The sequence below is a fragment of the Oncorhynchus clarkii genome, chromosome 27 (assembly GCF_045791955.1).
Source record: "Oncorhynchus clarkii lewisi isolate Uvic-CL-2024 chromosome 27, UVic_Ocla_1.0, whole genome shotgun sequence".
Taxonomy (NCBI): domain Eukaryota; kingdom Metazoa; phylum Chordata; class Actinopteri; order Salmoniformes; family Salmonidae; genus Oncorhynchus; species Oncorhynchus clarkii.
This window is the reverse complement of record NC_092173.1, coordinates 19,274,610-19,562,967: the sequence shown is the minus strand read 5'-3', so window position 1 is coordinate 19,562,967 and position 288,358 is coordinate 19,274,610. Positions and strand designations below refer to the sequence as shown.

Below are 288,358 nucleotides of genomic sequence, written 5' to 3'. Positions count from 1 at the left end.
GAACTTTTTGGCAACAATGCAAAACGTTATGTTTGGCGTAAAAGCAACACAGCTGAACACACCATCCCCACTGTCAAACATGGTGGTGGCAGCATCATGGTTTGGGCCTGCTTTTCTTCAGCAGGGACAGGAAAGATGGTTAAAATTGATGGGAAGATGGATGGAGCCAAATACAGGACCATTCTGGAAGAAAACCTGATGGAGTCTGCAAAAGACCTGAGACTGGGACGGAGATTTGTCTTCCAACAAGACAATGATCCAAAACATAAAGCAAAATCTACAATGGAATAGTTCAAAAATAAACATATCCAGGTGTTAGAATGGCCAAGTCAAAGTCCAGACCTGAATCCAATCGAGAATCTGTGGAAAGAACTGAAAACTGCTGTTCACAAATGCTCTCCATCCAACCTCACTGAGCTCGAGCTGTTTTGCAAGGAGGAATGGGAAAAAATGTCAGTCTCTCGATGTGCAAAACTGATAGAGACATACCCCAAGCGACTTACAGCTGTAATCGCAGCAAAAGGTGGCGCTACAAAGTATTAACTTAAGGGGGCTGAATAATTTTGCACGCCCAATTTTTCAGTTTTTGATTTGTTCAAAAAGTTTGAAATATCCAATAAATGTTGTTCCACTTCATGATTGTGTCCCACTTGTTGTTGATTCTTCACAAAAAAATACAGTTTTATATCTTCTTGGAGGCAGGCCACTCGAATTCTTCTCTGCGTTATATTGGCATTGAACAAGTCACCGTCCCTAGGAGAGGGGGTGACCTTGATAATTTATTGTTAAAACGAGAGGCTGCCGGGATCTTTAACTTAAAGACCCTTGTGCCCTTCGGTCTCAATGTAGACTTTGATCTGAAGCCATTCTTGTGATTATTGTAACTTTGCCATTGGAATTGTTTGTAAGCTTGTGTAGTCGAAATTTCATTTATGATCGTATGCTATCCATTTGTTGTTTGTATGCTGTTCTTTGTATGACATTTTCATATTTGATAATTAACCAATGATATTAGGCCACTCTTGGCCATGATTACAGACACCTGTGTCTTTTGGCACTACATAAACAAGTCATCCCGCAGTGTTTGTGATTATACCCTGATGAAGACAGCTTGGTTGTCAAAACGTTGGTAATTACATTTTTGCATCTGAGCTCCTAGAGGTTGCGGCTCTCTTTTATTTTCAAGTTTTCTATTCCGCCAGCCAGCACCTCGTCTTAATAGGTGTGCATTCCTTTTTCTTCTAAAAGGTGGGAATGGACCTGTTTGAGTGGAACAAGAAAATGTACCTGCAGATTGTTGACTACTTTTCCAAATACATTGAGGTAGCTGAAATGAGAGTGACTTCGGCGGAGGCCACCATCAGAGCTGTAAAAGATGCCTTTGCCCGCAACGGAGTCGCGGAGGCGGTAGTTTGAGACAATGGACCGCAGTTCTTAGCAGAGATCTTCCAAGTGTCAAATCAAATCAAATTTTATTGGTCACATACGTGTTTAGCAGATGTTATTGCTGGTGTAGCAAAATGCTTGTGGTTCTAGCTCAGACAGTGCAGTAATATCTAACAAGTCATATCTAACAGTTTCACAACATATACCCAAAATACACATACATCTAAGTAAGGAATAGATTGAGAATATATATATGTCAGAGCGGCATTAGACAAAGATAGTGGCATAGTATAGAGTACAGAATATAAATATGAGATGTGTGATGCAATATTTACACCCAATTAAAGTGACTAAGGTTGTGGGAGTGCTTTGCTGCAGGGGGGACTGGTGCACTTCACAAAATAGATGGCAACATGAGGGAAGAAAATGATGTGGATATATTGAAGCAACATCTCAAGACATCAGTCAGGAAGTTAAAGCTTGGTCGCAAATGGGTCTCCAAATGGACAATGGCAAATGACAATGCCATCACAAAGCTCTGACCTCAATCCCATAGACAATTTGTGGCCAGACCTGAAAAAGTGTGTACGAGCAAGGAGGCCTACAAACCTGACTCAATTACACCAGTTCTGTCAGGAGGAATGGGCCAAAATTCACCCAACTTATTGTTGGAAGCTTGTGGAAGGCTACCCGAAATGTTTGACCCAAGTTAAACAATTTAAAGGCAATGCTACCAAATACTAATTGAGTGTATGTAAACGTCTGACCCACTGAGAACTTGATGAAAGGAATAAAAGCTGAAATAAATAATTCTCTCTGCTATTATTCTGACATTTCACATTCTTAAAATAAAGTGGTGATCCTAACTGACCTAAGACAGAGAATTTTTACTAGGATTAAATATCAGAAATTGTTAAAAACTGAGTTTAAATGTATTTGGCAAAGGTGTATGTAAACTTCCGACTTCAACTGTACATTAAGAGATGCTTTTAGTGATAATCTGTGAGAATGCACATCCGTAAGTGACTGAGGTATATTAGTCTAATTGTGTTCTCTCACGTCCCCTAAGGTCAAGTTAAGCCGCAGAGAGAGTTCATTATAGGGGAGGCCCCACTCAAGCTGTAAACAGGATTGTGTCACGTCAGCACTGGGATGACCTCCATCCTCCCCAGGCTGCTCTTAGATGGCCAAACCTTGGCAGGAGAAGGGACAACGTGGGGCTGGCTCTCTAGCAGTCTCTAGTGTGACTGACTGGGGAGGAATGTCAAGTTTAACAAAGGCTGTTTTCACAGACTGTAAAACCAAATGCCCCAGACAACAGCCTGTGGATGTGCACCTACTGGTCACAGGGGGAGGTGGTGCCAATACAGCCCTGTCTGCCAGGGAGGAATTGTAATAACACAATCAGACTAAATGTTTAGAGGGTTCTAAAGGTCTCTCAGTGAGTCACCACTGTTACCAAGGTCACACACCATAAAGGCTCAATAAACCTTTGATTCTAACACAGGAATTCCTTATTATTATGGTAAGTACTATGGTCCCATATTCTGACCAGATCTGTGCTAAACCACTACCAGATCCTATAGCCTTAGTATAAAATGAAACAGAAATAAATTATTTGATTAATAATCCCATTAACAAGCTTATTTTTTAAGTATTTCCATTGCACTGAGAAACATTAACACAAGATGCAATTCATTTCTGAAGTGGTCTGGCGAGGTGATTGATTAGGGTAAATGGCACCACTTTCACCTGGGGATGTATCACTCTTTGAAGATATAAATAACACAGCCAAGGGTGCATAGAGGGGAGAGACACAGACTTCGTCCCACACAAGCTGCGTCCCCTACATAGTGCATTACTTTTGACCAGGGCCTATAGGGCTCTGGTCAAAAGTAGTGCACTGTATCGGGAATAGGTTGCCATTCAAGACACAGACACAGTGTGGGTCAGGCTTTAATCACAGCTTGGATGGGTTGTGGTGGCACTATGGTGGAGAGATGCTGTGGGACTGGGTTAAATATTGCAGTAGATGAGGGGAACCTGCAGGGTTAGAGTCTGTCTCCCTGAGGGAATTAACGAGGACGTTCCTCCACACTGAAATAGAAAGGTAAATAAGAAAGGAATGAAGTCACCTATTTCATGACACACATATTGGAAAGTTCTGTGTTTTCTGTTTGTTTATCTGTTTAAATATCATATCTTAAGAGAAAATCTAAGAGAACATATATTTTTCAGTTACAGCTGTCTGGGTGTATGTCGGTCTGAAATAATTATGTAATTGTTTATAACTGTAGCCCACAGCTAAGAAGCAATGACTTGCTGATGTTGTTCTCTCAATATAAGTATCCAAACTATTTTTCTTATATGACTAGGAATCATTAGGGTTTGCTTGTTCTTTATTAGCCAAACAACTGGTGTTTACTGACAAACATTTGGATTTGCCACTTTCTAGGTATTGGTCTTTTAACAACACAGGAATGCACACAGGAAAACAGACAAGGAAATGCCACAGAAATGTTGTTTGCAGCAACACCTCCTGAAATATGGAGGTAGTAAAGGTGGGTGGTAGCTCAACATGAATTTTCAGGACAAGTGGGGTATATGTCCTATAACCATCATTCTCATTGATTTGAAGATCATCAGACCCCATTCAAATGGAGACTTTTGTGTTAATGTTGTGGTAACCTGGCAGAGGTGCTATGTTATTTGGTTGGAGGGAACGTTAAGTCCAAACCTGCTGTTTATTCTTCAAAGGGGCTGTAAACCATCCCAACACCGGTGTTTAGACTTAATTAACACTTTTTAAAGGATATTGACTCAGGTCTTGACCTCTATTCATGTCTGTCAGACAAGGAATCATTCTCAAAGTGATCACTGACATAGGATCGACTCCATTACACAACTGATAGAAATTAAATGCCCTAGGAATGTATCACCACAGAAATATGCCTAATTGTGAAATAATATTAGGGATATTCCTGAATGGAAAACTGATAGAACATAATTTGCAGTGCACCATTTCAATTTAATGTACTCATTAGTCGATAATAGGGGGTTTAAGTCTAATAAGGCCCTATAAAGTCTTGACACATTAACTACTTAGCTATACACTGTACAATTAATGCATGTATTTACAAGTTGCATAAAAAAAGGAATTCGTTTACTGATAAAGGTGTGTGAGAGCCCCTGTCAGTCCCAAAAGTGGTACAGCTCATCTGCCCGGGCATTCGCTATAGAGAGGAGTTGCTAGAGAAGCAAGCAAGCAATCTGCGGTAGAACAGACGTAGAAGCGGAGCGAGGCGGAGAGAAAGTACACGGGGAGATCATGGCGAAAAGATTGCTACTAGATTATCACAAGAGTCTGCCGCTCAATGGACTGCAAGCTTCTACAGTTTTGCTTCTCATTTATGGGTTTACCTGTAAGTTATCAGTTTCATTTAATTTATCTATTTACGAATGTATTTTAGAATTCTGGATATTGAAGTTGTACTGTAGCTACTGTACGTGGTAAAGTAGCTGGCTATGCTAACGGGAATGCTAATTCTATGGTCCATAGAATGGGAGCGACCTGAGTGCGGTGCTGTGCTGTGCTGTGCATACTCGCGAGTTAGCGGTTTTGTTGGGACGAATAGGTTTTTGGCCTTAATTGTCTCTGGTAAGTTAGCTAATATTCCCTCAGTTAGAGTATGAAACTAAGGCTAGTTAACGTTCTAGTATTCTCTCCATTAGGTACATTATTTCTAACAAATGCAATGAAGTTCACTTTTTCCCCGGCATCTTTCGAATCGAGATGTGCCATTGAAACTACATAAATGTTGCTTGAGATCTATTATGTGGCTTTGACCGTAACTAACGTTTCTTAGCTTGCTACAACAAAGGGAAACTATCTTATATAGTGTGCTAAAAACTTACTAGGTGTCAGACCATTTATTTTGTTGTGGGCTTTAATGGGTTTTGATGTTTCTATTCTTTCATGAGTGGAATGACAGACCAAGCAGTGATTTGAATAGCAACAAAGTTTTAAGAAAAATGTCAGAGAGAGAGAGAGGGATATTTCCCACTGAAGATTTAGCCACGGTATCATGTTTCATTGATATCGAGGTTGACAGTGATTTAGCAAATTATTGGAATCATTAAACTTTTATCGATTTAACCTCACATTCATCTCCTAATAATACAGACTTTCATTTCTTAAGTCCCATGCCACATGTCAGTGCATATGCAGCTGCTTGAGGAAAATGAGGTAGTTCCACTACAAAGGTTGCAAAGTTTGAAAAATGTGTAAATAAATGGAATAGAACAGAACATGTAAGGCAGAGGAGAGGCAAGCAGGGGAGAGAAGAGGAGCCCCTTAAGGCTGGGTTTGTGTAGTGTCAGGAGAAATGAAGACATTTCAGTGACTGAGAGAGGAACAAGGAAAAGCACTGCAGCCGCAGAGTCTGGAAGTATTGACCTGCAGTTGGGCTCCATTCCAGAGCACCTTCCAGTCTCGCTGTCACAAACAGAGCAGCTGGGGAGGGAGGCATACTATACCCCACTCTATGGATATGTCCCAGATTGCATACTATTCCATTTATAGTGCACTTCTTTGATCAGCGCCCATAGAGCTCTGATCAAAGATAATGCACAATATAGGGAATAGGGTGTAATTTGGGACAGAACCTATACTATACCCCATGCTCATAGCAGGACACAACACATTCTGTACTATTTTATTATAGTAAAAGATGAACCAGGGCAGATCATTAACCAGAGCAAATAACAGTAAATCACTGATCTGTATTATTGTTGTTGTAGTCTGAAGAAATCTGATATGACCCCATTATAGCCGAGATTGGAAATAACCCCCCCCCCACACACACACACACACACACACACACACCTGCATGTATGCCATCTTTCTCACTCTCTTTACGACCACATTATTTATGGGGTTCATAAATCTTGCTGGTCAGACAGTCGATGCTTAGGAGCTATATTTTTGTTGTAAAACATGATATAGTGTGTAGACTAGTGTTGGACAGTGTGCTAGGGATTCTTCTATGGACTGTGGGGGATTTTAAGAAGGGCAGATTTGATTGAGATGGAGGGTAGGCGAAATTCCCTGAATGTGTCATTTTCAGTGCACCCAGTGTAGAAAGACTGATGTCGACTGAGGAGGGGAGGGGACAGTCACAGGCGTGGTTCCACCAAACTGTGAGGTCTGTAATTGAAGACCATAGTTTGGTGATTTCTTTTTTTCAGGGCTGTGTGGTTCCTTCACAATATAAATAAATAATGTAGTAATGGAGCCACCTAAATTACAGGCTCAAGATGAAAATAGATTTGAAAAAAAGAACAGGTCTAATGTACCATACTACAGCATCAGTTTGGCTTTTAGCTTGTTGTGACTTTGAAGTTGGAGGACATCACACTATCGAGCTCGCCAGTTTGTAGTCCTAAAAAACAGAAATGAGTTAGCATTTTCTAGCTCTGGTTCGTTGGCCATTAATGGGGAAAGAATGAGGTTCTGGGATAAATTAAAATAAGGTCTGAGGTTAACACAGGCTTAGGAGATCTTATACGTTTTTGTTCTATGTGATAATATCAGTCAGGTAACATGACCTTTATGAATTATGAAGCCTTTATGTGATTTATGTGCTTGTTTTGATTACGTAAATGCTTCAAAATTCACAGTGATGTTAGCTGATGAAGATTATTTCATAGAACAACAAGTAGTGTATAAGATATCCTAAGCCTGTGTTACCGAATACCTTATTTTAATTTTTTAACCAAAAACCCCACAACAACCCCATTAATTTCCCCATAGGCTTTGGCCAACGAGCCATGGCAGAGTTAGCCTCCGTTAGTGCCTACAAAAAGGCACCATTACTGATCTTCTGTATTAGTCTCTATGTTACTAATAAATGACCATTATTTTTCTTCCTCTTATTGGACAAAGTCTTCAGAGCCACCCAAACTATTTTGAAACTATTTCAATAAGTCTGCACACGACACATCAACTCTGGCCATGCTATATTTTGGAAAAGCAAGACATTATAATTGCTATTGGTAAGCTTAGCTATACAATGCTTCAAAAGAAGGTGTGTTTGGGATGCACATCTATGATGAGCAGCTGTTGTATCCCATCTGATCCTCTCTTAATCTCACTTGTGAGGCAGTAGCAAATTCGGTCTGAAATCACCCAGTCACATTAAAAGGCTCTTTTGAAGTAAGGCCCATCAGCAGATGACTGTTGTGCTTTATTGTGGGAAGTGGCGGCTGACGGCTTGCTGTTTGGAGAGCAGGCTGGCTGTGTGGAGTAGGCTGGCTGTGTGTGGAGTAGGCTGGCTGTGTGTGGAGTAGGCTGGCTGTGTGGGGAGCAGGCTGGCTGTGGGTGGAGCAGGCTGGCTGTGTGTGGAGCAGGCTGACTGTGTGGGGAGCAGGCTGGCTGTGTGGGGAGCAGGCTGGCTGTGTGGGGAGCAGGCTGGCTGTGTGGGGAGCAGACTGGCTGTGGCCACTGAGGCTACTGAGCTCCCACCCTCCACCCCTGACAGACTGTCAGAACAGAGGTAGCCATACTTCCCAAATGGCACCCTATTCCCTATAGTGCACTACTTTAGACCAGCCCTATGGGCACCATTTGGGACACAGTCGTAGCCATGCAGGCTGTACAGCAGCACCCTGGCACGTACTAGAGTAGTAGTCCATTAGCGAATGTAACAGAGTGACCTCCAGCCCTGGCATCATGGGACGTCCGCTCGTGAACATGGCTCTACCGGTAAGCAATGCTGCTGCCTGTTAGGCTGTGACACAGCACTTCTTCCAGAGCTCTATTTTCCTTTTAGAAAGGAATCGGTATCCGTTTCAGTGACATGATGTTTGTTTAATTTATTTCATAACATGCTGCTGTTTAATATAGTTTTAGGAAGTAGGCTATACTGTTCTGATTCAAAACACTGTTGTTCTGGAATGATCGAAATCAATCTGAATGCTTCAATCACTATAAAGTTGTAAAGATTCCATTAAACTAGTTGACCTACATCTTCATTTTGTGGTGTGCATTAGGCTATTTACATGTAACTACACAGTAACGAGGCTAAGTTTTTAACTTACAATTCAACCATTAGGCTATTTCATGTAGGTCTTATTTACCTGTAGTTTCATGCAAAGTAACTAGGCAACATGATGGCACACGGGCAACCTACGTGTTGCCATTTCTTCTTTGAGTCTTCCATAGCTATAAGTGGGTGGCATAAATGGCTTCCAGATATTCGTCACAGTTAATGACCATGCTGTGAATGAAGAGAGGCAACCTTTAAAAACTATTTTGCCTACCGCTGTCAGGAATTTAGTTTTTCCACCTGGAGAGCAGATCACAGCACGCACCTGATGCAAATGGGGCATTGTGGTATAACAGTGAGGTATTAAAGAGTGGAGCAGGGTAGGCAGGATGTGCACAGTCAGCAGAGTCGTCCCTCTAGGAAAGGAGCTCATGTGTTATGGGAAACTAGTGCGGCTCCTTTTTCACCACTCACTCTACCTTTCACTCACTCAACTGCCAGTTGTAATGAACCCACACACATGCAGTTAACTCTGTCACGTATACCTTGGTACCTCCTGCAGACATGATCTGTTGATGTATGTGATTTAAGGAGATAGTGCTTTTTTTGATTTCCACATGCTAATAACCCTCATACTTATGACAAAGGCTAGCCTAAATGCCAAAAGTAAAAATACTTTTATTCTGGGATAAAAAGCTACACTTTTCAAACATCATAAGCACATCAGCTGGGAGACCATCAAAGTTCAATCAACAAAAAGTAAGCTAGCTTCTTCCTGATTTTCACTGCTCCTAGAGTGACAGTTAAGCGAATAAATGACAATTTGAATCATACTCTTATCTCCCCTATAGTCCTAGCTAAAACAAATCAAATCAAATTTTATTTGTCACATGCAACAAATACAACAACCTTACTGTGAATTGCATAACTACAAGCCCTTTACCAACAATGCAGAATTGAAAAAACAAAGTGAGAAAATATTTTCTAAAATATTAATGAAATTAACTAAAATAAGAAAAATCTAAATAAGTAACACAATAAAATAACAATAACGGGGCTATATACAGGAGGCACTGGTACCGAGTCAATCTGCAGGCATAAAGGTTAGTCGAGGTAAATTTAGGTAATATGTAGATGTAGGTAGGGGTAAAGTGTCTATGTATAGATAATAAACAGTGAATAACAGCATCGTAAAAAAGGGGGTCAATGCAAATAGTCTGGGTACCCATTAGATGAACTGTTTAGCAGTCTAATGGCTTGGGGTTAGAAGCTGTTAAGGAGCCTTTTGGATCTAGACTTGGTGCTCTGGTACCACTTGCCGTGCGGTAGCAAAGAGAACAGTTTATGACTAGGATGGCTGGAGTCTTTGACAATTTTTAGGGCCTTCCACTGACATCGCCTGGTATAGAGGTCCTGGATGGCAGGAAGCTTGGCCCCAGTGATGTACTGGGCCATACGCACAACCCTTTGTAGAACCTTGCGGTCGGATGCAGAGTAGTTGCCATACCAAGCGTTGATGCAACCAGTCAGGATGCTTTCAGTGGTGCAGCTGTATAACTTTATGAGGATCTGAAGGCCCATAACAAATAATTTCAGTCTCCTGAGGGGGAATAGGTATTGTCGTGCCCTCTTCATGACTGTCTTGGTGTGTTTGAACCATGATATTTGTTAGTGATGTGGACTGCCAAGGAACTTAAAGCTCTCGACCCACTCCACTACAGCCCTGTCGATGTGGATGGGGGTGTGTTCGGACCCCTCTTTCCTGTAGTCCACGATCAGCTCTTTTGAGGGAGAGGTTGTTGTCCTGGCAGTGTCTCTTGCCTCCTCATGTAGGCTGTCTCATCATTGTCGGTGATCAGGCCTACCACTGTTGTGTCGTTGGCAAACCTAATGATGTTATAGGAGTCGTGCATGGCCACACAGTCGTGGGTGAACAGGGAGTACAGAAGGGGACTAAGCACGTACCCCTGAGGGCCCCCATGTTGAGAATCAACGTGTGACAGATGTGTTGTTGCCTACCCTTACCACCTGTGGGTGGCCCACCAGGAAGTCCAGGATCCAGTTGCAGAGGGAGGTGTTTAGTCTCAGGGTCCTTAGCTTAGCAATGATCTTTGTGGGCACTATGGTGTTGATTTCTGAGCTGCAGTCAATAAACAGCATTCTCACGTAGGTGTTCCTTTTGTCCAGATGGGAAATGGTAGTATGGAGTGCAATGGAGATTGCGTCATCTGTGGTTCTGTTGGGGTGGTATGCAAATTGTAGTGGGTCTAGGGTTTCTGTAAAAGTAATGGGTCAGACTAAGCTCACAAGTAGTCCTAGGATAAAGCACTTAGTAACAGTGCCTCCATGATCAGCCTCAGTCCATGACCAGCCTTTTAAAGCACTTCATGGCTACAGACTTGGGTGCTAGAGGGCGATAATCATTTAGGCAGGTTACCTTGGTGTTCTTGGGCACAGAGACTATGGTGGTCTGCTTGAAACATGTAAGTATTACAGACTCGGTCAGGGAGAGGTTGAAAATGTCTGAAGCCACTTGGACTTGCCAGTTGGAGTACGCACCCTGGTAATCCGTCTGGCCCTGCGGCCTTGTGAATGTTGACCTGTTTATAGGTCTTACTCACATCGGCTACGGAGAACGTGATCACATAGTCGTCAGAGCCAGTGCAGTAGGATTCAATCGTAGCCCCGTATTGACACTTCGCCTGTTTAAGGGTTCGTCGGAGGGCATAGTGGGATTTCTTATAAGCATCCAGATTAGTGTCCTGCTCCTTGAAAGCGGCAGCTCTAGTCTTTAGCTCAGTGCAGATGTTGCATGTAATCATTGGCTTCTGGTTGGGATATGTACATATGGTCACTATGGAGACAAAGTCATCGATACACTTATTGATGAAGCCGGTGACTATGTGCTATACTCCTCAATGCCATTGGATGAATCCCAAAACATATTCCAGTCTGTGCTAGCAAAACAGATCTGTAGCTTAGCATCCGCGTCATCAGACCACTTCCATATTGAGCGAGTCACTGGTACTTCCTGTTTTTGCTTGTAAGCAGGAATCAGGAGGATAGAATTATGGTCAGATTTGCCAAATGGAGGGTGAAGGAAAGCTTTGTGTGGCGTGAAGGTGGTCAAACATGTTTTTGCTTTGGTTGCAAGAGTGACATGCTGATAGAAATGAGGTACAACGGATTTAAGTTTTCCTGCATTAAAATCTCCGGCCACTAGGAGTGCCGCTTCTTGGTGAGTATTCTCTTGTTTGCTTTTGGCCGATACAGCTCTTTGAGTGCCTGTATCGGTTTGTGGTGGTAAATAGACAGCTACTAAAAATATAGATGAAAACTCTCTTGGTAATGGTGTGGTCTACAGCTTATCACGAGGTACTCTGGTGAGCAAAACCTTAAAACTTCCTTAACCTGTAGTGACACCCAGCCCGTGAACGGGACCGGTATCATCATCTGACACTAATTAGCATAACGCAACGGACATAAATCTTCCTAGAAAATATTTCTATTCATGAAAATCACAAGTGAAATATATTGGAACACAGCTTAGCCTTTTGTTAATCACCCTGTCATCTCAGATTTTCAAAATATGCTTTACAGCCAACGCTAGATAAGCATTTGTGTAAGTTTATCATAGCCTAGCATAGCATTATGCCTTGCTAGCAGCAGGCAAACTTGTCACGGAAATCAGAAAAGCAATCAAATTAAATTGTTTACCTTTGATGAACTTCGGATGTTTTCACTAACGAGACTCCCAGGTAGACAGCCAAAGTTCATTTTTTCCCAAAAGATTATTTTTGTAGGCGAAATAGCGCCGTTTGTTCTTCACGTTTGGCAGAGAAATCGCCCGGAAATTGCGGTCACCACAACGCCGAAAAATATTCCAAATTAGCTCCATAATAATCGACAGAAACATGGAAAACGTTGTTTAGAATCCATCCTCAAGGTGGTTTTCTAATATCTATTCGATAATATATCAGCCGGGACAATTCGTTTTTCACTCTGACCGATTGGAGTAATGGCTACTTCTGTATTTTACGCGAGAATCTTTCTCGGAGCCACCATGTGACCACTTACGAAAGGAGCCTGCCTACGGCTATTCTTCAGAAAGAAATGTGTAAAACTACGTCACAATGCTGTAGACACCTTGGGGAATACGTAAAAAGCGTAAGCTCGTTGATGGTACATTCACAGCTGAATAAGGAGTCATTGGAACGCAGCGCTTTCAAAACCTGGGGCACTTCTGGATAGGATTTGTCTCAGGTTTTCGCCTGCAACATCAGTTCTGTTATACTCACAGACAATATCTTTACAGTTTTGGAAACATTAGAGTGTTTTCTATCCAAAGGCTGTCAATTATATGCATATTCTAGCATCTTTTCCTGACAAAACGTTTTTTTTCCAAAAATGGAACACCAAGAGGTTAATATTATAGATTGCGCACCAGCTGTTGTTGACAAATAGACACAGACCACCACCCCTCGTCTTACCGGAGGTTGCTGTTCTGTCTTGCCGATGCACGAAACCCCCAGCCACCTGCATATTATCCATGTCCTCGTTCAGCCATGACTTGGTGAAACATAAGATATTACAGTTTTGAATGTCCCGTTGGTAGGATAGTCTCGAACGGAGCTCATCCAGTTTATTCTCCAGTGATTGCTTGATCGCCAGTAGGATGGATGGTATAGGCGGATTATCCACTCACCAATGAATTCTCATCAAGCACCCAAATCTGTGCACCCTGTGTCGGTGTCTCTTCTTCATGCTTATGACGGGGATTTGAGCCTGGTGCGGGAGGAGCTGTAAATATTTCACCTCCGATTCATTAAAGAAAAAATATTTGTCCAGTCCAAGGTGAGTAATCGCTGTTCTGATGCCTAGAAGCTATTTTCGGTCATAGGAGATGGAGGCAGAAACATTATGTACAAAAAAAGTTACAAACAACGCAAAAAAAACACACAGAGTAGCAGGAGTCCGTACAATGGCAGCCATCCCTTTTGGCGCCATCTTATAGCTCACAGGTAGGTACTGGAGCCTCGGGGGGCTATGTGAATCAAACAAGGAGCTACTGTGTCCTCGTCCCTGTCACCAAGGACATTACACAAAAAGCTTGTTTGTTTGCAGCGTTCCTCTCTCTCTTTGTAGTTACACTGGAATGTTTTAACAAGGGACTGCCACGTGGAGGGAGCTATCTGGGGAGCAGAGCTGTCGGAGTAGCAGGGTACAGAGTACAATTTAATTCTCCCCCAAATGGCACCCTATTCCTATCTTATTGGCACCAGAGGAGAGCATCGGCCATATCCCCAGTGAGTGCGCACTGCGCATATTCACTCTTTATCATTGTTGGGTCAGTGCCACTTAAAAAGTTTGTTTTTGGACAATCATTTCCTCCTCCAGTTTAGATCGATGTCATTCTATTTGTCTCCCCTTAACGTAGGCCTATTATATGGACAATGTCGTTTTTATTGATCAGGGTCGGCAGAGTAGGCTTCCCTGTAATTTAGCCTAAATTATGACTATCCAATCTACTCATCACATTACGAATAGTAAGTCTGCAAATGTGATGATGCATGGAATGCTTATTATAAAGGTGCATTTTTATGGTTAAAATGTACTTCCCCAAACTTAAAACTGAAGCGCCGCTTATGCATAGGCTAGTGATTTTGCTGTTCTTTACTCGTCTTGTTAGCTGAAGAAAAGTAAATGTGGACAGTTATTCTAACATCTTCAAAATGTGCGGTAAGGTCACACGTCATTGCATCCTCGACTTGCGTGTTCTGTTAAGATGAATTACCATAATCTAAATGTGATTACTGTCATTCTGAGCACCATGGGTGGATGCCCTAATCAGGTTACACACCCAATGCATTGTTACAGGTTTTGGTTTTTCCATATATGTTTTGAGGTTGGACCTTAGCACGTATAGCTTGTTAGCACGTAGGGCGCACATATTTTTGTCAACTCGTTAGTCAGTATGTACCACCTGTGCTGGTTGCCATCTCGTTAGTGGGAAGGTGTTTCACCTGTTGCTGGCCCAGGAGCTATTTAAGAGTAGCGCTCCCTATTTGATTTCTAGAAAAACATTCCTTTTTCTAATTTCCCTAATTTCATTTTGCTCCATCCTTTTGGTTTGCTTCCTATCTTTTTTGGTGTGGGTTTTTCTTTTTTGACTCTTGGGCAAATTTAGTGGACACTCATTGTGGGCATATTTTAGGTTCCTGTTGTTGATGCTAGTCAACTTTCAGTGGATGCCAAGTGTCTTTCAGAACCCCTCCTAAAATCCATCTGTTTCGTTTTGGTTGTTGTCCAGTGACTTTTTGTTAGTTCTCAATTGTTTTTGATCAACATTTTTGTTTTTCTTGCTGGGGAATGTAACAGCATATGGGTCCGGTAAATAAAAAATGCTGCCGGTCAAATGTCCGGCGCCACATTTTCATAACGGAAACCCTGGTGCAGACTGAGTTGCATGGTCATGTTCACTGTTGCTGCACTATCATGGTGAAAAGTATATTGGACTGAGGCTGATCATGGAGGCACTGTTACTAAGTGCTTTATCCTAGGACTACTTGTGAGGTTAGTCTGACCCATTACTTTTACAATCCATCCTTGAGGCTAGGCCTACATGGTGAATGAGGCCTGTCAGAATGTCTTACTTAGGAAATACCTATTCACATGCTATTTACTATTGCCCTTCTCTGACATTCTGAGCTTGGATCACAATTACAAGGAAATCTGGCCTTGTGTGAAACTTTGGATTCTAGTGTACATTTGGTTGTAATTAGTGCAAAATTAGCCAGATGGTCAAGCTATGCTGTGCATGTGATGGACATTCGCTCTTCAAGTCCTGTCACCACTGCTGAATTTGACAAAAAGCATTTTCGCCACCCATCACTACCACTGAGGAATTTCTCAGCTGAATACCTTTCAAGTAGCCTGACTTATAGGACTACTTTCTGCCTGGTCGTTGACCACCAGTGATGAAAAGCGAGGTAGATCATAAGAATGGCACAAGGGTTAAATCCTCCCTCCCGTGCCCCAGATCACAAGCCAGAAGCCTACGTGTCTCAAATTATGTCAGACACCCAAACCCAGGCACTGTGAGGCAGCCAAAAGACCTTGTCCACTAACATGGAGTAATTGATTTGGCTTTCGGAGCGACCCAGCCGCTTGTTTAAGATATACAGCAGCTATGTCTCTAATGGGATTTCAGACCACCATGTCCCAACTGTGGCTCTGCCAACTTTTACTTTCCTAGTTTACTTCTCCAAGCTAGGCAATCCTAGCTAGGCAATCCCAGCTAGGCTATCCCAGCTAGGCTAGCTGTCTATTCACATCCCTCTTTGGCTCTGTAGGTACTTTCAACTCACCACTCACCAGACATCTCTAGACTGCATTGCATCCCAAATGGCACCCTATTCCCTATAAAAGTGCACTACTTTTGACCAGCGCAAACCTGCTCCTTTTCTGTGTTCATTCCCAGCTCACAGTGAGGCTTATGTGATGAAAAAGCTGGATGGATCTTTGTGCTGCTTTGAGTTTGAATATAATCTGACAGGCTTTGATGGTGACATGGGGTGCAGACTGAGGCTTCTGTGACGTGTGTTGTGTTGATGAAATTGGTCCACATGTCAACAACCCAACTAGGCTACTCTTTACAAACAGTTGGGGAGATGGATGATAGATGATTGCTCTGCTTTCTTACGACATGATTGTTAGCTGTGATTTTTATTGTGACTTTACTTTGAATTGTGAAAGCAAGGGAACAAAACAACTGGCCAGTTCTATTTAAAGTTTAAAAAGGAATGCTGTTATATTTCTAATTAGGCTTATCCACGAATCACCCTAAACAAAGTCAAGGAGACAAGGAGAACTAAAGGGAAGATAGGACAATAGTACCATCTGTGAATGGGAGGAGTAGTAAGCATTTGGCTGGGAAGGATTAGGACAATAAATAGACACTTGTCATTCTGGGCGTGTTTTAGTCCAGACAGTTTTGATTGTTTAATATGTGTCCCGAGCGATGGTGGTTACACATCTATCCTTAAAAAAAAAATAGCAGAATAAGCAAATCATAGCAATCCTAACTGTTCTAAGTGGGTGGTTCAGTGTATCAAGACAGATTACTGCACTAATCTGGAGGAGGAAAAGGGTGAGACGAAGAGAGCATGAGGGAGAGAGTTGGAGTGGCTAGCAAGTACACGCCTTCTGGTAGGATGCCACGCTGACCAAGCCAGTGCTTTTACGGGGCACTGGAGCACACACAGTTCACTGGATTTGTTTTTGTTGTGTTTGGTTTCCCTTCCTCCTCAATTGTTTCTGCTGATTGCTGACATGGGCAGTGATGTAGACTGTTTGAGAACAGCCAGAGCACCAGGAATGATTGACGCAGAACAAAAAGTAAATCTGTATACTGGTGTAATGCTCCCAACGTGTTTAATTGGACAATGTTTCAACCCCAAACTGGGTCTTCGTCAAATTATTGGCACAGTACTGTGCAGTGCAATGGAGCTGGGACGATAAACCGAAAGTTGACACCGACCATATCAATCACTTATTGCAGGCATTCAGCTGATATTGTTCATTACGATGAGTAGCTTATACTATAGAAATGTGAAGTTTGAAATGAAATAGGTTTGCTAATAAGAGTGATTGTTAATGGGACAATTGATGGCTACAACCATCAAACTAGTAGTAGTTTAAAGGATATTTAAATTATATTTGCACATTGTTATAAACGTGTTATTCTATTTATCATTATCGCATCAATTCAGGCAATTTATCACAGTATCGAATCGCTCCGCCACTTCCTGGTTGCTAAAATTCGAATAGTTAATCTAATTTCAGTTTGTGACAAAACAAGCAATGTATAGTGTAGAGCCCTTAAACTCAACTCTGGACCTCAAAGCCAGTTCCAATGCATATTTTTCATTTGCCCTTCTAATCAAGGACTGATTTAGACCTGGGACACCAGGTGGGTGCAATTAATTCAGGTACAACAGAAAACCAGTAGGCTCCAGACCTGTAGGGTAGGAGTTGAATACCCAATGGTTTACAGAATCATTGTACCATCTAAACCGCTGTGAAATGTCTTCTCAATAACCAAACATATTATATTTTCAGCTGTTTGGAGCTGGTGTACAAAACTGAAAGTAAAAGACGCAAAAACAAAATTTAACTTGAAGCATAGAAATAGCGCACATTGAACAGATCTACCTCTTCTTAGACTTGCTTTCAATGACAGCTATAACTCATATTTTTATGTGAATTTGGTCAGGTCGCCCAAAAAGTTACATATTGCAGATTTACAGTGCCTTGCGAAAGTATTCGGTCCCCTTGAACTTTGCAACCTTTTGCCACATTTCAGGCTTCAAACATAAAGATATAAAACTGTATTTTTTTGTGAAGAATCAACAACAAGTGGTACACAATCATGAAGTGGAACGACATTTATTGGATATTTAAAACATTTTTAACAAATCAAAAACTGAAAAATTGGGCGTGCCACCTTTTGCTGCGATTACAGCTGTAAGTCGCTTGGGGTATGTCTCTATCAGTTTTGCACATCGAGAGACTGACATTTTTTTCCCATTACTCCTTGCAAAACAGCTCGAGCTCAGTGAGGTTGGATGGAGAGCATTTGTGAACAGCAGTTTTCAGTTCTTTCCACAGATTCTCGATTGGATTCAGGTCTGAACTTTGACTTGGCCATTCTAACACCTGGATATGTTTATTTTTGAACCATTCCATTGTAGATTTTGCTTTATGTTTTGGATCGTTGTCTTGTTGGAAGACAAATCTCCGTCCCAGTCTCAGGTCTTTTGCAGACTCCATCAGGTTTTCTTCCAGAATGGTCCTGTATTTGGCTCCATCCATCTTCCCATCAATTTTAACCATCTTTCCTGTCCCTGCTGAAGAAAAGCAGGCCCAAACCATGATGCTGCCACCACCATGTTTGACAGTGGGGATGGTGTGTTCAGCTGTGTTGCTTTTACGCCAAACATAACGTTTTGCATTGTTGCCAAAAAGTTCAATTTTGGTTTCATCTGACCAGAGCACCTTCTTCCACATGTTTGGTGTGTCTCCCAGGTGGTTTGTGGCAAACTTTAAACAACACTTTTTATGGATATCTTTAAGAAATGGCTTTCTTCTTGCCACTCTTCCATAAAGGCCAGATTTGTGCAATATACGACTGATTGTTGTCCTATGGACAGAGTCTCCCACCTCAGCTGTAGACCTCTGCAGTTCATCCAGAGTGATCATGGGCCTCTTGGCTGCATCTCTGATCAGTCTTCTCCTTGTATGAGCTGAAAGTTTAGAGGGACGGCCAGGTCTTGGTAGATTTGCAGTGGTCTGATACTCCTTCCATTTCAATATTATCGCTTGCACAGTGCTCCTTGGGATGTTTAAAGCTTGGGAAATCTTTTTGTATCCAAATCCGGCTTTAAACTACTTCACAACAGTATCTCGGACCTGCCTGGTGTGTTCCTTGTTCTTCATGATGCTCTCTGCGTTTTTAACGGACCTCTGAGACTATCACAGTGCAGGTGCATTTATACTGAGACTTGATTACACACAGGTGGATTGTATTTATCATCATTAGTCATTTAGGTCAACATTGGATCATTCAGAGATCCTCACTGAACTTCTGGAGAGACTTTGCTGCACTGAAAGTAAAGGGTCTGAATAATTTTGCACGCCCAATTTTTCAGTTTTTGATTTGTTAAAAAAGTTTGAAAATATCCAATAAATGTCGTTCCATGATTGTTTCCCACTTGTTGTTGATTCTTCACAAAAAAATACAGTTTTATATCTTTATGTTTGAAGCCTGAAATGTGGCAAAAGGTCGCAAAGTTCAAGGGGGCCGAATACTTTCGCAAGGCACTGTAGGCACTAAAAATACATTATATACAGTGCCTTCAGGATGTATTCAGACCCCTTGACTTTTTCTGCATTTTGTTAGGTTACAGCCTGTCACGTTCTGACCTTTATTTCCTTTGTTTTGTCTTTATTTAGTATGGTCAGAGCGTGAGTTGGGGTGGGTAGTCTGTTTGTTTTTCTATGTTGGTTTTTGTGTTCAGCCAAGTATGGTTCTCAATCAGAGGCAGGTGTCGTTAGTTGTCTCTGGTTGAGAATCATACTTAGGTAGCCTGGGTTTCACTGTTGGTGGGTGGGTGTTTGTTTCCGTGTGAGTGTTTGTCGCCACACGGTACTGTTTCGGTTTTCGTTTTCATCACATCGTTTATTGTTTTGTATTTCAGTGTTCAGTTCGTTTTTAATAAATCGTCATGAACACTTACCACGCTGCATCTTAGTCCGATCCTTATTCCTCTTCAGACGAAGAGGAGATCTGCCGTTACACAGCCTTATTCTAAAATTGATTGAATCGGTTTTTTCCTCATTAATCTACACACAATACCCAATAATGACAAAGCAAAAACAGGTTATTACAAATAAAACTGATATCACATTTTCATAAGTACTCAGCACTTTGTTGAAGCACCTTTGGCAGCAATTGCAACCTTGAGTCTTATTGGGTATGCCGCTACAAGCTTGGCGCACCTATATTTGGGGAGTTTCTCCCATTCTTTTCTGCAGATCCTCTCAAGCTATGTCAGGTTGAATGGGAAGCGTTGTTGCACAGCTATTTTCAGGTCTCTCCAAAGATGTTCGATAAGGTTCTATCGGGGCTCTGGCTGGGCCACTGAAGGGCATTCAGAGACTTTTCACCGAAGCCACTCCTGCATTGTCTTGGCTGTGTGCTTAGGGTCATTATCCTGTTGGAAGGTGAACCTTGCCCCCAGTCTGAGGTCCTCTGTACTTTGCTCTGCTCATCTTTGCTTTGATCCTGACTAGTCTCCCAGTCCCCGCCGCTGAAAAACATTCCCACAGCATGATGCTGCCACCACCATGCTTCACTGTAGGGATGGTGCCAGGTTTCCTCCAGGCATGATGCTTGGTATTCAGGCCAAAGAGTTCAGTCTTGGTTTCATCAGACCAGAGAATCTTGTTTCTCATCGTCTGAGAGTCTTTAGGTGCCTTTTGGCAAACTCCAAGCGGGCTGTCATGTGCCTTTTACTGAGGAGTGGCTTCTGTCTGGTCACTCTACCATAAAGGCCTGCTTGGTGGAGTGCTGCAAAGATGGTTGTCCTTCTGGAAGGTTCTCCCATCTCCCATCACCTCCCTGACCAAGGCCCTTCTCCCCTGATTGCTCAGTTTGGCCTGACGGCCAGCACTAGAAAGAGTCTTGGTGGTTCCAGCCTTCTTCCATTTAAGAATGATGGAGGCCACTGTGTTCTTGGGGACTTTCAACACTGCAGACATGTTTTAGTAGCCTTCCCCAGATCTGTGCCTTGACCATTGCTTCGACCTCATGACTTTGTTTTTGCTCTAACATGCACTGTCAACTGTGGGACCTTATATAGACACGTGTACCTTCCAAATCATGTCTAATCAATTGAATTTACCACAGGTGGTCTCCAATCAAATTTTAGAAACATCGCAAGGATGATCAATGGAAACAGGATGTACCTGAGCTCAATTTCAAGTCTCATAGCAAAGGGTCTGAATACTTATGTCGATAAGGTATTTCAGTTTTTTTTTTAAATAGATTTACAAAGAATTCTTAAGATCAGTTTCCGCTTTGTCATTATGGGGCATTGTGTGTAGATTGCTGATGATTTTTTATTTATTTTATCCATTTTAGAAAAAGTATGTAACGTAACAAAATGGGATAAACGTCAAGGGGCCTGAATACTTCCCGAAGGCACTGTAAATCATATAGTTTAAGTGGCTGAATATGGTCTGGTTATTCGACAAATTGGATGGTGAAACATCTTATCATCCTATCATCGTTACTGGTGATTGCATGGAGATTTACAAGTGATTATTGAAAGGAAGAATAGACAGCCTTGCTCAGCAGTTTTGGTCCAGTTCACTTGGCTAGCTAGGAACTTATGCTTAAGTAAAATTATGATCTATATCAACCATTTACTTTCTAAGTTTAAACAAGTTCATAGCCTCACTAGAAGCATCCCCTTATTAATAATAATTTCTCTAAAGCAATGGCCTGCATGCAGCCCATCAAGCCTGGTATTATATCCTATATTTCTAGCCTAAATTATCAAGTCATTCTCAAGGAAATATACAGATGAACTATTTTCTTTGACTGTTAGGAAACAATATATTTTGTGGTCTGTGTCTCAGTTAGAGGATGCTTGTCAACTACAATGAGGGAAAAGACTGCTCCCTGCCTCCCTTCACACAAGAGGAATGCTCCTGTTGCCCCTTATGATAGAGTTGTCAAAATAATGGATTTACTGTAGGACCTGAAGAGAAATAAAGTAGCTTATTACCTGATATAATAGGCTACTTTAGGCTCTACACAAGCGTGGACATGGTTTAATTACATCCTTTTTGATATTGAACTAGTAAATTTAAACAGATTGTATTTTGGTTATAGACACAAATCAGATGATGGACTTGTTTTCCTGCTCTTCCTCAAGCTGACTGACCAAAAGAAGACTGGGGCATGGGAACGATTGCAACATTGTGCTCGCTCACTAATCCCTCCCCATTGCCAAGATTCTTAAAGACCATTTTCTAATTATAGCCAGGCACTGCAAAGGCAGACATCGTTAATAGGCCTGTGAATTTAAATGATAATTTAAAAAAAATGTAGCCTATAGCTTGTCACAAATACAGATCCAATCTCTCTGCACCCATTCCTCTGCTGAAATCACCATGCTGAAAGGCTTCAATTAGGAAAGAGCAAAAGCAAATCTTTCTAGCTCCAAACCCTGTATTCTGTTTTTGAATAATTTGGTAATTTCTTGTATAACAAAGTAACCCGTTTGAGGTATAAGCATATCCTATATAAATGCAATACATCCTGTATCTAGCCTACGTACCATTGATTCAAGTAATTGGTGAGGCACTTGTGTAGCCTTGATGTTTGTATTACTTTGAGATGGATAAAACGACTAGAATCTGTCCTTTGTGTTTTTTTTAATATAGATGTTACACAGAGACAGATGACACAGCTCTCAGAGTTCAGTTTAGCATAAAGTTGCTGGGAGAAGGAAGGCACATAATGTAGTAAAGATAGATGGTCCCCCCCCCAAATGACACCCTGTTCCCTACCGTGCACTACTTTTGACCAGAACCCTCTGGAGGGAGTATAGGGAATGGACTGTATGTTGCCACTTGGAACACACCCATGGAGATGGAGATGAGAAGGAAGGTGGGATCTGAGTATGTACGTAGCATAATGAACATGGGTATCCATTGTCACATGGGTATCCCTCATCCAAATAAAGGAAACCCCCTGGCTCATAAGTATTTTAAACAAAATCATTATTCACAGCATCACAGGAATTGTCTCTCTCAAATACAAAGGCCACGCTCAGTATCCAAAGTGTTTGCATCCCCATAAGATTAAAACATAATGCTTTCATTCTATTTGAGATCTCTTTCCCTTCTGTGTCCCCATCACATGTCTTCCGTTTCTACGAATCTCCCACGTTGTTAAGGTTTTCTTCCGGTGAAGGAGAGGAGGACCAAACTGCAGCGTGGTTATTTCGATACATCTTTAATAAAGATAATAACAAACAATACAAATACTGTACCGTGAAAAACCAAAACTGCCCTATCTGGTGCAAACATACACAGAGGCAGGAACAATCACCCACGAAACACTCAAAGAATATGGCTGCCTAAATATGGTTCCCAATCAGAGACAACGATAAACACCTGCCTCTGATTGAGAACCACTCCAGGCAACCATAGACTTTCCTAGACTACTATACTACACCACAATCCCAAAACCTACAAAAAACCCCAAGACAAAACACACCACATAAATAACCCATGTCACACCCTGGCCTGACCAAAATAATAAAGAAAACACAAAATACTAAGACCACACGTGCTTCCGTTCTGATGTTGTCTGAAATATGACTGACTCCATCATCATCATGTAGCAGTTTAGACTGAAGTAATGTCAGGACTGCTAGATCACTGATTTTTGAAGGAGTTTGTTAGCTACTGCTAACTAAAAATACAGGCAAACAGTTTAAGAAGTCTGAAAAGGGCAAGAAAAATCCCTGGGAATCATTTTAAAGCCAGAAGAAAAACAATCCCATTTGCTCCAGGGTCTATGTGGCATGTAGGAAACTGTGAGAAATTAATGAAACTACAGTAACAGTATTTAGTTGAGGATTTGGATGAGTTTTTGTTTTTTCACATTAACTAATTACTATCTGCTGGGATTTGTATAGGCCTCAGTCTCCCAGACAGTGAGACCCCACCTATCCCCCTAAGACTCTGGCTTGATGTATTTCAGTCTATTTCTGTCTGTGTGTAATTGTTAGTGGAGTTGAGGTTGTGATTTTAAACATAGTTTGTGAACCAGAGAAAGTACCTAGTCCTTCAAAAGAGAATCTTGTGTGTTGTGAGTTTTGGAAGGAAGTCCAGTGCCCAGCCCTGGTTAGCTCAGATAGTATACTGTCGCCTGGAGTGTCATCCGTCTGTATCTGTGTGTGTTTCTAGGCACGGCTCACTGCTGGATTTACACTTGAGCATTGTCAGAGAGACTGTATCCAAAACAGTTCACTAACCCTATAGTGCACTACTTTCGACCAGGACCATGTGGCTCTGGTCAAAAGTAGTGCACTATATAGGAAAAATATTTGCGATGCATCCAGAGCGACTGCTGGAATGAACAGCATACGACTCGGCTCTACTCCTTCACCCAACTGTTGACACAGCGCATAGTGGGGTGGGAGATGCTTGTTTGGTATAGTGTTCAGTCTGTGGTATGGAAGCCTACATGATTGGCTGGATTGTAATGAGTTTGACAACATATGTGAATTACAGCCCAAAAACAGCTCAGTTTACCACACCTTTGTCTTGTCATGACTCTGTAAGTGATGTTTGGGAATGATTCAGTAATAGATTCAGTTAAATGTATCAAAAACAAATCATAAACCACTTGTCTCCAAAGACTGATTGAATAGACGCAATTACATTTTCTGGTTGTCGCATATGTCGTTACAATGTATTAGCCCAAGAATTTCATGGTTGTCTGACTGAGTCTGGGTGGAGAGAGAATGTTTTCAGGCCTTAGTAATGTCAGCTCCTGAGTTTCTGATTCTGAAAAGGAAAACACAACTTCCACAAATAGTCAGTCTGTGTGTCAGCTAAGCTTGGCATATTAGGCTTACAACTCATGCCTTGTGTTGAAACTAGTTGTGCATTTACTGGAAGATGTAGGCCTACCACCAATGTACGAAAGGCCTGTAACGGGGACAGCTCAACACCCTTTGGAGTGATAACATAGCCTGACCCTTTGACACTGCAGCTACCAAATTAGCCCATATTATTCACACAACAGGTTGATAAACACCGGAGTGTGAACCCCTAGACCATGAGTCGTCCTTCTTCAGTTCTTCCCTTCCTTTCTCCCCCCAACTGCCATCCCTCTAGTCCTAATTTGGAGCTGCCAAGATGCTAAGTGTTTCTTTACTATATATATTATATTTTGTGTTGTGCTAGAGTTTTCTTTGAGGAATTGAATTAGGCTAATACTCATATCCCTGTGACTGCATATTTTCATCAACATGTCCCACATTCTCCCTGCAACCAACACACGGCCCAGACTGCTGAGTACTGCAGGGATGTATTGGTTTGCTTAAGGACACTGGCAGACATTGTGCTTCACAGATCCTAGAGAGTATAGTTATTGTCCACTGTGTCGAGAGGTTGCAACCCATCCTGACACTATGTACTAACGCTAACACTATTGATTTCAGGTTTTCTGTTTAAGAGCTGATCTTTAATTAAATGTGACAGTCTGAGAGGGGTTGCAGTCAGGCGGGGTGCTCTGGGGGAGCAAGGAGAAAAGGACAGTGTCTTAAAATGGCACCCTATTCCCTATAGAGCACTACTTCTGACCAGCACCCTACGGCCCTGGTCAATAGTAGTGAAGGGAATAGGGTGACATTTGGGACCCATCCAAGGATCCTGTAGAGGACCAACTGGGAATGTGGTTCTAAAAGAGTCAGCCTGCCCCTCTGAAAGGCTTGCCTGCCAGAGTGTGATATTTCTGCCATGAATGAACCTTTCTGGCGTAGGCATTCCGCTAGCGACCCACCTCGACAACATCCGGTGAAATTGCAGAGTGCCAAATTCAAAATACAGAAATAGTCATAATAAACATTCATAAAAAATACAAGTGTTATACATCGGCTTGAAGATTACCTTCTTGTTAATCCAGCCGCTTTGTCAGATTTCAAAAAGGCTTTGCGGAGAAAGCATACCATGCGATTATCTGAGGACAGCGCCTCGCTTACAAAAGCATACAAATATTTTACTACCAAGTAAAGGAATTACAAAAGTCAGAAATAGCGATAAAATTAATCACTTACCTTTGAAGATCTTCATATGGTTGCAGTCACAAAGAGTCCCAGCTACACAATAAATGTTTGTTTTGTTCGATAAAGTCCCTCTTTATATCCCAAAAACTCTGTTGTGTTGGCGCGTTTTTTTCAGTAATCCACTGGCTCAAAGGCGGTCAAAACATGCAGACGAATACATCCTAATAGTACCGGTAAAGTTCGTTGAAACATGTCAAACGATGTTTATAATTAATCCTTGGGTTGTCAATTGTCTAAATAATCTATAATATTTCAACCGGACAATAGCGTATTCAATAGAAAGGAAAAACAACGAAGGGTGCGCAAACGGTCACGCGCGCAAACCAGCACTGCATGATTCCACAGTCCACTGACAGAGAGGTCTCATTCTTCTTAATTTTTCAGAAAACAAGCCTGAAACAATGTCTAAAGACTGTTGGCATCTAGTGGAGCCATAGGAACTGCAATCTGAGTCCTAACCCATTAGATACTCTATAGGCATTTAATTGAAAATACCCACATCAAAAAAATCCCACTTCCTGGATGGATATTTCTTAGATTTTCGCCTGCCATATCAGTTCTGTTATACTCACATACATTATTTTAACAATTTTGGAAACTTTAGAGTGTTTTCTATCCAAATCTACCAATTATGCATATCCTAGCTTCTGGGCCTGAGTAACAGGTGGTTTACTTTGGGCACGCTTCTCATCCAGGTGTCGAAATACTGCCCCCAAGCCATAAGAAGTTAACTGGCTGAAAAACACCCTCTCCAAGTTACAATGCAAGGAAGGAAGCATGCAGATTACAGTTAGTGTTGGGCCGAATGTCTTTTTCACACTGCACAAATATGACCTTGGATAAAGACATTGCCATAAAAGCAGCAATACAACTGTCGTGACTTTACTTTCATTAATGTGATGACTGTTATTTATTTAATCCACTAACTATGTTTAATTGTTACCCAATTTAAATTAATCATGTAACAATTAACTCATTATGAGGAATTTGGGGCACCACGGGAGAGGTTGTTTATTAAACTTCTTAGGGCTGCAATCCCGTTAATGGGATCGATATGACAACAGCCAGTGAAAGTGCAGGGCGCCAAATTCAAAACAACAGAAATCTAATAATAAAAATTCCTCAAACATATATGTATTTTAAACCGTTGTAAAGGTAATCTTGTTGTTAATCCCACCACAGTGTCCGATTTCAAATAGGCTTTACAGCGAAAGCACCACAAACGATTATGTTAGGTCACCACCAAGCCAAAGAAAATCTCTGCCATTTTTCCAGCCAAAGAGAGGAGTCACAAAAAGCACAAATAGAGATAAAATTAATCAATAACCTTTGATCTTCATCAGATGACACTCAGAGGACTTCATGTTACACAATACATGTATGTTTTGTTTGATAAAGTTCATATTTATATCATAAAATCTGAGTTTACATCGGCGCGTTACGTTCACTAGTTCCAAAAACATCCAGTGATATTGCAGAGAGCCACATCATTTTACAGAAATACTCATCATACATGTCGATGAAAATTCAAGTGTTGGACATGGAAATATAGATATACCTCTCCGTAATGCAACCGCTGTGTCAGATTTAAAAAAAACTTTACGGAAAAAGCTAACCATGCAATAATCTGAGACGGCGCTAAGAAAACAAATAAAATTCCCAGGACCTGACTCATTCCCCTCTCATTCAGCCCCACAACACAGTAGAAGCCTCATTCAAGTTCAGAGTAGAAGCCTTCAAGTAGAAGCCTTCAAGTTCACAGTAGAAGCCTCATTCAAGTTCTAAATACGGTTGACATCTAGTGGAAGCCCTAGGAAGTGCAACTTCATCCATATCCCACTGTGAATTCAATACTGCCTGGGTTGAAAATCGACCAACCTCAGATTTCTCACTTCCTGTTTAGATTTCTTCTCAGGTTTTTGCCTGCCATGTGAGTTCTGTTATACTCACAGACATCATTCAAACAGTTTTAGAAACGTCAGAGTGTTTTCTATCCAATACTAATAATAATATGCATATATTAGCAACTGGGAATGAGGAGCAGGCCATTTACTCTGGGCACCTCTGGGCACCTTTCATCCAAGCTACTCAATACGGCCCCTGCAGCCATAAGAAGTTAAAGAGTTACCATCTCCCGAATTAAACTCTAAAGATCTTTACCTATCACATCCATAAAACAGTCAATGTATTAATCATGACCTCTTATCATATAATCATTCTGAACAGTCGTAACCTGCAAAAACCCCAGCCTTACTCAGTGTAGGAGAAAGCCTTATTTGTGTAGGAGAAATCGCTCCGTTTTGTTCATCACGTTTGGCTAAGAAAAACCCCCGAAAATTCAGTCATTACAACGCCAAACCTTTTTCCAAATTAACTCCATAATATCGACAGAAACATGGCAAACGTTGTTTAGAATCAATCAGCATGGTGTTTTCACATATCTATTCGATGATAAATCATTTGTGGCAGTTGGGTTTCTCCTCGGAAGCAAATGGAAAAATACACGCAGCTGGAGATTACGCAATAATTGCGACGGAGGACACCAAGCGAGCACCTGGTAGATGTAGTGTAAAATGGTCAATCTTCCAATGATATGCCTACAAATACGTCACAATGCTGCAGACACCTTGGGGAAACGACAGAAAGTGTAAGCTCATTCCTGGCGCATTCACAGCTATATAAGGAGACATTGGAACACAGCGCCTTCAAAATCTGGGGCATTTCCTGTTTGAAATTTCATCTTGGTTTCGCCTGTAGCATCAGTTCTGTGGCACTCACAAATAATATCTTTGCAGTTTTGGAAACGTCAGCGTGTTTTCTTTCCAACGCTGTCAATTATATGCATAGTCGAGCATCTTTTCGTGACAAAATATCTTGTTTAAAACGGGAACGTTTTTTTATCCGAAAATTAAAAGAGCGCCCCCTATATCGAAGAAGTTAAGTAATTATTTGAACAATTGTGTACAGACAGATTATTTAACTTATAATTCACTGTATCACAATTCCAGTGGGTCAGAAGTTTACATACACTAAGTTGACTGTGCCTTTAAACAGCTTGGAAAATTCCAGAAAATGATGTCATGGCTTTAGAAGCTTCTGATAGGCTAATTGACATTAGAGTCAATTGGAGGTGTACCTGTGGATGTATTTCAAGGCCTACCTTCAAACTCAGTGCCTCTTTGCTTGACATCATGGGAAAATCAAAAGAAATCAGCCAAGACCTCAGACAAAAAATGGTAGACCTCCACAAGTCATCCTTGGGAGCAATTTCCAAATGCCTGAAGGTACCACGTTCATCTGTACAAACAATAGTACGCAAGTATAAACATCATGGGACCACGCAGCCGTCATACCGCTCAGGAAGGAGACGCGTTCTGTCTCCTAGAGATTAACATACTGTGGTGCAAAAAGTGCAAATCAATCCCAGAACAACAGCAAAGGACCTTGTGAAGATGTTGGAGAAAACAGGTACTAAAGTGTCTATATCCACAGTATAACGAGTCCTATATCGACATAACCTGAAAGGCCGCTCAGCAAGGAAGAAGCCACAGCTCCAAAACCAACATAAAAAAGCCAGACTACGGTTTGCAACTGCACATGGGGACAAAGATCGTAATTTTTGGAGAAATGTCCTTTGGTCTGATGAAACAAAAATAGAACTGTTTGGCCATAATGACCATCATTATGTTTGGAGGAAAAAGGGGATGCTTGCAAGCTGAAGAACACCATCCCAACCTTGATGCACGGGGGTGGCAACATCATGTTGTGTGGGTGCTTTCCTACAGGAGGGACTGGTGCACTTCACAAACTAGATGGCATCATGAGGGAGGAAAATGATGTGATTATTGAAGCAACATCTCAAGACATCAGTCAGGAAGTTAAAGCTTGGTTCCAAATGGGTCTTCCAAATGGACAATGACCCCAAGCATTCTTCCAAAGTTGTGGCAAAATGGCTTCAGGACAACAAAGTTAATGTATTGGAGTGGCCATCACAAAGCCCTGACCTCAATCCCATAGAACATGTGTGGGCAGAACTGAAAGAAGCATGTGTGAACAAGGAGGTCTACAAACCTGACTCGGTTACACCAGCTCTGTCAGGAGGAATGGGCCAAAATTCACCCAAATTATTGTGGGAAGCTTGTGAAAGGCTACCCGAAACGTTTGACCCAAGTTAAACAATTTAAAAGCAATACTACCAAATAGTAATTCAGTGTATGTAAACTTCTGACCCACTGGGAATGTGATGAAAGAAATAACATCTGAAATAAATCATTCTCTACTATTATTCTGACTTTTCACATTCTTAAAATAAAGTGGTGATCCTAACTGACCTAAGGCAGGGAATTTTTACTAGGATTAAATGTCAGGAATTGTGAAAAACTGAGTTTAAATGTATTTGGCTAAGGTGTATGTAAACTTCCAACTTCAACTGTAACTTCATCACCTCATGTGCACCGCACACCAGAGACGCCGATAGATATAGAACGCTATGGACTCACCAGATCCCTTCATCTCCCGTTCTGCTATTTACAAAAAAACACGTGACTGGCTCAATGTGACAGCTGAAATTGAGAGCACAATCTGCTTTATCTCCTCTAACGTATTGCAGAAGTTGACTGAAGGTTATAACTCAAAACTCTACAAATATTCAAATTTAATTGAAAAACTTCAAATTAATAGTTTTGACGGAATTGAAAACCATTGTGTTTTTATTTTCAAATACCCAGGGATACAGGATATACAGTATACCGACCAAGCCTACTCAATAGCCATTTAGTCTCCTGAGTGTGCAATATTTTAACAGGCGCGGATTAGAAAGAAAGCCGATGGCAGTAAATCACCCTTAGAGATAAGTGATTATCTCCCACTTTTCTACCTCTCATTCCATGGAGAGACTTGAGGGTGGTGGAATCTGGAAACTTCAGGTAAAGGTTTTCCCAAAAGCATGTCAGCCATTTAGGCAGATTCTAAGTGTAAACATCTTTCCACCTCTTGAGTCGTGTAGATGAGCAGTGGGAACAGTTTGCTTCACACTCATGCCCTGACAGTTGTCATGACGTTGGCCTGGGGGTAGGTTTATGACAGTCATAAATACCTCTTCCCCCCTTTTTCCTCTCTCTACCCTACTGATATTACATTTGCAAACCCCTTGGTTAACATAGAGATTCTGGGAACATCAGAAGGTGGGGGGAAATGTACTATATTCTGGTAATCCGACCAATTGAACATATGCAGTGGTAATGTCAGTTCGATTGTCATCTGAGACATTCTCATCAATGATAAGATGACATAAACTCTACAGTGGAAAGTCTACACATCAGAGTTATCGGATTCACATGGAATTGTTGTTCAATTTAAATGTTTGAATATGAAATTATTCGTGATGGGATGAAATGTGATTTTAGCTTCTAAAATGTGAGAATTGGGTTTTCACGAGTGAATTAGGCCCGACTCAGTGGCCCGCCCACGTGAAGAGACAGGTTGTAAACTATGTAACACACCTCGTTTCTCCCTTCCTATATAAAGCATGTGAGGACGACGGTCCGATGTCAGAATGGTTCAGATAATAACTACAGAACGAAGCCAACATCAGCGTGAGCTTTGGTTGTGAATGGTATGAACTTTGAACTCTTATTCACTACAGAAGTGATACCTCCTAGCCGTTGAGTTAGCAACAGCAGCTGCAAACTAGGGTTAGAAAGGAACTAACAGAGTATCCCGTCTATCACACAACAACGTTACTACAACGTATCCAATTGACCACCAGAGACTTTCTTCAAAGGACAAAGGACTCGGTTTGGCAACACGGCCTTCCATCTACCACCAACCTACCGAAGCGCAGCTCAGAGTAAATATTTATTGCATTTTCCTTTTCCAAATGGGCGGTAATTTAGAATGCATAAAATACTGTATTTACGATAGCACAGCTTCGCCCTTTGTTCCTCAGTCTTCCCGCTCTTTCACTCAAACCCAGCCCCTTTTCTTTTGTGTAACAAGCTGTCATATCTGTTCCGCCCGCTAGGGACGTTTTCCTTTATGACGTCATTTGTAATCAAGTTATGATTAATTATGTGTATGTGTAATTCTGTGTGATTAGTTAGGTATTTAGTAAATAAATAATTAAACCCAATTTTGTATTGCTGATTCAACTTGTTAGCCAGGGTTCGTGAAGATAACCAAGAATTTACAACTTTCAGATGAGACTGAATTAAGGTGACGATTAAGATGAACTGCTATTTATGTAAAATATTACTAGGTCTTTAAGAGTTTATTCGGAAGATAACAGCTCTATAAATATTATTTTGTGGTGCCCCGACTCTCTAGTTAATTACATTTACATAACTTATTTTATAGAATAGAATGTCATATCACTTAATCTGGCATAGCCAAAGACAGTGCATTGATGTCACCATTTTAGAACGTGCATCGTTCTACCTTATCTTTTCAACAGTAAGCAAATTGTTTGTTTTAAACAAATGTTGTCCTGTATTGTCCCATTTACTGCCTTTCCCATGTTTGTGGTAGCACATTTTTTACCTTCACAACAATAAATAATCGTGACTGTTTTTGACCACCTGGTGTTCCAGCACTAGGCCTAGTGTAGGGCCTATGTCCGAGGGACATGGAAAATTATAGAATGACGGAAACAAGATAAAGGGTGAATTGGATGATGTTTGAAAAAGCTGTGGTAAATGTTAGACAACTGTCTGCCAATTCTGTACTCTAAGAATTGAGTGAATATACTGGAAAGCTTCTCAAAGCTAGTGATTAATCGTGAAAGCTCTGTGCCTTGGTTAATAACTCACTGCCAGACAGAGGGTATCCGGTTGTGGAAGTTATTTATTTGCCAGTAGAACATTCTCAGTTCTCACATTCGTTGTCTGAATTCATTAATTAATCTGTCTCTCTGTCATTTGAGCTAACCTTGTAACGGTTTTCGTCTGGTGAAGGAGAAGAGGACCAAGGTGCAGCGTGTTAAGTGTTCATTTTAATAAACAAAATAAACTGAACACTGAAATGACAAAAATAATAAAGAGCGAGAACGAAAACGAAACAGTTCTGTAAGGAATACGCACAAAACAGAAAGCAATCACCCACAACCAAAATGGGGAAAACAGGCTACCTAAGAATGATTCTCAATCAGAGACAACGATTGACAGCTGCCTCTGATTGAGAACCATACCAGGCCAAACACAGAAATACAACATAGAAAAAAGAACATAGACTACCCACCCCAACTCACGCCCTGACCAAACTAACACAAAGACATAAAAAAGGAACTAATGTGACAAACCTATTGGAAAAAAAACAACTTTTTTTTGTTACTACTGGGCCTTCACTAAACTGTCTTGCGTTTCATCATAAGTGAGGGAGGGAGCACCCAACTTGAGTACTCCCCTACCCTGCTCTCCTTTTCATTCTCTAGTCATCTCTCAGTGTGTGTGTGTGTGTGTGTGTGTGTGTGTGTGTGTGTGTGTGTGTGTTATTGGGAGGACAAATTCAATCAGGACCGTAGAGCAGCTCAGCTCAATGGCTGCTAATTGTTGTTCTTAAATCTATTCAATTGATTTAAGAACTTAAATTGTCAGTCTCTATTTTCATGGGTTATTCATCAGTAATGTGAGGACACCTCTCACAATGTGGGGGTAGGCATAGAATTAGGAATTAGAATACTAGAATGGACATGAACCTTCTTATGATCGGATAAATGTCAGCCATTTTGGTCATGGAGTTGGCATGTCTTTGTCCCAGCAGAACTGGCCTACCTTTGTCCCGGCTTGCATGATGGCAACCAGGTTACACTTAAAAGGAGAATCAGGCAGATCACTACCTTCCAAGGGCTCAACTTGTGTTTGTTTACTCCTCCACTCTCTCCATTCTCTTGTAGAGCTTGTACCACCAGCTTGAATAAAACCTGTTAACGCATCATAAAATGTATGCAGGCCTACAGCATGTTCTAACATCAAACTGTTAACATCTTCCTGTACTGCTGTACGCATCATCACAATGTGTTCTAAATGCAAATCCTATTGGATGATTTAACGACATGAGTTGTAATTCTGACATTGCCATTTAGCCTTGTGTGTGTGTGTGTGTGTGTGTGTGTGTGTGTGTGTGTGTGTGTGTGTGTGTGTGCGTGTGCGTGTGCGTGTGTGTGTGTGTGTGTGTGCGTGTGTCTGAGTGGTTTTATTTGGGGTGACTGTATTTGACCCCAGCTCTAATGCTGACTCAATGATGTGTTGGGCCAAGCCCTCATTGTCATTGTCTACACTACCTGTTACTCCATGCACAGCCATGACCTTGTTCTCCTCTCCTCCACTCTGACTCACTGCCTGACTGCAGCCATGACCTTGTTCTCCTCTCCTCCACTCTGACTCACTGCCTGACTGCAGCCATGACCTTGTTCTCCTCTCCTCCACTCTGACTCACTGCCTGACTGCAGCCATGACCTTGTTCTCCTCTCCTCCACTCTACCTCACTGCCTGAATGCAGCCATGACCTTGTTCTCCTCTCCTCCACTCTACCTCACTGCCTACCTGACTGCAGCCCTGACCTTGTTCTCCTCTTCTCCACTCTACCTCACTACCTGACTGCAGCCATGACCTTGTTCTCCTCTTCTCCACTCTACCTCACTACCTGACTGCAGCCATGACCTTGTTCTCCTCCACTCTACCTCACTACCTGACTGCAGCCATGACCTTGTTCTCCTCTCCACTACTCTGACTCACTGCCTGACAACGTCTCTGTTGCCTCTTTTCTTCTCATAATTTCTTCCATAATTTCCTTTGTATAGCCTTTCTTTCTTTTGTTCTGTCTCCTCACATTACACATTAGTTCTGTTTAGTTTTTGTACTAACAACACTCTCTTCTGCACAGATCTCATTTGTCTGCATTCCTCAACCGTAAGGTCTTTAGATCTAGTTTTGTCCTGCGTGAGTGTTAATTGACATGCTAATTGATTCATGGAGTTTGCCCACATCTACGTGGTGTGTTTATCCCATTGCTCATGTTTGTACTGTAGCTTTGTGTCTCTATCTCTGTAGTCTCTTGCTTCCTCCAGACCAGACTGTGGAGAGGAGAGGACTACAACCCAGGGAATATGCAGGTTCTTTGGGGAAGATCGAGGCCATGTCAACTCTGGGTGGATGGGTGGGGGATTTTGGCTCATCAAGTGGCCAGTGTGCAATGTTTGAGTTGATTGCCAAGCAAACTGGAAGGTTTTGATTTACCATTACAGCGTCTTCGTTCAGAGCAGCTTGTCACAATTAATGGCGTCAGGAGGGAGAGAAACAAACAGAAAGCGTGCTTCAAAGGGCCAGCATAGCATATCCTTTTCATGAGTTCATTGCTGCCCTGCCTGATGGGTTCTCAGGGTTTCCATCCATATAGGGACTTAATATCAATTTTAGTTCTGCTTCCTCTGTCTTTGTAATCTCCTGTCTTTAGTAGGCTTAGGCTATTCTCTGAGAGAGTCCTCATAATATGTTAGTTGTCATAACAATCATCAATTGATTGTTTGGGCCTCTTTCCCTTAGTCATCTTGTTCATTTGATTCCAGGACTACTACCATGCATGAAGGCTTCAGTGTTTCCCCTAGTCTTTTTCCTTGGTCGGGCAAATTCAGGGCTGTAAACTCCAAAACATTCCATTCAAACCAATAGAAACCACATAATTTAGGAGGGCGGCAACAGAGCTAGGTTTAGTCTCTTCCTACGTTAAGGAACAGAGGATAATCAAAAACTAGAAAAAAATTGGTGAGGTGCAGAATGCAGTAAAATATCAACTGTAAGTAAGGCATAACAACATAGGCCTAGGAATGAAGAGCATGGCTTTGTTTTGAGTGAGATTTGAAATATAAAGTAGCTTACTTCTCCTAGAATAGAACAGTGAACAGATTGTGTCTTTATAGAGAGGCAGTGGATTGAACTGAGACAATGGATGCGTCCGCAAATCCCTATATAGTGCCCCTATGGGTCCTGGTCAAAAGTAGTGCACTACATAGGGCAGAGGGTGCCATTTGGGACATAGTGAGCAGCTTGTCAGTGGCTCCAGTCCGGTCCAGAGGGCTGCCTCATTGTTTTTAAAGGTTCTCTCCCTCCCTGGTGGAACAGCATGTCTTGTTTTGTTTTAACGCCCTGTTCCCATTTTCTTACCTCCAGTTTTTTCAGATTCCATTTCATAGTTGTATTATTTGTTTTGATTGCGGGCCTTCATCTACAGTGCGTTCTGAGCCAGGGACTCCAAGTTGCCTGCCACACTCCCGTTGTGTCCCAAATGTCACCCTATTTCTTATATAGTGCAGGGCCCATAGGGCTCTTGTCAATGAAAGTAGTGCACTATAAATGGGAGACAACCTAGCCGGCCACACTCTCCTGGCTGTAGTATAGGTGTCCCAGGCAGAAGCCATCTGTCTCACTCCTCTCCTGTGGGGGTGGAGTAGGGTGGTGGGCACAGCACTAAATGCTAAATGCTGTTCTGTAAAACAAACATGGATGGAGTCTAGTGTCCCCGTGTGCTTTGACAGGCCTAGACCCAGAGGCTGAAAACAACAGACACACTGCCTTGATGTTTGCTTGGACTAGGGGGATGTCCCAAATGTCACCATTTCCCTATATAGGGCTCTGGTCAAAAGTAGTGCACTATATAGGGAATTGAATTGGGTCCTATTTCAGAGGCAGTCCCAGAGGCACACTGACTGTCTTGCTGATTGCTTGTTGTAGTTGCCTAGCTATGTATGTAGGAATGGTGGCACTGTGTGGCAGGTACAGTATGTGGGGCATGCTGCTAGCCTAGCGGAGTGTAGTGGCCCAGTCTCAGTCAGTCTGAGACGTGTGTCATGCCTGTGCCTGGATCAACATGCTTGTCACACATGCCAAGCATGTCAGTGTATTCACTCTCCTACTACTGCTGCACAGAAAAAGCTGTATTTTTGGATGAGTTTCTTTTTATTATTACCCTCCTGTCCTCCTGTCTGTGTTGACTGATGTATTCCCATGTTACAGTAGCTTGTGTTTGCATGGCTATGTATAGCTCCTGCTCGTGTGTGTCGTGTGTGTGTGTGTGTGTGTGTGTGTGTGTGTGTGTGTGTGTGTGTGTGTGTGTGTGCGTGCGTGCGCGCAACGTTGTTATGTTAGGTAGGCCAGTAGAAGCACATGGTGTTCCGGGTGAGTTGGTCCCAGGGATAGTCAGAGTGCAGGAGCAGCTGTTGTCCCGGCTCAGTGTTCTGAGTGGAGTGGAGACTGGCTGCATAGCATACACTGACCCTGACACTCAACCACACCAATACACACAGAGGATACTGTGACAGCACGGCACGCTGACGCTAAACAAACAAAGCACAACACAACTCAATGCGGTGCAATACACACACAACTATTCGGCCATGGAAACCCCTCACCAGCTAGGCTTCCTATATGATTCACATATCTTCTACCTAAACAAAATCCCTGAATCATACACACATTCTCAGATTGCTCACACACTCACCCCCAGTTTTTATAGTGGAAAGAGTGTGTGTGCGTGCGTGTACGTGTACTAGGGCTGACACCATTTAGTCGACTGGTTGATTGTTTGGTCAATAGGCTGTTGGTCGACTGAGATTTCTTTCGTCAAGCAGTAGCAAAAAATAAATAAATCACGGTGAATCGCGGCTACTTTGAAGAATCTCAAATATATTTTGAATTAAAACTTTTTGGGTTAGTACATGATTACAGATGTGTTATTTTATAGTTTTGATGTCTTCACTATTATTCTATAATGTAGAAAATAGTAAAAATAAAGAAAAACCATTGAATGAGTAGGTGTGTCCAAACCTTTGACTGGTACAGTATATCTACAGAAACAAGACAGATCCTGCTTCTGTTGCCTGTTTGAGTGTTTGTTTAATAGCCTACTGATTCCGTGAGCACCAAGCCTCACGCAACCACATGTCGGATAAACGATTTCACAAATTCGGCTGTTTTTAATCTTTGCTATGCTGTAATAAAGACTTCACACTTTTTTTCCGTTAGATGAGCCTCTGGTATTATTTATAATTAATTTAGTGTTTACACTGTTCCAAATTGTCAGAAATTATATTTATAATAATAATAACCCTCCTTTTTCCTTGATCTCCTTCTGGTTATTGTTATTATTATGATCATCATTATAATAATTTTTAATGTCATTATCATTAGTAGCCTTAGTATAGCAGTCTTGCATTACCACCATCAATCTCTAGGCCTAAGACCGCATCTTTTTTAGTCTTAATACGTAACTTACTTAGGCCTATATTTCAATACCTACAGTTGGAAGTCAGAAGTTTACATACACCTTAGCCAAATACATTTAAACTCAGTTTTTAACAGTTCCTGACATTTAATCCTAGTAAAAATTCCCTGTCTTAGGTCAGTTAGGATCACCACTTTATTTTAAGAATGTGAAATGTCAATAATAAGTAGAGAGAATGATTTATTTCAGCTTTTATTCCTTTCATCACATTCCCAGTGGGTCAGACGTTTACATACACTCAATAAGTATTTGGTAGCATTGCCTTTAAATTGTTTAACTTGGGTCAAACGTTTCGGGTAGCCTTCCACAAGCTTCCCACAATAAGTTGGGTGAATTTTGGCCCATTCCTCCTGACAGAACTGGTGTAACTGAGTCAGGTTTGTAGGCCTCCTTGCTCGAACATGCTTTTTCAGTTCTGCCCACAAATTTTCTATAGGATTGAGGTAGGGCTTTGTGATGGCCACTCCAATACCTTGACTTTGTTGTCCTGAAGCCATTTTGCCACAACTTTGGAAGTATGCTTGGGGTCATTGTCCATTTGCGACCAAGCTTTAACTTCCTGACTGATATCTTGAGATGTTGCTTCAATATATTTACATGAATTTACTTCCTCATGATGCCATCTAGTTTGTGAAGTGCACCAGTCCCTCCTGCAGCAAAGCACCCCCTCAATATGATGCTGCCACCCCCGTTCTTCACGGTTGGGATGGTGTTCTTCGGCTTGCAAGCCTCCCCCCTTTTCCTCCAAACATAACGATGATTATTATGGCCAAACAGTTCTATTTTTGTTTCATCAGACCAGAGGACATTGCTACAAAAAGTACTATCTTTGTCCGCATGTGCAGTGGCAAACCGTATTCTGGCTTTTTTATGGTGGTTTTGGAGCAGTGGCTTCTTCCTTGCTGAGCGGCCTTTCAGGTTATGTCGATATAGGACTCGTTTTACTGTAGATACTTTTGTACCTGTTTCCTCCAGCATCTTCACGGGGTCCTTTGCTGTTGTTCTGGGATTGATTTGCACTTTTTGCACCACAGTATGTTCGTCTCTAGGAGACAGAACGCGTCTCCTTCCTGAGCGGTATGACGGCTGCTTGGTCCCATGGTGTTTATACTTGCATACTATTGTTTGTACAGATGAATGTGGTACCTTCAGGTGTTTGGACATTTCTGGAGTCCTACAATTTTTTTTCTGAGATCTTGGCTGATTTCTTTTGATTTTCCCATGATGTCAAGCAAAGAGGCAAGTGTTTGATGGTAGGCCTTGAAAGACATCCACAGGTACACCTCCAATTGACTCAAATTATGTCATTTAGCCTATCAGAAGCTTCAGAAGCCAGGTCGCAATTGTAAATGAGAACTTGTTCTCAACTTGCCTACCTGGTTAAATAAAGGTGAAATAATTTTTTTTATAAAGCCATGACATCATTTTCTGGAATTTTCCAAGCTGTTTAAGGGCACAGTCAACTTAGTGTATGTAAAGTTCTGACTGGAATTGTGATACAGTGAATTATAAGTGAAATAATCTGTCTGTAAACAATTGTTGGAAAAATGACTTGTGTCATGCACAAAGTAGATGTCCTAACTGTCTTGCCAAAACTATAGTTTGTTAACAAGACATTTGTGGAGTGGTTGAAAAACACATTTTAATGACTTCAACTATATATAGGCCACTGTATCAATCAATAATTTATTTGTTCAACGTCATCACATAACATAAGAGTCATTCATGATTTGAAATGCAATCAAGCATTTTAGCTTTAAAATAAAATAACAAGGAGACCATTGAAATATTAGCGTAAACAGGAAATAGGCCTAAAACGTTCATATTCAGAAATGTTAATCACAATTGGATGTGACTGTTTTTAGTCTTTTCTGTAATAAAGGCTGTACAACAAAAAAACGTATTTAGTGTTGTTTTATAATTTATTTAGTGTTGTTTACATTGTTCCAAACAGTCAGAAAAATTATATTGTTATCTGTACAGTGCCTATTTGGCACACATAATATGCAGGCAGAGCTTGCTCCTTGCCTTCTTTTTGTTGATCTCTTAGTATTTTCCATAACTAGTCACATTTTTCCCACACATTTGACTTCCCCTTTACCTCCTGAGCAACCAGTAAACATTCCCCCATTTCAAGTTTATTTGTCACGTCATCTGCATCCATTTTGTTCTCACGTGTTACGGTGTTCAGAGTTTGTTATAACCAATATATTGATTTGATTATGATATGCTATACAGTGCATTCGGGAAAGTATTCAGATCCCTTGACTTTTTACATATTTTGTTACATTGAAGCCTTATACTAAAATGGATCCTACAATTACATATTTTTTCATCAATCTATACACAATACCCCATAATGACCAAGCAAAAAAAGTTTTTAGAAATGTTGGCAGATTTATAAAGAAACAAAACAGAAACAACTTATTTACATAAGAATTCAGACCCTTGGCCCTCCCGAGTGGCGCAGCGGTCTAAGGCACTGCGTCACAGTGCTAGAGGCCTCCCTACAGATCAGGGTTCAATCCCGTTCTGTGTCGCAGCCGGCAGCGACCAGGAGACCCATGAGGCGGCTCACAATTGGCCCAGCGTCATCCGGGTTAGGGGAGGGTTTGGCCGGCTGGGATGTCCTTGTCCCATTGCGCTCTAGCGACTCCTTGTGGCCAGCTGTACAGTGTTTCCTCCGACACATTGGTGCTGCTGGTTTCTGGATTAAGCAAGCAGTGTGTCAAGAAGCAGTGCAGCGGGGTCCTGTTTCTGAGGATGCATGGCTCTCGACCTGAGTCCGTACGGGCGTTGCAGTGATGGGACAAGACTGTAACTGGATATCACAAAATGTGGTAAAAAAAAAGTGTAACTTTTGTTTTTAAATGGTAAAAAAGTATTCAGACCCTTTGTTGTGAAACTCAACAATTGAGCTCAGGTGTATACTGTTTCCATTCATCAACCTTGAGGTGTTTGACAGTGCATTTCAGGGCAAAAACCAAGCCATGAGATCGAAGGAATTGTCCATATGGCTCCGAGACAGATCTGGGGAAGGGTATCAAAAAATGTCTGCAGCATTGAAGGTCTCCAAGAAGACTGTGGCCTCCATCATTCTTAAATGGAAGCGTTTTGAACCACAAAGACTTTTCCTAGAGCTGGTTGCCTGGCCAAACTGAGCAATCGGGGGAGAAGGGCCTTGGTCAGGGAGGTGACCAAGAACCCGATGGTCGCTCTGACATATCTTCAGAGTTCCTCTGTGGAGTTGGGAGAACCTCTGTGGAGATGGACAACCATCTCTGCAGCACTCCACCAACCAGTCCTTTGTGGTAGAGTGGCCAGACGGAAGCCACTCCTCAGTAAAAAGCACATGACATGACGCTTAGAGTTTGCCAAAAGGCACCTAAAGGACTATCAGAATATTTGAAACAAAATTATCTGGTCTGATGAAACCAAGATTGAACTCTGTAGCCTGAATGCCATGCCTCACGTCTGGAGGAAACCTGAAGCATGGTGGTGGCAGCATCATGCTGTGGGAATGTTTTTCAGCAGCAGGGACTGGGAGACTAGGCAGGATTTGAGGTAAATATGAACGGAGCAAAGTACAGAGAGATCCGTGATGAAAACCTGCTCCAGAGTGCTCAGGACCTCAGTCTAGGGCAAGAGTTCACCTTCCAACAGGACAACGACCCTAAGCACACAGCCAATATAACACGAGTGACTTAGGGACAGGTCTCTGAATGTCCTTGAGTGGCCCAGCCAGAGCCCGGACTTGAACCTGATCGAACATCTCTGGAGAGACCTGAAAATAGCTGTGCAGCGATGCTCCCTGTCCAACCTGACAGAGTTTGAGAGGATCTGCAGAGAAGAATGGGAGAAACTCCCCAAATACAGGTGTACCAAAGAAGACTTGATGCTGCAATCGTTGCAAAGGATGCTTCAACAAAGTACTGAGTAAAGGGTCTGAATACTTATGTAAGTGTGATATTTCAGTTTGTAAATTGTGTCTAGATTTATGAGAAAAAGAATGTGTGAGATCCATTTTAGAATAAGGTTGTAACCTAACAAAGTGTGGAAAAGAGAAGGGGTCTGATATTTTCTGAATGCACTGTATGTTGCAGCTTCAGCAACACAGTTGGATATCACACAATACACACTGTTGGTGTTCTGTGGTGGTCATTGCAGAAGGGTTTAGAGAGAGCCAAAGGGTTCTAGTCACAGTCACTCGCTGTATTGTTTTTTTTAACACAGCGCAGGTAGGTCTGAGTCGGGCCCGGCACATTCAAATCAATTGCGTTCTGAGTCCCTCTAGTCATTTGTGTGTTTATTATTTCATCAAACAGTTTGCTTAAAGCATCAGACAATCTCAGTGCATTTCATTGATTTGATTAAAACACATAGGATGTGTCTATACATGGAAAAATAAACATTTTAAAATTAGACCAATTGATTGGTCGAAAGAACAGACGACTCTTGGTTGACCAAGATTTGTTTTTGTCTGGGACAGCCCTAGTATGGGGGTGTGTGTGTGTGCGCGCACGTATACATGTGATCCCTGAAATTACAGGGGAGGCAAGGGAGCAGGGAGAGCCTATATTCCCTCTTAGCCAGGATAGCGTAGCTGTGGTTTCCCTCTCATATTCAAGCACCAGCCAGTAGGCCGCTTTTATTAGCTTACTCCACACACATTGGTAGGTGGAAATATAGATCTCCCAAATATAACTTTAAATTGCGTTAAGAAAACTCAGACCTTACACTGAATGTTTTGAATGGCATTCATGAAGGCTAGTGCAAGATTTACAACGAGGTGTGCCCCCAACAATTCAATATAGACGACAGGGTTGTAAAAGTTCATTTGAACTTAATGTTTAAATGTATACAGTATGTGGGTATCAATTACTCATTTGTGTTATTATGTTTAGAGACATTTGACTCTGGTCTTTCTTGGTTGGAATATATTTTGCTCATGATTCTAGGGATTGGACTAACCTGTAATTTAAGATGTATTTCAAGTTCAAATTAATTTCTCTCAAGTTGTAGGCTAGTGATTCATTCAGAGTTTGCTGCCTGTGGTGCTTCTAAATGTTACAGTAGGCATGTATTGCTCAATTTCTTAAATGGTTAGATTAGCTAGTTATTGCAAACATCCAGCACGAGGTGTTAGGCCTATCTAGTAGGAAGTAGGCCTACTGTATAAGCCTTGTCCGAGCCAGAATAGTCCATAGGGCAGGAGGCGCCTACCGGTATCTCCTGTTTCTGTAGCGGGGTGCAGCTTGATGTATAAGTACAACCCCTAGACAGACTAGCTTCCTATCTACTATAAATCAAATTAGCTTACTAGGCTTGTATCATGCAGCTTCTACTTTCCAAGCAAAGGAAAACAAAAAGTAGAGGAACACAATACTGCTGAATCATGTTAGGCTTCATTGCCTCTTTTCCGTCCATTGAAGCAGCTGATTCCCACTGTTTTAAAAAATAAATATGTATTTAACCTTTATTTAACTAGGCAAGTCAGTTCAGAACAAATTCTTATTAACAATGACGACCTACACCGGCCAAACCCGGACGACGCTGGGCCAATTGTGCACCACTCTATGGGACTCCCAATCTCGGCCAGTTGTGATACAGCCTGCCATAATAATGTGCTCACTGCTCATCCTCTCTCCCCATTGGCTTTCTGCGCCTTTACTCAATCACAGCATCTGAACTAGCCAGCCCCCATGAAAAACCCACATTTTACATGTTACAGCAAGCTGAAAATAACTCCCAACATGCATAGACATGAAAGGGCCTTTTAAAAACAGTAAAAAAAAAAAACATCAAATTGCTTTTTATTTCATCTCCTTCCAGAAAGTTTTTTTCCTTTATAACGCTTTGACTTTATATGGCAAGGTGCTCTAACAATTAGCAGCAGTGACAGTGAGGACGTCCTGTGGTGAAAAGGGAGGCTGAATGTCTGTTGCTGTGTGTTGCGGAGTGTGTTGCTCATTAGGAGTGAACACACATTGAGGGGTTCCAGACTCAGACACATTTCCCTGATAAACCCCATCATAAAGCTAAAAGCCCATCCGTTGTTACACTGTTGAAATACCACCTTAATATCACAAACACACGACATGACTAGTTGTTCCAGAAAGAAGTCCGGTCAGCCCATTCCCATGGGAAGAGTAACATGAGAGGGAAGTGACGTGATATAGTAGGTTTCATAATGTAGGCCTACCTCGTCAAGGCAGTTTGGTTTCTATGGTTTGGAAGGGGCTGTTGTTTCTGAATAAAAGCATGAAAGAGGAATAAAAAAAAAAGTTGAATAAAAGTTGAAAAGAAGCCCTTGTTGTTCTCCTTTTTGACTGAGGTTCAGTCCTGATTACAGTTTATCTTTTTATGACTGTTCTCAGCATGGATCTCTCCTGTAACTATGTCTATATCTAAGTAACTGTGTCTCTCCCCTTCCCCCTGTCTATAGGTGTGTGCAGTAACGAGGTGCTGGTCCCAGAGAGGGTGAGTGCTGTGCTGGGGAAGAACATTACTCTGGGCTGCAGGGTGGAGGTGGGCACCAACCTCAGCCTCACCCAGAGCTCCTGGGAGCGTCGCCTGCCCTCAGGCACTATCACCCTGGCCGTCTTCAACCCCCAGTTTGGCATCTCCATCTCCCCAGACTACACCAGACGCCTGTCCTTCCTGAACCCTTCCGTGCACGATGCCACAATCGTCCTGGAAGGCGTGGGATTTCAGGACATCGGGTCTTACACGTGTAAAGTGGCGACGTTCCCACTGGGCAACACGCAGGCATCCACCACCGTCAATATACTAGGTATGTGGAACTCTTAGACCGCTTCAGACCTGGTCAATTGACCTTATTCCCTTTATAGTGCACTACTATTGACCAGGACCTGCATTGGGCTCTAGTCAAAAGTAGTGCACTATAGATGAAATAGGGTGCCATTTTGGATGCTACACCAATGGGCCCAGGTCAAAAGCAGTGCTCTAAATGGGGAATAGGCTGTCATTTGGGATACAGACACTCGGCGTCCGCCATAAAGAAACAGTTACTTTTTGTACTGTAGAAGCATATAGCACCAGCTCCATTTTACCTGGATTTCCTTTCTCAGAAAATGTTCTCATTGTCCCCATGAATTATAGGAGGTCAGTTCAGACTTGATAAATATTCATACAGCTAGCCTTATTACTGTAGGAGCCAAATGCCACATAGATTTACTGACTTAATATAAACAAATCCACACGTAAAGGTTCCAACTCGTATGGACACATTATAAAGTAGCACCTTACTGAGAGTGAACTTTAAGGATTGTTGTGCGGTCAGCATGTGTTTCCACCCCTATAATGGTTGATTGGATTGTGGACGGTGATGAAAGCTGCAGCCAGCCAGGCTTCATGTGTATCTCTCCTGAGGCTGAGTCCCAAATAGCACCTTATGCCCTATGTAGTGCACTACTTTTGACTGGTGAAAGTAGTGCACAATATAGGGAATAGGGTGCCATTTGACACTCGGCCTCAGGCAGGCTCTGATGACTAATGAGGGCTACATTAAGTGCTGCTGTGACAGGATGCTGCCTGCCTCGACTCAGTGTCTGGGCCTCCACAGCCTTCCATTAGCCCACATTTACCTTTAGTCTTTCTGTCTCCCAAATGGCATGGTCTTCTCTAGTGCACTGCTTTTGACCAGGGGCCATGGGGAATAGTGTAATTTGGGACGTAACCTTGGCTTCCACCTGCCTTCCTTTACTCTGTGTTGTTTATTGGGGGTGTTTTATTTCTTACCACTGTGAGTGGATACACTCCTCTTCTGAGAATAATCACTGATATAAAAACAAAAAGCTCATAGCTTCCCTTTCAACAACGGTTGTAAGAATGTAATAGTCTGTGACAGATTTGAATCTTATAAGAGGAGTGCAGTGTACATTCAGGTAATGAAACCCCCCCACCCCCCATTCTCTATTTCTCGTTCTGTCTCTCTCTCCCACCCCCTTCCTCCTAACCTTACAAAAGGCAAAGGGTTACATTTTAATGGTAGGAGGAGCTTTGCTACTTTAGCCTCAAGCCCCCACCTGTAAACAATGGCAAAGGAATAATACACCAGCACCGAAACTCTGAGAATTAGAATGACCTTTTGTTTGGGATTGTTATTGCTGACAAGGAAGTGAGAAACATTATGCAGTTTTCTAAGAGACTGAGTTTCTGCTAAGACTTAAAAGAGAAAACAAGACAACACTTAAAAAAGCTGCATTAATGAAGATGTCAAGTGATGATACTAGACCTGACATTGCGGCAAACTCCACAGTCTGGCCCAGTCCCACTTTAACTTTCTGAGTTATTGTATCATCAAACCATAAGCGGTCTTCTGCTCAGGCACAGATCTCTCTGTATGACTCACTGATAGCCATGTTTTACTGTCCATGACATGCATTTGATGTGGAGCAATAACATCTTCTCTTTTCAGCTGAGTCATAAAAACTAAAAAGAACATAACCTCGCAGCAGTGCAGTGACATGGCAAGACTTATTCAATTGTTGAGGGTCAAATTAAATTTTTATGTTTTATTGTTAGAAGTTGTTTCATTAGATAATCAAAATATCCATTCTCTATGATTTACTTGATCATCCAATGAGCCCCATAAATGCAGAGATTGGTGATAATTGTAATTATTTTTAAGTGTACTGATTGATATGTCAAAACTGTGGAGATACTGCATGGTTTGACCACTGGCCTTACAGTTGAACTGTAGTCCTGGTTGGCTGGCTTTGTCAGCCTTTACTATTCAGTTCAACCAAAAATAATTTGCAGCATTTTCATTTAATTTCTGCATTTCCTGCACTAATTTGACATAATTTCCACACTTCCATGTAGGGCTCCACGATATGGGCAAACAATCTAGTCCTTAATTTTCAGTGAACTGTTGAAATCATGAAAATAGAATGATTATTCTAATTCTATAGTTATAATATAGTAGTGGGCACTTTGAATAGTGTTGTTTGACATGATAATGAACATTTATTAGCTAGCTAAACAACTAACAAGCGATTAACATTAGTGGCTAACAGGATTTCGGCCCAACTTGCGTAGAAAATACAATCTAGCTGTTTGCATATGTAAGAAACACAAACGAATAGTGTAATTATATAATGCTAGTGGATTTATATTAAGAAGCAAAGTGAAAACTGCATCGTTTTCTTCAACTTTGTTGCATGTGCTGCATTGACCATTCAGACTGAATGCAAGTATCTGTCTCGTGTTCCAGGAACAACAAATGCGCTCCTTGAGTGACGGGGCGGCAGTGTGGAAAGTGAGTGTGGAAAGCGGCATGGAGAGAGAGTGGAGAGAGATGACTCAAGAAGCGAAGTAAACTATAAAAATCTATGTTATACACTGTATCACATTTAACAAAGCAAAACATTCAAATACCGTTATAGAAGGTAAAGTAAAAACCCAAAATGGATCATGAATCAATACCAGTTGTCAGGCTGGTAGGTGTAACTGGTGTAGAAAGTCAGGCGCAGGAGAGCAGAGATGAGTGAAACAACGCACTTTACTCGACAGCACAAAGTAAACCATTTACAAAGTGCTAAAAGAACGGTTACCACAAAAACATGGGTGATAAACAGCACCCGGTACAAACCAGCCGGAACATACCGACCGGAACAAAATAACAATCACACACAAAGACATGGGGGAAACAGAGGGTTAAATACATGACCAGTAATTGGGAAATGAAAACCAGGTGTGTGGAAAAACGAGACAAAACAAATGGAAAAATGACAAATGGATCGGCGATGGCTAGAAGACCGGTGACGTCGACCGCCGAACACCACCCGAACGAGGAGAGGCATCAACTTCGGCCGAAGTCGTGACACCAGTATATCGTAAAATAAGGTATACCGCCCAGCCCTACGCGTTCATGGGAGCATAGCGGAACTGGGTAGTGCGTGGGTGAGACAGGGCCAACACGGCTCCTAATGCCCACTCTCTGCCTGTCTGAAGGAAAATCATTACCCTCTGCACTCAACAAGATAGATCTGAACCACCCCCTCCTGACAGCCTCTCCAAATTAGCACGTACCCCTGATTTGGTTACACTGGCGGGAAGGGGATAAGGGGGTGGGCTATGGGCTATGGGGTGCCATGATGCCCCCTTAACACAACAGAGCTACTGTGCTCGGTCAGTCAGTGGGATGGGGAGGGGGAGTGTTAATTAGATGAGGGTGTGGGGCACAATGTGAGCAGGTTGATTGAGATGGCTGCATGATGCCTGGGCATAGGAAACAGGTATATTTTTAGAAGAGGGAGTCTCTGGGGTGTCGTTCCACTGTGAGGAGGGGTACGGCAGATGTCTGGGGGCGATGGCCTTGTCTGGAGGATCTGTATGTGTGCCCCACATGCCACACTGTCACTGTGAAATGAAGTCCAGCAGCTGTTAGTGCCGTGCCCTCTGCAAGGAGAGAAGGAGACCATGAACAGAGAGAAAGAGAGGGGGAAGGAGAAATGGACATGGCAAAGCGAGAGAGCAGGGTAGGGGAGATTCAGTAGCCTGACAACTGACACTAAATGTTTCTGCTGCTCTGTCATTCGCTACAAACTTTAGTCTGAGACTACCGTCATTGAAGTTGTTTGTGTTGACAAGGGGCAGGAGGGGCGTTGTACAAAATAAAGTTGTCTCTAACCAATCGGAGTATCAAAGCCAATGCCAAATTTTCAAACCACTGCTTTACCCACGTGTGTTCTGGCTCTGGCCCAACCCATTGGTTTCTGGACCAATCAGACTGTCCCAAACGTGTTTGCGTTCGGTGAAAGGTCGGGGAGGTACTCAGATCCAGACTCCTTGCAGAGAACAAACTAACATCATTGGGTGTGGCGTAGCGGTTGGCCGGAGCAAGGAATCTGGGTAGCCAGGCAAGAGATTCAGATGAGTAATGATGGAAAAGAAAGGCAGCCTGACAGCTCCTTGAATCATAGATCTTAACACTAGAGCCAATTTGTGAAGTGGAGTAGTGCTTTCTAGCCTCTCTCCCTCTCCTGAACCTGTGGAATTGTGCTAATGAAATTCCACAAAATACACAACATGCACAGCATCAGATTAGCAAAAAAATGGAACTGCACATTATCCAAACAGGTTGACTCATGAAAGCCTTTAGCCTAGCGTATTTACTTCACACAAAGTTGCCATAAATTCAAAGCACACGCATAATTGGCATTGCAGGACTGCAGACGCGAACGCAGTTAATAAACCCTATAGGAAACGCCTACAGTATATCCTATAAAATAATTTGTGTCTCTTTGAGCAGTCATTGTGACTCTTCAGACAGTCACAAATTTAGTAGGCCTAGGCACAATTCACTACATAGGCATCTCTGTCACAGACATGTAGCCTGTTAACAATTCAGAGGCACGAGGGAAATTTCTATCTTCTCCTGTCCTAGAGCCTAGGCTATTTTCCTATCCAGTCCCAATCCTACGGAGAAATCCGGACTCCTGTCTCGCATGAAAATTCATAACTTTATTCTGTAGGTTGCATTATCAAAGCACTTCTTTCTCCTATGCATGTCAAAATACCGCTATAATGTTTCCCCCTCTTCTCTGCGCAGTCTCGTACTTGCTAGCCAAGTGAGCGCTTCGGTAGAGAATGTGTTATCAACAAACGATATGAGAGTAGATATCGATATTTTAGAACAAGAGTTGGTCCCTGTTAAGATATGTACCTTGATATTGAAAATATTTCCACTCTTCATCTCCTCGTTATTCATGAGCTGATCTGCTATCTGTATAATCATCAACTAGATTTTGCCAAATATAGGAGATATTCCGTCATTCGTTAAAAGGAGGTTATCTAGCAGGTTTAGCAACTTTGGTCATTTAACTTTTTTTGACTACTGTCACAAAGTTTGTATGATTCAACAACGCTATACTCTGGGTGTGCTCTGTGAAATGCGCTGAATTAATTGAGGAACATGATAAGGCTCTGAATTTATGGACGGCCTGTTTTGCAATTCACAACAATGTCATTGCTGATCAAAGATAGTTACTAAATATCAGTTTCATTTGCTCTTATTTGAGGAGAACCTTGGCATAGTGACCATATCTTGGTTTTAAACCCTTTAAATGGGCACTTCTGATTTTTGCGGTATTTCTTTGCGGTATTTCCTTGGACTCTCGGGATAAATATGACTTATTTTTATCTTTAGTATTATGTCTGTCGGTGCACTAGAACAGTGAGAGTAGTGGTCTGTGAAACAGGTAGAGTGTTATGTTACAGCGGTCACTGTCCGTTCACATGGATCTGTTTATGCTTCTCTATTGAGAGAAATCTGTGTCACGACTGATGTCTCAACCCACAGTAACTCAGCATCCTCACAGGAAGCCGGTGTAACATAACCCTAGCTCTAAAGCACTGAATAGCAGCACACATTAACAGCAACCCAACCCACACAATGAAACACAGACACACACAACAGCACGGAGTATTATGTCTGACATTGCTCTGTGTTAAACTGTTTTTCTAAGTCATTATGAACCGTATTAGCAAGCCATGAGTAGTAGGAGCAGTTTGAAAGTACAGCATTTACAACACAAAATCCATTGTTTTGGTTTAGGAGGAAGGGAATATAATTCAAACAGCTTCATGGAGATGCTCCAAAAGTCACTCTAATATAAATGTCTTGGTCGATGCTGCACAGTAATTTTCCTTTCATATACACAGAAACATGTCTCACAGACGTCTCCATCTCCAGCAAAATAACAATAAAAAGAGTTGAGTTCCCTTCAAAGTGCTCCTATAGTATCAGATTGCTTGGCTCATCAATTTTTAATAGATATCTGTGAAATGCAGGAAATCAATCTACTGTGTCTGGCAGCAGAGTGTATGAGTGTCCCATGGCCACTTCCTCCTCTCTGTCCATATCCCCGTCCATGTTTTATGATGCACATTATTTATTCATCTTCCATATACAAAATATCAATACTCATTTTGTAATCTATTCTATTTTGTCATCTCTCCGAGAGACCCTTTTCCTCTTTCTCCCACTCCATCTCTCTCTCTTTCTCTCTCTCTCAATGTTTTTGTCTGTATGTACAGTATATTTTCTATGCCGCTAAGTGAATTGCCTCATTGGGAACATTATAGTTTTATAATCTTATCTCTCTCTCCCCTAGTGGAGCCCAAGGTCTACGTCTCCGCCGGATCTACGGCCCTGGTGGATGGTGGTAATGAATCAGTGGCGGCCACCTGCATAGCAGAGCGCGGCCGGCCTGCAGCCGAGGTGTCCTGGGAGACTGAGCTGTTTGGCCGCTCTGAGGTCCAGACGCAGGATGAGCCCAACGGCACCTCCACCACGCAGGTACAAACAGAACAGAGCTACTGCTTTGACATTACACCACAGTACCGTGTTTCAAACGGCAACTTATTCCCTACATAGTGCACTACTTTTGACGAAGGCCAGTTTTTGTCAGTTTTGCCCTGGTCAAAAGTAGTGCAAAATATAAAGGGAATAGGGTGCCATTTGGGACACAGGCATGGTCTCACACACAATCAACCTCCTCATGGGGTGTATGTACAGTACCAGTCAAAGGTTTGGACAAACCTACTCTTTCCAGAGTTGTTGCTACATTGTAGAATAATAGTGAAGACATCATAACTATGAAATAACACTTATGGAATCACTTAGTAATCAAAAAAGTGTTAAGATTATTCAAAGTAGCAACCCTTTGCCTTGATGACAGCTTTGCACACTCTTGACATTCTCTCAACCAGATTCACAAGGTAGTCATCTGGAATACATTTCAATTAACAGGTGTGCCTTGTGAAAAGTTACTTAATGCGTTTGAGCCAATCAGTTGTGTTGTGACTAGGGCTGTGACGGTCGCGAAATTCTCAGTCGGTGATTGTTAAGCAAATAACTGTCGGCCTCACGGTAATTGAGCGTTAATTAACATAAACACATTTAGCTTCTCCTGGCTTCCACGCCTACAAGCCATTTTTAAGTCTAATAAATCCATGTAGTATAGCATACACCTTCACAATAAATCCATTATTTATGTTAGACAGGTCTAAAGAAGCATGATATGAAGAAAATGTAGTCTATTTCAGAAGAAAAGAATAGCATACTCTGAGTTGTCCTTATGTTAGGTCCTGATGTGGCTATGCCAAATGGCTGTGGGCTACACTAGTTCATTTAGCAGACAAGATTTGCTTATAATTCCGTGGCATTATTTTATAGTATGAAGAATACAATTGTGATTTGAGGGAGTGTGCTCTATTCTGTGTTAAGCCGTTAACAAAGGTACTCCTATATGCTTAATTTAGAGTTATTCATGTAACTTTAGTTATTCTACGAAGGTTGGGCTATATGTGTAGATTTTTTATACATTGTAAAGCTGCATGATGAGACCAATGGTGATTTGAAAAACGTTGCTTGAAAGGCATGAGCTCTACTTTGTTTTTTTGAGCAGGCTGTACACACTCCAATAGTTTCTCATTCATAATTTGACAAACACTTGATAATGCCTCGAATTTCACGGCAGCATCCCCTTTGTTGCCGTAATGCACCCTAAAATAATTCATGCCTTTTGCGGCCCGGAGTGCTGCGTTGTGCCTTTCTCCCTGAGTGTTCTGCGCATTCCAAAGCGTCTATCACTCACACAGCTCTCCGTCACTTGATCGGGTCTTTCTCACAGGCTACAAGTGAAGACAGACACATCAAATCAAATGTATTTATATAGCCCTTCGTACATCAGCTGATATCTCAAAGTGCTGTACAGAAACCCAGCCTAAAACCCCAAACAGCAAGCAATGCAGGTGTAGAAGCACGGTGGCTAGGAAAAACTCCCTAGAAAGGCCAAAACCTAGGAAGAAACCTAGGGAGGAACCAGGCTATGTGGGGTGGCCAGTACTCTTCTGGCTGTGCCGGGTGGAGATTATAACAGAACATGGCCAAGATGTTCAAATGTTCATAAATGACCAGCATTGTCAAATAATAATAATCACAGGCAGAACAGTTGAAACTGGAGCAGCAGCATGGCCAGGTGGACTGGGGACAGCAAGGAGTCATCATGTCGGGTAGTCCTGAGGCATGGTCCTAGGGCTCAGGTCCCCCGAGAGAGAGAAAGAAAGAGAGAATTAGAGAGAGCATACTTAAATTCACACAGGACACCGGATAGGACAGGAGAAGTACTCCAGATATAACAAACTGACCCTAGCCCCCCGACACAAACTACTGCAGCATAAATACTGGAGGCTGAGACAGGAGGGGTCAGGAGACACTGTGGCCCCATCCGAGGACACCCCCGGACAGGGCCAAACAGGAAGGATATAACCCCACCCACTTTGCCAAAGCACAGCCCCCACACCACTAGAGGGATATCTTCAACCACCAACTTACCATCCTGAGACAAGGCCGAATATAGCCCACAAAGATCTCTGCCACGGCACAACCCAAGGGGGGGCGCCAACCCAGACAGGAAGATCACATCAGTGACTCAACCCACTCAAGTGACGCACCCCTCCTAGGGACGGCATGAAAGAGCACCAGTAAGCCAGTGACTCAGCCCCTGTAATAGGGTTAGAGGCAGAGAATCCCAGTGGAAAGAGGGGAACCGGCCAGGCAGAGACAGCAAGGGCGGTTCGTTGCTCCAGAGCCTTTCCGTTCACCTTCACACTCCTGGGCCAGACTACACTCAATCATATGACCCACAGAAGAGATGAGTCTTCAGTAAATACTTAAAGGTTGAGACCGAGTTTGCGTCTCTCACATGGGTAGGATGCATCTGCTTGCTTCCTTATCCAATTCCGAGGTGCATATTGAAGATATTGGAAGAAGTGTCCACAAGATGAGTAGGTAACGAACAGCTAAAGCACTAGCCTATGTCAGTCTACTCTCCCCCATAATACAAAAGTTGACCTATTCTATTCTGTGCGAGAAATAAATATTCCATACATAGTCTGGGACAGTGGGATGTGATAGATCCCAAATGAATAGCATCCCCAAAACTTTTTTATGCAGTGTGGCTGACGCAACAGATCAGAATGTTTAGCTTAAAATGTTGATAAACTATTAGGCTATTTCTTCACATTATAAGCTCAGCAATGCGCACATTATAGAAGGCTATAAGCGCAAATGTTTCATTATCGGAAAACACTGTTATCAAAAGTGACCGCAAATGCAATTATGCATTATGCAATCTTTATTGTGAAAATTATCTTACCCAAATTTGAAACTCACGCGCTGGATATATGCCAGTTGTAAAGCGGATTAATGTGCTTAATTTTAAGAAGTTATTTGGCCACTTTAGTTGTGATACAAACCTTATTAAAACGTATAGGCCTATGGGCTAGGCTACATGAGGTGTGCGACTACCATTCGAACAAGTCGCAAAAAAAGGCATTGTTTCTTATGCTGGGCATCATTCACAAGTGATAATATATCATTCACAAGTGATAGGCTAATATTAATATCAGACTATTCTTGATTTATTATTGTCTTTACATATACTAAATAATAGATGTGTGACATTTGTTTTGATTTAGAATGGACCATTATTATGCACCTGTACCAAAACAGGGGCACCCAGGAAAAAATAAATGTCATTTATGCACTAAATAGCGAATGGAGGACGCTTTTCCCCTTGGTTTATTTTCATGCCAGACAGGTAGTCTATACTCCTGTTGTAAATATAAGCAATGTGCTTAATATTAGGAAAGTTGAGAAGTAAATATAGTAGGCCTAGCCTATAGAAAGCTGAGGGAATCCTCCTCTTTTTAATAGCGGCCATCTCCCGCAATTGCATAGCCTAAAGAAATGTTAAGCAACATGAGTTCATGTGCTCTCATGAAAGGGTTTGATTAGATTTTCAAATACATTTGATGTCAGAGTAATTTGAGGGACAAAAGAGTGCTGAGTACCAGGCAGTTAGTAAGTTTGGTAGACTACTAAAGACCAGCAGCAGCATCAGAGCTTGGAGAAGCCTAATTACCATGACTAAACGATGTGGCGGTAATACGGTCACCGCAGCAGCCCTACTTTTGACAAGGTAGGAGTGGTATACAAGAAGACTTGGTAAAAGACCAAGTCCATATTATGGCAAGAACTGCTCAAATAAGCAAAGCAAAACAACAGTCTATCATTACTTTAACATTGTATAGTCTTAACATTCTGTATACTCCCCTACAACCAAAGAAAAACTGCTTAATTGAATTTTAAACCCCAAATCTATTTTGCATGAAGAAACAACCTGTCATTCATCACAAACTTTGTGAATATCTGGGTTTTCCCTCTTCACAATGCAGAAAGATTGCATTTAATCAGTGGACACCACTCGTTTTTTTACAACACACCTGTCATAATTGTTTTCTTTACTAAAGTAGAGGTTTATTATTATTATTGCTAAAGGTACTGCGTAGGTGTAAACACACTTTTTTTTAGCAAGAGATAGCACTTGTATAGCCTAAGAAAGTAGCAGAAATGTGCAGAAAGTAGTTTTGAATGCATTTTATTGAAGGGAAATAATAACAGTCTTGAACTTTTTTTGTCAACATAGTGATATATTCTTATATACTGTACAATGAGGAATTCAACTACAAAATACTAGTCTTCTCCCATTCTTTGAACCATACCCCCACCCACAAGGTGTATAAACAACAACAATAAATAAGAATAAAATAAGATAATAGATACAAAACAAAAACGTGAAGAACATAAATCAATAAACTCTAATTAGCACATGTAGGACAGTATGCAAGTGTGTGTGCATGGACTTTGCAGGTGTATTTCTCACATGTGCAGCACAGAGTATTTGTTTTACAGTTGTCGTGTCTTTGGCATCATTAAACTGAAGATGAATCTTTATCAAATGACTCTGATTAAACTGATTAATCATGTAACTGTAATTGACTAGGAAGTTGGGGCACCAAGGAAAATATTCAGATTACAAAGTTATAATTTTCCTAATATAACTTTGCAGATATTTTCATATCTGATCAATAGTCTTCTGATTAATTCATTCTTCTTTACCTCATATTAGTCTCATTCCAAACGTTGTAAATTGTTGGTTATCTGCACGAACCCAGTCTTCACTATGAGTCATCCATACATCAATTGTCTTAAATCATTTATTTGTTAACTAACTAAACAATCACAGAAGTGCACACACAAACAAACAAAGTAAATATGGTTACAAGAAATGATGTTTAAAAGTTTGTTTCTGTTGGAGAGTTTGTCCGCCCTCTCTGTCGTGGTTAGAATGGATAGTTCAGAGTGACAGTCATTCATGTCGTTATGGATAGATGTTTCGGTGGTTGTTGGTCTTCGCGTTCAATGATACCGAATTCCTAGCTGCAGACTAGTAATTAATATCAAAGACTTGATCTTATTCTGTCGGTATCGATAGTCTAAGAGTTTAACCACGTGGTATGGTTAAAAGATTCAGCCATCTACTCAAACATTGGCCCTCTCGTTATCGAGGTAAGTTGGTCTGCAACCTTTGTCCTCTCGTAATTGAGGGAAACATGGTCTGTTGAGAAATTCTCAAAGTCGGGGATTTATTCGGGAGAGCAGAAAAGGGCTGTCTCATGACGCCAGGTCCGAACTGGGCTCATGGGCGGTGATTTAGTTAAACTCAAAAGGGAATTGGAGTTTCCTTCATTTAACAGTCCAAAATCACATTACACAATTTTACAAACAGTATCATCTTCACTCATTCATCTTATACAACAATTAGATGTAAACCTCATATCTGAGGCTATTATATAAACAGCGTTATGGTAATGTGGCCGTATTGTCTCCCATGAGTGTCACAAAATTGTACCAAACGGACCAGTTCGTAGCTGGATTCTTCACCGATCTTTTATACCTTCTCCAGAACACAAATGTTGTTCGGACCTCAAGTTCTGTGACGTGGAAGAAATTCCTTTGTTCTCTTTGAAAATTCACTCTGTCTCTATACTGTGGCCATGAGGAGATATCATCTCCTCCAGGAATTTACGACCTCTCTCTGACCACAGCAGCCTGGGTGTAGGAGACAGGGAGAGGGGGATGGGGTGTGCTGTACCCAAAGAGGGCAATGTCATGACACAGTCATTCTTTGGGGGGGAAGAATTGGCATCTCCTCCTCGTGCCTGCCCCAGCTGCAGCCTCAGGTGGATCAGGACAAGAGTCAGCCCCCTGAACAGCTTTCACAAGTGCTGCAGAGGCTGCTGTGCGGGGGAGGCGCTCCCTTTGAATGTATGGGGTTTCAAGTGACTTTCCCAGCTGCTCCAGGAACACCCTCCTCTTGTTCCGCTTATCAGGCATCCAGGTAGGGTTAATCTTGTTCAATATCACGAAGGTATTTACACATCAATGATGTTATGGAAGATGACCAGGGGCCAGCGGGCAGTCATCCTCCTGCAGCTGTAAGTTCCAATCACCTTGTCCAGGTTGTCCACGCCTCCTTTGTTGTGGTTGTGGTCCAGGATGATGGCTGGCTTCCTGTCCTCACGATCACTGATCTCAGCCGTTTTGTGCAGTGTGCTCAGGAGGACCACATTGGGAGGTAAGAAACTAGAGTGGTGGTGGGGTTGAAGGCAATCTTTGATGAGAAGGCCTCTCTCCCCCTTGTTGCGAGGAGTGCAGGGGGAGCTCAGGATTGTTCTTTCTAACTGTGCCAACCATGGTGATCTTCCCCTTCAGGAGCTGCTGGCTGAGCTCATAAGAGGTGAAGAAATTGTTACACGTGACATTGTGCCCCCTCAGTTCATCTGTCACATCAAGCACAACCCGCATCCCCTGGTTCTTCTCCGGGCCTCCACTGGTCAGCTTCCCTGTGTAGACTTGCATCTTCCAAGGGTAGCTGGATTGTGCATCACATGCCACCCATATCTTGATGCCATACTTTGCTGGCTTTCTGGGCATATACTGCCGGAAAAGACAGCGACCTTTTGACAAAAGAGATTACTATCAGTAATTAGTGTCAGTGTCACAGAAAACAATCACATAAATAAATTATATTACAGCAATACATAATACAATTAACAGTGAAAATCACTTACATAGCAGATCTGAAAAAAATGTTTTACCTCTGAATAGAACCAGTTGCTCATCCACTGTTACTTCAGGCCCAGGGTTGTAGAGGTATGGCAGATGCTCCACCCACTTCTCCCAGACCTCTCTTATGGCCACCAGTTTGTCTCTCACATGTCTTGCAGGTCTTGACTCACGGGTATCAAATCATAGCATTCTTGAGAAAGTGTGGTAGACTTTCAGTGGCATCGTGGAATGGAAAATTGCCCTTCCACTCTCTGCATCCCAGAGACTACATGTAGCCTCGGGACCTATGCACACCCGCCAAGATTAGCAGCCCTATGTAGGCACACAGGTCAATCTCATCCATCCTTTTCCAGTTGTCTCCAGGATGAATTTTTCAATGGCTGGTGTGATGAACATGTAGAATGTTGAGGCGATGTCCTGGGCATGGGCAACTGCATGTTTTGTGGGCCTTGGGGTCATTCTTATGACATGTTGTGCCGCCATCCTGCCCTGGTTGTAATATGGTGACAAGGACCATGTTATTTTGCTGTTCTTTGACAAAAATGTCTCTCTTTCAGCTTGGGGGATTTTTCTTCTTCTGAAGATGATGCATCGTGCTCTGGGTTGTATTCTTCCCCATCTTCTTCTTTAGATACCTCCTCCTCTTCTAAATCATTGTTCTCTTGTTCCACCTGGACAAAAAAATGAACTCTAGGAAACATCATCAACTTTTAAGTTGAAAAATGATCATTTAAGGGGTTTTCTCTTAAGACCCTTAAGACAACACAAGGGTTAAGACATGAAGGTCAGTCAATGCGGAACATTTTAAGAACTTTAAAAGTTTCAAGTGCCGTCGCAAAAACCATCAAGCTCTATGATGAAATTGGCTCTCATGAGAACCGCCACAGGAAAGGAAGACCCAGAGTTACCTCTGCTGCAGAGGATAAGTTCATGAGTTACCAGCCTCAGAAATTGCAGTCAAAATAAATGCTTCACAGAGTTCAAGTAAAATACACATCTCAACATCAACTGTTCAGAGGAGACTGCATAAGTCAGGCCTTCATGGTCAAATTGCTACAAAGAAACCACTAATAAAGGACACCAATATGAAGAGGAGACTTGCTTGGGCCAAGAAACACAAACAATGGACATTAGACCAGTGGAAATCTGTCCATTGGTCTGAGGAGTCCAAATTTTAGATTTTTGGTCCCAATCGCCATGTCTTTCTGAGACGCAGAGTAGGTGAACGGATGATCTCCCCTTGTGTGATTCCCACCATGGAACATGGAGGAGGAGGTGTGATGGTGCTTCCCTGGTGACAGGGTGGCTACTTTGAAGAATCTAAAATATATTTTGATTTGTTTAACACTTTTTTGGTTACTACATGATTCCATATGTATTATTTCATAGTTTTGACGTCTTCACTATTATTCTACAATGTAGAAAATATTGAAAATAAAGAAAAACCCTTGAATGAGTAAGTGTGTCCAAACTTTTGACTGGTACTGTGTATAGATCATGAAGCAGGCATGCAAAGCTCACACAAACACTCTTTAAACAAGCTTAAATATTTACACGTCTAACAACATGTCGCCTCCACCACCCAGGTGCGCTACGTGTTGGAGCCACGGAGACACTCCCAGGGCCACACGCTCACCTGCGTGGTGCGCCACCCGGCCCTGCAGACTGAGTTCAGGATTCCCTACGTGCTCAATGTGCAGTGTGAGTGTTTTACATTTCTTTCATTTAACCTTTATTTAACTAGGAAACTCAGTTGAGAACAAATTTGTATTTACAATGACGGTGTTTGGGGGGACCAGGCGGACAGGGCAGCAGAGCAGTAGGGTCATTGAAATGGAACAATTAGATCATCTTTTACATGATGAGTACAGTGCATTCGGAAAGTATTCAGACCCCTTGCCTTTTTCCACATTTTGTTACCATTACAGCCTTATTCTAAAATTGATTAAAAATTGCTCCTCACCAATCTACACACAATACCCCATAATGACAAAGTGAAAACATGTTTTTAGAAATTTTAGCAAATGTATTAAAAATCAAAAACAGAACTACCTTATTTACATACAGTGCCTTCCGAAAGTATTCGGCCCCCTTGAACTTTGCGACCTTTTGCCACATTTCAGGCTTCAAACATAAAGATATAAAACTGTATTTTTTTGTGAAGAATCACCAACAAGTGGGACACAATCATGAAGTGGAACGACATTTATTGGATATTTCAAACTTTTTTAACAAATCACAAACTGAAAAATTGGGCGTGCAAAATTATTCAGCCCCCTTAAGTTAATACTTTGTAGCGCCACCTTTTGCTGCGATTACAGCTGTAAGTCGCTTGGGGTATGTCTCTATCAGTTTTGCACATCGAGAGACTGAATTTTTTTCCCATTCCTCCTTGCAAAACAGCTCGAGCTCAGTGAGGTTGGATGGAGAGCATTTGTGAACAGCAGTTTTCAGTTCTTTCCACAGATTCTCGATTGGATTCAGGTCTGGACTTTGACTTGACTTTGACTTTGACACCTGGATATGTTTATTATTGAACCATTCCATTGTAGATTTTGCTTTATGTTTTGGATCATTGTCTTGTTGGAAGACAAATCTCCGTCCCAGTCTCAGGTCTTTTGCAGACTCCATCAGGTTTTCTTCCAGAATGGTCCTGTATTTGGCTCCATCCATCTTCCCATCAATTTTAACCATCTTCCCTGTCCCTGCTGAAGAAAAGCAGGCCCAAACCATGATGCTGCCACCACCATGTTTGACAGTGGGATGGTGTGAGCTGTGTTGCTTTCACGCCAAACATAACGTTTTGCATTGTTGCCAAAAAGTTCAATTTTGGTTTCATCTGACCAGAGCACCTTCTTCCACATGTTTGGTGTGTCTCCCAGGTGGCTTGTGGCAAACTTTAAACGACACTTTTTATGGATATCTTTAAGAAATGGCTTTCTTCTTGCCACTCTTCCATAAAGGCCAGATTTGTGCAATATACGACTGATTGTTGTCCTATGGACAGAGTCTCCCACCTCAGCTGTAGATCTCTGCAGTTCATCCAGCGTGATCATGGGCCTCTTGGCTGCATCTCTGATCAGTCTTCTCCTTGTATGAGCTGAAAGTTTAGAGGGACGGCCAGGTCTTGGTAGATTTGCAGTGGTCTGATACTCCTTCCATTTCAATATTATCGCTTGCACAGTGCTCCTTGGGATGTTTAAAGCTTGGGAAATCTTTTTGTATCCAAATCCGACTTTAAACTTCTTCACAACAGTATCTCGGACCTGCCTGGTGTGTTCCTTGTTCTTCATGATGCTCTCTGCGCTTTTAACGGACCTCTGAGACTATCACAGTGCAGGTGCATTTATACGGAGACTTGATTACACACAGGTGGATTGTATTTATCATCATTAGTCATTTAGGTCAACATTGGATCATTCAGAGATCCTCACTGAACTTCTGGAGAGAGTTTGCTGCACTGAAAGTAAAGGGGCTGAATAATTTTGCACGCCCAATTTTTCAGTTTTTGATTTGTTAAAAAAGTTTGAAATATCCAATAAATGTCGTTCCACTTCATGATTGTGTCCCACTTGTTGTTGATTCTCCACAAAAAAATACAGTTTTATATCTTTATGTTTGAAGCCTGAAATGTGGCAAAAGGTCGCAAAGTTCAAGGGGGCCGAATACTTTCGCAAGGCACTGTAAGTATTATCAGACCCTTTGCAATGAGACTCGAAAGTGAGCTCAGGTGCATCTTGTTTCCGTTGATCATCCTTGATATGTTTCTACAACTTAATTGGAGTTCACCTGTGGTAAGTTCAATTGACTGGACATGATTTGGAAAGGCACACACCTGTCTATATAAGGTCCCACAGTTCATAGTGCATTTCAGAGCAAAAATCAAGCCATGAGGTCGAAGGAATTGTCTGTAGATCCGAGACAAGATTGTGTCGAGGCACAGATCTGGGGTAGTATACCAAAACATTTCTGCAGCGTTGAAGGTCCCAAAGAAGACAGTGGCCTCCATCATTCTTAAATGGATGAAGTTTGGAACCACCAAGACTCTTCCTAGAGCTGGCTGCCCGGCCAAACTGAGCAATCGGGGGGAGAAGGGCCTTGGTTAGGGATGTGACCAAGAACCCGATGGTCACTCTGACAGATCGCCAGAGTTCCTCTGTGGAGGCACATGACAGCCAGCTTGCAGTTTGCCAAAAGGCGCCTAAAGGACTCAGACCATGAGAAACAAGATTCTCTGGTCTGTTGAAACCAGGATTGAACTCTTTGGCCTGAATACCAAGCGTCATGTCTGGAGGAAACCTGGCACCATCCCTAATGTGAAGGATGGTGGTGGCAGCATCATGCTGTAGGGATGTTTTACATTGGCAGGGACTGGGAGATTGTTCAGGATTGAGGAAAAGATTAACAGAGTAAAGTACAGAGAGATCTTTGATGAAAACCTGCTCCAGGACCTCAGACTGTGGCGAAGGTTCACCTTCCAACAGGACAGCAAACCTAAGCACACAGCCAAGACAATGCAGGAGTGGCTTCGGGAAAAGCCTCTGAATGTCCTTGAGTGGCCCAGCCAGAGCCCGGACTTGAACCCGATCTCACATCTCTGGAGAGACCTGAAAATAACTGTGCAGCGACACTCTTGAGAGGATCTGCAGAGAAGAATGGGAGAAACTCCCCAAATACAGGTGTGCCAAGCTTGTAGCGTCATACCCAAGAAGACTCGAGTCTGTAATTGCCGCCAAAGGTGCTTAAGTAAATGTGTTATTTCATTATTTATTTTTTATATACATTTACAAAAATGTCTGAACGTGTTTTTCCCTTGTCATTATGGGGTATTGTGTGTCGATGAGGGTTTAAAAAAAAAACATTTTTAGAACAAGGCTGTAACGTATCAAAATGTGGAAAAAGTCAAGGGGTCTGAATTCTTTCTGAATGCACTGTATATAGAGCTGTGTGCCACTATGACAAGGAGAGGGGTAGCTCACTATCTTTGTGTTCTGTTTGAGAGGGGTTGCTGTGCTGATAGGTGGGCTTTATGGTAGATGGTTTGTCTTGTCTCAGATACAGCTGCTGCTCATATTTCAGCATGCGCTCTCTGACTACATAAAGATTTAGACAACTGCCACATGTGTCAGTGAAGGGCTGCTGTCTGTATCTGATCTATAATCTGTCATGTCGATAGCCTGTTTTACAGTGCAGTATGCTCAGAGACCAGACCGACTCCCCATCTTCCCTCGTTTCCTCATAAAAGGGCCATTAAAGAGTAATCTTCATTTTATAATCATTGATGCATGCTTCCTTGGCAACCTGAACTGATGAATAGTGTATAGTATCTGTTTGGACTATGTGAGTGCAGGTTAATGAAGGTGTTTTATGAAATATTGATCAAGCCTCAGCAGCAGCAGCAGGGGGAAGAGAGGTGGGGGGAGGTGGGTGCAGAAGGAGGGAGATGCAGAAAGGCGAGGTTAATACAGGAAGAGAAAGGCTTTGGAACTCAATAAATCATGTCAAATGCAGAGGCAGGGGATTTTAAGTGCAAAAGAAGCACAATTTCTCCACAAACAAAGTGCAAAGGTCAACATGACGCATTCATAACGTCTTGTTCCCTGCCCGGCTTTGTACTGTAATACATTCTGCCTGCTCACTCTTCAAAAGTAAAATGGGGGAAATTGGATACCAGAGTCATTGTTTACTACACGTATTACAGTACAGTCAGTGGCATCTGTAATACCTCTGGTAGGCTTCTCTCTGTTCTGTTTGTTTCTGGTGGTGAGCTGCTGGAGAGAGTGGATTGATTATTACCCCTACATCTCCTCACTCTGACCTGTCTGATGTAGCCCTACATCTCCTCTCTCTTTTTCTCTCTCTCTCTCTCTCAACCCCTGTGCTGTAGAATCCTTTGCCTCTGCTTTTTCATTTTGATTATCAGTTTTTATTGTTCTTATATTGCTTGCTTTTCCCCCCTGGGGCGAAAGCTAATTTGTCATCGCTGTACTACAAGGGAGCACATTGGCCATTGTGTACAATGCTTTATTATTATTTTTTATTTTTTATGAATCTCTTGTTTTGTGTAGAACAAATATTATTGGTCAGTTGTGTTATTAAAGGATCCTGATCATAGTGGATCTTATACAATAGGCCTACATGGTATGTACCCTAGTCTACTTTATTACAAAGTAGCTAAGTAACAAATAATAATTATAATAAGATTGTGCTTCTTTTCCAGTTGCTCCTGAGGTGACGGTGGTAGGATATGACCAGAACTGGTTTGTTGGTCAGGACAATGTGAAGCTGGACTGTGGAGCCAAAGCCAACCCACCTGCCCACCACTTCTCCTGGACCAGGTCAGGGTCCTCTAGCTAGCAGCTTACCCACCCACTACACCCCACAACATGCCATACACTGCCCGCGTCACAAATAGCACCCCATTCCCTATGTAGTTTGCTACTTTTGACCAGGGCACATAGTAGTGCACTATAATGAGAATAGGGTGTCATTTCGGAGGTACCACTACTGTGATCATTGCTGGCTAGTAATATCCAGCAATGTTTGTGTATCCCTGTGTTTATATATGATCTCCTTTCTTAACAGGTTGGATGGGCCGATGCCTGACGGTGTGGATATAGTGAACAACACTTTTACTTTCACTCGTCCTCTGGAGAGAAATGACTCTGGACTGTACAGGTGTGAGGTGTCCAATGACATCGGTCCACGCGGTCAGGACGTTCATGTCTGGATACAAGGTGAGAAAGTACGGCCTTGGTTAAACCCTTCAGGCCCACCATGAGATAAAACAGGGCCTGTCTCCATTTGCAACCATTCCAGACACCAGAGGAAAAAAGAGTAACATTGGCACCACAGTATTGGCACCAAAGGTTAAAATTGTTGTGGTTTTGGCAACATTAGATATCTGTGATATCATTAGAGAGTGAGTGTTTCACCCTGTTTGTTTTTAGGAACACAGTGTGCACTAATATGCAACGATATGCCTACTTGTCAATGGGAGCACAGTGTGCAGCAATTTGCCCTTTTTTGTTTCTCTTATTTGTTGTCAAAGGTAATTTTTCAGGGTTGGACACGATGAATAACACACAGATACAGTAACAGACGCTCCCCGTAAAAGGGGATGTGTGCTCCATGCTCTGCTGTAAGAGCTGCATGTTGTTTCCGTTCACTCATCAAGAGATGACTAATGATATTTACTTTAATTGAATACACATTAATGAATGACTGACTTGCAAAACAGACAGAGGACACCCCCCCCCCCCCCCCCCCCCCCCCAAAAAAAAGCTCTATAAACATTGTTTTTCTAAATTTGTCCTCACAACAATACCAGGCTGTCCTGATGCAAGCGAGCACTGCTTGTAGAACACACAGCCAGCAGCTTCCCCATCCCCATCTCCGCTCCCTCTCCTCTCGTCTCCCTCCTCCACCTCTCAGCACATATGAAAGCTGCAGGCTAAGGTTAAATCTAGACTTGGTTTCCTCTATCGTAATCGCTCCTCTTTCACCCCAGCTGCCAAACTAACCCTGATTCAGATGACCATCCTACCCATGCTAGATTACAGAGACATAATTTATAGATTGGCAGGTAAGGGTGCACTCGAGCGGCTAGATGTTCTTCACCATTCGGCCATCAGATTTGCCACCAATGATCCTTATAGGACACATCACTGCACTCTATACTCCTCTGTAAACTGGTCATCTCTGTATACCTGTCGCAAGACCCACTGGTTGATGCTTATTTATAAAACCTTCTTAGGCCTCACTTCCCCCTATCTGAGATATCTACTGCAGCCCACATCCTCCACATATAACACCTGCTCTGCCAGTCACATTCTGTTATAGATCCCCAAAGCACACACATCCATGGGTCGCTCCTCTTTTCAGTTCGCTGCAGCTAGCGACTGGAACGAGCTGCAACAAACACTCAAACTGTAGGGCCCTATGATTTCCTAGATTAGGATAATGCGAACGAAATCACGGAATTTGGTAATAAAAATGCAATCAACTGTAAAACTTGGTATATTGCAGAATTTTCCATAATTTGGCTGATTATTGTAGTAATTTAAATGATTTCATAATTGTAAAATTACAGACGAGTAGGCCTAGAGAAATAATTCCGTTTTCGATTGGGGTGTTTTGGGGGGGAGGGGGTTGGTCGATCATGCGTAGGAACCTTACGTCACCTCACAACTTGGCTGTCACTTTGAGAAACATGTCGAAGAGGCGCCAATTCGTAAAAAAAACTAATTGATCAGTGCAGAGCAATACCCAATGGACTATTATGAGTCAGGCGATAAGCTGTTTTGCACCAAGCTGTTTTAAAGTCTGAAGCCCATGTGAAGAACAGGGAAAAGCACCGTGTTACACGGAACCAAACCAGCTACGCGCGTGCGCCATTGTGCATATATTTATTTTGACAACCCACACCAAAAGTGATCACAACACGCAGGTTAAATTATCAAAACAAACTCTGAACCAATTATATTCATCTGAGGACAGGTCGAAAAGCATTGAACATTTATGGCAATTTTAGCTAGCTAGCTTGCTGTGGCTAGCTAATTTTTCCTGGGATATAAACATTGAGTTGGTTATTTTACCTGAAATGCACAAGGTCCTTTACTCCACCAATTAATCCACACATAAAACAGCCAACCGAATCATTTCTAGTCATCTCTCCTCCTTCCAGGCCTTTTCTTCTCTTGACTTTATATTGCGATTGGCAACTTTCATAAATTAGGTGCATTACCGCCACTGACCTCATTTGTCTTTCAGTCACCCACGTGGGTATAACCAATGAGGAGATGGCACCTGCTTCTATAAACCAATGAGGAGATGGGAGAGGCAGGACTTGCAGTGCGATCTGCGTCAGAAATAGAACTGACTTGGCAACGCAGACGCTCGTTGGCGCGCAGGAGTAGTGTGGGTGCAATAATTGAATAATATATAATATATATATTCTACATTTATTTTGCAACTCTGTAACACTGTTGTTTTGAAAGAGCATATGAATTAAATAAGAATTAAATTAATTAAATAAGTAAAGTGTCTGGACAAATAGCAAAGGCTCTGTAAAGGAGTGAGATGCTCTGGTAGAAAGTCAAGAGAAAAAGGAGATTTAAGAGGGTCAGACCAGTGTGTGTGTGTGTGCGTGTATATGTGTGTATGTGTGTGTGTGAGATGAGTTATTCCCCCCCTCTCTCTGGGAAGTAATGTGAGAAGATGAAACGTGCGAGCAGTGTGGGTGCAATAATTGAATAACATAGATTTCTAAATTTATTTTGCAACGCATGCGACGCAAGCGGTGTGGTTAGCCTGTTAGCCAGAGCATGCCTTTTCAAACGACAATTACTAGTGCAAGCGCATCAGCAGATTCAATGCGATAATTTATTCAGGCCGAGTCTGACATCCCCTTAGAAAAGCTAAGAAAGCTATGGCCGTTTCTAGTGAAGCATTGCAAACAGGGAGGGGAGTTACCAGAAAATGAGAGCAGCCTCCGTCAAACTCACCTGCCCCGTGTGTTCGACCAACATATGACTGCAGTTCTACTGAAGATCCGTGGGAAGAGGTTTACGGTGGTTGTTGACGAAACAACAGATGCAAGGGATTGCAGCGTTCTAACATTGTCATTGGTGAGTTAACTTAACTTGACAGTCTATTAATATACCGTTGCAATAGACTACATTTACATTCTGCAATGTTAATTGTCCACATGCAAATTGTGATATTCCAAACCACAAGCTATCGTGGTGAAATATAGCGATGCATAATGTCAGCAGCCGTCTGCCTCTCCATCTAGCTAACTATCGCAGTATCTATATTGTGCTTACACTTAATTTAAATAACACTTATTTTGTCACAATATTATTTTAGGTTAAAACATCATTAAAGTTTAAATGTTTCCCCTTAAACCACTCGAGTGTTGCTATAGCAGTATGCTTAGGGTTGTCCTGCTGGAAGGTGAACCTCCGTCCCAGTCTCATATCTCTGGAAGACTGAAACAGGTTTCTCCCAAGAATTTCCCTGTATTTAGCGCCATCCATCATTCCTTCAATTGTGACCAGTTTACCAGTCCCTGCCGATGAAAAACATCCCCACAGCATGATGCTGCCACAACCATGTTTCACAGTGGCGATGGTGTTTTTGGAGGTGATGAGAGGTGTTGGGTTTGCGCCCGACATAGCATTTTCCTTGATGGCCAAAAAGCTCAATTTTAGTTTCATCTGACCAGAGGACCTTCTTCCATATGTTTGGGGAGTCTCCCACATGCCTTTTGGCGAACACCAAATGTTTGCTTATTTTTTTATTTTAGCAATGGCTTTTTTCTGGACACTCTTCCGTAAAACCCAGCTCTGTGGAGTGTATGGCTTAAAGTGGTTCTATGGACAGATAATCCAATCTCTGCTGTGGAGCTTTGTAGCTCCTTCAGGGTTATCTTTGGTCTCTTTGTTGCCTCTCTGATTAATGCCCTCATTGCCTGGACCAGGCCCTCTCTTGGCAGGTTTATTGTATTCTTTCCATGTTTTAATAATGGATTTAACGGTACTCCGTGGGATGTTCAAGGTTTCAGATATTTTTTATAACCCAACCCTGATCTGTACTTCTCCACAACTTTGTCCCTGACCTGTTTGGAGAGCTCCTTGGTCTTCATGGTGCCGCTTGCTTGGTGGTGCCTCTTGCTTAGTGGTGTTGCAGACTCTGGGGCCTTTCAGAACAGGTGTATATATATATACTGAGATCATGTGGCAGATCATGTGACACTTAGATTGCACACAGGTGGACTTTATTTAACTAATTATGTGACTTCTGAAGGTAATTGGTTGCACCAGATCTTATTTAGTGGGTGAATACACACCACTTTTCCATTTTGAATTTTTTTAAACAAGTTATTTTTTTAATTTCACTTCACCACTTCACTTTTTGTGTATGTCCATTACATGAAATCCAAATAAAATCAATTTAAATTAAAGGTTGTAATGCAACAAAATAGGAAAACCGCCAAGGGGGATGAATACTTTTGCAAGGCACTAACCTCCCTCCACAGCAACAATCTGATCCTGAATGATGCCTGGGCAGTGGTCACAAATAATGCCTCCTACTGCCTGAAGGCATACAAGGAGGTTCTGAAAGGAGTGTTGCCCAACAGTGTCCATGTAACCTGTCTCTGCCATGTTATCAATCTGGTGGGTGAGACCTGGCAGCGCTACAAATATTTCTCTGAAGTTGCATCACTTGTGACATGGATGAGATCTGTCTTCTTCAAGAAGCCTGTCAGAAAATAGGTGAGCTTCCTCATTGTGAAGGAGTTTGTGCAGGTCAAGGCTCCTTCTGAAGCAGTGAGCTCCAGATGGAATAGCTGGTTTGAGGCAGTGAAGTACCATGCAGAGCATGTTCATCTGTACAGAGTTTTTGTTGGCAGAAAAGTCATCATCCCAGGCAGTCACAAACATCCTCAGCCAGCTGGAAATGGAGGAGAAGGTTGCTGCATTGTTGCCTAGATTATTGCATTACTCTTTTCATTCATAATGAAACACTAAATTGAATTATTTTCCTTGATAAAAAAATATTGCAATTTTGTGTTGCATCATTAAAAATGTACTGTTATATCTTATTAAATTGTTGACGTTTTATTCATTCACATTATTATTAGATAGATTATTATCTGATGATAAAATTAGCGTAAATCGTAAAACACAGAATTCAGAAAAATGTAAATGGAAAAAACGGAATTTGGGATAAATAAAACAGAATTTGGAGGGGGAAAAAATGATTTCATATGGCCCTAAAACGGAACAGTTTTATCTCAATCTCTTCATTCAAAGACTCAGTCATGGACACTCTTACTGACAGTTGTGGCTGCTTTGTGTGATGTATTGTTGTCTCTACCTTCTTGCCCTTTGTGCTGTTGTCTGTGCCCAATAATGTTTGTACCATGTTTTGTGCTACTACCATGTTGTGTTGCTACCATGTTGTTATGTTGTGTTGCTACCATGCTGTGTTATCATGTGTTGCTGCCTTGCTGTGTTGTCTTAGGTCTCTCTTTATGTAGTGTTGTGTTGTCTCGTCATGATGTGTGTTTTGTCCTATATTTATATTTTATTTATTGTAAATGTTTAATCCCAGCCCCCATGTCACGCCCTGACCTTAGAGATCCTTTTTATTCTCTATTTTGGTTAGGTCAAGGTGTGACTAGGATGGGTACTCTAGTTTTTGCATTTCTATGTTGGCCTGGTATGGTTCCCAATTAGAGGCAGCTGTCTATCGTTCTCTGATTGGGGATAATATTTAGGCAGCCTTTTTCCACCTGTTTTGTGTGGGATCTTGTTTTTGTATTGTTGCTGTTGATCCCTACAAGGCTGTACGTTTCGTTGGTTTTCTCTTTCTTGTTTTGTTGCTGCTTATCATTAATAAATATGATTAACCTACCCCACGCTGCATCTTGGTCCAACTATTCTTACAACGACGAGCGTGACACCCCATCCCCGCAGGATGCCTTCTGCCTTTTGGTAGGCTGTCATTGTAAATAAGAATGTGTTCTAAACTGACTTGCCTAGTTAAATAAAGGTTAAAAAAAAAAAAAAAATAATCCTCCTCTCATCTCCCTCCTCATCTCCCTCCTTTCTTTTCATGTTTGGCTTCTCTATTATTCTTTATGTATGGAGCATGACAACTGTGCTCTTCTTGTATTTTAATTTCCCCTTTCCTTCTAATCTATATCCAAACATAAGGACTCCTACTCTTGGACACATTCTCCCCTGGCACACAATCTCTCTGATTTCTCACTGAGAGGGAGAACAGACTGGAGGAGCCTCAAACTAAAGCAGGTGGTCAGTCTTCATCTGTGAGTAGGCCGGGTTTAGACGGGTCTCACTCGTTCGAAAACTATGTGTGCGCCCCAAATTATACCCGGTTCCCTATATAGTGCACTACTTTTGACCAAGGCGTACACAGGGGCGCACACGTAGTTTTCCAGCAAGCAGGACTCCAGGGAATAGGGTGCCATGGACAAAGTCTAAAGCTTGGTTGACACCCTGTCCAGGAAGGACTTGCATTGAGCAATTTGGCCTCTTCAAGCCAACAACATGGAGGAGTCCGGCATATGCCGCTTCTCTCACTGAGCCCATGTGGACATGGATGCATCCAGACCTAAGCCACAGTAGCAGGCAGGCAGAGCATGTTTCATCCCCGCCCTTCTCCTTCGTGGCTGTCTCAGATACACAGTGGTGTTTCCACAGTGTACTACATGGTGGGCTGCAGGATATGTGTCCTAAATGGCATCCTATCCCCTATACAGTGCATTACCTTCGACCATGGAGGGTGTATATTGTGCCTATATTGTCCCCTGGTGCTCAGTGCTCCCCATCATACACCATGTCCCTCTCTAGCTACCAGGATGAGATGGCTTAGCCATTTTTTGTACATAATATTTCCTCCATCATTTCCTATAACTTGGTACCCCTGCACATTGACTCTGTACTCGTTACTCATTGTGTATTTATTCCTTGTGTTTCTATTTTTTTATTTGGATTGTTGGGAAGAACCCGTAAGTAGGCATTTCCCAGTTAGTCTACAGCTGTTGTTTATGAAGCATGTGACAAATAAAATGTGATTTTATATGAGGAGATCTAGCTGGGGAGCTTGGAGGTGGTTGTCTTAAGACTAAGGAGGAGATGTTATAGATCAGCTCACTGACCTTGAGCTGCCTCTCCCCTCCCCCTTCTCCCCCTTTACATTATCACTGGTCTCTTAGTCACTGCTTTACAATTGCAGGTTAGTTAGATTCTTGCTAAGTCAGGTAAATTGCAGCCAATATGTAATTAGCTGAAGGCTATGCTTGCTGCCATCCTGGTTGCATTTGATCAGTTGTAGCTTAGACTCTAGTGTTAGGTGGAGATACAAAGCAGTCCTAGTGCAGCTTAGACTCCAGTTTATTTATTTTTTATTTCACCTTTATTTAACCAGGTAGGCTAGTTGAGAACAGGTTCTCATTTGCAACTGCGACCTGGCCAAGATAAAGCAAAGCAGTTCGACACATACAACAACACAGAGTTACACATGGAATAAACAAACATACAATCAATAATACAGTAGAAATATCTATATACAGCATTTGCAAATGAGGTAGGATAAGAGAGGTAAGGCAATAAATAGGCCATGGTGGCAAAGTAATTACAATATAGCAATTAAACACTGGAATGGTAGGATGTGCAGAAGATGAATGTGCAAGTTGAGATCCTAGGGTGCAAGGAGCAAGATAAGTAAATAAATACAGTATGGGGATGAGGTAGATTGGATGGGCTATTTACAGATGAGCTATGTACAGGTGCAGTGATCTGTGAGCTGCTCTGACAGCTGGTGCTTAAAGCTAGTGAGGGAAGTAAGAGTCTCCAGCTTCAGAGATTTTTGCAGTTCGTTTCAGTCATTGGCAGCAGAGAACTGGAAGGAGTGTGTAAGTATTAAGTGGAGATACAAAGCAGTCCTAGTGCAGCTTAGACTCCAGTTTTAAGTGGATTTACAAAGCAGTCCTAGTGCGGCCTTTATTGCTTCTTTGTAGTCAGGCTCTTGATGTTTCTAGAGAAACAGGGTCAGGCTGCTTTTTGTCCTGAAGAGAGGTCAATATTCAGACATAGTAATCCCCTCTCTCTCTCTCTCTGTCTCTCATTTCGATTCAAGGGGGTTTATTGGCATGGGAAACATATGTTTACATTGCCAAAGCAAGTGAAATAGATAATAAACAAAAATGAAATAAACAATGACAAATTAATAGTAAACATTACACTCACAAAAGTTACAAAACAATAAAGGCATTTCAAATGTCATTATGTCTATATACAGTGTTGTAATGATGTCTCTGTCTCTGTCCTTGTTTCTCTCTCTCTGTCTCTGCCTGTCTCGTCTAGCTCTGGGTGTCATCACAGTAACTAACCACTGAAGGACAAATCAGAGGCCGAACCTCACATCGATCACACTGTTTCATCTTCTCACATGACTTCCCAGAGAGAGGGGAATAACTAATCGCACACATACACACACGCACACGCACACACGCACACGCACACACACACACACACACACACACACAACCATGGTCTGACCCTCTTAAATCTCCTTTTTCCTCTTGACTTTCTACCAGAGCCTCTCACTCCTTTACAGAGCCTTTGGTATTTGTCCAGACACTACTTATTTAATTCATATGCTCTTTCAAAACAACAGTGTTACAGAGTTGCAAAATAAATGTAGAAATCTATATTATTCAATTATTGCACCCACACTGCTCACGCGCGCCAATGAAAGTTGCCAATCGCAATATAAATTCAAGAGAAGAAAAGGCCTGGAAGGAGGAGAGATGACTAGAAACGACTCGGTTTACCGTTTTATGTGTGAATTAATTTGTGGTGTAAAGGACCTTGTGCATTTCAGGTAAACTAACATTTATATTCCTGGACAAATGAGCTAGCAACAGCAAGCTAGCTAAATTGCCATAAATGTTTAATGCTTTTCGACCTGTCCCCAAATTAATATAATTGGTTCAGCGTTTGTTTTGATATTTTAACCTGCGTGTTGTGATCGCGTTTGGTGTGGGGGACAAAATACATTTATGCGTGATGGCGCACGATGGTGCACGCGCGCAGCCGGTTTGGGTTCCGTGTTACAATTTCAATTAAGACTAAAGCTTTTTTGTGAACTGTAATTTTCTAAATGTTATTTTCACAGGATATACACATTTGTGTATTCTACTTGTTCTGTATTCAATGATTATACTGTGTCACCAGTCAGATTCATACTAAAGACATTATTAACTGACAATTGTTTTTTTCTTCTCTGTCATGCCATTCCCTCCCTCCATAAACCCTCATCTATGCCCCCCCCCTCACACACCCATCCTCTATCCATCCATCAGATCCTCCCCCCACCACAGCACCAGTCCCCACAACCTCTACTCCCCTCTTCCTGGACACTATTGGCACCAGCACGGCCCCCAACAAGCGTCGAGGAGCGAGCGGCCACTCCACCTCACCCACTCTGGCCTCCCTGTCAGACAGCAGCCTGGGTACCATAGTGGGCGGGGCTGTGGGTGGGGTTCTGTTCCTGGTGCTGCTGCTGATCCTGGGCGGAGCCTGCTTCATGCGCCAGCGGAGGACCTTCAGGGGGGACTACTACACCAAGCAGTACCTGGGCCCCTCCGACATGCAGAAGGAGTCCCAGCTGGACGTGCTCCAGCCCCATGAGCTGCAGGAGGTCTACGGGGACGGGCCGAACTCTACCTACAAGGGCAGCCAGGAGCTGAAACCCAAGCCGGGACTGGGAGGGGACATAATTTACCCCAACGACATCCAGGACAGGGATGATTGGGGCGACGGCCACAGGGGCCTCCGGGAGGGCAGCTACTTCCCTGCTGAGAACCAAAACACCATCCACCACCCCAGAGGGCTGCCCGTTCACACCCCCACAGTGACCAACGGCTCTCCCTACCTGCCGGAGGACTGCTTTGACAACGGCACAGACAGCGAGTATGTGTCCCACATGGATGGGTCTGTGATCTCACGCAGGGAGTGGTATGTCTGAGAGCTCCAGGGGAGCTGGAAAATACCTTTTGGCTCAAAATGACTCGGTGAGACAATAATTTAACAAGCGTTGAAATAGATATATTATAGAGAATTTATATCAGTTCAATAAACAGACTCTTCTTGACAAGAATGAACATTCCCGGCTCATTTGTGTGCTCTGACCCCAAGGACTTCCATATGACTTCCATATGGAGTGTGTTATAACGTCGTGGCATCTCAACAGATGATCGCAGGCTGGGAATGGCAGTAATCTGCTGTCATTATCGGCTTAACTTTAGAACTAGGGTTCATTTGGCAAGGGTTTCTCTGTACTAGGTTGTTTCAACAGATGTGAGCGGTTCACATTGTGTCTTTCTGCTTTTATGTATGTAAACATGACTCATGAGTGTGGCATTTTAGCCCTCATTAGTGAAATATTTATGTTCCTTTTAAACATTCTGAACTATGTTGCATCAATTCAAACCCCTCATATTCAATGACATTTCCCCCAAAATGTACACTTTATTGCTTGCCTGTAATCATATGACTTTTTCAAAAGGTACTATTCTGGTTGCTTCTTTCTGTTGAGAACACCTAAATCATATTGTTATATTTGAGTGCTGAAACTGTTATGTGAAAGGGAAAAAAGGATTCAACAATATGACAATTTGACAAGTTTATGGTTCTAGATGACGATAGAACATATCCACATGTTGATGTGAGCAGGATTGTACAGTGATGTTGTCAGGACTATGAGTTGTGATAGGACTCCATGAGGCACATCGGAGGAACAAATCTCAAGCTTAGCATCTATTTAGGACAGTTTAATGGACATGTTCTTTAGCATTTGTGTACCAACTGGTACCCTATTCCCTATACACTCAGTGGCCAGTTTATTAGGTACACTCATCTAGTCTTGACTCCGCTATCAGCATGGCGCAATAGGAACCTGGGATTCATCGGCCCAGGCAATGTTTTTCTACTCCTCAATTGTCCAGATGTTGGTGACCACTTGTTTTTAGCTGATAGGACTGGAACCTGGTACAGTATGTGTCAGTGTGATCTGTGATGTAGTTTTTCCAGTACACAACCAGGCACCATGACATGGTCTGTGTCCCACATGGCACCCTATTCCTTACGTAGTGCAGTACTTTTGAACAGAGCCCTATGAGCTCTGGTCATAAGTAGTGCACTATATAGGGAATATAGTGCTATTTGGGAAACTGACCAGGATGTTAATGCTACTAAAGGGTTGACATCACCAGTGGTCTCATCTCCATTAGCTTGTATTGACCTAGCATTTCCTGTTCCTTCTTCCCGGCTGCTTCATTCTACCTGAGAAACTAAAGGATCAAAGTGGCCTCTCTAAAGCCTTGCCATTAAAGGAAAGCGATCTCTTCAGTCAACGGGTCGGGGGGGAGGGGAGCATGACTGTTGGAGGAGGGGGTTAAAGAGGTGGTAATCTCCCTGTGGTATTTCCAGATGGGGCTTGGTGGGGCTTGGTTTTTGCCTGAGGCTGCTTTGTTTCTCCTTGTGGGAGTTTGCAGATTGAGGACACACTCTTTTTAATTTGATCCTTATTATTTTTTTGCTCCCAACCCTTTGGTGGTTTATAAAACACTTGGCTATCACACACACACACACACTCCACATGCTGCCTACTGCCTAGAACACTCCAACCCTGCCATGTTCAAAGCCCAGCCCTCACCTCAAAGTTTTAGCTTTTTAATTAACTTCTCTTGCCTGGATGGACATCGCAAATGTTTGACCTCAGTGATGTGTAGAGCATCTGTGTATGCAAGCACACTCATGTTTTTTTATCTGTTTGATTCAAGGCTTCCAGCGTGTGCCTGACTAAAATGGACAGAGCCCCTCTGAAAACTTTTCTTAGCTTAGCTACTGCTCAGACATCCACCCAGGGGTTGTGGGCACGTAGGCTAAATACAATGCAGGGATACATTCTCATGTCTTTTACTGTCTGTCTGTACACACAATATGAGGTTAGCTTGGTCTTACTCCCTGTTTTGAACATTTGTTCAAATACAGGCTGGTCTTTGACATGTCATTTCATTTGTAGTAGAAGAAAGTGATTGAATGTTTACTGAAATTCTTTTTTCCCTTTTTTTTCCTTTGGCAAAGCTTTTGTTTTCAAGTTGACCATGTTTGGAATGAAAAGAGATTAAGTTATTGCTGTGCCTATACTGCCTTCCTTTCGTTTGAATCATTTATTGTTTATTCTTCTGCTTATGTACATACGTGTGTATATATGTTCATGGTTTTTATGTGTGATGATATCAGGCTGATTGTTGGGAAGACATTTGATTCATGTGTTGATTGTAAGTACTGAATGCCTTGGGAGAGAAAGGTTGGTGCCTTATGTCTTTCTTTGTAATATTTATCATTTTGTTGCTTGTTTTTAAACCAGCGTAGTTGACTTAAGGTGAATTGTTTAGCCTTATACACACAGACTCTTGGAGCAGCTCTTGGAGCAGCTCAAGTTGCAATGTACCTAAAAAATTGTATTTCACTGGAAAATTACGTGGGTAGTACTTTGTTAGTACTAAGCAGGCCAGAATCATAGTCAATATTATTGTTTTGTAAATATGCTGGCTGTTTTTTTAATTCTTTATTTTTTTTAAATGTATTTTTTGTCTGAAATTGTCACAGAGCATTTTGATTATTTGAAGGTCATTTAAAATACGAACACTAGTCTGTTAGTACTGGGGAGTTTTCCTCTTTCACTTCATTTTACAAGATATTAGTTCTCAGAGGTTTGACTCATTATTTTGTTGCCATTGTGCTATTAATTGGTTTGTCAAAAATCACATTGGAAACAAGGGATAGATAATTGTTCTCTGTTTGTAATAAAAGAGCATCTTATCTGAATCATACTGAACTGTGTTGTCCCATAGGTTTATATTCATAAATCTTTTGCAGTGATAGTCTGCAATATCTCCTTTAACCTCCAATCACATATCAGGAACAAATAAGCTTTATGGGTATAAGAACAGGTGTTTTGTTTTCCTACTAATCTTTTTGTTTCTTGGCCCATAACGTGTCATCTGATTGCATTGGAAGAGGCTGAATTTTGTGTCCCAAATGGCACCCTAATCCCTATATAGTCCACTATTTTTGACCAGTGCCCTATGGGACAGAAGAGAAGGGTGGAGGGCCCAATGGGCTCGGGTCAAAAGTAATGCACTATATAGGGAATAGGGTGCCATTTGGGGGACACAGTTCAGCCTCTTCCAATGCAATCAGATGACACTTTATGGGCCAAGAAAAAAACTAGGGACAAAGGTGTTCCCCTCACTCAGACCTTAACCCATCTATCTCTGTCACCCTCAGCAGCCTCCACACCTGTGGTGATCAGTTACTGACCCATCACCTCTCTCCTGTCCCAGTCAGCACCCTCTCCATCACTGACATAGAGAATAGACCCACCCGCTGCCTTTGTGATGGACAAATGGATCACACCTGTACTGGGATAGGTGGTTGAGTTTGTTTGCTGACCACCCACAGTCCTAGCAGGTTTTCCTCTTGTTTCTATTGACATTAACCTGTCTCCAAGCCCATTTGTCACCAATGAGGTCTTGAGTGATTGCTGCAAGACGAGTCGCATTCTTTTGTTGGCCTTGATTTGGTGTAAAAATAAAGTCTTATTGCATGATGTTTCAGGGCGGGCTTTTCCTCTGCACCAATAGGAAATTGTATAATGTGTTTATATCCCACTTTTATTTACCATATTAAATGACTGGTTAGACTTGAGTTGAAAAAAGAAATGTATCCTATCAAACTGCGTGATGTTCACAAAAGGGCCCCTTTGTTACTTAATCGCCCATAAGTTTCTATACTCCCCAGTTTGGCCTCTTCTTCCTCTAAGTGTTGGTATCTAATCCTCAGTGTTAACCTGATTCTGGAGGTGGCATGAAGAGTATCATTGTCTGTTATTCAACTAAGCCAGAGTGACACTCACTCCCCTCCAGCCCAGATAAAGAGAGAGAAAGGAGAGAAACCAGATCCCTAATCTTCTCTGGCATGTCAGGCTGAAATCTTCCCTCTTACAGTCTTGGTGTGTCCCCCAAATGGCACCCTATTCCCTATATAGTACACTGCTTTTTACCAGGGGCCACTACATACGGAATAAGGAGCCATTTGGTCCACAGCCTTTCTCTGCTTTCATCACTTGACTGGCAACAGTGGCCCAAACACACCCGGTACCGCTCTCTATTACCGTCACATTGCCTAACTGGGATAACCTCGGCCTAATTCATCACTGTTACTATCTGCGTGTTTGTGCAGGCTGCAGGAGTAAATAGCTCTGTTGGTGGGCTTCAGTTGCTCTTTGTCTCTCTCTCGCATCTCCGCAGCTGTCTTGGTTTGTGTTTTTTTTTTTTACACTTAATGAATCTGTCGGCAAATGTGTTTTGCTTTTGTTACCTTGTAAAACAGCAGTCAACACTTTCAACATTCTTGGTAGACCCCACCCAATGTTTGAGTCTTGCCATGCGGTAGTATCTAATAGTCCATTGCAACTATGCTGGTAGAAAAAAGGGCTGTTTGTTTGCTTAGATGTGCTGTGTGTTATTTTGTCATGCTGCAGGATATCTTGAAATTTACCAGTAGCCAATAATGAAAGCAGATCAAAGGCCAGGTTTCCAGGTTTTTTTGACTGGATTTGGCTCCCAATCATTTAGATAACAGTAGAGGGAAGGCCACTTCCAGTCTCTGCGTCTATCCCTCCCCTGCCTTCAAATAAACAACCCAACAATTATTAGCTAATGAACACGACCATAGCACAAAGGAGAGAACATCAAAGGCCAAAGCTGACAAATAACGAAATTCTGCAGACGGTGGGAGAGTGCGGAGCAGTTACAACAAACATTTTGTCACGTGGCCATTGCCAGCCGGGCCAGCTCTAATTGGTGTGCTGTAATGAGAACTGCGGACTGCAGAACACCAACAGCAGAGATGCTATGTCATGGCAGAATAAGAAACAACTCTGCTGTCTGTCAGATGGGTGTCGTGATCTGATCATTCTGCCCAGTTTGGAAAGAGGAGCCTCACAGTCCCAGATTAACACACTCCACCTCTGAGAGAAGCGGGGCAACAGACGGGGTTCTCCTTACATCAGCAGTGGAGTGCTGTCTCCACGGCGACTCGGTTCAGTGCATTCCATAAAGCAGGCCAGGCCATGAAGATGGTTAAGGGTATACTTCTGAAGCCTTTGTTTTTCACCATTTTCCTCTCCTCTATAAAACTGACATCTCTCCTTTACGTGTTTGGCAGACATTATGTAAACCTGGAAACATGCAGTCTACTGTATGACTCCTTGCCCATAAGTTTCTATCCTCCCTTAGTTCCTTTTTACCTTTTGAAATCAGACGTGGCTAGATGTGGAGTACATTAAGTCATTTGCATGAGTGAACTCATTGCGTGAACTCATTGCGTTCATTTGACAATTACCGCGGAATGAACAGGGTAATTTAGGAAAGAAGGAAGTAGCCTTTTTTGTTTTAATGAATTGGTGGATATGAATTGTTTCTGGATAAAGGCTTGTATTTTGGAAAAGACTGAGTAAGGACAGCAAAACAAAAGCCCCTTTGTACTGAGCACCTTCTCTGAGACTGGGAGCAAGGACAATGAAGGTTTCATTGATGAACTACATTGTTCCTTGAGATCAGTTCAGACTGAGGGCCTTTTACAGATTATACGCTACCATAGCTGTGGAGTTCCCAGCCTGCTCTCGCTCTCTGCTGGATCAGAAGATAGCTGTGTTTGTCTCTTTCCCACTGAGTCACAAAGTTGTAAAAAGGCGGTGGGGAGTGATTGGAGCTTACAGTATCTCTCAGAGAACAGTACTACAATAATCTACCTCAGGCATATTGTGTCTACTCTATTCTCAGAGTCCAGAGGACGTGCAGTATGGTCAGAACTGTCCTTGGAAACCATAAGTCTGTAGTTCAGGGTCTTATGACAGCCATGGGCCAAATGCCCCTTTGATAAAATCCACCACTATGCATCTCTACATCCCATGCCTGCAATAGCTAGCCTGAGTACCAGTTTGTTTGTGCTATCATGCCAACTCATTGTCATGCCAATGACAACAATGGAGTTGGCAAGAGAACAAAATATCTGGGACCAGGCTATGAAAAAGCTACTTCAACACAAAAACGTTGACATGCTACAATGAAGGCAGGCAGGGGCAGAGAGCTGCATGCTTTCACATAGGAGGGATTAAGCAACTTCTAATTGGGCTCATGGCATGCAAGGTGCTGTGATCAGAATGGGTGGGCAGCCATCGCACTGGGACGTGACAACAAGACCCCCACATCCCCCGGCTTCCCCCTCAATGGATTTTAATGCTTCAGGACAATGCAATGGTCCCTGGGAAATATTCATGGAGTAGCCTACAAAAAAACAACAGAATGAGGGAAAGCACGTGGAGATGGAGGCTTAGGTACTACTATGGTAGTAGGACTTGCCTGGAGTAAGTTGATTATAGTTATACCATCTAATGTCCATACATGACTTGGTATTGTGTTGGACAAAAAAGGAACATAATGCATTCGGATATCATAAGACATAATTGTCCTGACTGACGTAACAAACTAGCCAAAATAGTCAGAGATAGAGTCTGCATCCCATACGACACCCTACTTTTGACCAGGACCCATCTCTGGTCAAAATGAGTGCGCTACATAGGTAATAGGGTGTCAGAGAGCACCACCTGTCCAGGGATTTCCCCTGGCTGCCTGAAAGGTTGTCTGTCGGCCATGTTGTTGTTCTTTAAAGATCTGCTGCTGTTATCCATAGCATTATAGCGGTGTTTATTCCACCTGTCCTCTGGCTGTCCGTCGTTCAAGGACAGGCCCTCCTCCTGACACAGACAGCTGAGGAGCAACAGTGACCACAGTAGTAGACACCACACCACCCACTTCATGTCTCATCCCTCCGACTCTCAAACGTTGTGCTCTGCTGTCTGTTTGCTCACAGACTGACAGTATTGTCTTCTTATAGAACACTTGTCATATTGTCTATGATTGTCTCCTTGCTATTCTCTAGTACCAGCTGTGCCTTTGTACATGTGACACCACACATCCTATGACTCCTGCTTTGATGATGAAGCTCACAGCCAAGAGAGTTGTAGGTTTTGTTTGAGCATCACTTGAGATTGCTGTCTCAGATATTAGTTCAAAGCCCTAATGCACTAACAGTGCTATATGCCTGCTTTCACTACTCAAGGACTTGCTCTCCAGAACTACTTTTAGATTTTCTGATAGTTTGCCTTACAGATGAGTTAAGTCCATTGTAATAGTTTTAAGGTCTGTCCGTTGTAAGAAAGACAGGCACTTTTTCAAATCAAATCAAATGTATTTATATAGCCCTTCGTACATCAGCTGATATCTCAAAGTGCTGTACAGAAACCCAGCCTAAAACCCCAAACAGCAAGCAATGCAGGTGTAGAAGCACTTTTTGACTTATTTAAACACAACCAGTACCGTATACAGCATGGTAGATGGTAGACACAAAGGGAGCAAAGAAATACCATTGTTCCGCAACTAAACACAAACGTGTTTTACAGCGGAGGGGAAGATGAGGTGAAAACAACTGATGTCAAAGCTAATAAAATGCATGAAATATAAAGGAAGGGGATGTGAGAGGCCCCATCTAGAGGCCTTTAAAGGCGAGCAGCGTGAAGTCCTAATTACAGGGACTTAACACTGGCCTGTGCTGCACTCACGCTGCGCTGGTCTGGAGTTTAGACCTGCTGCTCCCGCTGCTAGGAGGAAGGAGAGGAGACTGACTATTTTTCTGCAGGCAGTGGATGTTTCCCCAATGGAACCCTATTCCCTATATAGTGCACTACTGAGCGCTATGGGCACTGGTCAAAAGTAGTGCACTATAAAGGAAATTCGGTGTCATTTGGGATGCAGATAGACGGAGCCTCTCAGGTCGGAGACTTGGGGCATAACAAGACGTTTCCACTTTCTTCTGCCAATGGAGGGGAAAAATATAGTTCCATTGTCTGGAAGGTTAGGTATAATCAGGTTTGGCAATATTCTACCTTGACTGGACTAGTCTGAAGGAAAGAGGAGGGGAGGACTGGAGAGGAATATTCCATCATCAAATCAGGCACTTTCACAACATTACTCCTGTCAGGTTGAACCTTCATGCTCACTGAGTTTACCTGCAATAATGATCACAATTGACTCCCCGCTGTCCAATCACATGGGACCACCTGCTGATCACAATGAGTGAAGACAATTTACTTGGAAAAGGACCAGAGATTGAGAGAAAGGAGCTGGTCAAGACTTACTGTGGCTGTGTCCCAAATAGCAGGCACCCCATTCCCTATATAGTGCACAACTTTTGACCAGGGCCCATAGGGAGCCATTTGGGGCATAGCCTTGCAATACATAACACAGTACCTTATAGAGATTCTGGGTTCAAGTGAACGTGGGATGTTTTTTATTTTTGCCCTTTTTCATGCTATCTAATTGGTAGTTACAGTCTTGTCTCATCGATGCAACTCCATACATACTAGGGAGAGGCAAAGGTCAAGAGCCGTGCGTCCTCCGAAACACAACCCAACCAAGCCGCACTGCCCACTTAACCCGTAAGCCAGCAGCACCAATGTGCCGGAGGAAACACCATACATCTGGCGACTGTGTCAGCGTGCACTGTGCCCGGCCTGCCACAGGAGTTGCTAGTGTACGATGGAACAAGATCAACATCCCTGCCGGCCAAACCCTCCACTAACTCGGACGACGCTGGGCCAATTGTGCACTGCTCCATGGGTCTCCCGGTCGCAGCCGGCTGCAACAGAGCCTGGACTCGAACCCAGAATCTCTAATGGCACAGCTACCACTGTGATGCAGTGTCTTAGACCACTGCGCCACTCAGGAGGCCTGAGGGTGGGATGTTTACCATGTGAATCAGATTTCACATTGTTAACCTTGGCCCCTGGCCGCCTTTCCTGTGCTGTCAGGGTTGAAACCCTCTTTTAGACCAGTTAGTGTTTGTTTTTATCACACAGCTTCAAAAGGCAATTGTGGAGAATATTCACATGATCCAAGAAGATCAAAGAAGACAGATTCATATGGTGTAATAATGCCTATTGAGAGATTACTTAGGTGACTGTTACCGTTAGTTACTGTGCATAGAGTAAAAAACAACAAATCCTTTTTGGTTATGCCTCAACTTAAACTGACTCGCAGACTCAGACAGTTTTGGATGCCTTCAAGGGTGACAAACATCATAAAGTTATTGAGCTCTTTCAATTAGCTCAATCTCCAAGTGACTCTCGTTGTGACGTCAGAACAAATGCTATGTGGCAGCTCCATGCTGCCGTTTGGACCCATGGCTCTGTTATTCAATTCACCCATGGCTGTGCTACCTGGAGAGGAGGGGTCATTAATTTGTGTCACTCCGGCAATGAGGAAAAGAGGACTGGTAACTAGCTGGTAACCGTGACGATACACTTTCATTTTTCAGCCTGGCTTGTATATCCCAGAATGCAATAAAACCGTCTGGCTGCCATGTCTGGCTCCAGACCTTTTTTATTGACTGAAAATGTTGAGCCCCTAAGATTTTTATATGTGGCTAAAATGTGACTTTTTAGTGCCAATTTTTTTCTCTTTTTACTTGAGATGTTGGACGTCATTAAGCAGACATTGGACAGGAGTGAGTCACTAATTATAGAGGAGAGAAAGTCCTATGTGTGTCCCAAATGGCACCCTATTCCCTAAAAAGTGCATTACTTTTGAACAGAGCCTTATGGGCCCTGGTCAGTAGTGTACTACGTAAGGAAATAGGGAGCCATTTCGGATGCAGACTATGTGTTTTAATGAGTTTCTGCATGTCTACTGTACCAAACCAAGACTCCAGTAACTATGTTGCTAGGGACACAGGTCATCCCAGTCTTTCTTTATATTTATGTTGGCCAATAGAGGAGGGTTTCCAAAACTTGGTCCTTTGCCCTAGCACTACACAGCTGATTCAAATAACCAGCTCATCATCAAGCTATGATTATTTGAATCAGCTGTGTAGTGCTAGGGAAGAAAAATAAAGTGCACCCAGGGGGGCCCCAGGACCAAGTTTGGAAAACACTGCAATAGAGAACAGGCTTTGTGCATATGGGTGTCTGAGTGCAGTCTTATTGTTACCTCTTAAAAGTTTGTGGAGTCATTTTGTATGTGTTGTTAGGGGGAGAGAGAGGTGTGTGGAAGTGTGGACACAGCGGTCAAGTAAAGCCAGATTAGCCAGAGGAGGTTGGGGTGCCAGGCCAGGCAGGGCCACCCAACTGTGAGAAGGTCTGCTGTTTGTTCAGAGCTGGGGGATGGGTGGGGATTCCTCCTCAACATGATTATTTTGAGTGCCTTGTCATTTACCTCCATATGAATAAAGATTTGATATCACAAGGACTTCAGTCTTTAGTTATAACCAAATTAAAGCTCGAATCCTTGATTTAAACAAAAACAAAGGGCCTCTAAACCTCTGTTTTGGTAAAAAGCTGAGGGACGGGCCTGGAGAAACTTAACCACTCTCAAATTCATAGATAGAGATATGGAGGCATGGACTAACCCTCCATGATCCATTTGAGTTTAAATAATGTTTAGTACAGTGTTGGTTTACATTTAATATGTTTACAAACATTGGAGTAAAACCATTTTTTGGGGTTCTTTATGGGGTAAGCCAGTTGAACTAAGCTCAGGAGGCATTTATAAATGATATTCTTCAAGAATCAATGGGTATATATTAATTTAGTCCAACAATGGATGTAGCAACTAAGGGTTCTAGCTTTAAAGCCCGCCATCACTTTTTGTCCCTATTTTATAGCTATGAACGTAGCTGTTTTTTGTTTCTAGTGAATTATCCATTTACACCAGTCTTTTACAGTAATTCGTGGTTCGAAATTGTTATGGGAATAATTCAAAGCCTTTAGTTAATAGTCAGCACTAGCACAACAACGTCTTCTGTTGATGTTTTCTTTTATGAGTTTCTCAAGTACAATAAAACATATCTCTTTTTTTATTGGTATCCATTTGTTTATAAAAAAAAATGGATTAAGTACAATTTCCTGTTTCACATTTAAATGGTTTTCAAGTTGTTGGAGAGGATTTAGTTGCAATCCAATGCCACTGGACTGAATCTCATGAACTGTATCATAAAGATCATCTCTCAGTTTATAAAACTGCGGCAGGCATTTCACTATCCAATCTACTGTATACTAAAGAAACCCAAACCGTAAAATTCACTGAAGGTTATTATTTCAGTTTAAACGTTTTTGCCAGGCACTGAGTCACTGAAACATTATTAACCTAATTTCCTACACTGACTTAGCGTGTCTCAAGGACAACATGAGCCCCAAACATTTCTCTCTCATGCAGGAACCTAAATCTAATTAACAGTGACAACAGATGTTCTTTGTAAGAAGAAACTATTGTGACCTTTCTAGGGCTGTTAAGGTTGTTTTGAATGCATTGTTTTGACTTATCTTTGGTGTGGTGGGCCTGGGGAATAACAGAGTTTATGTGTGGATTAAGAGGAGTGTGGCGTGGGTGTGCTCTGCCTACACAGACCTGCCTCTGAAGTAGCGCCAAAGCTCACAGTCTGTGACATTTTGCCTGACATTCAGGTGAGAGACCATCCACAGGGTCCAGGGAAGGGCTGACTGACTGACTGCTCTTTTCATTACATGTATATAAAGGGACTTCCCTTGTTGTCCTGTCTCATGCTGAATATGAGAAATCATATCATACATTAGCACTTTATAATATATAAACAAAACATACAGTATTACCATAGTTTGGCAACATCTTTCTGTCACGGTTTTCTGTACGTAAAAGAGAGTCAGACCAAAATGCGGCGTGGCTATTGCAATCCATGTTTAATAAAACAAGGTAAACAAAAATCAAATACAATGAACTCAACACGAAAACCGAAACAGCCTAATACTGGTGCAAAGTAACACAGAGACAGGAACAAGGACAATCACCCACAAAACCCAACACCAAACAGGCTACCTAAATATGGTTCCCAATCAGAGACAATGACGAACACCTGCCTCTGATTGAGAACCATATCAGGCCAAACATAGAACTAGACAAACTAGACATGTAACATAGAATGCCCACTCAGCTCACACCCTGACCAACCAAAACATAGAAACATACAAAGCAAAACATGGTCAGGGTGTGACACTTTCATATTTTACATACCATAGTTATTATTTATTATGTTAGATTTTATGTTAATATGCGTGTGTGCATATATTATATGAAGTATCAGAATATATTTCAATAGGATCAGAGCCTTGGGCATAGATAAGAGTTGACTATAGGTTACTCCCTACAATATACAATAAGTGCAGGACATGACTAATTGCTTTTAATTAACTTCGGCCCGTTAAGAGGATCAATGGCTCCATCAACAATGATCCAGGGTGGATGAGGCTTGTAGGCTCAGGCCTGGAGAGAGGAGGATGGGGAGTGGAGAGGTAGGGCTGGGGTTTGAACTATTGCCTCTCAAACCTTTAGTGGGCTATCATCAGCAATCAGCACCATAGATCACACTCGTAGATAGACATCAGGACTGTGTGAACATCAGTGTGAACGCTAACTCAGCACAGGTGAAGTTCAATAAGGCAAAGAAAATAGGGAAAAAAATATTCAACAAGAGATATCTCTCCATTTGGATGCCTATGTGAAAGGCATTGTGTGAATGGTTATATATTGATCAGGCCAGATCAGGCCAGGCATGACAGCGGTGCGAGTCTAAAGGTTAATTGGACAGAGAGAGTCTGTCTCTACAGATCTAGTTGTGATTATGGCGATTCCTGTATCAACACAGCTAGGCCTCCAACCTACAGTAGAGTGTGTAACAGGAATGCGTTGGTCCGACGGTCAGTGAATACATATAGAGGCGCCATGAGTGATTCTGGGGAGCTCTGCTCTCGTCATCCATGCATTTAAAAACAACTTTTTTAACCAGGCAAGTCAGTTAAGAACAAATTCTTATTTTCAATGACAGCCTAGGAACAGTGGGTTAAGGGGTAGAACGACAGATTTGTACCTTGTCAGCTCGGGGATTTGAACTTGCAACCTTTCGGTTACTAGTCCAACACTCTAACCACTAGGCTACCCTGCCAACCCATGTGTATTTTTTGCCCAGACCTTCAGATCCTCCCTGGTCACCCTGTCTGGACCAACACTCTGCATCCATGTATACATTTTATGTGTGGGTGGTCCCAGGAATCAAACCCACTACCCTGGTGTTACAAGCACCATGCTCTACCAACTGAGCTACAAATGGGCCCCTTAGGGCTCTGGTCAGAAGTAGTGAACTACGTATATGGGGAATAGGGTGTCATTGTCTTAAGCAAGAGCTTTGAAATATGTATCCTCCATTGCATGCTGGCCTGATTTGAAGGGGCAATAAGCAGTTGCTACATACAATTAATGATACAATAGATATACAAAAGAATGTGAACACCCCTTCAAATGAGTGGATTCAGCTATTTCAGCCACACCCATTGCTGACAGGTGTATACAATTAAGCACATAGCTAGCTATGCAATCTCTGTAGACAAACATAGGAAGTAGAATGGCCTTATTAAAGAGCTCAGGGACTTTCAACGTGGCACTGTCATAGGATGCTACCTTTCCAACAAGTCAGTTTTTCAAACTTCTACCCTGCTAGAGCTGCCCAGGTCAACTGTAAGTGCTGTTATTGTGAAGTGGAAACGTCTAGGAGCAACAATGGCTCAGCCGCCAAGTGGTAGGCCACACATAATCACAGAACAGGACTGCTGAGTGCTGAAACGCGTAGCGCGTAAAACTTGGTTGCAACACTCACTACCGAGTTACAAACTCCCTCTGGAAGCAATGTCAGCACAACAATTATTCATTGGGAGCTTCATGAAATGGGTTTCCATGGCCGAGCAGCCGCACACAAGTCTAAGATCAGAATGCTCAATGTCAGTGGTGCAATGTCAGTGGCTGGAGTGGTGTAAAGCTCGCTGCCATTGGACTGGAACAGTGGAAACGCGTTCTCTGGAGTGGTGAATCATGCTTCACCATCTGGGTTTGGTGGATGCCAGGAGAATGCTACCTGACCTAATGCAAAGTGCCAACATAAAGTTTGGTGGAGGGGAATAATGGTCTGGGGCTGTTTTTCATTGTTAAGGTCCCTTAGTTCCAGTGAATGGAAATGTTAATGCTACAGCATACAATGACATTCTAGACGATTCTGTGCTTCCAACTGTCACGTGTGCTCCCTCTCTGGCCTCTAGGTCACCAGGCTGCTCGTTATGGCGCACACCTGTCACCATCGTTACGCACACCTGCTCGTCTTCAGACTCACCTGGACTCCATCACCTCCCTGATTACCTTCCCTATACATGTCACTCCCTTTGGTTCCTTCCCTAGGCGTTATTGTTTCTGTATCTGTGTCATGTCTGTGCGTTGTTTGTGTTTGCTTGTTTTGTATTACGTTATGTTTATTTATTAAACCACTCACTCCCTGAACTTGCTTCCCGACTCTCAGCGCACACGTTACACCAACGATTCTGTGCCTACAAGAGTTTGGGGAAGGCCCTTTCTTGTTTCAGCGTGACAATGTCCCCGTGCATAAAGCGAGGTCCATAAAGAAATGTTTTTTTGAGATCGGTGTGGAAGAACTTGACTGGCCTGCACAGAGCCCTGACCTCAACCCTATCGAACACCTTTAGGATGAATTGGAACGCTGACTGCGAGCCAGGCCTAATCACCCAACATCAATGCCCGACCTCACTAATGCTTGTGGCTGAATTGAAGCAAGTCCCCCCAGCAATGTTCCAACATCTAGTGGAAGGCTGTTATAGCAGCAAAGGGGGGACCAACTCCATTTTAATGGCCATGATTTTGGAATGATATGTTTGACTAGCAGGTGTCCACATACTTTTGGTCATGCAGTGTATGTACCCATTGATTCTTGAAGAATAACTTAGAAATGCCTTACAAGCTTATTTCAACTGTCTTACCCCATCAGAACCCAAAATATAAGCTTATTTCATTCCAATGTTTGGAAACAAAGTAAATGTAATCAAACACTATAAAGCATCAAAACATGATTAAAACTATAATTTTGATATCATGGATGGTCAGCCCTTGCATTCTAGCTCTGTCTATGAATTTGAGAGTGGTTAAATTTATCCAGACCCATTCATTTTTTGTCATTTAGCAGACACTCTTATCCAGAGCAATTTACAGGAGAAATGTGGGTTAATTAAATGAATAGCCTTGCTCAGGTTTTACTTAATGTCCTTTTAAAGATGAATATTGAGTGTGTGTGGGTGCATGGCAGGTTTTGAAACAGACAGTGTTGAGGAAGGCTAATGGAAAGGAAAACTAACCGTCCTAGGTTATGTCCCATTGGGCCATAGGGCCCTAGTCTATAGTACAGCACTATAAAGGGAATAGAGTGCCATTTGCTCTGGTCAAAAGAAGGGCACTATATAGGGGATAGTGTGCCATCGGGGACAGAGCCTTAATGTTCTCCATTACCCCACCAGCCAGCCTGCATGTGGGACCCTCCCCATACCTCCTCTCAGTCCTCCCCTGGAGAGACTAGATCAAACATGACTGAAAATAGCCCTGCTAAGAGGGAACATTTATGTATGATTCAGGCCTATAAAGCCATATTGATTTGCTGCTTCCTTCACTCCACTCCACAGCCCCCATCCTGGCCAGTGTCGGGATAATTTGTCCCCCAGGTCTAAGGTTGCATGTGAATTTTCTGTTGTGTCAGCTGAGCTGGGTGCAGCCAGCAGCACATGCAGTAGTGCTGCTTGTTCGCTTCAGAGGAGGTGGAACTCTAATTACACTGCTTTTAATTAAGAGCTCATTGCCTAGGAAAGCAACATCTTTAACTCGTTTATTGCCCATAGTTACCGGACATCTCCAAACTGTAATGGGCACATTTATCAAGATCAGCAAAGAAGTATGCGTGCCCCTCGGTTTTTCACGATAACACTCTTAAGATAATTTACTCAAGCAGAGAGTAGAGATTTTGTGGCTGAGGGTACAGTAGGAGAATGGGGGCCACAGGATGTACAGCATGCAGCTCTCTTGTGCTATTCAATGGTTTGTTCATGATGTTTTGTTGTTGACTGTCAACATAAATTACCTTTTCACCCTGAGAGTAACTGTTTAAGGTGTGGCCCTCCTGCTTTGCTGCTTAAAGCGTTGTGGTTCAAAAATGCATTTCCTCTGTACTGTGAGCATTCTAGCTACTGGTAGTGTACCTACAGAAACAACGATCACAGACATTTTTTGTCTATGAAAGACTATAAACCACAAACTGCCTAGGGTCTTGGTTGTGAATAAAGTTCATGTCCATGTATGCCTCCAAAATGGCATTATGCTCTCTTCATTGGGCTCTGCTTTTGACCAGGGCCCATGACATCAGCTCTTGGATGATGGGCTGATATTATGAGTCACCTCCCCCATGCTTGGGACCTGTAGGGTTGGTTGGCACTGGAAGGTACTCTCTGCCTATACTCTAGAAAGATCCATGCAGCAGGGGATACCAGGAGTGGTGCCAGGCATGGTGGGCTCCACCTTGGATTTCACTGGCCTAGCCAGGACCAGCCAGAACCAACCAGGCGCATACAGTACAGCCGGTACCCAAACCAGAACCATCTGCTGTCCATTTTCACTACTGTGCTCTCTTGATACTCTCCCTGCCAACAGCCCTCATCCCCCACCCACACACCACAGCAGCCACCTGAATCTACTCTGAGTGTCCAGTCCCTATTCCATCAACTGGCAATGCAACACAGCCCGTTCCCTATGGTAAGATCTCTGCTTTTATATATGGGGGTTGTAAAGTTTTCTGTCAGATAGAATTATGTGATACAAATTGATACTGTGAGTTATTTTTGAAATGCAGACTGCACTTCACTGCACTGTGTTTCAAAATGACACCTGGGTATAGTGCTCCCAGTGAAATGCAGCCTAGCCACCACCAACTGTATTAAATGACTTGATACTGCAGGAGTAGCTCACATACAGTATGCAGGTGGCCATTTACCATAAACAGCCATCCCTATTAGCGCTACCACTACTTAGTCAACACAATCTGCTGCTGTGCACTCCAGTCTAGGAGACATTTCCCTCCACTCAACAGCCATCAAGCACTCAGCCTTTCAGCATGCTTTAAGCATAAGTAAAAAGTAATGTTCAGAGGAGGAGAATTCAATACAATGCATGAATGGTCTGTGCCTTGCTCAGTAAAGAGTGAAATGTTTCTTTCATAAAACATAAAGGAAATAATTTATAACATCACAATCACTTCCTTCCCCCAGCTTTTGTTTTGTAGGCATGGACTCTGAACAGGTGGCTTGAAAATGTCACGCCCTGACCATAGAGAGGCTTTGTATTCTCTATTTTGGTTAGGCCAGGGTGTGACTAGGGTGGGCATTCTAGTTTCTTTATTTCTCTGTTTTGGCCGGGTATGGTTCTCAATCAGGGACAGCTGTCTATCATTGTCTCTGATTGGAAATCATACTTAGGCAGCCTTTTTCCCACCTGTGTTTTGTGGGTAGTTGTTTTCTGTATAGTTTATGCACCTTACAGAACTGTTTTGGTTTGCCCTCTTGTTTATTTTGTTCGAGTGTTTTGTGATCAAATAAAATCATGAACACTACCCACCTGCGCCTTGGTCCACTCCTTCCGACGACAGGCGTGACAGAACTACCCACCACCAAACGACCAAGCAGCGTGGCCAGGAGGAGCAGGGATCCTTAGCCCGGGAGAAGAGGGAGTGGAGGACCTCATGGACATGAGAGGAGGTTATGGCAGGGGACAAGACCCTGCCATGGAAACAGGCGGAAACAGCAAGAGAGGAATGGCAGCGATACCAGGAGTCAATGAGACAAGCACAAGAGGCAGCTCCCAAATTTTGTGGGGGGTTGGGGCACACGGGGAGTGTGGCAGAGTCAGGGTTCAGACCTGAGCCAACTCCTCGTGCTTACCGTAGGGAGTGTGGTACTGGTCAGGCACCGTGTTATGCGGTGGAGCGCACAGTGTCTAAAGTGCGTTTTCACAGCCCGGTGCTCTACATTCCAGCTCCCCGCATTGGACGGGCTAGAGTGGGCATCCAGCCAGGACGGATGGCCTCCAGTGATGATTCATGGCACGAAGCCTCCAGTGATGATCCATGGCATGAAGCCTCCAGTGATGATCCATGGCACAAAGCCTCCATTGATGATTCATGGCACGAAGCCTCCAGTGATGATCCATGGCCCGGAGCCTGCAGTGAAGATCCATGGCATGAAGCCTCCAGCATTGATCCGCGGTCCGGAGCCTCCAGTGACGGTCCCCGGTCCGGAGCCTGTGTCTCCGGTGCGTCTGCACAGCCCATCCCAGTGTTGTCATTTTGTGAGGTGTCTTAGGACATGCACTATGTGCCCAGGTCAAAAGTAGTGCACTATAAAGGGAATAAAGTTCCATGTGGGACACAGACGTCTTTCCCCTCTCAGTTTTATGGGCTCCCGAGTGGTGGAGGCGGTCTAAGGCACTGCATCTCAGTGCTAGAGGCGTCACTACAGACCCTGGTTCGATTCCAGGCTGTATCTCAACCGGCTGTGATTGGGAGTCCCATAGGGCGGCGCACAATTGGCCCAGCATCCTCCGTGTTAGGGTTTGGCCGTCATTGTGAAAATGAATTTGTTCTTAAGTGACTTGCCTAATTAAATAAAATAATAAAGTTTGGCCTGCTACACAGAAATCTCATATGCCTTAACTCTTCCACATATCTCAGATTGCTTACTGGGCAATAGTATATCAATCAAGTCTGGAGTCAATGTGCAATCTATCATAGAACCATGTCTGGGAAGGGAACGTAGGTTGGGAGGGAGGGTTCATATTAAGAACAGGAGAGTGCAGAAGAATAGAGAAGAATTGTCAAATATTTTTTTCCACTTTTGGAAAGAATTATGATTTTCTTTTTTTCCATCAGGTTAAGTGGCTCATCACAGCCCTAAAGAGACCCATCTCAATGATCTGTCCCATAAACATCATTACTGGCCTGATCATCAGCCACCTTTTCCACTCTCTTTTCCAAAGACACAGTGTGCGTTTGAGTGTGCTTGCTTACGTGTATGTCTGAGAGAGAAGGGTGTAACTACACTTATTGCGATAGATGGATGCCAACAGTACATCTGTGAAGTTCATAAATATCACAAATAATACATGTTTTATCGCTAGTGAATTACAGAAGGTTTCAGACAGTACGCAGACCGTAGGTTGTACATGGCAATGAGGAGACGTAAAAATTCCTGATTGTTCCCACTGCTAAACACCTCTCTCCAGATTTCAGGAATACCATTGAAGGTATTTTCATTAGGTAGAAAAACAGCTTGCAGGCGTTATGCTCATGTGATTATTCACATTAAGTCAGGGAAGAGAGAGACGAGCTAACTCCATGTTAAGTGTTTGCTATTAAAAACTAATGCCCCATGTAATTCAATTACGTTTTTGAAATTGGTATCTCATGATGTCGAATATGATTTACTATTGGGTCATAAAGTCATCAGTGTTTTATCCTCTGCCTGTAAATCATGGCTGCAGCAGTGACAGTAAATGATAGAATCATCAGATATGGATGTATTACTAGATACAGAGCAGTTATATACAAGTCATAGTATTGATTAAACTGATTTACTGTAGTGTAGAAACATATCATATCAAAATATGCACAATATGGATTATAGTATATTTTCATCATGCCCTGCTGCTGTTGCTAGTCTCTGTCACCCTGATGAACAGGAAACACAGTAAGGTTATTGCTTGACATGAAGTCTTCCTGTTTACTGCAGAATCTGCCAGTGTGTGTGTGTGTGCGCGTGTGTGTGTGTATTTGAATGATTGAGTGAGAGAGAGCGAGAGAATACTTATCTGACATAATGCAAAGTGCAATGTATTTTCTGATGTCTTCCAGATGAAGTTATAGTCCATTGACACAACCAGAGGATGCTTCTGCTACAACCTTACAGTCAGTACCAGCTGTGTGGGGTGAAACTGTTTTCTATCTCTCTGAATGAGTCAAAATGTCGTTACAAACAAACCACACAAACTATCTGATGACTCAACAGATTTTTTACTCAAGTCATTTAATTTAGTGTCATTGCAAATAGATTACTATGATATACTCCAACACTAGCACAGAGAGTGAGTAAAAGTTCAGCAGCTTTGACAGGAAACACATTTACTAAGATGCTGATTGTGTAGTCCACAATGCAAAAAGGAAACATACTACTAAAGACGTGATGGAATGCTAGTGAAATAAACAAAGCCTACAATACTCATCGATCTGTAGCAGCATCTAAGATGTGTCTACTGTATTAGCTTACATTACATAGTTCCCAACAGTTGACCACATGTTTACAATTTCAAAGTAGTCAAGTCTTTGTATATTTTGCTTTTCTGGGCTCATCAAATCTCAGAATGATTCTGGAAAATTGGTGTAACATTAAAGTTAGCAAAAGGAGACACTGAGGAAGGAAGAAGGCTGTTGAATCTGAGGAGGATTCCCAGTTGGCCTATTGTGTAAAGAGGGTCTTACTTCATTCACGTTCTGCTGCATGATTCACATACTTTGGAAGACACTTGTTCCTGAGGTACAGCAGCACAGCTTTTGTAAAACATTCTGTAGCCAGCTGGAGAACTGTCTTTTTATGTGCATAGTATTCCTCCATATTTGTTTCCAATTGTGATTTTCCCTGCAGAACATTTCTAATGACAAACTATGTTTAGTCAATTCCTAAGTCTGACTAAAAGGAAAACACAACCATGAAGTGAATTAGTGGGAAATATTGTGTTGTAAAACAATGCCTTTGTGAGGGATTTCCAGAGCAGCAGGTGAGAAACAGTGAGTTGACTTCAGTGTAGATATGCTGTGTCTGTCTCTGAGGACTCCTGCAGAGATGAGCTGGGCTGAATGATGCATGGCATCGTCGCGAGCAACGGGGAAACTTTGTTATATGAGGTGACCGAGGAGATGAACAGACACATCCTGCAGTATGACATTCAGCTTCTACTACTAAGAAGTCAAAACGCTGGTTTTCAACTAAGTGAGAAGTGAAATAACTACTACTCCATAGAAGAAGCAGTCCTGTTCAAACAGATGTGTGCGCATAATAACATATAGGGCACTAGGAGAGTAAAGTGGTTCTAAACAACATAGTCCTACACTGTGTATGTGTGGTGTGTGTTTGTTAAAAAAACAGCTCTGCTCAGAGGTTTGGAGCACACACCCTCTACAGCTGATTCTGACAGCTTCTCTTGCGCTCACTCACACACACACAACCACACACACAACACACACATTTAAATACCCTCATAGGAAGACTTGCTGTAGTCAAATTGAGTCCTCACTCTCAATGATACCACCATGGGATGCTCAGGGCTGTTGATTTTGGGCTTTGTCCTAAGTGTGTCTCACTGCTTGGACATGTTGGGTAAGTCTGAGGAGTTATGATCCATCTGTGAGTGTGCCGTTCTGTTTATGGGTTGAGTTTACTAGCCCTTAAAGACTTGTTTATTAACCTGTGGAATTCTACACTGAACAGAGGTGCAATAGTTTTCCTGCCTGATTAGTCTAATTATAAAGGCTTACAAGCAATAAACCCAAGAGCAAAATCCATTTGAAATATTCTGAATGCATCTTGACTATAGCTTTATTTCTGACATATGTTTGTACTACAATATTGTCTGTTAGTCTGCTATTATTGTCCAATGGTGTCAGCTATTAAAACCCTTTTGGTTGCTTTAATGACCTTTTAAATGCAATTTATGACCTTTAATGATACCATTAATAGTATTGCAATGGCTCCACTGAGTGTGTGTGGGGAAATCCCTATGTGTTGTTAGTCGACAATATTTTCTGTTAGTCAGAAAGACATCACAGTTTGATCTGAACTTAGGAACTTCAGTGTGTATTTTCAATTGGTAGATGAATGAGCGTCTCGGAGGAATAAATAGGTCTGTAGGTTAGAACCACTGCACCAACAGTATGACTTTCCATCCCCAGATCTCTTCACTAGCACATCATCATACAATGCATTAGTTACATCACCACACTGATCTATTTGTTGAATCAAAAGCAGTTCTTTGTCAATATAAGTGACACATTTTCAGTTGTCTTGCTACCCTCTGAACATTGAATCATCTGCAAGCATCCCATGTACGTGAACGCCTGCTGTTGGGTAGAAGCCCAGATGAAACCGCAGCAGTTTCATATGACTATGCTACGATATACTGGCCCTATATGGTACATGGGTAGCCTAAACTACATAAAGCACCCCAACCCTTAAACAGAGACCGTTGTCAGTGCCTTAGGGCCACAGAAAAAGTGCTAATGGACATTATTTTGTATTTTAGGCTGATGCTATGTGATTATTTGCAGTGCATCCTTTAAGTGTGCCTCAGATATGCAATCTTTGTAATGCCTTTTCCATTTTTATGAACCATAAACCCACAAGACAATATATATTTGTGTGGAGCTGTCCCTCTCTTTCTCTCGCTCACGCTCTCTCTCTCCATCTCTCTCTCTTTCCCTTTTCCTCTCTCTCACAAACACATGCACGCAATCCTTACATGACTTAATAAAGTTTATTTGACAAATGAATAAGTGCCATTTTGGGATATTGCCAACTTTTTGTTTGTTTACATATGTTGTTATGTACAACCCACCACCACTTGCTGTTCTCTGAATTGATTTGGTCGAAGATGGGGGCCAGAGTATTTATAGTTGGAGTCATAAGTGTTGTCCTCATCAAAGTGTCCTAACAGGACAATATTTTACAGGATTGTTGATGTGAGGTATTAGACTGGGTATCCATTGAGTGTTCCCCATTACCCAATGTACTCATCTGTCATCATTCGGCACTTAGGCGGCTTAGGAGTCATACAAGTTCAATTTGCCTCCTGTTTCCACTGGCTAATAGATAAAAACGTTGTCCTTAAGTATTCCATAATAGAGAGACCAGCGAGAGGAGTGAGTTGGTATGCATTGGACTCTGCATGCTGTTATCAACACTCAAACCTGTCAGGCTGCTTTATTAAATGTCCCCTTCACTGAAACATCCCCTAATCGTGACTGATGTCTTAGAGACAGACTGTAGCCACGTCCTAAATGGCACCCTATTCCTTACAGTGCACTACTTTTGACCAGGGCCCAAAGGTAATATGGTGCCATTTGGTACACAAGTAGCTGCTTGGGATGGACACTCAGAGACAGGGAACCCTTTTTATAGAAGTCACACCAATAGACATCCATAATTTCACTGCCCCTCCTTCTCAACAGAAATCACATTTACTGTTGTTTGTTTTTAGCAACATCTATGGAATTTCTCATCAATTAACCAAAGTGCATCCCACTGAGATATGAGTGGCTAAGGATGCATCCCAAATGGAACCCTATGCCCTATATGGTGCACTACTTTTGAACAGGGCCCATATGGCTTCGGTCAAAAGTAGTGCACTGTATAGAGAATAGGGTGCCCCTTTGGGACGCAAAATAACTGAATTACTAGTAATTTATGCCGATCATAATGTTTTTTTCTCACAGATATGGAGGAGGACATGGAGATTGACCGTAACGTCACTGGGATCCTTGGAGAGGATGTCTTCCTCCGCTGTCAGTACCTGGGACCGAATGACATCACAGACGCCTCATGGAAACGCCCAGACTCTAGAATGAAGCGATCAATGAAGAAATTAACAGGCTACAAGAACAACAAGGCTTTCAGCAAAGACCCAGACTTCTCCGCCCCAGCCTCTCCCACCAATCTGACTGTGAAGATGAGGGTGTCTACTCTGGAGGCCCAGGGGGAGTACACATGTGTGTTCGCCACCGATGAAGAGGAGATCACTAACAGCATGTTTCTCACTGTTCTGGGTAAGCCTGACTGAAGAACATGGCCCAATTCGAATACTCTTAAAATGCATCCTTCCTTATTCCCTTCTTGAGATTACAAGATTGGTGTAAGCAAGCTTTCCATTGCATTGCTCTGACCAATTATGTCATGTCAGATCATTGATTAATTCAAGGAAGTGAGGAAGGAAGGATGCATTTTAAGAGTATTCGAAGGGGGGCTCTAATGGATGATGGAAAAGTACCTAACACCTAGATGGTAGAGAGGAGAAACAAAATAATACATGACCTCATGATGCCATTAGGGGGGTTGGATAAAATATGTGACATTATCGTTGCCTGTTGTATCCTTACCTTACTGTACCTGCAATGTCATCACAGAGACAGAATCATACAAACATCCATTGCATAAATGTTTCTCGTACCAGCATCATCCTTTTCATGTCTTTTAATGTTTTTGTTTTGAAGCTCGACCTGATATCCACACAGTGGTGACAGAGGACACAGACAACGCTACCCACTACCAGTCAGTCACATGCTCAGCTACCAATGGTAAACCTGTGGCTCTGATTCGCTGGGAGATCAACGGCAGCCCTCCTACTGACGACTCCTCTGTGGAGATGAGGAACACCAGTTATACCAATGGCACTGCCACTATGACCAGCTTACTCCGCTTCCCCACCCACCTACAGGACCAGGACAGGGTGACCTGTGTGGTCCAGCACCCAACCCTGCCTGACCCCACCACACATGTCACAGTGAGGGTGGAGACCTTCGGTAAGCCTGCCAGCTCACGTACACTGCATCCTAAATGGTACCCTATTCCCTTTAGAGTGCACCACTTTTGACCAGGAAAGGTGACAAGATTTGGGACACATAGTTGATGTGTATGTTTGTTTGTACAGTACTTGGCATTCTCACTTTTGTGGGCAAGGATTTGACATGTGATGCTAAGAATCAAGGTCTGAGAATGATCGGGAGATATTGCATCATGCTGGGACTGGCACCACCTTGAGCTCATTGCTTACTGGCACAGATGTTTCCTTTACTTTCTCCCAGCCTGTTGTTCCACGTGTTCACCTCCCCACTCCCCACCATGTTCCAGGTGTTGTGTCTCATGTACCAGGTACACCATGTACCAGGTGTTGTGTCCCACCACATTAGGAGACACATTTTTGATATACAGCCTGCATCCATATGTCAAAGATTATCATATGACAGAAATGTCCTCCCTTATCCATATGTGGTAGTATCAAAGTGTCTTTGACAATCGGCATTAGAGTGATGTTTTTCTATATGCGCAGTCAGTCTGTACTGAGATGCGTGATATAGGGTGCTGCTACGTCCCAAATGGCACCCTATTCCCTATATAGTGCACTACTTTTAACCAGAGCCCAAATGGCACCCTACAGGGTACCATTTGGGATGCAAACATACAGTAGTCCTCTCAGAGTTAGCACTCTCCTCCTAAAACATAATGGCAGCCTTGTGTTTATCTTTCATAAATCTATCCTTTCACTTCAGCCTTCTCAAAAATATAAACCACAGCCCTAGAGGCCCAGACATTTGATTTAGGACTGTTGTTGTACTGATGGATCATTCCCACCTGCTCATGTAAAAGTATAATTTCTCTCTGCCTGCAGTGGCTCCCAATGTGACCATTGAGACATACCTGGTTCTAGAGGAAGGGGAGAAGTTCTGGGTGGTCACCTGTGGTGCGGCCGGAGGGCGACCCCGAGCTGACATCACCCTGGTGCTGCCCAATCAGGAGGTCAGTTCCATGCTACAGAAGGAGGTTGTCATGGATGCAGCAGACACATGGGTCAGGTCATACCGCTTCCCAGCTGAGCTTCATGAAGGGGAAAACATCACCTGCCTGTTTGACCACCCCAAGTTCCCACACAGAGAGCTTCGGACCGTCACTTTGCCGGCATTCTGTGAGTACTTCACAAGTTATAATTGAGGACTTGGAGCCAAAAGTATGGTTTTAGGAGAATGCTTTTCATTTACTCTACAACAGACTCTGTGTTGGATCTTGTGTTTTAACTTCCTATTGTGTAGCTCTGTCTGCTGTTCGGCTGCAGAACCCAGGGTTGGCAGACAGCAGCAACAAGAGCCAGGCTGTAGAGTCAGTGGTTCTGGAGGAAGGACAGAGCAAAACCACCATCGGGCTAGAGGTCATTGGGGATGTACCACGTTACAGTATAGTATGCACCAAGTAAGAATACCTGTATTACTATCATAATACAGACAAGATGTCTGTTGATCTCTCTTGATTGTAACTTCTGTTCATCTCAAATAAAGGATAACATTACCATGAAGGAACTGCTGTGATAATCTTATTGGTCAGGGTACAGTTACAAAAAACAAAGTTTGCTATTAGGTTTTGCTTTCTAGCAATTTCATTAATTTATGCTATTCTTACTATACTAGTGTTTGCATCACTAACACAGGGGTGAACATTGTATCTGGCAGCTGTGGTGAGAGGTTCGGTTGAAAACCACAGGTGATAGACAGGCACTAGACACATCCTGCACATTTGTTTAGAAGCATCCAGCTGCAGATTGTGCGGGTTGACACCGCTAGTTGTGCGAACCTCAAAGCGCATGCGTCTCAAATGTTATGCGCAAGTGCAACCAGTAACTAGACGTTCGCCATCGTTCGACGTTCGCCATCGCCATCTTGGCGGGCGGTCCAAATGATTAGCCATGCAAGGGAAGTTTGCAACGTAAGCCCCTCAGCCCTTGTTTTTAGTCGAGTTTGCGAGTGTACAATTATGTTCACTTCGGGACCTTAAACTCCCCATAATTTAATTCGCCAAGATTGTACATCCGCTAAGAAGTCTGCCAAAAATTAAAGCCTCCACGACAATATGGAGTCAATATACAAGTGTAAAAACAAATGTAAACAAGTTAAACAATTGTGCTACTAATGCACATGATGGCACAAACACGTCTCGTAAAAGTAATGTTTTTGTTTGGTTAGCTTTTGGAAATTGTAGCTAGTTAAGCAGGCTAACGTTATTTGGCTAATTTATTTAGTTGCTATCATACAGTAGGCGTATATTAATAATGATATATTTAATGTAAGTAGACATGCAATAATAATTGACTGTAGCTCATATAAAGCACCCACAAGCTAGCCACCGGTGGCTGAAAACGCAATCATCGAGGGATGAACAAGTGTTACATTTCCGGGCAAGGGCGGTCCATTTAAAAGTCCTTCCTCATCAGAAGTGTCCACTTAATTTGAGGGGATAGGGTCCTGGTCTTTATGTTGACCACTGTTGCTTATGTAGCTAGCTAGCTAGCACACGTTAGTTAGGTAGTACCTATCTTCTAATTCTAAATGTAATTTCACCACCCGTGATGTTGGTGTAGGTAACGCACCATCCTCTCTGACACCATTTGACATCCTGTCTGAGCTTGTATCTCACAGCGTTTGTGGCGTGAGAAGATACTGTATCTGCTGAAGCCAGACGCTTTAAAAAATCAACTTTGAATAGCAACAATCACCATGTTGGTGACATTATCCCCGGATCTAACTATCTGAGAACCAAAGCTCTTCGAGCTGCTGCTCTTCTGCCTTTGGAGAGTGGCTAACAGTGTATTGTCTTGTGTTTTCTCCTAGAGAAGAGCAGTCTCTCCCTGAGGGTGTGGCAGTATTTGGCAGTGCTCTAACCCTGCAGGGTCCTGTCGAGCTCTACCATGCAGGGCTGTATGAGTGTGAGGCCTCCTACTACAGCCACAGGGCATCTGTACTGCTGGACATTACCGTTAACCCACATGTCAAGCAGCCTGGTACGAGCAGAGCCTTGTCTACATATCATAGGTTACGTCCCAAATGGCACCCTGTTCCTGATATAGTGCCTATGGGCCCTGGTAAAATGTTTGGGATGTAGACTACATATAATTTGGGATGCAGCCTAAATATCATCTTCATCATTTGATAACTGGTAGCCATATCTGTCAGTCTACAATTCGTAGCGAGCCAGCATATGTTAATACAAGTGACTTCTATCATAAATATTGTTAGTTTAAATCAGTTTTTCTTTTCCTGCAAACTGTAAAGTTAAGTGATTAGCATGTTTACAGCCCTTTCTCCTCTCTGTGTGCTAGTGACTGTTCCTCCCAGCATAAGGATTGATGTCCAGGACAGACTGGGTGACAGATTCATTGAGTGCCTGGCTGCAGACTCCGTCCCTGTTGCCAATGTGTCCTGGGTTCTACCTGAGGGTGTGTCTGGGCCCTCCTGGTCCAGTCTCACATCCCATAATGGAACCTATTCTGTCAGCAGTGTGTTAGTGCTGCCTGCCTGCTCAGCCCAGGAGCTCAATATGGAGTGTGTGATAGATCATACTGTGTTTGTGTTGCCAGAGAGAAGACAGATAACACTCCCTGTGTGTGGTATGTTCAACAAATCATCAAACACCATCAATTAAAGCGCTAGTGTTAAAATAAAATATTTACAATGAGAACATGTATCCTATATCTGTTATTTTATTTACATTGAGAACATGTATCCTATATTGCTGTTATTTTATTTACATTGAGAACATGTATCCTATATCGCTGTTCTATCTACATGCAGCTCCTCCTAACATCACCATCCAATCCAGCTCTGAGTGGGAGGAAGATGTAGCATACACACTGGTGCAGTGCACTGTGGACAATGTTGGACCTGCTGCCACCATCTCCTGGAGTCTTGGAGACTGGGACAGTGACAATAGTACCAGTCAGATCATGGAGGTGCAGGAGCAGGTAAAGGGAGAAAACAAATGAAAGGGTGCTTGGAACCGTGAAATAGATACAGCAAAAAATGTACAATTCCGGCACTCATTTGGATATTATTTGCACGCTCTGTCATATGTTTCGCTAGCAGGTTCACAGGCAGCCTGAGCTCCATGCCAATGGCTCTGTGACGGTCCGTAGTGTGTTGAGGTTCCCCACTTCCATGTTCTCTGGTCAGAATGTCACCTGTGTGGTGGATCACCTGGGTCTTGAGAAGCCAGAGAGAACAGCGATACTGCTGCGTGGACTGGGTAATTTACTTTATGACTTGTAGCTACCATGTATCTCCACCAGTAGAGGCTGCTGAGGGGATGATGGCACATAATAATGTCTGGAATGGTATCAAACACATCAAGCATGTGGTTGATAACATTCCAGACATTATTATGAGCCGTCATCGCCTCCACTGATCTACACAATAAGTTATGCGTCCCCAATGACACCCTATTCCCCCTCTAGGCCCTGGTCAAAGTAATGCACTATAATAGGGTGCCATTTAGGGACGCATCCATTGTATCCAACCTCCATACACTGTCACTCTCTCTCCGTCCCTCCCTCAGAGTCCCCTGTGATGCGTGTTTTTGTTGGGAGGCAGAGGGGATCTCCTCTGTGGCTGGCTGTATGTGAGTACAGAGGGGACAGGCTCGGAGCACACCTCTCTTGGGTTCTACCTGACAACGCCACAGGCCACATCTCCTTCCGCTCTGGGTATGAAGGAGTGAGAGTGCTAACCAACCTCACCTATGAGTTTTCACTGGCCCTCCACGAGGGACAGGACCTGATCTGTCTCATTCAAAATCACCATGGACTAAAGGAGAGGAGGACAGTCCATGTCCCCAAATACTGTAAGTGTAATAGGGAATAGATAGACAGAGATGAGATATATAAAGCTCCCAACACCACAAATGATATACTTGTCATACTACACATACATTCTGTATACTCTTAGAGAAAAGAGTTCCAAAAGGGTTCTTCAGCTGTCCCCATAGGAGAAGCCTTTATTTTATTTTATTCCAGGTAGAACTCTTTTTGGTTTCTCTGGAAAGGTTTGTTCATGGAACCCAAAGTTTATTTTTACCTGGAACCAAAAGGGTTCTTCAAAGGGTTCTCCTATGGGGACAGTAAATAAATATTTTAAGTTCTAGATGGCACCTTGTTTCTACGAGTATACAATTCTGTCATGACATTCTTTGAGGTACAGTACTTACCAGGCATGCCAAGCTCCAACCTCCTGTTCAACATTTAACTGCAACTACCTGTCTATTGACTGTATGTATCTAGGGAGTGATTTGTTTTTTGCCCCCTGTTGACCACTTCTCCTTCCCCTTCTTAGACATCTCATCTGTCAGAGTACTCAATCAAACCACTCCCCTGTACAAACCTTATGGAGACGAGTCCGTTATACATCGAATGTCCCTAAAGGAGAATTTCCACAACCAGAGGATCCTGCTCAAAGTCTATGGCAGTGTGCCAACTTATAGCCTTACCTGTCAGAGGTAGTAGACTCTTTGCTAGACTCTCTTTTACTACTATGTTCCATTCCTACAACTTCTAAACTGTGGAGGTTGAGTGAGAGAGCTACAGAAGGATGGAAGACAGAGTAGGGGAGGGCCCTGTCTGTGATAATATTACCACTACACAGGGGCGGTCATTTGTACGAACATTGTTCTCGTCCAGATGGAAGTTCTCATTTGTATTGTTTTATGAGAGCTTTTAACTAGATAGTCAAATACGTGCAGTGTCGTAAAGCTGCTATTATGTCTTATTAAGATACTATCAGGACTTCTGTGCTGTGGGGCCCGGGGAAGGTTGTCCTTACTGGCAGGCCATGCGGTAGGTTCCACTAAAGAACCCTTTTATCAGGGACAATGAGTGACTTATGAAGCAGTATATCTTCAGAGGTCCTGACACTCTCCTGCCCCCCCATGCTCAGACTCGTATAAATTGTGTTAGGAGTTATTCTGTCAAGCTATTCTGGGCAAAGCTGTGTTCATTTCTGCTAAGGTGGATGATAGTTACTTAGGTATACACCTAAGTATATATACGAAATACAATGTCTCATTAGATTTTTATCACTCAATGTAGCAGTTTTTTTTTAATGACTAAAAAGTGTTGTGGTAGCAATTTTCCACCTTCCACGCTTATCTTATTCTCTCTTCATGACTGTCGTCTTTGCCACTTAGATGATAAACAGATCAGACAAACGTGTGTACTATGTAATGACTTTCTGTGTCCTGCTGCGTGTTGAAGAAATGACGGCACATTGGTCCAGATGGATGGTCGGGCTCTGTTGTTCCATTCAGAGGTCACGGAGCGGGAGGCGGGCCTCTACACCTGCCAAGCCTCTTTCTACCACCATCAGGCCTCGGTCCTCATTCAAGTGGAGGTCACCAGTGAAGATAAACAGCTCAGTGAGTGTACACTCACCTTATCATGCATCAGTGAAACAACAATATGTAAGATATTTCAATGCTTACTGGTGAACATCCAAAAATGATTGGCATACTGTAATTTTGCCATTATTTGAATTTACTTCCATTTACAACAGGTGTTCCATTCCATTTACTTCCATTTTGTGTTACCTGATGTCTTTCTCCTGTGTGTTTGTGCAGTGATTGTCTTCATCGTCTGTTTCTCCTCGGCTGCAGCCATCACGATCCTCCTCATCGTCACTCTGTGTGTTTTCTGGTGAGTCGATCAGTACGAAGGCCTCCTGCAGGTGACAGACAGACAAACAGCAACTCAGCAGGTGACATGTTTACAGGTAGCACTCCGGCAACCATCATGTTGGCAGATGACAAACAGGAAACCAGGTCTGTGCGTCTGATGGTTACTACAGCTTAGCATGACCAAAGTAGCACAGAGCTATTCACAAACAGGATGCTCTGTGGCTGGAGTAGACGGGTACATCTGCCACCACAGCTCTGCCACACAACTCACACAGTCTGATTCTTTCTGTCTCTGTGGTTAAGACAACAGATTTATTTTTGGTTTAACGTTATCATAGGGCTTAACTCTGAGTGACTACTCTGGAAGTAAGAAAAGCTATTCAAAAACTTCACAGCTGGAGAATTTATATTGTAATTCAACTCCAGTCACAATGCTTGGAATGAGAACTGCATAAAGCTGTCATCTCTTGTTTCTGTCATTGGATTGGATCGGATCAGATAATTAGACAGGTGTGTCAATACCACAGTGTTTGGATACACTTTGGGATCCCAAATGTCTCTAAAATCATCTGATAACTCTCCCACAGGGCTCTGGTCAAAAGTAGTGCATTGTGTAGGGATTAGGGTACCATTTGGGATGCAGACTAAGTTCCCTTTTGTCTGGACTCGTGTGAAAAGGGATGGTAAATATATAGACACAGACACACAGACTCCACTTCCGTGTTAGTTCAGAGGCTGATTCATTGTGTCTTTGGTCAGTACATTTGGTCAAGGTGCCATTGGTGCGATGAGCATCACTGTCCCATTATCCATGGTTCCTATGGGAAGGTCCCGTCAGGCTAATTTGGGAAGGTCAGTCAGTCGACAGACGTACACAGAGAACCTGACTCCCCAGGAGAATAGCTATTCCGGGATTTGCATCTTCCCGGTCGCAAACACTAGGAACACTTTTTGAAAGGAGCAGGTTTTCATTGGCCTGGTTGGTGTCATAGGGATCATGATGGATGAGGAGAGCTACTGCTTCTAACATCAGAGAGATCAATGATGAGGTCACCATCATTCTGCTTATATATTCCTGTCACATAATGCATTCACAGTTCACACACTCAGTGGCTCAGTGGAAGTCTGTTCACTCATACAAGGGGTGCCGTTTGGCCATACAGGTAAGTTTGGCTGTACAACTTTCTTAGTGAGAATGATACCCAGCTATATAAAAACATCAAAATAATTTGACAATTTTAAATGCTGTCTGTCTGCCACTGCAACACAACTGAAAATGTATTGTTAATTTGTTTTGCAGCAAAAGAAATGGAGGAGACCGCCTAGCATCTAAGGTTAGTATCAATCTTTCTTGCAATTTTTATCGAGCTCTCAAAAAAGCATTATGCATTCTTTGAATTATTGAGAATGGTCCTCTTCCCTTCATTCATCTATTCTTGTAGCTTCTATCCATAGGTCTTTATTCAACATTTGAATGTGCTTTGTACCCCTGTCTACTATCTTCTCTGGTCACTGAACTCCTGTAAGAAGCGGGAGTCGCTGGCACCCTTGACCTCTCTGACCCAGGAACTGTGCTCTCCAGAGCTGAAGAAGGGAAAGACAGCAGTGACAGTACCAGGAGGACGAGGCCAGGAGTACAACCAGCTGCTCAGCTACTCTATTGTCATTGATGCCAGATCCACTGTGTAAATGACAGGGTGTGTCCCTACTGGCACACTATTACCTATATAGAGCACTACTTGTGCATGGTATATGGGATAGGGTGCCATTTGAGACTGAATTATTTTATTTGCCAGTAAAAAAAACACATACTCACAGTACATGCATTTAAAAAACTTGACCGGGATATCAGAGACTTTTGGTCCCTAAATTCCATGGTGCAAAAACATTACAACATTACATAGATACAGATACATTACATAGATGGACTCATGACATGGATCAACTTTTTTTCTTTTTTCAATTTCTCGATCATTAGCCAGATTTTGACTTTAGACACAACCACAGGCTTCTACTATATGTTAGAGTCCACTCTACAGTATCCTGCATCGCTCTTACGTGGTGCATGATGCAGCTTCTCCTAATGCCAAGTCATTAAAATGCATTATTTTGTGAATTTTTCATCATTTTTAGTTTTGTTTATTGGTGTATTTCATGCATTGGTGTTTTAAATAATTGTAATGTGTTGTAAAACTCATAGAAATTATGTTGAGGGTAGCTTCTATTTGTTTTACTGTTTTGTATTATGTATCATTTTGGTTATCTAATGTTGTAAAATCTGGAGCATTATCAATACAAGTAGTGTAAATGTGTATCTTGTTGTTAAACCTGCTTTGTTTTACAGGTTTAAGACTAAATTAATTGACACAAGTGTGTGCACGTACATACACACACATTCTTGTATAACTAAACTTGTGTGGTCACACAATTCAGTCCCACTCAAAGTCCTATTTTCCAGAACCCCTAAACTTGAACCTTTACCCCAAAACCTAATCTAGCTCCTGAACGAACCTAACTCTAACCGTAACCCTAAAACCCCTAGAAATAGCATTTGACCATATGGGGACTAACAAAATGTCCCCTAGTTGGTACATTTTTGGTTGTTTACAAGTATAGTTAAACACGTCCAGACACACACACAGTTAGAATGAATTTCTTCGCACTAACCCTGATTGTGTCGTGGAAATAAGACACTACTAATAGAGCTCACCTCATCACTTGCAGAAGAGCAGTAAAATGTATTCTCACCCGAGAGAAAAAAGTAAATCAGGTTGGATCAGGTTTTGCAACATTTTAATACAGACCTTGCTGTAATGAATTTAATATAAATGTGTGATGTGGCAATTTTAGTGTATTTTTCTTAACCAAAACTGTGGCAATTAACTCAATTGCCCTAGGGTTATACTACTCTGTTAGTGAATAATGCATTTTAAATTCTGGTACAGGGTTAGTCCATGTTAAATTGTGTAAATTGAAGTTAATTAAAATGCGTACATCCTTATTATAGTGACTGCCAGGTTATGTATGATATAAAAACCAGTGGGCCCTTTTTGTCCTGTGAGTTCAACATTAGTTATCAAAATCTGCACAAACTTGGATTATGAAAGCATCACAAATATTTCTGACTCTCTCTCTCCAATTCATTTTGCTTTAATGGCATGATGTAACAATGTACACTACCGTTCAAATGTTTTGGGTCACTTAGAGCCTGTAATCGAACCCACAAATGCTGATGCTCCAGATACTCAACATGTCTGTTGGCCAGTTTTATTGCTTCTTTAATCAGAAATAGAGTTTTCTGCTATGCAAAAGGGTTTTCTAATGATCAATTAGCCTTTTAAAATGATAAACTTGGATTAGCTAACACAACGTGCCGTTGGAACACAGGAGTGATGGTTGCTGATAATGGGCCTCTGTACGACTATGTAGATATTCCATAGAAATATTCCATCAGGATTTCCAGCTACAATAGTCATTTACAACACTAACACTGTCTACACTGTATTTCTGATCAATTTTACGTTATTTTTATGGACAAAAAAATGTGCTTTTCTTTCAAAAACAAGGACCCCAAACTTTTGAAAGGTGGTGTACATATTGCCAAAGCTTACTTTGGAGATTTACAATATTAACATAATTAAAATAATAATCAATATTGTCAATGGGACAACCATATATTGACCAATAACAATAAGTATAGAGGACATGTGCAGGTTGGTTGGTCTGTCAGACACTGTCCCTCATGTTATTGCAGGCAGCAATGTAGTGCGCTGCCAACCCACAGCTCTCTGCATCCTCCCCCAACAGGATGGGTAGCATATTCTCATCAGAGAAGAAATAACACTCTCTAATTGCTTTTTGTATGTTTTTTCTCATGAAATGCAGCTCTGTCTCAGGTTCTGCTGTTGTGCAGTGGTTACACAGCCTTTCATCTACAGGGATCCAGGTTTTCCTGTGTCTATTATGAGCATTTATTAATGTATGGACAAAAACAAAATGTCACACTCCTGGCAGTTTCTCCAATAACTAATGTTGCATCTTCTAGCGCTCCCTTGTGGAACATACGAGATCCCACAATATGGGCCATAAACGTTGACGTTGCGTCCCATGTAACTATGGGAACGAGACCTGCTGATATTTTGCAGTGGATCAATTTCACGATACAGGTGAGAACGTTTGAAAAGTTAGATAGGAAAAGGGCTAACTAGCTTTATTAACTATCTAAATGTACACGTATATATACATGCAAGGTATCTTAGATTGCTAGCTACCTTCCAACTTTTTCCCCCATAAAATCAACTTTTACACGCATTGATTTTTTTGCATTCGAGTCGATCATTGCTAACGGTAACGCTTGCTAACTAACAGGTAGCAATGCTGTCGAGGTATTTCCTGTTTTTGTATCTTCTCTAATATCTTATCGTGCCCCCCAAAAAGTTCAGCTGTCAAAGATAATGGAAGCCACGGCTAAGTTTCTAGCCTTAACTATATTTTATCTGCACAATCTGGCATCCCTTTAAATGAGAGGTTGTGCTCTTTTCCTAATTTATGGCAGGAATTCTTGGGAGTTTGTTTTTCCAGAGTTGGGCTCAACAGAGGAATATGAAGATGATCTTAGCAAATAGTCGCTAAAGCTTGTAGTTTTGTGGCAGAACTAATGATACAAAACAACCTACAATTATGCCTGCTCCAAAAAGAGATAGTCAACACAGGACCCGTGCTAGAGGCATAGCAAGGCCAAGGGATGGTTCCCTGGGTCACAGAGGGAGGAAAAATGACTCTATCCCAGCAGCAAATGTGGCCTCTGTTCTCTCACTACCACCACTGGAGTCTCAGGAGCACCATGCCTCCTCACCAGCCTTCATGTATGAGCCCCAGCCAGGTCGAGCCCTTAGCACTGGAAACCTCTCCCCTGCTCCCACTCCTCTGTCCATGGTGGAGCTCCCTCACCTCGTGGCAGAGGTGGGTCCTGAGCTGGCCATGAGGGAGTCACTGTGGATGGAGGGACCTTGTCTGATCGCTTCAGCGCTGGGGACTGATATCCCTGTCAAAGCTACTCAGGTGTCATTTGAGGAATCTGCTCTGGACAGGTAGGTTAAGCAGTGAGCATGTGTGTTTGCTGCTTCATTTCACTCGTGTTCAAATGTGACATTGATCTTTAAAAAAAATAAAAAGCACATTCAGATAGCACATTTAGTAGTGTGTCCATTGTTGATTCAGCTTTACAGATCATGGAGACGTGTCCCAGGTAAAGATGGCTGATCAAGACAAGGAGACAGAAGACAGAAAAGATGCCAAGCACAGAGAGCCTCTGACTGGCACAGAGGTGGTGGAAATCTTTGCAAAGAAAAGACATCTGGGAAAGCTTCAGTTTTTCCACTTGCAAGCTGTGAACAATGGCCCATTCAGGTAGTGAACACCATAGCCAAGGTCATAGTGTAATAACAGTGGCTTTGCCAGTCTTCTGTAGCATTCACACTATTTTGCAGATACAATTTGTTCATTGGATGTGTTTTCTTTTTTTTTGTAGACCGTATGACCTTCGTGTGGTCCCCCCCAATAGAGCAGGCACTGAGCACTTCATCTTCTCCCCCTCCTCTGTGCTGCATGTGCAGGATGGATGCAGTGCTGGGCTCCTTTCTCTGGCAGAGTGGCATCGGGAGGCCATGCTGTGGAGAGCCTTGCAGGATATCCCATTTTTCAGGGACTATTTACTTCGTAAGGCATTCATCAGGTAGGCTACGATTGCATTCCATATGGCACCCTATTCCCTCCCTTCAGTGCACTACATTTGGCCAGGGCTCATAGGGGACAGACTTTGGAACACATCTTAACTGTCCACATGTATTGTATCATGTCACTTTTTTGGCGAGTTGCAATTCTCTCTCTTCATTAAAACTATTTTCTTTGTCAACTTTATGTTGCTGTTGCGTGTCACAGGTGGCATAGAAGCGTGTGTAAGATCACTCTGCAGAGGAAGGGTGAAGTACTGCAGGGCCTGCTACTCATGGCTGTACCCCAGTTCAGAGACGCTCTCTTTCAATTCTCCAGGTATTCTGCATCACATTATTGTTGCATCCCGAATGACATCCTATTCCCTATTTCGTGCACTACTTTTGACCAGTGCCCATGGCAGAGCCCATGGCTCTGGTCAAAATAAATGCACTATATAGAAATAGGGTGCCATTTGGGATGCAGACAATAGTGTTGTACATCAACATTACAGTCACATGCACATGGGACCTTATTGTTCATTTTGGTCCATGATTAACATTGAAATTGTTTTTTTATTTATGTTGAAATGCACACAGTGTTAAATACTTTTTTGTTGCTGTTTTCAGACTGATTGAAGAACTGAAAGGGGTTCATTGGTTGCCACAGGATGAATGCAAGACCTACACCCTTCTGGACTTCCAGAATGCCCTCATGAAAAATAACCAGGAGTGCCGCAGGCTTCTTGAGATATTCTTGCAGTATCGTGCTCTCATCCTCAACATGGTTTGTAACTACTATTCTTATCCTTAGACAGAGGAACGCAAATTGACTGCTAGGCCTGACACAGCCAAGAGCTTGGCCTGTTGGCCTCCATCCCTCTCTCTAAAGTGTGTTTGTGTGTGGATATCGGAGAGGTTTGGTACAGCAGAAGACACATTTCCATCTCATATAGATTAATAAAAGACGTTCTTCCAGGTCCAGGAGGACAGCTATGGGGCTCACCAGGAGCTGCAGTTGCGTGTTGAACGCTCCCAGCTTAGCCAGCGCAGCCAGCCCCTGTACCTCCAGCTGGGTCATCTGAGGGACCTGAGGAAGGAGCTGGGCCGAGCAGAGTACGTCCTGCAGCAGCTGGGAAATATGGCCGCCCTGGCCGATCATATGATTGTGCAGGGTATCGTCACAATCGCCCATCGAGAGGTCACTTCTTTCCTCAACAACGTCATGAAGGTGAAGAGAAAGAAGAGCATGAAATAACACAATGGTTGCATCCCAAATGGCACCGTTTTCCATATATAGTGCACTACTTTTGACTAGGGCCCATGATACAAGTAGTGGATCATGTAGGGAATATGGTGACATTTGGGACTCGCATCATCATGTTAATGAAAGGTTTGCTGGTAATGGTATTGATATTTTTGATTCCATGTTTCTCGATAGAGAGTGCAGCCACAGCAGGGGAGTCTGTTCCAAGCAGAGCTGATATTCGGAGCAGACGGTCAGCCAACTCTGTTCCCACCCATGCACTTGTTCCAGGAGGTGCTGCGAGGGGCACTGCTGTCAGTCGCAAACTCTGCCCTTCAGGTGAGATCATTCAATTAACCACACACTGGGATGGGTTCTGGTCAAAAGTGGTGCACTATATAGGGAATAGGGTGCCATTTGGGATGCAGACATTCAATTAGGTCAAGGTTGTGATTAACTCGGCACAGAATTCCCAGTTATGTGTCCCAGCGAGTCTTACATACTAATGTGGTTTTGCTCTTGTAGGTATTTGACACTTGTAGTTACTGTCTTGATGCCAAGGAGAGTGTGTCTGCCAGCACCTCCCTCACCAGTGCTGCTCAGGAGCTAAGCCCTGACCTGAGCCTGGCCTGTACCAGTGGAACTAATTGTATCACAGGTAATGCTGAACAGGACGGGAGATTATTTTATCTTCCCAGTTGTACCACAGTCCATTATTTGATAAAAGATGTTGTTCATCCCATAACAGGGCTCACCCAGGAAAAATGTCTAATTCATGGTAAACACAAGTTGAAGCACAAAAAACAGGCAGAGATATATATTTTCTTACGCTCATCGCCTGTGTTTGTATGTGCATGGTTCTCAGCTTTTGGGGAGAAGGACAGTGAGCCGACTGGTGTCAGCAGCTTCTCCTCCAAGCGGGAGCCTCATTGTGTTCTATCAGCTCCCAGGCTGGTGCTGCCCAAGCTGACCCCTCTGATGGTCCAGGGCCAGAGGCTGAGAGGGCAGTACTACCCCCTGTCCAGTAAACAGCTGGAATGGCAGCTCAGCCTCAATGCTGGGGCTAAGGAGGTCCAGAGAGAGCAAGCCAGGATCACACAGGTCATTCACACTTTTTGCCATCCATCTGAATGGATCCCTGAAAAGCTCTACAACGACGCACTCACTATCCTTTCATCATGTTTGGTTTCTGAATAATGGATTGTTTGTTGATTCTCCCTTGACCCACAGGAGGCTGGGCTTGAGATCCAGCAGCTGTGTGAGGGACTCTCCTGGTTGGTTGACATTCATCTGTTTACCAGCCAATGGAGTCCAGCTTCTCTGGAGACCATGAGGGGCATGCCTGCCTTACGCTACGAGGAGCACATTCAGAAGGTGCGCTTCTGGACTGACAGGGTGCGCACAGTGCCCCCCTCTCTCACTACCTCCAACAAGCTGCTCATCGTCACCTGCTCCCACATCCAGGAGAAGATAGGTGTGTGGGTGTGGTTGTTTGTGGGTGTACTGGTGTTTTTTGGTTGCATGTGCTATGTGACTTTAGGCCAACTTAGTTACTGCATGTGTGTGACGTGCGTACGAGTGTGTGACAGTGTTTTACTGGTATGACTGGGGACCTTTTGTTATGATTGTGCGGCCCTGCACATCGGCCCTAGTCAAAGTAGGGCCCTGAATAGGGTGCCATTTGGGAAGAATCCTGAATGTGTGGTTTTGTTTCTCCACGCAGGGCCTCTGTTGAACTCCATAGAGGAGGATGTGTTGACTCTGTTGAATGAGGAGCTGAAGCTGCGCTCAGAGAACTTGATATTAGAACTGAAGAGAGCTGTGGAAGGTCTTAGGGTCGAACCCACAGATTTCAACGACTTCACCCACTATGCCAGCATGGTATTGCCTACACATGCACCTTTCTGTAGTTATTGCTGTGCATAGTCATCTAATAATTATTTTCTTCCTTTAATCAATAGTGTATATTTTATCGACCCCATTGGATTTCTTCCCTCAGGTGAAACGCTGTGCGAAAATGTCTGATGACATGCAACATCAACTAGAGTACCTACACTCTCTCCAGGAAACCGTTCGAACCAACTACAGACAAATGACACCAGATGAGCTGTTATTGGAGGAACAGGTTTTAAACACATAGCTTTTGATATGTCTGAATCATTTCCTTGTACCTATTTTGAGTCATCACAAGAAGAGCTACCTACAGCTATTGTTATTTTTATTGCTTTATTCACATGGAAATGCACTGCGATATCTAAATGTTGTGTGTTTATCCACCCCTCCCCCTGTATTTAGATGCTGGACCTGTGGGACATTTTTGTTCCTCTCTTGAAGCAGGGAGCAGATACAGTGTGCCAGCGTCTTCCCTCCATGGCTGACACCCTGGACAACACCTTCTCCTCCCTGGCCCACGACCTGGACGAGATGGTGACCAAAGCCACCTCTGGACCATATCTGGACCCCACTCAGAATGCTGCTCAGATGCTCAACAAGCTCAAGATCATGTGCAGACAGGTGTATGCTGTCTCTGCTCGCCTGACAGAGCTCAGCAGGACAAGTAAAAGTCTCAGAGGTGAGATGAGAGCGGGACTGAAGGATGGTGCCTGCCTTGTGTTTACATCGCTCCTTCCTCACTCTCTTATCTGTGTTCCCTCTGTAGGAAACCCTCTGGATTTGACTTTTGTAACCACAGCCAAGCAGAAGATGGAAGCTCGCAAAGGACTGTGGGAGCTGATGACTGTATCCACCTCCCAGATCCAAGAGTGGAGGCTGCTGCTCTTCAGCAAGGTGTCTGTCTGGTTGCTCTATTCTAATAGCCTCTAGGTTGATTAACAACATACTAATACTAATAATAAGTGATAGCAGGAACCTAGTATGCTTATTGAAATAGAAAATGGCGCCGATATAGGGCAGCCGTGCTTCTAGACCCTAGGCAACTTTGCAGTATTGTTTTTTTGTTATTTGTTATTACATACAGCCGGGAATAGCTTTTGCATATCAGAGTGGCGGTAACTCACCAGTATTACGACCAGGAATACAACTCTCCCGAATCGGATCCTTTGTTTGTACCCCCGAGGGCATTTGAACTGATCCCAGAGGCTGATCCAAACACAGCTGGCGGAGAAGAGGTATTCGGAGAGGACTTATAGTCTGACTCAGGAGGCGCGCACACCACCCACTGCTTCTGAGTATATTACTCGCTAATGTTCAGTCCCTGGATAATAAAGTTGACGAGCTCACAAAGATTTCCTTCCAGAGAGACATCAGGGATTGTAACATACTGTTTCACGGAAACATAGCTCTCTCGGGATATACTGTCTATGAGTCCGTCCAACCAGTTGGGTTCTCAGTTCATCGCGCAGACAGGAATAAATATCTCTCCGGGAAGAAGAAGGGCAGAGGTGTATGTTTCATGATTAACTACTCATGGTGTGATTGTGATAACATACATGAACTCAAGTCTTTTTGTTCACCCAACCTAGAATAGCTCACAATCAAATGCCAACCATATTACCTCCCAAGAAAATTATCTTCGGTTATAGTCACAGTCGTGTATATTCCTCCTCAAGCCATTACCATAACGGCCCTCAAATAATTTCACTGGACTTTATGCAAACTGGAAACCACATATCCTCGGGCCTCATTTAATTGTAACATAGAACTTTGGTAGCATTTTCCTCAAATTTGCTATCAACACTGACTGTAGTACTCTCGCTACTAAAACACTCGACTACTGCTACTCCAACTTCCGGGATGCCTACAAGGCCCTCCCCCGCCCTCCCTTCGGCAAATCTCCTGATCACGACTCCATTTTTCTCCTCCCATCCTATAGGCAGAAACTCAAACAGGAAGTACTCATGCTAAGGACTATTCAATGCTGGTCTGACCAATCGGAATCCACGCTTCAAGATTGTTTTGATCACGCGGACTGGGATATGTTCCGGGTAGCCTAAGAGAATAACATTGACGAATACACTGATACGGTGACTAAGTTTAACAGGAAGTGTATAGGAAATGTTGTACCCACTGTTAATATTAAAACCTACCCTAACCAGAAACCGTGGATTGATGATAGCATTTGCGCAAAACTGAAAGTGCGAACCACAGCATTTATCCATTGCAAGGTGACTGGGAATATTGCAGAATACAAACAGTGTAGTTATTTCCTTTTGATTGTCTTACAAACAGACAAAACATCAGTATAGAGACAAAGGAGTTGCAATTCAACAGCTTAGACACAATGTATGTTGCAGGATATACAGACAATCACGGACTACAGAGGGAAAACCAGCCACGTCGCAGACACCAATGTTTTTCTTTCGGACAAGCTAAACACCTTCTTCACCCGCTTTGAGGATAACACAGTGCCACCGAGATGGCCCGCTACCAAGGACTGTGGGCTCTCCTTCTCCGTGACCGACATGAGTAAGTCATTTAAGAGTGTGAACCATGCAAGGCATGCACAGATCAGCTGGCTGGAGTGTTTACGGACATATTCAATCTCTCCCTTTCTCAGTCTGCTGTCCCCACATGCTTCAAGATGGACACAATTTTTCCTGTACCCAAGAAAGCAAAGGTAACTAAACTAAATGCCTATTGCCCCATAGCACTCACTTCTGTCATCATGAAGTGCTTTGAGAGACTAGTTAAGGATCAAATCACCTCTATCTTACCTAACACCGTACCACCCCAATAGAGCGACAGACGATGCAATTGCCATCGCACTGCACACTGCCCTATCCCATCTGGACAAGAATAATACCTATGTAAGAATGATGTTCATTGACTACTCAGCATTCAACACCATAGTACCCTCCAAGATCATCATTAAGCTTGAGGCCCTGGGTCTGAACCACGCCCTGTGCAACTGGGTCCTGGACTTCTACGGGCTGCCATCCCCAGGTGGGGAAGGTGGGAAACAACACTTCCCCTTCACTGATCCTCAACATTGGGGCCCCACAAGGGTGCCTGCTCAGCCCCCTCCTGCACTCCCTGTTCACCCATGACTGCGTGGCCAAGCACGCCTCCAACTCAATCATCAAGTTTGCAGATGACAAAACAGTAGTAGGCTTGATTACCAACAACGACGAGACAGCCTACAGGGAGGAGGTGAGGGCCCTGGGAGTGTGGTGCCAGGAAAATAACCTTCCACTCAAAGTCAACAAAACTAAGGAGATGATCGTGGACTTAAGAAACAGCAGAGGGAGCACCTCCCTATCCACATCGACAGGACCGCAGTGGAGAAAGTGTGAAGCTTCAAGTTCCTCGGCGTACACATCACTGACAAACTGAAATGGTCCCCCACACTGTGTGGCGAAGAAGGCGCAACAGCGCCTCTTCAACCTCAGGAGGCTGAAGAAATTTGGCTTGGCAACTAAACCCTCAAACTTTTACAGATGCACAATTAAGAGCATCCTGTCCGACTGTATCACCGCCTGGTAATGGCAACTGCACTGCTCGCAACCGCATGGCTCTCCAGAGGGTGGTACGGTCTGTCCAACGTATCACCGGGTGCAAACTACATGCCCTACAGGACACCTACAGCACCCGATGTCACAGGAAGGACAAAAAGATCATCAAGGACAACAACCACCCGAGGACTTGAGCCATGCGCAACATGGCTCGGGTATGTTATCACAATCCTGGATCTCTGTAACAGACAGTTGGTCAGGTTCTTGAAAGTCTGTCACACAATGTCACATTTTCTAGACTTTCCTGGGTGTTGGCAAAAGCAACATGGCTGTCTCCATCTGGACATTCTACTTCCTCCTCAACACACAGTCAGCCAGAGATTTGTTAATGTCAGAGTCAGTCAATATCATGTCAAGTCCCTCGAGGCGTGATGGTAACTAGGCTGTTCATATCATCTTCTGGACATTCAACTTCCTCTATATCCATACCACACAGATGTCTTGGCAGGGCTTCTGTAGGGTTAGTGTCACTCAATAACATCTCCTTGGCAACATGGCTGGTCATGTAATCTGGGTATTGTACTTCCTGCCACGCCTCCTTCTGAAGGGAGATCTCCTGCTCCCCCTTGGCTAGCTACCCCTGTAAGGCGGTGGCCTTCTGTCAGAGGGCCGAGCTGCAGATCTTTTGCTGCTTGGAGGGCCTCCATCTTCAGAGTGGCCTTCTCTCTGCTCTTCTCCTCCTGCTCCCTCAGAGCAGCCTCCAGGCTCTGCCGTAGCGCTGCAGCTCTCTGCTGATTGAAGGTCACCCCCCCTCTCATCGCATCTACCACCTCCTCCTGGCGGGCTGCAGCCTGGGCCTCCTGCAAGACCTTCTGTAGGGAGCTGTCCTCCTGCTGGTGGACAAGCTGCTCCTTCAGCTCTTTAAAAGGGTCTCCTGCTTCTCGGCTAGATCCTCCCTCATAGCAACCTTCTGCTCTACAGATCTCTGCTGATGGAGGGACACCTCCCCTCTCAGTGCCTCCTAGGCCTCCATCTCCTGGAGGACTGTGGCCTGCACCTCCTGTAGGTAGTTGTCAGCTTCAGAAGAAACCTACTGGGTTTGGGACGAGAGACTGTTGCACCTGCCGCTATACTGGCTTGGGCAGCTGTCAGCTGGCTGAGTTCAGCTCGCATGAGAGCGTTCTGCTGACGCCGTTCTTCTAGCAGCTCCCACTGCATAGCCTGCTGTGCTATGTTTTTCTCCACCATTTGTCTCACCAATGCTTCCATTGTGCTCTGTGTTTGTTTAGTTATTGAACTTGGTTTGGGGTGCCTGCATTCTCCACCATATGTAGCAAAGATCAAGGGTGTGGATTTTCCATGTCACCAAGTTCAACAACAAAACAGGCACCAGTAGCACAAATCGAATGCAAAGGGTAAGTTTATTAGGGATTTTCTTACACTGGGGAAGAGGGGGGAAATGCACCAACCACCTTACAGTCCACAAGGGTACTGCAACAGTCCAGGTCACAACGTGTAATCCTACCTACCTACCTACCTACCTAGCTTGCTCATTCATTCATTCATTCAACTTCCTCTATATCCATACCACACAGATGTCTTGTCAGGGCTTCTGTAGGGTCAGTGGCACTCAATAGCATCTCCATGGCAACATGGCTGGTCATGTAATCTGGGTATTTAAAAAATAAATAAGTGTGTGTGTGTGTGTGTATATATATATATATGTATGTATGTATGTATGTATGTATGTATGTATGTATGTATGTATATATATATATATATATATATATATATATATATATATATATATATATACATTTCTCTACACCCGGGGCGGCAGGGTAGCCTAGTGGTTAGAGCGGTGGACTAGCAACCGGAAGGTTGCAAGTTCAAACCCCCGAGCTGACAAGGTACAAATCTGTCGTTCTGCCCCTGAACAGGCCGTCATTGAAAATAAGAATTTGTTCTTAACTGACTTGCCTAGTTAAATAAAGGTAAAATAAAATAAATACAATAACATCTGCTAAACACGTGTATGTGACCAATAAAATGTTATTTGAATCTGATATGGGAAAGACTAATATTTTCACCTACTGTTAATTCGATGTTAATGTGAGTCTACTTGCAAGAATTGTGATATGTGTTAGTTATTTCCTACTAAACTTAGCTGAATGCACTGACTAATTAGATCTGAATAAGAGCATCTGCTAAATGACAAAAATGTAAAAATATAAAATGTTTGGTGTCAGTTTGTTGTGTCGAGAGCCCAGGAGAAGGTGGATGAGTGGCTGCAGCAGGCGGTATCCCAGGCCAGGACCATCCCTTCCCGAGATGCTGTGCTGCAGGAGACCCTGGGGATCCTTGAGCGTTTCAACCAGCAGCTCCCTGTGCTGGCCAAACTCAGCAGCCCCACACTCAAACACAAACACTGGAGGAACATCTTCAAAGGTTAGACCAGTGCTTCTGCAGTAGTGTGGTGTAGTAACAAATCCCCACCTCGGGACCCATGGGACCTCCGCAGGTTTTAAAGCTCATCTCCTGCAGTTGTGATTTGAGTGACTCAAACATTACAACAAAATCAATGGACAAAACAATCTAGCTAAACATTACCAGACATGGGCTAGTTGATCAACTGGACATTGCTGGCAAGTTATAAATAGCTCTAAGGTCTGAAATGACTGACATGACAAGAGGAAAACTACTGATAAACTACCCAATGTCGAAATTGTACTTTCAAGAGTAACTTTTCAAGAGTAACTTTCAAGAGTAAGTTGGAAGCTCAGCAGAGTTCCTGAATTTGAATCCCTGTGGAACACCTTCTAGTGTACATTCAGTGTAGCGCATTACTTTTGACCAGAGCCTAAAGCCCTAAAGGCTCTGGTCAAAACTGGTGCTATTTGAGACACAATCATCATGAAAAGCAATCATCTTTACAACATGATTTACATACCATACTTCTGTCTCCTCTTCTAGGTATGGGGTTACTTTATGCACCAGAGTGGAACCTCACTGTAGCTGACCTGATGTCCAAGAAGCTGAGAGAGCACCAGAATAAAATCAGCAAGGTGAAAACAGAAAATCCATTTAGCACATTCAAAAGAAGGGCACTATATAGGGAATAGGGTGCCATTTGGGATGCAGTCTTACTCAGGGTAACTTAACTCTCTCTGTGGGACTTTGTCAGATTTGCCAGGAGGCTAAGGCAGAGGCGGACATGGAGCAGACCTTCAGGAAGCTTCAGAGACGCTGGGAGGGGGCACTGTTCCGACTGGCCAAGTTCATTGTTACTGTTTGGCAGGAAGATAAACCACAGCTTGGTGCCACACGGAGAAAGAAGCCCACTAATGGCCTGGTCTCAAACTACCAAACACCCAAACAGCACTCTCGTGACAGTGGCACCTTCACCATCATTGGTGAGATTGAACGGGGAGAAAGGAGTGTTTTTTTGTGTTAATAATAAGTAACATTTCTGAGACCACTTTTTATATTATATTTTCTCATTTAAATCACCTTTGGTTCAGATATATTGTCATTGTTGCTGTTAAAAGTAGTAAGTAAAGTTGTATTCAAATCAAATGTATTTATATAGCCCTTCTTACATCAGCTGATATCTCAAAGTGCTGTACAGAAACCCAGCCTAAAACCCCAAACAGCAAGCGATGCAGGTGTAGAAGCACGGTGGCTAGGAAAAACTCCCTAGAAAGGCCAAAACCTAGGAAGAAACCTAGGGAGGAACCAGGCTATGAGGGGTGGCCAGTCCTCTTCTGGCTGTGCCGGGTGGGAACAGAACATGGCCAAGATGTTCAAATGTTCATAAATGACCAGCATGGTCAAATAATAATAATCACAGTAGTTGTCGAGCGTACAGCAAGTCAGCACCTCAGGAGTAAATGTCAGTTGGCTTTTCATAGCCAATCATTAAGAGTATCTCTACCGCTCCTGCTGTCTCTAGAGAGTTGAAAACAGCAGGTCTGGGACAGGTAGCACATCCGGTGAACAGGTCAGGGTTCTATAGCCGCAGGCAGAACAGTTGAAACTGGAGCAGCAGCACGGCCAGGTGGGCTGGGGACAGCAAGGAGTCATCATGCCAGGTAGTCCTGAGGCATGGTCCTAGGGCTCAGGTCCTCCAAGAGAGAGAAAGATAGAGAGAGCATACTTAAATTCACACAGGACACCAGATAAGACAGGAGAAGTACTCCAGATATAACAAACTGACCCTAGCCCCCTGACACACACTACTGCAACATAAATACTGGAGGCTGAGACAGGAGGGGTCAGGAGACACTGTGGCCCCATCCGAGGACACCCCCGGACAGGGCCAAACAGGAAGGATATAACCCCACCCACTTTGCCAAAGCACAGCCCCCACACCACTAGAGGAATATCTTCAACCACCAACTTACCATCCTGAGACAAGGCAGAGTATAGCCCACAAAGATCTCCGCCACGGCTGAACCCAAGGGGGGGCGCCAACCCAGTCGGGAAGATCACGTCAGTGACTCAACCCACTCAAGTGATGCACCCCTCCTAGGGACGGCATGAAAGAGAACCAGTAAGCCAGTGACTCAGCCCCTGTAATAGGGTTAGAGGCAGAGAATCCAAGTAGAGAGAGGGGAGCCTTTCCGTTCACCTTCACACTGCTGGGCCAGACTACACTCAATCATATGACCCACTGAAGAGATGAGTCTTCAGCAAAGACTTAAAGGTTGAGACCAAGTCTGCGTCTCTCACATGGGTAGGCAGACCATTCCATAAAAATGGAGCTCTATAGGAGAAAGCTTTGCCTCCAGCTGTTTGCTTAGAAATTCTAGGGACAATTAGGAGGCCTGCATCTTGTGGCCGTAGCGTACGTGTAGGTATGTACAGCAGGACCAAATCAGAAAGATAGGTAGGAGCAAGCCCATGTAATGCTTTGTAGGTTAGCAGTAAAACCTTGAAATCAGCCCTTTGCCTTAACAGGAAGCCAGTGTAGGGAGGTTAGCACTGGAGTAATATGATCACATTTTTTGGTTCTAGTCAGGATTCTAGCATCCGTATTTAGCACTAACTGAAGTTTATTTAGTGCTTTATCCGGGTAGCCGGACAGTAAAGCATTGCAGTAGTCTAACCTAGAAGTAACAAAAGCATGGATACATTTTTCTGCATCATTTTTGGACAAAGTTTCTGATTTTTGCAATGTTACGTAGATAGAAAAAAGCTGTCCTTAAAACAGTCTTGATATATTCGTCAAAAGAGAGATCAGGGTCCAGAGCAACGCCAAGGTCCTTCACAGTTTTATTTGAGACGACTGTACAACCATTAAGATTAATTGTCAGATTCAACAGAAGATCTCTTTGTTTCTTGGGACCTTAAACAAGCATCTCTGTTTTGTCCGAGTTTAAAAGTAGAAAGTTTGCAGCCATCCACTTCCTCATGTCTGAAACACAGGCTTCTAGCGAGGGCAATTTTGGGGCTTCACCATGTTTCATTGAAATAAACAGCTGTGTGTCATCCGCATAGCAGTGAAAGTTAACATTATGTTTTCGAATGACATCCCCCAAGAGGTAAAATATATAGTGAAAACAATAGTAGTCCTAAAACGCAACCTTGAGGAACACTGAAATTGTCAGAGGACAAACCATTCACAGAGACAAACTGATATCTTTCCGACAGATAAGATCTAAACCAGGCCAGAACTTGTCAGTGTAGACCAATTTGGGTTTCCAATCTCTCCAAAAGAATGTGGTGATCGATGGTATCAAAAGCAGCACTAAGGTCTAGGAGCACGAGGACAGATGCAGAGCCTTGGTCTGACGCCATTAAAAGGTCATTTACCACCTTCACAAGTGCAGTCTCAGTGCTATGATGGGGAAACCAGACTGAAGCATTTCGATATAGGCCAATAGTTTTTTTTATATTTTCTGGGTCAAGGTTTGGCTTTTTCAAGAGAGGTTTTATTACTGCCACTTTTAGTGAGTTTGGTACACATCCGGTGGAGCCGTTTATTATGTTCAACATAGGAGGGCCAAGCACAGGAAGCAGCTCTTTCAGTAGTTTAGTTGGAATAGGGTCCAGTATGCAGCTTGAAAGTTTAGAGGCCATGATTATTTTCATCATTGTGTCAAGAGATATAGTACTAAAACACTTGAGCGTCTCTCTTGATCCTAGGACCTTGTTGTTGTGCAGACTCAGGACAACTGAGCTTTGAAGGAATACGCAGATTTAAAGAGTCCATATTTTGCTTTCTAACGATCATGATATTTTCCTCAAAGAAGTTCATGAATCTATTACTGCTGAAGTGAAAACCATCCTCTCTTGGGGAATGCTGCTTTTTAGTTAGCTTTGCGACAGTATCAAAAATACATTTCGGATTGTTCTTATTTTCCTCAATTAAGTTGGAAAAATAGGATGATCGAGCAGCAGTGAGGGCTCTTCGATACTGCACTGTACGTTCTTTCCAAGCTAGTCGGAAGACTTCCAGTTTGGTGTGGCGCCATTTCCGTTCCAATTGTCTGGAAGCTTGCTTCAGAGCTCGGGTATTTTCTGTATACCATGGAGCTAGTTTCTCATGACAAATAATTTTTGTTTTTAGGGGTGCAACTGCATCTAGGGTATTGCGCAAGGTTAAATTGAGTTCCTCAGTTAGGTGATTAACTGATTTTTGTCCTCTGACGTCCTTGTTATTCAGAGGGAGTCTGGAAGGGCATCAAGGAATCTTTGTGTTATCTGAGAATTTATAGCACGCCCTTTGATGCTCCTCCTGAACAGATTATTTGTTGCGATTGCAAACGTAATAAAATCGTGGTCCGATAGTCCAGGATTATGAGGAAAAACATTAAAATCCACAACATTTATTCCATGGGACAAAACTAGGTCCTGAGTATGACTGTGACAATGAGTAGGTCCAGAGACATGTTGGACAAAACCCACTGAGTCCATGATGGCTCCAAAAGCCTTTTGGAGTGGGTCTGTGGACTTTTCCATGTGAATATTAAAATCACCAAAAATTAGAATGCTATCTGCTATGACTACAAGGTCCGATGGGAATGCAGCGAACTCAGTGAGGAATGCTGTATATGGCCCTGGAGGCCTGTAAACAGTAGCTATAAAAAGTGATTGAGTAGGCTGCATAGATTTCATGACTAGAAGCTCAAAATACGAACAATTTTGTAAATTGAAATTTGCTATCGTAAATGTTAGCAACACCTGTTAGCAACGCCTTTGCGGGATGCACGGGGGATATGGTCACTAGTGTAACCAGGAGGTGAGGCCTCATTTAACACAGTAAATTCATCAGGCTTAAGCCATGTTTCAGTCAGGCCAATCACATCAAGATTATGATCAATGATTAGTTCATTGACTATAACTGCCTTTGAAGTAACATTAAGTAGCCCTATTTTGAGATGTGAGGTATCACGATCTCTTTCAATAATGGCAGGAATGGAATAGGTCTTTATCCTAGTGAGATTGCTAAGGCGAACACCGCCATGTTTAGTTTTGCCCAAACTAGGTCGAGGCACAGACACGGTCTCAATGGGGATAGCTGAGCTGACTACACTGACTGTGCTAGTGGCAGACTCCACTAAGCTGGCAGGCTGGCTAACAGCCTGCTGCCTGGCCTGCACCCTATTTCATTGTGGAGCTAGAGGAGTTAGAGCCCTGTCTATGTTGGTAGATAAGATGAGAGCACCCCTCTAGCTATGATGGAGTCCATCACTCCTCAGCAGGCCAGGCTTGGTCCTGTTTGTGGGTGAGTCCCAGAAAGAGGGCCAATTACAAATTCTATCTTTTGGGAGGGGTAGAAAACAGTTTTCAACTAGCGATTGAGTTGTGAGACTCTGCTGTAGAGCTCACCACTCCCCCTAACTGGGAGGGGGCCAGAGACAATTATTCAATGCCGACATCTTTCTAGCTGATTAACACGCTGAAGCTATGTTGCGCTTGGTGACCTCTGACTGTTTCATCCTAACATCGTTGGTGCCGACGTGGATAACAATATCTCTATACTCTCTACACTCGCCAGTTTTAGCTTTCTCCAGCACCATCTTCAGATTAGCCTTAACGTCGGTAGCCCTGCCCCCTGGTAAACAGTGTATGATCGCTGGATGATTCTTTTTAAGTCTAATACTGCGGGTAATGGAGTCGCGTAGAGACAAGAGAAGGCTCGGCCTCAGACTCCGACTCGCTGCTTAATGGGGAAAACCGGTTGAAAGTTTATGTCGGCTGAATGAGCGACACCGGTTGAGCATTCCTACAGCATTTCCCTCCAGAAGCCATGAGAAAGTTGTCCGGCTGCGGGGACCATGCGAGGGGATTTATACTAACGTTACTATCTGTACTTACTGGTGGCACAGACGCTGTATCATCCTTTCCTACACTGAAATTACCCTTGCCTAACGATTGCATCTGAAGATGGGCCTGCAGCACAGCTATCCTCTCCTGTATATTATGAGTACAGCGACTGCAATTAGAAGGCATCATGTTAATGTTACTACTTAGCTTCGGCTGTTGGAGGTCCTGACGAACCATGTCCAGATAAAGCGTCCGGAGTGAAAAAGTTGAATGAAAAGAAGTTGAGTGAGGGAAAAACTAAAAATTATAAACGGTAATTAAAAAGAAAAAAACGTAAAGTTGTCAGTTAGCAAAGTAAGGTTTGCAACAAAACGCACAGCAACACGTAAACACGTATTGATTTCTTACTGTAGGGCTGGAGACACTCCTGGCTCAGACACAGGACAGTGTAATGACTCTGTCCAACATGCTGCTCTCTCCTCACGTTGCTGAGTTCAGGCTGGAGGTGGAACACTGGGTGCAGCTGTTGCAAGAACTGGGTAATGTAAACTGGGCTACACTCCCAAAATGGCAAAGTGACCAGACCCCTAGTAATCAAAAAGCTTGGGAAGATAGATCTTTCTTTACATAAATATGACTGTTTTCAAAACCATACTGTTTAACAATGTCCTCCTATTGTGACGTCTTTATACTACTTTTTATCAACTGTGATTTACTTCCATATTTTCCTCTACTTGCAATATGTAGAGGAACTGCTTGATTTCTTTGAAAGGTACCAGCAGAAGTGGGTCTTCCTTAGCAAAATGTTCTACGAGACAACAGTCAGTGTTCAGAAGGCAGAACTGGTGAGTTCAGGGTCTCTTATGCCTCTGCCACAACTGCCACAATTATAGATTGTTTTGGAGGGTGATGCAGGATAACTAAATGATAATGTTGTCTTTGTCTTTGACCACAGTTGAACAGGTTCCTTCCTGTGGATAAGACTTTCAAGGAGATTATCCAAACTACACTAAGGGACCCCCACGTGCTGAACATAGTGCGGCTCAGGAAGACAACAGAGTTGACTTGCTGCTTCCATGGACACAGCCTCCGTGTTCTCCTCATAGAGGGTCTGTCTACCATGGAGGGTATCTCTAACCAGCTGCTGTACCTCCTGGGCTCTCCCCGCAGGGAGTTCCCTCGCCTCTGCTTCCTGAGCGATGGGGAGGTGATCAAACTCCTCTCTCTGCACCCCACGCCCTCCGCTCTGCTCCCTCTGGTGCGTAAGTGTTTCAGAGGGGTGCGCTGGCTGGAGGTGGACAGCAAAACTGACATGCCCTCTGATGTGACAGATCTGAGCAGTGGCTTGGATCTCTCTGACACCCAGATGTGTGTACGAGGGGTGTATGGTAGTGTCAGGGAGCACGTGCCCTTCCTCTGCCCCCTGGAGCCAAACCTCAACCCCCTGGTGTGGCTATGTCTCCTGGAGCTACAGCTTCAACAGGCCATGAAGCAGCTCATGAAGCAGTGTGCTGTGGCACGACAACAGTTCGAGCTGTTGGAACCGGACCCGGAATGGGAGAAGAAAGTTAGGGACTCCCTGTCACATGACCCGTTTCGCTACACCAGCCCATCAAGCTCCCTCAGAAAGGAAGAGGGTAAAGAAGCAAAAGGAGTGAACGATTTGCCTTCTATGTTGAGTATACTCTCTGACTACCCACTGCAATGCCTGTTAGTGACTGAAGAGGCTTTATGGTGCAGTGAAGTTCGGACGGCTTACAAGGCCTCAGCTCCGGTCAAGTGGCCCCGCATCAAGGCACAAAATGCTTCCAAACTCCAGAGCTTGTGCCAAGCCATACAAGACGGCATCACGGGTGATATTGACAAATCAATGACCACACAGCGCATGGTGACAGTGCTGCATGCTCTGGTGTTACTCACCATGAACCACTCGCAACAGTTATCTAGGCTCATGGAGGTAAAGTGTGACCTCGAGTCGTCTTTTGAGTGGCAGAGTTTGATGAAGTACCATCTGATTACAGACACTCAGAATGAGTCAACAACACAAGAGGGACACCATGATTTGTGCTATGTTGAAATCTTGGGCACCCAGCTGCCCTATGGTTACGAATACCTTGGTCCAGAGCACTGGATATTAGTAAACACCCCCTCCACAGATAGAGCAATACTGGGTATCCTCTTGGCTCTGACCAGCTACAGGTGTGGCTTTGTAAGTGGACCTTGCATGTCTGGAAAGAGGAAGACTGTGGTTCAGTTAGGAAGAGCACTGGGACGTCAGGTCATCTCCTTACAGTGTTGTGTCAATACGAGTCCCTCTGTCGTCCAGCAGATGCTGTTTGGTGCCCTTCAGACCGGGGCCTGGCTGGTCCTGGACTGTGTAGACCTGATGACCCAGGGAGTGCTTTCCCAACTAGGGCAGCATCTTTCAGACATTCACCAATCCATGTCCATCCTGCAGAGAAATACTCAGCAGAAAGGCTTTGAGACCCATACCAAGCCTTTATCCAGTTTCTCCAACCCAAACGGAGATGGTACAGTTTCACCAAGAGATAGCCATGGCGACATTTGGAAAGAGTGCAGGAAGTTTAATGAGCTTGAGTGCCAGATGTCTTTTTCTGGGGAAAACATATTTGCCAAACTGAGCTATGGCTGTGTAATCATTTCATCACGAGGATACACAACCGATGTCCCAGAGAATCTGCGAGTGGCGACCAGGCCAATTTCGTTGGCCCACCCTGACTACAGGATCATCACAGAGGTCATGCTAGTCTCCCTGGGCTTCTCAGATGCTGTGTCTATAAGTCGACGGCTGATCTCCCTTTTTAGCCTGGCCAAAGACTCCCTCTGTCTCCCTGATTCTGTCAGTGGTGAGCAGACATCCTGGATGGTTCTTCTCAGAAACGTCATTGCTGCCTCTGGGACACATCTCCGCAGCAACAGCCGGCTGGATGTGTATATGGAGAAAGTGTTGAGGGAGGAACCTGACTCTCCTAGGCTTCCTCTGGATGGGATCCTCAACCCCGCTGAGACAGATGGAGGAGACAAATGTCCCCAGTCTACCCACTACAAGGGTGCCAACCAGTCTGCTGCCCTCATGCAAGCTGTGTTGGAGGAGCAGGCTGTTGTCAACAGTGTTTTGTCAATCCTACTATCGGCTATCTTTGAGCAGAAGAAAGCCTCACAGTTCCGCACCATATTTGAAGAGATCTTTCCAGTGGCGCGCTCCCACCCTATTCTCCAACAGTACATTGAGGAGGAAGGGGAACAGAACATCCTGAAGACAGCAGTTACAGAGGAGCTGCAACAAACGGGGTTCCATGCTGATACCAAAGTGCTGCGCAATGCACTCACCCTCTATCAGGCTATGAAGCTCTCCAGAGCAGTTCTTCTGGTTGGCCCTGCTGGGAGTGGAAAGACAACCTGCTACCGTGCCCTGGCCGGAGCACTGCGTAGACTGGCAGCTAGGGCAGAGGAGGCCGAATTTGATGAGGATCTCACCTGTGAAGGAGATGGTATGGAAACTGATTACCAGTCCTCTACTTCAAACTGGAGCTCTGTTGACACCGTGGTCTTATTCCCCAATGCTTTGTCCCACGAGGAGCTCTTTGGGGGCTGCTATGAACAGCAGGGGTCCTGGTGGGATGGTGCTTTCACAAAAGTACTGAGAGGCTCAGAGCAGCATGACTTGTCAGCCACCACCACCTCTAAAAAGAAGAAGACGAGGAAGGGGAAGTGGCTGGTGATGGATGGAGAGCCGTTGGGGCAGCCTGGTTGGTTGGACTCCTTCAGCACCCTCTGCAATCCTGAGGATCCCTTCCTGTGCCTCTCCTCAGGAGAGAAGGTTCGGCCATCCCACAAGGAGCTGAAACTATTGGCAGAGGTCACAGACCTGGGAGATGCAGCCCCTTCTGCAGTGACCCGCTGCAACCTGGTGTATCTCTCTGGGAAGGACCTGTGGAAGGCTGTGTGGAAGGTCGAAATGGATGCTCTCTACAGAGAGCACAGTCTGGATCAGGGGACCCTGAAGATGTGGAACCGTTTGGCTGAGGACCTTTTCTCCAGCACACTCACTTTCATTAGGCACAAGGCCCTCACACCTGTCATGCACAGCGAGGGAGATGGATCCAGTAAATTCAGTAAAGGCATCACTTATGGACTGCAAGAAGTGAATTCATTCATTAGGATTCTACATGCCCTCCTGGAGCAGTTTGGGAAAGGACGGGGGTTAAAAGCTACACCAAGGATGACAGACAAAAGAGGTGTTGTAAATAGCAGCATACTATGTTCATGAATATAAATGATCAGAGTACAAATAACTATAAACTGTACAGTGCATGTTCATATTATGATTTCTTAGTTTAATTTTGTCACATATTAACAGCTAGTTACCTCTCTCCTAATACTGTAAGAAATGAACCCAGTTGGAGCTCACCCGACATGCCCAGATGCCCTGATCCCTTCAACTCAGCAAGAGATTCAAGCCAGGAACCTCTTTCTAGTGGCTTATATCTGGGGCTTTGGCGGACACCTGCATCCCAGGTCAGACACTGTTATTCTGTTTTATTTTCAGTCAAGTCTTATAATCTCACAACTGTACAGGACTTGATAATACAAAATATGATTTCTATATTTCAGACACTGGCCCCAGTTTGACCTGCTAGCTCGTGAGGCGCTATTTGAGAGCCGGTACAGAGTGGAGGTTCCCTCTGAGGGGACGGTCTTTGAACACTTTTTTAACCTGAGTGAGGGGATGATGGGAGACACTAGCAACCCCATCAACTGTTCCAGGAGCAAGAGCCCACAGATGGTCTACACAACTGTCCCCCAGGTTAGCCCCCCAATCTTCCAACTGTCAAAATGTGTGGTTTAACTGATTTTATTGTATCTAGAGGTTGGAACCAAAATTATTTTGTAATTGTTTCGTTCTGAACAGAAGCATTTTTTTCTCTCATTATGTTCCACTTTCTTGCTGTTCCTTTTTAAACCTTAAACCTCAGAAATATATTTTTTTTACATTTAACTCGACATTAAGTGACTTCACCAATCACATCGGATAGAGCAGCTTGCAATGGTGTGGGCAAAAGCTGTAGCTATTTGCATGCATTCATTAGACAAGTATAGGGCGCGAGATGCAATTTAAAGTTTGGCGGTGAGGAGAAAGCGAGAGAGGGTGGAGGAAGCTGCTTGCTTTGAAGCGCTGGGCATCTCGTTGCTATGACATGCATTATCTGAATTAGGCCCACAGAATTATGCCTACGGAGGACCAGCTTCTATGAAGGAACTTTTAATGTCTTTGAACTTCAGAGAGTTGGTTTAACGTTGGACCAAAACTAGCTAGCTAGCTAACAAGCTTGTGTGTGCAGAGCACCACCAGAATTTAAATAATAATAACATCTTACCTTTTTGTAGTTAATAAATCCAATGTGAAACCTGATAACTATAGTGTCCTTTAATAGCATTGAAAAAGTTAATCCATTCTTCTCTAATTAAAAATCTCATCCTAATTTTTGTATCAAGCTTGTAATGTCAGTAGTAGGCTAGTAGACTACACTTCGGAAGGGGAGGGGCAGATAGCCTACACGCACACACAGTGGCAAAAAAATGTATCTGGCAGGCAGGCAGACACTGGAATAAGAGTGAAGGCTTTGCACTTTGTTGTGGTTTTTTTGTGTGAATGGAAAAAAAAATCCCCGGAACGTAAAATAACGTAATTAACCGGTTCCCATGCTTTTAAAATAACGCTTCTGTTCCAGAACAGTATAGATCACTTTCGTTCCCGGTTTTGATTCTGTTCCTCGAAAAATGTCATTATTTTCCAGTTTTTGGTTCTATTCCCTTAACCGGTTCCATTCCCTGATTGTATTCATATCACACTGTCTATTTTCATATACATCCATGCTGTCCTTATTCACTCAGTATGAGAAATATGCCTACCTGCTGGACCTGATGTTGGAGGCCAAACAGCCAGCGATGCTGGTGGGAGAGGCAGGCTCAGGGAAGACCATGCTGTGTCATTCTCTATTAAGTCAGGACAGGGCACACATCTGCCTGCCTGCCAGCCCACGCCTGAGATCCACTGACCTGCGCAACGTGCTGGAGAGCATGGGCTGCCAGAAGACCCGGCTAGGAACCATGGGTACTATGATCAAACAGCCTGGACTGCTCCTGTTTGTGGATGACCTCCATGAAGCTCCCTGTGGTAAGTTAGTAGGAACCCTGCGTTTGTGAATTCGTTTTTTTAATTTTAATTTGTGAATATTTTTCTAAATTAATTGAATTTAAAGATAAATCTAGTTTGCATCCAAAATGGAATCCTACTCCCTATATCGTGCTCTACCTTTGCTACTTTTTACCCGGGGCCCATATTTTTTTAGGATTTTTGGAGATTTGTTTTTGTGGATATTTTTCATTATCAAAGATAAATCTAATGGTAACCCAAACTCTGCTCTTCTCTTTACTGTAGATGCTTTTGGAAAGACGTCCATGGCTCTGGAGACACTGCGGCAGTGCATTTCTCGGGGCGGCGTTCTAACTTCAGATGGTTATCATTTCAAGCTGTTTAGTTCCGGAGCTATCAGCTACTTGGGTACCTGCCGCACATCAGGAGTGGGCAACCAGTCAGATTGCAATCGGATCTCCTCCCGCCTCTCCCGTCACTTCTCCATCTTGGTGCTGCCCAGCTTGTCTGTAGATGTTTTATTCTCCATCCACTCTCCACAGCTACAGAACTGGCTCAAAGAGTTCCCATGCATGCCCAGGTACATGGATATGGCACGATGTATCATCACTGCAACCTTAGACCTGTATTATGCCGTGTGTGAGCAGTTCCAACCCAACGTCCACAGGCCACACTTCCTCTTCTCCATGCATGACCTGCAGAAGGTGTTTCATGGAATATGCTTATGGGCACCGCGCAACTCTAACAGACAATCACTCCAGAAGAAGATTAGCCTCAGGGTTCTTCACTCTTCCTCTGCCCTTCCTTGCTTTGCTCCAGCCACACTGGGCCCTGCAGCCAACATGCTCAACATAGCTCGTCTGTGGATGCATGAGTGTCTGCGCACATTTGGAGACCGGCTGTGCTCAGAGGATGAGGGCCAAGCGCTGGTGTCACTGATGGCCAAGGTGTCAGAGAGACACTACAGCAGCAGGATGACAGTTAAACCCCAGACTGCAAGAGCAGAGGACACCCCATGTGCTGCATCAACTAGGCCTAGCACACATATACCCCCTCCTACACCAACAGACTACCAGAAGTCAAGCCATCAGCGACCATCCACTCCAAAGAAGCCTGCCATGTCCCCATTGCCTATGAAGGCTGAAACACACACAGAACAGGAGGAGCAAGCAGAGTTTTCTGACAGGGTGAGGAGCTCAGACTCCAGCTCATGGGGCAGTAGTGAGGATGATTTATTTGGTGATATCTACCCCAAAAAACAAGAAAATGACAAGAAAAAGCATGTGAAGAAACCCCTCAAGAAAGATGTCTCTCTTTTTCAACCGACACAGCTCATATCAAGCTCACATCAAGCACTGGATCCCTCTCCTCCAAAAGGACCTAAACCAGTCAATCAGTCAGACTGGAAGAGGAGCCATAAGCTGTGTGAACAGACCCCACAGACTGAGCCCAGCCCACCCAGGGCCCTTGTGCCTTTACAACTCCTGCAGGACATGGAGACTACTATTCAACATGTTGTCTTTAGCGTAGAGCTATTGGAGCCGCTCCCTTCCATGTCTCAGCAGCACAATTTTAAACGCAACTCTGCCTACCTGGAAAGAGACCTGGGGTTACTAGTTCAGCAGCTGGCTTTCACAGTCAAAAGCAAAGAGGAGGAGGAAGAAGAGGAGTTTGATGATAACTACAGGAGCACCTCTAGTTACACTGTGCACAGGCAGAGGGTATGTCAGCTGGTGCACGTCCTCAGGGCTCTGCTCATACCTGGCGGGCATGGGGCTCTGTTTGGGGCTGTGAGAGGCACAGGCCGAAAGACCACAGTGCGTTTAGCTGCCTATCTCACTGGCTATCAGTTGATAGAGGTGCATCCTGGGAATGAGAGTCAGTTGCGTGAGATGCTGCGGGAGGCAGGTGGCCATGCAGGCGTGCACGGTGGCAATGTGGTGATACTTGTCCACGAGGAGACCAGTCAAGCTGCCAGAGATGAACTGATGGTGGTGATGGCTGACGGGACCTTCCCAGGGCTCTACTCTGACGAGGAGCTGAAGAATCTGGTGCTGAGAATCAACGCTCTCATCAAGAACTCACGCAATCGCCTACGAGATGACCAGGCCCTTGAGAAGTAAGAAAATAGGTGTTTCTACAAATTACTTTCTGTATACACTACTAATAGTTAAGCAATCACAACTATGAAATAGCACATATGGAATCATGTAGTAACCAAAAAAGTGTTAAACAAATCTAAATGTATTTTATATTTGAGATTCTTCAATTAGCCACCCTTTGCCTTGATGACAGCTTTGCACACTCTTGGCATTCTCTCAACCAGCTTCACCTGGAATGCTTTTCCAACAGTCTTGGAGGAGTTCCCACATATGCTAAGCACCTGTTGGCTGCTTTTCCTTCACTCTGCGGTCCGACTCATCCCAAACCATCTCAATTGGGTTGAGGTCGTGGGATTGTGGAGGCCAGGTCATCTGATGCAGCACTCCATCACTCTCCTTCTTGGTCAAAAGCCCTTACACAGCCTGGAGGTGTGTTGGGCCATTGTCCTGTTGGAAAACAAATGATAGTTAGACTCACATGCTGACCAGACCGGATACGTCGCATGCGCGAGCGTCGCAAAATAAATTTAGAAATCCATGTTATTCAATTATTGCGTGCGCGCCAACGAGCGTCTGCGATGCCAAGGGCTAAAATAGAACTCCTTTCTATTTCTGACGTAGATCGCGCTGAAAGTCCTGCCTCTCCCATCTTCTCATTGGTTTATAGAAGCAGGTACCCACGTGCCATCTCCTCATTGGTTATACCCACGTGGGTGATTGAAAGACTGTTTTGCCGGTCGTCGTGGTAATACTATGAAAGTTTAGATGCGATCACCATATAAGTTCAAAGATGAAAAAGCCTGGAAGGAGGAGAGATGACTAGAAATGATTCGGTTGGCTGTTTTCTGTGTGGATTAATTGTCAGAGTAGAGGACCTTGTTATTTTACCTGAAATGCACAACTCAATGTTTATATCCCAGGACAAATTAGCTAGCAACAGCAAGCTAGCTAAATAGGACAAATTAGCTAGCAAGCGCAAGCTAACTAGCTAAATTGCCATACATGTTTAATGCTTTTTGACCTGTCCCCAAATTAATGTCATTAGTTCAGAGTTTGTTTTGATATTTTAACCTGCGTGTCGTGATCGTGCTTGTTGTAGGGGGACAACACGCTTGGTGGTTTGGGTTCCGTGTAAGCCCAAACGAGATGGGGTGGCGTTTTGCAGCAGAATGTTGTGGTAGCCATGCTGGTTAAGTGTGTCTTGAATTCTAAATAAATCGGTGTCACCAGCAAAGCACCGCCACACCATAACACCTCCTCCTCTATGCTTTACGGTGAGAAATACACATGCAGAGATCATCCATTCACCAACATCACGTCTCAAAAATACACAGCGTTTGGAACCAAAAACTCCAGACCAAAGGACACATTTCTACCGGTCTAATGTCCATTGTTCATGTTTCTTGGCACAAGCAAGTCTCTTCTTATTGGTGTCCTTTAGTAGTGGGTTCTTTGCAGAAATTCTGAAGGTCTGATTCACGCAGTCTCCTCTGAACAGTTGATGTTGAGATGTCTGTTACTTGAACTCTGTGAAGCATTTATTTTGGCTGCAATTTCTGAGGCTGGTAACTCTAATGAACTTATTCTCTGCAGGTGGTCCTCATGAGAGCCAGTTTCATCATAGTGCTTGATGTTTTTGCGACTGCACTTGAAGAAATTTTCCGAATTGACTGACCTTCATGTCTTAAAGTAGTGATGGACTGTCGTTTGTCTTTGCTTATTTGAGCTGTTCTTGCCATAATATGGACTTGGTCTGTATACCCCCCCCCCCCCCCCCCCCCCCACACCTCGTCACAACACAACTGATTGGCTCAAACGTATTAAGAAGGAAAGAAATTTCACAAAGGAACTTTCAACGAGGCACACCTGTTAATTGAAATGCATTCCAGGTGACTACCTCATGAAGCTGGTTGAGAGAATACCAAGCGTGTGCAAAGCTATCTTTGAATATAAAATATATTTTGTTTCACACTTTTTTTGCTTACCACATGATTCCATATGTGTTATTTCATAGTTTTGATGTCTTCCCTATTATTCTATAATGTAGACAACAGTACAAATAAAGAAAAGTCCTTTAATGAGTAGCCCAAACCGATCCAGATGAAGCATGCATCAGTAAGAAAAAAATATTAAAACTTTGCGAGTCGCCAGTTCACTAATGTTTTTTTGTTTTTTTAATATCACTTTTCTACTAATGCTATACTAATCTTGTGGGGACACAATTGATTCCCATTCAAAATTCAATTTTCCCTAAACCGAACCTTTTTATTAAAAAAAAATTGGGGGTGTATTTGTGGTCCCCACAAGTATAGTTAAACAAACACACTTTAGCTCAGAGGAGTCAGCTCAGACAGATCCAGCTCAACTCCAGGGGCCGGATTCACAAAACCTTACGTTTTTTCGTAAGTAATGTTTTGTGAATCCGGCCCCTGAGCTCCATCAGTGTCAAATATTAATTTAGAATGGAAAATGAATGTTCATGCAACACTTGTTAGTAATATTGAATAATATCGAACAGAATCGCACCGATTTGTACTACTAATCAAATCAAATCGAATCGTTTCAAACTAAAAGTATTGTATCGGAGCCCATGTATCTAGATGCGTATCGAATCGTGCTTGTAAGGAAAGATGCACATATCTACTAAAATGTGACATTTTTTAATGTGTGTAATATGAGATTCCCTTTCTTAAATGTCATTATTTGAAAGACCATTGTGATTTTTGATGCAGGTATTTCAGACAGACCCAGAGGAATGTGCATGTGTTCCTGCTGCTGCCCTTCTCCCCAGACACCAGTGAGCTGCCTCCTGAGAACGCCTCAGTAACCCTGGCAGTGGCACACATGACCAAGGCTCTCAGCCTCTGCTGCTGTGTGGAGGTATACCAGCCTTGGTCCACCCAGTCCCTTGTTGAGGCAGCCTTTTGTCGCCTCAGAGAGAGCCTGCAGATACCCGACACAGAAGGTTGGTTTATCTTGAGTTTGTCCCAAATGTCATCCTATTCCCTATATAGTGCACTACTTTTGATCAGGGTTCATAGTGCACTATTTTTGACCAGAGCCCAATGGTGGGAATAGGATGCCATTTGAGAATGATCCATGATGTATTTCCAACATAACATTTACATCATGTCTCTGTTAACACAAATTAATAAAGAATTTATACATTTATCTAATGTTGCTGTTATGTACCTTCCGTAGTGGACAGAGATGTCTTAGTGGGCAGTATTTCTGAGGCCATGGCAGGGATCCACCAGTCTGCCTGTAAATATGCCTCCATCCTCCACCCGGACCTCCAGCCTTTCAGCCCCCAGACATTTTTGGAGCTGATCGCTCACTTCTTCCACCTCTGCAGCCACCTCTGTGAACAGGGCCGGGGCCAGGCTAACAGGTGAGGAGGACTTATGGCTTGTGTGCCAAATGGCACCCTATTCCCTACATACTACACAACTTTTGACCAGAGCTCACATATTAGTGCACTATATATCTGTTAACAATTAGACACAAATACCTGGAAAATTGGTTTGTCTAAGAATGTAAAGCCCGTAACAGTAAAGTTTAGTTCTATTTTGTGATGTAGAAAATGAGCTGTCAAAATGTGTCAAACTTACATGTATCCATCTTGCTACCTCAGAGTGTCAACAATCTTGGCCCGTGTGAAAGACATGACAGACACAGCTGAGCAGAACAGCCAGGAAGTTGTCAGACTGAAGAGGAAGATTGCAGAAACGCAAAAGGTAACCAACTGGAAAAACTAACGTACATGTCTGGCTCTAAGGAGAGCACGGAGTTACAGTACCAGTCAAATGTTTGGACAAACCTATTCATTAAAGTTTTATTTTACAATAATAGTGAAGACATCAAAACTATGAAATAACACATATGGAATCATGTAGTAACCAAAGAAAAGTGTTAAACAAATCAAATATATTTTATATTTGTGATTCTTCAAAGTAGCCACCTTGATGACAGCTTTGCACACTCTTGGCATTCTTTCAACCAGCTTCATGAGGTAGTCACCTGGAATGCATTTCAATTAACAGGTGTGTCTTGTTAAAAAGTACATTTTTTGAATTTCTTTCCTGAATGCATTTGAGCCAATCGGTTGTGTTGTGACAAGGTAAGGGGGGTATATAGAAGATAGCCCTATTTGGTAAAAGACCAAGTCCATATTATGGCAAGAACAGCTCAAATAAGCAAAGAGGATTGACAGCCCATCATTACATCAAGACATGAAGGTCAGTTAATCCTGTGCAATCGCAAAAACCATCAAGCGCTATGATGAAACTGGCTCTCATGAGGACCGACACAGGAAAGGAAGACCCAGAGTTACCTCTGCTGCAGAGGATAAGTTCATTAGAGTTACCAGCCTCAGATTGCAGTCAAAATAAATGTTTCACAAAGTTCAAGTAACAGACACATCAACATCAACTGTTCAGAGGAGACTGCGTGAATCAGGCCTTCATGGTCAAATTGCTGCATGAAACCACTACTAAAGGACACCAATAAGAAGAAGAGACTTGCTTTGGCCAAGAAACACGAGCAATGGACATTAGACCGGTGGAAATCTTTCCTTTGGTCTGATGAGTCCAAATGTTAATGGATTGTCCCTGCATGTGTGGTTCCCACTGTGAACCATTGAAGGTGGAGGTGTGACGGTGTGGGGGTGCTTTTCTGTTGACACTCAGATTTATTTAGAATTCAAGGCACACCAGCATGACTACCACAACATTCTGCAGCGATATGCCATCCTATCTGGTTTGCGCTTAGTGGGACTATCATTTGTTTTTCACCATCACCCAACACACCTCCAGTCTGTGTAAGGGCTATTTGACTAAGAAGGAGAGTGATGGAGACCCATTGACTTTTAACTTTTTCCACATTTTGTTACGTTACAGCCTTATTCTAAAATTGATTTAAAAAATGTGAATCCTCAGCAATCTACACACAATACCCAATAATAACAAAGCAAATTATTATTTTTTTTTATGTTTGCAAATTTATAAAAAATAAAAAACAGATACCTTATTTACATAAGTATTCAGACTTTGCTGTGAGACTCGAAATTGACCTCAAGTGCATCTTGTTTCCATTTATCATCCTTGATGTTTCTACAACTTTATTGGAGTTTACCTGTGGTGAATTCATTTGATTGGACATGATTTGGAAAAGCACACAGCTGTCTATATAGGGTCCCACAGTTGACAGTGCATGTCAGAGCAGGGGACTGTCATTTGTTTTTCAACAGGACAATGACCCAACACACCTCCAGGCTGTGTATGGGCTATTTGACCAAGGAGAGTGATGGAGTGCTGCATCCGATGACCTGGCCTCCACAATCACCCGACCTCAACCCAATTGAGATGGTTTGGGATTAGTTGGACCGCAGAGTGAAGGAAAAGCAGCCAAAAGGGCTCAGCATTTATGGGAACTCCTTCAAGACGGTTGGAAATGCATTCCAGGTGAAGCTGGTTGAGCGAATGCCAAGAGTGTGCAAAGCTGTCAAGGCAAAGGGTAGCTAATTTGAAAAATCTAAAATATATTTTGATTTGTTTAACACTTTAGTTACTACATGATTCCATGTGTTATTTCATAGTTGTGATGTCTAAACTATTATTCTACAATGTAGAAAATAGTAAAAATAAAGAAAAACCCTTGAATGAGTAGGTGTCCAAACCTTTGACTATTACTGTACAGTCGTGGCCAAAAGTTAAGAATGACAAATATTAATTTTCACAAAGTTTGCTGCTTCAGTATCTTTAGATATTTTTTGTCAGATGTTACTATGGAATACTGAAGTATAATTACAATCATTTCATAAGTGTCAAAGGCTCTTATTGACAATTACATGAAGTTGATGCAATATTTGCTGCGTTGACCCTTCTTTTTCCAAGACCTCTGCAATCTGCCCTGGCATGCTGTCAATTAACTTCTGGGCTACATCCTGATGGCAGCCCATTCTTGCATAATCAATGCTTGAAGTTTGTCAGAATTTGTGGGTTTTTGTTTGTCCACCCGACTTTGGTTTCCTGGCCATGGACCCAAAATATCAATGTTTTGTTCCCCGAGCCACTTAGTTGTCACTTTTGCCTTATGGCAAAGTGCTCCATCATGCTGGAAAAGGCATTGTTTGTCACCAAACTGTTCCTGGATGGTTGGGAGAAGTTGCTGTCAGAGGATGTGTTGGTACCATTCTTTATTCATGGCTGTGTTCTTGGGCAAAATTGTGAGTGAGCCTACTCCCTTCGCTGAGAAGCAACCCCACACATGAATGGTCTCAGGATATTTTTCCTGTTGGCATGACACAGGACTGATGGTAGCTCTCACCTTGTCTTCTCCGGACAAGCTTTTTTCCGGATGCCCCAAACAATTGGAAAGGGGATTCATCAGAGAAAATGACTTTACCCCAGTCCTCAGCAGTCCAATCCCTGTACCTTTTGCAGAATATCAGTCTGTCCCTGATGTTTTTCCTGGAGAGAAGTGGCTTCTTTGCTGCCCTTGACACCAGGCCATCCTCCAAAAGTCTTCGCCTCACTGTGCGTGCAGATGCACTCACACCTGCCTGCTGCCATTCCTGAGCAAGCTCTGTACTGGTGGAGCTCCGATCCCACAGCTGAATCAACTTTAGGAGACGGTCCTGGCGCTTGCTGGACTTTCTTGGGCGCCCTGAAGACTTCTTCACAACAATTGAACCGCTCTCCTTGAAGTTCTTGATGATCCGATAAATGGTTGATTTAGGTGCAATCTTACTGGCAGCAATATCCTTGCCTGTGAAGCACTTTTTGTGCAAAGCAATGATGACGGCGCGTTTCCTTGCAGGTAACCATGGATGACAGAGGAAGAAGAATGATTCTAAGCACCACCCTCCTTTTGAAGCTTCCAGTCTGTTATTCGAACTTAATCAGCTTGACAGAGTGATCTCCTGCCTTGTCCTCGTCAACACTCACACCTGTGTTAACGAGATAATCGCTGACATGATGTCAGCTGGTCCTTTTGTGGCAGGGCTGAAATGTTATTTTGGGGGATTCAGTTCATTTGCATGGCAAAGAGGGACTTTGCAATTAATTGCAATTCATCTGATCACTCTTCATAACATTCTGGAGTATATGCAAATTGCCATCATACAAACTGAGGCAGCAGACTTAGTGAAAATTAATATTTGTGTAATTCTCAAAACTTTTGGCCACGACTGTATGTGTTGCTTCTCTTCAGTGTTCAACATGATCTGTACTGTACCTTTGAAAATCAAATATCTGTGTCCCAAATGGCATCCTTATTCCTTTATGGTGCACTACTTTTGACCAGAGCCCTATGGACCGGGTCAAAAGTAGTGCACTACATTAGAAATATGGGAAACCTCCCAAATGGCACCCTATCAATGGGTTTGCCTGTTTGTTTGTGTTCCAGTGCTTGTACCCGCTGCAGCGTGTGACAGACACAGAGCGAACGCTGTGTGAGCGTGCCCGGCAGCACTGTCTACTGGAGGAGAACAGACTATCTCACCTGGAGGAACAGACTCATCAGGCCCAACAGCAGGCAGAGGACGCCTTCAAGGAGGTCCTACTCATAGATAATATCAGCCTCTCTATCTATATGGTCCCAGTCACCTCTCTGCAATCATCATACTTATCACATTAGCACACTACGCCTGCCTATTCCCTGTATAGTGCACTACTTTTGACCAGGGACCTGATCAAAAATAGTGGACTATGTAGGGAAAAGGGGGACATTTTGATGTTTGTCTTATGTTCCTAATACTGTATGTTATGTTTCCTTGGACCTACCTAGGTGAGTCCTCTGTACCAGACTGCACTTGATGCTCTTCAGTCTCTGAGCACGTCAGACCTGGTTGAGGTGCGACGCTACAGATTTCCCCCAGACGGAGTGATAATCGTTATGGATGCCATATGCCTGTTATTCAACCGCCCACGCAACTGGGAGAGCAGCAAACAGCTGCTGGGACAGTCCAACTTCTTCCAGGTCAGGGGTCAAACGGGATGAGGCATCATTTTCTATTGGTAGAATATATAAGAGGAATTAAGAAAGTTACGAACTTACCTATTCTTTTTTCTTTTTTTTTTAAAGGATACTCTTTGTAATATGCAGTGAGTTTGCAGTGACCTACATCAAAGTTCAAGGATTATCTCCTATCATAAGATAATATATGTATTGTCTGTTTTTTCTTAGGAGTTGGAGTTCTTTGACCGCTCCATGTTGAGTGACGACCTGTTCCGTCAGTTGGGCCAGATAGTGCCGCAACGAGCATTCTTACCGGAGTCTGTGCGAGGTGTGAGCCGGGCGTGTGAGTCCCTGTGCCGCTGGGTGAGGGCAGTGTACCAGTATGCTTGTGTCCAGCGCCACATGGCCCCCCAGGAGGCCCGGAAGAAACAGCTGGAAGTGCGCATGGCGGAGAGCCGTGCCCGACTGTGTGTGGCCAGGTGTGAAGTCCTGTTGTAATTTGGTTGAAGGACAGTAGTGTGTGTGTGATATACAGTACCAGTCAAAAGTTTGAATACCTTTTTTTATGTCACCTTTATTTAACCAAGTAAGCCAGTTGAGAACAAGTTCTCATTTACAACTGTGACCTGGCCAAGATAAAGCAGTGCGACACAAACAGAGTTTGGGCTCATCAGACCAAAGGACAGATTTCCACGAGTCTAATGTCCATTGCTCATGGGATAAACAAACATAGTCAATAACACACTAGAAAAATCTTTATACAGTGTGTGCAAATGTAGTAAGATTAGGGAGGTAAGGCAATAAATAGGCCATAGTGGCAAAATAATTACAATTTAGCATTATCACTGGAGTGATCGATGTGGAGAAGATGAATGTGCAAGTAGAGATACTGTGGTGCAAAGGAACAAAAAAATAAATAGCAATATGGGGATGAGGGAGTTGGGTGGGCTATTTACAGATGGGCTGTGTACAGGTGCAATGATCGGTAAGCTGCTCTGACAGCTGATGCTTAAAGTTAGTGAGGGAGATAAGACTCCAGCTTCAGTGATTTTTGAAATTCGTTCCAGTCATTGGCAGCAGAGAACTGGAAGGAAAGGCAGCCAAAGGAGGAGTTGGCTTCCGGGAGGACCAGTGAAATATACCTGCTGGAGTGCGTGCTACGGGTGGGTGCTGCTATGGTGACCAATGAGCTGAGATAAGGCGGGGCTTTGTCTAGCAAAGACTTTTTGATAACCTGAAGACAGTGCGTTTGGCAACGAATATGTAGCGAGGGCCAGCCAACGAGAGTGGTGGGTAGTATATGGGGCTCTGTTGACAAAACGGATGGCACTGTGATAGACTACATCCAGTTTGCTGAGTAGAGCTGGAGGCTATTTTGTAAATGACATCACTGAAGTCACAGATCGGTAGGATAGTCAGTTTTACGAGGGTATGTTTGGCAGCATGAGTGAAGGAGGCTTTGTTGTGAAATAGGAAGCCGATTCTAGATTTAATTTTGGATTGGAGATGCTTAATGTGTGTCTGGAAGGAGAGTTTACAGTCTAACCAGACACCTAGGTATTTGTAGTTGTCCAAATATTCTAAGTCAGAACCGTCCAGAGTAGAGATGCTAGATGGGCGGGCAGGTGCGGGCAGCGATCGGTTGAAGAGCATGCCTTTAGTTTTACTTGCATTTGAGAGCAGTTGGAGGCCACGGAAGGAGTGTTGTATGGCATTGAAGCTCGCCTGGAGGTTAGTTAACACAGTGTCCAAAGAAGGGCCAGAAGTATACAGAAAGGTGTTGTCTGCGTAGAGGTGGATCAGAGAATCACCAGCAGCAAGAGCGACATCATTGATGTATACAGAGAAGAGAGTCGGCCCGAGAATTGAACCCTGTGGCACCCCCATAGAGACAGCCAGAGGTCCGGACAACAGGCCCTCCGATTTGACACACTGAATTCTATCTGAGAAGTAGTTGGTGAACCAGGCGAGGCAGTCATTTGAGAAACCAAGGCTGTTGAGTCTGCCGATAAGAATGCTGTGATACACAGAGTCGAAAGCCTTGGCCAGGTCGATGAAGACGACTGCCCGATATTGTCTTTTATTGATGGCGGTTATGATATCGTTTAGGACCTTGAGCGTGGCTGAGGTGCACACATGACCAGCTCGGAAACCAGATTGCATAGCGGAGAAGGTTAGGTAGGATTTGAAATGGTCGGTGATCTGTTTGTTAACTTGGCTTACCTACTCATTCAAGGGTTTTTCTTTATTTTTACTATTTTCTACATTGTAGAATAATAGTGTAGACATCACAACTCTGAAATAACACATATGGAATCATGTACTAACCAAAAACAGTGTTAAACAAATCAAAATGTATTTGAGATTCTTCAAAGTAGGCACCCTTTGCCTTGATGACAGCATTGCACATTCTTGGCATTCTCTCAACCAGCTTCATGAGGAAGTCACCTGGAATGCATTTCAAATCATTTCAAGGTGTGCCTTGTTAAGTTAATTTGTGGAATTTCTTTCCTTAATGCGTTTGAGCCAATCAGTTGTGTTGTGACAAGGTAGGGGTGGTATACAGAACATAGCCCTATTTGGTAAAAGACCAAGTCCATATTATGACAAGAACAGCTCAAATAAGCAAAGAGGATAGACAGCCCATCATTACATCAAGACATGAAGGTCAGTTAATCCCGTGCAATCGCAAAAACCATCAAGCGCTATGATGAAACTGGCTCTCATGAGGACCACCACAAGAAAGGAAGACCCAGAGTTACCTCTGCTGCAGACGATAAGTTCATTAGAGTTACCAGCCTCAGAAATTGCAGCCCAAATAAATGCTTCACAGAGTTCAAGTAACAGACACATCTCAACATCAACTGCTCAGAGGAGACTGTGTGAATCATGGTCTTCATGGTCAAATTGCTGCAAATAAACCAAAGCACACCAATAAGAAGAAGATACTTGCTTTGGCCAAGAAACATGAGCAATGGACATTAGACTCGTGGAAATCTGTCCTTTGGTCTGATGAGTCCAAATGTTTTATTTTTGGTTCCAACCGCCGTGTCTTTGTGAGACGCGGCGTAGGTGAATGGATGATCTCTGGATGTGTGGTGAAGATGGTGGTGTGGGGGTGCTTTGCTGTTGACACTGTCAGTGATTTATTTGGAATTCAAGGCACACTTAACAAGCATGGGTACCACAACATTCTGCAGCGATACGCCATCCCATCTGGTTTGTGCTTATTGGGACTATCATTTGTTTTTCAACAGGACAGTGACCCAAGGCTGTGTAAGGGCTATTTGACCAAGAAGGAGAGTGATGGAGACCCACTGACTTTTTTTTATTTTTCCACATTTTGTTACGTTACAGCCTTATTCTAAAATGGATAAAAAAAATAATTAAATCCTACACACAATACCCCATAATGACAAAGAAAAAACATGTTTTTAGAAATGTTGGCAATTTTATAAAAAATAAAAAACAGAATTACCTTATTTAGATAAGTATTCAGACTCTGCTATGAGACTCAATTGAGCTCAGGTGCATCCTGTTTCCATTGATCATCCTTGAGATGTTTCTACAACTTTATTGGAGTCTACCTGTGATAAATTCAATTGATTGGAAAAGCACACAGCTGTCTATATAAAGGTCCCACAGTTGACAGTGCAAGTCAGAGCAAAAACCAAGCCATGAGGTCAAAGGAATTGTGTCGGGGCACAGATCTGGGTAACGGTACCAAAAAATGTCTGCAGCATTGAAGGTCCCCTAGAAGACAGAGGCCTCCATCATTCTTAAATGTAAGAGTTTGGAACAACCAAGACTCTTCCTAGAGCTGTCCGCTCGGCCAAACTGAGCAATCGGAGAAGGGCCTGACCAAGAACCCGATGGTCACTCTGACCGAGCTCCAGAATTCTTCTGTGGAGATCGGAGAATCTTCCAGAAGGACAACCATCTCTGCAGCACTCCACCAATCAGGCTTTTATGGTAGAGTGGCCAGACAGAAGCTACCCCTCAGTAATAGGCACATGACAGCCCACTTGGAGTTTGCCAAAAGGCACCTAAAGAATCTCAGACCATGAGAAACAAGATTCTCTGGTCTGATGAAACCAAGATTGAACTCTTTGGCCTGAATGCCAAGCGTCATGTCTGGAGGAAACCTGGCACCATCCCTACAGTGAAGCATGGTGGTGGCAGTATCATGCTGTGGGGATGTTTTTCCAGCGGCAGGGACTGGAAGACTAGTCAGGATCGAGGGAACGATTAATGGAGCAAAGTACAGAGAGATCCTTGATGAAAACCTGCTCCAGAGTTCTCAGGACCTCAGACTAGGACGAAGGTTCACCTTCCAACAGGACAACAACCCTAAACACACAGCCAGACAGAGCAGGAGTGGCTTCAGGACAAGTCTCAATGTCCTTGAGTGGCCTAACAATAGCCTGGACTCTAACACGATAGAACATCTCTGAAGAGACCTGAATATAGCTATGCAGCGACCCTCCCCATCCGACCTGACAGAGCTTGAGAGGATCTGCAGAGAAGAATGGGAGAAACTCCCCAAATAAGGGTGTGCCAAGTTTGTAGCCTCATACCCAAGAAGACTCGATGCTTGAATCGCTGCCAAAGGTGCCTCAACAAAGTACTGAGTGAAAGGTCTGATTACTTATGTAAATGTTATTTTTTTTATACATTTGCAAAAATATCTAAACTTGCATTATGGGGTATTGTGTGTAGATTGGGAAAAATAATTTCATCCATTTTAGAATAAGGCTGTAATGTAACAAAATGTGGAAAAGGTCAAGGGGTCTGAATACTTTCCAAATGCACTGTATAAAGGACTAGGTCAAAAATATGCCAGTTAAGACAAGAGGATTCAAATATACCATAACTCTTAGTGCCACTATTCAACAAGGGACTAAACTTCCTCATTCGGAATGACTGGGAGTCAGTGATAGCAGCACAAAGTTCGCCATCAAAGTGAAAAATAAACACATTCGTAGTGAATTTCAGCAAGGTACTCAACAGACAAATGCCATAACTGCTTTACTGTCATTAGTCGTTTAGACGTTTTTAAAAGTATCTGCAGCCAATTAATTACTGGATATCCCTTCCGCTGATCATGTTTTCAATGCTAATCCTGTAGAATCCAGCAATGGCGCTGGTCCCATGAATTTGTGTATTTTCTAACACTTCCATATAGAATTATTGCGCTGTCTTTACCTTCCCATCGTCAAACTAGATATAAGAAGTAGGAAAGTTTGAAGATTGCAAGCATGGGAGCAGGTGGCCTTGAATAAATAACAAACGTCTAGGTATTGCGATACTACACCAGGCTGCAGGAGGAGGAGGCCCGGGAGCAGCTGGAGGACATGGAGAGACAGCAGCAGTTCCTCAGACTGGACCTGGAAGAGCTGACCACCCAGCTGCGTAAGGCTGAGACCCTGGAAAGAAAGGCTGCTGCTGCAGTACAGCAGGTCCAGTGTCACATCACTGACTGGACTGCTGCCGCAAAGGGAAGTAACACTCATACTAATACATACCAATGGATATGTCCCAAATGGAACCCTATTCCCTATATAGTGCACTACTTGGGCCCTGGTCAAAAGTTATATTGGGAATAGTTACATTACAACTCTTACTGCTATATTTTACCTACAGTAATTTATTTACATTTTAATCATATATTTTTTAATTTATTTTTTAACAATAATGCAATTTTGTTTTTATTCTAGAGAATAAAGAACCATAACATGCTCCACTCCTCTCTTCTGTAGGAGACAGAAATGAATAACCAGACCATATCAGGGGACGCTCTGCTCCTGGCTGCCACAATCACCTACCTGGGTCCATTTTTGCCAGATGTACGGATGGTACTATTGGGGAAGTGGAGAGAGCTGTGTCTGTCTGGACACATTAACATCAACCCTGAGGACCCTAGGACCTCTCTACTCCCGAACCCTGCTTCCATAGCCCCTGGGCCACCTGGGGCCCTTGAGGCCCCTCTCCATGTCCCCATCCCTATGGGAGCAGAGCTGCAGATGGCCCTGGCTAGGGCTGTAGGGGTGGACCATCGCCAGGTGCTCGGGGTGCCTCCCAGGCTGGTGCTCAAGCTGCTGCTGTGGGGATACAGAGGCCCCTGGGCTCAACACTGGCCCCTGCTGGCAGACGCTCAGCAACATGAGATGAGTGCCCAGGCCATGCTGCTGACAGGTGAGCAGCTAGGAGCCCCTAGGGGCTGATCTTAAGTAGGTTTTGTGTTTTCCTCACTAATGGTTAATGTTAGGATTGAGGGAGAGGAAGCTGATCCTAGATCTTTACCTAGGGCAGGTATTCCCAAACTGGAAAAAAAAAAAAACTCAATGCCATTGGGGATACGCAAAATATAAAATTGTGATTCACATTAAAAAAAATACATATATATATATATTTTTTAATTCACATTTTAAAACAGTCCATTTATATTTTCCAACGGGGCTATCTATACATTTGGGTGAGGTTTTTTCCTCGCCTGAGTAGCTTCGTTTCACTGCCAAAAAATAAAATAAACCATTTAGTGTTCAGCGATATAACACAACAACGTCAAATACAGGTAGCCTAATCAAATAATTAACATCCAATAACATTAACCGTTACTTTCTCGCGGCCAGTGTTGCCAACTTCGCCGCTATATTTAGCGAGTATTCAGACCCCTCTAGCGACACATTTTCCAAAAAGCGACTAGCGACAAATCTAGCGACTTTTTCTGGTGTTATTGGAGACTGATGTGAATGCACATCTTCATGTTCTTACTCTTCTCAACGAGCAGCGGGTGCTGCCGTGGGCCCCACTCCCGTCCCAAAGCACTCAGACGGCCATTCTCGCGCTGAAGTCCCTCCCAGCTGCAGGAGGAGATGTTCACCCCTCCGCGTCCAGACTGCGCATGCGGGAATCCGCTGCTGGCTGATCCCGCCCTGGCATACATAGGGCGGGATGTGAAAGTTAATTAAAAAAAATTAAAAAAATAGGTACCTCCGCCAGAGTGTCTCTTTTGGGTCACTTTTTCCGGGCCCAAGCCCGGATAAAAAACAAAACAAGAATCGACAGAAGAAAGTTAATTTGTAGTTCTGAACATATATTTAAGGGTGTTTTTTACTCACTTTTTGTCTCTCCGAAGAAGTTATTCCTCTCTCCTACAGCGCCCGTCACAATTACGTGCACATGGCCAATTATGAAAATTAGGTGATGCAGTCATTTAGAGACTTTTAGGACAGCCAATATCTACTTTACTTACTGAGGAGTTGGCAACACTGTTTCGCGGGAATTCCACTGCTGCTCGAAAATGGATGAATGGTTAGAAAAAGTAAGGCCCGCGTCCGAGATACAGATCTACTACCAGCAGTACTACACCTGCATCTGTTGACGACACAAGTTCTGCTTCCACAAGCACATCCAATGCTAGCATCAGTAATTCTACATGTGTTGTTAGCTTAGCTAGCATGGACACTGACAGTTGTGAATCTGATGCAGCCGAAGAGCTACTGCCCCCTTACCCGGAAAGCACCGAACAGTTGGACCATCGAAGAGGCGCAAATATGATGAGAACTACATTGATTTGGGGTTCACTTATATTGGGAGTAGTGCCTTTCTTTAGCCACAGTGTGTTATATGTGCAAAAGTACTATCTCACAAGTCGATGAAACATTCACTCTTGCGCAGACATTTAGAAACAAAACATGCCCATTTAAAAATAAGCCACAGGATTTTTTTTGAGCGAGAATTAAGACGACTTTTGAGTAGCAATACATGTATAAAAGCAACAGATACCATTCATAAGAAGGGGCTAGAAGCGTCTTTGCTACCGAGTGGCTTGGACAAAGCAAGCCCCATACAATTGTGGAGGACTTAATTCTTCCTGCTGCAGCGGATATGGCTGTGACAATGCTGGGGAAAAAGGCCAAAAAAACTATACAGACAATGCTTTCATCAAACAACACTGTTTCATGACGCATCAGTGACATGGCAAGAGATGTTTTGAAACAACTGCTTTGCATACAAGCCAGTAAATTCTATGCGTTACAGTTGGATGAGTCAACAGACGTGGTGGGCCTGGCACAGCTCCTGGTATATGTCCATTATGTTTATGGGGGGTCAATTAAGGAAGACCTCCTGCAAACCAGTACAACAGGAGAGGATATTTTTTAAGTACTGGACAGCTTTGTGACATCAAATGGACTTTGGTGGTCAAGATGTGTTGGTATCTGTACTGATGGCGCAAAAACCATGACAGGGAGACATAGTGGAGTGGTAACGCGTGTGCAAGCAGTTGCTCCCAACATCACTTGGGCACACTGCAGCATCCACCGAGAAGCTCTTGCTGCCAAGGGAATTCCTGACAGTTTGAAAGACTTTGGACACTACAGTGAAAATGGTTAACTTTGTTAAAGCAAGGCCCCTGAACTCTCGTATTTCCTACACTATGCAATATGGGCAGCGACCATATAACGCTTTTACAACATACAGAAGTGCGCTGGGCAAAGTGTTGACACATATTTTTTAATTGAGAGACAAGCTTAAAGTTTTATTTTACTGACCATAATTTTCACTTGTCTGACCACTTGCATGATGACGAGATTCTCACACAACTGGCCTATCTGGGATATGTTTTTTTCTCGCCTTAATGATCTGAATCTAGGATTACAGGGACTCTCCACAACTATATTCAATGTGCGCGACAAAATTGTGGCTATGATTAAGAAGTTGGAGCTCTTGTCTGCATTAACAAGGACAACACACAGGTCTTTCCATCATTGTATGATTTTTTTTGTGTGCAAATTAACAAGCTTATGTACAATGCCAAATGTGATATAGCGAAGCACCTGAGTGAGTTGGGTGCGTAATAACGCAGGTACTTTCCCGAAACCGATGACACAAACAACTGGATTCGTTATCCCTTTCATGCCCTGCCTCCAGTCCACTTACCGATATCTGAACAAGAGAGCCTCATCGAAATTACAACAAGCGGTTCTGTGAAAATAGAATTTAATCAAAGCCACTGCCAGATTTCTGGATTGGGCTGCGCTCAGAGGATCCTGCCTTGGCAAATCATGCTGTTAAGACACTGATGCCCTTTGCAACCACGTACCTATGTGAGAGTGGATTCTTGTCCCTCACTAGCATGAAAACTAAATACAGGCACAGACTATGTGTGGACAATTATTTAAGACTGAGACTCTCTCCAATACAACCCAACATTGCAGTTATGTGTATCCTTTCAATCACACCCTTCTCATTAACCTGTGGTGAGTTATTTACAATTGTTGATGAACAAATAAGGATTTATATGTAAGATGGTTAAATCATGAGCAAAATGATTGATTATATTATTATTTGTGCCCTGGTCCTATAAGATCTCTTTGTCACTTTCCACGAGCCGGGTTGTGACAACTCACACTCATTCTTATGTTTAATAAATGTATTGTATAGTGTGTGTGGCAGGCTTACAATGATGGCAAAAAACAACATTTGTGAATACGCTGACCATGGTGCTAGAGGGGGTCCGCAGCTGGAGGTTGAATGTTAGAAGGGGTACGGGACTATAAAACGTTTGGGAACCACTGACCTAGGGGAAACGTCACAGTTAAGGTCAAACAAAAACTGATTTGTCCATTTTGTGTTTGAGAAATGCTGATTGTGTATGTTGCTTCCCCATCAGGGCATCTTCCAGGTGACGACACCACAGCTCAGAGGGAGGGAGAGTATGAACTTGTGGTCAGTGCTGATGACCCAGACCTACTGGACAAAGTCAGGCAGGGTTCAGAGAAAGGTGAGCTAATGGAGTTAGTACATATTGTGCTGGAGGAACATTTTGATGTTTGTGAGACTGATACTGGTTCCTTTCCTTGAGGGGCTTTACTCTTAGTCCCTCACTCACATCATGTTGTGAGCCTGGTGGTCCCAGATGTGGTCCAGTATGGTTCAGTTGGTAGAGCATGGTGCTTGCACCGCCAAGGTTGTGGGTTCGATTCTTGGGGCCAACCATACGTAAAATATATGCAAGTATAACTGTAATTCGCTTTGGATAAAATGGCATATATTAGCTGTGTGTGCTCTTGCAAACAACATTTGTCACTGTCAACATGACTTGAGTGAAATTATGCCACAAACAGACTAAGGCTATCATTTTGTTTCCGCGCAGGATTGAGGGTGTTGGTTACCCACGTGGAGCGAGCAGTCCCCAGCCCAGAGTTCCTGGAGGTGTTGATGCGGCCGGCAGGGAGCCATTCTCCTGGTCTGAGACGACCTGTTCAGACAGCCCATCCAGAGTTTTGCCTGTTCCTCAGCACTCCACTACCAGTCAGACTCATACTCAATGGTAGGAAATATATATACCAGTACATACTTTTCTTTCTGCTCATGAAAGTAGTAGTCGGAGCCAGAACGGCCTATAGGGCAGGAGCCTATATCCTGTTTCTATAGCGTGAGGCAGCTTGATGTACAAGTACACCACCTCCCTGAACAGGACCCAATGAAAGTTCTAGGTTACTACATTAATTCTCCATTGTGTCCCCACAGAGATCCACCCGTCTATCCTGTCTGAGGTGTATGTCATTGACCTCTCTCTGAGCTCCACTGAGGTGCAGGAGCTCATGTTGACAGAGCTGGTGCAGTCCGAGTGTCTGGAGCTGTGGGTTCAGCACTGTCTCGTCAACACCGACAAGAAGGCACTGCAGGACAAACTGTGCCAGGAAGAGGTGACCCAATAAGAATGAGACCTATATTTCTCTGGCTTTAGAATATAGTATATTACTCTGTGCTATACTATATGTGCATCCCAAATGACACCCTATTCCCTATATAGTGCACTACTTTTAACCAGAGTCCTGTACACTATATAAGGAATAGGGTGCCATTTGGGAATCACAATATGGGTTTATAGCAAAGGATTTATTCCCTTTATTCCCTCTCCCCAGGTCTCTCTAATGGAGTACATCCTCCAGTCCTTCACCCCTCTGCTGCAGGACCCTGAGTTCCTCCCCCGGGTGTCAGCCTGTCAGACAGCCTCCCAGAAGCTGCAGGCTGAGATTATGGAGCTGAGCCTGGAGCTGGAGCGCCACAAGCCCCTCCTGGCTGACTTCCACAGAGTGGCAGGGCTGGCCACAGCCCTCTACCAGGCCCTGCAGGAGGTGGCACGCCTCTCCCCCTTCTACTTGTTCCCCCTGAGGAACTTCCTGTTCGCTGTGAGGGGGACGTTAGTCCTGAAGGGCCGACCTGATGTTACCTTTAGTGGAGAGGTAGTGACAGGGGCAGTCATGGCAGAGATCACACACAGGATGGTATCTCACCTGTTGGCCCAGTACCGGCCCTGCCTGTTCCAGAGCCATGCAACGCTGCTGAGGCTCCTGGTGTCTGTGGCTCTGTTCCTGCACAACGAGGGCTGCTCGGAGGTGGAGCGGTTGGCATTCCTCAGGGGCCTAGGAGATATGGACCTCCCAGTAGATGCTTCCACACCAGTCTCACCTCCACCATCTACCTCTCCATCTCAGCATCATGTGCTCCCCAGCTGGGTGCCTCCTCACACCCACACAGAGGTCCTCCGGCTACACAACATCCCAGCCTTCACAGGGCTGCTCTCATCCCTGGCCACCTCTCCCAGCCAGTGGCAGGAGTACCTGCGCTTCCCCTCCTCCACAGTGGTGGGGCCTGTCCCCTGTCGCTCTCACTCCCACCTGTCCACTCTGCAGAGGGCTCTCCTCTGGAAGACCATGCTGCCCCACTGCCTGGCTGCTGTGGCTGAGGACCTGGCTGCCTGTCATCTGGGCCAGCCCGTGCGGTCAGCGGTAGCTGGGGCCCCTCACACCGGCTCCCCAGAGGCCCTCTCCCGCTTCCTGAACAAACACAATGGGCCAGTCATAATCACACTCCCAGGCCCAAGCAGAGATGGTTGGGCTAGCATCCAACCACTTCACTGGCTGAAACAAGTGTCCCAGTACCAAACAGACAAAAGAGGGGTAATGCTTATGTCTTACTTACACAAACATACCTTTTGTGTTCAATTTAAATCAGATTGCCATTATATCCAGCATTCCAGTTTTGTGTAATAATCTTCTAAATGACTGTTGATTTCAGGTGAAAGTCATATCATTTGGAGCTAAATGCCAGAAGGAGGTCATCCTCTCAGCACTGAAGATAGCTGTTCATGATGGCAATTGGCTGGTCTTTAACAACTGTCATCTGTTAGACCAATGGGATGACGAAGTGGTGTGTCAACTCAATCAGTTGATATCCTGTGCAGACAAAGGTGAGAATCACAATAATAATCACCAATCTTATCCACCCTGTGTAATCTCAATATGTAATCTCATATCTAATCCTATTATTATTTCCAGGGCACCAAACAGATGTGGAGACAGAGGGCCTCATTCCAGTTGGGCTGTGTGCAGGTAGTCGGGTCCACCCACGCTTCAGACTTTGGTTTATCACACGAGGATACAACCCACTCTCCATCCCAGGTACTCAATAGAACATACTATCACAGACACCTATTTTTCTATGACTGTTAAGTCTTAGGATACTTCCCAAATGCCACCCTATTCAAAATATATTGTGAACTACTTTTGACCAGAGCTCTATGGGCGCCTGGTCAAAGATTAATGGCTCTATTCAATCGGTGTCGCAGAATTTCTGCACAAAAGCCCAATTGAAATTTAAAGGGAATGTTCCCACATTGGCGGAGATTGCATTCACGGTAAACACTGCATGTCGGGTCAATCGGAAATTACCTTTCCATTTCTATCACACTGGGCACCTGTGGGACAGTTGTTGGGGGGGCTCAAGGTCACAACGGCAGGCAATGGCATCTAGGCTTTGATACCAGCAACACTCCGGATGCCAGCTCACTTCACGTCAGATTTTTTTCCATCAGACCCAGGATTCAAACTGGCAAATCTCTGGTTGCTGGCTCGACTCTCTAACCATTACCCCTGGGGGGTGGGGGTGCTATTTGGGATGCATGGCCAAGTCATAAATACTATATAGACTGTATAGGGTGCCATTTGAAACTAATTGTCCTCTCCCCCTGGCAGCGTCAATGAGAGTGTGTGCACTGCGTCTGGTCTGTGACTCTCCTTGGGATGTGAAGGAGGAGCTGTGCTCTTCTCTGCGTCAGGTTGTGTCTGTCACTTCGTCTGCCCCAACCTCTGGTGTCACAGCCTGCACCATGGAACCCATGCTGCGCTCTGCCATCCTGCACTCTGTCCTGCTGCAACGACAGGCATACAAACACCTAGGCCAGGGAAACATCTATCACTGGTGAGATGACTATATATTGGTTATCATGATGACAGATGATACAAAGCCCTGCGACAGGCTAGTGTCCTGTCAAGGGGGTGTACCTGTACATCACAGGAGGCTGTTGAGGCTCATAATAATGGCCGGAACAGATCTAATGGAATGTCATCAAACACCTGGAAACCATGTTTTGATACCATTCCACTCCCATCATTACCAAGAGCCCGTTCTCCAAAATGAAGGTCCCACCAACCTCCTGTACTGTACATCAAGCTGCCTCACGCTACAGAAACTGGAGCTCATGCCCTATGGGCCATTCTGGCTCTGACAAAGCTTACTTACTCTCATGATAGATGATGAATAGGACATATTATTACCACAACATTGGTTATATGCATGTTAAGGATGTTTTTATTTTTTTTCTCAAGGACTCAGGAGGACCTGCTGGCGCTGGTGGATGCTCAAGTCCGTATCGCCAAAGTGTGTGGCAACCCAACTGGGGCGCTGGAGTACATAGCAGGTAACGTTGCTTTCTCTACTTAGACCTTATGTAACAGTTGAGGACTCCCTGGTAACTAAATGAAGAACCATTCCATAAATTGAAATGGATTTGTCAATGGTAAACATACTGTTCATATTCTGTGAAAATACGAGTACATAATTTCTTGGGAATGCATCCCAAATAGCACCGTATTCCCTACATAGTGTACTACTTTTGACCAGAGCCCTCATCAAAAGTAGTGCACTAAATAGGGAGCCATTTGGGACAAAGATTTGATTTTGACCTTTGTGCTCTGGTTTGTTAATAGCCAACCTGGTGTATGGAGGCCATGTGGCAGACCTGGCAGACCTGGCGGCAGTGGAGAGTGTGTCTAGGGCCTGTCTCAGAGCAACACCTCCTCTCTGGGGCAGTGGGCCTCACACTCTCTCCGATATCATCCACATACCTAGCCGCTGTGGTACTGAAACACTTCACTATTAACCAGCTTCAATGCCACAACAGACCCTACTTACATCACTAACAAAATATATGTACTATATTAAAGACTAACTCATATCCTATGAATTTGAAGTACATTACCCTACTTACATGTTCAATCTTCAGCAGTCAGTCATAGGAATCTGTTCTTCTGAGTAAATTAGGAACATTTATTTTGCCATCTCTGCAGACTTATCAGGCCTGCTGCAAAGTCTGGAGCAACGTGTTCAGGCTTTGGCCAACACCAGCGACCCCTTGGTGTTGGGCTTTAGTGCTGGTTTGGCAGAAGAGCTGGTGAAGGTTCACAGCCACACCCTGAACACTCTGCTTCAAGACTCCCAGAAGCCCTTTGGCAGGGTCAGGAGCACCAACAAGCTGACCCACCCTGCTCTGCTGCCAGACTTCAACCAGGCCAGGGACCGACTACTGGCCCTAAAGGAAAGTCTGGGACGCAAGGATGACATCAGGGTTGTGAGTGTTGGAGCTCCATCCCTGGGACCCCTACGCTACTTCCTCCAAGCAGAGTGGGACGGACTGGTTGATGTGGTTTCCTCCCTGCATTCTGAGTTTAACCAGCCCATGCGAAACAGCAAGCCTACTGTCTCCTCTCTCCTGACCGTCTCAAGCCTGTTCCGCTTAGAAAGGAGAGCGGAGCTGCTCAAGGCATACCTATGTGATAAGGCCACCAATGGTCCTTCCAATGCGTACCGCCTGTCTGCCTTCTCCAACGCCAGGGGCTTTCTGGGCGCGTTAATCAGGGAGGCTGCCCATGCTAAGCAGAGGGACATCAGCAACATCTCTCTTCATTTCCAAGTACAATAATCTCTAAACTGCCTCACAAAGCTACAAGTACCACTCATTTTTATTGGATTAGACCTACAAAAAATGATATTCCATTTATTGCTTTTACTTTGTCTTGCTAGGTGCTCAGTGCTGCAACATCCCCAGCCTCTCTTCCCCTGAGCGGTGTATATCTGTGTGGACTAGAACTGAGAGGGGCACTGTGGGATACGCGGCTAGGAGCCCTGCAGGACACGCTCTCCCCCCAGCCCTGCCTGCTCCCCCTCCTCTGGGTCAGAGCACGGGTGAGGAACACAGACACTGTCCGAGCCCCAGACAGCCCCCCCTGCAACGCCTCCTCCCTGCCCCTCTACCACTGTCCCCTCTATCTGGACGGAGAGCATGGGGACAGTAGATACTGGGAACTGGCTGAGAATAACGTTATCACTCGTGTCCCTCTATTGGCAAAGCTAGATCCTGTGCTATGTACACTAAGAAGAGTGAGGCTTGTGAGTACCCTGTGAGACTAGACTGCAGAATTCAATGCTGCGATTATACTGACGCACTTATTTCTAGACACAGACAAGGTTTTTACAGACTTAAAAATAATTCCTCTTGCTTTTTAAATCTGAAATTGTGCATAAGACTTAATGCAATGGTATATTTTTTATTAAATCAAAATAAATGTAATGTCAACAACTTTTGAACATGTTTTGTCTTTGAAACAGACATTTGAAAGCCCATAAAAGGTTTGAGAATATCAACAACCCTTGAAACATTGTTTGGGGGTCAAAACTACCAGCTCATCTATGAAAGTTATTTTCATATTTACAGTAACAACCAGCAGAAGAGCCCTTTTATGTTACTGTCCATCCTGCTTGCCTCGTCACTGACTTCTCTCCCGGGGGTATGTCCCAAACGGCACCCTATTCCCTATATAGTGCACTACTTTTGACCAGAGAACTATGGGCACTGGTCAAAAGCAGTGCAGTATAAAGGGAATAGAGTGCCATTTGGCATGTACATTTGGAACTGTTTCTCCCATGTTGCCCTCATCGTTTCTTGTACACACAAGGCCTCAGCTCCAGTCCTCCTGCCTTCTTTATCCTCTCTGGAGCTTCTGCGATCTTCTCAAACTCAAAGGAGTAAAAGTGGCTACTCTCTGTGTCCTAAGGAGGGAGCAAAATGAATAGGGTAGGTTATTGTAACAATATATCACATAAAACATGCACCATCGCTGTTTACTATGATTACTGCCTTGCCTTTGTGACCAACTTGAATCCCAGGCTGGACAAAGCACCCATGAAGTTCCGCACATTCTCAAATCTGCTTGCCACCTCTGCTATTTTCAGGATACCCCTGCAAAAAAAGACCCAAAGTGTTGATGACGAAAACATACAGTACCAGTCAAAGGTTTGGACACCTACTCATTCCAGGGTTTCTCTTTATTTTTTACTATTTTCTACATTGTAGAATAATTTAGAATTATTTCAAACTATGAAATAACACATGGAATCATGTAGTAACCAAGTGTTAAACAAATCTAAATATATTTTATATTTGAGATTCTTCAAAGTAGCCACCTTGATGACAGCTTTGCACACTATTGGCATTCTCTCAACCAGCTTCATGAGGTAGTCACCTGGAATGCATTTAATTTAAAAGGTGTGCCTTCTTAAAATATATTTTGTGGAATTTCTTTACATCTTAATGCGTTTGAGCCAATCAGTTGTGTTGTGACGGGGGGGGGGGGGTATACAGAAGATGTCCATATTATGGCAAGAAAAGCATTACTTCAAGACATGGTCAGTCAATCCGGAAAACGTCAATAACTTTGAACCAGCAAAAAAAACAAGCGCTATGATTAAACTGGCTCTCAGGAAAGGAAGACCCAGAGTTACCTACCTCTGCAGAGTTACGTTCATTAGAGTTAACTGCACCTCAGATTGCAGCCCAAATAAATGCTTCACAGAGTTCAAGTAACAGACATCTCAACATCAACTGTTCAGAGGAGACTACGTGAATCAGGCCTTCATGGTTGAATTCCTGCAACCACTACTAAAGGACACCAATAAGAAGAAGAGACTTGCTTGGGCCAAGAAACACAAGCAATTGAAGACAGACCGGTGGAAATCTATCCTTTGGTCTGATGAGTCCAAATTTGAGATTTTGGGTTCCAACTGCCGTGTCTTTCTTTGGGAGACAGAGACTAGGTGAACGGATTATCTCTGCATGTGTGGTTCCCACCGAGAAACATGGAGGTGGTGTGATGGTGCTTTGCTGGTGACACGGTCAGTGATTTGTTTAGAATTCAAGGCACACTTAACCAGCATGGCTACCACAGCATTCTGCAGCGATACACCATCCCATCTGGTTTGCGCTTAGTGGGACTATCATTTGTTTTTCAACAGGACAATGACCCGAAACACCCCTCCAGGCTGTCTAAGGGCTATTTGACCAAAAAGGAGAGCAATGGAGTACTGCATCAGATGACCTGGCCTCCACAATCACCAGACCTCAACCCAATTGAGATGGTTTGGGATGAGTTGGACTGCAGAGTGAAGGAAAAGCAGCCAACAAAGTGTTCAGCATGTGTGGAAACTCCTTCAAGACTTTTGGAAAAGCATTCCTCATGAAGCTGGTTGAGAGAATGCCAACAGTGTGCAAAGATGTTGTCAAGGCAAAGGGTGGCTACTTTGAAGAATCTAAAATACATTTTGAATTAACACCTTTTTTTTTTCTTACTACATGATTCCATATGTGTTATTTCAGTTTGTCTTCTATTATTCTACAATGTAGAAAATAAAGAAAAACCATTGAATGAGTAGGTGTGTCAAGTGTTGACTGGTATTGTATAAATACGGAAAATAAGTGGGAACACAGCTCTGTTTTTCTGCATAATATCGCTTACCCCATCACCAGCACACGGTTAGCCTCAACTAGGAAATCCCCAAGGTTGGTCCCCATAAGAGAGAGACAGAATACAGCTATGTCCACAGTGCCATCCTTGAGAGGTACCTGCAGACAGGTGAGAAAACAATAGACATTATTACAGAAAGAACACCGACTGCATAGGAAAACAGGCATGGATGAAAGAACACATTCAGCATCAAGGTAAAGTTGGACTCACATTAGCCATGTCACAGACAGTTACACGGTCACTGATAAGTGCCAAGTCAAAACTGTGCACTTCGTTCTTCACGCTCAGCGCAATTTTGCAGTCGCCGCAGCCAAAATCTGCCACCACCAGAGAGGCAGGCCTAGAATCAACACAAATGGTCTTACAAAGAAAGCCACACACTATTTCAATGTGGATCCCCCACCCCAGAACCAAGACAAGAAAAATACAAAAAGTATGCAAACAGACTTATTGCAAATACTGAAAGTATGTTCGGGTCAGAGAGGCATAACACAACTCACTTTTGGCGTATGTAGGAGATTATGGCGTCAACAGGATTAGCTGGCCAGCGCTGGACCTGTGCCGTGAAGCCCCTGTGGTAGATGCCGAAGGCCTCGGGATCCTGTCTGAACATGCGTTTAGCCTCCCCACTAGACGTGGTGTACAGAACCTCGTTAATATAACGGAACCGCGCTGACTCCAAACGCTGCTCCATGCGGGACCTCAGAGCAGCCGAGCGGTCTGCAGAAGCCTCTTTCACCTCTATGGTGAGTGTCTCCTCCTGCTCTGCAGGTAGCTTTTTCTTTTCCGGGCTCTGGCCATGGAGCATTCTCCTGAGCTTCTCTCTCCTGCGGTCCTGCTCTTTGCTCTCCTCCTGTTTCCTTCTCTTACTGCCATGCAGCTCTGGGTTCTGCTCCTCCCTAACCATCTGAAGTTTCTCCTCTTCACCTGGGGGTTTAGAGTTACCGAGTGGCACTGCTTTTACTTGACTGCCCCCCTTGCTCTTTTTCTGTGAAAAGTTCTTATTGTTTTGGACTGTTACTGTGCCTGGAGTGGAAGCAATCTCTTTTCCCTCAGGAACCTTTTTACTTTTCTGTGTTTTACGCTCACCCTCTTTCTGCGGTTTGTTTTTCTTTGTCTGGCGTTGCGGTGTCTGGACAACCGCTGTTTCCCTGTTCACATCAGATGCTGCTTTTGGTCCATCTTCTGTGTCCTTTTGCACAGAGGTCTCTGGGGGAGTGGTATTCTCTCCATTTTGAATTTTGAACTTGTTTTTACATTTCTTCTTGTTCTTCATCTTGTTTTTCCATTGCTTTCGGTTTAATCTTTCAATCTCAGCATCTGCTGCAGCTTTTTCTTCATCCTTGATAGATTTTGAATCTTGTTTACTACCGCCCTGAATGGACTCTGTATTCTTTACCTTTTTGAACTCTAGGAAATAGAGAAAGACAACCTCAAACATCTTTTCAACTTAAGACAATCCTGTTTACTCAATTGACAGTTGTTTGTGAAACAACTCACCTGCTTTTAGTGGTTTCTTTGCTTTTATTAGCTGCTTAACAACAGGCACTGCAGCCTTCTCCTTGGTACCCAGATCTCCAATGACCTCTGCCTCTTCTCCTGAAGCGGCTACTTTCTTGCGTCCTCTTTTGCTTCTCTTCTTCTTCCTCTTGGTGTGTGGTGTCAGTATGTCCTCTATATCGCTGTCACTGCCTGCTTCATGAGGGGCACTATTGCTCTTGTTCCAGTTTGGTACTGACCCCAGTGTTTGGAGGGTCCGTAACAAACTCTTTTTCTTCCCAATACTTTTTGGCTGTTCGGAAAAGCATAATGACAGTGTCAAACCGAATACCAGTGTAAACCTAAATGTAACCCTCTATTTTAATATGTGGTCACTGGCAGAGTGAGTTATGCCTGGCTTGGCTTACATAGGTACATTTTAATTATAAAGAAGATTGAGATGGCATCTAACCGTGATATTGGTCCTTTCAGACAGTTTGAAACTGCTGATGACCGTCTTGGTCAGAACTTTGGCTTCTGGGTCATCGTTCCACTCATCCTCCTCTGCAAACAACATGCTTCACCAGCACTGTAACTAAAACGGTAATGCACAGAGTGAGCAAGTAAACAAGAACGCACGTGTATTAGAATAAATGGTCTCTAGACTTGTGTGATTTGTTTTTCAGTACTGGCAGTAGATTCCAGAAAAGCTGACAACGCTAACCTGCTTATATCGAACAAGCTAACTAGCTAGCCTTCGCTAGCGTTATATCAGACTACCTTATTTGGCAGCCATACGTCAAAACTGCTAGCAACGTTCATTGCGATGCAGAGAAGACAACTTCACTCACCTGTCAGATTACTTATCAAAACGAGATGTTACTGGACTTAATTGAATCGATCCAATGTGTATGTTTAGAAGGTAATCGGTGGATATCGCCAATTTAGTTAAGCCACGTTAGGCTCGCGCGTGGCCGTTCCAAAACAGGCGCATGTGAATGACGCAAGTCTCTCCGCAATGGTTGATGGTATATGAGTCTTATCTGGGTTTTTTGACTATAAATGGAGCACACAAAAATACGATAATAATAATGAAGCAATGGAAATACGAAATGAACCTTTATTACATAAGAGGCAGAGTTGTACAAAATAAATGGCCCGTGGTTATCCTGTTCTCTAATGTGCTGATTTGACAACACTGTTGGATGACATATTGAAAACTGTATGCGATTCTGTAACGGTCCTAAAACCAGTAGAGAACGGTTGCAGAGGCCCTCCAGTGGCAATATTTACTCAAGACAAAAACGTTGATAAGTATGAAACTAAAAGATAAATATACCACTAAAAGAAAACATAGCATAAAACATCTGCATTAGTAGACATTTGATATGACTACAATAATTCATTATCTGCACCTAGTCCATTATTGATGTATGTTTAAATATAATAATAATAAATGCCATTTAGCAGACACTTCTATCCAAAGTGACTTACAGTCATGCATGCATACATTTTGCATATGGGTGGTCCCAGGAATCAAACCCACTACCCTGGTGTTACAAGCACCATGCTCTACCAGCTGAGCTACCGAGGACCATGTTTGACCCTGAACTCTCAGATTTCTGTGTTGTAAAACATTGTTCAGAACAACACCTGTGCAGTTTATTATAACAGACAGGCTTTTAACCCCTGAGTGGAGATTATTATATCCTGGTCAGTCCAATAACTGAGTCTTTCTTCCCCTGAGGATAAGTGTCCAATGTCGTCCTCCTCTCTCACGATGCTTTGCCTTGTTGCCGCTCCTGTTTTCTCTGTAGGTAGCGAGCACGGGCATCACTCACAGAGCTTTCATCGTTCCGTTTCTCCAATTTCTTGAACACGTCTTCAGCAGACCCCCCTGTAAATAAACCAAACACACAGAATAACCTCTATTAGATTGTCAAGCAGACACAACAAGCATACGGATCACCTGGGGGGCCTGGAAGGAACAGAAGAGGCACTACAGTAACTTAGCTTGTCCAATAGGAATGCTCATTACATTTTCCATTTAAAAGATCTTTGCTCCAATTAGAGGATTTTGAATGATAAAGGAGCAGCTACAGAAACATCAAATGTCATAATTTTTTTCTATACCAGTGAATTCATACTCATCACCAGAGTCCATCACCCACCAGTTTGTCTTTTAGCTGCTTCCTTGGTCACCCACTTGGCCACCTCCTCGTCCGTCACCTCCTCTCTGGCCACGCTGCTCAGCTCGTACACATCCACCTCATGGAGCTTAGGAAGCAGGTCCTTCACCCAGTCATAGCGGATGGGGCACACCGTCCGGATGTAAATCCGCGAAGTGACCAGCAAATCATGGAAGATCACCCAGTCCAGCTGGGCCTCCTGGTCAAAGAGCTATGGGGAGGGGGAATCAGGTTATCACACAGAGCGATGGGGACTGATGTGTAAAATGCATTTTGGGGATTTTATGGAGTGTTCTGAATTGATCAGAATATAGTCCTGGAAGTCTTTACCGTTGATGATGGATGAATGTGAACCATGGATCCATGCCCATCCATTGTGCAAAACACCTTCCCAACTGACCTGAGAGAACTCAAAAATGTTGTGGTTATCTTTCTTGACTTTTTAACATAACTGGGATTTTTTTTTTTTAAACAAGCCGTACCTTCTTGCCACATTGGTGAAGTAACCAGTGCATAGACATCTCCTGAACAGCTCACTCTTATTTCCATTAAACTTCTCCATAGGGAAATCTCTCTTCTGGAAACGACACACATACCCTGATTATAAATCTGTACATATAATGGTCAGAGCTTCACATCATAGTTTTAGCCACACCAAAACTAATAAGATATGTAAACAAACAACAAACTGACCTTTTGTAGTCTTAGGAGGATCTCTCTGAGCTGGGTCTCCACGCTGAAGGCTGACTTTAGCGCCCTCCAGTGTATATAGTTGTCTTTACACCATGCTGAAGGGGCATCACTACAGTAGGCAGCAAAACAAGCTCACGTTAGATGGAGACCCATGAACATGAATGCAGTGAACATATAATTGAGCCTATTAAATACATTAAGAGGAGTTAATATTGTAAACCTGGCCTTGCACTTCTCAAACACACTGAGCAGCATGGTGAAGTCATTACAGCTGCCCGCCTGCACACCCAACTGCCTGTGCTTCTTATCTGCCTCCTTCTGCTTCTCTGGATGGCCTGCAGAGAGAGCAATGTCAAACATTTAGATTAGAACCATGATGCATACATATGTATTTCTGACATAACCACATCTTCATTGATTAAACCAACGCCTCAGGCCGCTATTGTCCACCTGGCCTGATGAAAATGTTCTCCACAGACAGCATGGCAGCTACAGGCAGCAGGAGGTCCTCACAGCCCAGGGAGGCAGCCTGGAGCAAGGCCCGGGTCAGCCCTGGGGGCAGGGGGAACTCTACCATCAGCTCACCAAGCCGGGTCACTTTACCTCTCCTACAGACAGGGGAGTGGGATATTGATAGAAGATAACAAGTGCTATTAAAGATTGAGTTATGATAGTCATGAAGAACTGCCAGTACTGTATGTGGTAGGTTCCCCTGTTATTGATGGTGAAAACAGCAGAGTTGTATCCCTATGTGGCTGTAGATGTATCTGGTGAAGATTAGTATAAACAATGACAGATGTACACGGATATACAGTATGTCTATATCTCTCACCTGTCGATGGCGTCACATTGGTAAAGCTGTTTCAATGCTTCTAGGATGAACCTCTCCTCTGGACGGTCCAGGTAAGGGAACCTTAGAGAGACACCAAGCAACAATGGCCTCAAATGACTTGTTGGATTGTATTGTATTATCAACAGTCTCAAAAACGAACACTGGTTTCTCTGAGCACTTGAGAAAGTGGAGCTGTACCTACTTGATGACATCATGAACTCCCAGGCACTTGAGTGTGAGGATGACAGCGGTGAGACTGGTCCTCTGGATCTCTGGAACTGTGTACTCCGGCATGCACTTCTCCCAGAACGCCGGACTGTAGATCCGGAAGCACTTCCCGGCGGAGGTTCTCCCTGCCCGGCCCGCTCTCTGCAGGGCCTCGCTCCTACAACACCACACAACATTAAAGTCCTGTTCATTAGGCATGAAACAAAAGGAAGCAGACTGAAACAGGGACTTCCTGGGACTTACTTTGAAATCGGAACCACTTCGAGGATGTCCATACCAACCCGTGAGTTGTGGTTGAGTTGCTTCACAAACCCACTGTCAACAATATACCTGCAGTGAACAAATGAGTCATGAAATTTGAGGCCTTGCCATTCTGTGGATAAATATTGCTCTATGCTGCTCTGATAAGCCTTATGGTGACTCACTTTACTCCATTGATGGTGAGGGACGTTGCTGCAATGTTGGTGGCCACCACACATTTCCTTATACCTGGAGGGGGAGGCTGGAAGATCTGCTTCTGCTGATCTGTGAGAAGGACACAAATCATTCATATTATTTAAAAAGGAGTTTAAATGAGTCATGACTTTATACTTTTGATTAAGCAAGCCAATGGCATGCTAAACTGTGTCCACTTGGGTGTGAAAGGAAACTCAATTTGTCTTTCTATGTGTGAATGTCACAGTGAGGGGTACTCGGACAGTGCACCAAACCCTACCAGTGGGCATAGATCCGTACAGGGGCAGGATCAGCAGCCCCTCCACTTTATGGTCCTGCACATCGTAACGGTAGTCTATGGATTCAGCCTTCTCATACAGCATGTCACAGGCCTTCTCAATCTCAGACTGTCCTGTTATAAACAGTTGTATTGAAATTTTTTAAACCGTAATCAGTACATTCATATTCTGGAGATAATGTGTAGATTATCATTAGGTTACCTGTTAAAAACACAAGGATATCCCCAGCCATCTCACTGGTGTGCACATCCAATGCCACCTTGACAACCTGTCACAGACAAGAGGTTTGTTCATACTCAAAGTTTTCCCCCATATTTGTTTACAGACATTTTAGTAGAGACAATCTACATTGAGCAAAAAAAAATATCAAATAAACAACTTTGCCTTTTGTGAACTAACACTCACAGCTTTACTTTTTTATTTTTTCTACAAGCAATGACTTCTCTGATAGCTACTTAATTGAAGAAAAATGTACTTACAATGACTAAGATATGTGGTTGTCCAACCTAGCTATCTTAAGATGAATGCACTAACTATATGCTGCTCTGGATAAGAGCGTCTGCTAAATGACTAAAATGTAAATGTAAAGCAAGGAGTATGCAGTATTAAATGGTGTTGATGGCAGAGTTTAAATTAGCTAAATCCTGGGGTGATACAATCACTGAATTTCATTATACTATACACTATACTAACAGTAGGCCTACGTCAGTATAAGCAAGCTCACTCCCTACCTCTTTAACGTAAACAGAGCTCTCTGTATCTTTTGGTCCTATGGCACAGCTAAACTTGGAGGTGACGGGAAAGGTTCTTCCAGGGATGGTGAAGACAGGACAGCCTCCCAGGAACACAGAGAGCTTGTCTGTCTCCAGTGTGGCTGACATTACCACCACCTTCAGGGGGACAGAGCGACCCTTAGAGGCCTTATCTGGACTGGAGAGGGTCTGCTTCAACAGACCCAGCAAAATGTCCTGCAGTAAAGCACATAGTACACAACTGTTTAATCATTTGGGATTTGTTTTTCAGAAAAACAGCAGCCCCACCACTTGTTTTGGTATACGACTGAGGGATGGAGCTGGGGATATAATCAGATGACTGTTTTCAAGTAGTTGGCTCTATTACTGACAGTGTTAAGGCTCCTCTCATGGGCTTCATCCAAAATGACCACACTGTACTGAGACAGAACAGGGTCTGCCAGGATCTCTCTCAGCAGACAGCCATCCGTCATGTACTTCACCACCGTGTCCTGACAAAACACAAACCTCCTTTCAGGGACACACATTTGCTTATATACACTACAATCTAATTATCTTTACATTCAAGTGAAAATATGTAGACCCCATAGAACACTTTCAAGGTGCCTAAAATATAAGCGTATCTAATAATTTATGTGAAGTATCAATTTAAGCAGACAACTAGGTAGGTGTCATGGAGCTCTCTCACCTGTGTCGTGCAGTCATCGAAGCGCACTTGGTATCCGACCTCCCTACCCAGACTGCAGTGCATCTCCTGTGATACCCTCTGGGCTACAGTGATGGCTGCTACTCTCCGAGGCTGGGTGATGCCAATCTTGCCATTACCCCAAAATCCTACACAAGAAATACAACTTAACACCTACCCAAACCTTTCAAACCTCTCTATAAGGACAGCTCATACACGAAGGCTATAATAAAGGGTATAGAGCTTTCGAGTCAATTTTCTATTCTGTAGACACAGGTCCCATGGTACAAACGTACCTGCTTGATGCAAGTACTGGGGAAGTTGAGTCGTTTTCCCACTGCCAGTCTCGCCAGTGACAACCAAGAATGAATTGTCTTTGACAGCCTGCTGAAGTGTGGCCTTGTGTTGATAGATCGGCAGGTTCTTTGATTCGTCTAAATCTCCCTTGGTATCCCACTTCGTCCTTTTCGACATGATGGACTCTATTGTTGTTCAACTACACGAAGGAGAATGATGACAAAAGCTGGTTCAAATAGCGTATATTACACGCATACACTAACAAAGAGTAAACACATAACTGCTCACTTATATAGAGTTGACTCTCCGACACAATATTCTAACTTTTAGGTCGTAAAGATTCTAAGTTACACACGTTTCCGTCAGCAAAACGACGAAACACAGCAACTTCCGGACGCAATGCATTCTGAGTTTTCATTGGTCCCTGTCGTTGGCAAATTACCCTGACGTTATATTTTAAGCCGCTTCCCCAAATCTGAAAAAGTATTCTTCTTCGTCTGTGGGTTTTATGGCGGACTCCAACCCCAAAAGGTGTATTGCCGCAACCAGCTGGACGGGTTGAAAAAAAAAGGTAAAAATGAACCCAAATAAAAATAGTAAATTGACAAAAACAAAACTTACACTTCTTCCTTCTTTCAAATCTCCATATGTGCCTTATCAGGCTTTAGGGCCTGAGAGGGTGGTACAGCTTGTGAGAATTTCCCAAATAACTCTATATTTTCCTGGACCTTTTCTCCACTTTGGCAGTGCCATTAATCAACAAAGCCACAAAGTCCACCCTCTTAACCTTTAAAATATCAGGGTCCTGCTGGTGAAAGGCAACCCCTGCAGCCTGCAGTGGAGGCTTATCCACCACCATGGACTCTTCAGGAGCACCATTCAAACTCAAACCTTTTAACAGCTGCTGCATATGAAATGCTCTGGACAGCCCTGACTTTGGCCACCACATTTTCTTTCACCATTGTGGAGCATTCAAAATACGTGGCTTCACGGTTCTCACCACAATTGCAACATGTCACATTTTCATCACTTTATAACACATTATATTATATTTTCCACAACTTGGACATCTCGGTTTCTCCCTTCTGCAAACACTTGAAACATGACCAAAAACTTTACAGTGATCACACTGCATTGGTCTTGGAATAAGACTCTGTAGTTTATATACCCCAGCTACACTTGAGTAGGGAGAGACTTCTTGTCAAAAAACAAAATAACAGATAAACTATTCACCTTTTCACCATTCACCACAGGATTTATCCGATGTGCATCAATCACTCCGGGAATATTTTTCATCTCTTCAACATTGACTTCCCACGAAACGCCAGATATTACCCCCTTGAAGGGTGCACTGTTCCGAAGAGACACACACGACCCATCACATGCTGATCACACCACTCGCGTCACGTTCGTTGCAAAATAAATGTACACATACATGTTATTCAATCATTGCGACAGTGAGCACCTGAGTGGCCATGCGTTAAAATAGAAGTTGGTTATATTTGTGACGCTCAACACGTTGCAAGTCCTGCCTCTCAAATCTCCTCATTGGTTTTTAAGAGCATATACCCACGTGGGTGATTGAAAGATGAACTGACGTCCACACTCCAGTCGGTTGTAGTAATGCACCATATAAAGTCTAAAGAAGAAATAGAAGCCTGTAGGAAGGAGGAGTGATTATGGGAAATTAATTTGGTTTACTGTTTTATCTGTGAATTAATTGTCGGAGTAGAGGACCTTGTGCATTTCAGGTAAAATAACAACCCAGTGTTTATATCCCAGGACAAATTAGCTAGCAACAGCAAGCTAGTTAGCTAAATTGCCATAAATGTTTAATGATTTTCAACCTGTCCCCAAATTAATGTAATTGGTTCAGAGTTTGTTAAGATATTTCAACCTGCATGTCCTGATTGCTTCAACATGTACACGAGCGCGTCTGGTTTGGTCAGCATGTCAGATTTATCAAATCGGGTGAGACGCAGATGTACAAAAAAAACAAATAAGCCCACCTCTCGTGATTCTCACAGATTTCCTTTACCCATCACTCTCTCCACCAGTTTGAATAGCTCAAATGGATTATTCAAGATTGGTATTTCAATCAACTGCTCCTCATTAAGAAACCGTACTCCAACAAGATAGAAAAGGACATTCTCAGCACTATACATTACTCCGTTTTCCATACGTTTGGACAATACTCCAATTCTCCTTGATTCAACCGCCATTAGATTCACAATCCACTTCAGCGTCCGTTTCCGCCATCTTCCCCACCACCTCGTTCGGGACACACTTTTCGTCTGAATAGTCACTGCAGAAGTATTGCTTAAATGCACAGTTTTCAACGATTAAATTTAATAATATGCAAAAATTCATGAGAAAACGTAGAATAGCATTAACATACAAGGGTTCGATTGCAACAATGAGCCAATTGTTTCAGTATTGATGAGGGCTGCCTTTTCCGAGCTAAATTGACCAAGAGGCACCTCCAACAACAACACATAAAACCTCACATAATTCTGGCCAAATATTCTGGCCAATTTCTCACAACCTGTGGCATATGGGCTTTTTATGTGAGCGCTGATGCCCTCTGATAAGCAGTGCCCACTTTGTCAAAGGCAGGGGTACAAAATATTTTGCTTGTCCATTCTCAGCACGCCTTTCCAGGTGCTGTTGGAAATAGCCTAACCTAAATACCCCAACCAGAAGCCATGGATTACAGGCAACATCCACACTGAGCTAAAGGGTAGAGCTGCCACTTTCAAGGAGCGGTACTCTGACCTGGAAGCTTATAAGAAAATCCCGTTATGCCCTCCGACGAACCATCAAACAGGCAAAGCGTCAATACAGGACTAAGATGGAATCGTACTACACTGGCTCCGACGCTTGTCGGATGTGGCAGGGCTTGCAAACTATTACAGACTACAAAGGGAAGCACTGCCACGAGCTGCCCAGTGACACAAACCTACCAGACGGGCTAAATTACTTCTATGCTCTCTTTGAAGCAAGTAACACTGAAAAATGCATGAGAGCACCAGCTGTTCCGGACGACTGTGTGATCACGCTCTCCGTAGCCGATGTGAGTAAGACCTTTAAACAGGTCAACATTCACAAGCCCTCTCATTCTAACATTATCCACCGTTGTTGCAACCGCTACTACCAGTCTGTTCAAACTTTCTTTCGTATCGTCCGAGATTCCTAAAGATTGGAAAGCTGCCGCGGTCATCCCCCTCTTCAAAGGGGGTGACACTCTAGACCCAAACTGTTATAGACCTATATCCATCCTGCCCTGTCTTTCTAAAGTCTTCAAAAGCCAAGTTAATAAACAGATCACTGACCATTTTAAATTCCACCGTGCCTTCTCCGATGTGCAATCCGGTTTCCGAGCTGGTCACGGGTGCACCTCAGCCACGCTAAAGGTACTAAACGATATCATAACCGCCATTGATAAAAGATTGTACTGTGCAGCCATCTTCATCGACCTGGCCAAGGCTTTCGACTCTGTCAATCACCACATTCTTATCGGCAGACTCAACAGCCTTGGTTTCTCAAATGACTGCCTCGTCTGGTCCACCAACTACTTTTCAGACAGGGTTCAGTGTGTCAAATCGGAGGGCCTGTTGTCCGGACCTCTGGCAGTGGAGGGTGGTATATGAGGCTTTGGTGACAAAACGAATGGTACTGTGATAGACTGCATCCAGTTTGCTGAGTAGAGTAATGGAGACTATTTTGTAAATGACATCGCTGAAGATGAGGATCAGTAGGAGAGTCAGTTTTACTAGGGTATGTTTGGCAGCGTGAGTGAAGGAGGCTTTGTTGCGAAATAGAAAGCCTATTCTAGATTTAATTTTGGATTAGAAATGTTTAATATGATGTTGATGTTTAACCGTCCAGCAGTGATGCTAGTCGAGCGGGCAGGTGTGAGCAGTGAACGGTTGAAAAGCATGCATTTAGTTTTACTAGCGTTTAAGAGCAGGTGGAGACCACGGAAGGAGTGTTGTATGGCATTGAAGCTTGTTTGGAGGTTTGTTAACACAGTGTCCAAAGAAGTGCCAGATGTATACAGAATGGTGTCGTCTGCGTAGAGGTGGATCTGGGAATCACCCACAGCAAGAGCAACATCATTGATATATACAGAGAAAAGAATCGCCCGAGAATTGAACCCTGAGGCACTCCCAGAGGTCCGGACAACAGGCCCTCCGATTTGACACACTGAACTCTATCTGAGAAGTAGTTGGTGAACCAGGCGAGGTAGTCATTTGAGAAACCAAGGCTATTGAGTCTGCCGATAAGAATGCGGTGATTGACAGAGTCGAAAGCCTTGGCCAGGTCGATGAAGACGGCTGCACAGTACTGTCTTTTATTGATGGCGGTTATGATATAGTTTAGGACCTTGACTTTCAAAGATTTTAGAAAGGCAGGGCAGGATGGATATGGGTCTATAACAGTTTGGTTCTAGAGTGTCTCCCCCTTTGAAGAGGGGGATGACTGCGGCAGATTTCTAATCTTTGGGGATCTCAGACGATACGAAAGAGAGGTTGAATAGGCTAGTAGTAGGGGTTGCAACAATTTCTGCAGATAATTTTAGAAAGAGAGGGTCCAGATTGTCTAGCCCAGCTGCTTCGTAGGGATCCAGATTTTGCAGCTCTTTCAGAACATCAGCTGTCTGGATTTGGGTGAAGGAGAAGCAGGTGGGACTTGGGCAAGTTTCTGCGGGGGGTCCAGAGCTGCTGGCCGGGGTAGGGGTAGCCAGGTGGAAAGCATGGCCAGCTGTAGAAAATGCTTATTGAAATGAGCCACTCTAGGGAGAATAGACTTGGGACTTATTGATAACACATGTATCCAGAGAATGGGACCTATTCCAAAGCAAAGTAAACACTTTACATCGCTTTGATGATAAGTCAAGAAATCAATCAAATTCCTTTATAAAGCCCTTCTCAGCTGATGTCACAAAATGCTGTACAGAAACCCAGCCTAAAACCCCAAACAGCAACCAATGCAGGTGTAGAAGCACAGTGGCTAGGAAAAACTCCCTAGAAAGGCCAGAACCTAGGAAGAAAACTAGAGCAGAACCAGGCTATGAGGGCTGGCCAGTCCTCTTCTGGCTGTGCTGGATGGCGATTATAACAGAACATGGCCAAGATGTTCAAATGTTCATAGATGACCAGCAGGATCAAATAATAATAATCACAGTGGTTGTCGAGGGTGCAACAGGTGGGCACCTCAGGAGTAAATGTCAGTTGGTTTTTCATATCCGATCATTCAGAGTATCTCTACCGCTCCTGCTGTCTCTAGAGAGTTGAAAACAGCAGATCTGGGACAGGTAGCGCATCCGGTGAACATGTCAGGGTTCCATAGCCGCAGGCAGAACAGGTGAAACTGGAGCAGCAGCAGGGCCAGGTGGACTGGGGACAGCAAGGAGTCATCAGGCCAGGTAGTCCTGAGGCATGGTCCTAGGGCTCAGGTCCTCCGAGAGAGAGAAAGAACGAGAGAAAAAGAGAGAGAGAATTAGAGAGAGCATACTTAAACTCACACAGGACACCGGATAAGACAGGATAAATACTCCAGATATAACAGACTGACCCTAGCCCCTGACACATAAACTACTGCAGCATAAATACTGGAGGCTGAGACAGGAGGGGTGGGGAGACACTGTGGCCTCATCCGACGATACCCCCGGACAGGGCCAAACAAGCAGGATATAACCCCACCCACTTTGCCAAAGCACAGCCCCCACACCACTAGAGGAATATCTTCAACTACCAACTTACCATCCTGAGACAATGTAACAGGAGTCTGGGGAGAGAACACGACCAAGAGTCAAATTGCTCCCAATATATAGCAATTGGCTGAACCTATTAAATAGTTTTAATGTGTGTGCACTGGAAATACACAATTCATGTTTTTGTATTAAAACATGACAAATAAAAACCTTGAACACACAATACAACTAAATGTTGAACTGATGTCCTTGCATCAACAAATTCACATTACCTTTGGCAAACCTCAGCTCAGCCTGTAGAATTCCCTCACTCTTTAGTGCTGGTAGTGGGTAATCCTCCTTTGCTTCCTCTTTTTGGGTCTCCATGCTGAGTTCTCACACACTGTTCAACAGAGGTGTGGACTCAAGTCACATGACTTGGACTCGAGTCAGTATTTCCGTGTAAATATACCGTTTATTTGGAAAGTAATAAATATATAGATATTTTTAAAAGCATTCATGATTTGCATAAATGTAATATACTAATTATTACTCTTGTTAAAAATATGAAATTGTATTACATTTGGTGAAGAGCACGCGTAGCACATTCATCTCCTGCACATCTATCACTCCAGTGTTTTATTGCTATATTGTTACTTCGCCACCATGGCCTATTTATTGCCTTACCTCCCTTATCTTACCTCATTTGCACACACTGTATATACTTTTCTACTGTATTATTGACTGTATGTTTGTTTATTCCATGTGTAACTCTGTTGTATGTGTCGAACTGCTTTGCTTCGCAGGTCGCAGTTATAAATGAGAACTTGTTCTCAACTAGCCTACCTGGTTAAATAAAGGTGGAAAAAAAGAGCACATTATGACTTGTTTAGAACTCGAAACTCAAAGTTAAAGACTTGAGACTTGACTTGATACTTGACGTTCTTGACTTGGGACCTGAGTGCTAAGACTTGAGACTTACTTGTGACTTGTAAAACAATGACTTGGTCCCACCTCTGCTGTTCAATGCATAGCTGCAGTGGAAGGTCATTCTTAGAAAGGGAGAAATTACATGCAAACATACAGGTGTAACTCCATTATATCTTCCACACTATAAATGACCATCTGGATCACTGTGATTCTTAACTAAATCGGGTATCTCGAAATATGGATCCTTGACTATTATGCAGAAGTTGATCTGCCTCAACGTTCACCCAATAGACCATTTTACAAATACAAAATGTCAGAAGATAAGCTAAATCAAAAAGGGTACTTTTGAGATATAAATATTTTAAATGTTGAATAAATGAATGGAAAACATTGTATTTCAGAATCTATACATACTCTATATTTGAGCACACAATAAGGTGTATAATGACAGCAAGATGTTGTCTGTATCATGTACGGTTCACAGATCATAGGGTCTTACATGAGGCATGTCTAGGTCTAAAAAAGGCCCAAAATTGCCACTTTCATCATGAGTTTCTAAAAAATGCTTTGTGTGATACAAATGTAAGAAGCATGTCAAACATTTTCCTCACAATTAAGTTTCTATATAAGAATTGCCAGAACAATCTGAGATACCAAAAACATTTTCCATCAACAATCTGAAAGGAGGCCCAAGGAAAAAAATCAATTTGACGTGGTAGGGAAATAGATCTGATAGAGAAATAGACCATCTAAATGGTACACACCTCTGTGATTGAACGCCACAGTAGGTGAATTGAAAGAGGAAGGTAACAGAGTGATTTTGGGCTGTGGTTGGAGGGGATCTGGACTGTGTCCAAGTTCAGATTGGGGGGATGTGCCATTCTGGAAAATGATAATGATGAACCCTTGTCTCGGTGCCCAAGAGAACTTCTCGATGGTGGATTGTCAACTTTGCTGATTTCCTCTGAAGGGAATGTTTACAGACTGTTGATAACTGATATAATTTCACACTATAATGCTGCTGAATACATTCTTTCCACAATGCAACCTTTGTATTATATTACATTAAGGCAAATATTTTGTTAACTTTCAGGATGCCAGTTGGCATTTTAAAGATGAGAGGCAATCTCTTGGTGATCTCAACTTGGCCATCATCGACCATAGCCTTGATGACCACTGTCAATATCTCCCTGGCACATTGGAATAAAAGTCATGATAACGTCAGCCTTTAAGTGCTACAGCAAAAAAAATAAAGAGATTTAATTTTAGCGGAAATAGTTAGCCTACTTAGTAGCTAACAGAAAAGACAAGGAACCGGTCTGTCTCTCACATGAGATAATGGCACCGAACGATATCTAATGTGTTCTCAGTCAACTTACCTGGTAAAATAATGGATAAATAAATAAAATAATTGGGGCTGAATGAGGCTGGTGAGTAATCAAGGGGCTGATTGCTCACCAGCCATACAAGGCCCATAAAGCTGCCAGGAGGGCAGCACACGGGAGAGTTGGAGGTAGTGAGAGGTTGCTCCCGGACAGATGTCCTCACGGTCTGCTAGACCCGAGCAGCTTGGTGGTCTACTCCAGAGCCCAGAAGGCGGTAACCCGGAAGAGGTTTCCTGGAGGAGACCGGTTTCTTTTATTTTTTATTTGTTTTAATTAAACACTCTTGAAACTGAGGTATCACACTTGTGTCCGTGCCTTATCTGTGTGAACGTCTTGATCAAACCCCCTGGTCTGCCACATTACATTGGACATACAGTAATGTTGAATGGAAACTGGATGAATGTAATTTGTCTTCGTAAACTGCAGTTCTATTCCCTACCTTTCAGACTGTCAGTGTGGTTGAATGTATGGATTATATCCCTCTAGCTCTGTGCAGGTTAGGGTAATAATAACGAAGAATCATTACATCAACAGAAGAGTACCTCTTCATCTCTGATGGTCAGCAAACAATGGGCCTGGGTGACCATCCACTGGTAGGGTGACACAGCTGGGGGTTATTAGCGTTAATTGTCTTGATTAGAGACTTTTCTGATTCACATTGGATAATACAATGCATGAAAGAATCATAAACCAATTTAAAAATGATTTAACTTTATTTCATATTTGTTTCACTTTCAAGACAATGTAATGTACTTTATTTACAAAAAAAAATAAATACAACCTAAACAAAATTGAGACCAAGGAGTTGAGACCCAGTATCCTCTTCATCCCCATCTATAGTTTGTGGAGTTGGACTACACTGTTATAGATTGGGTTTTCATATTCACATTCTGGGAGAGAGAGGTCTTAATATAAATTATTATGATTATACAGTATGTTGTGTGTGTAAAAAAAAAGCAACTTACGCTCTTTGGGTTTCTTTCTCCAAAAGCTTCCTGCAATGAGGAGACAATGCTTTAATAACAAAATGCTAGAGTGCATATTGATTTGTTTCAGAGATTACTGTAAAGCATAGTGTGTAGGACACCTCTTTGGCAGTTGTCCATTTGGGATCTGCCATCCTGGTTGGTCTTTGCTTCGTTTGCTCTTTGGTGGTTGTCCATCTGAACTCTGGTTTGCTGGTTGATCTCGGCTTGGTTTGCTGTCAGAGTTCACGACAAGTCAATGTAATTCATAAAAGGATCACCGCAAGCCTATACTGTAAATTGATCATTACAAAGTTCTGGCTTTACCATAGTAACGCTGTCCGAGACTTGATTGGCGCAATCTGCTCATGAGTTCTGGGGAAGGAAAGTCCATAAAGTTTAGTTACTTCTGAATTCAACATGCATACCAAGCGGGGATGAAAATATTGGTATCATTGAACAAGGGATAATGGTTATAGAATGTCTATGGTATGTTACAAATAGCTCACCTCCATGAAACACCTGTCTTCTGTTCTCACTCGAATCTCTCAATTTATTTTTGTATCTAACTGGTTTGTGCTGGTTTCTTTGTGCTTCATGTTGAATTCTGGTTGGATCATGCTGAATTCTGGTTGGATCGTGCTGAATTGTGGTGGGATCATGCTGAATTGTGGTGGGATCATGCTGAATTCTGGTTGGATCGTGCTGAATTGTGGTCGGATCATGCTGAATTGTGGTCGGATCATGGTGAATTCTGGTCGGATCATGCTGCATTCTGGTTGGATCATGTTCATTGTTTTCTATTGAACGGTGGGAAGAGAACAGTTCAAACTAGGTCAATGTAGAAAAGAAAACAACTTTACAATTCCATTCCAGTGCATTGAAAGAAAATGGGAAATCTAGAAGCGTAAACTTACCATAGATCGGTCGCTCATTGCCGACTCCTAAATTAAGACAAAAACCAGATGTGAGCATCAGTCTGCAAATGCAAAATGACTTTGTACTGTGGTCTTGTTTAGTAAATATAGAGTGATGCTGTAATGTTGAATAATCTTAACCACATAGACATAATAAAACACTGTGTGTGTGTGTGCACGTGCATGCGCGTGTGTGTGTTTGAGTGTGAGCACATGCTGTTTTAGCCTACGTCTTTTACCTCTCTCCTGTACCACGTCTCTCCCGACATTGTCACTACATGCAACATCCTCAGGAGGTGCACTGGATCCTGTGATATTATACAGAATTCTACACTAATTTCATGTTTCAATCAGATTTGAAAGTGGTGCTCAAATGCCATAGCAGTAATACATTCTCTTTCTCAAAAAATGTAAATTAACATTGAGGATTAGAACAAGAGCATAGAGGCCCAACCTGAACAGAAATGGGTGTTGATATAGTCTGGTGTTCTTTCAGTAGAAACTCCTAAAACAAGAAAGGGCACTTCTATAAGATTATCACTTTTTCAAGGGGTAATGTATATTTTGGAAGTACAAGTACATCACATTTCACAAACATATTAGGCTACTTTGAAATGTTCCTCTTTCTAAAGCGCATACTGGGTGGCATTAAGACATGCCTACTGTTTAAACTGTGCAATGTGCATATTTTCAGTGGGATATGTAGCTACTTAACTGACATGGAAGCAGCTTGCAAAGTTGCACAACCAACATAATAACATTTACATCAGAAAGAAAGGGTGCTGCTTAATGCTCATAGGAAGGTTTGGATTAGCCCAAATAACTGTTGCTGTACTCAATGAAGCATACTGTATACTGTGCATGCCGTGCTAGCTGCTTCATCCATATCATTCCAATGCAGAAGTAAAACTGAGTGAGTCAGATGGAACATGGGGGTGCTCACGTGTCCATTTCACCCAGCAGAAACAGCCACTTAGGAGCACTAGGAGGATGGCCAAACTGCCGACGCTGAAAAACAGCACGATGTGTGAACCTAGACGAGTAAAGAGGAAGAGGTGGTTTTATTCACGTGTATCTTACAGGAAACAATAAGCGAGAAAGCTGCTGAGTCTAAACCGACCAGAAATGTGTTTGCCTTTACAGAAAGTAACCCTGGAAGGAAAAACCGACCACATGCTTGACTTTTTCCACGTTTGGTTACGTTACAGCCGTATTCTAAAATGGATTAAATTGTTTTAAAAAACACCTCAGCAATCTACACACAATACCCCATAATGACAAAGAAAAAACTGATTGAGAAATTTTAGCTAATTTCTAAAATAATAAAAACTGACATAGTTGTGGAAAAAGTACCCAATTGTCATACTTGAGTAAAAGTAATTAATAGGAAATGACTCAAGTAAAAGTGAAAGGCACCCAGTAAAATACTACTTGAGTATAAGTCCAAAAGTATTTGGTTTTAAATATACTTAATTATCAAAAAGAAATTTAATTGCAAAAATGTACTTAAGTATTAAAAGTATAAATAATTTCAAATTCCTTATATTAAGCAAACCAGATGGCAATTGTTCATGTTTTATAAATTTACAGATAGCCAGGGGGACACTCTAACACTCAGACATCACTCAGAAACAAAGCATTTGTGTTTAGTGAGTTGCCAGATCAGTGGTAGTAGAGATGACCAGGGATGTTATCTTGATAAGTGCATGAATTTGATGTTTTCTGTCCTGCTAAGCATTCAAAATGTAACAAGTATTTTTGGGTGTCAGGGAAAATGTACGGAGTAAAAAGTACTTTTTGTAAAAGTAAAAGTTGTAAAAAATATAAATGGTAAAGTTAAGTACAGATACCCCCAAAAACTACTTAAGTAGTACTTTAAAGTATTTTTACTTAAGCACTTTACACCACTGCTGAAATACATTATTTACATAAGTATTCAGACCATGGCCAGAGTTCCTCTGTGGAGATGGGAGAATCTTCCAGAAGGACAACCATCTCTGCAGCACTTCACCAATCAGGCCTTTATGGTAGACTGGCCAGACAGAAGCCACTCCTCAGTAAAAGACACATGACAGCCAGCTTGGAGTTTGCCAAAAGGCACCTAAAGACTCTCAGACCTTGAGAAACTAGATTATCTAGTTTGATGATTCCAAGATTCAACTCTTTGGAAGGGGAGAAACTCCCCAAATACAGGTGTGCCGAGGTTGTAGCATCATACCCAAGAAGACCCGAGGCTGTAATTGCTGCCAAAAGTGCTTCAACAAAGTACTGAGTAAAGGGTCTGAATAGTTACAGTATGTAAATGTTATATTTCTGTTTTTCATTTTTTATAAATTAGCAAACATTTCTAAAAAACATTTTTTTCTTTGTCATTATGGGGTGATTTTAGAACAAGGTTGTAGCGTAACAAAATGTGGAAAAAGTCAAGGGGTCTGAATACTTTCCAAAAGCACTGTCCTGTATGAAACCTTCACCAATTATTTTGACTCATTACTGGTGACTTGAAAGGGTCCTATATCTTCAGATACAACAGTATAAGAGATTATTGTTCTAATGTAACAATAAAGTGACTTTCTCTTGATCCAAATATTCTGTTGAGGTTGCAAGAAGGAATCAAATCTACAACTCAGGTGTTGTTACAAGCACCATTCCCCAACCAACTGAGCCGTTGAAACAATATATTACTGTAGATACTAGCATAGTGTTACCTTCTTCAAGTTCCTCAACTTCCACTCGATGGCACTGGTCATGACTCTGCAGCTCACAACAGTAGGAGCCCAGGTCTGAGGCCTGAAGGGCTTCAATTAGGATGGAGAAGTTCCCCAGACCTCCCTGATTGGGGAAAGCCTTCACTCTGCCCTGCCTGGGGTCCAGAAAGTCCACCTGATAATAATAAATTCATATTTTATTTAATATATATTATTTGAAGAGGGTTTTTCATTACATGCAGAAATGACAAAGCTGCACATAAAAAATATGGTTAAAAAGGCATTTAAAAGGCTAAAATCTCAAAACAAAAAAGAAGGCTAGTATTGTGCATGCTACACAGACAACTGAAAGAGGCAACAACCTTCCCAGAGGACGTGATGTTGACCAGGCTGGCACCAGAACCAGAGCCCTGGTTCCACACCACCCAGCCATGGCCAGGGCTAAAGCCCAGAGAGGTGGACCCAAAGCTGCATGACAGGAGCACCGCAGAGCCTAGTGGAGCCTGGAGGGTGGATGTGTTACAGGAGTCATGGCAATGTTTGTTACCTAGAGGAGGAGTGTTGGGTTTGGACAGTTATCAGGCTCATAGATAAAATGTTGCAATGTAATGGTTAAAATACACAGCCATTTTATGGTAAATTCTCAGCAGCATACACGCATTTTCCTGATGTAAGTTAAAAATAGGGTTTAAAAAATTACACCATTTTTATCCTGATGCACAATACATTCACATGACAGGAAGCTTCTCTTAAATTTCTACTCTCCAACTCTACATTTATTCCCTCATAGCTCTACATAAAATGCTGTATCTATGTTATCATTATCTTAAGCACTTACCCATTGAAGCAAAAGAGGTATAACATAATACCATCCAAAAAAAACAGACTTCAGTTTTGACCAAGAGCATTTTCTGTATTTTAATGTATGGCAGTGAGCGGTACCTGAAATGTAAGTGAAAGTACCCAGCACATATATCCAGTAGCTACAAGTGAAAGGGCAAACCTCTACAACTAAGTTTGCGCACAGAGGCAATTGATTAGGTCACTTCCTGTTTGAGCAGCTGTGCCTTTTTCTATTCGTCCCCTTTTTTTTAATATATATCTGAAAATATTTAATATAGTGTTACATTTGAACTGGTTCTTGATTCATTTGATATATTATAACATGTTTAACAATGTTATTACATGTTATTTACATGTTATAACAATCTCAAGTACTTGGACTATGTGCATGTATACAGCAGGTCTTGTTTTTTTCTCTCTCTGTGATTATAAACAACTATTAGACATATTCATGCACTAAAATAACCTGGTTTATGTGCCTGACACATATAGTTACTTTCGGTGCATAAATGCTTATTTTACTTATTTTACTTAACCCTAATACTATTTGCAACTGCAGCCAATGGAACAGAGTTCTGAGAAGTAGCACAAATGAGGTGAGATGAAGTAAGCAATCTTACTCAGAAGTCCACAGTAGCTTCCTGGTAAAACACACTCTCTAACTAGGCCTCTGTCTGTTGGGTGAATGCAGTGGGGGGCAAAAACATATGTAGATTAACATTTGCGTCAAAGTATTTTTTTGTTTTAGCCCTCATGTTAACATGACTTTTGACAAGAAAGTAGAGGTTGTAATGAACACTACTCCAATATGAATCCGTGTGCTACACAATGTTGACTAAAAAAGGTAGACCAAATAAATGTGTACAAATTAATATTGTAAATACTGATCATGGAAATAAAAGAGGCAGAAATTATACTAAAATCAACCATGAGATTATATTTATTACTATTTATTATAATTATTTTTTTCTGTTATTATGTGGGGATTTGGGAGATTTTCAATTGATTCCTCCATCCGCCTCCTGCATGAACCAGAATATGATAAGTGACACACAAGAGTATCCTCTCGGCTTCTAGCACGGAAGTGTTTTAAATCTGTCACACCCCCTTTGAATCAGCCTTTTGTTTTCTCGAAGGAGAGCATGCACACATTTAAAAACGATACGCTACTTATCCTTTTATCAATAACATGTCTTGCATACAACTAGTTCAATTGGTTTTCGCACTTTACACACTTATTTTGGGTTTCCACCCCTCTAAACGTAATTTGCCTAATGGCGCATGAGTGGAGAAGGAGAGTCTCATTTCAATCAAGCGCATTTGTTTCCACGTTTTCTCTCCTTGCCTTCACTCCTCGATTACCTTTGACCTTTTTCAAAAGCAGGCAAGGAGAGGACAGAGGAGAGGATGCGAGAGTTGATCAAAACTGATTCAGATACTCTCTTTGTCACTATAGTTTTTGTAACTAAGGTATGTGATCATCAACCACATCATCCACCGGGCCTGTTCACCCCGCTACCATCCAGAAGGTCAGTGCAGGTGCATTAAAGCTGGGACCAAGAGACTGAAAAACAGCTTCTCTCTGAAGGCCATCAGACTGTTAAATAGCCATCACTAGCCGGCTACCACCCGGTTACTCAACCCTGCACCTAACATGCTGCTGCCCTATATACAGTTGAAGTCAGAAGTTTACATACACCTTAGCCAAATACGTTTAAACTCAGTTTTTCACAATTCCTGACATTTAATCCTAATAAAAATTCCCTGTCTTAGGTCAGTTAGGATCACCACTTTATTTTAAGAATGTGAAACGTCAGAATAATAGTAGAGAGAATGATTTATTTCAGCTTTGATTTATTTCATTACATTCCCAGTGGGTCAGACGTGTTAATGTTTTCTTCTGATGAAGGAGAGGAGGACCAAAATGCAGCGTGGTTATTATTAAACATCTTTAATGAAAGATGAAAAATACAAAAAATATACAAAACAAGAAATGTGAAACACCGAAACAGCCCTATCTGGTGCAAACAGAGACAGGAACAATCACCCACGAAACACTCAAAGAATATGGCTGCCTAAATATGGTTCCCAATCAGAGACAACGATAAACACCTGCCTCTGATTGAGAACCACTCCAGGCAACCATAGACTTCCCTAGACTACTCTACTATACCACAATCCCATAACCTACAAAAACCCCAAGACAAAACACACCACATAAATAACCCATGTCACACCCTGGCCTGACCAAAATAATACAGAAAACACAAAATACTAAGACCAGGGCGTGACAAGACGTTTACATACACTCAATTAGTATTTGGTAGCATTGCCTTTAAATTGTTTAACTTGGTTCAAACGTTTCGGGTAGCCTTCCACAAGCTTCCCACAATAAATTGGGTGAATTTTGGCCCATTTCTCTTGACAGAGCTGGTGTAACTGAATCAGGTTGTAGGCCTCCTTGCTCGCACACACTTTTTCAGTTCTGGCCACAAATCTTCTATGGGATTGAGGTTAGGGCTTTGTGATGGCCACTCTAATACCTTGACTTTGTTGTCCTTAAGCCATTTGCCACAACTTTGGAAGTATGATTGGGGTCATTGTCCATTTGAAGATCCCTTTGTGACCAAGCTTTAACTTCCTGACTGATGTCTTGAGATGTTGCTTCAATATATCCACATAATTTTCCTGCCTCATGATGCCATCTATTTTGTGAAGTGCACCAATCCCTCCTGCAGCAAAGCACACCCACAACATGATGCTGCCACCCCCGTGCTTCACGGTTGGGATGGTGTTCTTCGGCTTGCAAGCCTCCCCTTTTCCCTCCAAACATAACGATAGTCATTATGGACAAACAGTTCTATTTTTGTTTCACCAGACCAGAGTACATTTCTCCAAAAGGTACAATCTTTGTCCCCATGTGCAGTTGCAAACCGTAGTCTGGCTTTTAAATGGCGGTTTTGGAGCAGTGGCTTCTTCCTTGCTGAGCGGCCTTTCAGGTTATGTCGATATAGGACTCGTTTTACTGTGGATATAGATGCTTTTGTACCTGTTTCCTCCAGCATCTTCACAAGGTCCTTTGCTGTTGTTCTGGGGTTGATTTGCACTTTTCGCACCAAAGTATGTTCATCTCTAGGAGAGAGAGCGCGTCTGATTCCTGAGCGGTATGACGACCGCGTGGTCCCATGGTGTTTATACTTGCGTACTATTGTTTGTACAGATGAACGTGGTACCTTCAGGCGGTTGGAAATTGGAAATTGGAAATTGCTCCCAAGGATGAACCAGACTTGTGGAGGTCTACAATTTATTTTCTGAAGTCTTGGCTGATTTCTTTTGATATTCCCATGATGTCAAACAAAGAGACACTGAGTTTGAAGGTAGGCCTTGAAATACATCCACAGGTACACCCCCAATTGACTCCAATTATGTCAATTAGACTGTCAGAAGCTTCTAAAGCCATGACATAATTTTCTGGAATTTTCCAAGCTGTTTAAAGGCACAGTCAACTTAGTGTATATAAACTTCTGACCCACTGGAATTGTGATACAGTGAATTTTAAGTGAAATAATCTATCTGTAAACAATTGTTGGAAAAATTACTTGTGCCATGCACAAAGTAGATGTCCTAACCGACTTGCCAAAACTATAGTTTGTTAACAAGAAATTTGTGGTGGTTTAAAAATGAGTTTTAATGACTCCAACCTAAGTATATGTAAACTTCCGACTTCAACTGTATATCAAGACATAGATTTTCTCTGTACATTTATGAATCACAGGTTGGTAATGAAATCAAAATAGAAGAGATCAAGAATATTAACGCCAGTGAGAGTAACCTGTTCTTGGTTGGTGACAATAAAACCTTGGAGAGCATCCTCTCCAAGCTAGAGACCAGTATAATCAAAGGAATCTTTAACCTTTACATTGTGTCCCATTATCGTCATATACTGTATGTATGCAATTTAATGTAGGAGGTTGAGTGTAGCCTAACACGGACAGGCTGTGAGGTGCATTTTACATCCTACCCCATTAGAAATATTATTTCTGACTCACTTTATAACAAAATGTTTGTGTCACTCTGATTTATAAACCAGCATTGAAGCAGGGGGATGGCTTTCAATTTCAACTCGCAGAGGCTGGATTCAGCAATCACATTACACTTGATGTAAGTTGTTAGGTTTTCAACTTTGTTTTTTACACACTGGTTTTCTAGTTACACACTGGTTTTCTAGTTAAGGCCAGAGTCTGCAGTCTGGGGTGCCATGGTCCAACGTGTACTGTTCCTATTAGATGGAGACAGTGACTATATCTGAGATGCAGTTTTAGGATCATAATAGTATCTCTATCCGCTTGCCTCAGATTTGTCTCATTTTTATTGGCTTCTGGCAAGTAACATCCATTTTCTCCTCTTCCTAGGGGTCCTTAATGTCCGGTGCTGTGGGGGCCAATGACTGGAGTGGAGGAGTGATCTTATAACACCCCAAGGAGAATAAAGTCACCTTCTTAAATGGATCTTCCTCAGAGCCAAGGTTCTCCTACTTAGGTAAATTATAGGACATGTAATCACTGTTACCCAGAAGTAAAATTATCGCAAAATGTAATCTGTCCACGAGAGATTATGGGACATGCAATTTCACACACAAAGTTTTTGAGGGTTTTTGTTTGGTATTGTTCATCCTCATCCCGAGGCCATAACTGAAGGTCAGAGCTGCCAACTCTCACACATTGGCCATGAGACACAAGCATTTGGCCCTCTTTTCCCACACCTCTTATATCTCACGCATTGAAAAGTACTGCATTTATTTTTCTTATAAATCCATTATATAATCAGCGTGTTATTAAATGTTCAACTGTGCTCCAAACCGGTTTGAAATCGGAGCATCTCCACCTGCAATTTAACATCACGAGCGGAACCTCTATCAATGTCCTGTTTTGCCACAGCACTGTCAACCTCCAAACAGGTTTGAAATCGGAGCATCTCCACCTGCAATTTAACATCACGAGCGGAACCTCTATCAATGTCCTGTTTTGCCACAGCACTGTCAACCTCCAAACCGGTTTGAAATCGGAGCATCTGCAACTGCAATTTAACATCACGAGCGGAACCTCTATCATTGTCCTGTCTTGCCACAGCACTGTCAACCGCGGCACATTGAAGCATATGATTGGTCTAGTTATATAAGGGTTCAAGGAGATTGGATGCATGTTTAAAAGAAACGCCCCTCAAGGTTAGAGTGGAGCTGAATGGAGAGATAGAACGTTCTCCGCTGAGTTTATACATTAAACGGTAGCGCTGTTTAATGTATAATGTTGTCAACTAAATTAGGTTGCTGTTACTCCTGTCCGTATTGCAGAATGCAGCCTTTTGACATCATGTAGTAAAATTGATTTTAATCCCCACTTGCATTAGTCCCCTCGTTTGGTGATGGGCATTTTGGCTGTGACAACGAAAAGGCAGCAGACTGATCTACAGTATGTTTTAGCAGGGATGTTTGGTAGGGTGACCTGATCTGTAACTGAACATCATTTTGACAAACAGATTTTGAACCCAAAAGTGTAAATTTGATTCTAGTCATTTGGTTAGGGTGTAGGGGAAGATTTATGTAATCTTGTCTTTGAGAGATGTTATTATCTATTTACTTTATTTAGCCTGATCAGTGTAAGAATTGTCATCATTAACAATGGGATAAAATATAGGGTAATTACTGTGCTGGTCAGCAAGAACACTACTGTTATTCCCCACACTTATTTTATTATTCCACTTCTTCCCAATTTTGCCAGAGTAATCACATATTTGAAATCTGATATGCCTACTTGTGTGTTTTGAAAATGTATTATATGAGGCTATGTATTTTTGCAGCCATTCATTGACAGTTTTTAATAAGTCATAAAAGAAAGCATGGGATATTAAAAGCTCCAGGAATCAAATATAATTTTTGACATTTTAGTATTGTGCACAATTTCACGCCATATGTATTAAATTCAAAATAAAATAAATCGTGAACATGAAAAATAAAGTTGAGAATGTTAACATATTTTCGAGGACGGGTGAAATAATATTAATTACCTGTTGCACAACGTTTACCTAAGTAGTTAGATGGTTTGTCATTAAATGTATTAGATAGACATGCTTCTAATATCAGTACATTACTGACCCGTGACTGACAATTTTGAATTATGTTTAAAACCCTAAAACGAGGTGATGTCAGACCGTCTACTTAAGTAGGCAATAGAAAAAAAGTATTTCTATCATGTTCCTTGATTGGGTTAAGACAAGCGTCACTCCAAAACTAGTGGACCAATGGAGACTCATTGTATACCCCTCCCTCTAAATCCTGCCCTTCGCGGAAAAAATAATGCCAAAACTCGCAATCGAAAAGACTGGCAGTGATCGCAAAGAAACAGACATCGAAAGAGTAGTGTAACCAAAGGGTAGTACATGCAGGCAAAAGCGTTGGCAAAATGTATTCAATATGATTGGTTGCTGGGAAAGTTAAACCGAAAACGATTTTTGCATTAGTTTTCAAATATATATATATTTTTATCATTTGTCATAAAGTTGCTCTCGCTTTAAAATTATTTGCTTACAAGTTTTTTTTTATGCTTGCTATGTTTCCTTATGTTGGCGTCTTTCTATAATGTGTTATGTTTGCATCTTTAATGTGCTTGCTGAAAGCAAGACTACTCTACACATACATACTGTAATGAAACAGCAGGTCTCGAACCCTCTACCTTCCAGCCTGCTCGTGCGGCAGAGTCGATTTCCGCGCTTATAAACCCAGGGTCGTTACACTACTCCCTCCTTTCAAAGAGCGCGTCCTCGCGCTAGCTTGCGAGTCTACGTCTTACAGGAACGCGCTCACGCACTCTCGTGGATGCAAGGTTCCGATCACTTCTGACACCAATGTAATGAAACAGCAGGGAGCAGGTCTCGAACCCTCGACCTTCTAGCCCGAGGTCCGGTGCACTATCGACTGTGCAGCAAAAGCGTGCTCGTGCGGCAGTGTCGATTTCCGCACTTATAAACCCTGAATGCCAAGCGTCACATCTGGAGGTTACCTGGCACCATCCCTACGGTGAAGCATGGTGGTGGCAGCATCATGCTGTGGGGATGTTCTTTAGCGGCAGGGACTGGGAGACTAGTCAGGATTGAGGCAAAGATGAACGGAGCAAAGTACAAAGAGATCCTTGATGACAAAACTTGATCCAGAGTGCTCAGGACCTCAGACTGCGCGAATGTTCACCTTCCAACAGGAACCTAAGCACACAGCCAAGACAACGCAGGAGTGGCTTCGGGACAAGTATCTGAATGTCCTTGAGTGGCCCAGCCAGAGCCCGATTGAACATCTTGAACACGATCGAACATCTCTGGAGAGACCTGAAAATAGCTGTGCAGCAACGATCCCCATCCAACCTGACAGAGCTTGAGAGGATTTGCAGAGAAGAATGGGAGGAACTCCCCAAATACATATGTTCCAAGCTTGTAGCAACATACCCAAGAAGACTCGAGGCTGTAATAGCTGCCCAAGGTGCTTCAACAAAGTACTGAGTAAATGGTCTGAATACTTATGTAAATGTGATATTTCATATAATTTTGTACTTTTTTTTGCAAAAAAAAAAAAACAACAGTTTTTGCTTTGTCATTATTGTGTATTGTGTGTATATTGATGAAGGGGGAAAACAATTGAATCCATTTTAGAATAAGGCTGCAATGTAACAAAATGTGGAAACGTCAAAGGGTCTGAATACTTTCCAAATGCACTGTATATACAAAGTGTGGACACCCCTTCAAATTAGTGGATTCAGCTATTTTAGCCACACCTGTTGCTGACAGGTGCTTAAGATCAAGCACAAAAGCCATGCAATCTCCATAGACAAACACTGGCAGTAGAATGGCTTACTGAAAATCTCAGTGACTTTCACCGTGGCACCATCATAGGATACCACCTATGACGGCACTGTCATAGGATGCCAAGTCAGTTCGTAAAATTTCTGCCCTGCTAGAGCTGCCCTGGTCAACTGTAAGTGCTGTTATTGCGAAGTGGAAACGTCTAGGAGCAACAACAGCTCATCCACGAAGTGGTAGGCCACACAAGCTCATAGAATGAGACCGCCGAGTGCTTAGGCGCGTGGCACGTAAAAATCTTCTATCCTCGGTTGCAACACTCACTACTGAGTTCCAAACTGTCTCTGGAAGCAACGTCAGCACAACAACTGTTCTTCAGGAGCTTCATGAATTGGGTTTCCATGGTCGAGCAGCCATGGATCACCATGAGCAATACCAAGTGTCGGCTGGAGTGGTGTAAAGCTCGCGCCATTGGACTCTGGAGCAGTGGAAATGCATTCTCTGGAGTGATGAATCACTCTTCACCATCTGGCAGTTCAAAGGGTGAATCTGGGTTTGGTGGATGCCAGGAGAACGCTACCTGCCCAAATGTATAGTGCCAACTGTAAGATTTGGTGGACGAGGAATAATGGTCTGGGGCTGTTTTTCATGGATCTGGCAATGCTCCTTTGTTCCAGTGAAAATAAATCTTAACGCTACAGCATACAATGACATTCTAGATTATTCTATGCTTCCAACTTTGTGGCAACAGTTTGGGGAAGGCCCTTTCCTGTTTCAGCATGACAATACCCCTGTACACCAAGCGAGGTCCATACAGAAATGGTTTGTCGAGATTGGTGTGGAAGAACTTGACTGATCTGCACAGAGCCCTGACCTGAACCTCGTCGAACACCTTTGGAATGAATTGGAACGCAGACTGCGAGCCAGGCCTAATCGCCCAACATCAGTGCCCGAGCTCACTAAATGTTCTTGTGGCTGAATGGAAGCAAGTCCCCAATGCAATGTTACAACATCTTGTGGAAACCCTTCCTAGAAGAGTGGAGGCTGTTATAGCAGGAAAGGGGGGACCAACTCCATATTAATTCCCATGATTTTGGTATGAGATGTTCGAGAAGCAGGTGTCCACATAGTTTTAGTCATGTGATGTATATCTACAATGGTTAAATGTCACTATTTTGACTTAATGAGAGTATGTTGCCTTTAGAGTAGTAAATATGTGATATTCCTCCAGGCCTTTGGAGAGTATCTCATTCAGTGTGCAGTCACAGATGTACAGGAAATCACAGTTGAGGCTGAAACTTCAATCAGAGAAGTTCAGGTTGGTAGATGCACTTTTATTGACTTCCTCTACAATATCGAGGTGAAGATCCATGCCCATTTTATGATTTTTATGTCCAAAATGTTTTGTTGTGACCATCCATCATCAATCATTACAGGTTAATCTGAGAAGATTACAGCTACTCTGGGATTTGATGAAGATCGATTCGAAGCACTGGAATTGAGATCGATGGAATCGGTGAGTTAAACTTTCAATAATAGAGATGTCCAATTTAAATAATAGAATAGAAAGTTCAAAAAAAAGATGTATTAACTGTCCTATGTTATTGGAAATGTTTAACTGTCTTGCTCTGTCTGTTCTGTTTTGTGGTTCTGCTTCTTAGGTGGAGGTGATGATAATGAAACTGGCAGTGGAGAAATCATTGCCTGCCATCATAGAAGGCTCCATTGGAGACTTTCTATTCCTAGCCATAATCATTGTCATACTTATTAAGGTAATAATGAATCTTTTGGAAGTTTTTGTATATCAAACACATTTTCAACTACTTTAGCTGGGCTTGATTGAGCTTGTATGTGGTAATGGAACCAATAGAATCGTCGTGGAATTGCAAACCCTATCAATCTGGCACTCAAGACAGGTTAAATCAAACACCCAAACACCCACACGTCTGACTGCAATGTGTGTACAGTACATCAATTTGATTAAAGTATCAATGCATCACTGTTCTAATCTTTCCTTTTTGAATTTGCAGTGTGGCTTTTTCAAACAATGTCATCAAGAGGATAAAGCAGTGGATAATGAGTGACGCTCTGTCGCTGGTAAGATTAGTGCTAAATGCTAAATGAGCCTTTTGAAAGCTGGAGTCTTGTGTAACTTGGGGGATTTGACCATAAATAAACATTCGAACTGCACGCTGGATCTGCATGGTGTTCCACTGAACTTTAGCCATAGCAGCCAAAATACCCGTAAGGAATTTGAATTGTTGACTGATTTAATGAGAACTTTGAAATATGACAAAGCCACGTGATCCAATAGATGCTTTGTTTTGAGTATTTTCTTCAATATTTTTTTGTATTCTTTTGAGTATTGTACATTTCTACGTATTCAGATAATTGACTTATAGCCTACTGTGATGACTGTGTTTTAAAATATTTGCTATTGTAACGTTTTATAAAATACTGTATTACTAATTTCAAATATAGCACACTTTTTCAATTTTACTCAGATTTGTATTATGAGAACTGAGAAAAATGAAAAAACCCGCACAAAGCCCTTAATAGTATCACTGCTCTTTATTAAGCTTTACGTATTGTGGACATCGCAACTGAGGTGACACATATGGAATCATGTAGTGACCTAGAGGGGTGTTGAACGGATCGAAGTGTGTTTTATATTGTTTTTTTGGGGGGGTGGCTGACCTTTGCTTTGGTGGCAGCTTTGCATACTCTTGGCATTGTCTCAACCAGCTTCACCTGGAATGCTTTTCCAACACACTTGAAGGAGTTCCCATATAGGTTGAGCACTTGGCTGCTTTTCCTTCAATCTGTGGTCCAACTCATCCCAAACCATCTCAATTGTGTTGAGGTCGGGTGATTGTGGAGGCCAGGTCATCTGATGCAGCACTCCATCACTCTTCATCTTGGTCAAATAGCCCTTACACAGCCTGGAGGTGTGTTGGGCCATTGTCCTGATGAACAACAAATGATAGTCCCACTAAGCGCAAACCAGATGGGATGGCGTATCGCTGCAGAATGCTGTGGTAGTTATGGTGGTTAAGTATGCCTTGAATTCTAAATAAATCACCAACAGTGTCACCAGCAAAGCACCCCCACACCATCACCCCTCTTCCTCCATGCTTCACGGCGGGAACCACACATGCGGAGATCATCCGCACACCTACTCTACGTCTCACAAAGACATGGCGGTTAGAGCCAAAAATCTCAAATTTGGACTCATCAGACCAAATGACAGGTTTCCACCAGTCTAATGTCCATTGCTGGTGTTTCTTGGCCCAAGCAAGTTTCTTCTTATTATTGGTGTCCTTTAGTAGTGGTTTCTTTGCAGCAATTCAACCATGAAGGCCTGATTCACACGGTATCCTCAGTTGATGTTGAGATGTCTGTTTCTTGAACTCTGTGAAGCATTCATTTGGGCTGCAATTTCTGAGGCTGGTAACTCTAATGAACTTATCCTCTGCAGCAGAAGTAACTCTAGGTCTTCCTTTCCTGTGGCGGTCCTCATTAGAGACAGTTTCATCATAGCTATTGATGTTTTTTGTGACTGCACTTGAAGAAACAAGTTCTTGACATTTTTCGCATTGTCTTAAAGTAATGATGGACTGTCGTTTCTGTTTGCTTATTTAAGCTGTTCTTGCCATAATATAGACTTGGTATTTTACCAAATAGGGCTATCTTCTGTATATCATCCCAAAAATGTACTTTTAACAGGGCACATCTGTTAATTTAGATGCATTCCAGGTGACTACCTCATGAGGCTGTTTGTGGTAATGCCGGGAGTGTGCGGGTCTGTCATCGGGGCAGGGGGTGGCTGCTTTGAGGAGACTCAAGTATGGAGAATATTTTGATTTGTTTGGCACTTTTTTGTTTACTGCAACGATTCCATATGTGTTTCATGGTTTTGATATCTTCACTGTTGTTCTGCTGTGTGGAGAGGTGGGAATGAGGAGGAACCCTGGACTGGGTGGGTATGTGTAAACTGTATATATTTGCAAAGAAATATATGGGGGATTGGAAGTGATGCAGACAATTACATTGATGGAACCTACAATTTATCTGCAATATTAATGCTGATCTATCCTTGAAAAAAAACACCAAAAAAACTCAGGAAATGTTTTTGGACATATTTAACCCCTTATTTTTGGGGGGCAAAAAACGACCTCCTTACTTCCATTTGTTTTTATGTGATAAGTTCAGATGAGTCCCGTGACACTTGTGGAGGCCGTACAGCAAAACGGAGAACAATATTGTGTTTTGGAGAGTCTCCCCTTTCCATAGGGTCATATTATACTGAACACAAATATAAACGCAACATTTAAAGTGTTGGTCCCATTTGTCATGAGCTGAAATAAAAGATCCCAGAAATGTTCTATACGTACAAAAACGTTTTCTCTCAAATGTTGTGCACAAATTTCTTTGCATTTCTCCTTTGCCAAAATAATCCATCTACCTGACAGGTGTGGCATATCAAGAAGCATTGAGCGTGTTTGGGATGGTCTGAATCGACGTGTACAAGAGTGTGTGTTCCAGTTCCTGCCAATATCCAGCAACTTCACAAAACAATTGAAGAGGAGTGGGAGAACATTCCACAGACCACAATCAACAGCCTGATCAACTCTCTGCGAAGGAGATGCCACGCTGCATGAGGCAATGGTGGTCACACCAGACTGGTTTTCTGATCCACGCCCCTACCTTTTTTTAAGGTATCTGTGACCATCTGTATTCCCAGTCTTGTGAAATCCATAGATTAGGACCCAATGAATTTGATTTCAATTGACTGATTTCCTTATATGAACTGTAACTCAGTACAATCTTTTAAATTGTTGCATGTTGCTTTTATATATTTATAAATTACATTTATGTATCGGCCTCATGGCCTTCATCAGAGCTGCTGTGAGTGTTTATAATTTGTACACTTATGTAGACATTGCTCCATCCACATCTGTTCAATGCATCGAATGGGTTTGGAGATGAGGGAAAATAAGCAAGTGTTACCAAATATAACAATGTGCATTTCATATGTATTCTAATGAAGTGTGTACATAAAATGCAAAAAACAAGTTTGTAAAACCACAATGAGGACATCAACTTAGTTTTCATAAATCATTGGGTACAGAGCAAGAAAAAACATCAATTTATTTAAGCTCTAGTACTGCCAATATTAAAAACAGTCAAATGCATTCGTGAATTCAATCGCTTGTTGCAGTTTATTCATTGTTTAATTATTCAAGGCTCCTTTTGTTTCATTTTATAATTAAAATGCTTGACTGTATTTAACGACATGGATGACTTGTATGCTGTGTGATGATATGCACAATATTGCAGTAGGCCTTTGTGCCAATAAGTAAATTACACAACAACAGTTAGAGTAAACAGGACTTTTAGGCTTGATGTTTCCACCCCCATGCTTCACAGTAGGTATGGTGTTCTTTGGATGGAACTCAGCATTCTTTGTCCTCCAAACACGACGAGTTGAGTTTTTACCAAAAAGTTATATTTTGGTTTCATCTGACCATATGACATTCTCCCAATCTTCTTCTGGATCATCCAAATGCTCTCTAGCATACTTCAGACGGGCCTGGACATGTACTGGCTTAAGCAGGGGGACACGTCTGGCACTGCAGGATTTGAGTCCCTGGCGGCGTAGTGTGTTACTGATGGTAGACTTTGTTACTTTGGTCCCAGCTCTCTGCAGGTCATTCACTAGGTCCCCCCGTGTGGTTCTGGGATTTTTGCTCACCGTTCTTGTGATCATTTTGACCCCACAGGGTGAGATCTTGCGTGGAGCTCCAGACCGAGAGAGATTATCAGTGGTCTTGTATGTCTTCCATTTCCTAATAATTGCTCCCACAGTTGATTTCTTCAAACCAAGCTGCTTACCTATTGCAGATTCAGTCTTCCCAGCCTGGTGCAGGTCTACAATTTTGTTTCTGGTGTCCTTTGACAGCTCTTTGGTCTTGACCATAGTGGAGTTTGGAGTGTGACTGTTTGAGGTTGTGGACAGGTGTGTTTTATACTGATAACAAGTTCAAACAGGTGCCATTAATACAGGTAACGAGTGGAGGACAGAGGAGCCTCTTAAAGAAGAAGTTACAGGTCTGTGAGAGCCAGAAATCTTGCTTGTTTGTAGGTGACCAAATACTTATTTTCCACCATCATTTGCAAATAAATTCATTATAAATCCTACAATGTGATTTTCTGTTTTTTTTTTTTCCTCATTGTCTGTCATAGTTGAAGTGTACCTATGATGAAAATTACAGGCCTCTCGTCTTTTTAAGTGGGAGAACTCTATAGAGTATTTCTGTCCATTTCTTTTCTGTACAGAGTTGTAAACAGGGTTCCATTTGATTTCTTAATCCACATGTACAAGTTTATGTACAAATTTAGTGTCACATTCAATAGTGAATTTGAGATTGGGTTCAATGTCATTAAGTATTGCCATAATGTCTGACAGCTCTTCTCCCGTTCCTCCCCATATGCAAATAATTTTGTCAATATAGACACCACTTCAGGATTTTAATGAAAAATAGACTTTCATTTTTTTCTCCAAAATTACCCACATAAAAGTTAGCATAGCTTGGAGCGAATGTGGAGCCCATCAATGTTCCATTCGCTTGGAGGTAGTATTCATCATCAAACCTGAAATAGTTACGTCAAAACATTTTCAGACAGTTTTGGGTATTTGTTAGTATCTCGGGCTCTCAAATAGTGAGATAGGGCTGACAGCCCCCATATGGGGAATGCTGTTATATAGACTCTCGACATCTACTGTAATGTGACCTGGTTCTCCCAAACAGAGAATTAGCGAATATGACATTTCAATCAGGAGAAAGGACAGGGATTATCCAGTCGCAGTACATTTTAATGACCAAAAACATGACATTTCTACCTTTAGATTTGGTGGTATAGAGAAAGTCAAGATATCAGACAGGGGAGGTGACATAAATAATACTCTGAGCAAAAGAGAATGTTTTGGGATTTTAACCCTCCAGACATTATGCCCTAAAGGTCTTAATGATAAAATGCCCATACATGTTATGTTGTAAATGTGAACATTAATTATTGCCACCACTTCAGATAACTCTGATATTTTTTCTTGCACTGTATGAAAACCTACTTGATAGGTTGATGTCCTCATTGTGGTTTTACAAACTTGTTTTTCTGTGTTATGTACACACTTCATTAGAATACTTATACATTGTTATATTTGGTGCAAATTATAAACACTCACAAAAGTTCTGACGAAGGCCGTGAGGCAGTTAAATAAACTGGGTGTAACGGCCGTTGTTGGTGGAAGAAGGTGAGGACCAAGGTGCAGCGTGGTATGTGCCCATATTTATTCAAATGAACACGGAAATAACAAAAATAACAACGCGAAACGACCGAAAACAGTTCTGGCTAGTGCAGACACACAACAGAAAAAAACACCCACAAAACACAATAGAAAACAGGCTCCCTAAATATGGTTCTCAATCAGGGACAACGATTGACAGCTGCCTCTGATTGAGAACAATACCAGGCCAAACACAGAAATAGCAAATCATAGAAAAACTAACATAGACAACCCACCCAACTCTCACCCTGACCATACTATAACAAAGACATAACAAAAGAACTAAGGTCAGAACGTGACACTGGGTGGTTTGAGCTCTGAATGCTGATTGCCTGAAAGTTGTGGTAAACATTTATTTTTACTGCTCTAATAGCATCTAACAGCATTCGTAACCAATTTATAATAGCAATAAGGCACTTCCACGGCTAAGGGCTGTTCTTAAGCACGTTGCGTCGTGCATAAGAACAGCCCTTAGCCGTGGTATATTGGCCATATACCACACCCCCTCATGCCATATTGCTGAAATATAGAGCAGTCATAATAGCAAGAGCAGTGTGCAGGTAAATTATTTTTTCTCTTATTCAACTGTTACCATGCACCTGCAACAAAGATATCTCAGATTTGCGAGTTTCTTTTGAATTTTGTATTATGAGAACTTTGAAATATAACAAAGCCATGTGATTCATGAGCCACTTTGTTTTGAATTGTTAATTATTTTGTTACATATTGTATATTTGTACATATGGAGATAATTGACTTACACTGTAAGGTTTACTATAAAATATTACTCATATGTCTACTGTATATTTACGTTTACATAGGTGTGAATTGCCTCAGCATTTTGTTTTAAAATGTTTGCTCCAAAGAACTAAATAAAAATATTAAATAAAAAATCTGTAAAGTGAAACATGATTTTCCTGTTATAAATTTCAACATGCTTTGTAAAAGGTTAAATAAAGTCTGAGCTGCTGCTGAAGTGTATTTTTTATTTTGAGCCTGATGAGTGAGAACATAGAGTTATAGAGTTAGTTGGTTAGTAAGGCTTATCTTCACTATATTCAAAACGGAAATAACCTACCTGACAAGAAACCTTGTTGTGGAGTGAAGTTACATACTTTACTTCGAACTTTTGACATCTTGCAAACCATTGACAGCTTTGACATCTATGCCTCAGATTGAAAACCACACATGGGCTTACTGTTCTGACACGTTTCCCCTCCATTTAACCTCTAAAACCAACAACAAAAGCATCCCTGCCTTTCAAAACGTTGGTCTCATGCAAAACTGGATATCAGTTACATTCCAGTGCGTACTGTTGTTTTGTACAGAACATCGTAGGCTGTGGAAAAATGTTGCAACAACTTGCACCTGTGAACATCTGCATCCTGTTTCTTGTTTCTTACATCTGCCACTCATTTATTTTAAATCACGCTGCTCTACAGTGTGCTGTTAATCCCCCCCCCCCTCCCCTCGCAAACTGTCTCTTCAGAAGATTTAAAAGCCATGCCCCTTGAAACTCATTGGCTGAATAGATATATCACCTAAGGAAATGATGTCATCATTACATTGTTTGTAGTATGAAAGCTGATGGGTAGAGAGAAGATTTGAAATTGTATCCAGATTGAATTAATCTCGGAGACCAGGGTAAGAAACTAAACTATGATCTCATTTCATTATATTTTTTTATGTGAGTTTTAATGTATATTTTCAATATAATGAGTGTTACACTAGCACACTGAAAATACTATGAAATCAACATCGGAACGATTCCCAATGTAGTTCATTTTTGCTCTGGTCATTTTGGGACCCATGAACAAGTTCTGGACTTTGATGGCTTCTGTGGGTTCAAGGGTTGCAGTAGCTGTATAACCGACTGTTGTGTTCAAATTTACAGTATCACGGCCGGGGAATGGCTTCCAATAGCTGTAAAAGCAAAATTCTTTCAAATGTTCTTTCCTGTCTTAACTACAAGACTGGAAAATTCATCATTGCAGAAAGCAAGAGAGTCGGCACTTTGTACAGAGTTATACAATTATCCATCATTGGATACCTTGTTGGGTAAGGAACTCAACAAATTAATTTCCACATTTTCAAGATGTATCCCCTTATAATGATCTAAGGGCATATTAAATGTTATTAATCAAATACAATCTAGTCCATATATTTGTTAGTTCACATAAACGTAACGTGTAAAATATATTCCAATCAATATTTTAAACCCCTAGTAAGCTCCAACCTGCATTTAGATCTTCTTGATACGAAGTTATGAAGCTTAAGATTTTTAGCTATCATGAAGATCCTTCCATCCAGCATTCTATTTTTGATAAGCGTCAGTCTGGTATAATTCTAAACTTAAGCAGATTTTTTTGATCCTCATTGAGATAGCTATATTGTCCTCCTGGTCTACACAGGTATGTATTCCTGAGCAAGAAGTCCTACCAGGCCAAGGAGGAATCTATCCAGAGCGCTGTGATTACCAAACTGAAGGGAGTGGCGGTCACCAACACCGCAGAGTCCGGACGGATGGTGTGGGAGCCTGTGGACTATGTCATTCCACCCCAGGTCAGACTAACTACAATCCCATTTAAGTCCTTTGATGCTAATGTTTGGTCTTATTTCTATCTCATCCACTGTGCTTGACTGCTAGAATAAATATAATTATAAACTGGGTGGTTTGAGCCCTGAATGCAGCTTGGCTGAAAGCCTTGGTACTGAATAACAGACCGTATAACACGGTGTGACAAAATATTTATTTTTACTGTTCTAAATACATTGGTGTAACCAGTTTATAATAGCAATAAGGCACCTCGGGGGTTTGTGGTATATAGCCAACATACCACTGCTAATGGCTGCATTCAGGCACTCCGGGTTGCAGTGTGCATAAGAACAGCCCTTAGTTGTGGAATATTGGCCATATATCTCACCTTCTGCACCTCCTGCGGTTCCAATGGTAACCGCCCCGTTCCACCCCGTCCCTCCCCCCGGAAGCCTCATCGTCAGAGAATAAACTCTGTATCACATCTGTTGAATGTGTTTGTTTACCTTTATGCACACATTTTTGTGGTCACTCTCCCTTAATTTTTCTCACTGTTAATCATGAATGGTGAAACGTCTATACAGCATCTGCATGCCAATATTTTATCTCAATTAATTTAATGAGAATATGCATTTAGATCTTGATAGGAAGTTATGAAGCTTGAGATGTTTAGCTATCATGAAGATCCTTCCATCCAGCATTATATTTTTGATAAGCATCAGTCTGGTATAATTTTGCCACAATATATTCATTGATGAATATACTGTATATGTTTCATATAACTGTATATGTTTCAAGTAGATTGATGAACAAAGATACTGTAAGTCAAAACATTGCATTCAAGGCAAAAAAGTTGGTAAAGCTGCAATGGGTAAATCAATAAAAAATAATCAGACAGGAACACAGGCAGACAGACATATAAACTCACAGACAGGCATGTTTCCCTCTCTCTCTATTCACTAATCTCAATCTCTCTCTTCTCTCTCTCCCTCCCACCTTCCTTCTGTATCCATCTCTTTGCCTGCCTCTGTCTCTATCTACCCCCGCTTTATTCCCCCTCCTTCTCTTCTCTCTCCTTCACCAATCTTTCACCCACTTCACCCTCTCCCCCTCTCCCTCCCTCCCTCCCTCCCTCCCTCCCTCCCTCCCTCCCTCCTGCAGTCACCTACTTCTCTCTCTGCTTCCTCCCATATCCATTCTCTCTCTGTCCTTATTTCCCTTACACCCCCTCTTCTCATCTATCTCCCTCTCCCTCCTCACTCTTCTCTTTCCCACCTCTCCAGATAGTATATTGATGCATACATCAATACACTGCATTCAAGGCAATAAAGTTGGTGATAAAGCTGCATTGGGTAAGACAGACAGACAGACAGACAGACTTATCCACTCACAGAGTTTGAGTTTTCCCCCAATTATCCAATTATGTGGATCCCCAATGATTTATTTTTCCTTGAATGCAATGTATTCACTTATACCCTGATGCCTATCTATGCTTCAATATCCTGTCTGTGGAGGTGGGAGAGAGTAGAGAGAGGTGTATGTGTATATGCGTTAAGTAGATTGACACACAGATAAGTCAATACATTGCATTCAAGGCAAAAAAGTTGGTGATGAAGCTGCAATGGGTATATTGATGAAAGACTCGGACAGACAGACAGGCAGGCAGGCAGAGTATTTCACCAATATACCCATTGCAGCTTTATCACTAACTTTCTTGCCTTGAATGCAATGCATTGATTAATGCATCAATACTTTGATGCATATCTTTTCGCTTTGAATATAATGTATTGACTTATGTGTCGTGTCTCGTGATCTATATTCTTCTGCAAATGCGTGCCACACTGACGCTTATCAGTTGATACCAGGCTGGTTTAACACTCTTTAATTTTTTCCTATAGGGTGATGCAGTTTTTTTCATTGTTACCAATTTTATAGAGACGCCAAACCAGAAGTTGGGCAACTGTGCTGAGGTAAGGAAATTCCTTTTCTTTGCTTTGTGTTGTCACCTTTAATCACCCTTTAAAAGTGAAATATACACTGTATTTGGTCTGTATTTGTTAAACCATACCAGTTTGTTTGGTATTGTTTCACAGAGCCCTGATGTGCCGGATGGCCACTGTAAGGGAGATAAAGACTGTGCAAAGGGAGAGTCAGTGAAAACTGGCCATGGTAGCAATCTTTGAAGACTCAAATTGAATTGAAACAAATTGAAACAAGAAATTATATATACTGTCTCCTTTACTCTTCACAAACATAAAATATAATTTTCTGTAGGATTTAGGACAGGCCGCTGCTTGAGAGACAATGGGAAATCCAGTGGTACGTGTGAGATATATAGCTGGTGCCCCATTGAGAGTTGCCACCAACCACAGTAAGTGTGTCATGACAAAATCTAATGAAAATGTTTTGCATTCTACCAGGAAATGGCTTGCTCTCAGTCTTTTTTATGTGTGTATTTTGTGTAATTTCCCTTAAGTTTTGTTTTGGAGTGTCACCGAGGGCTTCATAGGAGCATTGCCGATGATCACTGGAGTGTAACAAAGGGGAAAAAACGGAGCATCTCGAGTCTGATTGTCACCCCCCCTCGAGAGAATGCAAATATTCCCATTGGTTCACTGCATATTGAAGCCTGTAGTTAAGGCCTTGCAGAAGCTGCATGGAGGCAGAAAAATCAAAAAGTTTTAACGGAGACAAAACTAATAATATCATACCTGTGTTGAAGTCCCAAGACCAACTAGAAGATAACAAAGCAAAAGCAATACTATTCAGAAAACACCTACACAATGTCCACTCTTGCCGCAATGACCCTCACTTTGACCTTGTTGATAGAGAAGTACAGAAAACAATATTTACCTCACACCTGACACTTACCTCTCTCCCGACACCAGTAGACCAGTAGGCTCGATCCTAGGCCCCACGCTTTTCTCAATTTACATCAACAACATAGCTCAGGCAGTAGGAAGCTCTCTCATTCATTTATATGCAGATGATAAAGTCTTATACTCAGCTGGCCCCTTAAACGCTCTACAACAAAGCTTTCTTAGTGTCCACCAAGCTTTCTCTGCCCTTAACCTTGTTCTTAACACCTCCAGAACAAAGGTCATGTGGTTTGGTAAGACGAATGCCTCTCTCCCACTGGTGTTATTACTACCTCTGAGGGTTTAGAGCTTGAGGTAGTCACTACTGTCCTTCCCTCAGCACATATCAAAGCTGCAGGCTAAAGTTAAATCTAGACTTGGTTTCTTCTATCGTAATCGCTCCTCTTTCAACCCAGCTGCCAAACTAACCCTGATTCAAATGACCATCCTATTCATGCTAGAAAACGGAGACGTAATTTATAGGAAAGGGTGCTCTCGGGCAACTAATGTTTTTTTACCATTCGGCCATCAGATTTGCCACCAATGCTCCTTATAGGACACATCACTGCACTCTATACTCTGTAAACTGGTCATCTCTGGATACCCTTTGCAAGACCCACTGGTTGATGCTTATTTATAAAACCCTCTTAGGCCTCACTCCCCCCTATCTGAGATACAGTACATACTGCAGCCCTCATCCTCCACATACAACACCCATTCTGCCAGTCACATTCTGTTAAATGCCCCCAAAACACACACATCCCTGGGTCGCTCCTCTTTTCAGTTCGCTGCAGCTAACGACTGGGACGAGCTGTAAAAAACACTCAAACTGGACAGTTTTATCTCCATCTCATCATTCAAAATCTCAATCATGGACACTCTTACTGACAGTTGTGGCTGCTTTGTATGATGTATTGTTGTCTCTACATTATTGCTTTTGTGCTGTTGTCTGTGCCCAGTAATGTTTGTACCATGTTTTGTGCTGCTACCATATTGTGCTGCTGCCATGTTGTGTTGCTACAATGTTGTTGTCATGTGGTGTTGTTACCATGCTGTGTTGTCATGTGTTGCTGGTATGTTGTTGTCTTAGGTCTCTCTTTATGTAGTGTTGTGGTGTCTCTCGTCGTGATGTGTATTTTATCCTATCTTTTTTATTATTAATCCCAGCCTCTGTCCCCGCAGGAGGCCTTTTGGTAGGCCGTCATTGTAAATAAGAATTTCTTCTTAACTGACTTGCCTAGTTATATTAAGTTTAAATAAATAGAAGAATCCACCCCGATCCGTCACTGTCGAAGAAACTAAGATCCATTTGAATTTAAAAAAAGAATCTAAACATCTGGGGTAGACAACATTGACAGCACACTCAATAAACAAGCACCCAATGAATACCTACACCACTTCCTTCTGCCTTGGAAATCTGCAGTTGTCATAATGATTCACAAACCTGATAAAGACCCATACATCACAAGCTACAGACCAGTCAGCCTCCTCAGCCATGTAAGAAAGCTGTTTGAGAGAGTACTCATCCAAAGACTGAGCAGCCACACTGAGGAAATGGGCCTTCTTGGAGTCCATCAGGCTGGCTTCAGAAAAACAAGATCAACTACAGATAAGACTTTCAGAAGAAATTCTCCAAAATTTCAAGAAAACATTTTTTACCCTGGCCGTCTCCTTAGATATAGAAAAGGGATTCAACAAGATGTGGCATAATGAGTTGTGCTATCGACTTGCAGACTCCAATCTTAAACTACCACCTTCCATCAAAAACATCAACACCAGCTTCCTCCACAACCGCACAAATAAAGTAAAGGCTTCCACAGCAATATCTCCACCATTTACCCCTGAAGCAGGTGTCCCTGGCATTCCTGCTATATATATTAGACATCTATTAAACCCCATCCACCATAGGTCAAGTTTCACAGTTTGCTGACAACCTCTTCTACTGGTCCAGATGTCCTCAACTTGCTGCCAGAAACTTGAGCTAGAGACATGGTCTTACATGTGGTGCGTAAAGCTGAACCCACAAAATACTTAATGTGTCCTCTTTACAAGACGCACCATCCAAAAAACAAAGAAACCCATTGAAATCAAGCTTTATGGCAAATTAATGAATGTAGAAAAAGTGGCCAAATTCCTTGGCATCACCTTTCAGAAGAACATGCACTGGACAACACATATCGCGAACATAAAGAGAGTAAGGGACGAAAAAGATTCAAATACTTAAAAACAATGTACGGAAGAAAATACAGAAAATCACCTCAGACAGTGTTTAAAGTCTATATCAGCTACATCCGATCTCTCTTTAAATACACCCTACCAGCCTGGATAACAGCCTCACCACAGCAGATTAATTGGCTACTGACAATCCAAAACATAGCAATAACAATGCCCTACAGACTACCAAGGTACACCAGTAATCATTACACCCACAACATATCTGGACTCAGTCAATCATTGGTCAGAAGTTCATCAACAGAGCCATGCATTACCCATTACTGAAGGAATCTGTGGAAGAGGCCAAATGGACCACATACACACCCATGTCCAAAATGCTCCAAGGTTGAAACTGACCCAACATATTCCACTATCCCGACATAGCCGTGCACAACTGACTCCAATCAGACATTACCATATGTTATTTTATACACACATTTTCTTTTTAAATATACAATTACAGTTTATATATTTTTTCTTGTTCTATTCAATTTAGAGATATCTAACCATTCCCCCTACCACCTACCCTTACCCTAATCCGGGTTCGTATCCTCTTCCACCCCTCACCCAACCGCCACCCCTTACCTTAACAAGGGTCCGTATCCTACACACACACAGGCACATACACGCATGCACGCACACACACACACACACACACACACACACACACACACACACACACACACACACACACACACACACACGCACATACGCACATACACATACACACACATACACACACACACACATATGAGCATGTGTACACAGTAGTAATCTTCCTTCCCTTTCATCTCTTCAGGGATGGACATAAACACATGTCTATTTTAAGAGAAGCTGAAAACTTCACAATCTTCATAAAGAATTTCATCAGATTTCCCAAATTCAGTTTCTCAAAGTAAGTTATCTATGTTAAAACACATACAAAATAGACAGACTGATGGATTTCTGACAGAGTTTTCTTCAAATGTTTAAATGTATAAACTAGAGCTGGAGTCTTTTAATCGGTTAATCTGAAGAATTTCAGAGAGTTAACTTTCTGCAATTTGATATAAAAACATTTATCTTTGAAACGTTTCACCCAATTATGAGGGCCAATGTTCAGGACACAGCTGACAAATACCATCTGAAGAGATGTCACTATGATGAGCTCCTTGAACCCTACTGCCCCATATTTCGTCTGGGAGACATTGTTTACCGGACTGGACACAGCTTTCAGGACATGGTTTTGAGGGTCAGTTTTCACAATTGAAAAGTGTATTTGTGGTTGTTATTGATGATGACGTTGATAAGGATGAGGATGGTTTTTTTTCAATTACTTTAAGCAGTTAAATGTAGACTCTGTAAGATGTGCATACCATCCAAGAGTAAGCCACCAACAAAATACTTGTACATAAAAATTATGTAAATAATAGAGCATTTCACTATCAATACTCTCTCTCTCTCTCTCTCCAGGGTGGTTCAATTGGAATTCTGATTAAGTGGAAGTGTGACCTTGACAGAGATCACTCAGAATGCAAGCCACGGTACAACTTTACTCGCATTGACATTAATGCATCCAGAGAGTCCACAGGATTCAACTTCAGGTGACACACATTTGCGCACACACACACAATCACGTGCACACTCACACACACACTCAAGAAGTTGACAAATACTACTTAATTTGAAGTCATACTTCAATCTTCCACATTTTTGGTACTCTCATAACAGACATGCTCGGTATTACAAAAATGAGTCTGGAGAAGTCTACCGAACACAATTCAAAGTGTATGGCATACGCATCAACATCATGGTGCATGGAAAGGTATGAAATATGTCTTATTATATGGCTTTTCAGGATGAATGCATCTATTTTGTTTCCTGATGTTTTGACTCCCTTATTGTTACTTTCTTCTATTTTCTACTACAGGCTGGAAAGTTCTGTATCATTCCCACCGTTATCAATATAGGCTCAGGACTAGCTTGTATTGGTGGTGTAAGTATTATTCAACCGACCTGCACATACCTGTACAGTCAAAACAATACTTTCAGATCAACTTGTTTTTTGAAAAGATGACATTCGTATTGAGACTATACATATCCATTTCACAGAAGAGGCTGGTGGTCTGTAATGTCTGTAATGGTAGAAATGGAATGGTAGCCGTTCCATGTATTCCATTACAGCCATTCCAAAGTGCCCGTCCTCTTCTAGCATCTCCCACCAGCCTCCTCTGCAATATAGGTATATAGTATATTCTGTATATTTTATTGTATAATATTATTTTATTTTGTATATGTTCATGGGCCTCATTTTATTGCAGGGGACCTGGCTCTGTGACTGGATTCTTCTCTACCTGATGAAAAAGAGGGAGTTCTATAAGGACTGGAAGTTTGAAAACGTCAAGAAGTATGGCATTTACAATAAATATTTGCCTGAGTTACATTTTTTTTCCTGGTAACAGAGATTAAGAGACTCTTGTTATAAAATGTAATGTTCATTCACACTCCCCCTTCTACAGGAAAGACAGAAACGTGTCTAACATCACAGAACACTATAACGGTACAACAGAGGATACAAAACAAATACCAGAAGAGAGGCAGCTCACTGACCAATCACCTGAGGTTTAACACCATGGCAGCAGCTCACTGACCTATCACCAGAGGTTTAATCATGACAGGGCGGCAGGGTAGCCTTGTGGTTAGAGCATTGGGCTAAGGTTGCAAGTTCGAATCCCCTAGCTGACAAGGTATGAATCTGTCATTCTGCCCCTGAACAAGGCAGTTAACCCACTGTTCCTAGGCTGTCGTTGTAAATAAGAATTTATTCTTAACTGACTTGCTTAAATAAAGGTACATTTTTTAAATATTTTTTAAACAGTAGCTCACTTAGCCGTACCTAAAGAAGCTGGTTGAGAGAATGCCAAGTGTGTGCAAAGCTGTCATCAAGGCAAAGGGTGGCTACTTTGAGGAATCTAAAATATAACATACATTTTAATTTGTTTAACACTTTTTTGGTTACTACATGATTGCATATGTGTTATTTCATCGTTTTGATGTCTTCACTATTATTTTACAATGTAGAAAATAGTCCAAATAAAGAAAAACCTTTGAATGAGTAGGTGTGTCCACATTTTTGACTGGTACTGTACATACAAAGGTACAGTATATAACACCATAAAGTATCATATGTTAATGAACTTGACAGTTTTGCCATGCATGCTTACTCTATCTATCTAGAATCAAGACTAGACAAGAAATGAGTGAATGAGCAAACTGGTATTTTATACTGTCTTGTCTGGTCAATGATCACTTGTGAGGTAACACCTTAAGACATACTTTCTGGGTGAGTTCAAATCTCAGATATCATTATTTTAGCTGAATTAGTTAACGATGATGGCATACCAATAGACTACATATGAAGACATAGTAATATATTAAGCTATTTAAATTAGGATAAGATGAACTTTAATGGTTTATTTTGTATTTTTATTTTATTTTTCCAGAACAACAGCAATGCCATCCATCTTGTCTAGTGAGTGAGTGGGAGGAGCAGGACAGACAACATCTTCCTCCTCTTTATCTAACCCCAAGCCTAACAACAGTGTACCACACCCAAAGGACTGGACCCCAATGGACACCCAAATGAACTGGACCAACCAGGAGTCTACCACATAAGTTGATGTGCCCTCTTGAAGAGAGGTCCTACATTTTGGTACTCATTTCTTACAGACTCATACACAAGAGCAACATAATACTGTAAGTAATTAACTTAACATCTCTTTAACAATGTGACAATGTTGTGATAAGGTCCGTGGAAGTTAGGCGTCTAAAAGCCAGGTAATCCAAAAAGAAGACAAAAAGGCGACCAGTTGGATACAAAAACATACTGTAAAAAATATTATGCAAGTTCCACTTTAAAAAATTTGGCAACTATTTGCTGTATTGATGTATTTTTAAGTATTATATACTTAATATTTTACTGGTTGTGAAACACTAAAAGTTAAGTCCTGTATAAAAAATGTCTAAGATCCAACTTAATTTGATCAAATCCAGAACTGTTAATCTTTCTGTTTAGTTACTTTTATTGATCAGGTCTTAGTGTTAAACATGGCTTTATGTATTTGATCACTTTACATTTCTATCCACTTTAACAGAAATTGTTGAGCACAGTGCTCATTCCACTAACTGGAGGTTAAGCTGCAAGCATTGTAGCTTGATGTTTATGACTCTGTCAAGAGTGGTGCGCAGGTGCTAACTAATCAAATCAAATCAAACTATTTGTCACATGCGCTGAATACAACAAGTGTAGACTTTACCGTGAAATGCTTACTTACAAGCCCTTAACCAACAGTGCAGTTCAAAAAGAGTTAAGAAAATATTTATCAAATAAACTAAAGTAAAAAATTATAAAAAGTTACAGGATAAAATAACAATAACAAGGCTATATACATGGGGTACCGGTACCGAGTCAATGTGTGGTGGTACAGGTTAATTGAAGTAATTTGTACATGTAGGTAGGGGTGAAATGACTATGCATAGATAATAATCAGCGGGTAGCAGCAGTGTACAAAACAATTAGGGGGGGTGTCAATGTAAATCGTCTGATGGCCAATTGATTCATTGTTTAGCAGTCTTATGGCTTGGGGGTAGAAGCTGTTAAGTAGCCTTTTGGTCCTAGACTTGGCACTCCGGTAACGTTGCCGTGCGGTAGCAGAGAAAACAGTCTATGACTTGGGTGACTGGAGTCTCTGACCATTTTTGGGCTTTCATCTGATACCGTCTATTATATAGGTCCTGGATGGCAGGAAGCTTGGCCCCAGTGATGTACTGGACCATACGCACTACCCTCTGTAGCGCCTTACGGTCAGATGCTGAGCAGTTGCCATACCAGGCAGTGATGCAACCGGTCAGGATGCTCTCAATGGTGCATCTGTATAACTTTTTGAGGATCTTGAGACTCATGCCAAATCTTTTCAGTCTCCTGAGGGGGAAAAGGTGCTGTCGTGCCCTCTTCACGACTGTCTTGGTGTGTTTGGACCATGAAAATTCATTGGTGATGTGGACACCAATGAACTTGAAACTCTCGACCCGCTCCACTACAGCCCCGTTGATGTTAATGGGGCCTGTTTGGCCTGCCTTTTCCTGTAGTCCATGATCAGCTCCTTTGTCTTGCTCACATTGAGGCAGCGGTTATTGTCCTGGCACCACTGCCAGGTCTCTGACCTCCTCCCTATAGGCTGTCTCATTGTTGTCAGTCATCAGGCCTACCACCGTTGTGTCGTCAGCAAACTTAATGATAATATTGGAGTCGTGTTTGGCCACGCAGTCATGGGTGAACAGGGAGTACAGGAGGGGACTAAGTACACACCCTTGAGGGGCCCCAGTGTTGAGGATCAGCGTTGGCAGACATGTTGTTTCCTACCCTTACCACCTGGGGCGACCCGTCAGGAAGTCCAGGATCCAGTTGCAGAGGGAGGTGTTTAGTCCCAGGGTCCTTAGCTTAGTGATGAGCTTCGTGGGCACTATGGTGTTGAATGCTGAGCTGTAGTCAATGAACAGCATTCTCACATAGGTGAGAACGGGTGGTCTCATTATTGAAAGTACATTTTCCGGACAGTTTTGATATCCGTTTATCATGATCCATTGCACCTCAGTTCGATACAGTTCGATACTAATATGCTTTTCGTTCTTCAAACATGCATACAACATTGAGTAAAAGTATTGTAAAGAAACACACAATTACCCACAATTCTTTGAAAACAGAGCCACGTGGCAAGTTGTTGGAAGAACTTAAAATTCTTAAGTTGTTTGAAAATATTATGAAAATAGAGTTAAGTTAAACACAATTTTCCTTGTTGTTTTTACACACAAATAGTTGTTTAGATTATACATTTATCTTATGTTGAATTTTTAAAAAAATTGGGGGGGGGGGGGGGTGTTGATTGAACAAGTGAAGTAGAGTAAAGTACTAATTATATTCAAGTAAAGATGTCAAAATAATTAATTATATTTTCAAGTATAATTTACTGATCACCTGGATAATTATTTTACAGTGCACATGTATATATTAATCAGAGTAGATCACCCTATTCAATTACATGACACCAGGACGCATTACTGCAACACGTTTTGACTCAAATGTCAAAGAGTGTTTCAGCCAACGCTGCCTGTGAAGGACTTTTTTGGTATTCTTGGCATTTTATTAGGGTCCCCTTTAGATGTTGCAAAAGCAGCAGCAACTCTTCCTGGGCCACACAAAACTTGAAGTGTTACACAGTACAGAACATTAATAGACAAGAACAGTCGAAACACATTCCAGAAATGCATCCTGCTATAATGTCAATAATTCAGTAGGCTCATCTGCTCTAATTAAGGATTCAAAGCTGTTTATAACATGTGTAATTTTGGTTCTATATACTGTATTTCAGAAAAAATACAGATGGACTTCTGATATTCACTAAAGACCAGAATTTGGAAGAAACAAAGACATTTGACATGAAAAGTTTGTTTGCGGCAACTTCAAAAGGAGACGAAACCAGACTAAATGGGCTACTACAGTATCTTGAAGTTACCAATAAACATCTCACTGATGTCTCAAATGTGAGACAGAGAGAGAGAGAGTGTCTCATTTTCATTCTTGGTCAGAAATCTAACAATGCTCAAGGGCAAATGCTATAACTACCCATTAAATACGGCCGGTATTTATTGTTCATACAGTGGGGCAAAAAAGTATTTAGTCAGCCACCAATTGTGCAAGATCTCCCACTTAAAAATGTTCATCATAGGTACACTTCAACTATGACAGACAAAATGAGAAAAAAAATCCAGAAAATCACATTGTAGGATTTTTAATGAATTTATTTGCAAATTATGGTGGAAAATAAGTATTTGGTCACCTACAAACAAGCAAGATTTCTGGCTCTCACAGACCTGTAACTTCTTCTTTAAGAGGCTCCTCTGTCCTCCACTCGTTACCTGTATTAATGGCACCTGTTTGAACTTGTTATCAGTATAAAAAACACCTGTCCACAACCTCAAACAGTCACACTCCAAACTCCACTATGGCCAAGACCAAAGAGCTGTCAAAGGACACCAGAAACAAAATTGTAGACCTGCACCAGGCTGGGAAGACTGAATCTGCAATAGGTAAGCAGCTTGGTTTGAAGAAATCAACTGTGGGAGCAATTATTGGGAAATGGAAGACATACAAGACCACTGATAATCTCCCTCGATCTGGGGCTCCACGCAAGATCTCACCCCGTGGGGTCAAAATGATCACGGGGGGACCTAGTGAATGACCTGCAGAGAGCTGGGACCAAAGTAACAAAGCCTACCATCAGTAACACACTGCGCCGCCAGGGACTCAAATCCTACAGTGCCAGACGTGTCCCCCTGCTTAAGCCAGTACATGTCCAGGCCCGTCTGAAGTTTGCTAGAGAGCATTTGGATGATCCAGAAGAAGATTGGGAGAATGTCATATGGTCAGATGAAACCAAAATATAACTTTTTGGTAAAAACTCAACTCGTCGTGTTTGGAAGACAAAGAATGCTGAGTTGCATCAAAATAACACCATATCTACTGTGAAGCATGGGGGTGGAAACATCATGCTTTGGGGCTGTTTTTCTGCAAAGGGACCAGGACGACTGATCCGTGTAAAGGAAAGAATGAATGGGGCCATGTATCGTGAGATTTTGAGTGAAAACCTCCTTCCATCAGCAAGGGCATTGAAGATGAAACGTGGCTGGGTCTTTCAGCATGACAATGATCCCAAACACACCGCCCGGGCAACGAAGGAGTGGCTTCGTAAGAAGCATTTCAAGGTCCTGGAGTGGCCTAGCCAGTCTCCAGATCTCAACCCCATATAAAATCTTTGGAGGGAGTTGAAAGTCTGTGTTGCCCAACAACAGCCTCAAAACATCACTGCTCTAGAGGAGATCTGCATGGAGGAATGGGCCAAAATACCAGCAACAGTGTGTGAAAACCTTGTGAAGACTTACAGAAAACGTTTGACCTCTGTCATTGCCAACAAAGGGTATATAACAAAGTATTGAGAAACTAGCCTCAGCCCGGTCAATTCCTGCCAGTCTGCACAGAGCGATATCAACCCAGAGCATAACGGACTACTTTTTCTCCTCCACATCTCCGGATTCCTACCGCAAGCTCTGAACCTTTACACCGGATCATCGCAGCTAGCTAGCTGCTATCGGAGTGGCTACTCCTGGCTAACGTCTCTGTTCCGAAGCAAGCACCAGTTAGCCTGGAGCTAGCCTGGAGCTAGGCCCATCTCCCGGCTAGCCGAAGAGGTCCATCAGCCAATTCTTGGGCTACAATACTTATTTTGCCAATTGGCCTGGACCCTATTACTGACGACACGGAGCCCCGCCGATCCATCACGACTGATCTTATTTCACTGTAGAGCCTCCAGCCCTGCTCAATATGCCTTAGCTAGCCCTTTTGTTCCACCCCCACACATGCAGTGACCTCACCTGGATTAAATGGTGCCTCTAGAGACAAAACCTCTATCATCGTCACTCAATGCCTAGGTTTACCTCCACTGTACTCACATCCTACCATACTGGTACTGGTCTGTACATTATGCCTTGAATCTAGTCTTGTAGGAAAACCCTCAAACGGATCACTAATACCTTTGACCTTACACAGCTAGTTAAAGGGCCAACCAGGGTGACTTGTTTCTCTAAAATACAGATTGATTTGGTGTTCAGTAATAAACCAGAAAGAGTGACTAAATCATTCAATATGGTTACTGGACTATCTGATCATAATCTGACACTTATAGTCAGAAATCTGTCTAAGAGCAGGTTTAACCTCTCTACTGTTAGAAAGCCGGATCAACTAAGAATACCTAAGAGTGAATTAAACTATTTTGAAAATGCAATTAAGGGAATTCATTGGAATGATCTCTTGTCCTATACAGACGTGGAAGCTGATAGTCAAGTTTTTCTATCCACAATCCAGACCACAATAAATGGTTTCCTAAAGAAAATCAAATCAAAATCTGGCCAAAAGAGCACTCTTCCTTGGCTAAATGGAGAAATCTGGAAACTGAAAGAACAAGATTATGCTCTAAAAATAGCCCTAAAATCCAAATTAGAGCATGACAGACGTAGGTTTACCATGTTGAGAAATAAGGTGATGAAAGAAAGGCAAACTTTTTTATGAACATAATTGGTGAAGCAAAGGGAAATTCTAAACTGATCTGGGAGAATCTAAAAAAGTTAACAGGGAAAGACCATAGTAACACTGCAAAAAGACTAGAAATCATAGTGAATAACAATCTAACACAAGATGCAGTCGAAATAGCAATAGCCTTCAATTCCTACTTTATTGACTCTGTCAGGGTACTGTCACAGAACACCCCCACTGGTTTCTTGGGCTCAGTGCTAGTGGATGACGCTCAACCTAAGGGAGGTTTCTGAGTCAAAGGTGAACAAGGTGATTAGCTCACTAAAGAACTCTAAAACCAAAGATGTGTTTGGGCTGGACTTTCTTAAATACTACACAGAGTCACTCATTGGCCCCATTACTAAGGTCACCAACAAATCTATTGGTCTCGGGGTGTTGCCAAGGGTATGGAAGTCGGCCATAATAACGGCCATCTTTAAATCGGGCGACCCTGCTGACGTGAGTAACTACAGGCCCATTAGTATACTACCTGTGGTGTCAAAGGTTGTTGAAAAGTGTGTAGCAGAACAACTGATTGCCCACCTCAACAACAGCCCCTTCACATTACACTCCATGCAGTTTGGCTTCAGAGCGAAACACTCCACAGAAACGGCCAACTGGTTTCTTCTGGAAAATGTGAAGTCTAAGATGGACAAATGGGCTGTTGTTGGGGCTGTGTTTCTGGACATAAGGAAGGCTTTTGATACTGTTAACCATGATATTCCCATCACAAAATTGTCCAAGTTCAACTTTCCCCCCGATGCCTAAAGATGGATGAAATCATACCTTGAAGGCAGAACTCAGTGAGCAATGAGCTGTCGCCCACTCTTAGCTATGATGTGGGCGTGCCCCGAGGGTCAATACTAGGGCCCCTCCTGTTCAGCCTGTACATTAATGATCTGCCTTCTGTCTGTACTGGGTCTGAAGTTCAAATGTATGCAGATGATACAGTGATATATGTGCATACAAAGAGCAAACAACAAGCTGCACAAGAACTCACTACTGTAAAGGTCCAGGTTACAAAGTGTCTCAGTGACTCGTGTTTGCATCTCAATGTGAAAAAAACTGTTCTTCACAAAGAGGGCAACAGATGCTACTAGGCCAGATGTCTATGTGTCAGGGGAGAAGGTCCAGGTGGTATCTGATTTTAAGTACCTTGGCATCATACTTGATTCCAATCTCTCTTTTAAAAAGCATGTGAAAAAGGTAATTCAGATAACCAAATTCAACCTAGCTAATTTTCGATTTATACGAAATTGTTTGACTACAGAGGTAGCAAAACTGTCCTTCAAATCTATGATACTCCCCCACTTAGCATACTGCTTGACTAGTTGGGCCCAAGCTTGCAGTACAACATTAAAACCAATTCAGTCTGTCTACAAACAGGCTCTCAAAGTGCTTGATAGGAAGCCCAATAGCCATCATCACTGTTACATCCTCAGAAAGCATGAGCTCCTGAGTTGGGAAAATCTTGTGCAATACACCGACGCATGTCTTGTATTCAAGGTCCTAAATGGCCTGACCCCCCCCCCACTCAGTATTTTTGTTAAACAGAAAACCCAAACATATGGCAGCAGATCCACAAGGTCTGCCATGAGAGGTGACTGTATAGTTCCCTTAACGAAAAGCACCTTTAGTAAATCCGCTTTCTCTGTGAGAGCTTCCCATGTCTGGAATACACTGCCATCAGACACACATAACTGCACCACATATCACACTTTCCCAAAATGCATGAAGACATGGCTAAAGGTCAATCAGATTTGTGAACATAATCCCTAGCTGTGTATTGCCGCTTTCCATGTTGTCTGTTGTCTGTAGCTTGTGAGGTGTGGAAACACTTCGTTGCTTCTATGAATTTTGTATTGCTGCTTTTTGTGCTATGTTGCTCTGTCTGTATGCTACGTCTTGCTTGTCCTATGTTGCTCTGTCTGTATGCTATGTCTTGCTTGTCCTATGTTGCTCTGTCTGTATGCTATGTCTTGCTTGTCTTATGTTGCTCTGCGTGTGCTCACTGCTCAATGATTGTCTATATTGTAATTGTTTTTAATAACCTGCCCAGGGACTGCGGTTGAAAATTAGCCGGCTGGCTAAAGCATGCACTTTTACTGAAACGTTGAATAATGTGCACTGTCCCTGTAAAAAATAAAATAAACTCAAACTCAAACCCTCCCGCCCGACTAGCATCACTACTCTGGATGGTTCTGACTTAGAATATGTGGACAACTACAAATACCTATGTGTCTGGATAGACTGTAAACTCTCCTTCCAGACTCACATTAAGCATCTCCAATCCAAAATTAAATCTAGAATCGGCTTCCTATTTCGCAAAAAAGCCTCCTTCGCTCATGCTGCAAACATAACCTCGTGAAACTGACTATCCTACCGATCCCTGACTTCGGCGATGGAATTTACAAAATAGCCTCCAACACTCTACTCAGCAAACTGGATGTAATCTATCACAGTGCCATCTGTTTTGTCACCAAGCCCCATATAGTACCCACCACTGCGATCTGTATGATCTCGTTGGCTGGCCCTGACTACATATTAGTCGCCAAACCCACTGGCTCCATGTCATCTATAAGTCTATGCTAGGTAAAGCCCCGCCTTATCTCAGCTCACTGTTCACCATAGCAACACCCACCCGTAGCACGTGTTCCAGCAGGTATATCTCACTGGTCATCCCGAAAGCCAACACCTCCTTCGGCCGCCTTTCCATCCAGTTCTCTGCTGCCAATGACTGGAACGAATTGCAAAAATCACTGAAGCTGGAGTCCTATCTCCCTCTCTAACTTTAAGCATCAGCTGTCAGAGCAGCTTACCGATCACTGTACCTGTACACAGACAATCTGTAAATAGCACACCCAACTACCTCATCCCCATATTGTTACTTATCCTCTTGCTCTTTTGCACCTCAGTATCTCTACTTGCACATCACCATCTGCACATCTATCACTCCAGTGTTAAAACTTATTATGGCTTGGGGCAGTATTGAGTAGCTTGGATGAATAAGGTTCCCAGAGGTGCCCAGAGTAAACTACCTGCTACTCAGTCCCAGTTGCTAATATATGCATATTATTAGTATATTTGGATACAAAACACTCTGAAGTATCTAAAACTGTTTGAATGATGCACAAACCTGAGAAAGAATCCAGCCAGAAAGTGGGAAATCTGAGGTTGGTCGTTTTTTAATTCATTCCCTATTGAAGATACAGTGGGATATTGGTCATATTGCACTTCCTAAGGCTTCCACTAGATGTCAACAGTCTTTAGAACCTTGTTTGATGCTTCTACTGTGAAGTGGGGACAAATGAGAGGGGAATGAGTCAGAGGTCTGCCAGAATGCCTTGAGCTCGTGACGCTCTTTCACGTGAGCGAGCTCTGTTCCATTGCTTTTCTACAGACAAAGGAATTCTCCGGTTGGAACATTATTGAAGATTTATGTTAAAAACATCCAAAAAATGTATTCTATACATCGTTCGACATTTCTACGGACTGTAACGGAACTTTTTGACATTTCGTCTGCTCCTAGTGAACGCGCTTCCTGAGTTTGGATTTGTTTACCAAACGCGCTAACAAAAGGAGCTATTTGGACATAAATTATGGACATTATCGAACAAAACAAACATTTATTGTGGAACTGGGATTCCTGGGAGTGCATTCTGATGAAGATCATCAAAGGTAAGTGAATATTTATAATGTTATTTCTGACTTCTGTTGACTGCACAATGGCTTGTTTGGGCTCTGAGCACCGTACTCAGATTATTGCATGTTTTGCTTTTTCCGTAAAGCTTTTTTTGAAATCTGACACAGCGGTTGCATTAAGGAGAAGTGTATCTAAAGTTCCATGTATAACACTTGTATTTTCATCAACATTTATGATGAGTATTTCTGTAAATTGATGTGGCTCTCTGCAAAATCACCGGATGTTTTTGGAACTACTGAACATAACGCGCCAATGTATACTGAGATTTTATATATAAATATGAACTTTATCGAACAAAACATACATGTATTGTGTAACATGAAGTCCCATGAGTGTCATCTGATGACGATCATCAAAGGTTAGTGATTAATTCTATCTCTATTTCTGATTTTTGTGACTCCTCTCTTTGGCTGGAAAAATGGCTGTGTTTTTCTGTGACTTGGCTCTGACCTAACCTAACATAATCGTTTGTGGTGCTTTCGCCGTAAAGCCTATTTGAAATCTGAGACTGTCGTGGGATTAACAAGAAGTGTATCTTTAAAATGGTGTGAAATACTTGTATGTTTGAGGAATTTTAATTATGGGATTTCTGTTGTTTTGAATTTGGCGCCCTGCACTCACTGGCTGTTGTCATATCGATCCCGTTAGCGGGTTAATGCTAAATCGTAATTATTTCACCTCTATGGCCTATTTATTGCCTTGCCTCCCTACTCTTCTACATTTGCACACACTATACATAGATATTCATTTTGTGTTATTGACTGTATGTTTGTTTATGTGTAACTCTGTGTTGTTGTTTTTGTCGCACTGCTTTGCTTTATCTTGGCCAGGTCGCAGTTGTAAATGAGAACTTGTTCTCAACTGGCCTACCTGGTTAAATAAAAGTGAAATAAAAAAATAATAATAAACCCCACAGGTATGCTTCCTCTGTCTCTGTCCTTCTTCATAGACAACCCATAACAGACAAAGACTCCCAGGGGAACACGGTCCTGCACACGTTGCTGGCCACTGCAGACAACACCCAGAAAACAGAGCCACTAAACAGAAGCAATGTGAGGCCACAGGTTCTTTCTCTGGCCCTCGTCTGGATAAACTTGCTCTACTAATAATCTAGTGAAATCCTTTTGACATGTAAATATTAGCTTTTTAAGTTGAACTCGTTCTACCAATTCGGTGCCTTTTGAGAATTGTAACATGGTAAAACATTTGCTTTATTTCACCTAATTTGAACATAAAGAGCAAATAAATGTTCAACTTAATAAAAATAATGTTTTCATATCTCAAGAGGTTAAATTAAAAATATACTATAGTAAGTGTATATTAAGTGCCAAATAAAGTAACAGGCTTGACTGTAGCAGAGTTGGCGATTTCTTCTTAAATCAGACATAAATCCCCTTGTGAAAGGGGGAGTGGAAGCTTACTATGCGCAACAGGGAGTGGCAATTGAAGGCAAGCTTCATAAAAAAATTACATTGTTAAAACAATTCTAGCCTGTCTATCTATGGGTAACAGGGTTGAAGTGTTATTTTCAACCCACTCAGTTCTCCACCACACAAAAAAATGAACATTTCCAAAAAGAGTAGAACCAGCTCACCTGCTTTTACTCTATGATTTAACTATTAGATGTTCAATGTTCCTTTTGAAAAAATATTTAAAAAGGAATAGTTTTACCATATTAAAACGAGAGTTCAGTGTACGTAACAAGGTTGACCTTAAAATGAGGGACATACATAAATCACTAATCACATTAAATAAATAATAATCTACAGAAAATACTTTGTCAAAGCAACAAAATAACTTGGGCTTTACAATAATGGTGAACATTGGATACATTTTGGGATTGAGTGGGTTAAAATCTTCCTAGAAGTGACACATGGTTGATGGAGGGAGATGTCAAAACGCATAAAACATTTTGGTCTACAGTATATTAAATGGCACTTCATTTAATATAACAGGCTTTTACAATTCAATTTTGGTGCACAATGTCTATTTCAAATATCAAACGGATGGAAAAAACACTCATTTCATGGAACAACCCATATACAGTGTGTTCTCAGTCCTCAGAGTGACTTTTAAAAATGTCCACCCGTTTGCCCTAGAATCGTCTTGACATTCTGGGGACAAACTCTTCACAGACTTCTCGAGGAGAAGTGGGACAAGTTTGCCAGTAAGATATTCTTGATGAACTTCCTGATTTACGTGGTATACCTGGGCATCTTCACCACTGTGTGCTCCTACAGAAAGGAAGGACAGGTGAGTATCTTACTGACCAAAAATTCCCCAAGAAACTAACTTATGACCATATTTTTTCTATAACATTTATTTTCTCACAGATACACAATTTCATTTTGCGTTTTCTTTGCCAAATACTGTATTTATCAAAGACTTGGTTTCACCAAATTATCTCTGAGGCTGACATTTGCAAACCTCCATTTCCTGTTGAGGACTTGACTACCTGCAATTCGTTGGTGAGCTCATCAGTGTCATAGGAGCATTCTACTTCTTCTGGAGAGGGGGACGAATGTGTGATTTATAAGCATTACAAAATGAATGCACTAAGTGTAAGTGACTCTGGATAAGATAATTTCCTAATGATTAAAATGTAATGTAAATGGCACCAACTCTATTTCTAATGCAGAAGAAAAACATCATGATGCAACATTTAAGAGTTTAATGCCGGAAGCTTTGAAGAGGTCCATTAACATTTAATTTGTAGATTTTAAGTGAACACTTTCTCATCTCAGATGATCTTTTGCTTTATTGTTGTTTTTTCTGCAGGTATATCGATTTTCTCCATTTAACATATTGTTTCCCCACAGCAACATTTAGAATCTTTTCTATGTGTAGCTATTGTGACCCTGATAGAGGAGTCCTCATTTGTCAAAACTCATGGGAATTGGACACTGGCCAGAAATACGCCCCATCATGTCCACGTAATCTGGGGGTTGGTGGTTAAATACAAGCCTACAAGAAACCAACCTTCAACAACCTTCAGTTTACCGCTGTCATGACTTTACTTTCATTACTCTGATGACTGTTATTTATTTAATCCACTAACTATGTTTAATTGTTACCCGATTAAATTAATCATGTAACAATTAACTCATTAGGATTTGAGGCACCACGGAAGAGGTTACTTAGAGTTACCATCTCCCGAATTAAACTCTATAAGGTCTTTACCTATTACACTGATAAACAGTCATCCACATTCTGTTCCTACAACTGTCTAGAGGGCAGCAGACCACTATTTTGTCACAACCTTAAAATAGCATGATTCTTTAAAACTAATACAAACCAAGATCCAAAATGGCACACGACTTTCGAAATAGTGCACCACTTTTGACTATGACCCTAGGTCAAGTCGTACAGTAGTGAATAGGATGCCATTTCAGACATAGAATGTAACTAGGCTTTGGGCCATGGTGATTATGGTTGAGGGGAAGGCTTGGTGAGTTTGGTCAGTGATTCAGCAGCAGCCGTTCAGACTCCCAACATTGTCTGGAATCATTGTGGTATGTAAACGCGGACGCCTGTCAAGTATCAGTAGTTACAGTTAGAAGCTTGGTCCCCCCCAAAATGGATAGATGTGCACCACTGTGTAGTGTGCACAAGTATCTAGGCTTTACACCCTTTCTCTCGCACACACCCACACATACTATTTCATATGAAATGTCTCCGCTGGGCTTAATATTAGAAAGTGTAACTGTAAACCTGACGTTCTCGGGCTGTAACATGGCTGTACAACATTATAGAATAAGTAAATCAGGTCAAATGGAACAACAGGTACATCGCTTGGTTCACTGCAGCAACAGTTGGTCCATTTCCACTACACAGATTTACAATCTCGCATTTCAAAAATCCATGACAACACATTATAAATAGGAACCTTTATTCCAATAGTACAACCCATACATCATTACTATACACACACACACACACACTCTTGTGTGTTCAGATTAGAATTCAATAGCAGCTTCAAGGGCCAGGCACATCAGGAACACAACAGTAGTAAGAGCAAAACAGAATCTAGCTACTGCCCTCAAGAGAAAAAAGCTCAATCCATAACATTTAAAGGTGCTACACAGAACATCTCCCCTATGTGGAAGCTAGGAGAATTGCAACAGCACTAGGCTGCATTCAAAACAAATGTACCATCTCCCCCACAACATGGAGACACACGCTTGAGCCTTTTACTTTCGGTTTTGGTCCACCAGCTTTAAACAGCTGTAAAAAAACGTTTTTGTTATTAAAAATATATTTCACAGCAATTTAGAAGGTACAACGATTCCCTCCACTATTCAGTGCTTGTTTTTCTCACAAACTGAAAATGAGCAGTGTAGAATTTTAGCAACCAGGAAATTAGAGACATTTTTACATTGGCTGCTTGACCCGATTTCCACACAGGCAAAGTCAAAACAGCTTTCCCATTTTGACAGATGCCGCTCTGGCGGGAGAAATCAATAGGTGTTTATAAACAGCACTGGCGGTCAGGTAAGTAATACTGTGAACCACGTATCATTCCCCCAGTACTGCAGATATATTATGGCAATTTTCTGAATGACAATGCAATTTTGTTTTTTGAAAAAAAAAGGTGTAGCGCCTTTAAGGCTACATAACCTCTATAAATCAAATTACCTCTATGACTTAACCTTTCCATCGCTTACTGAATGCAGCTAGTTGTGAGACATCAGTTTGCATTGTTTTGTGTCTGATCATATGCGTTACCTATGGCACCCGTGTGGAAAAACCTATGGCTTCAGGATGCAGTGTTCAAATAAATAAATTAGCTAAGAACTAAATTAGTGTAAGGGCATTTGTCACGTAGAAACAACGAAAGAAACGTACTCCAAAGACCATAGTTACAGCCCAGTGCCACACACCTATGAAACTCTGCTTAACACTATTCATACTTATTATCCTTTAAAATGAGGACTTTTACTTAGCAATTTAACAATGGCCTTAAATGAAAACATATGCAGAAACAATTTTCGATATAGGATGCGACACCACGCACTGTTTACGGAAATCCGGCATGGTGTAAAAAGTCAACATTTAAGGTAGAAGATAACTAATATAACATTTAAGGCTTTTTTCCCCCAAGAGTTATCAGGGAGGAGGAAAGAGTAAGCCAAATTAAACTGAGGAAAAACGCAGCATGCTAGACCCATAGAAATATCATTACTTAGACGTAATTATATTTCTATGGCTAGACCCATCTACAAGCATGAGGAGGTAACCTGCATTTAAAATAACTGGACTGAACCTCGGTTCTCCTTTCTAGGTAGTAGAGAGACAATACAGTTAGGGTTAGGCTAGCAAGTGAAGGAAAAGAGGTATCCCAATAAGCAAGCTAGATCTGTTTTCTGAAGCGAACCAGCTTCTGTTAGCGTCACATTCAAGCTCAGTCTTTAGCCGTACTACGACAGTAACGACACTAATTATAGCAGGCTTGTAACTGCACGTTGCACATGGCTAGTCGAATGCCATACTTTTCATTAAGACTCAGTTGACCAAAGTTAACTCGCTAACTCTTCAAACCTGCTTCGTAGGATACCCCTCAGCTTACCAGAACCCCCAGACAGGTAAAGATCCACAAGGAATCCATTCACTTGTTTACAGTAGTATAGTGGTGAAACAAATAAATATTTTAACCCTCCGGTATGTTCGGTTGTACTTGCACACTTGCAAGTGATCAATTTGGTCTAAGCAAACACAGACAATTCCTTTCAAGATCAGGGGATTGATCCTACTGGGTTCACATTATTCAAAAGACAATTAATGTTTCTCCCAAAGGGAGGTTTTGTTCCTTTTGTAAATGTTTAGCATGACATTTCGATTCTCTAAGTCCTCATACTGAAAGCGTCCCTGGAGAAATTCAAGTAGAGACAATTTAACTTAAGTAACAGAACAAGGTAGGGATAAAAAAACAACTAAAAACGACTTCAAAAGTACTCCGTTTTAAAGTCTTATCACACACAAGGACAGGACAAAATGGTTGTAGCAGTGCCTTACTCTATATGGGGAGAGATTGAAGTTAGAATATACTCAGACATGAACCTGATTCATATTAGCATACAAAAATACCCATTCAAATGTAAACATAGGCCAGGAAATAACACCCCATTTTCAGCCGCTGCATTGGCAGCTATTAGGCCACTAATGTTGTAAAAGGGCGTGGTTGGTTCCATGACAACCTGGGGATAACTATGGTAATTATTATGTGGAAAGGAAGTAGCTCTACTAGGTTCTCTACTTAGTCCTAGATAATAGAGTATTCCAGAAAATACTACAAGAAGCAGATGTCCATGTTGTGGTATGAGTAAGTATTCTTCATCATTAGAATAACAATCAAAAACCCTTCATCTGGCACTAAGGTTTAACAGATACCTTTAAGGGCTAAGGACCTACTTTTAAAACACATAAGTCAGTGATTAAACATTGAGAGCAGGAGCAACCGACTAGGGAGAACATTGAATTGATCACTTGCAAGAACTCTACAACATGTGGACACCTGATTATAATCTTGAATCATTCACCAACCATGACACACAACTGGTGAGGTGAAGACTGCTATCTATCTATAGCCTGGGTGATGAGCGGGGATATTTCTACCGTTGCCTAACTCTGGGCCCTGGGCTAGAGCTCTACTCATGGGGGGCCTGTGCATCTTCCCCATGGCACCTGGGTTATGCTGGAATGCCTGGAAATCCCCAGCCAGGTAATCAGACACGTTCTGCTTCATCAGCTTGGTCTGACCCGAACCTGGGAACCTGGGTCTGGCTCCTGGTTGGTACTGTGATCCTGGTGTGCTGCAGTCTATGGAGGCCCCTGACGGGCCCCCCTGGAAGGCCAAATCCAGAGGGCCAAGACCATCACTTTTGCCTGCTTGTAGGACACTGCCCCATGGAGCCTGCAGGTAGCACCCGTTGGTGTAGCTGGGCATGGTGCCACCCGGTGGGCCGGTTACGGAGGGCGAGGGGGTTGTCTTGTCTGATGGGTGTTTAAGGTAGAAGGCTTGTGGATGCGAGGCCAGCAGCACGTGGGGATAGTTGAGGGTCTTGGCAGGGAAGACAGGCCCAGAGGGGATTTCTCTCCTGGGGTTCTTGCTGGGGTTGGTTCCCTCGGGCAGGTGCTGCATGTGAGCCAGCTGGTGCTGGTTCCAGGAGTGTTGCTGTTGGAGCTGCTGCTGTTGGAGTTGCTGCTGTAACTGATGTTGTAGCTGTTGCTGCTGGTGAACCTGTTGGAGCTGCTGTACCTGATTATGTTGTTGATGCTGGTGAACCTGTTGTAACTGCTGTAATTGCTGCTGCTGTAACTGCTGCTTTATGTCAGTGTGGAAAGCAGGTGGCAACCTGTTCATGACAGCTATGTTGGGCTGTAGGCCACCAGCAGGACCCTGGGACTCTTCAGGGTCCTTCTCTGTGGGGCCCAGCAGGCAGGAGGGAAGGAGGTCCAGATTGTGGGGTGTGTTGACCCTGGAGCTGGCATTGATGAGAAGGTTACGGCTGATGGGGCTGGGGTTGGCAATCTGGCCCTCACACACCGAGGTGGCACCCATTCCGGCCCGAGCCTGACAGAACTGGTTGATCTGGTGCACAATGCTGCTCAGGTCTGTGCCCGGCCGGTTGTGGTGCAGGCAGGCCGCCATGGATAGCGGGATGGTGGAGGTAGATACAGTTACGTTTGGCGGGACGTCTGCGTCTGGCAGCTTCCTGGGGCCATAGGGGGTGCCTGGCTGGGGCTGCAGGGCAGAGTGAGGGCCAGGGCCGGCACCGGAAGCCTGGGGGAACTGCTGAGATGGGGGGAGGCCCTGGGAATGTTGCAGACTGGGTGGAGGCTGGGACTGGGCTACGTCAGGCTGGTGCCGGAGGCCCTGGGGGAGAGGCTGTGACAGGCTCTGGGGGTGCTGCATGCCCTGGGAATGTTGCAGACTAGGTGGAGGCTGGGCCTGGGCTAAGTCAGGCAGGTGCCGGAGACCTTGAGCCTGAGCCACAGCCTGCTGTACTAAAGCTTGTTGGTGAGGAAGAGTCTGGTGCTGCAGCGTCTGAGGATGAAAAAGATGCTGCTGCTGTAAGGTTTGTGGCCGAGTCTGATCTTGCTGTCGTAAAGTCTGCGTGTGAGGCAAATTTTGCTGCCGCTGGATATTCTGGGGGTGCGCCAGATTCTGCTGTTGCTGCTGTACAGTTTGCAGCTGGGACAAGCTTGGTTGCCGCTGTAAAGTTTGAGGGTGGGCCATGTTCTGTTGCTGTAAAGTTTTAGGTTGAGGTTGAGGAATATGTGGCTGTGAAGTCACACGATGAGCCATGTTGTGCTGCTGTACAGCATGCTGTGGATGTGGGTGGGGGAGGCCCTGTTTCTGGTTCAATGCCTGGTGTTGGGTTTGGGACATGCCCTGGAGGTGGGGGACAGGCTCGGGGAGATTTAAAGAGCTTTGAATGACGTGCGACCCGCTGTGGAGGTTCATGGCTGCTTTGGGAAGCAGATGGGCTTGGCTGCCGTCTGTGTCTTTGAGGGCGCTTTTCCCGGTCGAAGTGCGGAGGACGGCTAGGAGGCCCGCTCTGGTGCTGCTGACCTGAGACTGGTAGGGGCTGTGGCGCTGGCTGGACGTGTCCAACCCGTTCACTGTGCGGCGGATGTGCTTTCTCTGAGGTACTTTGACACTGTTGGGGAAGATCTTTATGGTCAGAGGCTTGTTGGCGACTTTCTTAGCAAAGGCATCTAATTCTGCTGGGGTTGGATAGTTGGCAGATATCATCTTCTGTGTAGTGTCCCCTAGGATGGAAAGAAGGACAGAGAGAGAAAGAACAAGGAATTTTTGCATAACCAAAGTTTCTTCATTCAACTAGTGACTGGAAAGGATTTACAACTCATTAAGTAGAAATATGAATAGGAAACTTATTTTAGATTTCTATGAAACTATAGTATTCAATTATATCAGATAAAAACACTTACATTGCTGAAGTCCAGTGTTCATCTGCGTGTGGGAGAGAAATCGGGTTGTAGGGTCACCTGATGATGCTGGCAGACAGGCCAGCATGTCACACTTCCACTAATGCAACATGGGAAACACTCTCCTCACCATGCTGAGAGAGAGACGCCACATTGACCATGTAAAATGACTCCGCCATAAGGCTATTTATTTCCTGTACATTGTAACCTTTCTAAAATGGCAGTCAGTTGGTAATCAGCCCGCATTTGTGCCTCAGCCTTTTACAGCAAACACCCTGCCTGCTGCTAGACAGACAGAGCAGGGGGCTTAAGATGGAGACGCCTTTTCTCCTTTCCTAGGGCACAGCAGGACATACTGCATGATGGCTACTGGCTAGAGAACCTCAAGCTGGCTCCACCAATCTGTGTCTGCATTCCAAATTACACCCTGTATAGTGTACTACTACTGACCAGGGACCATAGAGTGGTGAGGAGGAAGAGGAGCTCCACAGACCCTTAGCCTCCAGAAGTAATTTAGCCATTGCGATGTGTAGAGTTGATATTTTGTCAAGTTTTCTTGAGTCAATTAACTCGACATTATTAATGAGTAATCCAGTAAAGTCAGTTGAAAAAAGGTTAAGGGTACAAGACCGTGTACATATGGAAAAATCCCTACATATCCCATCAAGCCAAGCGGGGAGAAGCTGCCTGTTGTCACAGTTCCAAGACCAGTCAGATACTTCCAGCTAACCCTATGCAAATGAAGATGGTGGATCTCAAAACTGAACTTGGATCAGAGTTAAGTAGCAATGATATCCTACGCCAACTGTCGTCTTACGACATATCTTGAAACGGTCATGACGTTTCAACAAAATACAATTTAAGTTTCTTTCCAGCAAATGACTTAGTTACATGATTGTATAACTAGCAAAGGAGTTTTGAAGTTGAGAGTACAGTATATGAAGTTTGGTAATGAGGTTGAAAACTAGCATAGTTCAGTTAGCCAGCTGGTTTAAATCAAATTTTATTGGTCACAAAGACATATTTAGATGTTATTGCGGGTGTACCGAAATGCTTGTTTAGCCAGGGAAAATGAGCTCAGGTCTAGTGCTTATGTGCAGCTCAGTTGGTAGAGCATGGCACTTGCAACCCCAGGGTTGTGGGTTCAATTCCTATTTTAAATTTGTCTAACCAAGTCAGTTAAGAACAAATTTTTACTAACAATGACTGCCTACACCGGCCAATCCCTAATGATGCTGGGCCAATAGTGGGGGACCAGTATGAAAATGTATGCACTCACTACTGTAAGTCTATCCGGATCAGAGTCTGCTAAATGACTATGATGTAAATGCTTTACAATACTAAGCGATGCAGGACAGCGGTGTTTAAAGTATGTAATGGTGCTTTAACGTCACACAGAACACCTTTCAGTTCTGGAACAAAGCTAAATTTGTCAGAACCCAGAAGTCCCAATGACTCAAGAATGCAAAGTCTTACACTGTAGCTGATTAGTGTCCAGCTGACCAGTTCTTGAAAAGGATGGAGCTACTAGTTACAATAAATATACTCAGACAGTCTGATGACTAGGTCTACCATAAATGTTATTGCATCATTGTGTAAATATCAATAAGTCATTTAACGTTGGCTCTGGCCTGGGTAGGGTTTTTCTGATCTAGAATGCGAGGACATTAATATAACTAGTTATGAACAAAGACCTTAAATACAAACTAGCTGGTGTCATCGTTGAGTAGCATTGTCGTCTAGTAGTCAATAGACCACTTAAAATGTAAATGAGCGCTAACTATTTAGCTACACAATATTAGCGTGCCAAAAAGTACTTATTTTTTTTCTCCAAACAAACTACACAACACAGGCATTGTAGTTCTAATCAGTAACGTTGCTTAGGCTAACGTACTGTTTACACGAGATGTTAACCATTAAGTTAGTCAGTTGATAAAGAAGCAAGCAATATAGCGAGCGAACAAGCTAGTGTTAAATACCTCGAGTCATAGCACCACAAAGCATTGAACACTTCTTTGTGCTGCTAGCGATCAGCTAGGTTAACTAGCTAACGTTAGCCAGCTATCATAACCGGCGTCTGATAGCTACTGAAGTAAACATTTTGCAAAAGGAAACGCTGGAAAGTCATAATACGCAAAATACATACTCCCCCGCGAAATCAAGAGAAAACATTCTTGCGAGATGATCGAACATCGATATTTTGGTTATGATGTTAGCTCACCGATGCTTTTTCTGCTGCTTGCTTTCTGCAACAGAAACTTTGAGAAGGCATGCGCATTAGGCACCCGGAGTTCTAGGACCTTTATTCGGTATATTTTAGGTGTGCATACTGAATACCTGACTAATATTCCTTGGTGATCTGACAAGAGATGGAAGTGCTGAGATTCTTCATGCAAGAGGTTGTCGTCTAGTAGTCAATAGACCACTTAAAATGTAAATGAGCGCTAACTATTTAGCTACACAATATTAGCGTGCCAAAAAGTACTTATTTTTTTTCTCCAAACAAACTACACAACACAGGCATTGTAGTTCTAATCAGTAACGTTGCTTAGGCTAACGTACTGTTTACACGAGATGTTAACCATTAAGTTAGTCAGTTGATAAAGAAGCAAGCAATATAGCGAGCGAACAAGCTAGTCAACTTTCATTTGACTTATTACAAAGAATGTTACGATATGTCTGGGAGGGGGAAAGGACAACATTTTTCCAATTGAACATTGTTTGAAAAAGCACTGAGCAAGTTAGAATCTGTCTACTTACATGATAGCTGGACTTTTCCTATCTTGGTTTGCCATTTCCCATGATCTTATGTTAAATAGTGCAAGTCACCAAATCAGTGATGATGGCATCCACATATATTAAAAATGAACAATATCTGCCATTTCCCTATCCTTGTACAAAGGGCTACTCTCCCCCTTGTTTAAGATTATAACGTAAATAGTGATACTAAACAAGAAGAAAGTTAGTCTACCTCCACAAAAAAGCCAATATAATCAGATTGTGATTATCCGTCTTGGAATGAGCTCAACAAACAGATCATAAACATGGAGGTAATGTGGAATGACAATAGTATAACAGCACATATACCCATTTTCACAATTATATTTCATTAAAAGCAAGATAAATGACTAAATACATTGAACAGGAGTGATATCTTTCTCTGACAAGTGTATGATATACAAAGTTATCTTTAGCAAAAATTACATTGTGCACAGAACCTGAAGGGCTGTCTTACATGGTTTAACATTGACATATTACTATATAAAACTGCAACCCCCCCCCCCCCCCCCCCCCCCCCCAAAATAATAAGTGTCTGTCAATGTTATACTCAAGTCACACTAATCAAATGAAACATGAAATTAAGAAATCAACAGAATGAACACACTCATTTCTTAAAACATATCCCAGCTCATGTTTTTTTTTATATATATATATATAAAAAAAACTTGTGTATAATAAAAAATGATAAGGTGCAATGACTAGTATTTGGCTATGAGTAACACCATTTTACTTCTTCTTTGACTCAAAAACCCTTCAATATTTCACATACTGAACCTTCTCCAGGGCAAAGAGTTCTCTCAATAAATTACCCTGGATCATAGCATCCCACAAAGTTCATAATCTCTCCCTCATACTTCAAGTCAATTCAGTACTTCAACTTACTTTGAGCCAAATCAGAAACATGCATCGTAGCCAAAGAAATAAAGGTCTGGCAATCAGGTTTCTGTGATTAGTAAAAAAAAAAAAAAAAGCCATTATTGTTGCTATAAATTAAAGTGTTAGGAATAATGTACTAAACATATTTTTTACAACATACAACTAAATGAAAACACATGATTGCTTGTTGAGTGGGAAGAATTCCCAGTTTTGTAGTAGAAGCCTAAATAAATTTGAGGATAGTAAGCACCTTATTTTATGTAGCACTTCATACAACTTGTCACCTGATTGCGAAAACCCATAACTCATCATAAAGGATACAAATGAAATCAGTTAAATTAAAAGTTATATACATTAGAGTACAGTAACTTCCATAACCTATACAATAATCACGTGATAGCAGGAATGGATAATGACTCAGTAATCATGAAGTGTATAATTGGCAAGGTGAGTACACCTTTGGAAGAAAATCACTGAGGTTGCTCTTCTTAACAGCTAACTGTTCACTGAAATTACATGGTAAGGTAGAGACTAGAGAGGTATATAAGTTAAATAAAAAAAGGCTCAGTTCATGCTAAATTATAACAATGTATCCCATGTGATCTACTGATTGTAAAAGGCTTCCATGATTAAAAAAGTAGTGAACTCGAAGATAGAGTATATAAAGGAGCAGCAGTACATGCAGATATTCTGGTCCTGTAGAAATTAAGGCACCAGAGGTTAAAAAAAATTCACTTCATATAAAAAAAAATATATACAGTGGGGAGAAGCATTATTTGATACACTGCAGATTTTGCAGGTTTTCCTACTTACAAAGCATGCAGAGGTCTGTAATTTTTTAAATCATAGGTACACTTCAACTGTGAGAGACGGAATCTAAAAAAACAATCCAGAAAATCCCATTGTATGATTTTTAGGTAATTAATTAGCATTTTATTGCATGACATAAGTATTTGATCACCTACCAACCAGTAAGAATTCCGGCTCTCACAGACCTGTTCTTTTTTTTAGGAAGCCCTCCTGTTCTCCACTCATTACCTGTATTAACTGCACCTGTTTGAACTCGTTACCTGTATAAAAGACACCTGTCCACACACTCAATCAAACAGACTCCAACCTCTCAACAATAGCCAAGACCAGAGAGCTCTGTAAGGACATCAGGGATAAAATTGTAGACCTGCACAAGGCTGGGATGGGCTACAGGACAGAAAATAAATTGAAAATAGAAGAAGTTCAAGATGACGGTCAATCACCCTTGGTCTGGGGCTCCATGCAAGATCTCACCTCGTGGGGCATCAATGATCATGAGGAAGGTGAGGGATCAGCCCAGAACTACACGGCAGGACCTGGTCAATGACCTGAAGAGAGCTGGGTCCACAGTCTCAAAGAAAACCATTAGTAACACACTACGCCGTCATGGATTAAAATCCTGCAGCGCACGCAAGGTCCCACTGCTCAAGCCAGCGCATGTCCAGGCCCGTCTGAAGTTTGCCAATGACCATCTGGATGATCCAGAGGAAGAATGGGAGAAGGTCATGTGGTCTGATGAGAAAATAGAGCTTTTTGGTCAAAACTCCACTCGCCGTGTTTGGAGGAAGAAGAAGGATGAGTACAACCCCAAGAACACCATCCCAACCGTGAAGCATGGAGGTGGAAACATCATTCTTTGGGGATGCTTTTCTGCAAAGGGGACAGGACGACTACACCGTATTGAGGGGAGGATGGATGGGGCCATGTATTGCGAGATCCTGTTCAACAACCTCCTTCCCTCAGTAAGAGCATTGAAGATGGGTCGTGGCTGGGTCTTCCAGCATGACAACGACCCGAAACACACAGCTAGAGCAACTAAGGAGTGGCTCCGTAAGAAGCATCTCAAGGTCCTGGAGTGGCCTAGCCAGTCTCCAGACCGGAACCCAATAGAACATCTTTGGAGGGAGCTGAAAGTCCGTATTGCCCAGCGACAGCCCCAAACCCTGAAGGATCTGGAGAAGGTCTGTATGGAGGAGTGGGCCAAAATCCCTGCTGCAGTGTGTGCAAACCTGGTCAAGCACTACAGGAAACGTATGATCTCTGTAATTGCAAACAAAGGTTTCTGTACCAAATATTAAGTTCTGCTTTTCTGATGTATCAAATACTTATGTCATGCAATAAAATGCTAATGAATTACTTAACATTTTTTGTTTTAGATTCCGTCTCTCACAGTTGAAGTGTACCTATGATAAAAATGACAGACCTCTACATGCTTTGTAAGTAGGAAAACCTGCAAAATCGGCAGTGTATCAAATACTTGTTCTCCCCACTGTGTGTGTGTGTGTGTGTGTGTGTGTATATATATAATTTCAAGAGTATTGAAGGCAGTCTATGGGAGTGCATAAAACAGATATCGGAGTAGAAGGGAGAGATTGTTTTCAGGCCTGAGCATAGCTCATCTTCTGCAGTAGTGGGATCTGTTGAATAGAAAACAAAAACAATTCAATTTAGGTTAGAAAAAAATATTGTATTCTAAGGTTTAATTTCAATACTTGTTAAAAAATTGCATGTAGGCTGGAAAATCCAACAGCACCAATAGGATCATATGCAACATATTAGCTAATTCATAGAATTACTAGAACAGACATTACCACTCTATTCAAGTCAACGTTCTATGATAGGTGGACCATCTGGCAGCAATAATGAGTGTAATTCTATTTCTATAGACACACTAATATATGTTTCACATACAATTTTCACCATAGACCACACCCCTAATTACCTTTGATAGGTCAATTCCAGTGAGGGCGTTGACGGACACTGGAAGTTCAGCCAGGAGGCGATTCACTTCCCCAGTCACACGGTTGCCCTTCCCGCTCAGGATGACTATCTCATTGGTCCTGGCCAGCGGTGCCGCCACCTTGGCTGCAATCTAGGAAGACACGGGCACATTGAGATGTTTTTTTATTTTATTGTGCTCACATCACAAGATACGTTTAAGGTATATGATGTCATATTACATCAACTGATGTAAACCTCTGGTTGAACAAATCACTTGTGAGTCACTTTAAAATGGTGTAATCTGCCACTTGTACTAACACCTCTAACACTGGCTGACAAAGATACTGTAGATAACTACTGGTGGGTTATGACTGATACTACTGCACTTTGTCCAGTCAAAAAGAAACAAACAAATACAAGTCATACACTGGCTTGTCATTATTACAGTGACGAGATGAACTGTTTATTACTGCTTTATTAATATCAAATGTGACTAGGTTTACCTGGGGGCATGATACTGAGTGTGTCTACCAATGTTGTGTTCAAGACCACCTAAAGCGAGACTGATTCAAGACCAAGACCGGAGCAAATCGAGTCAGAGCCGAGACCGGGAGAGGGACAAGGGGTCCGAGACCGAGTCAAGACTGAGACCAGAAAAATGTCTAATTCAAAACCACCATTTGTCAAATCACCACCATAATAAGAGTTAAAAATGTCCAGTATTTCTGTGTTCATATTTCAGAACATATGGATTCTTTGGACATTCAGAATACTGAAAAAATGCATGCTGATGGAAAATATAGCGACTCTACAAATTATTACTAACCCAAACACAGTGGGGAACAATGGGCCTTCTACACCTTCAGAGAAGGGCTAAGAATGTATAGAATGATTATAATACAATAATGATAATTATATAACTATCTTCAATGATGTTCTGATTTAATCTCTTCAGTTTTTGTTGGAAAGGGTTAACACTGAAGGGGAAAAAAATCCAATCAGTCTTTAACTTCTCTAGGGAGCTAAATCTAGCTAGCTAAAAATCAGCCATTGGATAGGCTAAATAAAGGTGTCTGGGATTCAACTGTATTAGAACAAAATTTGGAGTGACAGTGGAATCGACCAATCACATTTTGACTTAATGGATAGGACTGTTTTTACAAAAACATATGGAAACTTCTGCCTTCTTGCAGGCCAACTGGTCACTGCTCAATAGTGAGCTGTAGTTTTCCCACGGTCTAGCTAGATGAAGTTTCTAAAACAGGTTGAATGATGTCTGTGAGTATAACAGAACTCATATGGCAGGCAAAAACCTGAGAAAAAATCCAACCAGGAAGTGGGAAATCTGAGGTTTGTAGTTTTTCAAGTCATTGTCTATCGAATATACAGTGTCTATGGGGTCATATTGCACTTCCTAGGGCTTTCACTAGATGTCAACAGTCTTTAGAACCATGTTTGAGGCTTCTACTGTGAAGGAGGGGGGAATGAGAGCTGATTGAGTCAGGTGTCTGGCAGAGTGCCATGAGCTCAGTCTCGCACACTCCCGTGAGAGTTAGCTGCATTCCATTGCATGTCTACAGACAAAAGAATTCTCTGGTTGAAACATTATTGAAGATGTATGATAAAAACATCCTAAAGATTGATTCTATACTTCGTTTTACATGTTTCTACGAACTGTAATATGACTTTTCGGCAGAACTTTCGCCTGAACTTGCCCGCGCCTCCTGAGTTTGGATTTGTGTGCTAAACGCGCAAACAAAAAGGAGGTATTTGGACATAAATGATGGACTTTATCGAACAAAACAAACATTTATTGTGGAACTGGGATTCCTGGGAGTGCATTCTGATGAAGATCATCAAAGGTAAGTTAATATTTATAATGCTATTTCTGACTTCTGTTGACTCCACAACATGGCGGGTATCTGCATTGCTTGTTTTTGTGTCTGAGCGCCGTACTCAGATTATTGCATGGTTTGGTTTTTCCGTAAAGTTTTTTTGAAATCTGACATAGCGGTTGCATTAACTTTTTATGGCTGCAGGGGCAGTATTGAGTAGCTTGGATGAAAAGGTGTCCATTGTAAACGGCCAGCTCCTCAGTCTCAGTTGCTAATATATGCATATTATTATTAGTATGGGATAGAAAGCACTCAAGTTTCTAAAACTGTTTGAATTATGTCTGTGAGTATAACAGAACTCATATTGCAGGCAAAAACTTGAGAAATTCCCCTTCTTGTTTGAATTTTTTCTGCGGGTGGCAGATTTTCAACCTAGCCCTCATTGAAATTACAGCGAGATATGGATGAGTTTTCACTTCCTACGCCTTCCACTAGATGTCAACAGTCAATAGAACTTTGTCTGATGACTAATGTGAAGGGGGGTCGAATGAGACAGGAAATAGTCACCACTGCCATGAGTTGACCATGCTTTCACTATGCGCGTTCACAAGGGAAGGACCTGCGTTCCACCGCTCATTTGAAGTCATTATAATTCTCCAGTTAGAACGTTATTCAAGATGTATGTAAACAACATTCTAAAGACTGATTCAGTACATCGTTTGACATGTTTCTACTGACTGTTACGGAACTTTTGGACATTTTGTCCAGTTATAGTGGACGCGCTTTGTGACTTTGGAATTGTTTACCAAACGCGCTAACCAAAGTAGCTAATTGGACATAAATAACGGACATTATTGAACAAATCAAGCATTTATTGTGGACCTGGGATTCCTAGGACTGCATTCTGATGAAGTTCATCAAAGGTAAGGAAACATTTATCATGTATTTTCTGGTTTCTGTTGACTCCAACATGGAGGCTAATTTTTCTATTGTTCTGAGCGCCGTCTCAGATTATTGCATGTGTTTCTTTTTCCGTAATAAAAAAAAAAATCTGACACAGCGGTTGCATTAAGGAGAGGTATATCTATAATTCCATGTGTATAACTTGTATTATCATCTACATTTATGATGAGTATTTCTGTTGAATGATGTGGCTATGCAAAATCACTGGATGTTTTTGGAACTAAGTGAATGGAATGCTCCAATGTAAACTCAGATTTTCTGATATAAATATGAACTTTATCAAACAAAACATGCATGTATTGTGTAACATGAAGTCCTATGAGTGTCATCTGATGAAGATTATCAAAGGTTAGTGATTCATTTTATCTCTATATGTGCTTTTTCTCTCTCTCTCTCTCTCTTTGGCTGGTAAAATTGGCTGTGTATTTTAGTGAGTTGTTGGTGAGCTAACATAATCGTTTGTGGTGCTTTCCCCATAAATCCTATTTGAAATCGGACACTGTGGTGGGATTAACAACAAGACTACCTTGAAAACGATATAAGATACATGTATGTTTGAGGAATTTTAATTATGAGATTTCTGTTCTTTTGAATATGGCGCCCTGTACTATAACTGGTTGTTGTTATATCGCTCCCGGTAACGGGATCTCAGCCATAAGAAGTTAAGGACAAGTGGATCTAAAATTCCATGCATAACACTTGTATCTTTTAGCAATGTTTATTATGAGTACTTCTGTAAATTGATGTGGCTCTCTGCAAAATCACTGGATGCTTTGGAACTACTGAACATAACGCACCAATGTAAACTGAGATTTTTGGATATATTTATTTATCGAACAAAACATACATGTAATGTGTAACATGAAGTCCTATGAGTGTCATCTGATGAAGATCATCAAAGGTTAGTGATTAATTATATCTCTATTTCTGATTTTTGTGACTCCTCTCTTTGGCTGGAAAAATGGCTGTGTTTTTCTGTGACTAGGTGCTGACCTAACATAATCGTTTGGTGTGCTTTCGTCGTAAAGCCTTTTTGAAATCGGACACAGTGGCTGGATTTACAACAAGTTTATCTTTAAAATGGTGTAAAATAGTTGTATGCTTGAGGAATTTTAATTATGGGATTTCTGTGGGTTTTGAATTTGGCGCCCTGCAATTTCACTGGCTGTTGGTGAGGTGAGACGCTACCGTCCCACATATCCCAGAGAGGTTAACATCATGCTGTGTGTGACTGCTGTCTTTCTATCGTCCCTATGCAATGGTGTAGTGGTGCCTGGAGAAGTGGATATACTCTCAGGAAGGGGAACAACCATGTTTAAACCACATCAAGCTTATTGGGTGGGCCTGCCAGGGCTCCCCAGTGGGTGGGCCTCTGTCCACCCAGGCCCATCCATGTCTATGATGCAAACAGACACTCACTGTCCGAGACCGAGTCAAGTCCGATCTGACATCAAGACAAGACAGATACTCAATATATGGTTTTGAGACTAGTCTTGAGTACTACAACACTGGTGTCTACAGTAAATCTACACATTACTACCTCAATATGAATACATCTGTATAAAGGTCTCGTCAAGGCAGTAGTGATTTAATCTGATTCAATCTAAACAATTCAAACACACATGTAGATACACTGCATTTAAAAACAATAAACACAATATGACTTATGTGACTTATATCCATAGTGTGTTACCTTGGGTAGGGCCTCCAGGACCAGAGCAGTCTTGGCTGCCTCTCCATACTGCTGGTAGGCCTCAGCCTTCAGCCTCATCTTCTCAGCCTCAGCCTTCCCTATCGCCTCTATGGAGCAGGCCTCTGCCTCGCCTATCCTCCGGATCTTCTCTGCCTCTGCCTGGGCCATCAGAACCTTCTTCATCCTGAAAGACACAACACACTCGTATCAGAACAAATTGGAAACAAGATTGATTTCCGAAACAAACAATTTGTATGTAATTCATATGCTATTATTGTGTGATTACCATTTAACCTGATCACTTAGTAAATACCGGGACATTTTTGCACTGTTAAATGAAGTGCTACCAATCTATATGTCTTGAAGCATTCCAGACTGCACAAAAGTTGAGTGGAATCACTAGTGAAGGACATAGTTTGTATGTTACAGATAGGTAAATGTATAATGGGAAATAGACTGTGGATATGTTCTGTTATAATATAAAAGGTGTTCCTACTTCTGTCCCTCGGCCAGCTGCTGCATCTTGTATGCCTCTGCCTCGGCAGGCCTCTTCACCATGGCGATGAGCTCCTTCTCTGTGCGGACAATCTCCTTCTCCTCAATGGTGATCTGCTTCTTCCTCTGAACCACCTCAATCTCTATCTCCTCCAGCCTGATCTTCTGCTGTTCTTTAGCTGCCTGCAGCTCATAGGCCAGCTGAGCTTCCGCTTTCTGGAGGCACAGGGACAGAGAGAGACATGACCATGACGTCCATGTTGAAGCACACAGACAGCGAGACAGGATCATGACTTGGCTGTCTATGTTGATAGAGATGTTTTAATGTTAAGGTTGGCTGGGGGGAGCATTTGGCTGCTTAGGGCGATATTCAATGTTCATTCCAGGCTCTCTGATCACGTAAGATGTCGCATTACCTAAATTTCTAACGCCTAATGATAATTAAGACTCGGATCGACCAACATCATAGAATCATTTAGTAGACTGGAATTTCTACCACACTGTACTGATTTAACTGGCATTCAAGAGTGGAGCATAAAGTTCATGCAGACCTTGGTGTTGACTTCTTGGTTGAAAGCAGCCTTCTGCAGTTCAAGTTTTCGTTTGGAGTCGGCCATCTTGGTGTCGGCCAGGAACTTGACATCCATCATCTCCTTCTTGCACTCTGCTTCCTGACGAGAGAGTGAGAGAGAATAATATACATGAGAGAGAGGGTGAGAGGAAAAGGGGAAATTAATAAAATGAGCATACAAACCTCTCAAATGAAAAGTATGTATATTAATACAGACAAACAGAGCCCCAGAAATAACTGCCTGTCACAACTTCCGCCGAAGTTGGTCCCTCTCCTTGTTCGGGTGGTGTTCGGCGGTCGACGTCACCGACCTTCTAGACATTGCTGATCCATTTTTCATTGGTTTTGTCTTGTCTTCCATCACACGTTATTTACTGTTGTGCCTCGTCTCTTACAAAAGCTTTCCAGAACATGCAAACTGATTTTTATACTGTTCAACATACCTTGTATGTGAAGCTTTATCCTCAATACTGACAAAACTAAACTAATGGTGTTTTCTAATGCAAGAAATAGACCTCAACCTTTCACCTATTACTACTACCTGTCAGGGCAAGGAGATTGAGGTTGTAACCTCATATAAATATCTTGGAATTTTAATTGATGACGGCCTCTTTTAAATTGCATATTCAACAACTTACAAAAAAATTGAAGCTGAAATTGGGATTTTATTTTAGGAATAAGGCCTGTTTTTCTTTTGAAGCCAGAAGGAGGCTAGTATCAGCTACATGTATGCCTTTACTGGATATTTTATATATGACTGCTTCCGCTCAGTGTTTGAGATCAATTGACACTCTTTACCATGGCACTTTGAGATTTATTTTAAACTGCAAAACCCTTACGCACCACTGCACTTTGTATACCAGGGTTGGCTGGCCTTCTCTAGTCACTCGTAGGCTCAGTCACTGGTATACTTTTCACAAAGCCATTTTGGGTTTATTACCTTTTTATTTGTGCATTTTTATTGTTCAGAAATGTGGTGGGTACTCTCTTCGTTCACTGGACTTTATCCTGCTAAGTGTTCCAAATGTCCGAACTGAATTTGGTAAAAGGGCTTTTAAGTTCTCTGCCCATCGTCTTGGAACACCTTACAAAATACTTTTAAACTGGAAGAACTTGACCCGATTGGTGTTTTTAAATCACTGATGAAGGATTTTGAGGCTGATTCCCTGACCTGTCAATGTTTTTAATTTGCTGTTTTATACTCTTGTGAATTCAATGGTTTTTACTAGATTACTTGTAGTTCTTCATGATGTCTGTCTGTAATTCTTTTGTAATGACTTGGTGCTGCCTATCTTGGCCAGGGCGCTCTTGAAAAATAGATTTTAATCTCAATGAGCCCTTCCTGGTTAAATAAAGGTTAAATAAAAGAAAACACCTGGTTTCAATCCCATCAATTACATGTTGTGTATTTAACCCTCTGTTTCCCCTCATGTCTTTGTTGGTGATTATTTGTTGTATGTTTTGTGCAAGTCATGTTCTGGTGTGTGACGGGTTTTGTACCCTTTTTATATTATTTTTGTATATATTGGTTTTCTGAGTTTTTTAGCATTTATTAAACTGCTCCATTTATACCAAGTTCACACTCCTGTGCCTGACTTCCCAGCCACCAGCACACACTCATTACACCGCCCTCTGGAATTAATCAAGTTCATTGAATCTTACTCTTATCCCAGCATCCCTTTCTGCCTCTGCCACACCGATGTCTGCATCCCTCTGAACTGCTGCTGTCTGAGTTTTCCCCAGGGAGCTCAGGTAGTCCAGTTTATCATAGACATCCTACAACACACCCACACACACACAAGCTCAGATTACAACACACAACCTGAGACACTTGAGGGAACAAAAATGTCAATAAAATGTCCAACAACATGTGATAACATCTAATTGATTGTAGCCCTTGCAGTGAAGAGCTGATAATTAAAAGTGGATCTCATTGATGGGAACTGTGACAGTCTAGGCTAATTCACAGCTATTAGAACTACTACCAGTCCACAATCAATCATAATCAACAACGGTGAAGACTAGTTAATTGGAGTCGCCTCCCAATCAACATCATCCATTAAATTCCATAGGAAAACAAGCACCAATACCATGGAATGGAAAATATATATTTTTTTAAAGTCACACGATAAACACAGAAAAGACAAAAACAACAACATTCAAAATATAAAAAAGGTGTGTTTAACTGCCTTTACCCTCCACTCTTCATGGCACCCCCAACAGACTCACCTTGATAGTGAAGCTGAGGATCTCGATGCCCATCCTGCCCACGTCGGGAGCTGCCACCTCCCTTACCAGCTGGGCAAACTTGTCCCTGTCCTGGTAGATTTGCTCCACTGTCAGTGTGCCTGTGGAGAGGGGAGAGCAGCAGAGCCCGTCAGTGTCTCTACAACACTGGATATAGACCCACTTCACTTACTGACTACTTTATTAAAGCTATCCCACATGGTTGTCAAATAATCACTGAAATGCATGGGTATTTACAAAGACAAAATGCATTGTTAAAAGCACAGATCTATAAAGTCGTCATCATCATATAGTAAAACATGATAAAAATCTCATAATACAGAACACATAATGTTTACTTTTCAATAGTGCAGTCTATATATTCTTGGATTTCATGTTTGTGGTTTTAGAAGTTACCAATGGTGGAAAAAGTACCCAACTGCCATACTTGAGTAAAAGTAAAGATACCTTAATCGAAAATGACAAGTAAAAGTCACCCAGTAAAATTTTACTTGAGTAAAAGTCTAAGTATTTGGTTTAAAATATACTTAAATATCAAAAGTAAAAGTATAAATCATTTAAAATTCCTTAAATTAAGCAAACTGGATGGCACCCTTTGTTTTTTGTTTTTTAATTTACAGAAAACCAAGGGCACACTACAACATTCAGATATCATTTACTAGTGACGGGCATTCCGGCTCTTTTCAGTGAGCTGGCTCGTTCGGCTCGGCTCAGCTCACCAAAAAGAGCTGGCTCTTTTGGCTCCCAAATGGCCCTTTAAAAAAATATATGTTTTGTATTTTTTCAAGTCAAACAGTTTGAGATACTATGACTATGATTGGTGTTAAAACAGGTCTGAGTAGTCAAGTATGTCTAATACTAGTCTGACATTGTTAGAAATATGTCTGTTCCTCATAAAGCCAGACTGCAAGTAGTAAGGCTAATATCTTATAGTCATTATTAAGAAGACAAATTGGACGCCAGTTATCGATGAGCAGCACTTCTTTTTTAGGCGTAGGTATCAGTGTTATTAACCCCTGACTCATTGTAGGGGGGAGAACATTATTTTTAATACTCTCTAAAAAAGACTATCAAATAGGAAGGGAGCTACTTGTTCAGAAAATCATTTGTAAAATTCTGATGTAATTCCATCAACACCTGGTGATTTATTGTTCTGTAGACTCTATAATCTCTTCAATTTTGATGGGTTCATCACACTGTTTAGATTATATGTCACTGATAGTGACATACTGTATAATCTATGTCACTGAATGAACATTATTCAGTTAGTCAAAAAACATATCTGTCGATTCCTGACAGTACATAGAGCTATACAATTTTCTGTAAACATTGCTACAGTATTTAGAGATTCATTTTTGGTCATCTGTAATACCACCATCAATGTTTAATGTATGGATAGTGTTATTTGTAGAGTGAAATTTCTCAAGTCTAAAGAAATGGGATGAATTCTGTTCTCCCTCCTCAATCCATTTTCCCTAGATCTAATAAAGGCTCCTTCTGCTTTTAATCTGTATATATTATCCAGTTTATTTTGTAACTCAATCAGTTCCATCTTCTCCTCCCCCAGAGGCTGGCTGGGGACCTCTAAGAAAGGGAAGATATCTTAATGATCACCTTTTCCTCCTCAACTCTTCTGGTCTTAGCAAGATTACTACCATATTTTCTAAGGTATTTGGACACCTCAAATTTAAAGAGCTCCCAGTTCTTGCAATAAGAATTTTCTCCACAAGCCCTTTCCCAAAAGTGTGAAAGCGGATCTTTAACCTCAAACTTAACTATATCATTATTTAATAATGAGCTATTTAGCTTCCAGTAGGATGCTCTACCAAGGTTAGTATCAGGGGTAAATATTTTGATATCAATGTAAATGGTCCTATGGTCTGTGAGGGGAGTAGTACAAATATTTGTAGTAACCCACTCACTATCAATACATTTGGATATAAGCCAAAAATCTATTCTGGGTTGTCTGGAACCTGTTTTGTTACTCCAAGTGAATGATCTATCGGCCAGAAACCTCTCTCCCCATATATCAGTAAGATGAAACGTTTCCATAAAAAGCATTAAACCCAAATTCTGATTGGTTGGCCTACCTGGGGGCCATCTATCAGTTTAATTATCTATAGAAATGTTAAGGTATCCTCCTATCAATAATAACGAATTTGGAAATTTAGATGACCAATGAAGTATATGTTACTCTATAGATTCAAGCAACTCATCATTCTCATGTTTGGTGTTGTACCCGTAGAAGTTTACAGTAATGAGCATAATGTCAAAACTGATCACAAGACAAATAAAGTGACCAAAGGGGTCACATTCCGGGTGTAGAATATTACCAAAGTTATTTTTCATTGTAGTGACACCAGCAGAGCGTTCAGATCCATGGGAAAGCCAAATATCGTTGCCCCCTCTGTGATTTTCAAAAGTTGGCATCAGCAGAAATTGAGTGACTCGAGTGACTCTTGAAAAAAGCAAAAATCTGTTCGCAATTTTTTAGCAAATAAAAATAAGGCCTTTTGCTTCACATTGTTTCATAACCATCTAGCATTAAGAGAAACTATAGACAAAGACAAAACAAAGAGTATATACAAGTATAAACTGTAGTAAGATGAGTCAAAAATGTAGGCGCAGTGAACGTAAGGGATAAGGAACCGAGATATGCACCATTTAAGTAAACTTAAAGTGAAAATAGCTTATTCCATAAACTCTGAGCTAGATGTTATCCGGCTTTTGAAATTCAACTCAACTGAAAATTATGTTCAAGACCAAACCAAGGGTTCGAAGAGACTAAAAACCCTCTTTAGTGTAATCAGGAACTATTCTGAGAAATAAAATACAAAATAATAAAATAAAATAAATAAAAAAAGGGTACCTACTATTTTAAGTGAATATGAAAACTGATCATAAAACAATTGAATAAAAAATGTTTTACATATACATGTTCCTAAGACCTTTTTCACTTGGAAATAAGTATTAATAACTAAATAGAACAATAACTGTGTAAAGTCAGAGCAGACCTGTATGCCCTTTAAAACAGTATCTTAGTTACTGTATACATAAATAATAAATACAACTTTCAGTCTTCTTCGTAAGTTTGTAAACAAAATAGGCCTTCTGGTCATACAAGAACAAACTAATAAATTGAAGTAACTGAGTATTCCGAAAAATAGTCACCTGATGCTTGTTAGGTAAAGTTAAACAATACAAGATAAATGAGAATACCATGGTCAAAACCATCAGTCTGTTCCTTCTGGTGAGATTTTAGGGAGGAATATGGATTTCTGAACCGTTGATGAAGCCTCGTCCTCCGATGAAGTAAGCAGCATTTCCCTAATTTCGTGCTTTCTTGATCGTTGGCCACAATTTGTTCCTTCTTTCTATGTCCTCCGGGCTGAGATGTTCGGCGAAACGCATACCATGGCTCTGAAGGAAGGTGTTTTTCCTAACAGCTTTCCAGACAGCATCCCTGTAGAATCTGGCAGTGAAGAGGATGATGATACCCCTCGGTCTTGAATCGTTTTGCTGTTGCTTCTTGCCGAGGCGATGCACAACATCGGTGGTATCACCAACTTTATTTTTCTCTGCAGGCATAACTTCTTGGCAGATGCGGATAGCCTCTCCTCGCACATCCTCATTCTCCACCTCTGGCACGCCGTAGTCTCAGGTTCCATCTTCTTGTGTATTGTTCCAGATCAGTGAGACGTCTATGCTGCCCTCCCAAGCAATAAGGCAGTAACAGCTCATAGAGCGGAACTGAGAAAAATGTCTTCAAAGTTTTTTAAAATTGTCCAGCCAAATGAATTCTAGGGTGATTATTGGAGATGTAATGATCTGTTGCCTTACTATGAGTACATTTTTTATTAATGTTGACCCTGACCCTTAAACGGCAGTTACTGCCTTCTTCCTTGGCATGATACGTTATAAATTGCAGGGTAATACCTAAGCAAAGAGCCAGATCTGCCATTTTCATTTGAAAGTTTACTATACTTCTCATTTATGCTATTAATACAAGAGCAGTGTAATTACTGACAGTGTAACAGAGTTGAAACTGCATCCTTTGTGTCTTCCACTAAGATACCAGTTACATTTACTTAGAGATGTAGGTTCTGCATCAGTCACATTACATACCGTGTTTGACAAGTAGCCCATGTCTTGTTATAAGAATAAATGTGAAAAGCAGCATTGCAATTGTTTGAATTACATGAAATGATTACCTGTCTTTTAATATATAATGATGGAACATGATAGAAGTATGATGTAGGGTAATACAAATTATAAAAAATGACCATGAGTTTGCTAATAAAAAAATATATATTTATTTTTTCAAATGACACTTTTGAATGAATAAATAACAGCTTTAAGAATACATTGTAAACATATTTACATGTTCATAATAGGACCCAAATTACATTTAGCTTCAATTGATAAAAATGAAATGTAACTTCAGCATTTTAAGTAAAACTTCTTCAGTGCTCTTCCATATCACTCCTCATCAATGCTGTTCACAGCCAAGGCATTCCAGAACTGCCTTCGATTTGCAGGCATCAGAGGACACATTTTGGTGATTATGTCCATCTTCTTGGACTCTATGTGTACGTAGTGTCGAGGGTGTCTCTAGTGACTTTCTTCATGATGAAGTCAAGCTCCGAAGTCCTTTTCTTCATGGGAGACTTTGTAGAAGAGGCTCCTGGATCCACACCTCAACTGGATCTCAGCCATCTCTTCCAGCTTTGGTGCTGCTGCCTTCTTCAGCTTGACGATGGAATTGCCAGCTTTCCATGACAGGATGTTTTCCTTTTTCATTTCGACCACCTCCACCTTGCCTAAATTGGAAGTAGCGACCACATAGAGGAAGTCCCTGAAGTCGTACACAACACCCCTGGGTCGAGCTTTCATTTCCTGTTCCATGAAGGTGTGTCCTGGCTCGAAGAACTTGAGGGTGATGTCCTGCATCAAAGTTGAGTCAGCAATGACAACACTCCCCAGTGATGTTAGGAGGCACCAGTTTTTGTTTTGAGAAGTACAGTTATCCACCCAATACACTGCATGCTTGACATCTCTCTCCCTCTCCAGTGCTGTTACGTTCATGTTCAATTTGCTCGCTGAAGCCTTCTTTCCCCTCTGATCCTTTGGTGGAATCAGTTTGGTGGTGATGGACTTGCCCATCATTGTGACAGTCATTTTTGGGGTGGTAGCCCAATGTAAAAAGAAAACACTTTGGTTTGGAAGATGGTACAGAAACGACCTGCAGCGTCGACTGTCAGCACCAACAGTGATATTTTTCTTAGATTGCTGTACCACCATGTGGAAGATCCATGTCCTCTTCTCTCCAATATATTTTTTTTTTTTTGCAAACATTAGAATAAATTCACTGTCATACCTCAGTTCATCTATTAATTTCATATCTGCTCCCATTTGTATTTACAAATACAAAAAAATTGCATGGATGGACATTGACAGGAATAAAACCTAGTATTGACGTGGTTGTGCTGTCCTAATGCACCCTCACGTGGCAACTTTGATCCGCACAGATACTTATTATCTAGACCACAGGGATTGGTGGAAGTCATGCAAAACTGTTTTTTCTGCATTCATGTAATGATGGGACTGAAGCAGACACATTGAGCACACATTTGGCATGTCAAAGCTTGTTGTACTAATTACATATGCCACCAACAAAGGTGATGGATACAATTTGGGATTTTAACTTTCCTGACTGGGACAGTCACACAATACTGGAATATAAAAGAAAACCAGAAACGAGTGTGCATGGCTTTTGACAATTCAGTATGGGGTGCACGTCCAACTGGGGTGCACATCCAACTGACTGTCGGTGTGTATGGTGTAACGTTACGGATTCGAATAACCCATGGAATGTCACAATACAACTAGGGATTATATTAATTCTAGGTATAATAGATTGAAGCTAGTATAAACTGCTGATAATCTCTTATGGGAGCATGTAGCACAAATCTATTGCTTCACGCTAATGCTAGCTAGGTTGGTTTTGACGTTTTGGAAGGGGCGTGTCAGTTTTAGCTAGGTGGCTGTCACTGGCTAGAAATAGTGTATATGGTGTACTGATTCAAAGAAACCATCAGATGAAATTTCAGAATATAAATTCATTATACAGCAAATAGATTGAAGTTAGTATCAATTGCAGATCTCCTCTTATGAGAGCAGGTAGCATTGTTAATCTATGCTCGCTAGCTAGTTAGCTAGTTTATCTTGCTAGCTAGCTAATTTATTTTGATCTCAGATCTACTTAGCTAGCTAGTTATTACCAGTATCTGGATGTCAGCATTTCAGAGCAAGTTCAACCATCATTTTCCCCCGGGAATGCTGTGCCCTGGTGTTGTATCCCTAGATTAGTAAAGTTTGTGTTTGTAGCTGTCAGTCAGTGATGCAATCGAACCTTTATGACACTATCAGAATATAATGATATGATACCAAGCTAAAACGCAGTAACTGCAGCCAAGGGCAGGTTGAAATCAAGCTAAAACCTTGGTTTCACAGTAACTTTTTGTCATTAGTGCCAATATGACCCCCATTTTCTTCAAAACACAATAGAGGCAGGATACTTGTCCACATGATTAAGCATGCATTTAACGTAACAAAAATTACTTTAACCTCTCTAGGGTAGGGGGCAGCATTCGGAATTTTGGATGAAAAGCATGCCCAAATTAAACGGCCTGCTACTCGGGCCCAGAATATATGATATGCATATAACTGGTAGATTTGGATAGAAAACAATCAAAAGTTTCCAAAACTGTTAAAACAGTGTCTGTGAGTATAACAGAACTGATTTAGCAGGTGAAAACCTGAGAAAAATCCATTCAGGAAGTAGTTTTTTTTGTGGTTTTGTAGTTTTCTATTCAATGCCATTACAGTATCCATTGACTTAGGACTCCATTTGCAGTTCCTATGCCTCCCACTAGATGTCAACAGTCTTTAGAAATCGTTTCAGGCTTGTATTCTTATGAGGGAGTAAGACCAGTCTGAACGAGTGGACCCTAACGTGACGCAGAGTTTTTTCAGGCGCATGTGCATTTCTTGTTTACCTTTTATATTGACGACGTCATTGTCCGGTTGAAATATTAGATAATTTAGGCTAAAAAACAACCTGAGGATTGAATATAAACATCGTTTGACATGTTTCTATGAACTTTACGGATACAATTTAGATTTTTTGTCTGTTTTGACTGAGTTTGAACCTGTGGATTACTGAAGAAAACGCGCTAACTGAGGTTTTTGGATATAAAGAGACTTCATCGAACAAAGGGAACATTTATTGAATAAGTGAATGTCTTCTGATTGCCACCATATGAAGATCATCAAAGGTATGGGATTCATTTTATCTCTATTTCTGAGTTTTGTAACGCTTCTGCTTGGCTGGTTACTGTTTGTAATTATTTGTCAACTGGGCTATGTTCTGGGCTATGTATGTTCTGGGCTAGGTATGCTTTCACCGAAAAGTATTTTATAAATATGACACTGTGGTTGGTTTAACAAGAAGTTAATCTTTAAACCTATGTAAAATATGTTTTGTGTTCTGAATTTTTATAATGAGCATTTCTGTAATTGAATTTGGCGCTCTGCAACCTCACTGGATGTTGGCCAGATGGGACGCTAGCGTCCCACATACCCTAGAGAGGTTAACTCATTTTCGACCAAATGAGCAGTTACTGCCTTTTTGCTTTGGAGGGCAGTATGGTAGACATTGTTATTTTTTCCCACACTTTTTTCAACTTTTGCCACTCATTTTCACATCTTTGATTTCACCACATGCTAACTCGTCTTTTTCAAGCCTTCGATAACTATGGTGTTCGCGCCTACCATTTTCTCAATGGCGTCAGACCTTGGAGTTGATGAGTAAGGAAAGGGTAGCCACGATGTCAGAGTTCATGTTGGGTTTTTTGGAGGGTGGAGGTTTGCACAGAGTAACTGGTAAAGAGGGGAATTTGTCATCTTCAACAGCATGATATTATCCATAGGGCAAGCGTAGTTATGGCAGTTGTCTATAAGCACGTTTCTCTCTTGTTGATTAGCAATAGAACAGTTAGCTTCTTCCTTTCTTTTTTTGTCACGACTTCGCATGGACATGCTGAAATAAATTATCAAATTCTTATTCCAGTCACAGGAAAGTTCATATATCTTGAACAAATAAAAACAGTAATAGTAGTGACTGTAAACTTGTTTTTTTTTTCACAATCTTTCTGAACTTTGGTGCGGAGCGCGGTAAAAAGCGTCTGTTCAAGCCATCATCTTGGCCTCCCCCCCTCCGGGAGATGGTTCTCCCAGATGCAGTGTTAGTTTTCAAGTTGCTAGATACTGCCTGTCTGGATGGTAAGGAGAAACAGTTGGCTTTGACTGCAAGTGAGTGAAGCAGCATATTACACTGGTCAGCAGAGAAAAGGCGCCAAAAGGTCACGTTCTCAAGACAACCCGACGAGGGCGCCATTGCTCGGCACAAATCCACTGGACAGATGGAAGGAGATCAAAATGTGCTATTTGTCAAAGCAATTACCATTGGGTTAATGACTGTCATAAAAATGAACAAGTTAAACTAACAGAGGAAAAGGTAAACAGAGAGAGCAGTGTAACATTACACTGTTTTCAAACCAATCTGCTTCTGAGATCTTTATAGTTGAATCCTTAGGATCTACTGTGATTGATACTGCATGTACACGCACAGTGTGTGGTGCAAAATGGCTTGATAGCTATGTCAGTGAACTAAATATAAAATAAGTACACAATATGATTGACACACCAAGCAACAGAGCTTTCAAATTTGGAGATGGGAGAATCGTCCATTCTACCGAAAGTTAAGATACCAGCAACAATTGGTCAGATTAAGTGTCACATTGAAACAGAGGTGGTCACTACAGATATCCCCTTACTATTAAGCAAAGCTTCCTTAAAGAAGGCAGAGGCTGTACTAGACATAAAAAATTACAAGGCAGTGATGTTTAAACAACCAGTGACCCTTGAACTTACTACCTCAGGCCACTATTGTGTAAACATTTTAGACAAAGACGTCACACAGAGCGCTAGGTGATTCTGACACTCACAGAGAACATGAACACAAAGGAAAAACAAAGTATTGTTAAACAGTTTGGACATGCTACAGTTGACAGACGTCAGAAATTACTCAGCAGTTCTGGGAATAATGAGAGTATTTCCATTCTACAGCAGATAGTTAACAGTTGTGAGACATGTCAGAAATAAAGCAAAGCTAAGCCCAGACTAGCTTTTGGTTTGCCACTGGCTTCCAAGTACAGTCGTGGCCAAAAGTTTTGAGAATGACACAAATATTAATTTCCACAACGTCTGCTGCTTCAGTGTCTTTAGATATTTTTTGTCAGATGTTACTATGGAATACTAAAGTATAATTACAAGCATTTCATAAGTGTCAAAGGCTTTTATTGAAAATTCCATGAAGTTGATGCAAAGAGTCAATATTTGCAGTGCTGACCCTTTTTCAAGACCTCTGGAATCCGCCCTGGCATGCTGTCAATTAACTTCTGGGCCACATCCTGACTGATGGCAGCCCATTCTTGCATAATCAATGCTTGGAGTTTGTCAGAATTTGTGGGGTTTTGTTTGACCACCCGCCTCCTGAGGATTGACCACAAATTCTCAATGGGATTACGGTCTGGGGAGTTTCCTGGCCATGGACCCAAAACATTTATGTTTTGTTCCCCGAGCCACTTAGTTATCACTTTTGCCTTATGGCAAGGTGCTCCATCATGCTGGAAAAGGCATAAAACTGTTTCTGGATGGTTGGGAGAAGTTGCTCTCAGAGGATGTGTTAGTACCATTCTTTAGTCATGGATGTGTTCTTAGGCAAAATTGTGAGTGAGCCCACTCCCTTGGCTGAGAAGCAACCCCACACATGAATGGTCTCAGGATGCTTTAGTGTTGGCATGACACAGGACTGATGTTAGCGCTCACCTCGTCTTCTCCGGACAAGCTTTTTTCCAGATACCCCAAACAATCGGAAAGGGGATTCATCAGAGAAAATGACTTTACCCCAGTCCTCAGCAGTTCAATCCCTGTAACTTTAGCAGAATATCAGTCTGTCCCTGATGTTTTTCCTGGAGAGAAGTGGCTTCTTTGCTGCCCTTCTTGACACCAGGCCATCCTCCAAAAGTCTTCACCTCACTGTGTGCAGATGCACTCACACCAGCCTGCTGCCATTCCTGAGCAAGCTGGTGGTGCCCCGATACCACAGCTAAATCAATTTTAGGAGACGGTCCTGGAGCTAGATGGACTTTCTTGGGCTCCCTGAAGCCTTCTTCACAACAATTGAACCGCTCTCCTTGAAGTTCTTGATGATCCGATAAATGGTTGATTCAGGTGAAATATTACTGGCAGCAATATCCTTGCCTGCGAAGCCCTTTTTGTGCAAAGCAATGATGACGACACGTTTTTCCTTCCAGGTAACCATGGATGACAGAGGAAGATCAATGATTCCAAGCACCACCCTCCTTTTGAAGCTTCCAGTCTGTTATTCGAACTTAATCAGCATGAGAGTGATCTCCAGCCTTGTCCTTGTCAACACTCACACCTGTGTTAACGAGAGAATCACTGACATGTCAGCTGGTCCTTTTGTGGCAGGGCTGAAATGCAGTGGAAATGTTTTTTGAGGATTCAGTTCAAATTGCAAATGCAAATTGCCATCATAAAAACTGAGGCAGCAGACTGTGAAAATTAATGATTGCATCATTCTCAAAACATTTGGCCACGACTGTACAATGAAACAGTGGCTGTATATCTACATGAGCTAGGACCAAGTGTGTGGTACACCTTCACATAATCAACCACTTCACACACTTCAGTGCTGGAAGCATTGTGAATACAAAGAAACCCAGTGAAATCATCAAGCACTTCATTCATTCCTGGATAAGTGTGCACGGCCCGCCCCAGAAATTGTACAGTGACAATGGAGGAGAATTCAATAATAAAGAAATAAGAGAAATGGCTCAGAAATTCCACATGGAAGTAAAGACAACTGCTGCATACAGTTCATGGAGCAATGGACTTCTGGAGAGACAAACAAACAGAGATTATGCTGAAAGTGAAGCAAGACAATGGATGTGACTGGAAAACAGCCCTAGATTGGCCTTTGATGGCAAAAAACTAAATGCACAATGTTCATAGTTACAGCCCATAGCAACTAGTGTTGGGCAGAACCCTAATCTTCCTTCTGTACTGGTTGACAAGCCACCAGCACTAGAAGGGACCAGTGTGAGTACATAGGTGGGACAGCACCTTTCAGCACTACATGCGTCAAGAAAAGCTTTCACTGAAGCAGTGTTCAGAGAGAATTCGCAGGGCTCTGCATAAACAGCTTCGACCCACCATTGAGAAGTGCAAAACTGGAAACAAAGGGTACTACAAACGAGTTGACTGTCAAGAGTGGAAAGGACCGGGAGTAGTCATTGACCAAGATGATGTTGTGATATTTGTGAGGCTCGGAGGCACCACTGTCAGGGTGCATCACTCAAGATTGCGGAAAGTAAGTGATCAATAAGATGGAGGGGCTGTTGTTGAGAATCAGTCTCTTACTGAAAATGACAAAAAGGACACATTAACAGACACAAGCCTACCAGATGTCGCATCCAAGGATATGGACACTGAAACAGGAAATGGAGCAGAAACCTTCAAAGATGACACAGGTAATACTATTGAGCGTTCAAATTGGGAAAACATTCAACAACAGCCATGTGTTAAGACAACATGGTTGTTCCAATCTGAAAACTGGACAAACTGTTAAATACATGAACAGAGAAAGTGGTATTCCACATACAGCAACCGTCCTTGGATGAGCAGGAAAAGCCAAAGGAAAACACCAGAACTGGTACAACTTGCAGTACTCTGAACCAGCTACACTTTCTGGTACAACAGGGTCAGCTGACCTGTCACTTGTAGATAATCTCATTATTGAACCAATGGAAAAATCGAGAAAAACAGAATGACATGCAAAATGATGATGTACTTGAAACAAAGGTCATTTGATTCAGCTAAACTAGATGAGCTCAGTAACTGGAGGAAAAATTGAGAGTTTGAGGAAGTCAAAGACATTGGCCAAAAATGTGTCTCAACAAGGTGGGTGTGTACCCTTAAATAATCCTTAACTGGAATAGTGCCAAAAGCACATCTTGTGGCTAGAGGTTTTGAGGAGCTGGCTGCTGAAGAACTCCCAAAAGATTCACCGACATGCTCCTCACTCACTCAGATTGCTGCTGACAGTGATCTGCCAGAAAAAATGGAAACTTCCTTCCATAGACATCAAATCTGCATTTTTGCAGGGAACAGAGCTGTTAAGGGACACATCCGACCTCGCCTGAAGCTAAGCGCGAAGGAAAACTGTGGAAATTTAAAAAGTGTGTGTATGACTTGGCAAATGCATCGCTCTACTGCTACAACAAATTCAAGACAACAATGCTAAGTACAGGTGGAAAAATGTAAAGTGGATCCAGCAGTCTTCTGTTGGCTTGATCAAGACTGCAATGTGACTGGAGTACTTGCTTGTCATATTGATGACTTCATCTGGGGTGGCTCACAGACCTTTGCTACAACTGTGATTCCACACCTCAAAGCTGTTTTCCAGGTCGGCCACAAAGGAGCAGCTTGCGGACTGTCTGACTAAAAAGGGAGCATCCGGTCTTGTGCTCCAAAAGGCAATCAGTAATTGAAAGTGGCAGCTTGAGTAATACAATTAAAAACTTTGTCACACAACCCATTTGTAATGGGTAACTTAAATAATACTTGGGACATTTAATTATGTCATTGATGTTTTGTCTTTAAAGAAAAGTGGGAGATTGTTAAGTTCATGTTTTAAGTATCCCTATATTTCTGTTATTACAGTGCTATCATTATTAGTGTGCCTGCGCAGGAGTCTCATTGTTGATGAACCTGGCCTGAGTGCAATGGAAACCATGTATTGTGCTAATACGGTTGGGTAAAAGTTGTTAAACTGGAACCTTGTCATTGTGTCATTTTGAATTAACATGTGTGGGACGCTTAAGTGATAATGCCCGATAATGCCCGAGGAGCCAGTGTTTCATCCTTCCACAAGATATAGTCCCGACAGATATCTAAGGTTGCTACCCAAGCCGGCTGGTCGTTTGTTCTATCAGTTAGGTTGCCAGAGACGTGACCCAGTCAAGTATTTTTGTTCTGTATCTTTAGACGCAACCCAGTCGTTCGTTCTAAATGTTCCAATGCCATACTGGCTGGCAACATTCTTATACCTTGCTTGCTAGCAAGCAAACTATGGCTAACTTAGTCACGTCAAACAGTTCAGCCAGAATAACAGAAAAGTAGCTGCATTTCCGTTTGTCTAAGCTGTTTTCTAGTGACATTTATTTGGATGCATCCATAACAATGAGCTAATGATGTTCGATTTCGCCTGGCATACAAAATGTGCTCTCTCGCCAGGACACTGCTGTTCAAAGAAGCTAGCCAACACCACAGCTAACACAATCACTTCATACTGAAGCTGGAAAGACAGCAAACTAGCTAAACTTTTCCCCCCGTTTTACCTGTTTTCTATTGACATTTCTTTGTATACCTGTATATCAATAAAAATGATGGCAGTTGATTCATGATTTCGACTGGCTGAGAAAAGCTGCCTGCCCATTATTCTCGTCCTGACACTTTCATTACTATGGAACAGCTAGAGATCGAATTTCAATATTGAAACAATGTTGCAAATGTCAGAGAGACAGACAGCAAGGTTTATACAAATCTCCACTGTTGAGAATATATGCTAGTCTAAAAGAAATTGGAGACAATGTCTAGATGTTTTTTTTATAGTGGATATCAAATGGCTGGGCTGATGTGAGATGGAACAGAGTAAATAGGCATTTCAACGTCATGCATTTAGCCAGTGGTCACTTGTGGAATAGACACGGGTTAAAACTGCATTCTAGACAATCAACATCCAGGATTAGACTCATCTGTTGTATAATGAGGTTTAGCCACTGATTTACATCAGCTAACAGAGAACAAAGCTGAAAACAACCAACTGAAATCAACAGATGCCCATAATAGACAAAGATCACTTTGGAAAGATTCTCCTTACCTAGAATTGAGCGTAAATGTCCCTCCAAGGTTTGCAAAACCACTCCTTTGATTTCAGGGACGGATTTGCCCAAAAACTGTTCGCAAGCAATTGCCAAAAGATCATGATCTGTCATCACTTTGATCTGGAGAAAAGATGAAGGAAAGGGTTAGAAGGACTGTGGCCAGGTTGCATGCGCAAATATGAATCACTGTGCTTTAACTTGATCTATGGCTATGAGTTAGTTTACACAAGGATTTAGTCCTTGGTTTACATGAATGTATTTTGCATACTCGGAACAGAATCTTTCCTGTGACACAAAAAGAGCTTACAGTACATGGAGTAGCTACTGCAGCAGTGGTAAACTGGTATGCCACAATGCAATATTAAATCAATAACAGTTAGAGTTATAAATAAGTAAGACATACAGTTGAAGTCGGAAGTTTACATTCACCCTAGCCAAACACATTTAAACTCTTTTTTTATTTTTTTTATTTAACAATTCCTTAAATTTAAACCTAGTAAAATGTATTGTCTTAAGATCACCACTTTATTATAAGAATGTGAAATGTCAAAATAATAGTAGAGAATGATTTATTTCAGCTTTTATTTTTTTCATCACATTCCCAGTGGGTAAGAAGTTTACATACACTCAATTAGTATTTGGTAGCATTGCCTTTAAATCAATTTACTTGGGTCAAACATTTCAGGTAGACTTCCACAAGCTTCCCACAATAAATTGGGTGAATTTTGGCCCATTCCTCCTGACAGAGCTGGTGTAACTGAGTCAGGTTTGTAGGCCTCCTTGCTCGCACACACTTTCAGTTCTGCCCACACATTTTCTATAGGATTGAGGTCAGGGATTTGTGATGGCCACTCTAATACCTTGACTTTGTTGTCCTTAAGCCATTTTGTCACAACTTTGGAAGTATGCTTGGGATCATTGTCCATTTGGAAGACCCATTTGCAATCAAGCTTTAACTTCCTGACTGATGTCTTGAGATGATGTGGATATATTGAAGCAACATTTTCCTGCCTCATGACACCATCTATTTTGTGAAGTGCACCAGTCCCTCCTGCAGCAAAGCACCCCCACAACATGATGCTGCCACCCCCGTGCTTCACGGTTGGGATGGTGTTCTTCGGCTTGCAAGCCTTCGCCTTTTTCCTCCAAACATAACGATGGTCATTATGGCCAAACAGTTCTATTTTTGTTTCATCAGACCAGAGGACATTTCTCCAAAAAGTACGATATTTGTCCCCATGTGCAGTTGCAAACCGTAGTCTGGCTTTTTAATTTTTTTTTTTTTTAACTCTGTTTATTAAGTTTTGAACATACACACACACACAGACAAGACAAAGCAATATAAATAATATACTCAACTAGAAAAAAAAATACAAATAAAAATACAAATAAAAAAATAGCTTTAAAGATACCATACTTTAGACAAGTTAAACACACCGGGCAGAAGGCTACAGAGGTTAAAGGGCAATCTATAGTACAGGGACAGGGCAAACATCTCACCATTGTTCCTGTAAACAGTCAAGGGATAAGGGTGGAGAAATGCAACCACTCACAGAGAGTCATGGCCACAGACCGACCATCCACTGGACAAAAAAAAAAAAAGGTTTACAATGCTTTAAAATAAAAAAAATAAAATGATTATTCATGTAGGCGTGAACAAAATGTAAAAATAACTGGGAAAAACAAGCTCACACTTCAGTCTCTGCCTGGGCAAGATGAACAAGGCATCTGCGGACCACTTAAGTCACAGACTTATTTTAGTATTAATTGGAATGCCATCAGAGGATGGACTGTTTAAAGTAAGACCGGAATGGAGCCCAAGCCTCATCAAACAGTTTGGGGTTCCCACGTGAATTGAATTTAATTTTTTCTAGTTTCAGAGAGCACAACACATCCCTCACCCAATATTTATAAGATGGGGGAGCTGCCATCTTCCAGTTCTGTAGTATTAGCCGTCTAGCTAAAAGAGTTGTATAAGCAACAGTGTCCGACTGGATTCTTGATAGGGGGGTACCCATGGGCAATACTCCAAAAAGGGCTGTAAGGGGAGACGGATCTATAACAGTGTCATATATATCAGAGAAACATTTAAATATTAATTCCCAGAAACCTGACAGTTTATGACAGCCCCAAAACATATGCAACAGTGTGGCTGGTTCCACCTTACATCTGACACTGGTAGGATCAAAATCAGAGAATATTCTTCCAAGTTTGGCCCCCGACCAGTGGATACGGTGAACCACCTTGAATTGAATGAGGCTGTGTCTAGTGCTAAAAGAGGACGAGTGCACCCTGTGCAGCACAGATTCCCAGGCGTCTTCCCCAAATTCCTCCCCCAAATCCTTTTCCCATCGAGTCTTTAAAGGCACCAAAGAAGGGTTCTGTAAGTCATGAATGATTGCATATACATCTGAAATTGCGCCCCTATCAAGCTTGTTCAGCTCCAAGATGCTCGCTATAGCTGTATTCGCAGGCCTATTGGGAAATCCAGGTGTGTTAGCCCTGACAAAGTTTCTAGTCTGGAGATAGCGGAAAAAGTGGGATTGGGGGAGATTGAACTTTTCCTGCAGCTGAGAAAAAGAGGCAAATGTACCATCAAAGAATAATTGGGCTAGCGAGGAAAGGCCTAGTGAGTGCCAAATGCCAAAAGCCCCATCATTCAAAGATGGAGGAAATAAAATGTTCTGATTGATTGGGCATGATAGAGAAAAGCCTCGGAGGCTAAAGGCTAAACGGAACTGATTCCACATTTTAAGAGACTGCTTTACAATTGGGTTGGCACACCTTTTGCCTAGGGACACTGGGAGAGACGAGCACAGCGGAAAGTGCTGCAGGTTTACACGATTCAGACTCCATCTGGACCCAGAGTGGTCTAGGGCCAGTAGGATCAGTCTGCAGCCAGTACAGAACGGCTCTAAAATTTGCAGCCCAGTAGTATGTCTGAAAATTTGGTAGAGCTAAACCCCCCAATGACCTAGGCTTCTGTAAATGTTTTCTACCAATCCGTGGTACCTTGCCATCCCAAATAAAATGCATGAATGTTTGATCCAGTGAAATAAAAAAAGATTTTGGAATAAAAATGGGTAAACATTGAAATAAATATAGAAATTTGGGCAACACATTAATTTTAATGGCATTAATCCTTCCGATAAGAGAAAGGGGTAGCGAATTCCAAAAAGTAAAAGATTGTTTCAATCTGTCTGCTAGAGCAACAAAGTTTTCCTGAAACAAATTTGAATATTTCCTTGTCACTTTTACTCCCAAGTAAGTGAATTGATCCCGGACAATCCTAAACTGAGAACTTGTGAAAGAGCACTTTAAAGCAGCCTTATTTACAGGAAAAAGCTCACTCTTGCCTAGATTCAGCTTGTACCCTGAGATTGATCCAAACTTTTTAAGAACAGATAGGGCACGTGGCAATGAGGTATCGGGATTGGAGATAAACAAAAGGAGGTCGTCAGCATATAGCGAGACTTTCTGCTCCCAGCCCGCCCTGATTATGCCTTGAATGGCATCATTAGAGCGTAGTGCAATGGCGAGAGGCTCGATTGCCAAAGCAAACAACAAGGGGGAGAGTGGGCAACCCTGTCTGGATCCGCGGTGCAAGGGAAAATAGTCAGAGGACAAGTTATTAGTCCGCACCGAAGCCATGGGGGAAAAATAAAGAATCTTTATCCACGCAATGAATTTGGGGCCAAAGCCAAATCTATAAAGGGCAGCTGTTAGGTAGTCCCACTCAACGCGGTCAAACGCTTTTTCGGCATCAAGTGAGACCACCACCTCCGGGTCCCCCGACGCTGGGGAGTACAGTATATTCATAAGGCGCCTAATATTGAAAAATAAATGCCTATTTCTCACAAAGCCAGTCTGGTCAGAGTGTATTACTTGGTGCAGCAAGCCTTCCATACGGATGGCTAAAAGCTTAGCTAGGATTTTGTAATCACAGTTTAAAAGCGAGATTGGGCGATAGGATCCACATTCCAGGGGGTCTTTGTTTTTCTTTAGTAGTAATGAAATTGAAGCCTGATAAAGACTAGGCGGCAGCTTTGAAGTATTGAGGCACTCTGCAAATAGTCGGGACAAGAATGGGCAAAGCAGACCAGAAAACGTCCTGTAAAATTCGGTTGGAAAACCGTCCGGACCCGGTGATTTACCACTTTTCATTGCAGACACTGCTGTTGCAATCTCCTCAAGCGTAAATTCTTCTTCTAGACAGTCATGGGAGTCTGTATCAATTGAAGGCATATTCAAGCCATTAAAGAAGGAGTCAATCAGCAAAGGGTCTTCAGAGGAGGGGATTCAGAGGTGTATAGCGCAGAGTAAAATTGTTTAAATTGATCATTGATCTCTTTATGTATAACTGTGGTGGCACCAGACGGGGTCCTTATTTGTGGGATTAGCCGGATCTGATGTGCAAGGAGTTTACTGGCCTTGTCGCCTTGTTCATAGACTTTGTATCGAGCTCGCAAGAGTAACTGTTCAGCTTGCCTGGTAGAAAGCTCATCAAATTCAGATTGGAGTAGTTGGCGCTCTTTATGCAGATCAGAGGAAGGATCCGTAGCATACTTCTCATCCAATGTGGCTATGGACTCGCTCAGGTCCCGAAGTCGCTGGGAGCGAACTCTGTTTTGGTTGGCTGTATAAGAAATAATTTGGCCACGTAGGTATGCTTTGAGAGACTCCCATATGGTAGAGCAGGACATACCTGGTGTTGAATTAGTTTCTAGGAATAAGGCAATTTCAGAAGAAATGAAATTGACAAACTCCTTATCTGAGAGTAAAATGGGGTTGAGACGCCATTGATAACACCTAGGAGGTCGCTGGGGAAACTCTAGTTCAAGCACTAATGGTGAATGGTCAGAGATAACAATACTCTCGTAAGTACACTGCCGAAGGTTAGGCAGAAGTTTTGTCCAAAAAGAAGTAATCAATCCGGGAGTATGTTTGATGAACATGAGAATAAAAGGAATACTGTCTATCTGTAGGATGTAGGAAACGCCAGGCCTCAAACATAGCATATTTCTGAAGAAAGGATTGAATAAGTAGGGCACATTTAGATGGGCCTGTATTTGTTTGTGAGGACTTGTCCAGAACTGGGGACATTTTACAGTTGAAATCCCCCCCTAAAATCAACAAATGAGAATCTAAATTGGGAATAGCAGACAGAAAGGAAGAAATGAAACTTGTGTCATCCCAATTGGGAGCATAAACACTAGCCAAAACAAGAGGGGTAGAAAACAGTTCACCAGTTACTATGACGTATCGTCCCTTAGGATCAGCAATAACCTCAGAAGCTACAAAGGGAGTAGCTTTATCAACCAGAATAGCAGCACCTCTTGATTTACTATGAAAGTTTGAGTGGAACACTTGACCAACCCAGTCCTTACGCATCCTAAAATGCTCACCAGTCCTCAAGTGAGTCTCTTGTAGAAATGCAATATTTGCATTCAAACCCTTTAAGTGTGTCAACACCCTCTTACGCTTCACCGGGTTGTTAACCCCTTTGGTATTCCAAGAAATGTACTTGATCGTATTATTTCGGCCCCTCTGGGCATTCCCGTTATTCAACCCTGTCATTAGAGCATAGAATGGAAAAGCAATGAGCGCCCAAAACCCCCAGAATAACTTGTCTCAGAGTAATAATGTACGGTGGTAAATGTTTGGAAAAAGTACAGAAAAAAAACTAAAAAGACAGAATGACAACATTAGAACTGAACAATTCAACCTGCCCCCCCACCCCCTCCCCCCATCCCAGACAATACCTCCCCAAACGAGGTACAAGCCTAAATAGAACATGTTCTCTTCGCACAGTATGTCTGTGAGAGTGCGGTCTTAAACCTAAACCCACAGTCCCGCTCTTTAAAGTCGCGTTTTGTTCGTGGATCAAGCAGCAAAAATAAAGATTTGTATGTATTTTTTCAAAGAAAAAAAAGGCGAATCCCTTGTGCAAACGGAATGACAAAAGCACCACTTGTAGATGTATTTAATTGTATTCCCCGTCTTATAACAGGCATTGAGAGAGAAAATAAATAAAATGTATAAAGGCTCTCAGCCAAAAATCTAATTTGAAGTAAGGAAATCATAGTTAGACAATCCAAAATAATAGTAATTATAATAGTAGTCTAGTTGAAGCTGAGACAGTTTACAACTAATACCAAAAAACTACGTGTGCGCAACGTTGAACGTTTGCTGGGCATAAATGACGCTCAAAACTTTTAAAATTAAAGTGAGGCCCCAGAAACCGTGTAGCCTCGGGAGACATTTACTGTTTACTGGGTCAATACAAACGGATGCAGTAAACTAATAACCAAAACTATTTTGAGTCACTGAGACAATGTGTAAACAAACTGAATAGGTGAGCGAGATAAGGCACGCACACTAGATAATCAAAACCTTAGATCACATCAAATAAGCCTGAATAGTTTCACTAACTATACAAGACTAGCCTGTTATATCTAAACATAATTGTACCACAAGTGGGGTACTTACAATCCACACTGTGAGCATATTCAAGACTTCTTGATGTGACGCTGAATGTGAGCCATAGCCTCATCCGGAGTTTCAAATGTGTGGTCTTTACCCTCATGAGATATCAATAAACGGGCCGGGAATCGCAGTCCATACTTCACACTTGGATGGTCCCGAAGTACTCGTTTGGCCTGTCCGAAAGCTGCGCGCTGCCTGGAAACAGTGGGGGAGTAGTCCTGGTAAATGGAAAAGCGCTGTCCTTGAAGGTATTGCGGGCTCGTCGGAGGATCTCCATCTTCTCATGAAAAAAGTGCACTCAAAGAATTATGTCACGGGGCCTCTCCCCATCCCGGGGCTTTGGGCGCAGCGACCGGTGGGCTCGATCAATCAGGGGTTTTTCATCTAAGGCAAGAACATCCTTCAGCAGCCCTGAAACGAAATCCGTGGCGCGATGCATTTCCGCGGACTCTGGGATTGATACAAGTCTCAGATTATTGTGGCGAGAGAATCCCTCTAAACTCACACAGCTCTCCTTCACCTTTTTCAAATCCGCAGCTAGGCGTTTAACTTCAGTCTCCAGGGATGTAGTTAAATCGGAGACATTAGTAGCGGAGGCCTCCAGTGCTGCAATCGTTGTAGTGTGTGACGCAGTTGTTGTTTTGAGTAATGTAATTGCCGGCACAGTCTCGTTCCGCAGGATGGTTAAATCTGCTTTTAAAGTATCAGAAACCTCCTGTATTCTGGCCTCAATCGTAGCAACCACCTGTGTTTTCATTTCAACTATCTCAGAGCGTAGTAGTTTGATGGCTTGGAGAATGTTCATTTCAGCGCCGCCAGGCCAAGCCGCGCCCCCGGGTAAAGTGTGCGTCCCCGGGCCCACAGACTCAGGGGAGGGCGGTGATGAGAGCGGGTCTTGTAGGCCGGGTTTTCTCAAAGTCATGCTCTTGGCCTTATGTTTGGTCGACATGCTGACATTCGGAAGCAAAATAGTCTTGGTTTTTACGGAAAGGGATCACCAAATTAATATTTGAAAATAAATACGGTTCTGCTGCAGAATTCACATAAACTTTAAGAATACCACGGAAGCAAACGGAGAACACGTCAGTCACACATGGCGTCCCCTACCATCCTTCAGTCTGGCTTTTTTAATGGTGGTTTTGGAGCAGTGGCTTCTTCCTTGCTGAACGGCCTTTCAAGTTATGTCGATACAGGACTCGTTTTAATGTGGATATAGATACTTTTGTACCTGTTTCCTCCAGCATCTTCACAAGGTCCTTTGCTGTTGTTCTGGGATTGATTTGCACTTTTTGTACCAAAGTACATTCATCTCTAGGAGACAGAATGCGTCTCCTTCCTGAGCGGTATGACGGCTGCGTGCTCCCATAGTGTTTATACTTGCATACTATTGTTTGTACAGATGAATGTGGTACCTTCAGCCATTTGGAAATTGCTCCCAAGGGTTAACCAAACTTGTGGAGGCCTACAATTTTTTTTCTGATGTCTTGGCTGATTTCTTTAGATTTTCCCATAATGTCAAGCAAAGAGGCACGGAGTTTGAAGATAGACCTTGAAATTCATCCACAGGTACACCGCCAATTGACTCAAATTATGTCAATTATCCTATCAGAAGCTTCTAAAGCCATGACATCCTTTTCTGGAATTTTCCAAGCTATTTAAAGACACAGTCAACTTCATGTATGTAAACTTCTGACCCACTGGAATTGTGACACAGTGAATTATAAGTTAAATAATCTATCTGTAAACAATTATTGGAAAAATTACTTGTGTCATGCACAAAGTAGACGTCCTAACCGACTTGCCAAAACTATTTTTTGTTAACAAGACATTGGTTGAAAAACGAGTTTCAATGACTCCAACCTAAGTGTATGTAAACCTCCAACTTTAACTGTATTTTCCAATTCAATGTTGTCAATTCGATACAATTGACAAAATTATACTTTGTCATTGTTTTCACTGACAACACATTTTGTGAGACAAACGACGGAGGCATGTCATGGTGGTAACTGGTCTCTTTCCAGCATTTTATTTTTTACCTGTGCCACCCCAGTGACAGTGATGGCGACCCCTTCAGCAGTCTCAACATCCTCACACTTAGGTTGGAGTGTCATAATCTCCAGTGTAATCCTGTATGAGGAAAAACAGTATTAAGTAATCCAGACCTTAAAGGGGCAACCTGCAGTTGAAACAATAACACGTTCTCTTCCCACTGTTTGGGTAAAAAGCTATGCGATGGGGCTGTAGAAATGCAACCACTGAAATTCATAGAGCTATGGATGCAAGGACCCACCAATCCTGAAGTTAACAGGCAGAGGAGAGAAAAAGCTCTGCATCAGTATTATGGGACAATGTGGGATATGGGATAATTTGGAGGCTCAGCTGAAATATCTTCTCTCATCATTGAATAAATATTATTGGGAAGTCACATGAGGAGTTTCACAATGGCGACATTTCAGCCATGGAATATTTCTATAGTGGAATGTTTATTGTTTCTGGAGATTTATTACCTCTATTGCCACACACTTCCTTGACACACGGCCAAAATGACTAGAGACTAGTTACTGGCTATTGAGCAAACCTGCCAAATATAACCTGAAGAAAACCTAAACAAAACATTGCATTGCATGCTTTCATGTAAACCCAGGGGATAATGCCTTACAGTCAGTTAATAAACAGAGGACAGCAGCTAACCTACAGTGAAAAAGGGTAAGAATTGTGCCAAGTGACACACTGGAAAGTAGGCAGAAGAGTGAATGTGTACTGTAGTTTAAGAAGGTGAGGCCAAGTGTCCTTTGCAGTGTTTCCATTTGAAACATCCAGAACTCATTAACACAATGTAGGTCAGTAAGTAAAGTGTGGCACAGAATAAAATAGTCTTTCACGCAAGCCACCTGGTTGATTGTCAGGCCGCATATGGGTGTGCTTAGTGAATTATAGGCTATCATTGTGGAAATCTAAGATGTTGGATAACCTGTTGGAGCCGTGTTCATAAATAATAGAGGGTCTCTAAACCTTAGGAAGGCCGTTTATCCAATTTAGTATTTGTACGGAAACGTGTAGGATTATTTAGCCATTGAAGAAATAAAACAAGCCTCCTCCAGGCCATTACCAAAACAACCCATAACTGCTGATAGAATTGTCTTCATCTATCAGTCTATGCCATCATCAACGGTCTCACCTTTGAATGTCAGTGATGAGCCACCAGGCCCAGGCCCAGCCCCCCACCATGTAGGTCTTCTCATCTGAGCCACAACAGGCACCTGAGAAATTAAACAGACAAGACGTGAGTCAGTGGCACAAGATTTCCATTGGGGAAAGACTTCCATCGTTCATCAGCATTCATTATTGATACTCAGTTGACACCCTTGTCCGAGACCTTCTTAGGTTGTTAGCACAACAAGTCCTTTGACTTGCTGCCCTGCACTAGCTATGTTACTACAGGGCCAAAATGTAAAATGTTTAGGTATAGGCTACTCGTAAACTTCTATAAGGGTAGCCTACATGATTACCTAGCCTTGTGTATAATTTTCCTGCAAGCTCAGAAATCCCTTGGCCTTGGAAGCTAAGTGTATATCCTATTACAGTGTATATAGCTAAGGATGTAGTAACAAAACCAATCAAAACATGGAAGTGTCGGTATCATTTAGCTTAGGGCTGACCCCAATTAGTCGACTGGTCGAGTGTTTGGTCGATAGGCTATTTGTTCGACCGAGATTGTGTGAGTTACTGCTTGACTAAAACACATATTTGTGTGCCGATCTCAGTGAACTAATCCATTGCGGAGGCCTAAACTGAAAGCCAATTTACGCTTGATCTGAAAATGTGAGCGGAGGCTCCATATCGAGGGTCTGAGACAATTGTGGATTCTCCAGAGGAATGCAGAGGCCAATTCGAGCTTTGTACAGTATCGCCATGCGCCTCCCAAATGTTGTAACAACGTGGAGGGCCCTGTATAGCTCCGCATTGACATGATTGTTTGACGGTAGGTGGGGGCGGTAGATCTTGTATTAACACACATTCACTTCCTTGACAAGAGCTCTGCACTGCTCTGTGAAGTGCAAGAAGTATGAATGCCCTGACTTCTGCTGAGGCCATAAATGTAAATGCTGCATGGCCAATGAGGACGTCAGATTGAAATGCACCCAGCTGCACAACGCACTTCTCTCTCCAGAATGCGCACTCTCCAACCAACTTGTGCACATTCATTGTTTCATAACTTCATTGTGTGAATTGTTTGCGATTTATTGTTGCGAGTTCAAATCTCATCACGGACAACTTGAGCATGTTAGCTAATTAGCAACTTTTCAACTACTTAATACTTTTAGCTACTTTGCAACTACTTAGCATGTTAGGTAACACTAACATTAACCCCTTTAGTTAACCCTGACCCTTTAACCTAACTACTAATCTTAACCCTAACCCCTAGCCTGAGCTAAAGTTAGCCACCTAGCTAGAATTCGTAACATATTGTACGTTTTTCAAATTCATAATGGAATAGACAACAGGTGGAAATAATAAGCAATTAGCAAGACACCCCCAATAAAGGAGTGATTCTGCGGGTGGGGACCACAGACCACTTCTCAGTTCCTATGCTTCCTGGCGGATGTTTTGGTCACTTTTGAATGCTGGCGGTGCTTTCACTCTAGTGGTAGCATGAGACGGAGTCTACAACCCACACAAGTGACTCAGGTAGTGCAGCTCATCCAGGATGGCACATCAATGCGAGCTGTGGCAAGAAGGTTTGCTGTGTCTGTCAGCGTAGTGTCCAGAGCATGGAGGCGCTACCAGGAGACAGGCCAGTACATCAGGAGATGTGGAGGAGGCCGTAGGAGGGCAACAACCCAGCAGCAGGACCGCTACCTCCGAGGAGCACTGCCAGAGCCCTGCAAAATGACCTCCAGCAGGCCACAAATGTGCATGTGTCTGCTCAAACGATCAGAAACAGACTTCATGAGGGTGGTATGAGGGCCCGACGTCCACAGGTGGGGGTTGTGCTTACAGCCCAACACCGTGCAGGACGTTTGGCATTTGCCAGAGAACACCAAGATTGGCAAATTTGCCACTGGCGCCCTGTGCTCTTCACAGATGAAAGCAGGTTCACACTGAGCATGTGACAGACGTGACAGTCTGGAGACGCTGTGGAGAACGTTCTGCTGCCTGCAACATCCTCCAGCATGACCGGTTTGGCGGTGGGTCAGTCATGGTGTGGGGTGGCATTTCTTTGGGGTGCCGCACAGCCCTCCATGTGCTCGCCAGAGGTAGCCTGACTGCCATTAGGTACCGATATGAGATCCTCAGACCCCTTGTGAGACCATATGCTGGTGCAATTGGCCCTGGGTTCCTTCTAATACAAGACAATGCTAGACCTCATGTGGCTGGAGTGTGTCAGCAGTTCCTGCAAGAGGAAGACATTGATGCTATGGACTGGCCCGCCCGTTCCCCAGACCTGAATCCAATTGAGCACAGCTGGGACATCATGTCTCGCTCCATCCACCAATGCCACGTTGCACCACAGACTGTCCAGGAGTTGGCGGATACTTTAGTCCAGGTCTGGGAGGAGATCCCTCAGGAGACCATCCACCACCTCATCATACAGGCACGTGGAGGCCACACACACTACTGAGCCTCATTTTGACTTGTTTTAAGGACATTACATCAAAGTTGAATCAGCCTGTAGTGTGGTTTTCCACTTTAATTTTAAGTGTGACTCCAAATCCAGACCTCCATGGGTTGATAAATTTGATTTCCATTGATCATTTGTGTGATTTTGTTGTCAGCACATTCAACTATGTAAAGAAAAAAATATTTTATAAGAATATTTCATTCATTCAGATCTAGGATGTGTTATTTTAGTGTTCCCTTTATTTGTTTGAGCAGTGTATATTTAATCCAGCAGTGTATATTATTTCATCTCGCAACCATATACGCGCTCTCCTCCTCTCACCTTTTCCCTTCACTTGTGGACTTCAGTGCACCACAGATAAGCTGTCTGTGACCGGGCGAAAAAACCTTTCAAAACCAAACTATATCATGACTGCTAACCACTACGCAGAGACTATATCGTTGTCACCTCACAGTCAACATAGCTACTGGAACTAATGGGTTAGTAAACCCGCTACAATCATGCAGTAGTGTACAGTCAGAACACAGTTTAACAGTTACACCGGCAGGCCCCAGGGGCATTCAATTAATTAAACCAAAATCTTACATTGAATTGTTAGATTTCCGATTTTGGCTAGCCATAACCAGCTAGCTTCTCTGTTTGAGCCAGGTGTTTGTATAGACTAAACTAGCTGTTGGCATTCAGCTAGCTAAATAAACATTTTAAAAAATACAACCAAATATAGCTAGCTCTCTCTTGTGCCTCCTTAAATTTTAGAAGAAATACATTTGTTCAAAACTGTTTAACATTTGTCTTTCTCTCTGAGTCAACTACTCACCACATTTTATGCTGTGCAAGCTAGCTTTAGTTTATGCTTTCAGTACTAGATTCATTCTCTGATCCTTTGATTGGGTGGACAACATGTCAATTCATGCTGCAAGAGCTCTGATAGGTTGGAGGACGTCCTCCGGAAGTTGTCATATTACTGTGCAAGTCTATGGAAGGGGGTGAGAACCAAGAGCCTCCTGGATTTTTTTTATTGAAGTCAATGCGCCCAGAGGAGGACAGAAGCTAGCTGTCCAGAAGCTAGCTGTCCTCCAGCTACAGCTTGTTGTGACCCTAGAGTGTGCTGCTGAGGCTACTTTAGACTTTCATTGCAAAACAGTGTGTTTTAATCAATTATTTGGAGAAGTTAAGACATTTGCTAAAGTTATCTAAAAAAGGACAACTTTAAATGTTTCAATATTTTTGTTTTTATGAAATTCACCGAGGATGGTCCTCCCCTTCCTCCCATGAGGAGCCTCCATTTTACCATACGAAACATATCATACTAAATGATATCTCATATTTATGTACAGAACAATACGAAATTCTCTGACACCAGGTTGGTTAACCAGCTGGTAACAACCTAGCCCAAGATGTACTCTTAAGGAGCCTAACTTTACTGTTACTTCTTAAAGGTCCTTTCAGGACCCTGTCTTTCAAAGATAATTCGCAAAAATCCAAATAACTTCACAGATCTTCAGTGTAAAAGGTTTAAACACTGTTTTCCATGCTTGTTCAATGAACCATAAACAATGAATGAACATTCACCTGTGGAATAGCAATAGCAATAGCAATTGAGGTCACAGTTCTGAAAACTTAGGACACTAAGAGGCCTTTCTACTGACTCTGAAAAACACCAAAAGAAAGATGCCCAGGGTCCCTGCTCATCTGCGTGAACGTGCCTTAGGCATGCTGCAAGGAGGTATGAGGACTGCAGATGTGGCCAGGGCAATAAATCACAATGTCCGTACTGTGAGACGACTAAGACAGCGCTACAGGGAGACAGGATGGACAGCTGATCGTCCTCACAGTGGCAGACCCCGTGTAACAACACCTGCACAGGATCGGTACATCCAAACATCACACATACGGGACAGGTACGGGATGGCAACAACTGCCCGAGTTACCCCAGGAAGGCACAATCCCTCCATCAGTGCTCAGACTGTCCGCAATAGGCTGAGAGAGGCTTGACTGAGGGCTTGTAGGCCTGTTGTAAGGCAGGTCCTCACCAGACATCACCGGCAACAATGTCGCCTATGGGCATAAACCCACCGTCGGTGGACCAGACAGGACTGGCAAAAAGTGCTCATCACTGACGAGTCGCGGTTGTGTCTCACCAGGGGTGATGGTCGGATTTACGTTTATCGTCAAAGGAATGAGCGTTGCTCCAGAGTACAGGACTCGGTGTGAGATCAATTTGGAGATGGAGGGTCCGTCATAGTAGGCAATCTCAACACTGTGCGTTACAAGGAAGACATCTTCCTACCTCATGTGGTACCTTTCCTGCAGGCTCATCCTGACATGACCCTCCAGCATGACAATGCCACCTGCCATACTGCTCGTGATTTCCTGCAAGACAAGGAATGTCAGTGTTCTGCCATGGCCAGCAAAGAGCCCGGATCTCAATCCCATTGAGCACGTCTGGGACCTGTTGAATCGGAGGGTGAGGGCTAGGGCCATTCCCCCCAGAAATGTCCGGGAACTTGCAGGTGCCTTGGTGGAAGAGTGGGGTAACATCTCACAGCAAGAACTGGCAAATCTGGTGCAGGCCATGAGGAGGAGATCCACTGCAGTAATTAATGCAGATACTGACTTACTTTTGATTTTGACCCCCCTTTGTTCAGGGACACATTATTCCATTTCTGTTAGTCACATGTCTGTGGAACTTGTTCAGTTTATGTCTTAGTTGTTGGATCTTGTTATGTTCATACAAATATTAACACATTTTAAGTTTGCTGGAAAATAAACGCAGTTGAAAGTGAGACGTTTCATTTTTTGCTGAGTATGTTATTTTCAGAGGTAGACTGGCCCTTGCAGCCAAACACTCCATCTATCGATTCTCAATTGTGATACGGTTCTAGAAACACAATAACACCAGATGACAGAATCATCAGGAGGAATGAACGGTTGGGGCGGAGAGATATTCACCTCTCACCGGGGTCCATCCGGTAGCACTCAGAATCTTCATGGAAGTAAAAAGCAACGCAATTACTGTTTCATTAACTAGCTAACGTTAGCTATACATTAACTGAAAACACTTGGCAAACGAACAGGTTTTGGCTGTCACCAAAAGCACTCACAAACTTCTACAGATGCACAATCGAGATCCTCCTGTCGGGGTGTATCACCGCCTGGTACGGCAACTGCTCCGCCCACAACCGTAAGGCTCGCCAGAGTGTAGTGAGGTCAGCACAACGCATCACCGGGGGCAAACTACCTGCCCTCCAGGACACCTACACCACCCGATGTCACAGGAAGGCCATAAAGATCATCAAGGACAACAACCACCCGAGCCACTGCCTGTTCACCCCGCTATCATCCAGAAGGCGAGGTCAGTACAGGTGCATCAAAGCTGGGATCGAGAGACTGAAAAACAGCTTCTATCTCAAGGCCATCAGACTGTTAACAGACCACTAACATTGAGTGGCTGCTGCCAACACACTGACTCAACTCCAGCCACTTTAATAATGGGAATTGATGGGAAATGATGTAAAATATATCAATAGCCACTTTAAACAATGCTACCTAATATAATGTTTACATACCCTACATTATTCATCTCATATGTATACGTATATACTGTACTCTATATCATCTACTGCATCTTTATGTAATACATGTATCACTAGCCACTTTAACTATGCCACTTTGTTTACATACTCATCTCATATGTATATACTGCACTCAATACCATCTACTGTATCTTGCCTATGCCGCTCTGTACCATCACTCATTCATATATCTTTATGTACATATTCTTTATCCCCTTACACTTGTGTCTGTCTATAAGGTAGTAGTTTTGGAATTGTTAGCTAGATTACTTGTTGGTTATTACTGCATTGCCGGAACTAGAAGCACAAGCATTTCGCTACACTCACATTAACATCTGCTAACCATGTGTATATGACAAATACAATTTGATTTGATTTGGTTAACAAAATAACCATAGATTAATAACAATTAAGCATTTTGTTGGCTAGCTAACGTTAGCATGCAGGCAGAACACCTAACGTTACCAGAAACAACCACGGCTTCATTTGGTCCAACTGTATGGCAGCTACCCATCTTCTTCCGGTGATATATCCTCACAAATATGCGTGAAACCGTTCTGTATTGTAATATACTTTGGTTGTGTGGTTTTAAAAAAAGTCAATATTCACAGCGTCTCTGCCACTATTCAATCTCCTGCAAGCCCTCGCCCCAAATCAAGACTGTGACGTAGCCTAGCTAGTAGCTAACGTTTGCCCTGCCCACTTCAGGGGGCTCCCTCCCTTCCCATGCAGTGTGCACTCGTAGCCGCTAGGGAGTAGCATTTTCTAAACTGTACTGTCTGGTAAAAACCGATGGTAGTAGCGAGCATCTACTGTCTACTATCTGACTAACGTTTCGCCCTGCCTGTCTGTATCAACGATGCACACATATGGAGCCAGATACTTGCCAAAAGGTTGAACAAACATATCATTAGCATTATAACAAAATCTATACGTAAATTATTAGGATTGTAAGAAAAGCCATGCATGAAACAAAGGTTACGTATGTAACCACGGTTATATGAGCTATATAGATCAGTCAAATATATTGGTATCACTCTGCACCGGAGAGATACGTCCGAGGTGAGGATTTACAGATTTACTCCCGTGTACACCTGTATCATGGATGGGGTCCGCCCCTATATATAAACCCAATGGCCGCGACACACATTCTCTACACCATTTTTGAGGCGCCTCTAGAACCGTAGAGGATTGGAGTGATCCATATAGCTCACATAACCGTGGTTACATATGTAACCTTCGTTATGTTTCACTATATTGGATCACTGAAATATATTGGTATACCCATACCAGATTTAGTCGGTGCTAGGGGACCCTGGCCAGCCAGCGGCAAAGTCCCAGCGCGGGATCGAGACACAGGGGCCATCAATGTGGAAGGGGCGGGGGGAGGTCTCGGCACAGTCCCCGGAAGGGGAGGCAATGCCCAGGACCGCTGAACCAACCGCAGAGGGAGATTTCCACATTTACCCGATAGGGAGGTTCCACATTTACCCAGCTGGCCGCAGCACAAATATCAGTGAGGGGCTCTCCTCTCAGTAGAGCCCAGGAAGCAGCCACACCTCGTGTTGAATGTGCCACCACAGATCCCAGCACTGGCCTGCCAGCCAAGCGGTATGCTGTCATAATCATGTCCACAATCCAGTGAGGGAGCCTTTGCTTTGATTGCCCAGCCCCCAGGACTCTCTCACCATAGCAGACAAAGAGCTGGTCTGTTGTTCTAACTGACCGTGTCCGCTCCTCATAGGCAGCCAGTGCCCATACAGGGCACAGCATGTCAGAGGGAGGCCCAGACTCCCCCGCCACTGCCAGGGGGTCGTAAGCAGACAGGATAAAATAAATGTTCACATGCCTGTCTGACAGAATCATCAGGAGGAATGAACGGTTGGGGCGGAGAGATATACACCTCTCACCGGGGTCCATCCGGTAGCACTCAGAACTTACCAAAAGAGCATGGAGCTCACCCACCCTCTTCATGGAAGTAAATTCTACCAAATAAACCACCTTCTTAGAGAGGTCTTTCAGGGAGGCAGACTCCAACGGTTCGAAAGGCGGCTTTGCCAAAGCTGCCAAGACCACACCCAGATCCCAGCTTGCCATTGAGCGGGTCCTAGCTGGAGGTAGGCGACAAACATCCTTCATAAATCTGGAGACCAAGGGACGCCCCACTGGCCTGTCCATCCACATGGCACGCCGATATAGTGGCCAAATACCTTCTCGGTGTAGAAGTTGCCAAGCCCTCATCCAAGCGAGACTGCAGGTATTGAAGGACATACTGCACCCCGCATGACTCGGGCACAACCTCAATACCAGTGCACCAAGAGCAGAACAACTGCCAGTGCAACTGTAGCCGGTGCCCCTGCGCTCTGCATGGTGTTCATTATGCCCTCCTGTAGTCCTAACATGGACCGTTGGTACCGTTCAGCGGCCAAGCCCACAGACTGAGGCGGTGTGGTCTCGGATGCCACAGAGTTCACCCGGTCTGGGACAGCAGGTCGGGTCTCAGGGGCAGTTGCCAAGGTGTCCCAGACAACAGGGACAAGAGAAGGCTGAACCAGAGTCGTCTGGGCCAGTATGGCGCTACCAGCATCCTGGTCCTGTCCAGCACAGCCTGGATCAGGGGAAAAGGGGAAATGTGTAAAGCTCCAGCCCTGGCCAATCATAAGCCAGAGCATCCAAGCCCAGATGTCCAGTGTGCATTGCAAACAGATCCACCTGCGCTCTCCCAAACTTGTCCCACAGGTGCTTTACCCCTGGGGATGTTTGCTCCAGTCCCAAGGTGGTGGTCCCTCCCTCAACAGCATATTCGCTGCCACATTCAGGATGCTAGGTACGTGCGCTGCGCGTAGAGGCGCTAGATGTCCCTGAGCCCAGAGAAGAAGCTCCTGTGCCATAAGATGGAGGTGGTGGGACCTCAGTCCACCCTGATGGTTGATGTAAGCCACCACCGTTCTCACCAGGACATATCTTCCCTTCGGATGTGGAAGGAAAGACCGCAGGGATAGCAGTACAGCTCAGAGCTCTAATGTATTGATGTGCCTGCCGCTCCAAGGAGGTAGCAAACAGCCTCTGGCCAACTTGCCCTTGGTCACATCCCCCCCAGCCGATCTGAAAGGCGTCTGTGCTGACCAGCTCCCGGCGGCACATCCTCAGCATCTCCATCCCCTGAGAGAAAGGAGCGACAGCGCCACCTCAACAATACCCTGAGGCACTGTGCGATCACCCGCTGCTGGTGGTGACGGTGGCGCTTTGGGTGCAGCCGGTGGGAGTTGAACCACTGTTGAAGAGGCCGGAGATGGAGCAGGCCCAGGGGAATCAGCAACGAGACTGTGGTCAGCAATCCCAACATGCATTGTCAGGACCGACACCACCCACCCCTGCTGAAGGTGGTCAAGGTAAGATAAGATCGCCTGAACCCTTCTGGTGGGCAGGCGTGCTCTCATGAGGACTGAGTCCAGTTCCATGCCAATGAAGGCCACCCTCTGGGTGGTTGTCAAACGACTCTTCTTGTTGTTTACAATAATGCTCAGCCCGCCAATGTGGTTCAGGAGCATGTTTCTGTCTGACAGGACTTGAGTCCTGGTCGGGGCACAAATCAGCCAATCGTCCAGGTAATTGAGCATCAACAATCCTCAGGACGTGAGAGGTGCCTTTGAGAGATGTACTTTGTGAAAGTGCGGGATGCCATGGAGAGGCCTTGACCATGAATTCGTAAGCTGTCCCTTTGAAAGTGAATCGGATGTACTGCCAATGAGCTGGGTAAACAGGAACATGGAAGTACGCATCCCTCAGGTCCAGCGTCACAAACTACTGGTCCCTGGACACGGCCTGCAAAATGTGGGCTGGGGACAGTATGTGGAACCTCAGTACCTTCAAGTACTCATTGAGGTTGCGGAGGTCCAGAACCATCGAAACCCTCTGTCTCTTTTTGGAACCACAAAATAATTAGAACCCACCTAGCCGTTCTGATGTCTTAATCCTGCGTATGACACCATTGTCCAGGAGTTAGGAGATTTCCAGCCTCAGGGTTTTCTTCAGGGGGTCAGTCACCGTGGAATTGGAGTCGGTAGCCCTTTAAAGCATTATGGACAACACCCAGAGGAACTCCACACCCTCCTCCCACTTTGTCCTTTGAGACCGGGAGAAGTGGCCGAGGTCGGGGAAGGGTGTGTCAAGGGTCCTGCTGGGGCCCGCCTCTCCTCTGGAGCCCTGAGAGCCTGGGTCTCCCAGACACGTCCCTATGGCGGTGACGGTTGACAGGTTGTTTTTCCATCGCACACTGTGCCCCTCGCCACTGTCGTCCCTCAGCACGAGGCGATGGGGCAGGAGAGGGATACCACTGTCATTTGGGTGCAGGTGGGTGGCGACGGTCCGTCTGCCTCGGACCCGGGTCCTGAGGAGGCGGCATGAACCGTCTCATGGTCTCCTAGTCCCTACGAACCTTATCGGTCCACTCGAGAATGTCATCAACCCCTTGGCCAAATGTCAGACCTGGGGTGATGGGGAGAGTGGCAAATGTGCTCTGGAGAGCAGCTGGCAGGCGGGATTGGGCCAGCCAGAGATGGTGCTGGGAGGTAACCACCTGCGCCATGGCCCGTTTGTTGGCATGGGCCACATCCCTCTGAAGCAGGGACAGCAGGCGAGACACCTCCATCGCTTCCTGAAGAAGCTCCTCTGTGCCCTCCCGCTGCCAGGGCAACAGAGTCTGCAGGTAGGCCTTGGCTGCATTGGTAAGGCGGCCAAGAGAGCAGAAGGACCCATATGTGGCTTTCAAGTCCTCATCAAAAACTCTGGAGGGTCCCGGCTTTAGTCGCGGGTCCGGTCCGGGAGGACCAAGGAAGCTATCATGGTGTCCATGGTCGGGTACTCCCGGAGGCCGAGTGACTCTGCACACGCAACATAACTCCATGGTCCAATCTCTGCCTTTTAATCGGCAGCGACCCCTCGCAGAGGACCAGCTCTCCTGCAAGACCTAGCGGAACTCAGCAGAGATGGGGACAAATGGAGAGTCATCACTGTCCACCAATTTGATGTCCAGTGCAGTGGCTACCCGAGTGAGTAGGCTCCTCATTATTAAAAGAGACCCTAGCTAACAGGTCTCTAAAATATAGCCTCTAAATACATTTAAACAAAATAATTGAAGAAGCACTGGCTGATAGGGAAAACAGATCTGGTAATAAGAATAGGTTATAGATAGTCTTGACCATTTGGGACCCCTTGGCTATTTCGCTCAGAACAGGTTATAGCCCAGACTTAATCAATATTTAGTTTTGTCTCATTAATTGCTATGGATATAGCCTCTGCGTGATGGGGTTGTGCAACGTAAATGGCTATAACAAGTCTACATACAGAGAGGAATTCACTAATACAACCGTCAAAATGCCTAATATAAGGCCTTCCCAAATACTGGAAAAAGTGTGATTGATTAGGTTACATGATCACCACAGTAGACCCACACGTCTATAAAAAAATTAATTATGCAATTATATGGCCATTAAATAACACACAACAGAATGGCATATTTAGATAGCGGAATAGGCATAGCCTAAATCATATTTACTTTCTCTTTGGCAGCTCAGGCGGATATTCTAGACAAGGCTCTTCTGTGTCTTTATCCTTCTCACACAAGTAATTTGCTGAAGGCTCAAGCCTTCAGGGCTCTCGAGTGGCGCAGCGGTCTAAGGCACTGCATCTCATATCATATCACTAAAAACACCCTGGTTCAAATCCAGGCTGTATCACAACTGGCCGTGATTGGGAGTCCCATAGGGCGGCGCACAATTGGCACAGGTTTGGCCGGTGTAGGCTGTCATTGTAAATAAGAATTTGTTCTTAACTGACTTGCCTAGTTAAGTAAAGGTTAAAAAATGTTTGTTTTTTAAAGATATACTACAGTACATCATCTACTGGTATAACGTTGTTGTTGAATGCAGTTCTAAAACAAGCTCTAGACTTTTATTTTGGAAATGAAACCGGAAGCTGCAAAGCAGCTTTAACATCTGGGCTAGTTGCTTAATCGACTAGCTAACTTCGACTAGCTACATCCGGTTCATATATTTAGCAGATACCACATTATTGACAAAAGTTTGCACACATAAGAAATATCTATAACCGAGTAAAGTGAGAAGTAAAGTAAGAATTGAACGTGTAAATGTTCATTCATAGTCGTAACATAGGGTTTACAGATCTATTTTAACATTTACGTTTCATTTTATGTTTCACTATATTTGATCACTCCAATATATTGGTATCACTCCACGGCAGAGGGATACATCCGAGGTGAGGATCAACAGATTAACTCACGTGTACACACACCTGTGTCACGGCTGGGGCCGCCCCTATATTTAGACCCCATGGCCGCGACACAAGTTGTCTTCATTTTCTCGCGGACGTCTGTATGGTTTGAGGTACAAACTTATGAAAGTTTGCTTCGTAAGTGTAATATCTTGCGTGGAAGTATACTCACTGACTGTTTGTAGCCTGGAGCCACATGGCCAGCCCCTCCTCTTGAGTGCTCCACTCGCTGCACAGGGTTGATCTGTATCTTCCTCCCGTGATTTGTCGTACTTGTGTTTCGTTAGCGTTACACTACGACTCTGTGTGCATCCATTAGCATGGTGGTTCTTGCTGCCACAAACTGTAATTTACCTTACACAACTTGACAACTGGCTTGTTCCATGTGTGTGTTGTGAATTGCTTTAACCGTGCCTTAGGTGCAGGTTCTCTGCAGGTATTTTTTCTTGTTCTTTCCCCTGCAGAGTGTAAGAATATCGTGGTGGGGCTTTCCACTACGTTGAGACATTAACTTGGGAGTTCCTTAACTGAATTACTCCATCATATGGTGCTGTTTTTACTGCTTGGATATTAAACCGGCTAGGTAACATTGCAGTTGGTGTAAACAAAAAACAGATAAATCAAATCCATTACCTGGTTGCTGTTTTTTTTTGTCTGCTTGCTTTTCCCAAACAGGTCTTCCATGTTTTTTTGCAGAGATACTGGGTAATTTATCCCTCCCTGGGTTCCTATTCCTCCAAGCAGGTCACGACATAAGCTCTTCCAGGGCGTCGGACCCCTGCTCCGTTGCCTTGTTGGCTTGGCTGAGCTTATGGCTTCACTTTGTGAGAGGTGATGGTGGCATCCCCCCTGGGGATCCGCATACCTTGTGTATGCACTGCCTGGGTTTAAGCCACGCGGAGAGGGTGGTAGAGCGCCCTACCGGATGCCTGTTCTGTGTGTTGTTCTTAGAATGCCTGCACCTGGCACGATTGAAGGCCATGTGCGTGTGGGTCGGCCAGGCTCTGGCTCAGGCTGGGGACAAGCTCCCTCCCTCAGGAGTGGTGCACCCGCAAGCTGTTAGTCCCTCTACTGGGCCCGGTACCACTCCCAGGAAGCTTGGCCGGAGCCACCGCAGGCAGAGCCCATCTGCTGCTAGTCCTGGACGGTGACAGGAGTCACCACCTTGAACGGAGGGCGCATACCCTGCATCAGGAGGTTGATAGCTTTGATGGCACGACAGCTGTTCCCTGTTGGCCAGTGATAGGCAGTTCCTGGGGGATGATGCTGGCACTGTTCACCACCACGAGCGGGGATACCAGACTGACAGGCCATCAGAAGCCGGCAGCAGGGCTTCATCGCCCCCAGCGGCTCAAGAGGATACATTCTTATGGCTTGAATCCCGCTAAAGGGATCGATAATGACAACAGCCAGTGAAAGTGCAGGGCGCCAAATTCAAAACAACAGAAATCTCATAATAAACATTGATAAAAGATACAACTATTATGCATGGAATTATAGATACACTTCTCCTTAATGCAACCGCTGTGTCAGATTTTTTTTAAAACTTTACCAAAAAAGCACACCATGCAATAATCTGAGTACAGCGCTCAGACAACAAATCAAGCCATACAGATATCCGCCATGTTGTGGAGTCAACAAAAGTCAGAAATAACATTATAAATATTCACTTACCTTTGATGATCTTCATCAGAATGCACTCCCAGGAATCCCAGTTCCACAATAAATGTTTGATTTGTTTGATAAAGTCCATAATTTATGTCCAAATACCTCCTTTCTGTTCACGCGTTTAGCACAGTAATCCAAATTCATGACACGCGAGCAGATGAAAAGTAAAAAAGTTCCGTTACAGTCCGTAGAAACATGTCGAACGAAGTATAGAATCAATCTTTAGGATGTTTTTATTATAAATGTTCAATAACGTTCCAACTGGGGAATTCCTTTGTCTTCAGAAATGCAATGGAACTCAAGCTAACTCTCACCTGAAAGTAAGTGGTCAGCTCATGCCACTCTGCCAGACCACAAACTCATTCAGCTCCCATTCCCCCCTCCTTCACAGTAGAAGCATCAAACAAGGTTCTAAAGACTGTTGACATCTAGTGGAAGCCTTAGGAAGTGCAATTTGACCCCATAGACACTGTATATTTGATAGGCAAAGAATTGAAAAACTACAAACCTCAGATTTCCCACTTCCTGGTTGGATTTTTTCTCCGTTTTTGCCTGCCATATGAGTTCTGTTATACTCACAGACATCATTCAAACAGTTTTAGAAACTTCAGAGTGTTTTCTATCCAAATCTAATAACATGCATATATTAGCAACTGGGCCTGAGTAGCAGACAGTTTACTCTGGACACCTTATTCATCCAAGCTACTTAATACTGCCCCCAGCCATAAGAAGTTTTAAGGGGAGCCCTATAATAAAAACGGTTATAAAATACAAATAGAGTTCTAAAATTATTCCGCAAGACATCAATACCCAAAATGATAGCCTAAATTGCAATGCCTACAAGTTGAAGGCCTATTTTGAATTATTAAAGTGATATGCTTAAGAACTTTGGATAATTTTGATAATTTTGAATTCAGTAAACAAATGGATAAGACATTTTTATTCTATTTTATTTAGTTCCTATTGCAACTCAGACAAATGCCTGAATGGATGAAATACTGACTGACTGAACTGACTGAAGGATGAAATAAATGTTCCAAATATGTTGGAATGACGGGTTGCACGGATCATGCATGCTCTGCACTTTATTTGGCTAGTAGGCAAATAGTCCTACATTAGGGTATAATGATTCTATGACTGCATGCCTCCAGAAGGGAATCGTCTGAGGCGGAGGCGTGCTTTTCTGAATATGCATGGTGCTGTGGTGCTGCATGGATATTTTTATTTAACCTTTATTTAACTAGGCTAAGTCAGTTAATAACAAATTATTATTTACAATGACGGCCTACCTCTTGGGCCTACCCTGGCCCCCTTGGGCCAATCAGTGTATCAAAATGGTGACTGAGATATCACGTGTGACTAACGTATGTACAGTTGACTACTAATTTTGTAAATGCCGGATCTCTATGGCAAGATTCATCATTCACCCAAGTTTCGACAAAATCGGGCTAGTGGTTGTCTTAGATATCGCGTTAGTTAGGGATCCCTAATAAATACAAAATATCCCTGAGCATCTGTGCCAAATTCCATCACTCTAAGTCAAACAGATCAAGAAATATAAACATGTGCCCATTATAGCGCCACCTTGAGGTCGATATGAATGTTCTTGCATATGTTAAGCCTTGACAGTATGTTGTTACAATACACAGTGGTGGAAAAAGTACTCAATTGTCATACTTGAGTAAAAGTAAAGATTCCTTTAACAGAAAATGACTCAAGTAAATGTGAAATTTACCCAGTAAAATACTACTTCAGTAAAAGTCTAAAAGTATCTGGTTTTAAATGTACTTAAGTAGAGTGGTATAAAAAGTACCAAATTGTCATACTTGTGTAAAAGTAAATCAAATTCCTTATATTAAGCAAACTGGACAGTACTATTTTTGTATTATTTTTCATTACGGACAGAAAGGGGCACACTCCAAAACTCAGACATAATTTACAAACACAGTAGTTGTGTTTCGTGAGTACGCCAGATCAGAGGCAGTATGGATGACAAAGCGTTATATTGATAGGTGCCATAATTCTGCCCTACTTGAGCATTCTAAATGTAACGAGTACTTTTGTGTCAGGGAAAATGTAAGGAGTAAAAAGTACATTATTTTCTTTAGGAATGTAGTGGAGTAAAAGTAAAAGTTGTCAAAAATATAAATAGTAAAGTAAAGCACAGATACCCCAAAAAACAACTTAAGTAGTACTTAAAAGTATTCTTACTTAATTTAAACCACTGACAATACGGATATCGTTGACTGATTTATATGCATTTATCTGCCAGACCACGCTCACGTGAATGTTTATTGGTCAATAGCGGCCATATTGTTTTAGGTACTAGTCTGGAAAATATAGCGTTGAAAGGCTTTGTCCATAAATGCCACATATCAAGTTTTGTGCAGATGGGTCATTTGGTTCCAGAAGAGTAGCATTGTAAGTGTTTTTCACAAAATTCTAAATGGTGGAAAATCCATCATAGCAGACCTTATGGGTCACTGAAGCAAATTTGTAAGGAAAGGGACCTACATACAGAATTTCGTGATTTTTGGTCAAAAATCGTGACATTTCAAAGTTAGCATTTTCAATCTCTTGTTATAGCGCCACCATCTGGTCAATCAGTGCTTTTTAATAAGCTTAATTCAAATATATATATATATATGAGTTGTGCTTGTTGTTCAAATGCGTTTCTCCCCTCTCATTGGCTAGAATGGTCCCACCTGATCTGAACCTCCTCCCGACTGCCTTCTAGTCTGAGTACCAGTCTCTTTAGCTAACATTTCACTCCTTGCCACTCCTTCTCATTGCCAAAGAGTCTTTGGCACATGACATGGAGTACAGGGAGTGGATTAGTTAAAGAGACTGGTGCCCAGGCTAACCACCTTCCATTTTGAAGACATTTATTTTAATTGTAAATGAAATTATCTTACATTCTGCAATAAATAGTTCACCCAACTAAAGATCTAAGTCTGGAAAGGCAGTTCTATGTGGACGCGTGATGAACTGCTCTCAACCGGTGCCAGTGACCTTTATTTAGGGAATCGGCAGTACCGTATAATAGACATTTTCAAACACATCCTGCTCTGATAATGGGACTTTTGGCCTAATAGTATTAATGTTCAGCTCTAGGCCTACTGAAGTTGAGCTGAGTCTGCTGAGTGCCATGCCATATCATATTTTATGTGTGCCACCCTGTGGTCCAAATCTATAACAGCTTGTTATTGACAGTGTTTCATGGAATACTGTACCACATAGTTTTTCATAGACAGGTGTAGGCCATCATCATTATCATTAGCATCATCATCATTCTTGCAACTAATGGATAATTCCAATGAGCTCATTTTATACTTTCTGGTAGTAGTATGTTTTTGGCATTTGTTTCATTAGTCTATTGTTGATATTGTCCCAAAATCTTTTGCGTGTCAGCAAGAAAGTTTAAAATGTATAACTTTCAAAATACAGAAATATAGCCTGTATGATGTATTTGACATCATATGATGCAAAATGCATATCTGGGACTAGAAGTCAGAGGATGCACGTCAAAATGCTGAATTTGTTGCTCCTAGTCTACAGTTAGCGACAGTAGGGCCAGATAGTGTGACAATAATGTGAAATATTCTGGCTAATTAAGTCTAAATGCTTGTCATTTTCCCCACCTAATCCAACTCAATAGTTAATCTGCCAGCCAGTGGAGTGGGTAAATCAGAATATGCATGGCACCAGCGACAGCCTGCCTGTCTGCTCCACATTAATCCCAAACCTCTCCTCTCCCTTTGAACATATGTCCTCCAGGCGAGTCGTTAAAAGAATCCCAGCGCTCTGGAGAGAAGAAGGAGAGTCTGATCTGGCTTTTTTCTCCTGTTTGTTAAAGCCCACAACCTTATGACTGCGACTCGTCTAATGTGCGGCGTTCACAGTTGGTTTGGTTGCCTTGCCTGTCTTCTCTCACAGAGACAGAGAGAGGAGCAGGAGCTCTTGGATAAAGATTCACCGTAATTACTTTCACTCCACAACTACTGAGAGAGAGAGGGAGAGAGAGAGAGATGGAAGCCAATGTTGCATTAACGACCAGTTGTGCAATGGCAGCAATTATCAAGTGCAACACTGCAGTTACGGGCCTGTCCGCCATCATCAGGATTACACAGGCACTTGCATGTATTTCCTGGAGGATTGGAGAATGGCGTGTCTGTCGCTGTGGAAAATGACCTTTTAGAGATGTCATTATTTATTTATTTGCAGTGCACAGTCTGAGAGCTGTGGGATCGATTCATGGGATTTGCGTTGTAAATCAGCTCATTTAGAGATACTAAAATAGTTGTGTTGATGCAACTTCTAACTCGTTCCCACTGTTTGAATGTCCTAGCTTGTAATCCAAACTGATATGTTCTGAAGTGAAAAAAATGTGAAACACAATCTAAAACACACCACACACATTTTACAGTTATCATCCATACAACACAGTAAATGTTCAGTCTGTTGTCCTCAATGCTGCAGTTTATAGTCCACTCACAGACTAATGCATCTAGTAAAATAGTACCCCAGCATGGCTCATATATATCTTTCCTCTCTAGTAATCAGGCTACTCCAGACTGCTGCATGGGAACAGACTTCTAAGAGCATCATTGGCTCTCATTACCTTGAAGCCTTCAGGCATGGCAGTAACTAGGGCAGGCTATATGAGTGAAGAAAGTACATCCGTAGCCCCACACACACAGGCCCAACAGAACCTCCTGCTGTTTCCTCCATTTGTCTTTGAAAGTCTATCTGAACAAGATCTCTGCCCGCTCAACTGTTAAAATGCATAGAATATCATATGAAAGGACACAGAAATTAGTGGACCACTGCCACTATACAGTCTTAGAAAAAAGGTTCCAAAAGGGATCTTCAGCTGTCCCCATAAGAGAACCTTTTTGGTTCCAGGTACAACCGTTATTGGTTCCAAGTAGAACTATTTTGGGTTCCATGTAGAACCTTCTGTGTAAAGGTTTCTACCTGGAACTTTTTTTGAAATATTAACCTTTATTTAACTAGGCAAGTCAGTTAAGAACAAATTCTTATTTACAATGATGGCATACCGCGGCCAAACCCTAACCCGTACAACGCTGGGCCAATTGTGCACCGCCCTATGGGAATCCCAATCACAACAGATTGTGTTACAGCCTTGAACCGAACCAGGGTCTGTAGTGACACCTCTAGCACTGAGATGCAGTGCCTTAGACCGCTGTGCCAACTTAAAAGGGTTCTTCAAAGGGTTCTCCTATGGGGACAGCTGAAGAGACGTTTTAAGTTCTAGATAGCAAGAGTGTATGTCTATGTGATGGTTTGTGTACAGCATGTGACTATACTGACATCAGTTGGAGTTGACAGCTTGCATAGTTTCAACACAGCCAGCCAATGGGAGCATGGGAACAGAGTTGTACACACACACACACACTCCAGGCCCTGGAAGCACATGAATGGGGAAGAGGGTGGCTTAGCGTCTGCTCAGAGTGACAGTGACAGGATGGGGACATGACTGGCTGACGCACAACTTAACAGCAGATGCTGTGCTGCATTGAGCTGCAGACTGGTGTGTGTGTGTGCGTGTCCGTGTGTCGTGCTTGTGTGTGTATTTTGGTGGGAGAATGAGATCGTACAGTAATGACCATCTTTACAAAATCATTCAATTTAATTACCTGAATCTGTCTTCTGTGAACTATGTAAGGAATGATTTAACCATGACTGGGAGGCAGAGGAAGAAGGCAGAGTATTGAATGCTTCTCTGGAAGGCCAAACAAAACTGCATAGTGTTTCTGGCTCTGAGCTCCACGGAGAAGTACTGAGGTCCTCCGAGGCCCCATTCACTGGGGAAAAGATTTAGCTCAATCCAACGTGAAGGTCAATTTGTCTCTGTATCTGCCAAAGCCAACTAAACCTCAATGAATTGTGTGTTTGGATCCGTGCATAGAGACATACCCTCCCATGGGACTGATACATTTATCATTGCATAAATGAGCAGGCGATTGGTACGAGATGGAACTGGACTTTTTGGTTAGACCTCTACTGTAGAATACACAGATCCCCTTCCAATTCCAATTAAGGTTATGGGTGACCAAAACGTGTTTCCAGTGTATGTTTAACATGAAGTGTTGCGCCTCTTACTCTTATGCAGTGACTACAAATCCAACCCATTCACTCACTGAGATGATCCAGTGAGATCCACCCAGAGACAGTATGGCATCCTACTCTGAACATTCTGCAGATTGGGGAGAATAGAGTATGTTGAGGACCAACTCTACAATACTGCAGTGTTATCACATCAGACTTGTAGACTTGTGTGATGATGAGTCAACAAAGTTTCAGATTTCTACACTAATTATAGGATAATCTCATGCAATCCCTCCCAGCCATGGAGCTAGCCTCCCTCCAGCTCCCTCCTCACACTTCTGATTATCTCCAATACTTTGTACTTCACTTTCACCACAGTTCCCTGAGCGCTTGTGTATGTGTGTGTGTGTAATCCACTTTCACTGCGTTTCAGTTCCCTGCCCAACAATGGCACTTCCTGTTTTATCATTTAGATGCTTGTTATTCAGGCAGGTCACCCGTGATACAAGTCAGTATTCGACATCCATCCGTGTCTGAGAACGTCGGGTGATGATGTGGAAACCGGCCACTAGGGGCAGTTTTTCTAAGGAGTTAACCTTAACCTTTGCCTTTACCGTAACCATTCAGAGTTAATGCCTAACCTTAAGAATTCGGAGTTAATTCCTAAACTTAAGCTTAACATAAAAAAATGTGGAGTTAGTGCCTAAACGTACCTTTAAACACCACTAAATTTGACATTTGGAACAACTTTGAAGTTAGAAGTTTGAGAAACATGGTAGAATGTCTAATTCTGACATGAGACTGTGAGAGCTTGTAGCGTTGTTTGGCTTTTGGGCGTTGATAGCAAAATCATCCTGTTCTCATGTCCCGTCTCTAAGATCATTGTGTATTATATACATGGTCAGATTTTTTTGCATTTAAACTAAAGTAAACCAGTTGGCATTTTATACCTTTGACAAAGGCTTCAAGTTGAAACGTCGCTGCTAATGAATAGAGTGAAAATAAAATAATATTTAATGTGTAAATATGTACATGAATACCTATACTTTTAGACATATTTACTGTACACAACCCTCTGTGTGTTTTTATACAACATTGACTCTGTTTGGATTTTGCATCAAGAACCTTTTAGTGGATGTTCTATAATAGTCAACAAATCTGTCATCAGAGGATACGTAGTGCCTTTATATCTCTAACAACCGACAAAACGTTATCTCTTGCTGAAAGATGCTGTAGAATAGATTATAAAGGCGCTTTGATTCATCAACCTCAGCCTGAACTGTAATGACCAGCAAAGGGCCTGAAATCAGGAAGAACACAGAAGATCCAGAGGATAAGAGAATAAGATGCCTTTAAGATGAACAAGTCATTGTGATCTTAAAACCCACTTGGATTAAAATAGGCCTACTGTAGTTGTAAAAGAATATCAGTCCATTCATGTAGTATTACTAAAATTCAACAAAATGCTCATAACCAGCCTCACGGGGCATATGATGATGTCATTGCTCAAAATGACATTTAGCCTTAGTTCCTTCTGTCTTTTTAAAGTCAGACGATAAATGAGTGCTTGAGATTGTTACATCAACCCACTCAGTAAATATTGAGTAGTCTCTCTAAATCCCCCTTTGTTCCTCAATCTATGCTGCCCCTTTCTTTCTGTTGGGTTCTTATGTATCCTTCAGGATCTCTCTCTCTCTCCCAGACCCTTCTATCTGTACCTCCTCTCTCTCTCTCTCTCTCTCTCTCTCTCTCTCTCTCTCTCTCTCTCAGACCCTTCTATCTGCACCTCCTCTCTTATCTCTCTCTGGCCTTTTTGAATTTCTATCCTCTCTTTCTTTCCATTCTCCCATTCTCCTGTCACTGTCCCTCAGACTCTCTTCCTCCTCCCTCCCTCTCTCCCTCCCCCATCTACCCCAGTCTCTCTCCCACTCTCTGTCTCCCTCCTGCTCTACCCCCCTCCTTCTCTCTCCCTTTCTCCCTCTCGATCCCGCTTCTCTGAGCGCCTACATAGATCAGAGAGGGTATGTCTCTCAGTTAGCTGCTCAGTTACCAGACTCCTTGATTCCTCCCAGCTATCTGGGTGACCTATTTCTGCTTATACTCATGGATTTTAATGCTGTGATATTAAGTAAAGCATATTTCAACAGTAACTCAACCATCCACAGTCAAGAAGAGGAGAATAGCTCCCACACTGTCTTTAAAGTCTTGTTCCTCAGTCATGTTGATGTCTTTTTATGAAGTGACTCTGGATCTGACTTTTCTGGACCCCTCTTCCCAACAGCTAAAGGTTCCGAAGCTTCTGCTCATGCATGATGGTCTACTTTATGCATGGTCTTTGCTCTACTCATAGAGAACATGCTACGGGGAAGGGTGCTTGTTTAATAAAGTTAGATCAAAGCTGAATCAAAAAACGTAATGAGGGTATTTTACATAACATAACTGAATGTAATAGCAAAGTATTACAACATTACTGTGACATTTTTTCATATTCTTCTCTCATGCGACCAAAATTCAACAGTGAGTGCCACTAGGCTATGTGCTTTGATTGAAACTGAACAGAGGTAGGCTATACTACAGTTTGTTAACACAAATAGAGGTCTGTGCGGTACTGATTTCTTCATACTGCTCCCGCAGATTTTCATACTACACCTGCCGCTCTAGCTGGCTTTTTGTCTGATTTCCACCTGCTCCCGCAAGAACTGGTTCCGAACCCAACTGCAGTCCCACAAATGTTATTTTAAAAAGCCAGTGATGCACCTGCTTGGCAGCCATGGTCACAGCAATTTAATATCATAATTTGCAAAAATAACCTAAGAAATAGGTTAAATTACCAGATATTCTCACGTGACCTATTATATTAGGCTAACGTAACAGTATTGCTGGGCTATATTAGCCAATAGGCTAGACATAGTTTGAAGAGAGCGGAGTTGGAGCGAGAGCGGACTCTTGCACGTTCTATCTTTCCTACCTTTGTAGGAGCGGGACGATATATGGTGATCAATATTTATTTCCAGGCAATGTAGTAAACTATAGCCCTTATCATATTTAGGAAATTAATGTCCTTGAAAAGATAACTGCCCCGTGCTTCTTCACCCATGCATGTAGCCTACTCTATTTAATTGATACCAAATCCACACCTGATCTCACACACCCAACTAGGAGAGGCAAGGTAGGCTACTGAACTTGAGCAGCAAGAATGATGAGACCTGGACACTTGCACTTTCTCTTGAGCTACATTTTGAATATAGTGTGTAGCCTACCTTTTAGGAGCCGGACAATTTGCAGGCAGAGAAATAAATGGCGCCAATCTAGCTCACAATGGTATGCCCATGTTGCGCCTTTTCCTTTTCAATTATGATATTTTTTTGGATTGCACCTCGACTCACGTCGGTTAAGTGCCCGCCACTTATTTCCATTGTCAATATTTATTTACAGACACTAGTAGCCTAAACTAAATATCAAATAAAATGCTATTGGTCACATACACATATTTGGCAGATGTTATTGCGGGTGTAGCG

The 288,358-nt window shown here is 42.6% G+C and overlaps 9 protein-coding genes across 11 annotated transcripts; 4 read left to right on the top strand and 5 right to left on the bottom strand.

Annotated features, from left to right (window-relative positions):
• Window positions 1–4,651: 4,651 nt before the first annotated feature.
• Window positions 4,652–77,582, top strand: LOC139386184 (nectin cell adhesion molecule 3a). Its single transcript, XM_071131655.1, has 7 exons — window positions 4,652–4,808; window positions 44,580–44,927; window positions 51,277–51,461; window positions 59,729–59,843; window positions 64,363–64,480; window positions 64,728–64,879; window positions 74,041–77,582. Exons 1-7 carry the CDS (start codon window positions 4,715–4,717, stop codon window positions 74,703–74,705), a joined length of 1,677 nt encoding a protein of 558 aa, XP_070987756.1. The 5' UTR covers window positions 4,652–4,714; the 3' UTR covers window positions 74,706–77,582.
• An 18,503-nt stretch (window positions 77,583–96,085) lies between these two features.
• Window positions 96,086–108,377, top strand: LOC139386183 (uncharacterized). Its single transcript, XM_071131654.1, has 15 exons — window positions 96,086–96,191; window positions 98,303–98,632; window positions 99,077–99,385; window positions 100,252–100,545; window positions 100,670–100,826; window positions 102,239–102,408; window positions 102,727–103,014; window positions 103,199–103,368; window positions 103,487–103,649; window positions 103,959–104,243; window positions 104,732–104,894; window positions 105,649–105,809; window positions 106,011–106,086; window positions 107,368–107,401; window positions 107,595–108,377. The coding sequence occupies exons 1-15, from the start codon at window positions 96,125–96,127 to the stop codon at window positions 107,754–107,756; spliced, it is 2,829 nt and encodes a 942-aa protein (XP_070987755.1). The 5' UTR covers window positions 96,086–96,124; the 3' UTR covers window positions 107,757–108,377.
• A 2,370-nt stretch (window positions 108,378–110,747) lies between these two features.
• On the top strand, window positions 110,748–158,507 carry LOC139385721 (dynein heavy chain domain-containing protein 1). The gene is made up of 45 exons (XM_071131002.1): window positions 110,748–111,157; window positions 111,288–111,476; window positions 111,598–111,801; window positions 112,008–112,118; window positions 112,409–112,565; window positions 112,758–113,009; window positions 113,220–113,363; window positions 113,550–113,682; window positions 113,890–114,125; window positions 114,255–114,498; window positions 114,748–114,905; window positions 115,024–115,149; window positions 115,320–115,596; window positions 115,684–115,811; window positions 120,685–120,883; window positions 121,409–121,500; window positions 121,620–121,848; window positions 127,120–127,245; window positions 127,454–127,551; window positions 127,662–129,183; window positions 129,280–129,656; window positions 129,762–130,965; window positions 131,116–131,245; window positions 131,342–131,534; window positions 132,623–132,905; window positions 133,170–135,003; window positions 137,719–137,951; window positions 138,188–138,377; window positions 138,621–138,723; window positions 142,394–142,543; window positions 142,775–142,966; window positions 143,174–143,424; window positions 148,263–148,404; window positions 148,705–149,140; window positions 152,622–152,732; window positions 153,105–153,281; window positions 153,482–153,660; window positions 153,880–154,917; window positions 155,036–155,207; window positions 155,350–155,418; window positions 155,992–156,217; window positions 156,625–156,716; window positions 157,006–157,155; window positions 157,366–157,988; window positions 158,099–158,507. The coding sequence occupies exons 1-45, from the start codon at window positions 110,748–110,750 to the stop codon at window positions 158,477–158,479; spliced, it is 13,971 nt and encodes a 4,656-aa protein (XP_070987103.1). The 3' UTR covers window positions 158,480–158,507.
• A 99-nt stretch (window positions 158,508–158,606) lies between these two features.
• LOC139386242 (ribosomal RNA-processing protein 8-like) lies at window positions 158,607–163,357 on the bottom strand. The gene is made up of 8 exons (XM_071131735.1): window positions 163,206–163,357; window positions 162,827–162,949; window positions 162,376–162,667; window positions 161,376–162,285; window positions 161,086–161,215; window positions 160,867–160,973; window positions 159,218–159,314; window positions 158,607–159,124 (listed from the first exon to the last, which is right to left on the bottom strand). The coding sequence occupies exons 2-8, from the start codon at window positions 162,929–162,931 to the stop codon at window positions 159,008–159,010; spliced, it is 1,758 nt and encodes a 585-aa protein (XP_070987836.1). The 5' UTR covers window positions 162,932–162,949; window positions 163,206–163,357; the 3' UTR covers window positions 158,607–159,007.
• Window positions 163,358–163,456: 99 nt separating this feature from the next.
• Window positions 163,457–169,165, bottom strand: LOC139386074 (DEAH (Asp-Glu-Ala-His) box polypeptide 40). The gene is made up of 17 exons (XM_071131496.1): window positions 168,764–169,165; window positions 168,471–168,616; window positions 168,154–168,273; window positions 167,762–167,998; window positions 167,232–167,298; window positions 167,012–167,143; window positions 166,722–166,821; window positions 166,540–166,626; window positions 166,271–166,453; window positions 166,069–166,149; window positions 165,687–165,844; window positions 165,457–165,571; window positions 165,237–165,345; window positions 165,026–165,120; window positions 164,874–164,943; window positions 164,526–164,754; window positions 163,457–164,251 (listed from the first exon to the last, which is right to left on the bottom strand). The coding sequence occupies exons 1-17, from the start codon at window positions 168,939–168,941 to the stop codon at window positions 164,130–164,132; spliced, it is 2,229 nt and encodes a 742-aa protein (XP_070987597.1). The 5' UTR covers window positions 168,942–169,165; the 3' UTR covers window positions 163,457–164,129.
• An 8,303-nt stretch (window positions 169,166–177,468) lies between these two features.
• On the bottom strand, window positions 177,469–198,871 carry LOC139385960 (uncharacterized). 3 transcript variants are annotated; one of them, XM_071131275.1, is made up of 12 exons: window positions 198,476–198,871; window positions 181,727–181,867; window positions 181,365–181,539; window positions 179,600–179,689; window positions 179,111–179,161; window positions 178,896–178,964; window positions 178,657–178,683; window positions 178,249–178,539; window positions 178,067–178,114; window positions 177,862–177,975; window positions 177,740–177,769; window positions 177,469–177,664 (listed from the first exon to the last, which is right to left on the bottom strand). In XM_071131275.1, the coding sequence occupies exons 1-12, from the start codon at window positions 198,617–198,619 to the stop codon at window positions 177,609–177,611; spliced, it is 1,236 nt and encodes a 411-aa protein (XP_070987376.1). In that variant the 5' UTR covers window positions 198,620–198,871; the 3' UTR covers window positions 177,469–177,608. The 3 variants fall into 3 exon arrangements, with proteins under 3 accessions (XP_070987376.1, XP_070987377.1, XP_070987375.1); XM_071131276.1 differs by having other exon boundaries at window positions 181,727–181,911; window positions 198,476–198,628; XM_071131274.1 differs by having other exon boundaries at window positions 177,469–177,769; window positions 198,476–198,710.
• Window positions 198,872–198,960: 89 nt separating this feature from the next.
• On the top strand, window positions 198,961–208,100 carry LOC139386192 (P2X purinoceptor 5-like). The gene is made up of 13 exons (XM_071131664.1): window positions 198,961–199,041; window positions 199,292–199,455; window positions 199,809–199,959; window positions 201,832–201,903; window positions 202,027–202,102; window positions 202,208–202,304; window positions 205,805–205,900; window positions 206,095–206,236; window positions 206,458–206,588; window positions 206,716–206,809; window positions 206,915–206,980; window positions 207,306–207,391; window positions 207,504–208,100. The coding sequence occupies exons 2-13, from the start codon at window positions 199,307–199,309 to the stop codon at window positions 207,610–207,612; spliced, it is 1,269 nt and encodes a 422-aa protein (XP_070987765.1). The 5' UTR covers window positions 198,961–199,041; window positions 199,292–199,306; the 3' UTR covers window positions 207,613–208,100.
• Window positions 208,101–221,743: 13,643 nt separating this feature from the next.
• On the bottom strand, window positions 221,744–229,073 carry LOC139386111 (protein FAM222B-like). Its single transcript, XM_071131540.1, has 3 exons — window positions 229,042–229,073; window positions 226,824–226,954; window positions 221,744–226,643 (listed from the first exon to the last, which is right to left on the bottom strand). The coding sequence occupies exons 2-3, from the start codon at window positions 226,906–226,908 to the stop codon at window positions 224,446–224,448; spliced, it is 2,283 nt and encodes a 760-aa protein (XP_070987641.1). The 5' UTR covers window positions 226,909–226,954; window positions 229,042–229,073; the 3' UTR covers window positions 221,744–224,445.
• Window positions 229,074–231,408: 2,335 nt separating this feature from the next.
• Window positions 231,409–271,473, bottom strand: LOC139385871 (flotillin-2). Its single transcript, XM_071131151.1, has 11 exons — window positions 271,275–271,473; window positions 264,790–264,871; window positions 263,648–263,738; window positions 255,122–255,245; window positions 241,015–241,133; window positions 240,448–240,561; window positions 238,766–238,885; window positions 238,216–238,430; window positions 237,720–237,903; window positions 233,230–233,379; window positions 231,409–232,924 (listed from the first exon to the last, which is right to left on the bottom strand). Exons 1-11 carry the CDS (start codon window positions 271,321–271,323, stop codon window positions 232,886–232,888), a joined length of 1,287 nt encoding a protein of 428 aa, XP_070987252.1. The 5' UTR covers window positions 271,324–271,473; the 3' UTR covers window positions 231,409–232,885.
• Between the last annotated feature and the right edge of the window lie 16,885 nt (window positions 271,474–288,358).

Coding starts and splice junctions, on each gene's coding strand:
- LOC139385960 (XM_071131274.1), bottom strand. CDS start 198,619: ATGGAGGGGAAACGTGTCAGAACAGTAAGCCCATGTGTGGTTTTCAAT. Junction 181,868..198,475: donor ACAACAAGGTTTCTTGTCAG/GTAGGTTATTTC, acceptor TCCACCCTCCAG/GCTCCACTAGGCTCTGCGGT. Junction 181,540..181,726: donor ACATCACGTCCTCTGGGAAG/GTTGTTGCCTCT, acceptor TATTATTATCAG/GTGGACTTTCTGGACCCCAG.
- LOC139386184 (XM_071131655.1), top strand. CDS start 4,715: ATGGCGAAAAGATTGCTACTAGATTATCACAAGAGTCTGCCGCTCAAT. Junction 44,928..51,276: donor CACCACCGTCAATATACTAG/GTATGTGGAACT, acceptor TCTCTCCCCTAG/TGGAGCCCAAGGTCTACGTC. Junction 51,462..59,728: donor ACGGCACCTCCACCACGCAG/GTACAAACAGAA, acceptor TCCACCACCCAG/GTGCGCTACGTGTTGGAGCC.
- LOC139386074 (XM_071131496.1), bottom strand. CDS start 168,941: ATGTCGAAAAGGACGAAGTGGGATACCAAGGGAGATTTAGACGAATCA. Junction 167,299..167,761: donor GCTCTGTTTACGTTAAAGAG/GTAGGGAGTGAG, acceptor TGTCTGTGACAG/GTTGTCAAGGTGGCATTGGA. Junction 166,627..166,721: donor CTCACCATCAATGGAGTAAA/GTGAGTCACCAT, acceptor TGTTCACTGCAG/GTATATTGTTGACAGTGGGT.
- LOC139386111 (XM_071131540.1), bottom strand. CDS start 226,908: ATGCTGGCCTGTCTGCCAGCATCATCAGGTGACCCTACAACCCGATTT. Junction 226,644..226,823: donor GAACACTGGACTTCAGCAAT/GTAAGTGTTTTT, acceptor TTTCCATCCTAG/GGGACACTACACAGAAGATG.
- LOC139386183 (XM_071131654.1), top strand. CDS start 96,125: ATGGGATGCTCAGGGCTGTTGATTTTGGGCTTTGTCCTAAGTGTGTCT. Junction 105,810..106,010: donor CAGTGAAGATAAACAGCTCA/GTGAGTGTACAC, acceptor GTGTTTGTGCAG/TGATTGTCTTCATCGTCTGT. Junction 106,087..107,367: donor GTCACTCTGTGTGTTTTCTG/GTGAGTCGATCA, acceptor TTTGTTTTGCAG/CAAAAGAAATGGAGGAGACC.
- LOC139385871 (XM_071131151.1), bottom strand. CDS start 271,323: ATGGGTAGCTGCCATACAGTTGGACCAAATGAAGCCGTGGTTGTTTCT. Junction 255,246..263,647: donor CTGTCACTGGGGTGGCACAG/GTAAAAAATAAA, acceptor TCTTTTCTCCAG/ATCAAAGTGATGACAGATCA. Junction 233,380..237,719: donor TCCTGGAGGCCCTACCCAAG/GTAACACACTAT, acceptor GTGTCTTCCTAG/ATTGCAGCCAAGGTGGCGGC.
- LOC139385721 (XM_071131002.1), top strand. CDS start 110,748: ATGCCTGCTCCAAAAAGAGATAGTCAACACAGGACCCGTGCTAGAGGC. Junction 113,683..113,889: donor TGGAACTAATTGTATCACAG/GTAATGCTGAAC, acceptor CATGGTTCTCAG/CTTTTGGGGAGAAGGACAGT. Junction 137,952..138,187: donor GCAGATACCCGACACAGAAG/GTTGGTTTATCT, acceptor TACCTTCCGTAG/TGGACAGAGATGTCTTAGTG.
- LOC139386192 (XM_071131664.1), top strand. CDS start 199,307: ATGGCTTCCAATAGCTGTAAAAGCAAAATTCTTTCAAATGTTCTTTCC. Junction 202,103..202,207: donor GTCAGTGAAAACTGGCCATG/GTAGCAATCTTT, acceptor AATTTTCTGTAG/GATTTAGGACAGGCCGCTGC. Junction 205,901..206,094: donor CCCAAATTCAGTTTCTCAAA/GTAAGTTATCTA, acceptor CCCAATTATGAG/GGCCAATGTTCAGGACACAG.
- LOC139386242 (XM_071131735.1), bottom strand. CDS start 162,931: ATGTTGTTTGCAGAGGAGGATGAGTGGAACGATGACCCAGAAGCCAAA. Junction 160,974..161,085: donor CTGTCTGTGACATGGCTAAT/GTGAGTCCAACT, acceptor ACCTGTCTGCAG/GTACCTCTCAAGGATGGCAC. Junction 159,125..159,217: donor GATTCAAGTTGGTCACAAAG/GCAAGGCAGTAA, acceptor CTCCCTCCTTAG/GACACAGAGAGTAGCCACTT.